Source organism: Gavia stellata, chromosome 29 (assembly GCF_030936135.1).
Source record: "Gavia stellata isolate bGavSte3 chromosome 29, bGavSte3.hap2, whole genome shotgun sequence".
Lineage (NCBI taxonomy): Eukaryota > Metazoa > Chordata > Aves > Gaviiformes > Gaviidae > Gavia > Gavia stellata.
In genome coordinates this window covers 1,191,167-1,466,716 of record NC_082622.1, presented here as the reverse complement: position 1 = coordinate 1,466,716, position 275,550 = coordinate 1,191,167, and the positions used below count along the sequence as shown (strand labels likewise).

The 275,550-nt window shown below is 53.5% G+C and overlaps 14 protein-coding genes across 20 annotated transcripts in view; 6 read left to right on the top strand and 8 right to left on the bottom strand.

Moving 5' to 3' along the window:
• The window catches only part of AGO3 (argonaute RISC catalytic component 3), a 30,007-nt gene extending 1,391 nt beyond the window's left edge, over positions 1-28,616 (top strand). The window contains exons 2-19 of the mRNA XM_059830941.1: positions 7,724-7,895; positions 11,914-12,034; positions 12,581-12,789; positions 13,982-14,118; positions 16,877-17,011; positions 19,261-19,348; positions 19,495-19,642; positions 19,969-20,088; positions 21,374-21,496; positions 21,655-21,788; positions 22,260-22,444; positions 22,719-22,878; positions 23,539-23,629; positions 24,476-24,670; positions 25,029-25,163; positions 25,809-25,910; positions 27,576-27,775; positions 28,401-28,616. Of these exons, the coding sequence (XP_059686924.1) occupies positions 7,724-7,895; positions 11,914-12,034; positions 12,581-12,789; positions 13,982-14,118; positions 16,877-17,011; positions 19,261-19,348; positions 19,495-19,642; positions 19,969-20,088; positions 21,374-21,496; positions 21,655-21,788; positions 22,260-22,444; positions 22,719-22,878; positions 23,539-23,629; positions 24,476-24,670; positions 25,029-25,163; positions 25,809-25,910; positions 27,576-27,775; positions 28,401-28,509 (2,564 nt within the window). The 3' untranslated portion in view covers positions 28,510-28,616. The remainder of the gene's footprint in view (positions 1-7,723; positions 7,896-11,913; positions 12,035-12,580; positions 12,790-13,981; positions 14,119-16,876; positions 17,012-19,260; positions 19,349-19,494; positions 19,643-19,968; positions 20,089-21,373; positions 21,497-21,654; positions 21,789-22,259; positions 22,445-22,718; positions 22,879-23,538; positions 23,630-24,475; positions 24,671-25,028; positions 25,164-25,808; positions 25,911-27,575; positions 27,776-28,400) is intronic.
• Positions 28,617-41,813: 13,197 nt separating this feature from the next.
• On the top strand, positions 41,814-46,832 carry TEKT2 (tektin 2). The gene is made up of 9 exons (XM_009818163.2): positions 41,814-41,969; positions 42,357-42,482; positions 43,098-43,303; positions 43,788-43,931; positions 44,497-44,611; positions 44,999-45,106; positions 45,546-45,689; positions 45,953-46,032; positions 46,619-46,832. The coding sequence occupies exons 1-9, from the start codon at positions 41,814-41,816 to the stop codon at positions 46,830-46,832; spliced, it is 1,293 nt and encodes a 430-aa protein (XP_009816465.2).
• A 911-nt stretch (positions 46,833-47,743) lies between these two features.
• Positions 47,744-53,039, top strand: ADPRS (ADP-ribosylserine hydrolase). The gene is made up of 6 exons (XM_059830857.1): positions 47,744-47,987; positions 48,821-48,917; positions 49,755-49,962; positions 50,073-50,257; positions 50,348-50,448; positions 51,003-53,039. Exons 1-6 carry the CDS (start codon positions 47,744-47,746, stop codon positions 51,293-51,295), a joined length of 1,128 nt encoding a protein of 375 aa, XP_059686840.1. The 3' UTR covers positions 51,296-53,039.
• Positions 53,040-57,303: 4,264 nt separating this feature from the next.
• COL8A2 (collagen type VIII alpha 2 chain) lies at positions 57,304-65,032 on the bottom strand. The gene is made up of 2 exons (XM_059830917.1): positions 64,867-65,032; positions 57,304-59,225 (listed from the first exon to the last, which is right to left on the bottom strand). The coding sequence occupies exons 1-2, from the start codon at positions 65,030-65,032 to the stop codon at positions 57,304-57,306; spliced, it is 2,088 nt and encodes a 695-aa protein (XP_059686900.1).
• A 41,109-nt stretch (positions 65,033-106,141) lies between these two features.
• Positions 106,142-112,586, bottom strand: TRAPPC3 (trafficking protein particle complex subunit 3). Of its 4 annotated transcripts, none has more exons than XM_059830750.1 (6): positions 112,528-112,586; positions 110,572-110,619; positions 109,332-109,429; positions 109,009-109,108; positions 108,566-108,748; positions 106,142-107,881 (listed from the first exon to the last, which is right to left on the bottom strand). In XM_059830750.1, the coding sequence occupies exons 1-6, from the start codon at positions 112,567-112,569 to the stop codon at positions 107,762-107,764; spliced, it is 591 nt and encodes a 196-aa protein (XP_059686733.1). In that variant the 5' UTR covers positions 112,570-112,586; the 3' UTR covers positions 106,142-107,761. The 4 variants fall into 4 exon arrangements, with proteins under 4 accessions (XP_059686733.1, XP_059686735.1, XP_059686734.1 ...); XM_059830752.1 differs by lacking the exon at positions 110,572-110,619 and adding an exon at positions 109,235-109,244 and having other exon boundaries at positions 109,009-109,116; XM_059830751.1 differs by lacking the exon at positions 110,572-110,619.
• Positions 112,587-115,211: 2,625 nt separating this feature from the next.
• LOC132319595 (uncharacterized) lies at positions 115,212-119,568 on the top strand. Its single transcript, XM_059830643.1, is given in 15 exon segments — positions 115,212-115,433; positions 115,435-115,728; positions 115,796-115,956; positions 116,075-116,234; positions 116,385-116,555; positions 116,636-116,727; positions 116,819-116,976; positions 117,057-117,160; positions 117,255-117,479; positions 117,635-117,720; positions 117,888-118,024; positions 118,214-118,303; positions 118,513-118,721; positions 118,854-119,060; positions 119,180-119,568. Coding segments are annotated over 15 exon segments (2,604 nt in total). The 3' UTR covers positions 119,468-119,568.
• Positions 119,569-123,374: 3,806 nt separating this feature from the next.
• Positions 123,375-139,221, top strand: MAP7D1 (MAP7 domain containing 1). The gene is made up of 19 exons (XM_059830762.1): positions 123,375-123,423; positions 130,200-130,436; positions 130,518-130,883; positions 131,013-131,081; positions 131,751-131,914; positions 132,240-132,354; positions 134,044-134,154; positions 135,672-135,794; positions 135,935-136,077; positions 136,193-136,326; positions 136,424-136,683; positions 136,761-136,935; positions 137,001-137,160; positions 137,485-137,589; positions 137,715-137,768; positions 137,881-137,938; positions 138,078-138,195; positions 138,269-138,474; positions 138,559-139,221. The coding sequence occupies exons 1-19, from the start codon at positions 123,375-123,377 to the stop codon at positions 138,567-138,569; spliced, it is 2,658 nt and encodes an 885-aa protein (XP_059686745.1). The 3' UTR covers positions 138,570-139,221.
• A 6,185-nt stretch (positions 139,222-145,406) lies between these two features.
• Positions 145,407-173,803, top strand: THRAP3 (thyroid hormone receptor associated protein 3). Its single transcript, XM_009818468.2, has 12 exons — positions 145,407-145,459; positions 151,238-151,323; positions 158,063-158,224; positions 161,900-162,805; positions 164,223-164,963; positions 165,894-166,066; positions 166,507-166,618; positions 166,857-166,941; positions 169,325-169,509; positions 170,120-170,312; positions 170,969-171,118; positions 172,269-173,803. Exons 3-12 carry the CDS (start codon positions 158,088-158,090, stop codon positions 172,488-172,490), a joined length of 2,904 nt encoding a protein of 967 aa, XP_009816770.2. The 5' UTR covers positions 145,407-145,459; positions 151,238-151,323; positions 158,063-158,087; the 3' UTR covers positions 172,491-173,803.
• A 7,767-nt stretch (positions 173,804-181,570) lies between these two features.
• Positions 181,571-184,802, bottom strand: EVA1B (eva-1 homolog B). Of its 3 annotated transcripts, XM_059830885.1 has the most exons (4): positions 184,751-184,802; positions 184,060-184,070; positions 182,540-182,693; positions 181,571-182,430 (listed from the first exon to the last, which is right to left on the bottom strand). In XM_059830885.1, exons 1-4 carry the CDS (start codon positions 184,800-184,802, stop codon positions 182,015-182,017), a joined length of 633 nt encoding a protein of 210 aa, XP_059686868.1. In that variant the 3' UTR covers positions 181,571-182,014. The 3 variants fall into 3 exon arrangements, with proteins under 3 accessions (XP_059686868.1, XP_059686867.1, XP_059686869.1); XM_059830884.1 differs by lacking the exon at positions 184,060-184,070 and having other exon boundaries at positions 184,755-184,802; XM_059830886.1 differs by lacking the exon at positions 184,060-184,070 and having other exon boundaries at positions 182,540-182,656; positions 184,699-184,782.
• A 1,256-nt stretch (positions 184,803-186,058) lies between these two features.
• On the bottom strand, positions 186,059-210,762 carry STK40 (serine/threonine kinase 40). Its single transcript, XM_059830764.1, has 11 exons — positions 210,756-210,762; positions 200,732-200,851; positions 199,661-199,746; positions 199,037-199,180; positions 197,799-198,026; positions 196,900-196,952; positions 193,753-193,868; positions 190,437-190,581; positions 189,953-190,072; positions 188,884-188,968; positions 186,059-188,080 (listed from the first exon to the last, which is right to left on the bottom strand). The coding sequence occupies exons 1-11, from the start codon at positions 210,757-210,759 to the stop codon at positions 187,862-187,864; spliced, it is 1,320 nt and encodes a 439-aa protein (XP_059686747.1). The 5' UTR covers positions 210,760-210,762; the 3' UTR covers positions 186,059-187,861.
• A 1,645-nt stretch (positions 210,763-212,407) lies between these two features.
• On the bottom strand, positions 212,408-213,278 carry LSM10 (LSM10, U7 small nuclear RNA associated). Its single transcript, XM_059830933.1, has 2 exons — positions 213,270-213,278; positions 212,408-212,979 (listed from the first exon to the last, which is right to left on the bottom strand). Exon 2 carries the CDS (start codon positions 212,970-212,972, stop codon positions 212,601-212,603), a length of 372 nt encoding a protein of 123 aa, XP_059686916.1. The 5' UTR covers positions 212,973-212,979; positions 213,270-213,278; the 3' UTR covers positions 212,408-212,600.
• A 275-nt stretch (positions 213,279-213,553) lies between these two features.
• OSCP1 (organic solute carrier partner 1) lies at positions 213,554-227,312 on the bottom strand. Of its 2 annotated transcripts, none has more exons than XM_059830782.1 (11): positions 227,299-227,312; positions 224,799-224,920; positions 219,098-219,252; positions 218,232-218,399; positions 217,526-217,606; positions 216,871-216,974; positions 216,377-216,505; positions 215,752-215,821; positions 214,931-215,070; positions 214,133-214,196; positions 213,554-213,676 (listed from the first exon to the last, which is right to left on the bottom strand). In XM_059830782.1, the coding sequence occupies exons 2-11, from the start codon at positions 224,908-224,910 to the stop codon at positions 213,560-213,562; spliced, it is 1,140 nt and encodes a 379-aa protein (XP_059686765.1). In that variant the 5' UTR covers positions 224,911-224,920; positions 227,299-227,312; the 3' UTR covers positions 213,554-213,559. The 2 variants fall into 2 exon arrangements, with proteins under 2 accessions (XP_059686765.1, XP_059686764.1); XM_059830781.1 differs by lacking the exon at positions 227,299-227,312 and adding an exon at positions 222,950-222,979 and having other exon boundaries at positions 224,799-224,910.
• Positions 225,921-233,301, bottom strand: MRPS15 (mitochondrial ribosomal protein S15). The gene is made up of 8 exons (XM_059830783.1): positions 233,266-233,301; positions 231,898-231,960; positions 230,993-231,068; positions 230,113-230,161; positions 229,228-229,312; positions 228,252-228,310; positions 226,821-227,012; positions 225,921-226,090 (listed from the first exon to the last, which is right to left on the bottom strand). Exons 3-8 carry the CDS (start codon positions 231,031-231,033, stop codon positions 225,971-225,973), a joined length of 546 nt encoding a protein of 181 aa, XP_059686766.1. The 5' UTR covers positions 231,034-231,068; positions 231,898-231,960; positions 233,266-233,301; the 3' UTR covers positions 225,921-225,970.
• Positions 233,302-233,754: 453 nt separating this feature from the next.
• On the bottom strand, positions 233,755-240,100 carry CSF3R (colony stimulating factor 3 receptor). Its single transcript, XM_059830642.1, has 15 exons — positions 240,031-240,100; positions 239,401-239,700; positions 238,914-239,037; positions 238,604-238,773; positions 237,666-237,820; positions 237,269-237,422; positions 237,074-237,156; positions 236,772-236,985; positions 236,289-236,477; positions 235,905-236,006; positions 235,427-235,573; positions 235,070-235,210; positions 234,833-234,923; positions 234,513-234,594; positions 233,755-234,264 (listed from the first exon to the last, which is right to left on the bottom strand). Exons 1-15 carry the CDS (start codon positions 240,098-240,100, stop codon positions 233,755-233,757), a joined length of 2,532 nt encoding a protein of 843 aa, XP_059686625.1.
• Between the last annotated feature and the right edge of the window lie 35,450 nt (positions 240,101-275,550).

The window sequence follows — 275,550 nt, the reverse complement described above, 5'->3', positions numbered from 1 at the left end:
GTCTGCTGTGTAATGAGGGAAGTGTTAAGTGCGCGATGTTCACGTTCCGTGTTTCAGGGAACCTTCCGGCCCTCAGACGCCGGTATTGGTACAGGAGGACACAAATAATCCTTGGGGTTATTAAATACAGGTTAAAGTTCTGTCATAAAAGCGAGAAGAACATGGAGACGTGCTTCCTTTTCTGTGTGTGAAGGGAAAATACAGGATAGAATGAGCAGAGTGGGGAAACAAAGATAGGGTTGTGAGTATCCCTGGAGTAGAGGATGGAAGTGTGTGCCAGGACATTTTAGGTGAAGCGGTGCTGTAGGTGTCTTCCTATTTGCGTGATAGGCTTAGCCTGTGAAATCTAGCAAGTATGCCTCTTCCAGTCCAAATAATTTGAACATAGTTTAAGGTAGAAGAAGGGTGTGAAGCCAGCTATGCAGGGTGCAGTTAATGGTGAAATCAAGTAAACTAAGGAATAGAAATAAAGTGCTCACTGGAAAAAGGTGAAGCAAAGTAAAAGCAGCTCTCGGTAAAAGATGAAATTCAGTGTCATGCATCACCCTTCCACCAGGAGAGCGTTAAGTAAACTTCCAGAAGACAGGTATATTAAAACAGTGCTACCGAGGACCTGAGGATGCTCTGTGGTATAACTGAGTCAAATCAGGGTGCTGTGTGTGTCTTCATTTGCATTTCATACGTTGTTCCTTCAGAGTTCAGAGCTTTTTGCGTTAAGTGTGAAATTGGGTTTTCTTCACTCTAGTATGGTATGTTTTTAATGAAGCACTACAGACATCTTTAGTCTTCTGTTCGCTTCTCTATACAAACTTTGGGCAGATAAGATTCTGAGAATTTGCTCTTCTCTCTTCTGTGTTAAGAGTAGTGATTTGGGAGGACCATTAAAAGTTACATTTTTGTGGGTGGGGTAGGGGAGGGAAGGGGAATGAATCATAAGCGCCTTTGAGAGTTACTCTGTTCCAGAACACGTGTGATGTGAGTTACAGTGGGGCTTTTCCTCGGGAGTTGCAGTGGAAGCTGTTTGACTCACCATATGAACTTTATAAATTCTTTCATCCTCATAGCTTTAATTCCTTAGTGGTAAAGGTGTTGGGATATTTCTTGAGCTAATTTCCAGTAGAAATTTAAAGACATTACAGGAATATGGGGCTTACATGCCTTTCGACTCATCTGGTGCGCATTTAAACAATGCGCTAATCGAACCGCAGTCTCCCTCTGTCCCTAGCTCCAGCCGATTCCTGCAGCGGAGAGCTGAGAGTCAGCCTGCAGCTGATGTTTTGCACTCTTACCGATAGCCTGAAAATTCAGCTGATGGTCCTAAGACTTGTATTGAATTTGGAGTGAGAAGTAGCAGCAAGCAGGGTGACTTGCCAAGTGATCAGAGATACATTGATAACTGAAGTAGTTTTTCTCTCTCGTTAGACTAGGCTATATAACCGAACTGTCAGGCAAAGCATTTACCTCTTAATGAAAGAAAAGGCTATAGTTGGCTACAAGTCAGTTTTGTTCTTAATGTTGTTCAGTCATAGTTTCTTGTTTCTTTGTGCTCTAATGCATTTTTCTGAAAACGATGACATTTGTCATGAATTTATTGCTTTTAATTTTGTTCACGTGCAAAACCTGTTAGGACGTAAAGTAAATTTTAGTATTATGTTTGAAGAACTTCTGTTTAGTAACTGTTGAAACTGTATTTTATTCTGCGAAGGGCTTTCTGGTAGCGTGGTTCTAAATTGAGTAATATGACCATGGGTCTTGGATCTTACTGTTCTGCTCTTACATATTTTTTCGGACAGTAAATTGGAAATAGGGGAACTGCTTGTGTCTTAAATTTGAAACCTAAATAGTAGATGGACAGCATGTTTCGCTCCATACCAGCAATTCAAAGTTACTGAGTAAGGGGGAGGAATTATGTAGTATTCAAAACAGTAAATATGAAACCAGGAAAATAAAAATGAGTGCGTTAAGAATTGCATATTTTCTTATAAAGTGGGTTTTTTAGCATAAATGCAAGCGCATGTTGATAAAGGTTTCTTTTGGTGGCAAAACGTGCTATATCTACACACAACAATAAAGATTGTGTCAGTTTACCTCCCTGATTTTGGTCTGTGGAAATACCTTTAAGGGAAAAGTATTGCTGTGTTTGTGTGGGTCGTCGTGTTCTCTTCTCCTAGACTAGTTAGGTATTAACTTTAAAATGTGCATATAAGCCGCTTTTTTGAGCTTAAAGTTCTTTATGATTAGATTTTTTAATTGTTCAGAAGCGTTTATTATCTTGTAAATGCTTCCAAAACACCTCACTATTTTCTGTAACTTCATTAGGGTAGAACAGCTTAGCGCACTAGTATTTACTTGTGCAGTTGGCTGTCCCTGAGCATGGCATCAAAATGTTGGCTTTTGATGAGTTTTAACACGACTTATTATCTGAAACCTTTTTTTTTTTAAAAAAAAGGCCTAAATTGAGAGTAGGAATGTTCAGCAAACGTGGATTGCGTTACTCATAAATAATGTAATGCCACCCAGCGAGGCTGCAGCTACAGAAATAGGGCAATTCATGATTTCTGGCATAAGAAGCTCGATTATTGAAACCAACGTTTAAATGTAATCTTCCCTATCTATTTTTTTAATCTAGAATTAACTTAATTTTCGGTAGTGGTAGGATTTTCTTTGAGCTCCACAGGCTGGGCCTCTGAGTCCAAGCAGGAGCCAGGGGCCCTCTGAAAGGGAATCTTTTTTCCCCTCCATCCTCTCCCCCCTCCATGGAGAGCTTTCTCCCGTGTGCAGACTCCAGCCTGCGGATAGGGGCTGTTAGACAACTCTGCCTTGTGTTACTGAGCCAGAGTTTAAATCATATTTTACCTGTTACGTCCTCCCGTGTGTTTAAGGCTGTTCAGTCACCCATTCAGTTAAGAGATTTAGAACTGTTTTATAAACAAAAATAAAACTATTAAGTAATCATCTGTTAATGTTTTTTGGTTTTATAATGCTGAAGTCCACAGTAGGAAAGAGGATAATTTTGTGCTGGAAGCTTGGTACTGATGTCTCTTTCTGTATGGAAAGGATCATGTAAGGAAATCTGTATTTTCTATTAGCATCTTGCTAGAAATCACTATTTCCCTTCATGCTGTAAAACTGTCTTGCATGCCAAAAGCTTCAGTTTTCTGTAAAATGGTTTGTTGAAAGCATTTGCAGGTTTCTGTGCTTGTGCTCTTTCTGTTCAGGCTTTATTCCGATTAGGGCTTCCTTTGGTTGCTAGGTAGATTCAAGCCTGTGTTTTGGATGCACGCCAGATGTGTTCTATACTGCTGGCTGTATTGCCATAGAAATTACGGTCAGTTTTTGTTCTGTTTAATCTTTAGTATAACATCTATAATTCCATAGAAGAAATGATTCTTGTTCCGAGCTCGTTTAAGCCATTAGAGGGACTTTCATATTGGTCTGGAATATGATCTGACTTTAATGGGAATTTTCAAATTGTGGATCTGAATACTGACAACTGTAAATTTCCTGTTTTCAAGTTCTCTTGGAGTAAATGGTTCTGTTGGCGGAGGTGCCACATAATCGGGCTTGAAATTAATTTCATTGTCCACGTATTTTTAATGTTAGTCCAAACTTCAGCTCTTTGAAAAAGTAGTATTTGTATGAGTTTTTTCTTCAGAATGTAGTTCATAAACAATACACTTACTCCATTTTAGCAATTTTTTTTTACGTTTTGAAATACGAATTTCCTCATTAAGCTTTCTGAAAGTGACAATTCCTTTTTCATCTCTTTTGGGGTTTTGTTGAACTACTGGATTAAATATCAGCAAAGCTCTTCAAAGTATTGGCCGTCTCTCATCAGCGAGCTACATGGTTATGGGACGTAGGTTATTTGACGCAACCCAGCCTGCCGGGGCAGGCACCGATAACCACCTTACGTTCCTGTGCACGTTGGGCTGTAACAGTAACGTCCCGTATACACCCACAGGAAATACCGGTGTAAATCCCCTGTGAAAGACAACGGGGATTCGAGATACCCACTTCTAAACGTGGCAGCAGTGTAGGGAGCAAACTGTGGTCTTTGTGTGCTGCTACGCGCAGCGCACCGTTGGGCACTGCTGGTAAACGGAGTAGGTGGAACTCTCCTGGTTTAGTCTTTGTCTGTTTTGCAGGTGTATCGTCAGGGCTTCTGCTCCTACTTGTTTATTGAGCGTTCGCTTGTGAGAAAGTCTTCCACCATTGCTGAAGGATGTTCGTGACTAATGACTTCAGCAAATGCTATGAATGGTACTTTATAAAATGATATACCTTTAGGTCCTGAAGAGATTTTTTTTTTTTTCCTGGCTTGTGTTACTGCTGATTTAAATGCTTAGTTAAATATTTTCTCTGCAGGTTTTTCCTGTATGTTTTCTAATGAGTAACCCATACATTCAGAATGTTCAAGTTACTCAGTGGTGGATCTTGTATCTTCTTGAAACGTACTCCCTTGCTGTATAAAAGCCTTCCAAGAATCTATCTGAAGCGTCAGTTTTAGTTCCTATCTGTGTATTCATTGTTCTGTGTTATAAATCAGTTGACTGTCAATGTTGGGGAATTTCCTTAACTGGTTTTATGAATTGAGTACTATTCTGGCATGCTAAACAGACTTGACATGTTTTTTCTTGGATTTTTAAGAGCATACTGGGCATATGTATGTATCTGATGCTCTAATGGTGGAGTAGTAATAGTTTCTTAAACACAAACAAGTTTCTCCTCTAAAACTTGCGGGCAACTGAACAGTGCAGAGCTTCTCCTCTTCTGGAGGCACCGGGAGAGCGAACGTTCCTCCACCCGCTGCGGAGCCAGGCCGTGCGGCAGTAATGCTTTTGCAAAGATTTTTGAAACTTTAACGGCTTTGTTTGTGCAATGGTTAAAGAACACGAAGGAATCCGTTTGCCCATCGTAGCCATTCTGTGCTATTTAGAATAATAGTACTTCTAGTATTTTTGGTTTGTGTGTTTATTTCCATGAGCTTGACACAGGACTGAGGCATGAGGTTGAGTGAGTCATTGATACGATACGGGAGCAGTAGCCGTCCTCAGAGAGCCCCGCTTGTTATTTATGTTTTATTGGGGTTTGAGTCACAGGTTTGAAGCCAGTGACACAGACTTTCACAACATGCAATCTGGCAATTTAGTGTGTTTTGAAAGCAGGATATTCTGAGTGGGTGCTAGTGTTTTTGGACAGGGATAGCAGAATTGAATTACAACATACGCATGTTTTCAAGTTAACTTGTCCAAGGGAGCATGTGTATCGCACAAAATGATAGCAAAATCAGCCAAATTTTAAAAAATTATTCCTGAATGTGTGTAGACCTGTGATTCTTATTTATTTCTTGGTCACATAATTCCTCTTTGCCAAAATCTGGGTTCTAACTTCTTCCAGGGTGAGCGGTTTCCTGCGGAGCCGTGTGTGGTACAGCTGAACGAGTGAGGCTAAAGGAAGCCTTTGTCTAACAACTGGTATTTTCTTGTTTTGTTCACCGCTGTTTTCCAGCAGAGGTTGGAGGCCTGCTTGCATACTTGGCTTTGGGTAGAGCATTTCTTTTGTCACCCAGGGTTTTGCAGTGCACTCTGCCTCCTATTAGTGACTGAATGTCATTTCCCTGTTTCAGGTTTTTGCTCCTGTGCAGTTGATCACTAGCGGTCTCTTAATCTAAGCAAAGGGGGGTAAATAACAGGAAAACATTCTGGTAAAGGGGTTTATTTCTTTATTTCTTCTCCGGCGGTTGAGTGCTCAGTTGAAAAGTTCAACTTAGTGCAACTTCCAGAGGAGATGGTGACAAAGATTTCAGCCACGCCGTATTTCCCTGTTCCATGGGCTTCAGCTTCTTCACCTAAGCTTTGTGAAGATTGTCTTCACGCTGACTGTTTCTTCTGTACTTACAGATTTTGGCAACTGTTTTTACATTTTACGTGATTTTAACGAATGGGGTGGGGGGAGACAGGGCAGACCAGGCTATAGCAACCTTTTTAACGTTCTCTTTATTTCAGCAGTTTAGTTAGCGTTTCCTACAGATATGAACTAAATATGAGGTATGGCATGTATTTCTTTGTAATATTAAAATAAGCTATTGAGTCATTTATGTCACTCAACTGTTTAGTGTAACTTCTTGCATATGCTTATATTCTGAAAATATATCTGGAGTAAATTGTAGAGCTGCTTTTACTCATGTGACAGTATTAAAATGAAGAAAAAGTTGAAGAGAACAGATGCTTGGAACAAGTTTTGCATAAGAATAGTCTGTGAGGGTGTTTTAAATGATGCTTCTTGGTTTATGTTTTTGTTTTATCTTAGGGCTCAAAGCCAAGCCCACTCAGAATTTTTTGGTAGGTTTCTGGGTAGAGCCAGGCAAATGTTACAGTGGAACTTAGCTTTGATGTTCACCTATTCTCAGTACAGTGTTTCCTTCAAGATAATGTGATTTTTTTTTTTCCAGGAATGGTGGAGATTAATCAAAAGGCAAATAAGACATTTTTACCAGCACTTGACATTTTAACTTTTCTATGAAAATGAGTGGGCTGGAATTGCTATCTGCATCACTGAGTAGGAGTAGAGGGGAGAACTTTTAACTAACTTAATCGAATGCTCTGTAAATCACGACATTCGCACAATGAGTGATTTTTCAAAACTTGGGCTACAAAGCGTGTTGGTTTTGTTGTTTCTTGACTGGAAAGAGGTATTTTTAAGTGGAAATACCAGTAGAAATTCTTGCAAGTGGACTATGTTTACTACTGTGTTTGGTTTTGTAAGGCATGAGTAGCCCAGATCTTGAGCTGAGGATTCTCATCTCAGTCATGCAAAGTAAATTAAATAGATAACCAGATGAGAATGTAACATATATATTACTAGACAGGCATTTTTAGCTGACTTTCGAAATACCCACCTCTTACTGCAGATTTTGATGGTTTCTCTGAGCAGCTATAGGTATTCTTCTCTAATGTATAAGTAATCAAGGGTTTTACAATCCTGTGTCTTAACCTGAGTCTTTCCTCCTCTGGCCACTTGGCTTTATCGGTGCAGTTAGACAGGAGGTAATGGCTTTACTCTTCATCCATTTTCAGCCAGCAAAGTTCAAGAATAATCTGTCTTCCAAGACTAAGTTAATAATGGCAATGAAATGAAGAGTTTATCGCAAACAGCATACATCCGTCCAAAACTGCTCCCGTATTTAGGTATTTTGCAGCAGCTTTGTTATTACTAGGGTGTTCAGAAAAGACTTGTAAAACTTTTTGTGTTTTAATGGCAGGCAGGCTTTCCACAATAGTAGGAGAGTTGCAAGGAAAAGCACACTTTTTTGTTTGGTTCGGAAATCTCCTGATTTTATTCATGCTAATCACAGAATCTGAAACTTACCAGTAAGAACACAGTCTGGATGTGGGTGGAGGCTCATGGAGGAAAAAAGGGCAAGTGTTTGTTTGGAACTTCATAGCGTGCTGTTTGTGTGCTGTTTGATACAGCTGATTTTCCCTTCTTCCAGTGTGCTGGCTCTGGTGCCTGCCTGGTCATCCTGTGAGCTGGTTCAGTCCCTAAGACTGAAAAAGGGGAGAACATTAGGAAGTCGTAATGGGAGACAAGTATGTGTACCTGCAAATGCAAGGAGCTTTATGTATTTTTAAACTGCTGAAATGTAAGCAAGCAGTACCTTTGCAACACAGCTTGTCTGTTGTGCTTATCTTCTAATCTGTGGCATTTTTTTCTTTCGCAGGACCCGTCGGGGCACAGCCCCTACTCATGGTGCCCAGACGTCCTGGCTATGGCACCATGGGCAAACCCATTAAACTGCTGGCCAACTGCTTCCAAGTTGAAATCCCAAAGATTGATGTCTACCTCTATGAGGTGGATATCAAACCCGATAAGTGTCCTCGGAGGGTGAACAGGTAAGAAAGTGAAATTTGTCTTGTAAATTATACCGATACTGAAATTTTGAAGCAACAGAGGGACCTACTGTAGTAAATATAGAGTAGTGGTATGAAAGCACTGCAAACAAACTAGTTTTCCTCTTGTTAATAGATACTTTCAGGCAATCAGCTTTGTACATTTGAAATGGTCAGACTTGGTTTGAGCTTCACCTGTGTTCTTTCTGTGTTGTTATAGGATTTTGTGTAGGACATTGTGTCTCATCTTATTTTCATGTCTGCTATGTATTAGTGTCAGTTAAATCCCTTCCTAGGCTACTTTATTTGTAGATTGATGGTTAAATGGAAAGAATCTGAATCCCTGTTCATTTGGTGATCCAACAAACTGCATATTGAGTGCTGGATTATTCAGCCTTAACAGATTGCTAGTACAGTGTTTTATATATGTTCTTTGTGTATTTTGTCCTAAACATTATGAATTTGGGGAGCCAGAGAAGCCTCCTCAGAAAGAGTAGTTAATTGAAAACCTGACATTAGAGCTATAATCATTCTTGCTTTTTAAAGATTACAACATTTTGTATTTCCTGTATTTCTTCTCTGCATTGAATAATTTTTTTAGGAAGAGTTACTTCTTAGTCTCTTGTGAAAACTATTTCATCAGTTAAAGGTCAGGGTAGCTGAAAACCAATTTTTTCCTCTTTCATCTGCAACTCTGGCTTTTTGCATTTTAACAATAACATGTTGCTAGGGCCTGATTCTGGCTGGTGATTTTTTTTCCGCTGCTAGATTGCATACTGCAGTTATGAAGGCTATATCAATACCTATGTTAAGCATTAGCTAAGAGGAAACTAATAAATTGCTAAAATTGGGATATAATAGTCCTGTGTGAATTAATATTTGATATAACCTTACTGTTATGCTCATAGGGATACAAGGAGAATATAAACTGCTCTAAACTGACTTACTGCTTTGTACATCTGATTCTTTTCTAGTGTGATCTTGTCATGAAAATAAATGTCACTTCACTGTTGAAACTGTTGACTAAAACCACTTTTTTGTCTGTTGTATGGAAATGCTGGATTGAAATAGGCTGAGGGAGACAAAGCTCTAAGAGCTCTGGTTGCTCCAGCAATTGCAGTCTGTCATTCTCTGTGTAGTTAGTTGTTTCCATAACAGTGGGGAAAAACTACAGATGTTTGAAAATAGAGTACTTGAAATAAGTTGTTGTAAATAGCAACTAAATTTTATTTAAAATTTAAAAGAAAAAAAATCCCTTTCATGGTCCTGTGTGTACGGTAATTTCAAGCCTGCTTCCAAAACCAAAATTGATGTTTGTCACAGCTTCTGTTAGCTGGTTATGCCTTAGATAAATGCTGCGTCTTCTGAAGTTTTCAGTTCATGTGGAGAGGCAAAAGCATTTGGTTTGAGTTTGTAAAGTAACTTTGTGTGAAATGATCAATATTTTTGCTTACCTAAATAGTAATGATTTCCTGAAGAGCATGCTTGCGGCTGAGACAACTTTTCATACCTTTTGCAAGTCTCAGATTGAGTATCTAACCGTTGCTTTTGACTTTTGTTAGGTTGTGTGAGGGTTGGTTGTTTCCCAGAAGTGCTGTTTATAGACTGGAGTTAATTTCACGTGCTTTTTGAAGTTTTTCATTCATAAACTTAGTTGTATTATAGGTGTCGTTCAGATAAATGTGTAGCTTTGTCCAGAAGCTCACGAACTTTCTATTCTACCAGTAAAGACACTGTCTTGCTTTTGTTTATCCGTGTTACCAACTGACAGAAGCAGTCATCTGGTTTTTGTCACATAAACTGAGAAGACTAATTGAACATAGGCAGCAAACGTAACGAGTTGCTTTAATGGCCGAGTATTTTCAAATGAAAGACTAAACTTGTTTTCAAATTTGACAGCAAATACAGTATGTAAATTATGAATCCTAATATAAACTGTTGTTTAAAATCTGAAAGGTGAGGGTAAACCTTGCATGCATATTGTTATTTTTTTCAAAGTAGGGAACTGTGAAATCAGTTATTTAATATTACTACTTTACCAGCTTCACATGTGTGAAAATGTGGCAGATATTAGGTAAAAACTGCATGAGCTTGTATAAATGAGCGCAATAAAAGGATATAGTATCTGCTGAATAAATAACTTTGGATAGTGTGCTGTGGACTGCGCGGAAAAGAATGGCTTTCGTTAGACTAAATTTAAGTCAGTATACTGAAATACCTGCTTTGAAGAATTTTCCTTAGAAATATATTTTTCCCTTTCCCTTGCATGCTGTGACAGGTATTTCTGCAAAGTCAGTGGATTTATATAGACTCAGCTATTCTGAAATAGTTTCTGACTAACATCCTGTCTACGTGCTTGTATTTGGAATAAATAGGGGATTTAGTTCTTGACTAGTTGCTAGTTTTCTTTAAATTCACCTGCACCTTGTTAGCCTTTAGCTGTAGGGAGGCTTTAAAATCTAGTGTGTCTTCTGTTTCCTTTTCACTTTCCTTTACAGCGATGTTCTTTACCGCTGTTTCCGCTGTGTTGTAAACTGGAAAGCAGAAGGTAAATAATGCTTTGCTTTGAAGCGCGCTGTACGTGCGAGATGAACAGCAGAGCTACAGCTAAGAACTCTAGTACAGGAGTTTTGTTTTACAGAGCCTCTTGCTTTCTCCCTCCTGCTCTTACTCTTCATCACTAACTTTTATCCCTCTGCTTCTGTCACAGGTTATGTGACAACAAGCTGGGACTTACGAAATAGTTTCTTTTGCACACTTAGCCCTTTGCATAATGTTACAAGGGAGCAGCGTACCTGTGCAGAATGGGGTTTTCAGATAAGATGGACTTGTGCAGGAGCACAATTGAGTACTAAGTAGATATTTTGAAGTTGCTTAAGTATATTGACTTGCTTTTAGCCAGTGAAAGAATTTGGACTCTGAGAGTTTAGTAACATAAAGGACTGTGAAATGGAGAATTTCTCTTCCCTTTCCCCAAGTCCCAGCTGAAAGGTGAAAGTACTGCTACTAATTTTGTTTGAAGAGGAAGTCAATATTTATCGTCTTCGTGAAGTACTTTAGGTTAATATTGCCTGGTCAGGAAATGATATACTAGTAAGCTTCTGCTTTGCAGGAATGCTAGTTTGCATATGCTTAAGAAGAAAGTGTTTAATTTCTGTCGAATAAGGGAATTATAATGTATCAAGTAAGATACAGTTGTGCCACTGAAACACAAAGAATCCCCAAAGAATTCAAGTCCTGAAGACATGTTTCAGTTAGAGGTATTGCAAAAGTTTCTCTGGATCTGATATATCTACTATTTTTATCAAGAAGTCTTTTTTTATATAAAGATGAAAATTTTATGGTGCTTTTTTCAAGTGTAATTTCAGTGCTTGTATCAGGTTACTATTTTCTTTATTGCCATTGACTTATAATAATGAAAGTTAGGAGAATCTGTAATTGCGTGCAAATTTGATCAGGCTTTTACTTGATATTGTTGTAAAAACTCGAATGATTAAGGACTTCAAGCTAAGACTTTTTTGTTAGGCTACCTCATTTTTATATACAATGTAGGCAGAACTCAAAACTCTTGATAATTGAAGAGTAGATGACTGTTACTAGGTGGATGGTACAATTAACTGTACTGCTTCTGTGAACTGGAATAGCTTTCAGTTGTGAGTTTGTACTAGTTTTTCATAATACTAGCTTGCGGGTTTCTTCCAAGGTAAGCGTGTCCTTGCTTTGTGTAATAAAGGTTATACAAAGGCCTCAGTCATTTCTGGGACTTTCTGAAATTATTTCAGTAACAATATTTTCCAGTATTTGAGCATTTGCATTGATTCTGATTTTATTCTTTAGTGTTTATCTGTTATTTTAGTTGAAATATGTGAAGCACCTTTTTGGAATATCAGTGGGTGTTCTATAATTCAATTGAGTAATACATTTGTTGAAACTACTTCAGCAAAACACAGGGTGTGTGGGAGCCAGTTCCAGTCTGATACTTCTTTGAAAACATCTTCAATGTAAATATCAACTTTTCTAGGGAGGTGGTGGACTCAATGGTGCAGCATTTTAAAGTGACAATATTTGGGGACCGTAGACCGGTTTATGATGGGAAAAGAAGCCTCTATACAGCCAATCCGCTTCCTGTGGCCACTACTGGGGTAAGATAACTGGACAAAAAAGTATTTGTAACAGCTTCTTAGGAAAGAAAAAGAAACAAGCCCAACTTCTAATATTGCTGAGTTCAGAAAAATTGAAAGTATCTTACAGTATCTGTATTGAAATGGAGTCCTTCTAATGTATTTTCTGCAAATTCCAATGTATGTAAATGTGCGTGTAATAGTTGCGTTCAGAACCTCCCCTAGAATTTAGTAGCCTTTTTCTACTGCAAAATCTAGTAAATGCTCAGTTTTGCAGACTGTAATACATTATCTTATGATGAAGTACTATTAAAAAAAATCAAACCACAGTTTCTCTGGAATGAAGAGTTTTCTGATTCAAGATGACAAAAAGTTTCACGATCCCCTTCTGCTTGGTGAGGACCCGCTTCTCTTTATTTTGTGCATTTGATCATGTACTTTATCAAATGTGCTGTGTCCTAAATATCTGAGTTTTTGAGTCTCTGGCCCAGTTATGGGAAGGAGTGAAAACTCAAGGCTACCAGATTTGAGATTATACAGCTGCTTTTTTTTTCCTCCCCCACCCAGGTGGACTTGGATGTGACACTACCAGGAGAAGGTGGAAAAGATCGTCCCTTCAAAGTGTCAATAAAGTTTGTTTCTCGGGTGAGCTGGCACTTGCTGCATGAAGTTTTGACAGGAAGAACCTTGCCTGAGCCTCTGGAACTAGACAAACCTATCAGCACTAACCCTGTTCATGCTGTCGATGTGGTGCTACGACACCTACCCTCCATGAAGTAGGTTCACTCTCTTCCTGCAGCTTGTCTTTACCTGAAGTGTCCCCATTGGGAGACCTTCATCCTTGTTTCTTCACAGGTGAAAAGAAAAAAATGATCGTTCCCCTTATGCAGCACAGCTGGTTAGCTGAACTGGGGAGATTGAAGCTAATTATGGAGAAGTGTGTATTTCTGTAGACATTTAAGCTCCAGAGCAGGTGATATATTTGCTTGAAAAGATCAGGAAACAGGAGATACTTACAATAGGCCTTAATTGAAATACTGAGAGATTACAGTATGCTGTAGCACTGCTTTCGTGTTTTCTGCTCAAGTTGAGCCAAGCATTGTGCACTTGGTGGCAGGGACTGTCTAAAAGCATGAATCTTTTTAATTCATTGATATCCCCGTCAATGATGCATGCTTCTCATGTTTTAAATACACAGCTGAGACTAGATACCTGTCTTAACAAAGTCTGTTAGCACCCTGAAACATTAGAGAAGTCCAAATTGATTTTGCTTTATTTGGTCAATGAAAGTTACTTTTAAAATTTGGTTGCTGGCTTTAGACAGTCGGATGGCTTCACACTGGTGTTTTTCACGGGGTGTAACTGACTTAAAAAAAATGACTTGTGGTTTTACGGAAGCCAGCGTTCCTCAGCTAAGGATCCTAAGGAAACATGAAAGATGTTAACCTCTGTACTAATGTCTATCCATTACAAATGTGAGGAGGCCTGGAGGTTTGTGAGCAGCTGTTTTCTACCTGAGAGAGAAACATTAGTTTCTCTAGTTCTTTGTTTCCATCATAGTTATTCCTTCTCTCAGTGTACATCGTATTCAAATGTTTCCTAGTTAAAACATGCAAAGTTATATTTGAGGGTCAGTCCAGTATATACAATGCTGTTGGACAGAATCTGCTGTGATGAGATTATACTTTCTTGAAGTGAAAGATCAGAAGGGGTAAGTTAACTTAGTTCTTGATTTGTTGTAAAAATTGAAAGTGGTTGTGCATTGCTAAAACTAGTAAATCTTGTGTCTAAATTTAAAAACACTGCAATGGGAACGGCAGCATTCAGAGTGTATTGTTTAAACTTGGTTCTAAGCACAGATTCCCAGTGCATAAAATTAAAAAAAAAGTGCTGTGTGTTATAATCTTTATTATAGAGTTTTTTATTAGGAATGCAATAGCATAGACGTATGGTTGTCTTTTTCACCAGGTATACCCCTGTGGGCCGCTCCTTTTTCTCAGCTCCGGAAGGCTATGATCACCCCTTGGGTGGGGGTAGGGAGGTCTGGTTTGGATTCCATCAGTCTGTTCGGCCTGCCATGTGGAAGATGATGCTCAATATTGATGGTAAGTTGGGATTCAGGGTTAAGAATAAAGATAATAACAAACATGCCTCTAAGAATAAAAATGACCTTGCCATTCAGTCATTTTACTGTCACGTGCTTGAGTTTGTGGTACCACGTTTCTGTGTGGTGATAACTTTCAGTGCCATCAGTGCAGAGGGATTTAGTAACCAGAAGCTATCTTGTACACTGATTTTTAATTTGTATTGCAAATAGTAAAGAATTAAAGTAGGTTGGGGTATTTTGCTAGAATTTATGTCAGCATAAGAAAACTTTCAAACTTTAATTGCTTTATAGACAAGGGGTTTTCACCTGAAAAATACTTGTCTCATTGCTCAGTTTGAAGATTAGTAGTTGTCACTTTTAACGTCCTTATGAAACACAACATTAACTGTGAAGTCAGCAGGAGTTGTAATGGTGATAGTGGAGTGAGATTGTGATAATGAAGTGTATGTATGCATACATTGGCTTCCTGTTCAGCCAGTTCAGACCCGACTTACATGGCAAAGGCTACCTAGAAATCGAAGTCTCTCTTTCTGGATTTGTCATCACGTCAGTGTTTTGGCAGAAATTCACCTGCCGTATTAGGAAAAAAAAATTCCTATATAGGAAGGAAAAGCCTAGCATAGCTTGTTTTCCTGCTTAATTTTCTGTATTGGTACATCCACAGTAATACAGGCAAACTGCTTAGGATGTGTCTCCATGCAGCTGTCAACAGTAGGTGTTGTTCAATACTTCCAAGAAAACTCTGAAATATGTCACAAACACTTCTGTGAATAGGAGTAATTGAGATGGGCTTTCTCATGCAAAATCAGATCTGCTTTGCACCGCTTTATTAAGTCCCAGATGAATGCATCTGAGATCAACTGGTGCATGTGTCAGACTCCTTGGTGCTGTAAGCACTCTATTTGGTTGTTAAACCCCTATTGAAAAATGTCAGTGTTTGAGATGCAGGTGCTGCCTGAAGTTTTCTCTAATTCACATTCTGTTCTCACTGTCTGTTTGAAATGCTCTATAAACCCAAGGTAAATAGTCTCTCTTTTTTGCACTAGGCTAAGCACTCAAAGTCAGGTTGTGCTTAGTGTCTGTCTTGGAGCATAATCATAGAATCATTGAGGTTGGAAAAGACCTTTAAGATCATAAAGTCTAACTGTAAACCTAACCCTGCTAAGTCCACCACTAAACCATGTCCATGAGAGCCTCATCCATGAACAATGATAAATAAATGAATAATAAATGAATAAGATGTTGCAGATGATACTGAGCTTTCACAATTAAAATTTGCAAGTCCGTGTGTTCTGGTTTACCTAAGTTGTGGATGGTACTAATGTGACTTCAGATGTGTGTGTTCTTGTAAAATTACCTTCCAAACAGCAGCCACGGTGTAGCTATTGTTTGAAAAATGAATGTAAAAATCTTACCAGTCTGAGAAATAACCAATACTACTATCTACATGGTAGGTACTGAGATAACTATAATTCAGGTAGGACAAGAGTATTAATTTACACCCATTTATGATGTATTGCGCTATTACTTTCTGTGAAGCAAGCTTTTTTTATCAGGATTAGAAAGCGTACTAGTTACTCCTGTGGTAGAAATATTTCAGTCTTTTCTGTGAATGAGAAACTTAAGAACTTTGTAAGCTACGGTTTACGGAGCAATCGCTTTATGTTGTGGTTTGAGGCTGTGTGAAGATTATGCTCAAATCCCATTGCTTGATTTTTGTTTTAGTTGTTTAACTTGTGCGAGGTTCTCTGCAAAATCTGTTTCTCTCTGTGTCGCTTGTGTTGCTGTGAGAGACAAACCGCACGCTGCCAGTCGCTGGGGGTGTAAGCTATTTGTGTTCATTCAGTAATCGACATCCGGAGGTGTTGGCCGGAGTGCGTCATGTGAAGTTGGCAGCCTGCTAAAGTGACGCATGTCTGAAGAATGTGGCGTTGTATTAGCACAGGGATGTGGTGGGTTTGGTACATGAGATCTGGAAAACTAATAAAATGCTTGTCAAGTATTACTTTTCTGCTGTTGCCATTTAAAGTTTTAAATCTGTGGAGTAGTTTGCTTGTGTTTGAGCTGTATCTAGTGCCACCTCACCTTTCTTACTGAAAGGTATTGTTTCAATTGCTTATAACTCTGTCAAGCAGATTGTTCGTGGTCTTCCTTCCATGGAATGAGTCAGCTGTCCTCTTTAAAAACAGTATATTGTCACTTAATGTGATCGTGTCATTAGTATGCAGGGAGGGTGAGATTTTGGTAGATCAAGGGTTGCATGCACTGGTAGTTTGTGTATAGTTAAAATAGCGCTCATGTTTCTACCAAATATTGTTTCAGTAATTGAGCAGATCATACCATTGACAAAATTATATTGTATATTGAATAATCTTAGCTTTTTCATGTTCATAAGTCTTCAGTAGAGATATTAATACTGTCTCTGCTTGCAGCTCCATACAGAGTCGAAAGAGAATGTCTCTTGGGGATGTTACAGCTCTCTAGAAATAAATGTTATCTGGGGAAAAACCCTTTCAAAACCCTGAAATGGAAAGTAGTTGCAGGATGACTGTGCTGGAGACCGATGTGTCACTGTGGGCCCTACACTGGCTTTTGTATACTTAGCTGTTGCAAGGCTTGCTAATCTGTTTTTAAAAATGTGTGCTGCACAACATTTGCTTGAGGGTTACGTGGAGTTTTAAAAAGCATTCATTTATATACTGCTTCGCAACATTCTGACTTGAGGTTTTTTACACTTAATATTTTGCTGTTTTTAGTTTCTGCCACTGCCTTCTACAAAGCACAACCTGTAATACAGTTTATGTGTGAAGTTCTTGACATTCATAATATTGATGAACAACCAAGACCTCTGACTGATTCTCATCGGGTAAAATTCACCAAAGAGATAAAGGGTGAGTAGAAATGTATCTGTTCTGTGCCAGGTAATGCAAGCACGTTAATTCTAAAGGACTTGTTTTAACTGGAAACCTCCTGGCTAGAGGTAGAAAGGCCCTGGAACTGCCCAGAGAAGTGCAGTATGCCTGGTTTGTAGTTCTAGTCCTGAATGGAAACAATGCAGCTCTACAGAAATGAAAGATGAAAAATGAGGTATGTTCCCAGTGGCTTAAAGAGGGAAAGAGAAAGTGTTGTTTATTGCCTGGATAGAGGTAAGTGGCTGTTGCCTTGCTGGGTGGCTAACCTTTTATAAGCAAGGGTCACTGAGGCCATAGTGGTATTGTGCTGTAGGTCTCCCGCTGTTTAAATGCTGAGGCAAAGTGAAAATTGATTTCAAAGCTAACATCGTTGATTCTTTGAAAGTATGGTGTTGCAGTGACTTCTAATAACTGATTGCCTTATGGAAAAATAAGTGCCACTTGCTAACTTGGAGCTGAAGGCCAAATTCCATTCCAAAGGAATTGCATAAGCTGCTGGTTTGAGTAGTTTTACTCCATATATGCTAATTTGCTTTGCATTTTCCCATGTCCTTTCATTCCAGTGTAATTTGCAGAGAGAGAAGCCTTGAAAGAGCTCAGCTCTTCAAAGCTCTGCTCTTAAACGCTTGTGTTACTTGATGCAAGATTAGGCTCTGTTGAAATACTGGGCAGCAAAAAAGTAAATTTGAACTATAGTCATAAACTGATGTGTTCATAGAATAGTCGTTAGTGGGAAAAAAAGCAATTATTTTGTAGTAGTCCTAACATGCCTCCTTTTTACATCTACCTATCTGTCTTCATTCTGGAAGACAGGTAACTGGAGAATGAGAACCTGTCTCTGCTTGATCCTGGGTGCCTCAGACGCTTTGTTACCATAGTCAGAAAATATTGAAAGATTACCTTTGCTGGCAATATTTGGTTTTACAGCTGTAGTATCTGGGAACTCCAGCCAAGATGTGATCACGTATAGTGAAACATACCCTGCATTAAAGAATTGGCAGTCTGTGAGCAGCTCTGTGGGAGGGTAGTGCCTTCTGTAGTGTCACAGCAGATTAATGACAAAGCAGTGAATGGGTTCTAGATATCGCTGTATTCACAACCCCTTTTCTGCTTGGCCAAAGTGCTTCATGGTTTCTTTTTTGTATTTTCTCTTAATGCTGTATCAGTGCAGTGGTAGTTTATTTTTGATTATGCCATCCTCTAAGTAATGCTGAAGTTAATGTTGCAATTAGTGTTGTCAGGAATCAATGAAGTGCAGTTGATACTTCTTCAGGATGTCTGTGTCCCTAGTAAACTAAACACAGTATCTGCTGTCTGGTACTTAGGGACCTGATTTGATGTGGGGTGTTCCATCTGTGGTCCACAGTCCACATGAGCCTCAACAGGACAAGTTATCCAACTGCTTTCTCAAAAGCCTTTGCTAGTAGACTGTAGGTTGAATTTTTTGGGTAACAGGGCTCTGTTTTCAACTGCCTTCTCTTTCGTGGGGCTGGGGAAGGACATAACAGCGTGTCGATGCTGTGCAGCACTCGTGTGATAAGCTCAGTGCTTCCAGCAGATGTTGAGTCTACTCTCTATGTACAGTACAGACAGTGCACGCACAGTGAATAGAAATAGCCACTGAAAGCCTCTTGAAGCTGCCATTGTTGCTGTCATTATTGTGGATAGAGCATCAGGTCTGGTGAGCCTCTGGTGTGTAGGCTGGGTGCTTTTAGGCAAGATTTTCAGCTGCTCAAAATATGAAGTTAAACTTAGTCGGTGAAATAAAAGAAAATTACAGGCTGAATGTGGACACAAAGCTGCAGGGAAAATGAACGATAAGGTAGAAATCTTGTTTTGCCCTTTTAATTTCAATTATGTTGGAATTGCTAGTTTTAAGAGGAATACAGCATTGAGAATGAGAACAAAAGAATATGGTGAAGACAGCCGTCTGAGTCTGAGATTAGTCACATGCCTGATAAATGAAACTGCTGCAAGAAATTCAGATGACATTGAACATTCAATATTATACATTATGATTTGGTTTTGAACATAATGCCTGATTAGTCAGAAATCAAATTATAACGAAAGCAAAATGTTTAGAGAATAATAATTTCTTATGTTGTGCTGTTCAACGTTGACCATCAAAGCTGTTGGATTAGAACATGTTCTATTATATGAAACCTTGTGTCTCCTGTGCAAATTTTTGTGTAGTTAATGACATCAGGTTTTTTGGTACTTTTGTGCAGGTCTAAAGGTAGAAGTGACTCACTGTGGAACGATGAGAAGGAAATACCGTGTTTGCAACGTAACAAGGAGGCCTGCAAGTCATCAAACGTAAGATGCTTTTTGTCAGAGCATAAAATGTGTGATAGCCTTAACATGGAATGTGTAACAGGACCTAGTATTTTATTAGTTTTGGGGATGTTGATACTTGCCAACTAAGATTTCTGTACATTTTATTAAAAGGTATGTCTCTTCAGCTTTCCTTTACAGTTAGAAAATGGCCAGACTGTGGAGAGAACAGTAGCACAGTATTTCAGAGAGAAATACAACCTCCAGCTGAAATACCCTCATCTTCCTTGCCTACAAGTTGGACAAGAACAGAAACACACCTACCTGCCTTTAGAAGTAATGAACTTGTTCTGACAAATCAGCTTGTTATTGGTAGACTGTATCATTTTGCAAAATGTTAGGAAGTAGTGCACTTTGCAGTACGAGCATGTTTACATATCTACATGTTTGTTGTTCTTTTATTTCACTAAAGACTATCTACATCTTAAAAAGTGCTTTGAAGTTTAGAACTATGAGAAAGAATATGCAGTTCCTTAAGCACGTTGGGGATGTGTTTTATAGTGATAGCATAGCATTATGTGATAGCATTATGTACGTATGGTATGTTGGGATCTGTTTCAGTGCTCCTGTTGTGTACTGATGCTTCTGATTTTCCTTTAAAGGTATGTAACATTGTAGCTGGCCAGCGCTGTATCAAGAAGCTAACGGACAATCAGACATCAACTATGATAAAGGCCACAGCGAGATCTGCTCCAGATAGGCAAGAGGAAATAAGCAGATTGGTTAGTTCTTCAGTTTCAGTTCGGTGCGACACTACTCACTAAATGACACTGGACTAGATGCAAAAACTTCTTACGTGACCAACCTAGTCTTTTCATTCCTTCCTTCTAGCCCCTTAACAGATTTTAACTACTTTTTTTAATAGGATTTACTTCAAATAGCTTGCAATAATAGCATGAGTCCAGCACTCAGCAGTATGGGCTCTTGTGTTCTAATCTTTACAATTACTTCCAAGGAGGTATTGGAACTACTCAGGACTAATAGTTCAGTGTTTTGCTCTATTGGGCCCTCAGGGTTTTTGAACAAATCTGTGAAATGGACTTGGGTTTTAGAACCCAAACTCTGAAAGTTAGATTTTTGTTCTAGGTACTTTTCTTCTCCTTGATTCCTGTTGATATTTGAACACCATACTTTTTTTTATTATTATAGGATGCTTAAATTTGTAGCAGTGCTAGATACTTTTAAAATCATGAGCTAGGCTCCGAAGACTTGGGTCTCTGAGTCTTTCCCTTTTTCTGTTTTTCTGTTAGGAGTTTGAAGATGGTAGCATCACTCTAACACTACTTAATTTTAATGGGCAGTGGGAAACAAACGGGAGCAACTTGATTTGCCCAGAATAATACAAGGAAGCTCTAACAGGGTAGAAGAATGTTTCTAGGTCTCCTGAGCCTGAGTCTTGTACTTGAGATGTTTGACTGCTTTCCATAGAACACAGTAAATGTTTTCACCTGATAACTCCAATATCTTTTCTTGTTGCTGAATCCAGACACTCTAAACATCAGTGTTTTCTCTGACTTGAAATACTATAAAACTTGAATATTTTTAGTTGAATACTTGTATAAGCAGATAGCTGTTATTTGAAATGGTCTGGGTTTTGAGCTGACAAGTTAGCCAAAATCTTTAAATTAAAATAAAGCTGGTCTGGAAAACATGGAAGACATGAATGTGCAGTAATAAAAGGAATTAATTTGTTTAATCTTGGGTGTGCTTGTCTCTAAAGGAGCATGCTTTTTGATCTACCCTGTGAGTAAATAAAATGCTCTTAAACAAGCAAACTACAAATGGACACTTGAGTTAAGGGAACAAAAAAATCTCATCCAGTATATCTCATGGTAGTACTTGGTTTCACTGGGGATAAGTTGATAGTGTTGAGCAGTTAAATCTGAGCCTTTTTCAATGTCAAGGGGAATTGTTGTAGAACACTTCTGCAGCATTCCTGTTAGTCTTTTGTTTGTTATGTGAATTATAATTAGATACTTCTGTAATATGGAAAAATTCTTCTTCTAGGTGAGAAGTGCAAATTATGATGCAGATCCATTTGTTCAAGAATTCCAATTCAAAGTCCGGGATGAGATGGCCCATGTGACGGGGCGCGTGCTCCCAGCTCCAATGTTGCAGTATGGAGGACGGGTGAGGTGGTTTATTTTTCGTTTCTCTTTTGAAGAGTTGTGCAATACAGGGATCAGAGTTTGAATGGTAAACGGTTTTTTGTTATCTTGAAACTGTAAATAGCATAGGCTTTTTCTTTTTCTTTTGCTTGAATATCTGTGTTGGTTTTGTTTCCACAGAATCGAACAGTGGCAACCCCAAGCCATGGAGTCTGGGACATGCGAGGGAAGCAGTTTCACACTGGTGTTGAGATCAAAATGTGGGCTATAGCTTGCTTTGCCACTCAGAGACAATGCAGAGAAGAAATACTGAAGTAAGGCATGTCATGGTTCAGGCTTTGGACTATTCTCTTAATGAAGCCATCTTGGTGAAAACATGAACTTAGGACTTCCAATGAGTGTTTTAACTCATTTTAATCATCTAAGATGTTAGGGAGAGAATCCAAGTTGTTTTGCTTCTTTGCTGGAAGCTACAGCCAAAACACTGTACCTGGGTACGCCGTGGGGTTTTGGTCCTGTGACATTGCTGTTTTGTGTATGGTTCCTTCCAGCATCTTGAATGAAGTACTGAAGGTGTCTTAACTTGTTTGTTGGTTATGTTTTTTTCCACTCTGGCCTATGGTGTCTCAAAGCTGTATGGCCTCCACAAAGCGAACGTTTTCGAAATGCTGCTTTAAAAGCTATTTGGAATTGTCTTTGAGTAATACCGTTGTTCTCTCCCCTTCTGCTTTGGTTGCTGTGTGCTATTGCTAGTGCAAAAATTGAAAAAAACTTCTCATCTTCAGGGGTTTTACAGATCAGCTGCGCAAGATCTCCAAAGACGCAGGGATGCCGATCCAAGGCCAGCCCTGTTTCTGTAAATACGCCCAGGGTGCAGACAGTGTGGAGCCCATGTTTCGACACCTCAAGAACACCTATTCGGGGCTTCAGCTCATCATTGTCATCCTGCCAGGGAAAACACCGGTGTATGGTAAGGGAACACCTCTGTATATACCTGTTTGGTCAAGTATCGTTCTGAGAAGTTTGCTGCCCAGCATATGTTAGAAAATTCTTCAGGACCATTCTTTAGACATTAGAAGCCAATGTTTTGTGTCTAAAGATGAAATTAATTGGAAGCAGGTCTGAGCATGCAGATAAGTTGAAAGTTATTTTGCAGAGTATGTACATGTAAATTATTGTGACTTATTGCTATATTTTGATCTTAGCTTTATTTCAAATGTTGTATCCTAATATTTGCTTCTCAGCGGAGGTGAAGCGTGTGGGAGATACACTGTTGGGAATGGCCACACAGTGTGTTCAAGTCAAGAACGTCATTAAAACATCTCCACAGACCCTATCAAATCTGTGCCTGAAGATTAATGTTAAACTAGGAGGAATCAACAACATTCTTGTACCTCATCAACGGTGAGACTCTTTGTGGAGACTGACTTGGGTTTTGTTTTAACAGATGTGGTTAAGTTTGATCCTTAGCACCCAAAATCTAACCATGGCCAAGTTTAAGTTGAAGTATTTGTCTGGTAATAGTATGTGATATTTGAGGTAGAATTAAATCTCTTAGCTTGGGCTCTGAGTGGTTATTGGTCACAGTTTAAATGTGAAACAATGGTGCGTGGAAGAATATTTTGAAGGCACTGGGAGACCATCCTGCTGCTTAAATCCTGTAAGACAGAATAATCTGTGTGGTACTGCACTCAGCCATGTGTTGCATGGCTGATGCAGTGCCAAAGTGGTGCTTAGCTGATGTCCAAGCGTTAGTGTAATCTACCTCTAGAATGATAGTTTCTGTAAGAAGCTGTCTGTACTGTTCAGGTGTAGCTCTGTGGCTTTTCTCCACTAGAATCGTGCCACAGTGAAATGGCAGTGTATTTTGGAATGACTGCTATGGTGGTTTTGAAGTTCACATCTTGTGCACAAAGGTTTCATTGTTTAAGTTTGGCCGGAGTACCTGATAGAAGGCTTCTCTGTGCAGCTTAGCTGAAACAGAAACAAACCCCCATATTGAGCAATAACCTTGCGCCAACTGTTCATCTACGAGTGTGACTTAGCACTTTTTTCTTTTTGAAGACCTTCTGTGTTCCAGCAGCCAGTGATCTTTTTGGGAGCCGATGTCACTCATCCTCCTGCTGGAGATGGAAAGAAGCCTTCCATAGCTGCTGTAAGTTTTATTAAATCAGCATTGTTTTTTTCATCTTAGGTAAATGTTAAAATAGTAAATGCAACTCAGGGACTATGTCTATGTCAAATATCTTTCAGGGCTTATGACAGTTCTTTGCACACATTTCCAATGTTATTAAAAATCATGTCTTTAAAAGAAAAACAGTCTTGATACTTCAGACTGTTTTCTTAGCTTTTTAATTTTTAAATCAAGGTAAAATAGCAGTCAAATTAAATAATATACTTCTGCAAAAATATTCTAAAGGAAATAATGCAGCTTTGATGTTAGTTAATAACATCTTTGTATTTTTAAAGGAGAACAATGTAATTAAAGGCCTGGTTTGGCAGGAATGTTTTTGATACTTCTTACCTTTTGTGTTGGTACAGTCCAGGAGATCAAGGTGGTAGTTGGATGCTTGGTCAGTCCCTTCCTATTTTGTCCCCTTGGTATTTTACTTGGCATTGATTGCAGTTACGGAAACTGCATCCTTGTTTAAAGTAACTAAGGCAAACTGAAGTGTTTCTCTGTGTAAAAGGTGAGAAAACTTCAAAGAAAAAAGTCTGTGTCTGGATTATAAGAATATGCATTAGTGTGCTGTCACCAGAGCGGGAGACTCCAATTCTGCAGATGCATTTCGGGTGCTTGAAGGGCAAGTTTTATACCTCTTTTGAAAAGGTGTTAAGCCTGTACCTGCTACAAGTTCCAGTTAAAAATGTTACTGTGGTGGTTGTTTTAACATAAGCATCTTTTACTTGAAAGTCGCTGCTCTTGGCTTTTTTGCTATTTTAATTTTTTTTGGTATAGATTTGATCTTGAAGCCTTTACTCATGTAATCTTCCCCTGAAGGTTGTAGGTAGTATGGATGCTCATCCAAGCCGGTACTGTGCCACGGTGCGAGTTCAGCGACCCCGGCAGGAAATCATCCAAGATCTAGCCTCCATGGTGAGAGAGCTTCTCATCCAGTTCTACAAGTCAACACGGTTCAAGCCCACACGTATCATCTTCTATAGGGACGGAGTCTCTGAAGGACAGTTTCGACAGGTTGGTTCATTTGCGGGTTCCCTGAAGGCCTGTGTTACTAAATAATAACTCCAGTTTTCATATTTGAATAGCTGTACTGTTTGAATTGCTTACATTTACACCAAGTTACCACAGAATAATTGAGACTTTTAAGGAGAGCGTTTCTTAAGCATGTTGGGTAAGAAAAGTTGCAACTTCTTTCCTGTCTGGGAAGGAGAGGTCTTAGAACTTGGGAAGCAATATATATTTCTAACTACTTCCTAAGATTACTAATTGTGTGGCAAAGTTGCACTTAGTGTTAACTACAAGCCATTTATTAGGTGTTGTGTGTAGAATACAATGGAAGGAAAACCTGAACTATTCTGTCTTGTGCTTGTAGGTTTTGTATTATGAACTGCTAGCCATTAGAGAAGCCTGCATCAGTTTGGAGAAAGATTACCAGCCTGGAATAACATATATTGTGGTGCAGAAGCGACATCATACACGATTGTTCTGTGCTGACAGAACAGAAAGGGTAATCGTTGCCGTCCCTCATAGTAGCCTTATGTGAAAAGCTTGACGTCAAGCACTTACACTGTTGGAGAAAATATTAGCATGGGCTTCTCTGTCAATCTGATTGTCTTTGTGTTCAGGGAAGATGTTGAATTGATAAGCACAAAATGCGGCCCCAAATTGAAAAATCATTGAACTTAAGTGTGTTTAAAACAAAAACAAACCCCATCAGGCTTTGTCATGTTGCACATTGATACTAGTCCTTGTCAGTGAACCATAATTAATGCTCATGTAACTACCTAGGACCAAGTCTACAGCAACCTTAATAGAGGAAAATACAAAATGATGGAATCCTTAACATTTCTGTTCTTCTGAGTCGATCCAAACTGAAGCTGACAATTCTAATTACAGATGTGTATGCAGTTTATCTGGCTTTCTGAGATTGAAAGTTCTGAAGTGCTGTGGATGTAATACTCTGAGATAGTAGGGAGCCATACAGTGTCCTTGTCCAACATCCTAGGCTGCTGTATTGACACGTTCCAAACAGTACTGAGGCGGTTAATTCGTGGAAACCTTGCACGTGTTGAACAGAAACTTGTATTTTTAGTTACAGTTGAGATGTATAAACAGTTGTTACCTGCACTTTTTAACAAAACCTTTTCTCTAGGTTGGACGAAGTGGCAATATTCCAGCTGGAACAACTGTAGATACAGACATTACACATCCATATGAGTTTGATTTTTACCTCTGTAGCCATGCTGGAATACAGGTATGGTTGTTTCTTTGTAGGTAAATGTGAATTGAGAACATGTTGTTTTCTCTCTTTTGTGACATTTGTGTTTACAAACAGTTATTTAGTAGGGAAATGTCATTTAGCTCAGTTTTATCTGAGATACCTCATGATTGTGTTACTGATAGTGTTATTTGCTTAAGAGGTGGTCCTGCTACATGTTTAAAACTTGTATTGGTGGTAAGTCCTGCTGTTTAAAGATGTTGCTTTATTTTGTACCTTTGTTATTTCTGAAAATAAGACTTGCTACTTTTATGATTTATAGCCACAATGAAATGAAATGAATACTGAATCAAGTTTTCAAATGTAAACAGTTTGAAAGACTGAAGGCAGTGTTTGATTATTTGCTGACTAAATGCAAACTAGTGAATTACAGGCTGTGGAAATTAAATCCAAGGATGTGGTGGTATTGCCAGCAATACAGTGGAGAGTCAACATAATGATAAAAATTGTATCAGGATATTGCTTAAAAATGGAAAAAAATTAACTCTCTAAATTTTATCATGTGAGTCTGACCATATTGTTGTAAGTTTTGTTTAGGCTGGGTGAGCATATTTTCTTTCCCAGTTTTGAATCATTGCAGTGGTTTTTATTCAGGAGTTCAAAACTTCTGCTGCTTTTCCCCACTTAGATATCTATCTTTATGCTAGGTCTAGGCAAGCTAGTTTTTGGCCCCTTGGACAAAAAAATAAATAGTATGACTATAAGTTGAAGCAGAAACGCCAGATGTCCTTGCAGTTCATTGTTGTTAATATAGCAAGCCACAAAGAAGTCTCAACTAAATTGATACTTTATGTTGTTTTTTTTTAAAGAGAGACTTCTAACCTGGCTAAAATGCAACTATTGACCTAATTCAGTTACATTGTAAGATTTAACTCTAGTGCATCACACCCTTTGTGGGGGGAAGCAGGAGGGAATAGGAATGTTCACTCCAAAAGAGGGTCTTTCAAAATAAGTGCAAGTCAGTCATTTAATACAGAACTTCTAAGAGTTCCTAAGAACTGTATTCAGTACTTGTTTGTGGTCTATAAGGAAACATTAAAGTACTGATGGTGAAAGGCAGCCTGTATCTGGGGGGAACTTTGACACGAGTCACATGTAAAAATCTGTTTCAGCATAATGCCAAAGAGAAATTGCTACTCTTGAACCTGTAAAAAAGGCGACATTGTGTGGAAGTAAGGAAACGTATGTTTTTGTGTAGAACTCTAGAGGTAACTTCTGAAATACTGGAGCTGTTCTAGTGTTCATACTTTAAGTTAGGGTGCTAGGGAATTGCAAAGAGTTAAAAGCAGCAGTTATTTCTCTGGAAAGTGTGTCTTGGTGAGAAACAGTTTTAATTGAAGGTAGTTAAGAGGTGGTGTAATCATAGTTTAGTCATGTTGCAAGCAGGTTTTGATCGTTGAGGGTTATCTAGAAGGCATGTGGGTTTTTTCCAAGCAAGAATAATAAGAGTAATGTAATCCTGTAAATGTTAGACTACTTATTCATCTTTAAATATATTTAGGGCTGACATAAGACTGAATTTTCTTTGGCTGCTGTTACGTAGCAGTTCAGACTAGGTAGTCTGGCCCTTTCTGAACTTAAAAATCTGACCTGACTGTATGGAAAAGCCGGATAAGTGAATTGATGTTCCCTTCTTCTTAGGGTACCAGCCGTCCCTCACACTATCATGTTTTGTGGGATGATAACTGTTTTACTGCAGATGAACTTCAGCTGCTGACTTACCAGCTCTGCCACACATATGTGCGCTGTACACGATCGGTTTCTATACCTGCACCAGCGTATTATGCTCACCTGGTAGCATTCAGAGCACGATACCATCTTGTGGACAAAGAACATGACAGGTAAATGAAAACGTGTGCTTAAGATTTTGTCCCCATTGGTCTTTGCTCCATTGTCAGGCATAAAGCCATCTGACTGTAGATAATTACTGCTCGTTTTGCAGTTAATTTTGTTACCTCTGGGACTAGTCTTAAGATAATCATTCCTGACAGCTGCTGCTCAGTATCAGACAAGAGTGGGTTGGCGGATTCTACTCAGTAACACTCAGATTAAAAGAATTAAGTTTAGTTTCGTATTCTGTTACTACTTTGACGTGGTCTGAGGGAATCAAGCCACACATTTAGATTTTTGCTTTAGAATTAGAGTAGTCATGAATGAAGCAAATGTTAAGTGCCTTCGACTTATCTAACTCTGCTTTGTTTGTCAGAAGCATTTTATAACCTTCAAGCCATCGGTGTATTTGTAACAGGCTTATTTTTAGATGAACAAACTGAGTAGCTAAGGTAAAGGGATTTGTTAAAAGCCTTGACGTTGCTGGGTGAATAGACAAGTAGATTTTTCTCAGTGTCCAGTTCTATTACTATTGCCATGTTGCCCTCCTAAACATTGAAGAGATGTGAAGGTGTCGTCTTGATCTGAATTAATGTGATTTACAGCCCTGCTTGTCTTTTTCTCGTTTTCTTGCAGTGCTGAAGGAAGCCATGTTTCAGGACAAAGCAATGGGAGAGATCCACAGGCCCTCGCGAAGGCTGTACAAATTCACCAAGACACCTTACGCACGATGTACTTCGCTTAAGTCAATAAAATGGGAGCATACTCACTGAAAGGAAGAACTGAAAAATTAAGCCACATACAATGTATGTTTCCAGTGGGGTTGGTTTATGGGGTGTGCCTCCGATCATGCTGAAGTTGACACTGTGCAGGGGCGAGAGGCTAACCCTTAAATTGACACAAGGAAGATTGTTTACTTCATCGAGGAACACAGCACTATTATGCAATATGAAACCAGCCAACTGCTTTTTTGGCACGGTCTCCTGTAGGAAGCACCGCCATCTTTTTTTTTATTTTTATTTTTTATTTCTCGTAGTTTAACCCACTTATGCCTTTACCTCAAGTTGCTCGGCAGCACAACTATCTCTGCAAAAAAAAAAAAAGAAATAATAAAATTAAAAAATCGATGGTGTAATTTTAAAAAAAAAGGCAAACCACCTCTATAGCAACAATCACAATGATTGTCTGGGGGAGGGAAGTGTGCAAAAAAAAATAACCCCAATTAAGTTTTTTACCCCACTGCATTGAGGAATCTTTCTCTCAATATTGCCATCAAGCGTTCGAATGTGAACATATCCAGGTACATTTGAATGTATAGCACTAGCTAGAAAAAATTGAGGGGGGGAAGATGTTTTGCACACAAATCCAATAATTTGAACATAATTTAGCCAACTGCTGCCTTTGTGTCTTTCTTCACAGCTTTGGAGTTCTCAGCTCCAATAATTCCCTTTTCAAAAGCAAAGAAGCTAGTAGTATTATGTGCAGGCAGTAGTGATCCAAACTCTTCTTGCTCCCTGGTGAATTTACTAAAGCTGCTGTTTTACCTAGTCCAAAAGTTTCAATTATTTTCTATCTGGCAAGCCAAATACGTTGAAGCTTCACGTGAGATCAGATGTCCCAAGTTTTATGGGATTACATATAGTAAACACCAGAACTGAAACTTTAGAGCTAAGGTCTTTTTGGAAAAAAGAAAAATGCTAGTTTACTTGCTGCCTCTCACACCTTAATGTGATTTCATATGTATGTGTTTTGAAGTTTAGCTTCCTTTTTGTTTCTTTTATATTTATTAGAGTAATAATAATGCTTTAATTTAATTATTACAGAACATATGGTCAACATCAACTTTTATTTTTTAGAAATGTAACCATGTTTATTTTTAAAAAACTGACAACTTGTTTTGCTATCTTTTAGTGCAATAAGCGTTCTAAAGGAAAACTGTGTCCATTGAGCTGTACTAAAGCAGTGTTTGTACCACTAACTGTGGAAGAATGGACACCTCCATGATTTTAAAAGGACAAAGTAAAAGCCTTAATTTTGAAAGGAAAGTTTTATAGTCAGAAGGAATCTTGAATTTTCCTTTTTTAAATCAAAAAATAGCAAAAACGCTTCTAGAATTCTGCAAGCTTTACTTGTCACTGCAATATTTTGATTTAACAAAGGAATTGGCCATATTTTTGGCTTTGAAATGTGGAGGATATTTGAATTAAATGGAAAGGGTTTTTTATTAAGATCTAAGTTTTTACATGCTTAGTTAAATCTATTTGACATCAGTAAAATGTCTGGAATTAAAAGTTTTTAGGCTTTTTTCCTCTTTGATAATGACTTTCCTTTTAAAATTAAGTTATTGGTAACTTCATTTCACTTTGCAAATAAAGAGGGCTGGGATAGTTCTAACATGTTAAATCACTGAAATGTGAAACAAATTAATGGGACTCTTTCATTCCACTTTAACGGTAAAACAATATTTAAGATGTCAGAGACGAGCATTTATTCAGTGAGGGGACTGGGGAGTTTTGCACTTTGTAAACTCGTGAACTGCATTTTTGACTGTTTTTATTTGCACTGGTTCATAGTATATATACTGCAGATCGTTTGTATGGGCATTGCTGTTATCCCAGCCCTTCTGAACTCCACCTGCTCTCCACATGAAAACCAGTGGGTTTGTATAAGTAGCTTATCTCTTGTCATTCTCATGAAATCCGCTGTTTGCCAATATACTGTATTTTGAGCCTAAAATCTGAGCCCGTTTTGCTTCAACAGGCATGAATCTCCCCCGTTTTTTCTGCCAGAAAACAAAGTACTGTATTTTGTGCGTTTGTATATTGTACTGAAATGTATGTAGTGCTGTTCACAACACTGTCTCAAAGAGCTTTACTAAACAGTTAGTGTATATACATATTTTATCTCCCAATATCAAGGAAGATAACGTAAAAAGACTAACTTTGCAAAGCTAAAATTGCACTGGAACTAGTCGGGATGGTGGGCAGTTGGCTAGTGGCTTGGGGTCCCTGGAGAGGAGGCGGGAGGGTGATCAGGGGAGGCTCGGCAGACCCCGGTGTGTCTGAGAGTCTCTGGGGTCCTGGGAGCCGCACGCCTTCGCCAGCTGCGCCCGCAGGCCCAGGACCGGCCCAGCCATGCTCTTTGACTTCTTAATGCACTTACCTTTCAGCGCCTTCACATAAACCTGCTGCAGGGAGGTTGGTGTAGCTAAACAATTTGAGCGAGTTGGTTTCAGAGTTAAGTCTCTCAAATGTTTTTCTTGGTCTGTGACCTGTCAGTTTTCTCTCAGAAGCACTCTAGCTAGTAGTTCTGTTTATAAAAGGTTCAGGTTAGGCTTTTTACAGAAAATGGTTTTAAAATAGAGAATTTTTTTTTAAAAAATATTTTACAAAGACTTCTTGTGGATTTCTGGCGTTTAGATGAAAATTCCTTTTTAAAAAGTCTTTTAACGCTCCTTTCAAAGACACTGTACACGGCTCATCCTGCCCACGCTCAGTGACTATGATTTGATAAGCTTTTTTGCTTGCTACTTTCACCAAAAAATAAGTTAAACTTCATTGGGGAAGTGACTTAAATTACTTGTCGAGCTAGCATTTTACCTGGTTTTCATGTGAAGAGTATTTGGAAGTTTTAATCTCTATTCTTGGTTTTGCAAATATCTACGTAAAGTGCCGATACTTATTTGTATTACAATATCAAGTTACTGGCGTTGGGAAGGCCACACATTTATGATGCTGTAGCTGCTATATTTATTTAAACGGAGATGGACAATTACTGCACTAAGGAATGAGGAGATAAGCAAGGAATCAAGGTTAGTTAGATATCTTGTTTTTTTCAAAAGAGAATTAAGGGTGTGAAATAATCAAGTGTAACAAAGGGTGCTGTCATTTTAACTGAGATTAAATAGCCAGATATTCTTCCTTTGTTTAAAAACATATATATTTTGATGTTTGCAGTTTGGGGGTGGGGGGTCGGGATAAATGGTACCTCATCTGTGGTGGCAGTTTCCAGTATATTTTCAGAGTATATGGATTTCTTTTATTTTTGTACCTGCTCTCCTTTAAAAAGAAAAAAAAAAATCTCAAATTCTATGTGCTGTTTGGGGAAATCGTGAGTGGCATACCAGATCCCCCCTCTCTTGCTGGGAGCTGTCTGTATATAGTCCAAAGAGAGACGTGGGCAAAGGCTGACAGTTCTGCTTACTTTGCAGACATACTGGCCTCGTTCGTACGCCTATCTAGAAAAACGGTTCCTGTCTCCTACGACACTGTACCAGTTGACTGCGCCGAGACCTCACTTGTACTTAACAAGTGCCGCTAACTGCTTCCGTGGTGGGAGCACGCAGAAGGGCCCCAGCGCTGGGCTGGGGAAGGAGCAGCCTTCGGGTATCGGCCGCACGAGCCTGCAGCTGCGGCGCTGGTGCTGTGCCAGCAGCGGGAACCGCTCCCCGGGGCTGGCGGCAGCGCTTCTCGTAACCTAGCAGAAAGCCTTGCCGAAACCCGCGATCTAGCGACTGGTAGATCCAGATTTGGAGAGAAGTAGAGTGTTTTGTAGTTGAGGCGTTGAACTTGCAACATCTGCTAACAGAATGACTGACTCCACTGTAAGTAGCTTTTCTTTCTTTGTAGGGCACTTCAGCTGTGGCCATTTTACTCAGGATCACTGTATTACTGTTCAGTGTGTAATCTGGTTAAACATGTCCAAAAGTTATTTTTATAGGGTTCATTTTGGCATCCTTTTGGAAGTTTGTTTGGCCACAGAAATGGTTTTCAGGAGTAAAATGGGTTTCTGGAAGTTGTCAGTCAAATTATTTCAAGATGCTGTTGGTCCTAAACTATTTTCACTTCCTCATGTACTAATTTTTGTCCTATGAAATGCTCGACATAAGATACTAGATAGTCATCTTCTGTACAAATTCCAGCTACGAATACTGGTTTTCTACTAGTCTTGAAGTCCGCTCTGGTGAAATTCCAAGCTCAGCCTACACTTAAAGCTTGAGGCCTTTTTTTTTTTACAATTTCTTCATATCTTGTCCTCTTTTGATATCTTCCCCGTTTTGTGAACTGAGGGTTTAGAACCTTACTCAAAGCACTTTTATAACGAAGGAATCAAAAGCTCAGATTATGTACATTGAAACGATAAATTCAGTTTTCAGAGATCGTTATTTCTAAATGGCCATCTTGGTCTCTGGTCACGCCAGGCAGATACTCTGTCCCTTTCAGTGCTGTGGAGTTTCATGGCTGCTACTGGCAGGGTGGTTGGATCCAGTGAAAAAATCCATAGGGATGTCAAAGGGAAAGATCCCTGTCATTCTTTCCTACCCAAAGATGGTACTTTAGATTGATATGGGGTATTAGGGTATCATTTTTGTTTCGGCACGTGTTTAAATAAAACTTCAGTTAGCCAACTCGCTCATCGTGTTTTGTAAACCTGAAAAGATAGTGGTTAGAGCTTGAGCTAATTGATGCTTTCTGCTAGTAGAAGATTTTGTACTTTCAGTAGTTGAGGCATGAACGAGATGGGTACAGGATCCTACATTTTACCTCCCTAGCAGAGTCTCAAGAATCCTGATCTCTGTAACACTAAAAGAAAACCAAATTGCTGTCCCTGAGTAGGCAAAGGTGCATATGGAGGGGAAGTAATTGCAAGGGAGGGGCTTGCGAGGCAAAATGCCGAAGCATCAGTTTTACAGAAACAAGGGTGTTGATGGAGAGACTCCATCCACTTTCCATCCCACGTGCCCTGGCGTTTTCAAATCCTGTCCGAGGTACCCCCTCACCTAACACGGGTAGTTAACATAGGGTCCTTTTAAAACAAAGCAGTTCTGCTGTTTAAAACTTGGAGTGGTTTTTATTTTTTTTTAAGCAAGACAGTCCTCAGAAAGTGCCTTTTTAGAAGATGGTGCTGTAGATTTTTATTTTCCAGTTGTACGTGGCTGAAAATTTAAGATAAATTATTGAAAATGCCAAGTGTTTGATGGTATCTTTCAGGTACTTTCAAGCATCAGCTTCTCTGAGTCAGGACCAAGAATAACCAGGAAGGTGTTTTCATTTGGAGGGAGAGGCATTGAGGAGCGATCACCAAATTCAGCTGGTAGGCTAGAATTGGTTTTGATTTAGTCAATGCAATTTACCTCTTCACATTGAGGGGGTATGGGGGGGTGGGCGTAGGAGAAGGAACAGCACGGAACTCTTGGGGCAATGTGTTTAGTGCTGAAAGGGAATCCGTAGCTATTGAAGGTTGTTGTCTCTTAGATGTAGCGAGCTCCCAAAGATGAAGTAGATAAACTGAAAGCTGTCTGAAGACTTAGGAGATGGTCAGTCCTGCTGTGAGCAGACCTCACATGGCTTGTGTGTTTAAAGGAGTGATGTGCATGTACCAGTGGGGCTTCGGATTCCTAGCTGGGAGTTTTGATGCTCTGGATGGGAACAGCTCGATGGGGTGGGGGATGCTGCCGCGCTGCAACAGTTGGAGAGGGTGTGGGTCCATAGTGAGTTTGGTGAGCATTCCTCCGGTCAGGAAAAGCTGTAGACTAGACTATTAAACACTGCACCTCAGTAACCTTGTAATGCTGCATAAAGTAATAATAATAGCAAAGTTCTGCTTTGATTACACTGTAATGTGCTTGCACATGCCTGCAAAAAATACCCACTTAACTTTCATTTTTGTAATGGTCTTAATAGCAGTTATTGGACTTTTCTTTGATGAACCTTGTCCTTTATTGTGGTGTTTCTGTATATTTATTGGTAATCTGCGTGCAGCTCAAAGGTTTGTGTGTCTCGTCTGTATGTTGCTTTTAACACGTATTTTTAGGTGGGAGAAGTTTCTGAATGTTTTGTTTTTCTTCTCTGAAGTCAGCTTAACTAGTCATGGTTGAGAGGAGACTGAATAAAACAGCTTGATAGACAACTACTTTAATTGGTACCTTGTTTCTATAAGTTTAAAACTAAAATGAGTTTGTGTTCATTTTATTACTGTTCATACAGTATTGGGCATTTAAGATGTAGAATAACTTGATGTCAGTCAGGATATTTTTGAATATCAGGAGCTTAAGCGCAAAACTCCCACTTTAATTGCAAGTGGTGTCATTGCAGGAACATGTTCATGTCCAGCCTTTTTCTAGGAGTAAGCAGAGCTTTTTGACATCTATTAATTTGGACGCGATCAATGAAATATTTAGGGTACGCGGTCCCAGAGTGGGGCAGTGACCCCTGCTTGGAGTTGCCCACACCCCTTTGTTGAAAGGGACACTGTCAGATTAATGCGCAATATAGCACTCCCACTTACGCTACCCACAGAGACTATGAATCAAGTATCTTTTTGCTGTGTAGATTTCTTCTGATTCAAGTTAGAGAAATGACTTGGTATTTCTTGTAGTTTGTTACCAACATTTTGTCTTACTACAGTGCCCAATGCCACTTTGTTGGTATTTAAGCTTGCAATGATGTTAAATTATTTTATATTCCAAATTTCTTATTGTTACTAGGCTAGGATTTAGAAAGCATTTTTTCAGTCTAAATTCTGAGCCAAAACTGTGTCTTCTATCCCTTTTAGTAGTAGGTGTTTTTATCTTTTAGACTAAAAAGGGCCAAAAATCTTGCACCATCAGCTTGTTTGCAGCAATACTCTCCATCTCTTCCCTTGCCTATCAGCCAGTTTATTTTCCATCTACATTTAGCTAATACGAGATTTAGAAGAAAGTTGCTGCCTCTTCTTTCTGTCAAAAGAGATGAAATGGACTTGCATCTGATGATGCTGGTTTCTGTTGGGCACAGATCTCTTCCTAGAAGTCTTGCCTTGGTGATGATGAGCTGTAGCACACATGGGTTTAATTACAGTGGAAATGTTCCGTACGTTTCTGTTGCATTCATTGGAGGGTGCATGATGTTTTAAAGTATCCAATTTAAATACAAGCTAATAAACCGCTGAAGGTGTAGACACTATTAAAATACTTCAAATTAAAAAAAAAACACAACAAAAAACCAAACAACAAACCAAACCAAAACCACCCAACAACCTAGTGCACATGGATAGTTTTAATTCATCCTCCCTCCTGGCAAAGTTTGATACTGAGGATTTGCTGTAATTGATGCTACTCATAATAAATCATGCTAGGATTAATCCTAAAACTGAACTGACTCAGCTATATGTTTATGAAGAGGAGAAGTGGTAGTGGTGACTGTGCTGTTAAACCAATAGTAGAAAGCTCTAAAAAATGCAAGGAGGAAACCTGTCTTCATATTGAGAAAGCTGAATATACTGAAAAAATCTCATGCTGCTAGAGCCTTGTGAACTTGTGTCTTTGCATCCACAGTTTACCCAAAAAGACCCCACGTGACTACTTCAAAAACTAATACATGAGGGGAAAAGCCTTTTCCCGTATTTTTTTAAGAGTGCCTGTTCACCTCCTAAAAGGACTGTGCTGAGAAGCAGGTGGCAGTGCCTGTAACAGCTGCATCATTAAATCAAACTGTGTTTTGTATCTAAACCTTGAAGCTACCTTACTTGGTTCAAAACAGATACAAGTTCCAGTAGATCGGTGCTATTTGAAACAGCGGAGCCAAGGGGGTTTGTGAGCAGTATCTGACCCCTCCATAAAACATAGATGCTCTGATAGATTTCTGGTTGCAGTTTTCACGCAGTTCACGCTGAAGTGTGCCTGGCTACCAAGAAAAACAGCAGCAGGCAGTTGTAGAGTTAATTTTACTGTAGCACTACAGTTGCTCTGCTCTTCCTCAGCTCTTACCTACCTCCCTGTTCCCTTACGCAGGGTCACTCTCCCTCCACTGCCTATATAGAATTAGCCATGTTGAGGACGCTGTAGCTGTGTGGAAGGTGAACCAGCCCTGGATGTGAGGGGTGGTGGTAGCGCGACGGTGGTGAGAGCAACTGCCTGTGGAAATAAAGGACTGGGTAGGAGTTGGGTGATGTCAGGTGAGCTGTGGTCAGCTCGAGCCCTTCAGGGAAATTGATGGGAACGTCAAACGTTAGCTTAGGTGTCCTGAACTGTTTGTGTTGGACTTGAACTCATTGAGAGCAAGCATGTGCCTTTTCCTGATCAAGAACAGAAGCTGGAAAAACTCCCATTTGTATTGGTAGTATGGTTAGTATTTTTCTTAAACTGTTTTTAAAGCTTGAAGTCCTTGGTCAGAATGGAGTTGGTTTTGTGTTGAGTTACTTAATAAAGTGAGCCCTGAATTATTTGTGAATTAGAACTACCCAGAGAGGAAAAGCTTTTAAAGTAAGTGGTTTCTGGAGAGTAATGTCATCAAATAAACATACTTCCTGGTAGACTTGCAATTTTTTAAAATAAAATTTAACCTTGATATGTTTATCTAATGAGAATCATTAATTCTGCCTTTATTTGAATGTTGCCTGTCCAGTAATGTCTTCACTCTTTACCCTGCTCCTGCAGCTTTCCATACACTCCATTGCTTCTTCCCCCCTGTCCCCATTTGGTGGCTGTAAGGACATGAAGAATGTTGTCCAGTGAATGTCGGGGAGCAGTGCAGAGGTCTGATTAAGTGGGAACGTGGAGGTGGGGATTAAACATCACAGATAATGCAAGAACCAGTTTGCCAGCAGCTGAGGGTAGTGATGTCTGCATACCAAATCTTGTGGTCTCTTGGGTATGGAAGGAGTTAGCAAAGTGGTCCGAGGGCAGAAAAGATCCCCTCCTCTCTGATATCGAGGTACTAACAGAGGGAAGGCTGTTGTAGACTGTGTGCTGCGCAAAAGTAGGCGCCTGTGTCCTTAGATTCTAGTTTGGGCTTAAAACTGCTAAGAAAGTGGATTTTTCAGACCGAAATGGAAGAGCTTCTCAAAGAGGTTACATTTTATGCAGTTTTGAGATCCTGATGAGTTATCCAGCCAGGAGCTCTGGTATCAACGCTGACTCTGAAATGAGTTCCCTCTCTGACCTTGGGTAAATTCTGCTTCACTTTTCACCCTTTCTAGAAAATGTTTATGATGATTCACATTGCCTTACGAGAGCTAACTATTAGGTGTTCTGAGGATGAACCGTGTTGTGGAAGTGCTAAATTCTTGATACAAACCTGTGCACCTTCTTGCAAGTTTGCATCTTCAGTTAATACAGTTCTGTTTGGAGTCTGTTTCTGACGTGAGCCTGTGCTCTTTGCTTACATCTCATTGTAGCTTTGCCCAAGGAGGTCCATTGGGATTGGTCCCCTGATGTTTACCTGTTGCTTTCTTTTGAGATAATCCATTTGTTGCTAAACAGGCTGTCAGAGGGCAAGTTTATTTAAATGAAAGGTGTTTTTTTATTTTATTGCTGAGAATTATATAGGTCTTTCAAACACATTTGGCAATTGAAAAATTAATACCTTCTGTAATACTATCTAGCAACACAGAAAAATATGACTATATGTTGAGCTCAGGGCTATGCCAGCCCATAAATCATAGGTCCACAACCCATTTGAGTACAGGTGTGCAAAAATTAGCTATTAAAATAGTTACTAATAAACTTTCATTATGCTTACACTTGCAAATCTCTTAAATATATTCAAAACCAGTTTCTCTGATAGAAAAATCCATGCCTTGCCGGTTAGTGTTCACTCAGACACATTAGCAAAAGTAATACCCACTGGAGCAATGCTAAATTTAAAGAACCTTTTGAAGTTTTTGAACCTGATGGTGTGCCAGCAAAGTAGAAACTTGAGTAGTGCTCTTTAACTGGTGAGGAAAATTGAACGCCAAAAAAACTTGGTCAGAGGAAGACTGCTAGAGATAAAGTTCGTCTTCTGACTTCTGGCAACTTTGCAGTGAAGAATGGCTTCTTTTGGGTACTCGGTTTTGTACATCACTTTCCTCCTGTGGCTCTAGTTTTTTGTTTTCTTTGGACTTGATTTCTAGTCTTCATCGACATGTTCTCATTTCTGCAGTTTTCAGTGTTGAATCTAGCCTTGAGACAACTTAATGTTGTTTTCCTGTAGAAAAACCTGCTTCTAGAAAGTTGCGTTTTGTGTCTGTTTTGCAGGCAGTCTTGAAAAGCGAGCCTCAGCACAGCAATAGAGTTGGCAGAACAAGTTTTTGGTCCAAAATGTTGATTTTACAGGCTTGTTGCTCAGCCCCTGCTGCCATGACCAGCGACGCTGGTGCACAAATCTGCGTTTCACGGGTTAGGTGATGCGCTTTGGGCTCGCAGGGTACAGATCCTCCTGTCCGGTATATTCTTGTTTCTCCCCTCGGTGTAAGCAGTTAAGCTTCCCCAGGTAGGCTATCGGTGGATAAATAGTGTTGTCACTTGTCATGGGGAAAAACTAGGCTGTTTATGTGGCCTGGAGGTGTCTGATCATAGATAAGACCATTGTCTATCTGCAGGTATTACTTTAAAGCTTTCACGGTAATTGGTAGCATTCGGTTATGAGCCAATATGGGTATTAAAGTATCTTCAGGAGAAGGTGGCTCAGGTGGCATAGCGCGTGCCATAAACATTGCAAGGGATCAAGCTGTATTTGTTTGGGACGCTGCTGGAAGCAATGTTGTGCATATAGATTTTTGCATATTTAATACCATATGTTTAAACTGAAAAAAAAAATTGTGCTGTTTGGGATTCCTTTTCAGAATAAAATTCTAATAAACCAGTCCGGTGGATTGAGATTCCCTTCTATGTGTCTGTCTTTCTCATATGCTGGTAACTGCTCCCCTCTTGGTTTGGTGTTACCGTTGCTTAAGCAGGAACCGGAATATGTTCCCACCGTGAAGGTACTGGGGGTTTTCAAAGCAAAAGGGAATCGTTTCAAGAATAAAGTAGGGCTGTGACTTGAGACATTGCACAAATAGACTGTAGGTGGATGGCAAACAAACTGGTAAAAGCCTTTATTTTTACTTAACCATCTTGACCATGTGTGCCTATTTGTATTGCGGATGTGGGCTGCAACCATGTGGGGTGGGAGGGAAACGCGTGTCGGTGTGTTTTGAGATGTACTTGCTAAGCAGAAGCGGTGTCCTCTGCCCGTTCTCCCTTTCCAGACGAATTGTTCTTGCCAAAATTTTCTACCTGTTGCAAGAGTTGCTTTCTTTCCAGCACAGTAAAACGTCAACTTCTTTCACTGTTCCTTCCCTCTCGTAGGCATCTGTAACCTCTGTACGACTGTGTATAGCACACACAGCAGTCATCAGATCTCTGCTGGCTTTAGATACCATCAAGTTGGGTGTATTGTAAACGAACCGTATTCATTTGAAAAATAAAATTTTTTTGAAATGCATATGTGAGACTTTTAAATTATTTTTTTTTAGACTTGCAGCATTTTAATTTCTTCCCAAAGCCACGTCCACGGGAGTGGATGGGTTTGGAGGTGTTGATCTGCGGTGTCAGGGGCTGGGCGGTGTGTGGAGCGTGCACGGCTGCCAAACCTTTGCCAGAAAACGATTTTACTTTCAGCCTTTTCTGTTTGATTGGAAGTAATGCCATTTAATTTTTTTAATTTTCTTTAAACCCGGGGAAGAGCTGTTTGAAGTGCTCGGATCGGCGGCGTTAACCCTCCTGCCCTGGGAAGGCGGTGGTCTGCGGTTACGCGTGACTCCGCGTCGGGGTTGGGAGGGGGTCGTGTTGTGGTACCGGCGTTGTGACGGTCGGTGCGGGACCCCCCCCGCTCCCTGCCGGGAGGACGCCCTGTCCGCCGGGGTCGATATTGGTCATTTCGTTGGGGTTTTTAATGGTAATAATAATGATAATAACTGGTTGTGGTGATGCTTTGCTCCCGCCTGCAGCGTCACTGTCACTAACAACGGCACTAGACCGAGCAGAGCCGCGCTCCAGCCCCGCCGCCGCCACCGCACCCGGGGCCGCGGACCCCCGCGGGGGAGGGAGGGGGAGCCCCCCCCGCCGCTGCCGCGCGCCGCCGCCTAGCAACGGGCCCGCGCGTGCCTGGCAACCGGCCCGGCGGCGGGGTCGGCTCTGTGGCGGTGAGAGAAGCGGGGCCGGGCCCGGGGCCTGGCGGGGAGGGAGCGGGGCCGGGCCCGGGGCCTGGCGGGGAGGGAGCGGGCCCGGGGCCTGGCGGGGAGCGGGGCCGGGCCCGGGGCCTGGCGGGGAGGGAGCGGGCCCGGGGCCTGGCGGGGAGCGGGGCCGGGCCCGGGGCCTGGCGGGGAGGGAGCGGGGCCGGGCCCGGGGCCTGGCGGGGAGCGGGGCCGGGAGCAGGGCCGGGGCCGTGATGGGCCCCGGGGGAGCAGCAGGGCATTGCAGGGAGGAGCTGGGGCACCCTGCTCGGGGCTCCTAGCTGGGGGCTGAGCCCCTTCCAGCCGGGGGGTGTCGAGCCTTCCCCTCTGCCCTGCGGCCCGTTGTGCCTTCTCTCGGGCGCTCGGCAGCCCTGATGGCTGCCTGCAGGCCTTCCTCCGCTTTAGGAGCTCCCCAGCGGCCTTCGGTGCCGATGGCTGGGCTCAGGGGGCTCTGTCCCGACTCCCTGCGCCCGAGCGGGCTGGGGGACAGGCACGGGGTGTACCAGAGCCGGGAAACTGCCTGCCCCAGGACTCCACCTGACTGGGGGGGTGCTGGAACCTGCAGTCTCCACAGGAGCTGCTCCGATCCTGTAGAGTGGTCTCTGTAGTTCCTGCCCGTTTCGCAGGGATGTGCTGGGAAGCAAGGAAGGTGGCTGCAAACCACACTGTTCCTGCAAAGCCTTTGAGTGCCCTGGGACTGCAACCCTGGGCTGAGCCTGTGCAGCCGTAACAAAAGCAGAATCAGTAATGTGATCAGCCATTTTGTCCAAGCTCAGTAAATACCATGTGGGATACGGTGCCGTGAGCAGTGAGCAGCTCCTTGTCTCTCTGCAAATAGCACCGTTCTCCAGGGAGAGACAGGTGGACAGGGCTTTCCTCCTGGCCCGGGGCAGAGTGGCTCCGATCGCCCATCCTAGTGCTTCCCTGTTGTGTGGACATGTGTGTCTGCATTAGGCGAGATGCCAGGTTAGAGCTTGCTGCTGCTTTTCTCTTGAAGAGCTTTCCAGTTTGTGGGTGCATCTCCATTTCTGATGTATTACCATGAATAAACACAAAAATCTTCTGCTCCCTTCTAGTCACCTGTTTAGCGAGATGGCCACGCTGAGTGTAAAGCCAGGACAGCGGTTCACCTTGCCGGACTGGCACACCAACTCCCATCTCATCTCAGCTGATGCTGAACGCCAGCGTTTTGCTTCCCACCAAGTCCGGCAGGAAGCCCGAGCCCTCCGCAATGAAACCAACAACCAGGTGGGCGTCTGGCAGCTTGGCTGCTCCCGGGTTTGTCAGAATAGCGGTCTGAGGAGTATGGGAGAGTGTCTAGATCTGGGTGTATGGACGAGGGAATAGAGGAAAGCTTTACCTCTACAGAACCTGCTAAATATTTACATTCACTTCCTGTAAAGCATGTGGAATGATGCATGTGTACTGTCATGAAATCCCTGGGTGTGATTCTCGTGTCCTTTGCCACTTGTATTGTTTTCTGTGCTCTCTGTTTGTGTAGATGTCCATTAGACCAAGCGGCAACATGTTGTACTCCTGTGAAGGGTCAGTCAATCCTGAAAACAGGGAAAGGCTTCAGCAAGATTCATAATTGCCATTTGAAAAAGAGTAATGGCTTTTCTCCTCTAATTCCAGACAAAATGGGATGAGCACGACAACCAAACCCGCCTGGCTGAACGTATCAGCAGCGTGAACAGATGGAAGGAGACCCTGGACAAATGCCTTGCAGACATAGATGCGGAAATCGATGCCTTAGCCAAAGTATGTTGGAAAGACAGATGGCTGGAAAGCAACTTACGCTCTTGGCATGGGATGTTAAATAATTGAGGCTTGTCTTCTGCAACGGGCAAGCCCATATGGAGTTCAGGAGGGGTTTATCACAGGTATACTGAGATCTGTACCTGATGAAATGACCCTGGAAAGCCAGGCACTGTGTTCTTGGCTGAGCCCAGCCACTTTACGGAGCTGTGCATTGCATGCTCATGTTTGGGTTTTGGGTTGTGTGGTTTGGGGTTTTTTTTAAAGCTTTGAACGATAATGAGAAATATGTTAACACCATAATTCAAAAATGTTTAATTTTAAATAGAGAATAGCAGTGGGACATCTCTCCGATTCTTTTAGTTCTAAACCTGCAGGCTGCTGCTCCTGGAGTCGTTAGCCCCCAGCGAGGTGTGATTCCCAATCTAAATAGCAGATGTAGAGGACTAGTGTGCTTGGCTCTTGCAGTTTTAATTCCAGACTTGCTAAAAGGTTTCAGAACTGCAGAGACAGGCAGTGCGAGGCCCTCTTCACAAGGGTATCGGTGGGTTCCCCTTCCTTTCTTCCTCCCATCCCTGAAGGACACCCCACACACACCCAGCTGGCTGCTTCTTCCAGGTGAAGGAAGCAGCAGAACGTGCCCTCCAGGCAAAGAACTTGCCTTTGGATGTTTCCATTGAGTGCCTGACGCTCCGCGAGAGCCGCCGCGCCATCGATGTGGTGAGGGACCCTGTGGAGGAGGAGCTGCACAAGGAGGTGAAGGTGATAGACAAAGCCAAGAGAGAACTGCAGCAGAGAGTGAGCGAAGCCTTCGAACGGCTCTGGTGAGGCAAATGCCACTGTTTTTGACTGAACTCCGCCCTCCTTGCTTGGCCCCAGCAGTTTGATGTGCCCCTAATGCCATGCTGAGGTGGGCAGGCAGGCCAGGAGTCGTTACCCTGGGGCAGTGAGCCACTCAGAGGAGCATTTGACGATTGTTGTCAAGGTCTATGGAGTTTGGGGGTTTGTAGGGGAGAGCATGTCAAGGGAGATTTCATAAGCATCCTCGGAAAATTTTGGCCCTGACAGATATCTTGTGCCACATGCCTTGGTTCATGAACCAGTGACCTGGAAGCATCAAAGCTCCCAGGATCTAATCCCTCGTGGCCCTAATCCCAGGAGGATCAAGTTGGGCCCAGTTCACTGGGAGGGCAGGAGCTCATCACTCATTTTAAAAAGGTGACTGAGATGGTGATGAAAGCTTTGGGAATTGTGAGCTGCCTCTCCCCTCCGCATGCTCCCCGCTGACTCCAGCCCTGCTTTCTGCAGCCTCTTACAGGAAGCTCGCCAGCAGCTGAGCTGTGACCACAGGCGCAAGATGGAAGCATTGGAAATAGATCGCGTGTGTTTATCCCTCGATGTGAACTCTCCCAACATCTCCTTCAAGGTCAACCCAACACGGGTCCCAGACAGGTAAGGAAAGAGCCTGCCCTTGTGTGGCCAAATCCGTGCTGGTGCTTGAAAGAGCCCTGAAGTGCTTTTTCCTTCCATACTACATCCTGGCTTGATGGGTGCAGTTTTGGAGAGAGCTCAGAACAGGAGCTGGCTGCGGGGCTTTGTTGTGGCTCTTGAATTGTGAAGCCAGAGACTTTGGGGAGTTATCTAAATTGTCACCGCAAAAACAGAGAAGCTAGCTGCCCTGCCTCCCTGGTGCTTGGCTGTAGGTGACTCTCAGTAAGTAGTGCGGTATCAGCCTTTGGCACAGCTTATGGGGGAGCTGCTGCACGTTTTCACTTGCTTGGCATTTCATAGCATGGTTTGGATGAGTCCCCGGTTTGAGCAGATGTTGGGCTCAGTGCGGGAGCCATGGGGTGGCAATCTCCAGCTGGTGCAGTGAGGAGATCAGACAGGATGTGACCTCCACAATTCCTGAATCATTTTGCACTGCACAAAGCCTTCTTGGCCTGCAGCAGGTCGTTCCTTTTGAATTGTCTTGCAAACACTCTACTTATTTTCATAACTGCTGATTTATTCACAGATCAACTGCACTTGATGAGTGGGAACAGAATAGCCAATGTAACAAGGAGCGTGCTGAGGCACAAATGAAAGCCTCGACGAAGCTCCAAGAAGCAACAGTGCTTGCCATTGCACAGGTAAATTGGTCCCTTGGCTGTGAATCGGTAGTGCAGAAGTCCTGGATCCAGTGTGGGAGAATAGGCTGGCATGTGCTGTCACCAGGGGAAGGGAGTCTTTGAAAAGGCAGCGTTGGCCCATGCACGTCTCTGAGTGCAGCTGCCCTCCTGGTTTAAAAGGAGAGCGTGGTTATGCTGCGGAGCTCGCAGCAGTGTCAGCAACCTGGAAGACAGGTGCCTGTCCATCGTTCCCTGTCTTTTGGCTACAGTGGGGTGCACAACCTGCACACGTGTGGCAGCTGCCAGAACCCAGCTGGTTTGCTCCTAGGTTTGTCCCAACCTCACAGGCAACTGCTGGGAGGGAGACACCTTCTAGATGTGTGTGACCGGAGCCTGTTCTCTCTTCAGACAAACAACGAGCTGGAGGCTCAGCGTGTAGCTACAGAGTTTGTCTTGCGCAAGAGGATTAGAGACCTGGAAAGAGCCTACGATGAGCTGAAATGGCAGGAGCAGAATGTAAATGTGGCTTCTTTCGTTATCGACCACAACCTTGGGTGGGAATTGAATCCAAAAGGCTGTTTGTTATGTAGAAAGCCACTTGGCCTGAGCACGGTTTCCACATGAGAGCTGTTAAGGGGCACACATATGATCCCTACAACATCCCACCTCCCTCTGCCATCGCAGTTGCTGCTTTGGCATTTCCCAGCAGCAGTGCCAGGTTTTGGCCTTTTTATTTCACCCCTGGTCTCAACCGCTGTGGCCATAAAACACCAGCAGCACCATGCCTGGTCTGTGTGAAAAGCCTGATCTATGAGCAGAGGGGTTCAGTACTCGGAAGCCCACCAGCCCTTGTTTAAAATCCATTCCCAGCACGCTAAAAAGCCCAGGATGCATGGGGGCTGTTTTCCAGGCTGTATCCCTGGCTGTCCCTCATGATACATGTCTTTATCCTTAGACCTTGGAGGAAATTGCTGAGATGGAGGAGGACATCCGACGCTTGGAGGAAGATCTTCGAAGGAAAACGCAAGATCTGAAAGTGGCACACACCCGCCTGGAGATGCGCACATATCGGCCCAATATGGAGCTCTGTCGGGATCAGGTACCAGCCTTGCCTGGCACGCCCCCCGCCGGGAGGGACTGGGGGGAACTGGCCGGAATGGGGGCTTGCACGGGTCTCAAAAATGTGGGTGCACTTTGGAGGAAACTGCAGAAGGGTTGAGCAATGGATCCTACAGTCATGTCACAAAGCAAGGAAATAAATGTCACAGCTGGGCTAGGAGCGGAACGAGAGAACTGTGGCCTTTGCAGAACAAGACTTCAGCCCTGTTAACTGCTGTGCCCTTCTCCCTCCCCACCTGGCAGGTCCAGTCCGGGCTAACAGATGAGGCCCACCAGCTGGAAGGCACGATCCGCGCCCTCAAACAGAAGCTCGCAGAGTCACAGTAAGTCTCCTGCTCCCTGGGGCAGAGCAGTGGCCCAGCATTGCCCGCGTGAGGGACGTGGCTTTGTGCAGCCCTGGGCCTGGCATGCTCCCAGAAGCTGCGTTTTGGAGCTTGTACCTGCTCAGATCAGGAGTGGGAATAGTCTTTGGGCTTGGTGGGGAGCTGGGCTGGGCAGCAGTGTGCAGGCAAGGCACAAGAGGTCTGCGTGGTGGGAGCATGAATGGGGTTCCCACGGCCCTGCTTGACTCTGACTTCAACCAGACAGATGCAGTTCTAGAAGGGGAAAAAAATAAAGGGTGAAAAATAAAGGAAGAAACAGAAGTGCTGCTCTGGGCTGGCGTGGGCTCCCAGGGTGCACATCTCCGCGCTGTGCTCCAGGGAGCAGCATGTGGGCTTGCCGTTCACAGACCCAAACAATGCTGCTGCTGTGCACCAAGAAATAGCTGATGCATTCGTCTTTGTACAAAGGCAAAGGCTGCACAGATATTTCTGCTGCCAGAAAGTGGGAAGTTGGGTGTTTCCTGTCCAACTTGGGAAGTGAATGCAGTGCTTGAACCCAACTCCTCTCGCTTCTGCTCGTTCCCAGGGATGCCTTGGACGCTCTTTACAGACAACTTCACCGCATTCAGACAGATACTGGCTACAAAGCCCATTCCCTGATGCTGGACAACAAGTGCATGGACAGCCGGAGAAAGCTCATGGTCCCCACCGAGAAATTTGTGCCAGAGGTTGACATTTTCAACCGGACCACGAACCGTGCGCTCTCCCTGCCGAAGAACAGGCAGCTGGAGTTGGCTTAGTGCGCCGGGGAGTGTTGTACAACGAGCTGCACCGAGGAGAAAGCTACCAGTGACTCAGATCCGTAGCAAGGAAAGCGGACATCTGTGTCGTGTTAGGATACTGTAATTCTCCTCCCTCCTCCTAGTTTGTTATATAACTGCCTGTCCCTTTCCATGATGTTTACGGCCTCTTGTGCTCCAAGGAGCATTATAAACAATAAAGACCCTGTCCCCAAGAGCAGTTGTCATCCGACAGCGTTGGAAGCATTTTGTGCTGATTGAATCCATCTGGGCTCTTTAGCGTTGTAAGTCCTTTAAAGTGCTCTGAAAAGGGACTGTGTAGTGGTGGCAGCGTGCCAGATCTGCGCTGTGGGGGTGCGGACTCAAATCTGCTCGCTTTAACGATTGAAGTGAAGTTTGGGTTGGGATTTCCCCGTGCCTGCTAGCCCCGCGGAGCTAACACAGCTACAAAAGCAAGAGCTGGAGTCCCTTCTGGCTCTTGCGGCCGGCAGACTTGTTAAAATTGAATTGCGGCGCTTGCCTTCTGCCGTGAGTTTATTGTTTCTATTCCAGGCACGCTCCCAACGTGCCGAGTACTGCGCGTTCTCCCTGGGAGACGGCGTCCTTGCAAGCCGGATTATTGCACGTGCGACAGCGCCAGAACTTGGCCTGCTGCTCTGCCCCGAGGTGGGAGATGATGCTCGGTAACCGCCCCAGTGGAAAGCAGCCTGGATTTGACTCCTGGCTCTCCGACACCGAGAAACCGAGCAAAAAACCGATCAAGCAGGGAAATACGGCGACAGGCTCCCAGCACGTTTTTCCTGCCCGCGCCGCCGCCGCCGCTCTCCTCCGGGCCGCCAGGGGGCGGTGTCCGCCGCCGCGGACACCGCCCCCTGGCGGCCCGGAGGAGAGCGGCGGCGGCGCGGGAGAAGATGGCGGCGGCGGCGGCGGGTTCGGGCTCAGGCTCAGGCACGGGGCGGGCGGCGGCGCGGCCTCGGCCGGGACCCGCCCGGTTCCGGGGCTGTTTGGCCGGGGCGTTGTTGGGTGACTGCCTGGGCGCCGTCTTCGAAGGCAGGAGCGTCGTGAAGCTTCCCGACCTGCTGCGCTTCCTCCGAGGCCTGGAACCGGCGTCCGGGCCGCCCGAGGCGGGGGAGCCGGCTGGCAGCGCCCGCAGAGGTGGGCGGAAACCCCGGGAGCGGGACGGCGGTGTCGGGCCCGGCGCACATCCCCTTCCCCGTACCCACCGGCTGCTCCCAGCACCCGACAGATTCGGGCCTGGCCCCCGACACCCCCAGGAGCGGGCTTTGGGGTGCGTCCCCGTCCTCGCACCCCCAGGCCCACCGCCCCTCCGCAGCGCGGGTGCCCCCGTCCTGCCCCTCACCTCAGCGGGGGGCTCGTCCCCTGGGACACCCGTGGCTGTCCCCAGCCCTGCCTCGGCCTGTGCCCCCTGCGCTGTGGGGTTTGGGGCCCCCCCGGGTGTGAGGAGGACCTTGCGGAAGCAGTGCCCAGCTTCTGGCTCCCTCAGGGCGGTTCCTGGTTCCCCATGCACATGGCTGGTGTGGAAGGATGTGCAGTTTGCTGTGCTCAGCCCGTGCTGCTCGTGCTCAAGTGAAGCCCGGGTGTGTAGCGTGCTGCCGTCTCGTCCAGAAATGCAGCTGTGCTTTCTCTTCTCTGCTTGTCAGCATGCGCTGTGAACCCCTTGAGAAGGAGGCTTGTCTCTCTCTTGTCCGTGTGCACCTCTGGATAGCAAGCATTTTCTCTTGGCTCTTATTAATCTTGAAATGCATTCTGTCTCGTTCTTGCTGTGGACGCATCTCTCTTTGTGTCTTTTTACTCTGATGACCGTGGCTAGCGATGAGCTCAAAGTGCTGGGGAACTTCTGGTAATGTTTTAACTGCAGCTCTAAGGATAATTAGGCCTTGGAGAGCAGGGAAGTGCTGACAGTGGAGAAGGACAGGAGGAGAGTTTGTCCCTGGATGGTCACGTTATGTTTTGACCTTCTGTTTTAGAAACGCTTTCGTACACGGACGACACGGCCATGAGCAGGTCGGTGGTGCAGTCCCTGCTAGCCAAGCGAGAGTTTGATGAAGTTGATATGGCCAAGAGGTAAGGACTGCAACCAGCTTCGGAGGCCAGGGTGTTGACATTTACTAGTGAAGGCAAAACTTTCTAAGATGAAGCAATCACTGTCATTTTCTGTGAAAGGAGACAGGAGCTAAGGCAAAGTCGTTAATTTGTGGAGGAAAAAAAATTGGAAAAGCGATGGCTAACCATGTAATTTATTGAGTGCTCTGTGCTGTGCTGGAACATGCAGCAGCGTTAGCTTTCGTATGGATTTGGAGTCTGCTTTGAAGCGAAGCAGGACGGGACACGCTGTATTGCAGCCGTGTATGTGTAGTCACCATTGTGGAAGATAATGCTTAGAAATTTCAGAAGCATTTCCTTTCATGTTTATTTGTTGCTATTTATGTTTGTACTTCCCTTAACTTAGTGAACATTAGTGAGGTCAGCTTCAGTTTGTTTATGATCCATTTGCCTTTTGAATCCACAGCCCTGGTAGCATTTGGTTCCACTTAAGGGAGAACATTTATTTGTTTAGAAAACTCTTCCATTGAACTTGAACAAAAGACTCTCTTTGTGGTTGTGACCCATGGAAATGTTTCCACTTTGCTTCTATTTCAAGGCAAAGTGGAGAGGGAAACAAGTGGGTTGTGGAAGGTGGTGTTTATATGTCCTTTCTTCCTTTCACACCAATTTTTGGGAATTGGATTCTTTCCCTGTAGAACTGAATCACTTGAACCCTGACTGTCACTGAATTATCCACTGTGTTAACTCACTTGATAAAGTGGCTTTAGCCAACCTCTTTACAAGCTTCAGTAACAGAGGAAACATCCCATGTGGTTGTTCTCACCTGCATAACTGCTGCTGTCTTGCCCACGCCAGGTTTGCTGAGGAGTACAAGAAGGAACCCAACAGGGGCTATGGGATGGCGGTTGTCAATGTCTTCAAGAAGCTCCTGAGCCCCAAGTGCAACGATGTGTTTGAACCAGCCAGAGCCCAGTTTAACGGGAAAGGCTCCTATGGCAATGGCGGTGCCATGAGGGTGGCAGGCATCTCGCTGGTTTATTCTGATGTCCAGGACGTTAAGAAGGTACCGTTCTGGGCTCCTTTGGGCACCTCGGCTCTGGGAGTCCCTGCTGTCAGGCGAGTCTCACCGTGATCTCTCGGGTAGGTTTGCTGACGATGTGTTTTCATTCGCAGTTTGCGAAGCTGAGTGCTGAGTTAACCCATGCCAACTCCCTGGGCTACAACGGGGCCATCCTGCAGGCCCTGGCCGTGCATCTCGCCCTGCAGGGAGAGCTCAGCAAGGAGACCTTCCTGGAGCAGCTCATTAGCCACATGGAAGATGTAGAAGCAGACGATAAGTCTCTTACTGATGCCCGAGCGTAAGTAACTGTGAGAAGCACTAACTCCGCTGTGTACAGTTTATTCTGGCCCTTCGCATTCTCTCCTCTTCATTGTACTCTTGTTTCCAGGCTGGGATTTGAGGATTTACCATTTTCAAGGCGTCTAAAGAAAATAAAGGAATTTTTGGAGCTCAGCAGTGTTCCCAAAGCAGATGTGTTGTTTGAATTAGGTAAGTACCTTTCTTACTACAAGCATTAGGAAAGAGCTGGAAGCAGGACTAACTCAGCAAGCCAGGTTCATGCGTCCTCCCCCAGATCATCACATTGACCTCTGCTGCCTGGCAGGCACAGAATGTGCTGGAAAGGCTGCCTGTGCTCACCAGTCAGTAATGCTGAGTCTTGACCCGGTGACTCCCTGTCTGTATTGGTGGGGGAAAAAAATGTCTTGCTAAGAAAAGCTTATCGTGCATAACGTTTCTTAATATTCTAAGATCTCTTGTCTTAACGGCTATCAGATCTTTTGGTTGGATGGGAACGGGTAGATGTGTATTGCCAAACTGTACTGGTGTAGCTGGGAGTTGGTTTCCAGGACGCGAGTAGTACTGGGGAACTGTGGGGAGATTTCCGAGATGCAAACTTTTGCAACTTGTCATGATAAAATCAGTGGTACCGGTATTGAAAGTAACTGGTAATGGGGAGTTGCAGTTAGAAGGGAAAAGGTACTTCTGTGGGAGGGAAGAAACGAGCATTCTGCAGCACTGAAGATGATTGGTTTTGTTAACAGGCAACGGCATTGCTGCTTTGCGGTCTGTGCCTACTGCGATTTACTCCTTCTTGCGCTGTATGGAAGCTGACCCAGATATTCCTGATCACTACAACAACCTGCAGAGGACCATCATCTACTGCATCTCTCTGGGTGGAGACACAGACACCATTGCTACCATGGCAGGAGCCATTGCAGGCGCTTATTATGGGGAGGAACAGATACCCCCAAGCTGGGAGCAGAGCTGTGAAGCTTTTCAAGAGACACAGAAGCTGGCAAATAGCTTGCATGAACTCTACTGCCAGCGGCTCTGAGCTCCGAGGGGAGGGTGTTTTCTGAAGGCGAAGCGGGTGGTCACCTCTGCTTTTCTGGTCAGAAATCTGGTGGTGGATCCGCACCATCTGCAGACGCCAGTGAGCCTCCACCTGAGAAAGACGCCTGCTGCCGTGAGTTGAGGGCTGGAAGCACGAGCTGGTTTGGAGGAGAGGGGACGTACCCTTCAGTTATGGTTCAGCTGGGAAGTGGCTGCATGTGGCGCCTTGGACAGTGGGTGCATCTCCTCGGAAATGTACAGGAGCGTCCAGTTTTTCGTAAGACTTCTGCTTCTTGCTTTGTCCCACCCTTATGCCATTATGTTGTTTCTTAAAACACCAGTTCACACTCAGCTGACCAGCTCAAGGGATGTAGATGGGAGTCATCAGAGAGGCATGTCCCTGGAGAGCCTGGAGCATGTCCTGCGTGGTGGCACGGGTTACCACCTGTGTTGTGGAGTGAGGGTGCTGGAGGGTCGGCCTCCCGGGAGGTTCACTTCCTTAAAGGCAGAATGAAAACTGCCGGAAACTGGAGAAGGGATTTCTTTGCGTTGCCAGTGGCATTGTGAGAAATGCCTTTGGTGCATGCAGACAGAATCCCCGTTGGCTCATTGTTACTGCTGGAAGAGGGCGTAACTAATTTCTGCTCCTGTGGTGTTCTTTGCTCTGCGATCCACCCGGCACTGTCCTGATCTACCGCATTTGGTGTTCTGTCACGTAGCTGGCTTTCCCGTTGCTGCAGCTACTCTAGCCGTTTCCTTTGTTACTAATCCTTGCATCCTGCATTTTTAATCCTGTCCTATGTATGTCCAGAGCACCAAGTGAGATTGCTGTTTAAATCTGTGAGTGGAGATAGTTGTGAAACCTAGTGTTACACAAGGGTTGAATTCCTGGTTCTGCTGCAGTCAGTGACAAAAATGACTTCAGCGGGAAGCAGGAGTTATTTTTCACAGTTTTAAAATGCTGTACTTGGTAAGAATCATTTGAAAATAAAGGGAAAGGTAGGTTAATTGGGGGAGAATTTATCAGAATTTAAAAGAATTTGTGCACTTGAAGCTGGTACTGGTGGCCAAGAATATTCTAGCAAAGCTGTGTTGTTCCAGAGTTTCACATTTAAAACCTTTGCCCAATGGAGCTGGTCAGAAAGGGAGAAACAGCTTGGGTATGGCATGTCTAAAAAGGGTTAAAAGCTTTCTAATAATTGAAAACAGAAAGAAAGAGGCAAGCAGCCATCATACGGAAATGTTTATAAATTTGAATGTGACAATGTAATTCTCTATAATCTCTGGTATTTCTTGTGACACCGGGAGGTGACCATTCTGCTCAGAGCTCGCTCCCTGTTGCTGTCGGCACGTGGTTGTTGTGTCAGGCTGCATGCACACATGGAAAATCTGGCTGCGATGGGTCGTTCCAGCTTTTCCTGTGCTCTCCTTCCTTCAAGTGCCAGTCTTCTGTGTGATGCTTTAATGGGGTTTCCTTGTATAAATGAATACCTTGTCCTGAGAACATGTGGAATTTTGGCCTATTGTATATTTATGTATTGTGCTGCAGATCTGAGATGTAAAATGTCAGGTTTTTCACATTACTCTGCCAGAGGTGTGAACGTATTCATGGAGTTATTTAAAAGAAGATATTTTCCTTTTAAAGTGGCTTTATAATTTTAAATGTTTGGAACTCATGAAGAGCAGAAGAGCTACTGTTTAAAATATAGAGCTCATTTTAGGCCAGAATTTAAATGTATACTAAGTCATTTAGCTCTGACTTCCTTCAAGAGAAATAAAATCACTTTGTTATCTTTGTTAATTAGCCACTGCTCCTGTCTTTTCATTCAAGTCTTGAAGTTGTGCTTCCATATTAAATGGCGAGGAGTTGTGTTAAAACCTCTGGGCTACTTCTCCCCACCCCATACTTCACTTTAAGACTCAACCTGGAACTACTTTGTTATGGCTTCTTAAAATCTTTCTGTAGAAAGCAGAATGGAAGTTGTTCGGTGCTGGTTAGAGACATCTTGCGTGTCACCGAGAGTCCTGCTTTATTTGGGGTGAGTTTTAGCACTGGAAATCTGCTGTAAAAACTACTTTCAGGTGGCCGCTCCTGCCTGTGAGCAGTATGGGTAGCTGAAGTTTGTAAAAGCCCGGGAGTAGTGGTTCTTGTTAACAGCAGGGTGAGTTGGAAGCATCGGTCAGGCGCCTTGCAGGGAGGTTTGCTGGAGAGGCCCTTTTCCTTTGCTGGCTGTGTTTGCAGCGAGGAGCAGTGCGTGGAAGGAGTTCAGCCACTGGAGTCCAGCGTGCACTGATCATGCAGAGACCAGGGAGCGTGCTGGGTGCCCCCGCGACGTGCAGCAGGAGAATCACTTGTTCTTCACAGTCAGCTTTGGAAGAAGTCTGCCTGTGTGGCAACCAGGCTGCTCTGGAAGTGTTTCACCTGTAACAAGTAACGTCTCCTCTTCCAGGTGAGAGATCAGGTGGGAAAACATATTTTCCTCTCTTTCTTCTTTTTACTTTTAGCCTCTGAAAGCGATTTGCTTACAGGCGATTCACCATTTTTTCTGTGTGCTGCTGCACTGCTTTTGCTGCTGGGGGTGCGGAGGTTGGCTGTAGACAAGGTTGTGTAACGTAGCAAAAAAAAAGCATCATGGAAAAAACACAGAAGGGACAGGCAATCCCCAACACTTTGACTTAAAATCCTCAGATTAGTAATTGCCAGTCTGGAAGGGTCTGGATTTCATCCTTTCTTAAAAATGAACTTCTGGAGACCGGAATCTTTTCCTTAATCACAAGAAACATGCAATACCTTCTTACATAAGAATATTAATTAGCAAGCAAATCTGCTGGGAACAAGTGAGCTGGATTTGAGAAGGAAATACAGTGCAAGAGATCTGTATGAGTGGTTTTACTCGCAAGGCTGAGCAAACCCATTAATAACGGGACAAAGGCACAGCTGAGCCCACCTTTTATACAGTAAGTTTTATTGATGTTTTGTCAATACAATCAAATACTGTAGTTTTAGTTCTGAAGAGAAGGCCAGTTTCTGATCACAAAAAGAGTGCATTTTAAACCAACTTTTACTATGACAGTGCATGTAATAAGTATTTACAAAACTAAAAACCTCTATATACTAGGTTAGAAATGAAGATACTAGAGGCAAATTTAAAAAAAATAGTAAGAATTTGTATATAAAAATGCACATTGTAATGCAGTTTTCATAATTAAAAATAGACATACTTCATCCAACCCAACCTTTTTTATTATTGTGATTGAAACCAAAATCCCACGCGCTCTCACACACGACAGAAAATAATCCTTTCTGCTGGCGAATATCACGTACTCAGTACTCAGAAAAAAATTTCTTCCTGACAGTGTCCGGTTTACTGAACAGCCTCCCTCATCCTGTGCATCGTTTTTCCTAGCCTAACTCTATGTGCGTGTAATACCTCTGCCTTTCAATTGCTGTGTAAATGTAACAGGTTATATAGCTGTGGAAGGTTGATTACGGTTTATGCTCTGCACGTGAAGGGAAAGTGAAATTGCGAAACAGTATCTACAGCACTGAAGGAGTTAATGTCTCGGTGTGGTTATAGCGAGTATTTTTGTCACCGCTTTTTGCCAGCTAGAACAAGAAGTTTTGAATAAAACAGAACAAAAAGAGATGGCATGTAGGTTAGAACACAGTATAAATAAGTCACTTTGCTGAGTAACAGGATGAAGCTTCCGCCCTGGGGTGCGAGAAGCTCCTGGCCCTGCCGCAGGTAGCGTGCATGCCTCGCCGCCGCTCACCGGGGCCTTGCGAGGCACCCGCTCGAGTTCGCTGCTGTTGGCAGGAGAGACGCTTCGAAAAATGAGATGCAGGCCCCATCCTAGCACCCTCCTCCCAAGCCTGGGCTTGAAGAAAACATCAGAGCTTCCAATTTTAGTTTTAGGGGCTCTCTTTGTATGGCTGCTGTTCCTGCTGGGAAATAACCCCTGACAATGAAAGCCCAAATGGCCCGACGCCCCCCTGCCTTCAGGAGTTAAAAAGGTCCAGTGGGACTGGAAACACCGGAGCAGCCTTTCAGCTCGAGAAGGTTTCATCTTTATATGAAACTTGCAGCTTTATGTGGAGAAGATCCCGGAGGGAGAGACACCAGCCCCAGCCCCAGCGGGGCAGTAGCTGAAGCGCTGGCCTTCCAACTGTGAATTTCCTTTTTGTGTTTCCCAATTTCAGGGATAGGTGCGTTTTTAAAAGGAAGCCCTGGATGGCAAGAGGCAGAAACACAGGACAGGCTTAAGGAGAAAAGCAAACAAAACAGAAATAGAAAAAGAAAAGTTTAAATATCTTGTACAGTCCATCTGGAGAACAATCTCAAGTCCCGTTCTTGCTACATTTCTTTGGCCATTGAACAGGTTTTAGGAAAATTTAAGGGTAATAGTTGCTCAGCTGGTGACCAAATTGTTGCTGTTTTCTCAGGGATGTGCCTTTGCAGAGGGACATGCAGCGTAACGCGTGTGGATTAACTTCAGCAGCGTGCTCCTCGCCTGGGATGAGAAGAATCGATTTACTGTAAGTGCGAGTGGCAATGACTATTCTACCATGAGAAAACCTGCAAAGCAACGGGGTTCAGGTGCTCCCTTTAGCAAAGGACAGAGCAGCCAAGGGGTCAGTATCCGTGCATACCTTTCCCAGAACCTGGTAGCTCATATTCAGGTCGGTAACATTTCAAGCATTAGTGAGACAAAGTGGTAACAACAGACAAATGTGATTATTTTCTTTTAACCTAAGTCACAGATTGGCACCTAGAATGGTGCGCTTTTACAGGTAGATATTGCACTAGACTTGTAAATAACATTGTTAAGTAGATAATAGCACCGTTGTAAAATGACTGAAAGGAAAGTTAGAACGAACGCTGTTTTTTCTTAATTAAAAGGTTCCCCAGAGAAAGGGGGGATACCAATGCAAAAGTTTACACATCCCGAAATAGTGAGACAGTAAAAGCAAGTTGTCCGTAAGTGGCACTTTCACGAAAGCATAACTAAACCTTCTGTCAAACCAGGCTAGAAGCACCGTAAGCCGGGCTTGCAGTGCCATCCTTGTGGTGTCACGGAGTAAGATGCTCATGAGACCAAGCAAGTCTCTGGGCTGCAAAGAAACAGGCAGGACAGAACTGGCCCTTGGACTTGCCAGTAGATGAATTAACCCGAGAGAGAGGATCGTTCTTCATCACAGGGGTCCCTCAACGGCTTTGGAATAGGTCGTCTGTCATCCTCCCAGATACCAATGCCTGGATGTTTTTATTCCTAAAGGTGCTGGGGGGGAGGGTTAAAAATAATATTTACTTCTTATAAGAAGGTGCTTATGCAAAGTGTTCCACTTTTTATGATTATAAATCCAACCACACTGAAGCCGGAGTGAATCAGGGAGACTGCCTCAAAGCACAGTCTGAAAAAATACGCATCAGTGAGACTGAAACTTGGGTGTCTGATGGTTTGGGAAGGAAATTTCTCAATCCATCATGGATCTCTGCTGCTGTACAGGTTTGCATTAAGTGCCTAGGACCCCTGTGCTGGTTAGCAAATACACCATCCGTTACAACAGCTGTATTTATTTAACTCGTACTCAAAATGGGAAACAAGGGCACTTGATCACAGACCAGAAGGGTCTGGTCTTCCAGATGACCCGCTCTGGATCACAGAGCAGTTTACTGCAGAGCCAGATCCTTGCCATCCAAGCGCGTTCCTGTGTCTGATGTACAGTCGGTAGGGTAAAATTTATTCCAAATACGCTTTGCTGAGGAAGTCACTCCCTTCCCTCCCTTCTCCCTCCCCCAAAAAAGAAAGATAGATAGATGTCTCCTTTCCGACTATCCTCTTGACTCATGGATCAAACAGCGTGAAGCAAGGTCCCACGACAACGGCTTGCGCGTTCTTCCCAGTGATTTTTCTTTTCTGTATTAATTTTAAAAAACTTTTTTATCAAAAAAAAAAAAAGACAGTTTATGGCTAAAGTGGGTGAAAAGGAAATGTGCCCAACAGCCGTTATGTGGGGCAAAGCAGGAACCCGGAGAAGGAGGAGTGGATGTATTCCGTGGAGTACAACCCGTTGGCCTGGTCCGAGGGCATTTGTACCCAGACTTGGTCGTTCTCCTTGAGTTCAAGCACGGCACTGCCCGAGGCCTGGTCCAGGTAGCCCTTTTTGTACTCGTCGTAGGTGTAGGTGGCGGGCACGTTGTTCTTATAAAGCGCCACCCAAACGTTAGTCCCTTTGACGTGCACGTGGTAGGCAAAGTAGTAGATGCCGGATACGGGGCAGGTGAATATCCCGGTGACTGGGTTGTAGCCATTGTGCCCATTATACAAAGTCCGGTCAAACTTGACCGGCATGCCCGATGCCGGGAAGGGGGAGGTGAGGATGGCGGTGAAGGCTGGCGCGATCCGGGCGGAGAGCTCTCCTCGGCCGTACTGTGGCTTCCCCGGCTTGCCGTTCCCCAGCACGGCCCCCTCCACGCCTCCATCGGGCAGGTGCAGCCCCGCGATGCCCGTCTCGTCGAACACCCCGGGCGCTCCTGGCGGCCCAGGCGGCCCCGGCGGGCCCGGTGGCCCGTTCAGCCCCGGCGTTCCTGGCATTCCCGGGGGGCCGATGGGTCCAGCCATGCCAGGCTCGCCGGTCTTCCCCTCACCGGGAATGCCGGGGAGCCCGGGCTCCCCTTTCAGCCCCGGTAACCCCTGAGGCCCCATGGGACCTGCTGGTCCTTGCAAGCCTGGGATGCCAGAGGGGCCCCTCAGCCCCGGCTGCCCCGGGATCCCACCGTCCCCTTTCGGCCCGGGGCTGCCCGTTAATCCTGGCACCCCTGGGAGGCCGATGAACCCCGGTTCTCCTTTGGGACCCGTTGGGCCAGGGGGTCCCTGTGACCCAGGCAGGCCCCTTTCTCCCGGCACCCCCGGCTTCCCCGCGAAGCCGTTCAGGCCCTGGTCCCCACGCATCCCCGGCATTCCCGGGGGCCCGCTTGGCCCCACATCACCTTTGGAGCCAGGCAGCCCGTGCTTGCCCGGCAGGCCCATGGACCCTGGCGGGCCTGGTGGCCCGATGATGCCGGCAGGGCCTGGCTCGCCTGGCTCCCCATCGACGCCAGGCTCCCCCTTATCGCCAATGGCTCCCGGCACCCCGGGCTGCCCGCGGTCTCCTTTTAGGCCGGGCAAACCCGGCTTCCCGTAGCCTGTTGGGCCCGGCAAACCAGGGAGGCCGCGGATCCCGGGCTCTCCCTTCGGTCCCATGGGGCCCTGTATCCCTGGCACCCCCGCGGCACCCGGGACACCGATCCCATCGATGCCGGGGGGGCCGCGGGGCCCCATGGGGCCAGGCTCCCCGTTGACGCCAGGCCCGCCCGGAGGGCCCATGTCGCCCTTCTCCCCCGGCGCGCCCGGCAGGCCATCGAGGCCGGGTTTTCCAACGCCGATGGGCCCAGGGGGCCCCGCGGGACCAGGAGGGCCCCCGTTCCCCCGGGGCCCCGGTAACCCTGGCTTCCCCACACCGTTTTCACCCTTCATCCCTCGCTCTCCACGGGGACCTGGCTCTCCTTTCGGGCCAGGCTCGCCCCGAAACCCGGGCAGGCCAGGGCCACCCTGGGGGCCCGGCTTCCCGTTGACTGAGATGCCGGCCGGCCCCGGCAGCCCTGGGGGGCCAGGCAGTCCTCTTGGCCCTTGCTCTCCTCGCATGCCGGGTTCGCCCTTGGCTCCGGGCATCCCTTTCATACCCGCCTTTCCAGGGAGTCCTGGGATGCCCGGTTTCCCAATGCCCGAGAAGCCGGGGGGCCCAGCGGGGCCGGGCTGGCCGTGCATTCCTGGCTTCCCTGTGCCCGGCTTTCCTGGGTAGCCAGGGGGCCCGGGGGGTCCGCGCGGGCCTGGCTTCCCTGGCAGTCCTGGCTCCCCTTTGAGGTCCATCGGCAGCAGCGGCGGCATGTCTGTGGAGAGAGGAGACATGGAGCTTTACTGGGGCCGGCGGTGGACGGAGGAGCGTGCCTGGTGCATGATGCTCTGAGGGTGCTAAAGCCAGGGGCTTCAGTGCTGCCCGGCTCTGTACTTGCACAAGTGCCCTTCTCTACAAGTGGTTTTATTTAAGCATGGCCACAGTGGCTTCATGGGCCGCCACAGTGGCTTCGTGGGCCACCACATCAGCAGGGCTGTCTTGAGGCAAGACCTTGGCCAGAGCCCAGGGTACTAACTCAAGCCTTACTTCATCCATCCCTCCACAGCGGGTGTCAACAAGACCAGCAACTGCCGTCGGCTCTGGCAGCATTGTTTTGCGATGACCTACTGTGGGGGTTTTTTTAGGAGCTGGATTCAAACCTCCCGCTGCCTCATTTCCCAGTGGCCTTGAAAGCACCGTGGGATTCAGCTGCGCCTGCCTGGGCTCAGCCGGGAGGATGGTGACAGAGCGAGCCAAGACCGAGGATAATCCCTCCACCCCATCCCTCGAGTCCAGGGCCTCGGGAGCCCTTTAATCCTTTTGGATTAAAAAGAAAAGTCTTGGAGATGTACTTGAGAGACCAAAGAGGTGATTCGTGCATGGGTTAAGACATGCCCGCAGTGCTCACTGGCTCAGCTCCCGTGTCCAGCAAGGCAGAGAAAAACTCACCAAAAAGAAAAAAAGTGCTGAGGATGGAGGAAAAGCCAATAGCTGCAAGGGAAATGCAACCTCAGTTACATCCAAATGAGTCAGCCCAGCTGGGAATAGGCCGTAACCACTTGACATTTAAAGAATTTATAGAGGTCTTTTGCAAACGGATATAAGAAAGAAACTAATGGGCTGAGAGACTACAAAGCTGAGGAGAGCCAGATTACATGCCCACCGCAGCTCGGTACTTAAAGCGCAGACGTGAGCATAAATAACTCCTTGAGGCTGGCCCAGGCAGGGTGTCGCTTCCCACGTGACACCGGGAAGGGGTGAGAAAGAATAAATCTGACAAACTCTTTTTTGGGAAGCTCGAAATGAAGGAAATGCTTGGCAGTTGCACGTATGTGGGACTATGATGAGAAATGCGAAGGGCAGAGGAGAGGGCCTTGACACCTTGGGCAAATTTTAACCAAAGCTGAACATTCCAGTCAGGAACAGATCTGTATGGGCAAGATCCGGGATGGGAATGGATCCCGTCTGGGATGGGAGCAGAACCGGCCCATGGCACGAGGCTGTGTGCCCCGGCATGGCGCTGCGGAGGCGGCAGGGGGGTCCCCGAGGTCTGCCAGCCTGGCCGCGTTCAGCGAGCTGAGCCCGGCCTTGGGAGCACAGACACCCGTGGCACCAGGATCTGCCAACACAGAGGTTTTTCTCAGGCAACGGGAAAAGATTAGGGGAGATTTGAGACACGTGAAAAGAATAACTGCGGCAGCAGCAGGGACCGTTCTGGTGCATCGGGGCGGCTTTACCTTGCCTAAGCACAGCAATTAGCTCTGGCCATTTCCAAGCCTGGTGCCTGCTTGTTTTTCTTTTGGTAATGGAAACATTTTCAGAGCTTATCTACATATCAAAGCCTGGCCCGCAGCCTAGGCTGTAATAGAGGTCACTTGGCTGTGGAAATTACGGAAATACTTGTCTGTCATGACATTGCCACTGGATTTCTGCAAACCTCCTGCTCCTCACCCCAGAAAATGGTGTGGGAAAGAAGGGAAGGGGGATGTGAAGTATTGCACTAAAGCAGATTTCTGGGGTTTGAATTCTGGAAAATTTTTTCTCCAGAAAATTATTTCAATGTGTTTCCTTCCTCCCCCCCCCTTTTTTTTTCTTCTTGCAATGGTTTGAAAAGAATTCATTTTCTAGGTCATTTTGCATGGAATCAGAACAAGGATCTACAGCTGAGCCCACGAAGGAAGGAAAAAGCACACGCACGCTCTCGCACAAGGCAGCGAAGAGAAACGCGAGGCGAGAGCTGCCAACTTGCAGGCGGCCAAAAAAGCAGACGGGAAAACCAAACCGGGGACGTTAGCGGAGAGAAACTGGGACATTGCAGCCCCAGCAGTATCCAATTTCAAAAGACCATGTCTTACCACAGACGCATGTCTCCGAGCTCTGCATTTCACAGCAGCAGCATGGGGTTATGTGTTCCCCTCGAACCATGAACAAAGCTGCCATGAACGCTATTGCAAAGAGCCAGCTGGGGCAGCAGGAAGGCGAAGGAGCAGGCAGGGCCCCTGCGAGCTCTTGCCTGGGCACCACAGAGCTTTTCACCTCCTGAGGGGCATGGACATGTCCGGGTGGATCCTGCAGCCCCTCTGGAGCTGCGTTCGCCCCGGGAAGGAGCCCTGCACGCCTGGAGGAGGGACCCGGCAGCGCGGACTGGCCGGCAGAGGAATAATCCAGCAAGATGGGAAGCGGTTCTCAGCCACGAGCAGTCAGCAGCAAGTCTGGCCAGCGCGGTCGGATGACACTGCAGGAAGGAGAGGTTGGCTGCTCTATGGCAGAGCCCGGCCGAGCTCGTTCCAGCACTGCTGCCAAGCCCTGTCTCCTGAGAGCGAGTTTCACAGGCTCATACAGACATTGCCTGGGACCAGCGTTACTGTGTCTCTCATCCCATCTTCCATTGCAGCGGGGAGGCTCAGCGCAGGACCCAGCCACAGCCCTCACAGATGGAGCTGCCGTGCAAGGGGACGGCAGTGAGATGAGAGCAGTCCGCAGAAAGAAACACGGAAGCGGCAAACAAAGTTTCCCCATTAGCAGGAGCTAAGGGACCTGGAGGCCTCTTGGCCACGTGCAGAAGCAGCAGCCCCACAGGGATTGCAGGACTGAGTCTCTTTAAAAGCAGCAGGACCTGTGGGCCACCCGCTCTGGGGACACAGGGCACAGGCGCTGCCCAGCACCTGCCTGCTCCCAGTGCCTGGGCAGCGCAGCCGTGAAGGCAGAGCTGGTGCCTTGGCCCTCCACTGAGCCTGCCCAAGCCTGGGGAGGTGAAAAGTGCTCCTTTACCTCTGCAGCTGAGGCCGCTGCCCCGGGGTGAACCCTCTGCACTGTCGCTGGAGGGGAGCTCCAGCGCTCGCCCGGCACAGACCCCCGCCCCGGGCATCGCCTGTGCCTTATCGGTGCCCCAAGTTGGGGTGCCACTGGCGTGGCTCCCCGCGTGCACGGGGAAACGCTGGGCTCCCTCAGCCCCAGGCCAGCACCCAGCGGCGGTTTTACCTGGCTGCAAGCTGCACAGACGTGGTTTTAATCAAGCCAAAAGAAACCCCAACTATGCAAATACCTGCTTAAATGCTTTTAGCATTTAGCTGCATTCCCTGCCCAGAGCTGCCTCAGTGCTCCTGGGGAGCCTGTTTTTGGGTCAGAAAAGGTGTCTGGCACCCTGAGGAAACCAGCCCTGTCTCTCACTAGATGGCACCCGGAGGCTGGCGGGAGCCCCCCAGCCCCAGGGCCTGCCCTGGCCCCCCAGGCGGGGGTCTCAGCCCCGGGGCCAGGCTGGGGCAGCATGGGGGGCCCCGCACAGCTCCCCACCAGCTCGGGGGTAACCTGCGGGGGCATGGCACGGCCCTGCGCTGTCGCGGCGAGTCAGCTGAGCTCCCCGAGCAGGGCAGAAGGCCAGCAGGGATTTTCCTTGCCAAATTAGAGGTTAAGCAGAGATGGGAGCTCGGTGGGATCCAGGAGGCACCGGCTTCCCCAGCCGCCTCCGTGCAGCCCCGCGGCCGGGGGCTCAGGCTGCAGCTGCCCCCCTGCCTGCCTCTCCCTGCCTGCCTCTCCCTGCACGTCCTCTCTTTCCCAAGGGTTTTAGGAGAGTGATGTCCAGGGGACTCCGTGCTCTGCCCTGCCTCAGTGTCCCCTCTAACCCGTGCCCGGTCTAACCTGGCAAAGCTCACACCCAAACCACACCTTGCAAAGAGCCTGGCACACTCACTCCTCTCTCTGCCCCGGTTAGCAGGCAGCGCTGCTCAGAGGCAGCGCAAGCTGCTCCGATGCATAGGAAGAAGGGGGAAAAAGAAGGAAAAACAGCAGGGAGATATTTGAATCCAGTCCCACCAGCAGCTGAAACGTTCCTGCGCTACGCTGGAAGGTTTTGTCTCTGGCTGGGATTCAGGGAGCAGCTTTACAACAGCTGGGAAGGGGGCAGGGAGGCGGGGGGGCCCGTAGCATGCTTCGGCTCCAGGTTTTGCTGTGTGTTTTCTGACATATGTGCTGAGCTGAACTCCTGATAAGCCATTCAGCCCAGCAGTAAATCAGCCACCAGCAGCCGAGCCTTCTCCAGTTTCTCCTCCCAGAGCCAAGACTTCGGCTCCCTGGAGGGTCCGGGTCTGTGCGAACCCACGGGGAGGGCTCCGGCGGCTTTTCCTGAGGGCCAAGCACTGACCCGGTGGGTCCGGGCACCTGAGCCCCAGCACTGCCCCATCCCACAGTGCTGCCAGCAGCTGCTGGCTCTGGGAAGAGTGTCAGGGACCGCTGTGTTTGGTATCAAGGAAAGGGCTCAAACCCTCCCCTGCATCCCCCTCTTGAGTTGAAGATACTGTGCTGCTGCGACCCTGGATGCAGCAAGGGTCGCGTGCACCTCGGGGAGGTGCTGGGGGCTCGCTTCGCAGAGGGACACCCCGATGAGCCAAAAATTGCCAGAGAAACTCAGTCACACTCAACACTTGCTGTTTGTGAGGACCCCAAGTTCCTAAGCAGTTCCCCAGGGTGTCTGCAGTTAACACACACTAATAACCCCCCGGTGTGGGGCACTGATGGACCCTCCTGTGCCTTCTAACCCCCAGCACCCGCGGCCAGGGCTGGGCATAAAGGAGCCCTGGGCAGGCACGGGGGGACTGCAGCAAGGGCAGGGGACGGGGAGCGGGCAGGGGACGGGGAGCGGGCAGGGCAGCCCGGGGCAGGCGGTTACGAAAGGCTGGGGCTGGGCTGGAAGCGGTGCAGGAGGCCTGGCTGCACAAAGCAATGACCTCAGCATTTCTGCCGCTCCGTGCGGCACATGTCGCTCGGTGGGGAGTGATTTAACACGTGTGGAGTTTCTGGTCGCTGCTCTCTGAGGGAGGAAATGTCTCTCTCCTGCTCTCCCCTCGCTAGGTTGGGTCTCGGCTCCGGCCTTGGCCCTCTTCCCTTTCCCAGCTGGTGCAAAACGCAGACAGGGAAAACGGAATAGGTGGAGGAGTGGAAAAAGCCTCGCAGGGATGGCTCAGGTTTAACAGCAGTGAGAGGGAGAGATGGCGAGCGTCGGGGCTCCTGCACCTGGGCTGAGCCTGAAAGCTACCGGCAAACGTGCAGGAGGATGGGAGCAAAAGGCTCACGGGTCCCCTTTGTGCACCGGCTCCCAGACTGAGGGACCCAAGGGTGCCCACCCAGCCTGAGCAAAGGGCTTTACGTCTCCACTGAGCTGCTCTCTGTGCCCGTCCTTATCCTTCTGCACTGGGTTATGGAGACCTGAACGGCCCCTCTGTGCTTGGCCAAAGATGCTTTGGCCAGCAGCACCCTTGGCCACGCCAGGCTGCTCCCCGGGCGCACCAACCCCAAGGGTAAGGGGATGACGAGTGCCTGATGGCTGCGGGATGCTCTAGACCTTTCCTGCCATGCCGGCAGGTCTCCCAGGCAGCCGCGGTGCCGTGTCCTCCCAGCCCCCGGCAGAGTGCGTCCCTTACCCAGGTACTGCCCTTTGCCTTCGCGGAAGGGGGGTCCCAGGGGTCCCTTCACCATGGGCTGCATGTACTTCACTTGGGCATAGCCTGCCGCGCCTCCTCCTGCCGCTGAGCGAAGGCCGACCACCATCACCACCACCACCAGCAGCGCCACGGCGTCCGGCAGCATCCTGCTCCCAACTGCTCCTGCGGACAAAGCGACAGTGAGAGTGGGCACCCATGACCCCCCATCTGCACCCTCTGTCCCGTGAGGATCAGCCAGGAACCCGGGAAGGATCCCGGTGGGAGCAGGACTCCCTCAGATTTGCCTTTTTCTGGACCACAGATGCCCTGAACATGTTACCATTCCTGACGCGTGCCGGTTGGGAGATGCACGATAAATACATGGCTTACGAGCAGTAACTAACCATGGGCACCCAGCAGAGCCTTTCAGAAGCTGCCGCAGTACCCGTTTTTCTGGGGTTATGCCCATGTCAGACTTCCCTTATATTTTTTTAATATATATAAGAAGAGGGGGAAAAAAGGCAGGATGAAAACTGCAGCCCACTGAGCTGAGTGTTGCTGTTGCATCCCTCAAGCGAGCAGGGTCTCCTCTAACAAAAGCTGTGTGCGCTCTGGCTGTGGCTCCCACGGTTGGCTCCGGCTGCCACCGCCGAGCCCTGCCTGCCCCGGCAGTGGCTGGGTGGGTGCTGCGTCTCCCAAATGGGTGCTGCGTGTCGCAGTGGGTGCTGGACGAAAATCACGATGCTGGAGCCTGAGATTTCGCTGCATTTGTGGCTCAACTGTGGCGCTTTGTGAGCAGAGACGGGAGCTTGCTCGGAGGGCGAAGGACGGGAGCCCTCGGCCAGGAAAGCCCAGGGGAGGGCTACGGCACGTGGAAGCAGCAGCCTCTGCCTTAAGTGCCTGTTTATTTAAAATAAATATCCTCTATAAATACAACTTTCCTCTAGCAACTTTTTCTGTGCCAGCTCCACGTGCAGAGCTGCAAACAGATTGATTTGCAAAGAACATTTATTTTCGGAAGCTTAAATAACACGTGATGCCAAAGAGGTTTTCCTCCTTCTCACAATAATTGACCCGTGGTGGTTATTAATGAGAATTAAGCTCTCTGCCTCTCCCGCCGGGGAGCAGGGGCAGGGCTGCTGCGCGCCGGGATTTGATCGGAATTTCCTGAATCACTTTTGCTGAAGCAGCAGTGGAAAAAAAAGCTGCAGCCTGGAGAAAAAACAACCCCAAAAAGCCCCCAAATTAAAACAAAATTAAAGCAAATTAAGTAAAAGGGGGGGGGGGGGGGGCTGGCATGGGATTGCTGCTGATGCTACAAGCACTTGGCAGGTTGCTGGAGGTCTCCAGTGACGAGACAGCCTTGACCGCTGCTCTCCTGCCCGGTAAATGCCCAGGGAGCCGGGCTCCCTGTGCTCCCCACGCCCCAGGGCTGGAGGGGACGGGGACGGCTCTGCTGCCGGCGGCACGACGGAGCCCAGACCCTGTGAGGACGCAGGTGGCCACAGCAGATGCTGGGAGAGGAGCTCTGCTCTGCCCATCCCACCGGAGCTGGCGGTACCGGTGCTGTGCCGTACCCAGTGCGGCACCCAGAGTGGAGGCCACGGCTGGGCTCCTGCCGTGCTGTGGCTCGGGCAGGCACAGCCAGGGACACGCGTGACAGCCACCATCAGCCTCCTCGCCAGCACGGAGAGGGCCTTGCCGACGTTATTGTTTTTCTGTCTTCGGGGTCGAGAAGAGGAACGCTTATTTTTATGAAGCATTATTTTACAAGGATTTGTTTAAGGGAAAAAGAATCCCATTTTAAGGGATTGCAGCTGTAAAAATACAGTTTCTGCTAAATAAAAGAGGAGAACAAACCCCTGAATCAGCTATTTATTTGTTTTCCTTACCTGGTATGACCCCTGTGCCTCCATCTCTAACTTTCTCCCTTCCCAGCTCTCTTTTCTCCCACCTGGGCTTTATTCACCCCTGCTCCTCCCCTTGCCTGGGGTGTTTTCATGGGATGCCGCTCGTGCTGCCGCAGGAGCAGCACCCTGGGGTGGCTCAGCCCCTCGCTGCTGGGTGCTGCAGAGCATTTGCAGATGTCCCCTTGTCCCTCTGCAAGACCTCAGCCCCTGGAGAGACACGGGACTGGGGGGAAACCAGAGCCGGAGGGAAGGGAGAGGGAGGACAAGGTGATCCGTCTGCCCTGGCTCCGGACGCGGTTTCGCTGCGCGCCGGGTGCGAGATCAAGTCCCCCTGCTCCACGCCGAGGTGGCCATCTGTAACCCGGCGTCTCCAGATACAGGCTTAGCTCTTGCACGTTCTCCCTTGGTCTGGATGGGTCGTTCACCTGCCCCTGCTCTCCCGAGGGGCTGCGGGGAAGACTGGGGGGTCTGGCCTGAGACCCCCAGGCACATGTCTCTGTCCCTCAAGGAAAAGGGGTCCCTGGTGCTTTGCTGTCCCCCGCGGCGGTGCCGGCACCAGGGCAAGAGGCCTCATGTTACCCGGGATCTCCAGGCGGTGATTTAATAAGAATAAAATGGAAACATCTGGAGTCTCAGATGATGGATAAAGTGTGCACAATGTGTCTGTGAAGAGGCTCTTTCATGCCTGAAATCTCCTGCATTATGAAATGATAATTAATCACAATGAGCAGCCGTGCAAAGTTCTCATCTCCTAGGCAGGTTGCAAACGTTGGCTGGTTCATGGCGTGGACGGGGCCGCTGCGCCCGTGACGGTCTATGGCCCGCTGTCGCCTGCCCGTCCTCCTGTGGGGCGGGGAGCCGGGAGCCGCTGTGGCGCGGCCAGCTGAAATCCCATGAAATCCCATGAAGAGACACTTTTTTCCCGCCTGGAGCAGGGGAGATGCTTTGGGGGCTCCCAAGCACAGCCCCTCCTGGCCCCGGCGCTGCGGGACAGAGCTCACCCCACTCTGCTGCCTGGGCACTGCGGCCGGCTCCCAGGCACAGCGGTGCGATGCCAGACTGGGCACCGCCACCGGCTGGGCTGCCGTCCTTGGGGTGCAGCTCCAGCCCCCCCAGCCCAGTACGGAGTTCAACCACAACCGCTCCTTGCAGAAAAGCCAAGCCCAGCGGGAGCAGCTGGGCCAGGAGAGTTCATACAGGGGGAGCGCTCGAGGGTCCGGGATGCGGTGCCATTCCCCCGAGGTGCTGGAGCCGGGACGGGGCTCTGCAGCACCACGCTGCGCGGCTCCGGGGGGAGCGGGGGCCCGACACGGCTGCAGCCGGTGCAGCGGCACGGCACGGAGACCCCTGGCACGGCTTCAGAGCGCGCCGCCGCCGCGTGAACTGTGCGAGTGTCTGCTCCCCTGGCAGTCAGTGAGCAGACGTGTTAAAAACCCCTGGCACGCAATGAAAGCTTCAGGAAAAGGAAAAAAAATCTCACACTTAAAGCATGAGAAAGGAGACAAGAAATGTCACCTTGTTCTCGCAGGAGCGCAGGGGCTCAGGCAGCTGGAGCCCATGCCGCCCCCATCCCTCCAGAAACAGTCTGTGGCTTGTGCTGGTCGGCCTGGCGAGCTCCCGGCACGCTCCCGGCACGCAGCTCCTGGCCATTCCCAGCGGAAAGGAGCTGCTGCCACCCCGCACCGTCCCCCTCTCCCCACAGCATCCACGTCAACGCTCCCCGGGCACGGCCCTGCCCGCAGGCTGGGCGACTTTCCTGCGAGCAACGCAGCCGCACGCTTCCCCCGCGCACACAACCGGGGGCTTGTTCGCTGAGCTGCAGCTGATTTATGGCCCCAGTTATTTAAATATTAATTATGGGCCTGGCAGGCAGGCACCGCGCCTGCTCCCTTCAAGGCTAATTATTTTTTAAGTCAATATATGTGAGCCACGGGGAACCTGCGATTGCGGTTGAGGGTCAGTAAAACGGAGAACTTGTTTAAACCCAGCAGTAAAAGCGCAATCAGTGCGGGGCGCGGTGGGGTGCGGCGTGCCGCTTGCTGGCCCTCGCCCTGGCTCCGTCACCGCATCAGACCCAGGGCCATGCCAGCCCCCACGCAGGTTTGCTTGGGCACGGGGATGAGCCAGGATGGGGCCTTCGATGCACTTCAACCGCACACCCAGGCTCACCGCCGTGGCCCCGTCCCCATCCCTGTCCCTGTCCCCATCCCCATGCTGCACACTGGGACCACGGGGCACGGGCACCACCTCTGCAAACCGCAGCAGAAGCTCGCCCCAGGCTGCTGACGAGCAGCGGTGAGCGCCTCGCGCGCTCGCCCGGCGCGGGTGGACACTGCAAAGAGAAAGCGCCGAGAAAGCAGCCGGCGCGTGTGGGTGGGCTGGAGCAGCGCGGGTTTGGACGCCGCCGTGTCCCATCGAGCCGCTCCATCCTCCGGTCATTTACAATAAAAAATAAAGCAGGGAGGTTTTCCAAGCCCAACATGGGGCTGGACTGACTCCAGCGGGAGGTCGATGATTTGGTTTGCGCTACACATGCTTTAAAAATAATAATAAAACGAGTCAAAAATGAGAAGTGAGCTATTGAAATGGAGAGTGAGCACGTTGTTTCCGTAGGCCAGGCTGCAAAAGCCAAAGGCATCAGGCAGCAGCTCGGCTGAGCAGCGCCGGAGCGCGCGGGGAGAGTCTTGGCATGAGTTGGTCCTTAAATGCATGACACCTGATCCCATCCAAAAGCTGCTGTACGCTCCACTCGGACCCGGAGCCTCGCCCGCCCGTCAGCAGAGGGAACAAGAAAACATTTTCCTTGACGAAAGAAAAACACCCCACCCCATCTGCAGGCAGTCTCCCGCCACCCCTGCAGCGCCCGCGCCTAGCCCCTGCGCAGGGCGGGCTGGGCATGGCACGGCACGGCACGGCACGGCACGGCACAGCATGGCACGGCACAGCAGAGCGTGGCATGGCACGGCATGGCAGGGCATGGCAGAGCGCGGCAGGCACGGCGTGGCACATCGCCCTGCGGTGCAGCCCCACAGTGTCTTCAGCCCGGTGTGCTGCGGGTGGCGGCTGCATCCATCTGTATTGCTCCGGTCCAGGCAGAGGTTGCAGCCAAATTAATTCCAAGGCTGGGGGCTCCGTGCTAATTAACTCCTGCTGCCTTAGCAACTCCTGCAGAGGCGGGCAGGCGGTGGAGGGCTGAAGGAAAGGCCATGGACCGAGCCGCTCTTGGTAGCCACGGGCCAGCCAGCACGTGTGCAGCTTGGGACGGCTGTGCCAGGGCGCAGGAGAGGAGCTGGTGCTGGGGGACTGCGGTGGGGGCAGCTGCTGCGGCGGGAGGAGCCTGGGGATGGGTGTACAACACGAGGCGCTGGGACGCCAGGCTCCGCTCGCTCTGCCGGTCGTAAAACAGCCGGTTTGCAGGCAGCTGCTAAAGAACTTGCTGCAAGACCGACCTGGGTATTTCTCCCTGTCTTGACTCGCCTCCCGACATGCCTGAGCCATCTGCAGAGAGCGGGGAGCGTGCGGGAACCACACCCTGCCCCACCGCACGGGCTGCGTGATGCCCTGCATCGGTGTCAGGCCGGCACTTGGCCATGGTGGGGGCCTCTGCGGTGCATGCTGCCCGCGGCGCATGCTGCCCGCGCTGCACGCTGCCCGGTCTGCACGGTGCCCGGAGCCAAGGAGTCCGACGTCCGCTGGTGGTGCTGATAACAGGGTCGGCGCTGCCACTTGATCCCACAGCCGCCGGGTCAGGGATCAGCTAAGGCGGATTAATGACCCTCCGCGTGTGTGTGCCGGGAGCGCAGCAAGGCGTGAGCCTGGCGCAGGTCACAGCTCAGGGCTTAATCCCTCACCTCCAGCTGTCAAAACTCCTCCGCTGAGCACGGGAGAGCCCCGGGCTGATCACTGCCGACACGCCCGGCCATGGCCGGAGCCGAGGGTGCGCGCGGGGGCGAAGCCATCCCCAGGGAATGGTGGGCACCGTGGTGCTTGGGGACCTAGGCAGAGACCTCTGGGGCTGCACTGGCTTGGGCCCGCGTCTGGGTGGAAAACCCTGGCCCGAAGCTGCAGAAATGCCCGGTTTCTGCCCAGGGCGCGAGGCTCAGCCCCGATAACCACGTCCCCGGGGCGCCATGGTCCCCTCGCTGAAACACGGCTGGGATGTCCCCCCGGGCGCACATGGAGGTGAGCCAGACCCGAGGGACGCGTTCCCCGCCTTGGCCCGGCCCTGACGGAGGGTTTCTGCACCCTGAGCTCCCCGGTCCTGTCCTACTCCCCCCGACAGCCTCAGCTCCACCGAAATACCAGACTGCGCACAGCATTAATAGCAGGGTTGCCTGCCAGGTGCATAGTTTGACCAGTCGGATCACACATGCCAAACCACAGGTATTTTATGAGACGTTTCCTGTTATGAAGACATTTTTGTGGGGATTCATTTTTTTCCTCCCCTCTTCTTCCCCTCTCCTCCTCCTCCTCTTCCTCCTCCCGGCGGGACAGTGGCCTGCCTGAGGGGCAGCGGTGACACCGTCCCTGATAGCCAAAAGATGGAGTAGAGCAAGAGCCGAGGGCCGGAGCTGGGGTGTACGGAGAGGACGGTGGTGCTGGAGGGTCCTGTCCCCCTCGCCACCCCGGCAGGCACCGGGCAGGGTCTGGAGCCCCTCTCCCGGTGTCAGTGCAGGCGCAGCGGCAGGGGCCAGGCTGCATGGGGTCTGAATTGCCATGTGAGCCCCGGCCCATGCCACGACCTGAGCACAGCCTCTCACACCCGAATCCTGGTGCATCTGCCCAGACACCCTGGGGAGCGACGCAGGCTGTGAGCCCCAGCGAGCTGCAGGAGCTTCAGGGCATCGCTCCCCAAGGGACGCGTGCCGGCTCCGTCAGCCAAAGCAGCCCTGCTCCAGGGACACGTATGCTCTGGTGGGAAGCGCATGGTGTTTACCCGGGGTCCATGGGTCAGACGCCGCTTTGCCGTCGCAGCTCCTGTGTAGAAACAGCATTTTCTAATGCAACGAGTGTTTTGCAAACTGCTACGCCTGGAGGGACCCGCAGAGAGCGATTCCCATCTTGGGGAATTTGTGGGCAAGTGGCCATCAACCGCAGACATTTAAACTTCCAGCCTCGTGCTGGGGTCATTGGCTTAATTAGAATGAGCTGTGGTCCAGGCCAGAGCTTTCTGGAGCAGAGGTGCTCAGAGGGGCCAGGGCAGCTCGCTCGGGGCTGCTGCCCGCACCGTGGGCCGGGACATGTGGGGCAGGGATGCCCCGGCCACATCCCATGTCCCCATCCACGCTGTCCCCACTGAAAGCCGGGGCGATGGTGCGGCACAGAGCAGCCTGGTGCTGCTGGAGCCCACTGCGCCCGCGCGAGCATCACAGGGGGACACGGTTTCTGCGAGTGAACCCAGCGACACTACGGCTGCTCCAGCCCCTGTCCACGCACCCCGTGGGAAGGGACCCCCACGAAGGGGGATGCGGGCGATCGAGGAGCAGTGGGAGCCCATAACAGCACTAGGGAAGCCGCTGCCGTGGGGAGCCGCTGGCGAGGCTAGGAGCCCTGCAGTGCCTTCAAAGCTCTCTTGGGAGGACCTTGCCCTAAACCGGGCATCTCTTCCCTTCTTTCCAAGGCCTCCACGGCAAGTGCAGCAGCATTTTCAGCCACTTCCTCGGCACCTAACGATCCATCACTGGGGTGAAGTTTGGGGCAGGGGATGAAGGGGCTGGCAATGCCCAAGCTGCCGAGAGTGAACAGGGGGAGAGGCCAGGTCTGAACCCACGGACGTTCATTCCGCAGTGGATCAGGTTTTAAGCAGCGAGCCGCTGCTCTGCAGGACCAGTCCGTGGGACCATGTCCAGGAGGTTCTCCTGCCTCAGACCCCAATGCCACTGTCCCAACCTCTCTGTTCATCAGCCCCAACGCCCGGCTCTCCTCTCGCCACCTGCAAGAACCCCCCCCGCAGCTCCAGTTGCACCAAGGAGCCTCAACGGCAGCGCCTGCCCTCCCACAGGACAGACACGCTCTGTCCATCGCAGCCTCACGCCGCGGTGTAAACAGGCTCCCGAGCAGCAGGAGCATGTGGGATTCTGCAGCTCCTGAGTTGGCTCCCGGTGCCCCCGGGAGAGCTGGTGCCGCTGGTCGGCAGCTTGCTCCCCGGCTCAGCGTTACCACCGTGGCGTCCCCCGCGCCGTTGTTTTCCCGGGCTGAGCACTGCCACTCCTCACCAGCGCCGCCCTCCACTGTTCTCCCAGCTGCCCAGATACGACGGCAAATTTGTGAGCTGCTGCGAAAACTTCTTGTATGTGAAACGCCAAGGAACATAACCCCGGCCTCCGCCCCCACCAGCGAGCCTGGCTGCCCGGGATGGGAAATGGCCTGGCAGTGTTTATCCTAACAGTCATTTTATTTTACTGTCAGGGGTTGAAATCCTGTCTCCCTGGTTTTCCTGCGTCCTTTGATCTCTGTTTCCTCTCCTCTTCCAACTTTTTAGCAACACTCCCAGGTGAGCCTGCGTGCGCCTGGCTGGTGCCCGCGCTCCTGCCTGCAGCCTGCCCGGCCGGGCAGCCCACGCTCCGGCAGCCACCCGCGCTCCCGCACACCCTTGCCGTGCACGTCCCACGCAAAACCCGTCTGCGATAATGCGCCTGTGAAACCAGCTTCGCCCTCCGAGCAGCATTTCCTTGGGGTTTCAGCATTTGGGGGGCAACTCCAGAGCCCGGTGGGGGCAGCCCCGGCTGCACCAGCCTCCCACCCCATCCACTGCAAACCCTCCCGGCACGACCGCTCCTCGGCTGCCACCGCTCCCCGTCCCAGCGGGTGGGTCACAGCCCTTGGGGACCGGGTTGGCCACGTGCCGCTGCACAACGGCATGGCCACAGGTGATGGGGACCTGCCCTGCTCTGCCTGCCCCGCGGTCAACCCGGGCAGGTGTGGTGCCGCCGGCGGGGTCCGGGCACAGGGTCCCCCCACCGCCATGCCCCCGAGCCGGCTGCTGCGCCGCTTCTGGGGTTAGCAGGGGGAAAATATTGTTTGTGCTTCTCTAATATCTGCCTTCTGTTTTGCATTTGCCGTTTCTTCAAAGATAGGGAGCCGCCTCTGCCAAGATTCCTGAGGAGATATCCTCAGCAATGCCGACCACGCTCCCCACCGCACTCAAAGAAAACAAATGTCAGGCCAAGGATTGATATGAAATAGTTTAAAAATGAGAAAAAGCTGCCTTAGAGCTAGGTTTACATTAAAAGAAATTTCAGGAGCGGGAGCCTCGGCTGCGTCCCTCCCCGGCGGGCGGGCGGGCGGCGCGGGGGCACGGGGCGACAGGGCTACCTGCTGGGGTGGTGCCGCGGCCCTGCCCGCACCGAAAGCTGCCCTCGCCTCGGTGGCACGCAGCCCAGCACTGGCTGTTCCCTGCCCGCACCGCGGGGGCTCGCTGGGGCGAGATGTTGCTCACTGGGCACAGCGGGGCGGCACGCGGGTCCTGGTCCCCAGTGCTTCCCACCGGCATCCTACCGAGCAACGCGGGCACAGTGACCCTCCTCCCCCCATTTGCTCAGCAAATCCCCCCCGGGGTGGTCGTTCACCCCCGTGCCATCCCCCACCTCTGCCCAGGTCCCATCCCGGGGTCTCCCCGGCACAGCGCCCAGGGCAGAGCATCCCGCCGGGCACCGGTACCTGCTGGGCACGGGTGCGGCGTCAGGGCGGGCAGCGGCGGAGCCGGGCGAACTGTGGGGTGGCGGGGAGGAGGAGCGGGGGCTGCACCCCTGCGGCTGGCGGGGCCCCTCGCCTGCCCTGCCCTGGCCGTGCCCCAGGAGGGGAGTGACAAGCCCAGCCTTGGCTCAGGGCTCTCAGGGAGTTGAAGCATGTGACTTTGCTGCGCTCCCAATTAACCCGGTGAAGAAAATGAGTGGCGGCTTCTCTCCGGATGGCGGGGGCTCCCGGCAGGACCCTCATCACCCGCTGCCACAGCCTGAACCCTCCCCATTCTGCTGCCCCGAGCACGCCATCCCTGTCCCCATCCCCATCCCATCCCCATCCCCGTCCCCATCCCCATCCCCATCCCCTGCTGCCCCCAGGGCCATGCACCATAAAGGAGCTTTTACGGCACGGCAGCAGCCACAGAGCTGCTTACACATATTCACACCCCGGCGAGGGGATAGAGCGCACGCTTTTCAGGCAGTATTTTAGTTTATGTTATTTAATTTAATTTAATTTATGTGAGCTGATGCGAGATCCCAGCAAGCCTGAGGTGTTCAGTGGAAACTCTGACAAGACGCTACCATAAACCGCGCTCCTGCCGCCTGGCCGGCGCTGGCCCCGCGCTGCCGGCTTGGATTTCAGATTTTCCTCCGCACTTTGTAATGACCATTTCGGCGGGGCCGGCGCCGCGGTGGGTGCAGAGCCTCTGCAGGGCTGCGTTCCCGGGGCTCTGCAGCACCACGGGGCTCCGTGTACCGATCCCAGCGCCACCCCAGCTGCGGGCAGCCCCCGCGCCACCCCCCAGCACATGCCTTTCCGTCAGGATGGATGCGGGTTGTGTAAAATCAGGCTGATTTTTTCCCAGAATTTTGTTTGGAAAAAATATGTCTGATGCTGTCACAAGATGTTTCAACATTGCTGAATCAGCTACTTTGATTTTTCAATTTGAAATTTTTTTTATTTTTTTTTCAGTTTCCACATTTCCTTTGTCTTGGAGCCGAAAGCCTCACAGGGAATTCCAGCGGCCCCACTTTCCTGGGGATTACGCCAAAACCCCTGTTCTCCCCCGAGCCCCGTGGCCGAGGCAGCAGCGGGTCCCGTGGGGCAGCGCTGCTTCCCTCCTCCCCCGGGGTTCCCGGGTCTCGGCCAGCCGGGTGCCGTGTCCTGGGGGACACGGGGGGGCCTCTCGCTGCTCCCACGTGCACCATCTGTGTTTGTCATAAACAAGGAGCTTTCAACCTCAAGCAATGCCAATGTGCCACTTCCCGAAGCCACGATCTTATTAACAGGCTCCTAATTTCCAGCGTAATCGAGTATCTCATTTAAGCTGCTTTAAGGGGTTCCAGATCCCCCCCATGTCCCCCGCCTGCTCCTGACTGGAGCCCTGCGCCCACAAACCATGTTCATCTCCCGCTGCTTCTGCTTCTCCTGACCATCCGGCAGAGCTGCCCTGCCCGGGGGCACACGGTGCCCTGCGGAGCAGCCGGAGGTGGCCGGACGCGGACTGCACCAGGGCAGCTGCCCAGAGGAAAATGGGATGGATTTCCTGTGCCCGGGAGCATCCCAGGAGAAAAACCGCTTCTGGACCCAGGTCAGGGGAAGGAGTGGCAGGAGCAGCCGGGAAGCGCCGGGAGCGAGCCGGGAGCGAGCCGGCTGGAAAGGCACCGAGGAGCCGGTGACCTTCGCAGGCTCCAGGGCTTGGGAGCACCAGGGCCAGCCCTGCCTCCCCGCAGGGCGCAGAGCGCTTGCCTTGGGCGTCTCTGCTACCATTCACCCTTTGCCAACCAAAACTGGGGACCTGGAGTTCAAGCACCAGTGGAAATCAGTGCAGAATATACAGAATATTTTCTTAGGGAAACTTATTTATTTCTGTTAGAGGCGCCAGCCCTCCGGCAGACACGCAGCCGGCGGCGCTCCGGGCTGTCCCCCCATCCCCATGTTCCTGCAGTCTCCCGGGGGCACATTTTGCTGGAGGAAGGGACGGAGCTGCAGCGGTGACGGCGCAGGGCCATGCCCCACGGCCCCGTCCCAGGAGCACCGACGTGCAAAGCTGGGGACCAACTCGGGGGGGACGGGGAGGGCTGCGCCAGCCACCGCGGCTGGCCCAGCCGGGTGCTGAGCTGAGGCCATGGGACGCACTTATTACAAAACCTTTTGTTCAGGCTTCAAGCTGGAAAAACATCCAGCTCCTCTTTTCCAGGCAGAGTTTTCCTCCGGGCTGTGTCATGTGGGAACCTCCCTCTGTCCCCGCTCGGGACCTGCTGCCCAAAGAGGGGCTCATCCTGCCCAAGGCCATGCGGGCTGGAGACGGCACGATGCTGAGCCTGGCGAGGACCCCCCGCCTTTGCACGGGGGCACCCACTTGTTCGGGGACAGGCACCAGGAGGCTGCCATGGTGCTCAGGAGGGGACTGACACCCAAGGAACCCCAACGCTGATCCCAACTGTCCCCCCGTGCCGGGGAGCAGACCTGACCCGGGGAGCAGATCCAGACCCGGGGAGCAGACCTGACCCAGGGCAGACATGGGCACGCTGCTGCCTTCTAGGAAATGGCAGGCGCGTGGCAGCCCGGGCTTGGGCGAGTGCCGGGCGTCTGCTGTGGGCGCAGCACTGCCGCGCTCGCCTGGCATTTATGAGCCTTCACATGTCGCAGTGAAACATGGGGAAAAAATTAAATCGACCTATTCATCCCATTATTCTAGAGGACAATTATAAAAAAAAAAAACCAAAAAAAAGGAGAAAAGAAACCCAAGAAACCCTTCAGCCTTCAACCCAGGAGCTATTGTGTGGGAACGGAGCAGGGAAAGGCTCTCGAAGGAGCTGGCCGGGCTGGGGGAGGCGCAGGGATGGCAGCGGGCAGTGCCCCCTGATCCCTGCCCGGGGAGGGGTGACAGCCCGCCGGCCGCACTCACCCTGGGGAGGTCAGGGTGCACCCCAAATCTCCACACTGAGAGGCTGGCGGGACCCACCCTGGGGTTGGGCGGCACCAGCCTCATTGCTGCAACGGAAATAACTGGAATAAGCAGAGCTGGTCTGCAATCGCAGGGAAGTCCCGGAGAGACGTGGGGCTCCAGAGGATCCCACCCCATCCCCAGCCGCCTGGCCAGTGCTCAGCCAGCCCCGGCACACCTACGGCACAGCCAAGCAGCCAGGAGCCTTCCTGCACAAGCCCACGGACATTTTCCACCTCATTGACAGCAAGAGCATTAAAATGCTGTTTTCCGAAGACACGGCACATTGAAATGCCAGGCCGTGGGTGGAATTTGGCGGGGGCTTGTTGGAAGGATGGCTCTGGCCACGGCTGGGCGCCGGTCCTTGGCACGCTGCAGCTGGTTCCCAAGGGAGGCACCGGGGTCTCCAAGGCCACTGCCGCCTCCATCCCTCCCAGCACACTGCAGGCAGGGCAGGCAGCGTCGAGCAGAGGCGGCCGGCGCGAGGAGCCCTGGACGGGGTCCTGCCCCTGTGCTTGGCTCCCAGCGCCGTCTCCCGCCCGCTGCCGGGCTTCTTTTGTCGGGATGTTGCGGCTGCCCCCTCCCACGGCCCCCGCTGAGCTCTGCCAGGGCCGGACCGCGGCCCCAGCGAGCCGGGCTTCCTCCGCTGGCAGAAAGCAAACGATGCGCAAGGCCAGTGTCCCACGGCCTCCCACCGTCCCTGCCCACACTGGGCCAGCGCTGCGGTGAAAATATGGCATGCGGCCAGGCAGTGCCGGGCACGGGAGGTGAAGCCGTAAAGCCGGCACTCTCCTCCCAGCTCTTCTCCATCCACCGGAGCTGGCCGAGGGCCGTTTCACCACAGCCGATCTCCCCTCGGTGCAGTGCCCCGCAGGCACCGTGCCCCAGGGCTGCTCTGCTCCCCTCGCAGGAGCACAGCATCAGGTCCCCGACAGCGCTGACCCTCCTTTTCTGTGGCAACACGTGCCTGCGCTGCCAGGGGGGTTTCCGCAGGCACCTAGCCTCTGCGGCAAACCCAGCCCTGGGCACGGCCAGTGCCCGCTGCTGCTCCTGGGGCATCCCTCCTGGCTAGGGGACAGCCAGCTCCAGGGGACACATCCCATTGGGAGGCTGGCAGGAGCCGGGATACATCCTGGCTGGCCGGGGCAGACTGTCCCGGCGCTGCCGGAACAGTGGGTGCCCACCCAGCTGGGGAGAGAGACCCAGGGGCTGCTGTGCAAGGGCGGCCGGGATGGGAGTTGGGGAGCAGGGGGAGCCCTGCTCCCACACCCAGCCCTGGGGCTGCCCCGGCGAACATCCTGGCCACGCGTGCCTTGGCGGGGCGGCAGGGCTATTTCGGGAGCTTTCAGCACCACCCAGAGAGGTGTCCGATGCTTTTATTTATAAACCCACTGGCTCCTGCCCAGCTCCAGCCGGCTCGCATGCAGGAAAAAGCCCAACGGAGCCAAGATAAACAGAGCCAGCAGCATCCCCGCACGGTAGGAGGTAACACCGAGCGAGCCAAGGATGCTCCGGCTGAACCACCCAGCCCTGGGCTGCCCGGCAGGATGGACATGCCTTGGCACTGCGGCCCCTGGGCCGGGCTTCAACAGCACAAGGCTGCAGCTACGTCTGCACAGCCGCCCTGGACAGACCCAGACATGCCAGGGCTGCCGCGGCGCAGGTGGGGGGCTGCTGGCAGGACCCCGTGCGCTGCCCCCAGCACAAGTCCTGCTGCTCCGTGCCAGGGACCTGCGTGTGTGGCACAGACGTGCCCGTGCCGCGCTCGGGATCTGCAGAGCCACCATGGGTAACTGCAGAACTGCAGCTGCCGTGGGACCCCTGATGCTGCGGCTGCCCCCCGCTTCCCACCCTGCTCGCCAGGCACTCCGCTGGGGCAGTCGGCCCCGCTCACGGTCAGCACTCTCCCCGGGGATTCTTGGGGGGGAAGTACCTTAAATACTGGCTGGGGCTGGGGCCAGAGCCCTCGTGCCCAAGGGCGGAGATGGATGCAAACTGCAGCTCCCGCTGAGCTGCCGAGCTCCGGTGGCCGGAGGTGAGGGTCCAGCCCTGTCCAAGGGGGCAAAAGGGCTGCCCCATGGATGGGGCTCCCCCCCAGCACTGGCTCCGGCCCCCAGCAGTGCAGCAACAATCAGGTTATTGTCAGTGTGCTGCCGGGGACACGAGTGTGCTGAGAATTCAACAAACCCAGCGCTTTCCGCCCATCCCACTGACTTTTCCAGCTGGGTCTAATCCCTTAAGATGCCCCGTCAGCACAGCCACGGCCCCACAGCCTGCAAGGAGGGATGGCAGCTCCCGGCCCCCCAGTCCCCCCCTCTCCCCCGGGCACCGTCCGGGGGCAAAGGCGCTGCAGTAACATGGCCCCAGTGGCTCCCATCGGGCTCAAGGTGGGCGCAGACAAAGGCACCACGAGCGCCAGCTCCAGCCGCTTCGGGAACTCGGCTAATAGGGTCCATTTGCCGGGTAGTTCTTGGAATAACAAATTGTATCATCCAAAAAAGCAAAACCACAAAAGGGGATCGGTTTGCAGCCCAGCTCACAAAAGCCCCTTGTCTGGAGGCCCCCCACGCCCCCCAATCTCCCGGAGAAAACTCAATTTAACCAAAATAAACAGTGCGCCCAGCCCTGCGCTCTCACGCTCTCCCCAGCAAACCGTGGAGCAACGCAGGCTCAACCCGATACCACAGCTGGCGAACTCGATCGCCCGGCTCGCCGCGCACCCTGGGCATCCCCGTCAGCCCCATCTGTTCGGCTGTGCCGCGCGGTGCCAGAGAGCTGCTGACCTCTCCTTCTCAGGTGCTTCATCTATCCAGCAAAATTGGACGCTCAAAGCTGGATGGTGCCCGGAGGCTCTGGGCACACCGCAGACCCTCGCCCCATCTCCTGTTGCCTCCAGGTCAGCAGCAAACACACAGAGGGAAAGGGCAGTCCCGGCTCCGGCAGGGCTTGCGCAGGATCAGGGAAGAGCGAGCCACGGACTTCCTCGCAGCGGGATGAAAGATGAGGCTTGACACCTGCTAAACCCTCTAATCCTCCGCTTGCTCATCACTATCAGCTCTCCAGCAGGCTCGGAGCCCACTAGCCAGGCGGGAGGCAGAGATTTACAGCAAGCGAGCCTCTCTGGAAGTGCCGGGGAGTGCGGTGGGGAGCGATCCCAGCCCGGCGGCGGAACCAGCCAGATGGACCCATCGGCTGCCTCCAGTTTCTAACCCCTGTGGGCCATGTCCCACATCAGCGCTCGTGGCCGAACCCCTGAGGTCGCCGGGGAAGTGCGCCCAAGGTCACGAGCGCCCTTTTGCACCCTAAGAGGACACGTTACTTGAGGTGCCCTGTCCTGGGAAGCTGCAGAAGGGGGAAATGGCTGAAGGGAGGAGAGTTACACCCCTTCCCAGTGGGGCTGCCATCCAGAATAATGAGATGTTGGGTTGTTCCTTCGACAGGGATTGGACCCCAGGGAGCAAACCCTGTCCCACGCCAAGGGCCCCCAGCAGCCAGCCCCACAGGGGTCTTGCTTATGGAAAGGTGTCCCCTGCCATGCCCCCAGCAGCCCAGCAATGAGGCGGACAGAGGTTTGCTTCTCCCACAGCCCTGATCTTCACACTTCACGTGCAGGGCAGGAGCGCCGGCTGCCAGCCCCCATCCAGAGCACGGCTCTAGCCCCTGGCACCCCGCTCTGGCCAGATACCCCAGACCCAAACCTCACTTGAATTCTTTGCAACCTGTCACGTGAGCAAGTCTGCTTGGGTTTCAGGCCAGCTTTCATCCCCGGACCAGCCACCACCAGCCAGGGGACTCAGACGATTTGTGATGCCCTGTCCCACCCATGCAGGATGTCACAACCCCGCAGCACACGGGCGCGGGGCTGGGAAACGGCCACGCTGGCATTTGCCTGACCTTTGGGGATAAACACGCCTGAACTCCCACATCCCCTGGGAGCACAGGATGCGAGGGGGCTGCATCCAAGACGGTTGCTCCAGCATCTCCCTTCTTCCCAGCGGGATGCCTGGAGTAAGCCGAGGCCAGCAGAGCTCCGGTCCACGGGCGACCCCACCGTCACGGCTCATCTGCCGTGGGTAATTTGCTGCCTGCCCGGCAGCACTCTCGCTGCATTCCTGCCCTAAGTACCGCGGATTTGCTGTGCTTTATGAAAAATGAAAAGAATGTTTTAAATGAAATTAATTCTTACAAACCCAAGATTTCATAAAAGCACTGCCTGGGCACGGTTTGGCACGGGCCCGCTCCTGTTCACTCTACTGGCCTTCCCCTGGGGGGGGGGAAATACCAGGCTTGGTATAAAATAATTACAAACTCACTGTAGCTCTGCTTATAACTGCTCGGAGGAGCTCTGGGGTCTCGTCCTAGCTCATAGTTTACATTTGGCAACAACATCACACGTGGTCTTTAAGAAACAGGTATGTGAGAATGTGTAATGGAAAAAAGCATCAGCGGACGTGCCGAGCAGCATCAAACGCGCCCCGGACGGAGGAACGGTGCCGGACACCTGAGCATCTCACAATGGGGCCGTGCCATGTCAGCCGGTGCTTCTCAGCCGGCACGGCACAGCATGGTGCAGCATTTAGCACAGACAAGGTCTGGTTGTGGCACAGACGTTTCTGTGCCGGCGGTGGGAAGGAGCGAGCGGAAGTTCAGGAAGCGGGCACAGAGCTGCTGGTGCTCGGCACGGCCCCACCAGCTTCCTTTGGAGGCAGATGGGGGAACTGACACAACGCTGCTCAGCTCTCCCTTTCATCTTTACTTTAAAAAGCCACTACATTAAAGCCACAAAGCCACCCAAGCGCCGAAGCACCTCTCTGCTGTCCCGCCAGCCCCCGTGCCAGGGATGCTCGGCAGGACGCGGCACTCGCTCGTGGCCGGAGCAGCTCACAGATGCCCTGTCCTTGTTATTTATGTAACGTAAAGCGCTATTTTCGTCTGTTCATGCATTGTCCATGAGGCAGCAGCCAAGACTCCCAACGTGACCCTCAGAGGTCCGTGGGCACACAGCGGTCACTGGGCTCCAGGACGCTCATGCCGCCACGGCCAGGGGGACGCCCCAGCCCCAGCCCCAGCGGCACCCGAGGTGCCCGGGCACGGCCCCGCGTCGCCCGTGCTGGCCTGGTTTGCGGTCTGCTCTCCATGCCCGGGCTGCAGCGGGTGGGTTTATCAGCCTGACCCCTTCGGGGCACAAGGGATCTGAAATTAAAGGCAAAGAAAAGACAAAAGTATCGCTGCTGTAATCCAAACCCAGGACCTTCGGGGATCTGCCTGTGGGTTGCGAGCGCCAGACTGGCAATATCAGGAAATATGAAGAAATAGCAATAAAAGTAGGCTTGTTTCTCTCCACTGGCTGGCTGGCTTACAGGACACTGGAGCAGCTGAGAAATACCTTTCTGCAGTCATTGACAATGCATGTTTGAGGCTGAAAATATGCTTCTCTGGCAAAAGCCCACATATTTAACCCCGGTGGGCACCAGCAGCTCACCCCGCGGGTCCGGGAGCAGGGCACCAGGGAGATCAGCGGGATTTCACAACCTCCCTGGGCACGCAGCCGCGGTGGGGGACGTTGCTCTCAGCTGCTGACACCGAGCCGCTGAACAGTGAGCAGGATGCAAGGGCGATAAGTGGCAAGTGTTGAAATTAAAGCCACGCTGAAAGCAAAGGAACTGTTGCAAGCTCCCCTGCGTGCCAAGCCTCCCGTCGCCTTATCGGTGCTTCCCTGAAAAAGATGGCTGTGTTGTCCTGACATTAAATATTCTCTTTGCAGTGATCCCTATCTCCCCCATCTCACTTGCAGCACCCGAATGCTCCAGCACTGATGTGCACCCTGGATTCACACTCTCACCCCTCGGAGCCGAGCCTGGAGCAAAGCCAAAATCTCCAAAGAAAAAATGCAGCCAGAGCTTCCAAGTTTCGTGGTAAAACCACATGATGTTGATGGGAAGCCATAAATCAGTCCCAGGCTCTCTCAGCCTCCGGTAACTTCTTAAAACAAACCTGGGCTGAATTTTAGGACTTGTAATGAAATCTGAAAGCAGGTGAATTGGCCGCAGGCTTTAAGCATCACTGCAAGCCGATGCTTGCACAGAGCAGCTTGGCTGCTCCGGAGGACCCCGATCCTTGGCTGAACGGGCTCAGCTCTCCTTTAAAGATGGGCCACAACCAAAGCAACTTCCACCTTCTGCAGGTGTCACGTCCATCTTTGCTGGAGAGTGGAAGAGCCCCGAGCACTGCTCCACCGAGACCTGCCCGGCCCTGGGGGCACCGACAATGCCTCCGACAGCAGGAGCAGGAAAGGAAACACCACGGGGGATTTTGCAGCGAAAGGGGTAAATCCTTGTGTGGCTGCAGGGATCGGGGCAGCTACACGAGGTGGTCTGGGCCACAGGGTCTTGGGTTTCGGTACAGAACAAAAAGAAGGCTCTTACTTGGCTAATGTGCCTCCAAAGAAAGGCTGTATCCTTGTTTGCTCCCACTGCTGCATTGTCTGCGGATAAAGACAGGGGATAGATCTCATCTGATACCAGCAAAATCATCTCATCCATCTGGACAGGGCTCTTTACAAGACCCTGCTTTAGAATTTAGATCCCTGGGAACTTGGAAGGCAGCAGTGAAACAAAACCCTCCGCAAGAACAATAAAGAGGCTCTCGGCGACAGCCAGAGAGATCTGCAGGGCAGGCACAGGCAGCGCTGCGAGATCCCAGGGGTCCGGCATTGCTGGGCCGCTCGGGTTTGCAGCAGGTTTGCAGAACTCTGCTGCTTTTGGGGAATTCCTGGGGCCGCACCCTGCCTGGGGAAGGCAGAGCTTCTGCTGGGAGAACTGCACTTCAACGCAAGACATAGGGACTCGGTTTTTTGGTGCAAAATATCCAAGCCGGGAAAGCCCTCTCCGCCACCTCCCTGCATCCACAGCAGGTGGACATCGAGATCATTGTCCTCCTCCCTGGCTGCTTCTTGCCAAGCCCTGTCCTGGACAGAGGCGCCTGGAAGAGCCTCTGAGGACAAACATCTCCAGATGGGCCAGAGGGACGGGCTCGGCCCCAGGGAAGGTCACGGAGACGGGACCTGGCTGCTCTGCAGATTTTGGCTGCAGTTTCTGCCTGTGATCTGCAGCTTTGCTCCGTGAACTCGGCTGACAGCGGGGCTGGGGGCCATCGGCGCACTCTGCGTTAATGGGCTGAGGGTACAGCAGAAACCCTCAAGTAGCCGCCTTCAGCTCCTTTTTTCTCCCACCTCAGTTTTAATGGCACCCATCTCCCGCCTCCGGCACCCCTGCCAAGCTTGGGAGCTTTGTGGGGAGGCAGCATCCAGCAGGAGCCATGGAGTCCCTGTTGGGGTGCTCCTGTGAGGACATGGGGGTACGGGGCAGAAGGTGGCCCTGGCGAAGGGTCTGGCTCCTGCAGCTCCTTGGGAGCAGCTGAGCGATGCCCGCAGGTGAGCCGGGATGCGCAGAGCAGAGCAGAGCATCCCGCCGGCCGCGCCAGCCCCTGCGCCCCCCCCGATCCTGCGCAGATGTTTCCCCGGTGCACGGCCATCCATCCAGCCAGGAGGGCCCTTCTCGGCCGGACTGGATCTCATCGCTTTGAAGTTCCCAGCCGACGCGCTGGGTTAGGCAGCCAGACCAGACAGCCCTGGGGAAGAGGCCAGCCGGCCAGGGATGTGACTCAGGAACGGCTCCGGCAACAAGGGGAAAAGGAAAAGCGGTTTATTATGTCTGTGCCGGCGTCCAAGTCGCCACGCAGGGGAAGCAGGGGAAGCTGAGCCCTGACCGAAGGGGAGAGCCCAGGGGAGCCAGCGGCATGGGGTGTCACCCCGGCTTCACCTGCCACCCCCGAGGGCTCTGCTCCCGCGGGACTGCTGCAGGACACAGCCAGCAGCACCCAGCCCCTCTCCCCAAAATGTACATCACAGGGAACCCCTGCGTGCGAAGGAGGGAGTGGGCATGAGTCAATGCCCCCCTCCACCTTTGTTAAGGGAGCTAATTTGCCTCTCTAATTAGCCGGCGACTGAGCGCATGGGGGAGTGGGGAGGCTCGGAGCCCAGCGCATGCCCAACAGAGCCAACAGCCTGCACCCCCTCCCACAGGGAAGGGGCTGGGAGGGAGAAACTGGGGGAAGACAAATGCAATTTGGTGTCTTTTTATCCCTCCCCCTCCTGAACCATTAGATTTTATTGTCTCAGACATTTTCTTTAGCGCAGGGGAATGGAAACTCTGCTCCCTCCCGGGCTGTGGACAAGCTGAAATAGGAGAGAATGACAGAGGGAGTGTGTGAGGATGGGAAGGGACCAGCCCCGCACGCCCTCTCCACCGGGGTTAATGCCTTTTGCAGGTGCCGTTACCCAAATACCCTCGATCCGCCGTTCCCCTGGCTCTCAAGGAGCACGGCTGCTGCACGGGCAGAGGGGACACGCATGGGGCCCAGGGCCGCAGCAGAGGCGGTTTTGTCACTCACATCTCAGATCCCAAGAGGAGAGAGAACATTAAAACCAGGCGTCTTTATCTCAACCTTCACAGGAAAGGCTGTGCTGCCCGTCAGCAGCCGAGTGCTCGGATGCACCACGCAGCGCCTGCGTCCCATGATGGATCAGCTCTGAAAACAACACCCTGCTAATCTTCCTCCCCAGCAGCCATAAAACTGTCTTCCCAGTTCCTTCGGAGAGGATTTACAGCGACTGAAAGCATCCCGGCGCGGCTGGCGGAGGCGAGAGCCCCCCGCGGGTGCTGGCCCCACACCTGGGGCACATCCTGGCAGCGCGGCGATGCCCCCGCGCCTCTCGGCTCCCAGCCGCTCCACCTTGTTTGTCCCCCAAACTAACGCTCCCCAGGAGGGACTTGGCAGCCCCCCCAGAGGAGGTCAGTGCCCCCAGGACCGTGCCTGACCCCCGGAGCCTCTCACCGGGGTCCCACTCTGGCTGCCCTGGGCAGCACCCCCCAAAAGGCCCAGGAGGAGAAGGCGTTTCTTGGCACTGAAACAGGCAAAGCAGCTGCGGAGCAGCCGATGGAGGGGCACCCGCTTGCGCCGGGCATGTGAAGTCCTCCTGCAGCGCCTGCGAGGCAGGGATGCTCGCACGGCCCGTCCCTTCGCTGGGCTGGCACGCGGCCCCCATGATGGGGGGCAGATGGGGCAGGGCTCTACCCCGACAGGGACAGCCTGCAGTTTTGGTCACAGCCTTGGTGACCGCCCCACGAGTGGTGAAACGCGAGGGGCAGCATCTCACCCAGCCACGGGCTCCCCAAGATGCAGCTGGTTTCCAGCCCCGTGGGCTTTCTGGGCTCATGACCCACAGGGGTCCGAAACCCTGTGGGGCTGAGCGCTGGGGGCCACCCCGCGACCCCCCGGCACAGCCGACGCTGGGCCCCTCCCGGGGGCTGAGAAAGCACTGAGAAATGCTTACAGTGCTGGGCAGTGGGAGCGAGAGGGCTGCCCCCATGCTCCCCCCGCACCGTATCCGAGTGGGAAACCGAAAACCCGACACAAGGCGAGCTGTGCTGAGCCCCTGCCAAGAGCCACGGACAGAAATATCCTTGATTTCACCAAGGTGTGAATAACTTTTGACACTTCTAGGGCTTATTGCCTTAAAAAAAAATCCCCCAGCAGTCCCCATTCACACTCCGCAGGACTGTGTTTCATATGAATGGAATATATGAATCACTGTAAAGAATTTAAATGCTTCCCCGTACAAAGAAAAGCTCCCTCTCCGCCTCTGCTATTGCAGCCGGGCTCCGCGCAGCCTAAAACAAAGGCATGGCAGGAGACGGGGACAAATCCCAATCACCAAACCGCTGCTTCTGCAGGGCAGCTCGGCGGCCAGGGGCAGACCGGGCTTTCGGTTTGAGCCAGGCAGCTGGTGCAGAGCCGGACACCCTCCACCACCCACTTCAACCCGTAACCGACTCCTGTGGCTATAGCACTTGTGTTTTCCGAAATGCCGATGAGCTCCTGACAGCTCCCGGCTTCACGTCTCCGTGTGCCTTTCACGTTTCAGCTCAGCACCCACCCCTAAACCCCAGTTTTCAGACTGGAACAAACAAATGAAGAAAATCGCTTTACTCCCATTCCTCTGCCCAAACACAGCGGGGCAACGCACTGCCCCGCTGTCGGGCGGGGATCGGGTCAGCCTGGCTGATGGAAACCGGGTGATTCCTCCTGCGAGAATCTCTCCCAGTTTTTAGCAGTTTGGCTTTTGCTGCTTCTTTTCCCCCCGGGCAACAGGGCGAGGAGGAAAAATGTCACTGGAAGCCTGGCGCAGCCCGGCTGGGTTTCCAGCTGTGATGTTTCCCCTGGCATCGCTGCCACAGCTCTGCGCACACAGTCGCGTCTGCAGCCCCGGCAGCGCGAGGGAAGCCAAGACGGGGCTCCAGGCACCCGGTTTATGTTCGATCTTTCAAAGAGCAGAGGCGGAAAACCCGAGCGCGGCCGGGGCCTGCCCCAGGACCCTCGTCTCCCACCGCCCACCACGGTGCTGCCCCTGCCTGGGGGGGCTCACAGCCGCCGGCCCCGCCGCCAGCTCAGTGTCCTAAATTCGTAGGATCCGGCTCTGAAAGGAGCAGCTTTGTTTCCCAGTGTCCCTCGCAGACGGATCAAAACTGCATTTTTACAGAAGCAATAAAAATCCCAGGAATTCACCGGCCTTATGATTTATTAAACATGTTCCTTATAGCAAAGCTGCCCATAGATGAGAAAATATCTCCGGTAGGTTATTGCCTCGCCTGGGGCTACCGTACAGGGGGGATCTCTTTTCCATCTTATTGGGAACGTTCAAAGTTGGGGAACCTGGTAGATCAGGAGCTAATTAACAGCAACGGTCTTAAAAAACCAAATAAAATAAGCACCTTGTATTTCCCAAGGTGTTTGCGGAAGGAGCCGCGGCAACCTGCCCAGATCCTACCGGCACCCGGGAACCGCTGGGTGCAGATGTTTGCAGCTGCGGGAGGGGAGAACCTCCCGGCGGGGCCAGGGCATCGAGCCGTGCCGACGTGCCAGCGGCGGCGATCCCAAAGGTCACAGCACTTTCCCCAAAACACTTTTGTTCTCGCAAACGTATTCCAAGGGCAGAAAGACAGGTCTGAACGTTAGGATACGGCTCGGTCTGCCTGGTTCCTGGACACGGCAAAGCCTCTGGGTACGATGCAGCGGGAACGGCGCGCGATTGAAGTGGGGCAGGGAGAAAGGGGATGGCTAAGGGGAGAAAGAAATAGAGCAAAGCATGCGGGCTCGGACGGCGCCGGGGAAGAGGCGCTTGGAAGCGCCCTTGCAGAACTGCTCTCTGCAGGGGGAAAAGTCACCAGGATCGCGGGGGCTCGCGAACCCCAAGCGGTTTTCCCCCGCCCGAGCCCGGCGCGACCCGCGGGGCCGCCCAGGTGAGCGCGGGGAGCGGGAGCGGCGGAGCCCTTACCTCGGCGGAGCGCGGCTCGGGCGGGCACGGGCTGGCGCCGGCGGGGAGCGGGCGAGGCGGGCCGGGCCGGGCCGGGCACCCCCGCCGCGGGGCGGAGCGGGCGGGCCGGTGCGGGGCGGAGCGGCGCGGCGCGGCGCGGAGCGCAGGCGGGAGGCGCGGAGCGGAGCGGAGCGGAGCGGGCAGCGCGGGGCCGGGCCGGGCCGGCTGCTGCGGTGTCTTCCTTCTCCCTCGTTTTTCGCCTGCTTCGCTCCCCCCGCCCCCGGAGGTCGCAGCCCGGCGGCGCTTCTGCCGTCCTCCCTCGCAGGAGGGAGGCTCCGCGCAAAATAAAGCGGTGCAAGTGCGGCCCCCCGGCCCCCGCGCCGGCGGGGTGGGAGCAGCGGGCGCTCGGCCCCCTCCTCGCCAGCCCAGGGGGTGGGCAGGGGCCCCGGGCACGGCACGCACCCCCGGACCCGCTCTGCCCTCGCCTGGGGCAGGGGTGCCCCGCGCCCCGCGGGTGCCGGTGCCAGCAAACCAGTGGCGGGGGTGGGAGAAGAGCCCCCTCCGTCGGCAAAGCACCTGGCGCTGGGTGCTGCCCGCCTCCCGCGCGCCCGGGGACGGGGCAGACTGGGGTTCAACCCTCTTTCCCCCTCCCGGCCCATCCGGCAGCACGGGGCTGGAGCAGCTTGCTCCCACGCTCCCCCAAACCCACCGCCCGTTCCCTTCGCGGGCACAGGGCCAGCGCGAGCAGGAGGTGCTCCCCCTCTTTGCCATGGCGGGGGGACTTCACCACCCCAAAAATCCTCCTGCCCCGAGTGGAAAAGTCGGGAAGTGTGGTGCCAGCGCAGCCGGGTCCTGCTGCCTCTTGGTTGGGCACAGTTTGAAATCACGCACCGGGACAGAGGTGCCCCGATCCCGGGGGAGCGGGGTGCCCGCAGCCCCCACCTCCAGCCTTTCCCAGCCACCATGTGCTGCCCATTCCCGAGGCAGAGGAGCTGTGGCGTCCCGCTGGCAGCCGCGTGCCAGGCACAGCCGGGACACCACCAGCATTGCCGCAGCTGCTGGGGTGCCTGGGCCCGGGGGGTGCAGGGCCCCGGTGTGCCCCGGGAGGCAGATTAGGGTTGCTCAGGCAACAGGCATGGAGAAAGCCCGTCTGGATCGAGGCCGCTGGGGCGCACAAGGGTGTTTGTTTTCCGTATTAAGCGCCTGAGCAAGGCGGGGGCATCAGACGGCTAATCCCCCCTCAATGCCTTCCCTCGGCGAGCGGCCACCGTGGGGCCAGACCCTGCTCCCCGGAATGCTGATGTGCTCTGCCCCGCGTGGGCGACGGGGCTGGGGCTGGGGCGGGGGTCCCCTCGTGCCCCGAGCAGGCAGGGCTGGGGGTCCACCTGCAGCTGGTCCCTACCGCAGGCCATGGTGAGCAGCTTAGAGCAGCCCCAAGGCTGCTCCTGGCCAGGGCTGAGCCTGGCTGAACCACGGCACACCGTCACCTGCTGCTCAGGGACCGCGGCCCCAGCGGCACGGCTGCTGGCAGAAACTGCTCTGCCGCCATCTCAGCCCCCCAGCCTCAGCTGCCATGCCTTGGCAGTGGCGGCTCTCCTGCCCTCGCCCTCATCCCATCTGCAGCTCCGGTGCCCGGGAGCCTGGGCACAAGGTAGAGTGCAGAGGGGCCTCCGCCGGCACGGCGGCTCCCGCAGAAACGGACCAGCCTTGTTTAACCGGAGCTCTCACTGGCAAAGCATTTCCTCTGCACGCAGACTCATTAGCCAGCACAGACATTCCTCTGTCCCACAGAGCGAACCATCGGCTGTAGCCTCGCTCTGTGCCGGCCTCTCCTGCCTGTCATCGCCCCCACGCCGGCTCGCTCCTCCACGGCCCCCACGCCTGCCCCTTTGCCAGGACAGAGCCTGGGGTGCAGCTGTGCCACCCTGGCCGTGCCGCCCTGGCTACCCTGCTGCACCTGGCCACGCACCGGCTCCTTCCCTCTGCCCGGAGCACCAGGGGCACTCGCTGTGAGCTCAGCGGTGTCCCCACAGCACGGTGCCATCCCGAATGGTGTATGTAGGGCACCGGGGACGAGCATGCCTGTGAGGGCACATGCAGGCATGGCTGCTGGTGGCACTGCACCCCGGACGTGGCTCATCCCCAGACACGGCTCATCCTGGAACACGGCTCAGCCCGGAACACGGCTCAGCCCAGGCGCAGCAGCGTGGGGCTGGGTGCCGGCTGTGCCGAGCCGTTGCTGAAGGCTCTTCTTCCCGGCGGGAGAGGGAAGCCGGGCTTAGTGCGGGATTTAGCGGCTCTGCTGCCTCTAACCTCTGGCAGCTCTGCGCCTGCCTGCTGTGCCAGGGCTCCGTGGTGGCCCCAGCCTCCCAGGGGGGCAAAGAGATGCCTCCGCAAAGACTGGCATCGAGCTCACCGTGCCAGCAGCTGTGAGTGAGCCGGCGAGGGCCCCGGCGCTGCAGCAGCACCGAGACCTGGGTGCACGGGCATTGCTGCAGCCAGGGGCTTGCAGGGTCCTGGGTTTGCTCCCCCCCAAAAGCCCCGTCCCAGCCATCCTGCCGCTCCGCACAGGAGGAACGAAAGAGAGGGAGGAGAAATAATTCAATCTCGGGCTGAAAAATGCCTTAACTTAATTTCAGTGGGTCACGGACATAATCAAATCGGCCCGTGCATTGGAATATCGTTTCCATGTTTCCACAAGACGGATAATTGTGCTCCGAAAACCAGCCCTTGGTGCTGAGCAGGAAAATCCGCCGTGGGGGTGGGAGGGGACCAGGGGCCGGGCTGGCAGCCGGGGGCCTGCAGCGCTTCTGCCCAGCAGAGCCCCGTCGTGCCGGCGGCCGCGCACCGTGGTGTCCCCACGGCAGAGGAGGCTGAGCCCCGCCAGCCGCACGTGCCGGGGTGCACTGCCGTGCTCGCTCAGCTTGCTGGCAGGGCTGTGCTGGGCTGTGCCGAGGGCAGGGCCGGGGGCCCGGGGTGCATCGCCCCGGCTTTGCAGGCAGTGACAAGCAGGTGAGAGGTGCCCTGGGTGGGAGGAGGCTGGGATGCGAGCGACGGTGCCGGCTCAGCGCGGGGCGAGCCGCGGCTCCGTGTGGAGCACGGTGCCAGATCCCAGCCTTCGGGAACATTCAGTGATGGATTAAATGCAATCTGACTACCACTGTGGGAGGTTGGAGAGAATTACTTCATACAAATGCACTTCGGAAAGTATTTAGAGTCAAATTTTCAAAAGCCCCTGAACGATTTAAGAGCCAAAATCCCATTTTCCAAAGTCACTTAAATGAGCAAGAAAAGATCAGTAAAGAAAACACGCCGGCCAGCCGGGGCCTGGCGGGGAGTGGCTGTGGCGGCCGCGGGCGCAGCACCCTGGAGTGGCCGCTCCGCCGGCGTGTTGCGAGGTGCCGGTTCAAGCAGCGGCAGCCATCGGCCACCACAGCCGATTACTGGGAGACACGAGGATGCATCGGTCCCCGAAAGCATCCCCTGCATTTTTGCCCCGGGAGTTCAGCCCAGGCTGGGGACAGGTCCCAGCGGGTCAGCTCGCAGGGGACAGCCCTGCCAGGCCTGGGGACAGCGCCGGGCTCTGCACCGGCAGCAGCTGTGGGGACGAGTGGCCACCGCCGGCTCTGAGCGCGGACCCCGCCGGGGCAGGAAGGGTCCCCGGCTGTAAGGGGAGAAGGCAGGGCTGCAGCTGGGAACCGCATGGCTCCTTCCCTTACCCCATAACCGCTGCAGCCTCCTAAAAGCATCTCTAGTTCCCTGTTCAGCATCCTAATGAACCGCAAGGGCAGCTGGGACCCTCTGAGGCAGCAACCACGGAGACTCGACCCCCCCAAAGAGTAAATCCCAAAGCAATTAGCTTTGCAAGCTTCGGCCGGGCTGGTGGAGGTTCCACATTCCTCGGTGGCTATAAAGCTCTTTACTGGGATTGTTTTCCTGCGTAAGCTCTGCCCGGGGTACACATGGCCATGGCTCCAGCTCCCAGCGCCTTTGGTGCATGTCATAAAAAACACACTCTCAGCACGTTGCCTTTGCTAGAGCTAAAAAGAAGCGGGTTTATACACTTCCCCCGATAGAAAGCATAAAGGATCTGAGACAGAATTCTTGCTCCAGGATCCTTTACAATTCCTGGAGGACATTTTTGGAAAGGGAAGGGTTGTATTTACTTTGGCAGCTGACTCCGCTCCTATATACATATGCATGGAAAAACTGCACTCACCTAACATTTCCACAGCTCCCTTTTCTGCAGAGAGCCAGCCCAGGTGGGAGCTGGCGGCCCCGAGACCTCTGTTTGGACACGGCACATTGAATTGAAAGCCACAGAGGAGCTGAAGGTTAAACCTCTCCCCTCGGCGGCCCCGGAGGCTTCTGGCCCTTCCCGGGCAAGTGCTTGCCCAGAGCCAGCGGGCAGAGGTGGCTGAGCCCTGAGCAGAGCTGTGGGGGAAATGCTGCTGCGGTTCGGGGGGGAGGAGGAGGGGGAAGAGGAGGAGGAGGGCTGCTGGGCACTGCTGACAAGTGGGAGCAGGAGTCGGAACAAGAGCAGGAGCAGGAGCAAGTGATGTCTCCAGCCCCGTGCTGCCACGAGGGTCGCAGGGACAGGAGCGAGGTGGCCCCAGCACCAGCAGCAGGGCGTCCCTGAGGGCTCAGCCGTGCCCTGACCCACGCAGGCAGCCGGCGCAGGGCAGCCCCTTGCTTGCCGAGATGTCGGGATAGGAGCGAGGGGTGAAGTGACCCACGTCGCCGTTAAACACAGCAAATGCAAACCAGACGCACAAATGCTGCCGCAGGGTGTTGCTTGAAATAGCTCAGCACGGGCCCAGGGATGCGGCATTCACACGAACAGCAGCAGCATCTGCTCCTGCACTGGCTGCTCTTGTCCCTCGCCCACCACGACGGCAGCTGATGGCGACAGGGAAGCCTGCCCGTGGTCCCTGCAGATGCACACGGCCCTGCCAGCGGTGTTGGGGCGGGGAACTGGGAAGATTCCCGGTGAATAACCCTCCGGGCTATATTTTTCCTGAAGACATTAATTCTCAGCTTCCTTCTGGGGTAGGTGTTGCAGCACTGCCCTCCTCGCCCACGGCTGCGGTCCCCCGAGGGCAGCCGGGAGCTGCAGTGAGAGCAGCCCTACTAATGGATGCCGTCGCACATCGGGCTCTGTGTCCTGTCGGGGCAGGTGGGGAAGCAGCGAAACGCAGCTCCCCGGGGAACGGCAGTGTTTGCAAGTGTGGAATCAGCTGGAAAACGCACTCCTCCCCGGGTTTCCCCAGCTTCACCTGACCCAAACCAGCTCACCGAGACAGCAGCTCAGTGGGAGCGCGGGAGAGGACACGGCAGCTCCAGAGCTCGCCGCAGCTCAAGGCAACAGGGGTGGCACAACCAGAGCCAGGCACCGTCCCCGCGATGCCCCATGCCCGATATGCCCCACGTGCCCCCCGCCACCCTCCTCTCCAGGCACCCCTCCCCGCCCTGCACCTCCAGCCTTTCCGTGGCTGCTGTGATTAATTCACTGACAGTGGGGTAGGAATAAATCAACTCGTTGGCACATTGTAAATTCATCACGTGCTGGGGGCGCACATTCCAGCCCACCATAAACACCCCTGGCTACGAGCTAGTAAATCTGCCTCCAGAGCCGGCGGGTGAAGAGTCCCTGGGTCCCAGGGGCTGCTCCATCCCAGGGTTGGGGTGACCCCCCAGCACCCAGCCGTCCCTGGAGGGGGGTGGCTCAGCAGAGGAGCGGTCAAGGGCAGACTCACCCGGCTGCTGTCACCCTCCTGGTTTGCATCCCTCCTCCCCACGCCATTCCTGCACCAGTGACCAGGGTGGGTGCTGCTGTCTGCATGCTGCGCCCATGGGTGCTGGGGACCCATCCCATGGGATGAGGGCAGGGTCCTGCAGCCCATCCAGGAGCTGCTCCGGGGGTCCAGCAACCCACCTGGTGCGCGCAGCAGCATGAGAGGAGGTTTGCTGCTCCCTGTGCTCTGCTGTGCTGCTGAAACGTTTATGCAGTAAACTAGTTGTAAAAGAGAAAAAAAAATAATGTTTTATTATCCACCAAACAGCTGCTGCTTCGTTTTATGGGGGTCATTCTCCGAGGAGGTCCGGCCAGCGGAGCAGAGGCACAAAGCCGAGGTCCTGGCAGGCTCCAGGCTCCCGGCACCCCCCGGCTCGGCTGCCCCCGGTACCCCCCACCCCACAGCCCCAGGCTGGCACTCGGGGTGGGTGGTGGCAGCAGGGCACTGCCCGGGGAAGTGCACTTGTTGCTTTATGATTTTTATCAGCCGCACTATTGTTGGGGCTGTCAGCAGGTCGCCTTGTGGAGGCGGCGCGGGGGCCCTGCTCAATGGGTGCCGGCGCAGGCCTGCGTCCTGCGGCACCCGGAGAGCCAGCTGCGAGGCCAGACGGTGCGTGAGCAGCTCCGGAGGGCAGGGCAGGGGAGCGGGGGCCCGGGCTGGTTCCCATCGCCTTCCCTGGGAGAGGAAGCCGGGGCACGGCACAGCCTCCCCGTTCCCAGAGGAAGCCGAGCGCTCGGGACGTGGCATCGCTGTTGTCCGGAGCATGGCGCAGGGTTGCAGGGTGTGGATGCCACCCTGGTGTGCCGGAGGCTGGGGCTGCTGTAGCCCTCAGCACTGCATGGAGCCTGCCCCCCCGGAGAGTCAGCTGTGGGGCTGGGGGTCCCTGGGCATCGCTAGGGCATGGGGTCCCCATGGGGGGGGTGAGCGTTGACGGGGACAGGCAACGGTGGGGACCTGTCAGCCCTCACCCCTGCTGCTCCCCTTCCTCCTTCTCCATCACTTGTGCCCCCTTCGCCCGTGCCGGTGGGAACCATGTGGGCACGGCTTGGGCGGCCCCGGGCCACGGCTTGTGCCAGCGCTGGGGAGGGGGCGCGGGAGGCTGTGCTGCCTGCCCCAGCGCCGCACCGCGGCCGGTCCAAGAGCTCCCAGCAACTCCAGCCCTCTATGAAATAATTTGTTATTTTAGTTGTAAAACAGTAAGTGGCCCCTTTCCAGGCGGCGCCAGGGAAAAGCCAAATGAGCCCCACTCCCGTTAATGACTGAACCATTCAGTCAGCACGGGCAGGGACTGGCAGAGGAGCGGGTGCCCGCCTCCCCCTTGCCCCCTCCACCACCCCAGCCATGAGGGCCAAGGTAATGATTAATTACTGGGTCTGCCACCTCTCTAAGCAGCTTTTGTGCAGGGCGAGTGTGCCGGCGCCATGCGTACGTGTGGAGGGCACTGCCAGCATATCCAGGTGCTGGGGCTGGCACCTTTGCCATGCCCGGTGTGCCAAGGGGTCCCATGTGGCTCAGCAAATGCCGGCATGGCACTGCTCTAACCAAGCCGGCTGCTCTGGCTGCCCAGAGTGTGTCGGGCTTGCCCGGTGTGAAAGCAGACGGACCCACAGCCCAGTGCCATGCTGCTGCAGTGCCACGGTGCCCCAGTGCCACGGTGCAGGACTGGCTGATGCTGGGAGGAAAGACTGGGAATGCATACCACCACTGGGTCAGACTGGGAATGCAGTCCCAGGGGTGAGCACTGGGCACCCCACTGGAGAGGGAGAGGAGGAGGTTTAACCCTTTACATGCTCAGGGATAAAATCTCCCTCTCCTATGCCCAGTGCATGAAGACTGGTATCAGTGCGGGGCGGGCAGCGGGGCCACGTGCCGGGTGAGGCGGGAAGGCTCCTGCGGTGCAGCGCTGCCCGGCCCGGGCAGGGTGCAGGCAGGGCTAGCCCCAGCCAGGCAGCAGGATGGGCACACCTGAGGCTGACAGCCCCCCAGGTGGGGGGCTGCCTGCACACGCCCTATATAAGGGGCCAAAAGCCCAGCCCAGAGCTGGGTTTGGGCTGCTCCCTCTGGGTAAGGAGGGGGCATTGCTGCTGGTGGGGTCTGTCCCTGGGCTGGTGGGGTCTGTCCCTGGGCTGGTGGGGTCTGTCCCTGGGCTGGTGGGGTCTTCTTTGCCTCTTTCTATGCTGGGCTTTTGTGAAGCTGCCTTCTAGCCCAGCTCAGAGCTGGTGGCCTGGGCAGGAGCAGCCCCCAGGCTTTGCTGGGTGGCTCTGCTGATGGCTGGGGAGCCAACCTGCTGGAAAACCCTCAGGGGCTCACCTCCCTGCAGGGATAAGAGGTCACAGCTTGTGTGTCACTGGGAGTGATAGATGTGGCTGCCTGCCCTGCTGCAGCCCCAGCTTGGCTGTGCTCGTCTGGTGGTGGGTGGAGAGGTGCTGGGGTGAGCACTGGGGTGGGGAGCAATGTGCTGGCTGGGAAGGCACGGCTGCCCCGGAGCAGCTGGGGTGGAGCTGGGACAGGCGCTGTCCTGGGAAGCATCCAGGTGGAGATGCCAGCTTAGGCACCAGGCTGCTGAGAAGGACTAACTGGGGTCCTGGGTGTGGGGGTCCAACTGACCCCTCTAAAGCCCAGCCCAAGGTGGGAGCTGAGGACTTTCCTTGCAGGAGCTGTGCCCAGGCAGGGGTAAAGGCCAGCACTGCTGGCCCCGGACACCCCAGTCCTGGCTATGTAGCACCCACCACCCAGTTCACAAACATGGGTGCCTTGCAGAGACCATCCTGAGAGCCAGCCTTGAGCGGGGCAGCTCTGCAGCTGCTGTAGCTTGACATTTATCCCAGCCCAAAATCAACACAGAGACTTTTCTGCAGACACTTGGGGCCAGGTGGGGGAACTGTGGGGTGAATAAGGGTCTTTTCCTTGATCTGCTATTACAACAATAAAGCTGGGAGCCTGCCAGCTTGCTTGGGCATGGCTGCCCCAAGCAGCACACCCATGCCAGCTGGGGCTCAGCTACATGGGGCCGCCTATGCCTGGCATGGGATGCGCCTGCCTGAGCCTTGCTCAATTAATGTGAGTTGGTAATGACTTTCTGCTGATACGGATGTGATGTCCTTTGGAAACCAGCACCCTGACACATGTCCTTTCCTCTTCCCAGTGCAAATACAGTGATGCGGCTGCTGCAGCCCTCGGCCCCAGGGCTGGACATACCCCGTGGACACAGGTGGGTGCTGATGGTGGCTGCTGGGCGTGTTTGCTTTGTCCTCCCTTTGCTGGAAGGGGCTGGGGGGGACTGGAGCAGCTGGAAACTTCGGGCCAGGGTGAGTCAGAACCACCTGGGACACAGGGAGGGGTGAACAAGTGGCTCATGGGGCCGGGGCCAGGCGCAGCCCAGGCAGGGTCCAGCCGTGCCGTGGGGTGCCTAAAGCCCAGATGTCCGAACCTCAGCACTCTCCAGTGCAGCTGGAGGTGGCACATGGCCGGTAAATCAGCATTGCTTTGCCTCTGCGCTGGGATAACCTCCTCTGGGGAGGGCAGGGATGCATGGGTGCTGGAACATGTTTCCACAGGCTGAGTTTCAGAGGGGGTTAGCAGCCGCGGGAGGGGAGGTGCGGCTGGCTGGAGCAGGGGCACTGCTGGGGGCAGGCATGGGTGATGACTGCTTCTTGGCGTCTTCTCTGGCCTCAGGGATGGGGAGACCTGAAATGCCCCCTCCTGTTGCTGCAGGCGGGAGCCCCAGGGGTGCAGCAGGGTCTCAGCAGGGCCCTGCTTGGGGATCTTGACATCCCCCCAGCAGAAACGGGGCCAGCTCCATGTGCTGGGTACAATCAAAGGGCCCAGCAGAGCGTGTCCCCGGGATCCCGTGCTGTGCCGAGCTTTCCTGGGCTGTGCAGGCAACACCCCTCCCTGCTGTCAGGTTTTAGACTCAAGTCCTCAAAAATGCAAAAAATTCAATGGGAATCAGGTTGGCCTGAAGATTTTTGATCTTTTCGCAATTGCTGCAGTATTGCTGTAAGTACATCCAGATGGCTGCAGACCACACAGAGGCAGCGCACCCCGCTGCCAGCACGGCCACCTTCGGGCCACCCCGTCCCACCTTGCCTGTCATGCTTGGGGGCCTTTGGGATGTGCCAAGGGGAAGCGCTCAAGGATGTGGCAGGTTGAGCTATGTGTCATTAGGGTTAACCCTAATGGGTGGCTGCAGGGTGACCTGTCCTCCCTGGGCTGTTGGCTTGTCACGTGGCTCCAAGGGATGCTGCAGCAGAGCCAACACCCTGGCTGGTACCTGGGGCAAGGATGCAACCTCCAGCCAAGCCTTGCTAAACGTAACAAGGAGCTGAGCATTATGTAGCTGAAACTATGGATCAGCTGCTGAGAAGTGATGCTAAACCATGTCTCAAAACTGCTGGCTCCATCCCCTTGGCTCTCGGCGTGATCCCTGCTGCGGTCTGCAATGGGCTCCTCGGTGCGGCAAGTTGCTACCTGGCTCCGTGAGCTAGTTCGCTATTTATTTGGCCTGAGCATTGCTATTGCTGAAACTTCAAACAGGAGGGGAAAATGGTCGGTGTAATTCATTACAGGTTAGCTGCGGTGTCTGCAGAACGCTGGGGCAGGGCAGACCTGGGCGTGCTTTGGCGCTTTTACTGCGGCTCGGAACTGAGGGATGGAGGGAGGCGATGGCTGCCCCCCAGCAGCGTGTGCCCAGGAGGCTGGCGGATGCCCTGACCTTGGGGGGCTCCTGAGGGGTGCCTCGTCCCTGCATGTGGTGCTTTGCTTCCCACCCGGGGCAGTGCGGCACGGCACAGGCACGCTCGGTGCATGTGTCCTGGCCCCATTGTGGGCGCTGCTGCCCATCCTCCCCTCCCTGCTCCCCGAGAACTGATGGGCAAGTGATGCTAAATTAGCTGGGAGGCTCATTTTGACCCACCACTCACTTGTGCTCAGAGCGATGGTGGGAGCAGGGCTGGTGGGAAGGTGCAGGTGCCTGGATCCAGCTGGGGGGTGCAGGAGGGGGCAAGGGCAGGGCTGGGGGTCCCTCCTGCCCGCGTGGGCTCCTCTGGAGCACCCAGGTGCTGCCAGTGCTGATTCCTGGTCTTGTTCCTTGCAGGAGGAGTGGGAACATGTTTACCCAAAGCTTGCTCCTCAGGGAAAAAACCCATGGTGGCTTTTGTTGAAAAGCAAGAGCATTTCTAGGGAGATCAGAATTTCCTTTTCTGAAAGCCAGTTCCCATTAAGGGAAACATGTTTTGACCAAACACTGACGCCCAGTTCTCCTCTCTGTGGTCTAGTTGAGAGCAGAAGATAAAGTGCCGGTGGCGCAAGGCGGGTGCCGTGCTCGGCTCTGGTCCTCCCCAGCGCAGCCGTGCTGACCTGGGTCCCCCAGCGCAGGGGGGTGAGGGGCTGCCCCCACGCGCCAGCCCGCATCACCCCAAAGCCAGCCTGGCTGCTGGCGCAGGGCTCACGTGGTACCTGGTGGGGATGCTCCTGGCACCCAGCATGTTCCTCCTGTTCCTCTCCCATCGCCCGGAGGAAGGTCCCGGTCCTGTCTCTGCTCCCCTCCTTGCCTCCGGTCTCGGCCGAGCACCCGTGGGCCGGTGGCCGTGCTCTCCCTCCCCTCTGCTGCCCACCAAACCGAGGAAGTTGCAACCGCAGAGCTCTTGAAAGCATTTTTTTGGTGGAGACCACCGGTACTGAGAGATTAAAATTGCTGTTGTTTCTTCCATTACTCAGCTTTCCTGAATTATGGGGTGTAATACTCAGGGAGTGGGAATAATTAGGGGAGAACAATGGCAGGCTTGAAGGCTTAAATATGCCTGTGTGGTACTCCCAGCCAGTCCAGCCTGCTGTCACATTTCTCTAGGCCTCCATTTTCCACAGCCCGTGCCAAGCCGTTTCCACTACGGGTACCCGCTCCTCGGCTTCCTCATTCCTCGGGCTCTGCTCCCTGGCCTGGCTGCCCCAGTTAACGCTCTGCTCCCCAGCTCCCAGCCAGCCGGCACCCATGGCACGGCTCCCCGCGCCCTGCCCGGCGGGGATGCCGGAGCCCGGGGGGATGCAGGAGCCCAGGGCAGCCCCCATTGCCTCTGCTCCCTCCAGGCTCCTCTGCACCGGGCAGGCAGAGGTCCTGCCAGGTCATTTCAGTGCTCCGTGCTCGAGGAAGCCGCTGGGTTTCTCCCCTCTGCAGGGGACACCCCTCCAGCTCCTCGGTGGCATCTTGCTCAAGCGCCTTCCCAGCAATGGCTTGCTGCTGCGGGACCTGGGGGAGCAATAACGGGGAGCTTTGGCAAGAGGCCGCGGTGCCAGCACTGGCCCCGGGGCAGATGCTGGCTCCAGCCGGGGCACGGGGATGGCTGTGGGGAGCTCTCTGCCCAGTGGTGGGACAGGGACATGGAGCCACAGCCTGCGACAAAGCCGGCCCCGTGCCTGGCAACTTCTCTCCAAGTGCTTGGATGTCAGCACTAGCGCTAATTAAAACAAAATCAATTTTTTTTGCTGGAAAAAGAGACATTGTTCTGGCGAGCACTTTCCCTGAGTGAGCTCCCATGTCTCGGCTGCCCGCGCGTGACGGGCAGGGAGAAGCCAACGGGATCCCGGGGCTGAGATGAAAGTCTGGGGCTTTGCTTTGTTCAGGGAGGGGATTGGTTTTAAATTTTCAAATCATTATGCTCCTCTCTATTAACTTAACCGCTTGGAAGCCTTGACTGCAGCCTGTTCCCTGCCATCCAGGCAACCCGTCCGGTCCTGCTTGCCACGGTGGGGATGGAATGGGGATGGGCTGTGTCCTGGGGGACTTGTGCCATCTGTGCCACCGCAGTGCCGGTGGTGGTAGGGCTGGTGCGGGAGCTGGCACCAAGTGCTTTAAAAACAGCCCCCAAAACCCAGCGGTGCCGGGCTCCACAGGGCTCAGGGAAGGTCACCGGCAGGCAGCGGGACTTGAGTAGGGGTGCAAGTCTGAGCCTGTGCCTACGTGATGTGCTGACCCCATGCCAGCAGCTGAGCAACCTCTGGCATCCCACAGCTTGGAGCCAGGGCTGCCTGGGCGCCGGGGGCTTCTGCAGCTCTGCAAGGGGAGATGGCGGCTGTGCCAGGCAGTACCCCTGCCCGAGGGCTGGGGAGGCAGGAGGGAAGCGGCTCCCCAGGGCTGCCCCTCGCAGCCCATCCTTAGGAGCAGCCGGGGGACGCCCCAAGTGCATCCCCCAAGAGCTGTGCTGCTGCCCAGATGTGCAGGGCCGGGAGGTGGCTCCCGCAGCCGGCTGGCACCCCGGCACATGCTGGCACCCCGGCTCAGCTCCGCTGCCGGGGCCGGCTGGGTGAACAGGCTAATGACAACCAGGAAAGGAGGAACCAGCAACCGAGCGGCTCTCCCAAGGCACTGCTGCAGGACAGAACGCTGCGGGTTTGAACTGCGGGAGGAAAGATTTAAACCAGAAAGCAGCAGCTTTTGGGGCAGCTGAGCCAGGGCTGGGCTGCCTGCAGCGAGGGGGAAAGCCCGTCATTGGGTTTGTAAACCCAGGTCAGCCCAAACGCAGCGGGGATGGGCTGAGAGCAGCTCCTGCCCTGGGACAGGTTAGACGCCCTTTGAAAACCCGCTTGCTGCGGCTTGGGTAAACACAGACCATTTCAGCAGCTCCCTTCCTCGAAACCCACAATTAAAACTATTTTAAAGGAAAACAAACATTTCTTATCAAAATGCCTGTCTGTTCCTGGCCCGCAGCTGCAGGTCTTATCGTGGGCCAAGGCTGCTCAACACCAGCGGCTTCCCGGGCTGCCTCTGGGCAAATCTACCCGAGCTGGACTCTTGGAGTTTTGGCTGCATTTGGTAATTGGCCCTTGGAAATTTTGCCCCTTTTGCAGAAAGTGGGAAGGGCTGGACTGGTCCTCCCCTGCTCTCCCCAGGGTCTTTGTTTCTGGGAAGGCAGCGAGCTTATGGCTTCAGTGTTTATTGTGCAAAACGGTTGCACAGGCTGTACCCCATCCTGCGGGCACTCCTGCGCCTTTTTTGGATGGAGCCCAGTCCCGCAGGGCACCGTGCCCCCGTGCCACATCCTGTGCCACCGGGCAGCGGAGGACAGCTTCCAGAGGGGAACGGTGCTGCTGCCAGCAGGACAACAGCAGCTGTGGTTTTAATTATTGGGGTTTAGTTGTGTGGAGTGGAACGAGAAACTGAGAGCAGTGAAAGGGGAGAAAGGCGGAAAGGATGGTCTTTGGCCGTCTGCCTGATGGGAGGCGTGGTGGGGGTGGCTGGACTATCCCGCGGCTGGGAGAGCACCGGGGTCCTTGCCGGGACGCGGCGTGGAGGCAGGAACAGTGGCTTGGCTGATGTCAATATGTTTCCCCGCAACTGTCACGCCGTTGCCCAGGGCCGTCCCTTCCCATTACAGCTTGGCAGGAGCTGCCACTGCCTAAACTGCCGTGTATGGAAACAAAGCACCCTGCGGTGACTTGGGAGCACAGACCCAGTCTGGGGGAAGGGGGACACTGAGACAAATGGGGTCCCTGCCCCGGATGCCCCTCATCCCTGTGTGTGCTGCCAGTGCCAGTCTGTGCTTGGGTGCGGGGATGTTTCTCGCTGTGTTTCCGTTTGCCCAGCACTTTACAGACGCCTTCGCTGCAGTCTTGACTTTCGAAGGGCTGGACCAGCTCTGCGGCCGGGCAGAGCGTGGGAGGAGGGTGCCTGTCCTGCTTAGGAAACACAAAACAATAAAAGAGGAACAATGGAGCCTCCTTCCCTTCACCCGAAATACCAAATGCCACCAAACTGTGGCAGAGCTCCAAGCAGTGCTGCTGGGGCGGCTCTCGTGTCCCCTGGCCCGAGGGCAGCTGAAGGGGGGGAGCTGCAGACACCTCCTCTTCTTCCTCAGCCCTGGCAAGGGATGCTGCAGGAGGGCGGGTGCCAAGGAGCATCGCCAAAGGGCTGCCCTGACCCGACGCTGCTGCTGTTGGGCATCCCCCGGTTTGGGAACTGAGTTTGGGTCAGGGCAGTGGTTTTGCGGCATGGCTGTGCCTTGGGGAAGGGTTTTGCAGGCTGCCTGGGTCAGCTGAACGTGCTTTGCAGCTGGCACAGGGGCACGGGAAGGTTTATGAAAGCATCCACGTACCCAGGTTTGTCAGACTTACCAGGCAGAGAACACGTTCATGTGGTGCCAAGTGTGGGGAGATGCTCAGCCGGGTTGGCCGGAGCTGGGAGTCCTGGGGCCGGGGTGGGTCCATGGCCCAGCTGGAACCCGCACCCCGAGCGTCCTCTTGCCTGGCCCTGGTGCTGCCGGCAGCCAACAGTTTTTCAATGCACAGCTGCAGCGGGTGCTTGGGGGTGCAGGGCTGGAGCACCCTGTGGGGCTGGGGCTGAGCGTCCCGGGCGTGCGGGGCTCGAGGGGGCCATTTGTTGAGCTGTGAGTGGATGGTGCCAGCCTGTCCCTGCCAGCACGGCCCGCACCTCGGCTGCACCGGGCCGCCGGCACCGTGCCAGCCCTGTCGAGGAGCTGCGGTCCCTGGCACACAAGCCCTTGCGGGTGAAATATCCTTCACACGGCCCCAGCGAGCACCCGGCACCCCGGCCAAGCACATCTGGCTGAAAGCTGTGGGAGCTGCCCCGGCAACGAGGACACCAGTCCGGAAGCGCTTCCCTCCCGGAGAGATTCCCCCATCCCATCCAGGCTCCTCTCCCGCAGCATCCCTGCAGCATCAGCGGGTGCCGGGCCGTGGAGTCTGCAAAGGGATGGTGCCCAGGGCTGCCACCTGCCCCTGGTTTCGGTGGCAGGAGCGGGGCCGGGAGCTCGCTTTCCCACCAGTGAGGGGAGAAGGGACCACTTGGCTCCAGGCCGGCGTGAGGGTGGGACGAGGGTGTTGTCAGCATGAGGCGGTGTGGAGTGTGGCTGGGCTCGCTGCCAGCTCCACTGCCCCGTACTGCGCGGTCAGAGCCGAGTGCCCGGCGTGGGCAGGCGGGGGCCAGGCACGGCGGGGGGGCTCGCCCCGCGCACCGCCGTCCACCGAGGTCCTGCAGCATTGCTCTCCGGCAGCGCTCCCACCCCCTGTCCCCCCCTTGACTTGTTGCTATTGTCATCTCTAATATCACGCAGAGATATGAAGGGCTGAAAGTTGCCTCTTTTCCTGCCAGGTTAAATCGTTCACCAGGAATGTCTATTATTCCCACAAGTCAACTTTCCCCTTCGCGGTATGTGTCCAGGGGTCAGGCCTGGCACTACATGAAAGTGAAGGGTATTCAATAACCTAGAGCCGTGGAAAGGCTTTAGTCCAACTCCAACCATGTTCGGGGTTTTATTGATGCAGCATGCCTTTCCCCATTTGTTTCCTATAAACAGCACATGGTAATATTTAGTAGGTTTCAAACAGAGCTTTTTGCATATTCTCCCTTGTCTACAATGAGCTACTTGGTAGTAGACAGTTTTAATTTACTTAATGCAATTTTTGCTTTTTGTTCTTCCAGAGGGTCTGGGCTGGTTTTGACCCAGTCGCCCCAGCAAATTACTGCACAGCTCCGTAATTCCCGGGGGTGCAGCAATGGGAGCTCGGGACCCGCTCCCCGCGGGGGCAAGCACGTTCCCTTGCTCGCCGAAGGAGGGAAAAGGACCCGGCGGGAGCTCGACATTGCAAAAGAACCCCCTTTTAGCTGCGACGTCAGCAAGGACACGGGGCCTCCTGCCCCCCCTGGGGACACAGCCCCTGGGGACAGCCGCTGCCCAGAGGCTGTCTCAGGAGCCGGGGTACATCGGGGCTGTTTGGGGCCGTTCTGGCTGCCAAAGCCTGGCTTTTGCCGCCGGCCAGGCAGGCAACATGTGACACTTGCCAGCTCCAGCCAAAGAGAAAAGCCACTTTATTGCAAAAGGTGCCACTTCCCTGTCCTCGGGGCTGGCGGCGGCTGGGGTGCAGCCCTGGGTGCTCAGCTCCCCGGGGCCAGGCGAGGCTGCAGGGTGCCGCCCCGGAGCAGGGGCAATGCGCACCGGCACTCTGCGGGGCAGGTCCCTCATGCCACACGCTCCTGGGGAGCGTTTACACCATTTGTACAAGCAAGGAGGGTGCGAATTCCTGCTCCTGGAGAGCCAACAGTTCCCGTTCCTCGACTGCGCGCTGCACCGCGTGGCTGATGGCAGCCGTCGCGTAGCCCCCACGCTGAGCTGGCGTGGGGGAGGCACCAATGCCTCCCGAGGTGATTTTTTGCCACTATGAATGACTACAAATAGTGTGTCTTAGCTCTTTCTGCGGCAGGCTGCTTTGGGCTGGTGGTAGCGAGTCCCTGCTCTGTACACGCACAGGTATTCATCGGGCAGAAAAAGGCCAGTCCTCAAACAAGCAAACATTGACTGTCTGGTTTCCCAGCGCTGCCCATCAGCCCCCAAGTGCCACCCCCAGCCACAATCCCTCCGTGCGCTGAATATTGGGCAGGTTTCCTTCAGGGAGCAGCTTTCACATGCACCGGTAGCCAGACATTCTTGGTGCGGTGCAGCCGTCACCCTGCCAGCCCCAGGCAGGGCGGTGAGCCCACGCCACTCAGACACTGCCCCACACCAGCACTCGCGTCACCAAAAATAAAAGAGGAAACCAAGGAGTTGACACCAGGGTTCTTTTAATGCAGTTGCTTTTAAAATGCAGCCTTAAAATGACTTGTAATGGTCAACGATGAGAAACAACGGCTCTTTTTCATCTCTGCAACATGACCGTGCAGCTCCTCTGCCTCCAAAACCCACCAGCCACCGCTGTTCCTCGGTGTCATTCTCCAACTGCTTTTACAGCAACCACTGCCCCTTCACAGGAGACACACCACACGGGGCATCCAAACCCTCCCACCACAGGGACTCATTTGGGCAAAACTAGCCAGCCAGCACCCAGGCGACTCAACGTTCATCCGGCAAACCTAAATGCCCAGCAGCAGCTTTCTCTCTCTCTCACCTTACACTCAGGCATAAACCTACAACGGTATTTGAGCCGCCAGCTCCTGTGGAAGTGAGCAAGAGCTATTGACTTCAAGCTCCTAATTATCTCTGTGGATCTGTGCCTTCATGCTATGTAAAGTGATTTGAGAACTGAACGTCTGACTGCGTTTTCTGGCTGAACGGGATGGCAGAGGAAGTTAATTTTCCAGTATCTTGCTTTTTGAGATATAACACTACTTTGTGTATTTATTTTACAGAACAGCAGGTGCTACAGACTGCCGAAGCTTGCCAATTCAAGTAACAGGGGAAATTCTGTTGTAGCCTAAACATCTGTGAGGATATACCCCAGCACCACCTCCACGCTGTGCAGTGTTTATACACCGTAACGGGAGAACAGACTCTACTTGCTGAAATGCATTTAATACCTCCCAGTCCTCAGTCTGAGTTTTGGTTTTCATTCCATGGACTTGCCCCGCGGCCCCTGGACTGTACACAGTGTTAGAGCACCGACGACATTTTAGCCACTCTTTCCTTTTCTCCATTTAAAATATTCACTGCTGCTCCACTGCAATTTAATGGTTCTCCCCGTCCAAGGGGGGAGGCACGAGACTGCTGGGGAAGAGAAAACTGCAGAAAGGCCCAGGCCACACGGACCTCCTGAACCTGCCGGTGCTGGTGATGCCACCACTCCCCGAGAAAACAGAGCCTCCCCGACCGGATGCCAACGCTCAAACGGCTCTCCCAAACCACCCCTTTGTACCTAGCTCGCATTTTACTGGTAACTTCAGAATCAAATGCAGGAAGCCAGTTTGGTCTACGGAAATACTACACACTTATCTCCGAATGAATTTTAAACACCTCTTTTTAAGGACAGCATTTAACATTAAATCAGTGGGCTCTCATAGCTTGGTCTCCAATTCTGTAATAAAACACGGATTCAGATTTGAACAGGCTGGAACTCTTCTAGTTCGAGCAGTGGTTCTCGCGCAGCCAAACATCACAACTGGAAACTGAGCGTAGAAAGAGTCCCCAGGGGAATACGAAAAAGATATCACCTTGTGAAAAAGCTTCAGAATGAACCTGTGAAATGAACAGCAACCAGACAATCGTCTTCTACAGAAGATGGAAGTAACAGTAGAAGAATATAACAATGTCTTAAACAGTCAGTGAGTCAGTCTGAATGTACAGGGGCACTAGATCCCTACAGATCTGCGATGAAAGCGCTATATCCCTACAGATCTGTGACGAAAGCTAATGGCCAAAACCAGCGGGTCCCCTCCAGTCCCAAAGGGAGACTGGGTTGCGATTCACTCTTCACCAGCTGGAAGATTGTCTTCAATCCGCCTGATGAACTTCATTCTTATTTCTGTGACGCTGTCACCCTTCAGTGTGTCCTGGACAAATTTTACATCTACGGCCATCTGAACCTAGGTGATGGAAGAGGAAAAGAAGAGCTGTTATCTCTCGCCCTTATCAGCTTCTTTAGGAACCACCTGATCGTGAAGGACCAGTTTAAGGACTCTAAGGGCATGACCTGCAATCCAGAGCTCCAGGGAAGCACTCGTTATTTTTCAAGATCACATCCTCCTCGTACATTGTGGCCTACGTGGTGGACAGCGGGCACCTTACCTCGGCAAACGTACCTCCTACAGAGTAACAGGGACTCCCTGCAGAGATCAGAGCCCAATTAACCCTGTCACTCAGGGCTACACGTCCTGCTGCTCCATGTATGTTCCTCAAAAATTTTAGCTGAGCAAGATACTCAAGCCTAAATACAGACTCCTAAATTTGAGACACAGCTGTTCTCTTGTTCCTGCAAATTCCCAGCTAGGGCTCACAGCAGTTACAAAGTGAGGATTTTGAAGCTTCATAAAAATTTAAGGAGACACGAGCGTTTGTACTTGAGTCGTAAGATGAAGAGGTTTGGTTGGCACCTCTGGGACTCACAGCTGCCAAACGCAACAGCAGCCGAGCACTCCTGTAGCTCTGCACTTCTCCTGGGAATGAGTTTCAAGTCCAAAAGGAATAAACAGAGACTAGACGTTGAAGTATCTCCTAATACCTTGGTTATTCATGTTATCTGTCTCACTGGAAGAGAGATGTTGGCTCACCATTTCCAGGGCACCTCGCAGCACTCCACACAACAGGTTGGAATAGATGAGAGATGAGTGGTTGTCAGGGAGCTCAACAAAGTCCACCAAGGGGTTATTTTCCAAGATCAGGGAGAACTCATCGCCTCCAGGACTCCAGTTGGTGATGCTCGGAGTGATGCCCAGGTACATTTTAAATGCTATCTGTTATGTCAAACAGAGTATGAACAAGAACATGTCCCATGAAGCAACAGCACAGCTTCTATCTTTGTAAAATTACTCAAGGGTTTTGAAAACACCACTCCTTTCTCCCAATTCCCACCAGTCAGCAGTAGTCAGGGATCTAATTCTCTTTTTCCTTCCCAAAATCTCAAACTCTCAGAACAATCCTGTGAGTAGCAAATACTCTATCCTCACATGCAAAACCAGGACAAAACCTGACAAAGCTGTGCTTTTACGATTACCTTTGCAATAACATCTGCAGTTTCACGGAAATCATGGCATCTTCCGACATTGGACCGGGCCAGAAAGTCTTCTATTAGCCGAACGCCTATGTTGTAACCCCTGTGAACGTACCAAAGAGCAACAGCTACAGAGTGGGAAGAGCATAGCTTTAGAAAGACAGCCAATGTTTACAAGAGAAGATAACGGAAGAAAAAAAATTGTATCTGAGAAATGTCAGTATTACATAAAATTCAGTCTGCCAGGCTTTCTTAGAGCAGCACACAGAGGTGCCATACCGTGAACCCGAGCTCCTACAAGGCTCCAATGCAGCAGATCCACTTACATTTTGTCAAGCTGCTTGTTGACGTCCTCGTCATTCTCATAGTCCTTGCACAGCTGGGTGACCAGAGCACCGTACGTCAGCGTGAAGAGCTCCGAGTTCTAGACAGAGGCAAAAGGGATTTAGCACAAGCCAAAGAGAAAACTGACTGAGCATTGCTGCATCTGTGTCCAGCGCTGCTTCCGCTGTCCCGGAGAGGGGGAACAGAAACCTGCTGTCTCAAAGGAATTTGCCACTTAATAAGGAGAGATCCCAGTTCATATTTTGGCAAGGCAACTTCAGTCTCCTTGGAAAGAGAAATCCTCTTTGACTAGGAACGACTGAGCACTTTCTTTCTCTCCCTCTCTCCACACACACAGCACTTCCCATTAATGTGTCCCGAATCTGACCTGAAGAGACAAGCCGGGATGCTGCTCGCACTCTGTAGCCCTTTCTTAGCAACTCTCGTCAGCTGCCAATTAGCATCTTTCTGCTTTAATGAGCACATCCCCAGATGACTGGAATGACACCTCCAGGTCATTTCGTGTGCTTCTGACCACCTCCTGGATGGCTAAACGTGCGGTTGCCAGGGACCTGAATTTATTTTCATCACTGAACTAGAGGTGCAAACTGGCTTAAACTGCTGTCTGTTATCTGTGTTTCATAAATGCGCTGCAGATAGCCAATACTCGTTAGGCTCCATTTCTGGTCCTTTCAACAGGACAAAAAATGCTCGTCCATTCACAGATTTATTACATTCTGCTACCACGAAAAAACAAGACTCATCTGGTGCCTAGAAAGTTATCTAGGCCCATAATTTGCTTCATACATTAAAATCAGCTCCTCAGACCCAGAAGAGGAACAGCAAGGATGATTTCAGGTCAGCTCAGCAGATCTGTGTTGTGCACATCCACGTTCTGTGCCTGGCTAGGATCAAAGGTACTTGGGCTTTCTTTGCACAGTTGCCAGACTTGCAGAAAACACCCAGGGAAGAAGTCTCCTCTCCCAGCCACCACCATCACTGATCCTCAACCTGAAGCAACTATGTGAAAGTGCATTTTCTTGGGAGCCATTAAGCCAGACCAGTGATTACACGGTCATTAAAGGCTGCAAAACGAAAAGCTACAACAGGCTTTAGCTTTTCACAGAACCTGAAGGAAGTGTTTTCAGGAACAAATAAACCATCATAATTTATTTCTGCTTTCAGTTTTAGCATTCAGAAACATTAGAGAGTCTAATCTCAGATTAAAAGCCTATCACCTACCATGAGATGCACAGATGCAGAAGGTGAAATGAATGGCAAATACCAATACTACAGAATGAAAGCAGCAGGCAGGCAGAAAGGAAGGGAAAAGAGACAACATCAGAGTTAAGTGACAACACTGATCGCACTACATTCTGAACAAGTTTACACAAAGCCAAGACAAACACAAGGAGGAATCACTCCCAAACAGCAACACTCAACAAATAGAAATTGGGTTTCTCAGAAGATGCAGGGAATTCCACCTTGTCGTTGTAAATCACGAGGTCAACAGCCATTAGGTGACCAAAAGGCTTTAAGCACGTGAAAAGAACCAGTCAGGCTCCTTGGTACTTTTGCCCAATTTTAGATCTAGAGAATTGATACATTCTTTGGTTTTTTTACTTACAATTCTGTTTTCATCTTGGAAAGATAAAGGTTACAGAAGTTCACATCAGTCAAGAGCGAATGACAAGGGGAAAGTCTCCTGTAGCTCAACTGGCAGAGTCAGACATTTGGCAGAGAATTTAACAAACATGCAAAAAAGGTTATGCTATTTTTAAGGATTTCAGTAATTTTAGTAAAGACAGGGCTTGGCAGCTGGAGAGAGTAGGGGGTGAATGGATGGAGGGAATCCAGCTGTTAACAGTCCAAGATGTTGTCATTTACTGTGTAAAGCCATGAAGCCGTCACCTACTGTTATCACCCCCAAAGTCTGCAAACCCAGTGCTCGTCATCGTTATCGCCTGCAATGCTGCTATTCAGGTACTTTAAACTGTTATAAAAAGGCAAACTTCTAAATTCATATTTGTAAAAGAACTCTTCATTTTCAATCCATGTAATGGAATTTAAAGTGCCCAATACTTTTTCCGTTATTTAATTTTTTTGTATTGCAGACTAGTGTATAGTCTTGACACTATATAACCATTCTGTGGCTACAAATATGTCAGAATCCTAATGAAGTAACACCAATTCCTTAATAAAAATCGTTGTATTTAAGGAGTTGAATTCCTAGAAGAGAATCCCTCGTGGTGCAGAGCAGGCAGGAGCGGGCAGCTGCCTGGCCTCCGCTGAGCCTGAACCAGCCCGTAAACTTGGCCGAAGAGGGAGAAAAAACAGATTTTATTTTTATTACTGGCTTTCAAATACTGACATTGCATTAAAACCGAATTAAATCGGTCTGTTTTGACGCAGAATTAGACCTCAGCACTGTAGTTTCATTCTCCATCTCTCATTTCTCAGTTCAGCTGGACTGATAACACGGAATCGGGTTAGAGAGGAGAAAAGAGAGATGCGGGAAAAGCGTTTGCGCTCTGACTGTAAAGTGTCCATAACCAGAAGAGTCCTGCTCCTGCCCGATCTCTGATCCCGACACACGGCAGTCGGCTGTCCGGCTCCGCAGCACCGGGCACTCCCTGCCCTGCGGTGCAGGTGACGGGAGCTCCGGTTGGGAACGGCTGCGGGCACCGGACGCTTCAGGCCGAGCCCGTTCAAGGGCTGTGGCGGGCTCCTAAGCTCCCGCCGCGCGGGTCGCGCAGCGCCCCCCGCTCCGCACCGCACCGCTGACGAGAGCCTCGGGCCTCCGGGGCGGGCGGGAAAGGCGCAGGACGGCGGCAGCCGCTGCCCGCCCTGCAGCCGCCCGCCCGCCCGCAGGTGGCGGCCCGGAGAGGGGCGGGCGGTGCTGGCGAAGGGGCAGGTCCCGCCGAGCCCACCCCGCGAACCGAGGCGGGCAGCGCGGCCCAGCGGCCGGCCGGCGGCGGGCGGGCAGAGCCGGGCCCTGCCGCGGGCCTCGACCTGACAGCCGGGCCAGGCCGGGCCTCCGCCTCCTCCGGCACCCCCCGCCCCGGGCCCGCGCCCTGCGATCGCCGCCGCCGGGGCGCCCCGGGGCCGATGCGCCCCGGGCCCGCCAGGCCTGCCCCCGCGGGCGGGCGGCGCAGGGGCCCGCCGGGGCCCGCCCGGCCCCTCAGGCGCCGCCGTTACCATTTTCTTGCTCTCGGTGCCGCGGCCGGCCTGGCGCGACATCCTGCCCGGCCCGCTGCGTCCCCGGCCCGGCCCGGCCCCGCCGCCTCCCGCACCGCACCGCGCCGCGCCGCGGGGCACGACGGGACTCGCAGTCCGCGCCGCGCTGCCGGCCCGGCCACGGCCGCACCGCCGAACTACGCGCCCCAGAGCGCAACGCGGCCGCCCTGCGCGCATGCGCACCATCATGGCGGGCGGAGGCGGGGCTACCTTCCCGGCGTGCCCTGCCTCACGTGACGGAGAGACGCCTACAAATCCCGGCGTGCGGGGAGGGTCACCTGACCGCCGCTCCCGGCAGGCGCTGGGGTGGGCGGGGCGACGGGAGGGTGCACGCCGCCAGGGGGCGCCTCCGCCCGCCGGGCCGGTCGCTCCGCCGCCCCCGGGGCCGCCGTGAGCGTTTCCCCCGGCCCTCGCCTCCCTGCGTGTCTGCCGGGAGCGGGTGGGCCCTGCCCGGCCGGGGCGGTGACTGGGAGCTGCTCCCTGCGACCGGTCCCAGGTGAAGGCGGGACGGCGGCCCGCCGCTGCCCGGCCTCCAGCAGGACCCGCGGGTGCCCGGCCCCGCTGCAGAGGCCCCCCGGCCCCGCTGATGGCAGCGAGGGGTTTTGCTGGATGAGTGACTCCTCACGGAAGGGGCCGTTGCCGAAGCAAGGGCCTGTCCGGGGGAAAGGTTCCCTTCCCTGGTGTGCCGGGGCCGGCGGGTCCTGCCGTGGCTTCGGTCCCGCGCTGCCCCGTGCCCGCCCAGCCGCCGGCCCCGGTGTCTTGGCAGAAACTGGTTCCTGGGGCAAGGGCAGCCGGTGTCCCCCGGGGCGGATGGAGCGAGGCCTGGGCTGGCGGGGCGCGGCCGGCTCGGAGCCCCGGGTGGGAGCGGGAGCTGCTCGACGCAGCGTTTCCCCACCTCGCGCTGCCAGGCACTCACGCGGCCCTGCAGAAATGTGGCAGGGGATGGGGTGTCGCAGAAATCAGCCCGGCTTGGAGCTCCATGCAACTGCAGTAAATATTTACCAGAACACCCGAGCTCCCCCTGACCCTCCCCAGCCAGCATGGCCGCCCGAGCACCGGCCTCTGCTCCCAGAGGGACACTGCTGCTTGGCGGTTCTTTATTTATTCGGGTATGTCTTTATCCTAGACACGCTGCTGGGCAAGTGCTGATCGCTGACCGGTGCTCAAGGGTGGCTCAAGCCAGGGCGGTGTGATGGAGGCTGCGTGCTGGGCAGGAGGACATGCTCTGGGTGCAGAGGGAGGCGTTAGCGGGACCCCCCCGCCGGCTGCTCAGGAATCCAGCAGCTGGGTGATCGCTCGCCAGGCAGCAGAGCGGGGAGTGCGGGGGCCAGCCGGGCTCCCGCTGGCTGCGGCTGACCTGCTGGCGTTGCCTTACATGGCTACATCCCCATCCCAGCGCAGCCTGTGCTCACTCGGCTGCTGGCGGGCTGCAAGCCTCTGGGTTTGATACCAGCTCTTGGCGCAGCTGATCCGGGCTGGGGAACTGCCTGCATGGCCTCCATCTCTGGCAGCAGCAGGACACGGTGCCCGTGAGAGGCTGAGATGACTCTGCTCCCTCATCTCCCATCCCTAAAGCGCACGGGAGCAGCCTGCGAGCGCCAGCTCCCCTCCTGCTCCCAGTCCCATCCCAGCACTGGCGGGCAAATGGCCATTTCGTGCTCTTCTTTCACGCCATGTGCGTCTCCCAGGTGAAGAGCTGCATCCAGGGGAGCGCAAAGGCAAGGGCAGCGGAGACCCCACGGCCGCGATGCCGGAGGTGGGCACAAGCCCCCTGAGCCAGGTGGCCAGCAAGCTCACCCACACGTAGATGTAGGTCTCCATGGGCCCGAGCTGCCCGCGGCCAAGCCAAACCCTGGCCGTCACCGTGCCGCTTGTCTTGTGGGAGCGGCCGTGTGAGAAAGCTGCAGAGCAAACATCGCCGTGTGCCTGGGGGCTGCCCGAGCCGCACGTGCTGCTCCGGGTCACACTGGCTGGGGAGTCACCTGGCTGGGCCCTGGGACATGTGCCAGGTCCAGGCGCAGCCCTGCCAGCATGCTCACACCGGAGCCACCGCCCAGCCCCGCGCCGTCCCCGGGCTGCACGTGTGGGACTGGGGCAGCACGTCCGGGAGGACCAGCAGCCTCGGCCCCCGGAGTCTGGCCACGGCTGCTGCGGCTGCTCCTGTGCGTGGGTGCCCACCGGAGGTACCGTGTCCCCGGTCACCGCGTGGGTCCCTGGCAGTGTCCCGCAGTGCTGACCTGGCCGGGCACCGGGGGCCACGCAGGGGACCTGTGCTGGCATCACGCTCCGTGGCTCTCGTTAAAGCCCAGTGGGCTAACGAAGGCCCTTCCCCTCGTAGCCCCGGGTCCCAGGTCCAGGGCAGGAGCAGCCGTGGGGCAACTTCTGCCCCCCGGCCCCGAGCAGGGCCCTGCCAGCCCCGCTGCAGCCGGGGTGATCCCGGGAGCCGATGTGGCGGCTCCGGGCAGCTCTGCCGCTTCCCGCTCGCAGCCGTGCCCGCCCCGGGAGGTGCTCGGGGGGGGGTGAACCGAAACGCCGCGACCTGCCCCCACGGCGGAGCCAGGGGACGGGAGCCGGGGCCTGGCTGCACGCCGCGTGGTGCTCCGGTGCCGGCGGCCGGGACTCGCCGCCGTCCAAATAGGGCCGCGATGCACGGGCCCCCGCGCCGGGTCTGGGTGCTCGTTCCGGGGGAGGCGGCTGGGGCTCCTCCGGCGCCGCCGCTTCCCGCTGCCTTCCCGGGCCGGGGCGAGCGCGGCCGGCGCCTGGCAGCGCCCCGGGACCCGCCGCCCCGGGACCCGCCGCCCCGCTCCGCCCCGTCCGGCGGGCGCAGGGCCGGGCTGCAGCGCGCCCCGCCCCGCCGCGCCCATCGCCCGTGGCCTCGGGGCGCCGGGGCGGGACGGGCTGATCCCGGCCACCGAGCCGCGCCGCGCCGCGCCATGCCGCGCCGAGCCGCCCCCCCCGCCCGGCCGGCGGAGCGCGGCGGCCCCGGGAGCGGCCGTGGCGGGGCTGGCGGGGCTCCGGGCCGCCGCCGTGCTGCTGTGCGCGGCGCTGGGCGCCGGGCCGGGGCGGGCGGAGCCCTTCCCCTTCCAGGACCCGGCGCTGCCCTGGCACCGCCGCCTCGACGACCTGCTGGGCCGGCTGAGCCCCGCCGAGCTGGTGCTGCAGGTGAGGGCGCGGCGGCGGGCGGCGGGGCGGCCCCGGGACCCCCCCGCTGAGCGCCGCTGGCCCGCAGGTGGCGAGGGGGGGCGCGATGGGGAACGGCCCCGCGCCCCCGGTCCCGCGGCTGGGCATCGCGCCCTACAACTGGAACACGGAGTGCCTGCGGGGCGACGCGGAGGCGCCCGGCTGGGCCACGGCTTTCCCCCAGGCGCTGGGGCTCGCCGCCGCCTTCAGGTACCGGCACCGGGGGTGGGGCGCCCGGGGCGGCTGCGGGGACGGGGCCCCGCGGGACGGAGCGCCCCGGGATGCGGGACGTGGCCCCCGCGGGACCGGCCCCCCCTCGTCCCCACAGCCCCGAGCTCGTCTACCGGGTGGCCAACGCCACCGCCACCGAGGTGAGAGCCAAGCACAACGACTTCGCCGCCGCCGGCCGCTACGGTGACCACACCGGGCTCAGCTGCTTCAGCCCCGTCCTGAACATCATGAGGCACCCGCTGTGGGGCAGGAACCAGGTGCCAGCGCGGGGCGGGGGGTGACCCCGGGCCGGGGTCAGGCCACGCAGGACCGTGGCCGACCGGCTGGAGGGTGGCAGCAGCTCCCCGGGGTGCTGGCTGCGGGGGCGCGGGGCTGGGGGTCCCGGCGGTGACCTGCGCCTTGGCCAGGAGACCTACGGGGAGGACCCGTTCCTGAGCGGGGAGCTGGCCCGCAGCTTCGTGCAGGGGCTGCAGGGCCAGCACCCCCGCTACATCAAGGCCAGCGCCGGCTGCAAGCACTTCAGCGTGCACGGCGGCCCCGAGAACATCCCTGTCTCCAGGCTCAGCTTCGACGCCAAGGTGAGCGCGCAGGGCCACGGGGCCGTGGGACGGCGGGCAGTCCCCCAGGTGCTGACCCCCCTCTGCCGCGGAACTTGCAGGTGCTGGAGCGGGACTTGCGCACCACCTTCCTGCCCCAGTTCCAGGCGTGCGTGCACGCTGGCTCCTACAGCTTCATGTGCAGCTACAACAGGTACCGAGTGCGGCGGGGGCTGCGCGGGCTGGGCTGCCCACAGGGCGGCCGGTGCCCGGCTGGCCAGGCTGCCCCATCCTCTCTCCAACAGGATCAACGGCGTTCCCGCCTGCGCCAACAAGAAGCTGCTGACGGACATTCTGCGGGGCGAGTGGGGGTTCGAGGGCTACGTGGTGAGCGACGAGGGGGCCCTGGAGCTCATCATGCTGGGGCACCACTACACGCGCACCTTCCTGGAGACGGCAGTCGGTGAGCTTGCGGGATGGGTGCAGGGTCCCCGGCCACCATGCAGCTGTGACGGGTGGTTTCTCTTCTCTCCGGCATGGCAGCCTCGATGAATGCCGGCTGCAACCTGGAGCTCTCCTACGGCATGAAGAACAACGTCTTCATGCACATCCCCCAGGCTCTGGCCATGGGCAACATCACGCTGCAGGTGAGCGGCGGGGAGTGGGGCTGGGGGCACGGGCAGGGAGCCAGGGCTGCCCCCACCAAGCACAACCGAGGTTTTGGTGTCGGGGTCTTCGCAGATGCTCCGTGACCGGGTCCGGCCCCTCTTCTACACGCGGATGCGGCTAGGGGAGTTTGACCCCCCGGCCATGAACCCCTACAGCGCCCTGGACCTGAGTGCCGTGCAGAGCCCTGAGCACCGCAACCTCTCACTGGAAGCTGCTGTCAAGAGCTTCGTGCTGCTGAAGAATGTGCGGGGGATGCTGCCCCTCCGGGCCCGGGACCTGCCCGGCAAGCGCCTCGCGGTGAGCACAGTGAACCGAGGTGGGCAGGGGGACACGGTGACCCAGGGGCTGCTGGCTCCGTACCCTGGGCAGGCAGGTGTCCCCTTCTTTGGAGAGCCACGGGCTACCTGGCACAGGGCTGCTGATGCACACCCTCACCCCTCTGCCATCCACAGGTGGTGGGTCCCTTCGCCGACAACCCCCGGGTGCTGTTTGGGGACTACGCGCCAGTGCCGGAGCCGCGGTACATCTACACTCCCCGGTGAGACAGTGTGGTGCTGCTGTCCGTCCCCTGGTCCTCGGCACTGCCTGGGGCTGCTGCTGGAGCCGCTCGACCCTTCGCTGGGCTGGGGCAAGGGGGGCCGTCCCCAAGGTGCCCCAACCCTGGGGCACAGCAGCCCCCGCGCCCTCTGCTCTTCCCTGGCACAGGAGAGGGCTGGAGACGCTGCCGGCCAACGTCAGCTTCGCGGCGGGCTGCCGCGAGCCGCGGTGCCAGCAGTACTCGCGAGCGGAGGTGGTGGGTGCGGCGGGGGCAGCCGACGTGGTGGTGGTCTGCCTGGGGACAGGTAGGTGGGAGCAGGGAGGGCGCTGGGTGGGCACGACCTGGGGAGGGGGAGCGCCCCAGAGCCAGGGTGGCTCCGGGAGAGGAAGGGGTCCCCATCGGCTCTCCGAGGCGGTTGGTGCCCCTCTGCCCTGTCCATCTGTGGTGCCCTGGGCAGGGTGTAAGGGGCTGTCCCTTGGCTGTCCCCATGCAGGGGCGGATGTGGAGACAGAGGCAAAGGACCGGAGGGACCTGTCCCTGCCAGGCCACCAGCTGGAGCTGCTGCAGGACGCCGTGCAGGCGGGTAGGGGCTCTGCGGGGCTCGGTCCTGGCTGGGGCAGTGCGACGGCACCTGGGGGCTGGTTGGGGACCCAGGGGTCAGAGCCAGCCCAGAGCGGGTGGTGATGGGCTGGGGCGCAGGGAGGGGACCAGGTGTTCCCCATCCGCGGGGCACCCCAGAGCCATCTGAGCAGCGCTAGTGCAGGGCTCTTGATGACAACTGTCTCCCTGCAGCCGCCGGGCGCCCTGTCATCCTGCTGCTGTTCAACGCCGGGCCTCTGGACGTGAGCTGGGCGCAGGCGCACGAGGGCGTGGGGGCCATCCTGGCATGCTTCTTCCCTGCCCAGGCCACCGGCCTCGCCATCGCCAGGGTCCTGTTGGGCGAGGTGGGGGCCAACCCGGCTGGCAGGCTGCCGGCCACATGGCCGGCGGGCATGCACCAGGTAAGGCCAGGGCAGCCAGTGAAACCCATAGCCCTTCCCTGCCTCAGTGGCCAGGGAACCGTGGGACGTGGGGCTGATGCTTGACCGTGCTCGCCCGGTCCTGCCGTGTTCCACCGGCCCCGCGTCCTGCAGGTGCCACCAATGGAGAACTACACCATGGAGGGGCGGACATACCGGTACTACGGGCAGGAGGCACCGCTCTACCCCTTCGGGTACGGGCTATCCTACACCACCTTCCAGTACCGGGACCTGGTGCTGAGTCCCCCAGCGCTGCCCGTCTGTGCCAACCTCTCCGTGTCTGTGGTGCTGGAGAACACGGGGCAGCGGGACGGCGAGGAGGTGAGCACGGCCGCTCTGCACTGATGTGGCCATAGGGGGTACGGATGCAGCCGGGGTCCCCCCTGCCACGGGGGCAGCGGGGGGGTCCTGCTGGTGCTGACTCCCATCCCTCTGGGCAGGTGGTGCAGCTGTACCTGCGGTGGGAGCAGTCATCCGTGCCGGTGCCCCGCTGGCAGCTGGTGGCTTTCCGCCGCGTGGCTGTGCCGGCCGGCCAGGAGACCAAGCTGTCCTTCCAGGTGGTGGCCGAGCAGCGTGCCGTCTGGGCGCAGGACTGGCGCCTCGAGCCTGGCACCTTCACCCTTTTTGCCGGTGGGCAGCAGCCGGGCCAGCAGACTCGGGCTCCCTCGGAGGTGCTGAGCACGCGGTTCACCGTCACCGGCGCAACCCGGCCCCTGCGTGGGTGCTAGAGGTGGGGGTGGCCACGGGGCCGGGCAGCCTGGGGCGCTGGTGGAGGGAAGGGGCACATGGCATCCCATGTGCTGCGGGGAGCGCGGTTGTCTGCTTTGCAATAAAGTGCCGGGTGCTGCTCCACGGTGTCTGTGTGGGGCGTCCCCTCCTGTCCCCCTGGCACAGGGCTGGGTGCATCCCTGCAGCAGGATGGCAGTGCCACTACCCTGCCTGGGTCTTTCACCCTCCTCCTCGTTCCCCTCCCGACCCAGGGTGCCGCTGCAGCCCCACACCCTGCCCGTGCCCCACGCCGGTCAAGGGGCAGTGGCTGCCCAGACCCACGTGTGCACCCGCCAGCGCATGCCTGCGCCTCCCGCTCTATTTATAGCTGCCAAGGCCGCTCCAGCGCATTCCCTGTTCCAAGGGGGTGGGGGACCGGCAGCACTGCCTTCATCCCCAGCCTGGGGGGCTTGGGAGGGCAGGGGCTGGCCCCGCTGCTGCCCAGGCAGGATCCGTCCCCAGGAGGGTGGCAGCCATGCGGCCAGCTGGCAGGGCCAGCATGGTGAGGAGCGGGCAGGAGGCTGGCAGCGTGAGGGGGGTGCAGAGATGCAGCAGTGGGAGCAGCCCAGCCCTGCACTGGCCAGAGGGCTGGATCCAGCCCTACAGCAGCTCGGGTGCTTGGGGCAGGGATGGGACGGGGGTCCAGCAGTGATGCTGGCAAGGGAGCGCAGGTAGCCAGAGCCGGGCAGGAGCTCCTCAGGAGAGCGTTGGAGAGCCGGGATCTCCTTCATCCCCAGGGCCGGAGGCCAAGGTGGGGTTGGCGGGGAGCGTGTGGGGCTGCCCAGGCCTGACACCATGACATCAGGGCACTAATTACAGATGTGGCCTGGGATAATTACAGAGCGGGCGAGGGCAGGGCGGGGCTCAGCCCATCGCTGGCCCATTTGTCACCTGCACCCACAGGGGATTGTCCTGCAGCAGTGGGGCTTTGCGCCTGGCCGTGATGCAAGATGCTCGGGGGGGCTGGGGGCTGCCCCAGCACACTGCCAGCGACGGCAACAGGCTGGTACCACACCCGTCCGCTCCGGGGCAGGATGGAGGGACAAACCCTCGCCCTCGGGTTCCTGCTGGGTCACTGCCCCATAGCTAGTAGGGGTCAGCTGGAGCATTTTGAGGGCAGGGGTTTAGATCAGCCCTCGTGGCCACGGTACCACTGCCCTGCATGCGCCCCAAAACCGTCCCCGCAGAGCGGCAGGGTGGGAGCAGCCTGGGGCGGAGGCAAAGTCCTGGGGCCAAAGGAGAGAGATGTGGGGCAGAGGGCTGGGGAGCAGTGCGAGAGCAGGTGGGATGGGGTGTCCCACACGGTACTTTGCCTGGAGATGCTGGCGGGTTTTGTTCGCCGTCCTCATCCCCGTTTGCACCCAGCCTCCTGCAGCATCAGCTTGCACTGGCAGGGCAGCAGCCGAGCCGCAGCTGTAATTGTCCTTTGATTTTGGGGTGCTCGGCACCCCGGTGGCTCCCCACAGGCAGCGTCAGAGCAAGGCACTGGGCACGCTGTGGGGGCTAGAGGCATGGCCAGGCCCCAGCCCACTGGGTGCAGCCCCCTGCCCAGGCTGACCCGAGGGAGCCGTGGCAGCGTTGCACCCCACGCCAAGGGGCACGGGGAGCTCTGGGGCATGCAGCTGCTGGGGCCGGGCGGCATGCTCGTCATGAGCTCATCGGATTTTCCATCAGCACGGGGAGGGCGGCTGTTTCCAGCACTGTGGGAACGGGGGGGCTGGACCCAGGAACCCCAACGCAGCGGGGCTCTGCCTGCAGCGGAGTGATTGATCAATGCTTTGTTTGTTGTATAAGCCCATCGACTCGGGCTGGCATGGCAGCCAGGAGCCCTCTGCATTGCTGCCTGCACTGGGGGCACCAGCAGAGCACAGCCGCAGGCCCTGTACACCCATGGCTGCCCCTTCCTCACCGTGCCCCCTGCTCCAGGCTGGCCCCGTGGTGGGGAGAAGGACCCCGGGCATGTCTGGACCCGGTGCCAGGCTGTCCTGGAGCTCCGGGACGCTCGTCTGCTTTGGGTGATGCTGTGCTGGGCTCCCTGCCCACCCCGCTGGGACCCACAGGGCTCCGGCCCCGCCAGGCAAAGGGGCTTTGGAAGCCACCCACCAGCACCCTTGGAGCAGGTCATGGGGTGGCCCTGGCCCTGCTCTGCCGGGTCCCTTGTGTGCCATGGAAATAAGATGCCATGGGGCTGCCGCAGCCCCCTCGGAGGCTTGGCCACACAGGCGTGTGAGCAGGACTGTTCCCATTCCCTGTCCCGGGGTGTCCCCTGTGTTTGTGGGTTCACTGGGACACGCTCCTGTGCCACATGCACTCCTGTCCCCCGCCATCCCCCCGGGGCTGCACAGCTCCCAGAGCGGTGGCTTGGCTGCGCAGCATTCCCCAGCGGGGAGTCAGCCGGCGGGTGAGGCTGCTGGGAGTTTCGGGGAAGCCTCTGCTCCGGCTGAGCCAGGCGAGCTGCTGGCGGGTGTCGTGGCCAGGGGCCGTGGGAAGGCGATGGCTCGGCTGCAGCGTGGGGCTCTGGGGTGTTTGGGGCAGTTTGGGGCATATGGCTACCCCTGCGGCGGCACAGAGCAGGGCCGCCCTGTCTGCCAAGGAGCCCTCCTGCCCGCTCCCCGTCCCCTGAGTCAGAGGAACGCGCTTCCGGAGGAGAGGGCTGGGATTTCGGGAAACCTGTTTGCCTGGTAGGCGAGGGAGGATGGGTGGCAGGGGATCTCCTGGCCCTGCAGTGACATCATCCCAAAACCAGGCATCTCTGATGGGCGCTGCCCACACAAAACTGAATCTGTTCGTCAACACATCCCCATGAACCCAGAGATGGGCGCTTTGTGGGGTGCCCGGACCAGGCCGGCCATGCGGTGAACGGGGACATGTCCCTGGCTCCTGCTGCCCCTGCAAAGCCCTAAGCGGTGTTTGCCCCCCGGCTGCTGCTGCTGCCCACATGTCCCCTGCCCTTGGACGTGCTGCTGCAGCAGGCAGGCACCCGTGCCCAGGGTGCATTTGCTCCGGGATGCTGCGTGGGGCAGGGACCTGGGCAACGCTCCTGGCCCACCCCTGCTTCTCGCAAGGCCAAGAGGAGTTTCACCCCCGAGCGGGGCTGAGCCAAGGCCACTGCTCCTCTGGGGAGCGGGGAGGCCTCTCGTTATCTGCCTGTTATCGTGGCAGGGTGGGACGTGTGCCCTCGCCCCCGGGAGCGGGGGGCGGCTGCTGGCGGTGACTAAGGCTCACGTGTGACGGGTGGGTGCTGGGGGAAGCAGCTGCGAGGCCTCGCGAGCAGCCGAGGTGGGGCTCCGGGACGGGAAATCGATGTCTCTTTGGGGTGCCTGGAAATCGGACGGCGGATCCGAGGGCTGCTGGCTGTAGCTGAGGCTGCAGGGGGGTCAGGGGGTGTCTGCTGCCGGGCCAGCTCTTTGCAGGTGACTGGAGCATCGCAAAATGTGGGGAGTGGGAAGGGTGGGTGCAAGCCCCAAAATCTGGGAGAGGAGGGGCCGGAGATGGGCGAGCGCCCAGGCAAGGCTGGGGGATGCTGGGCACGGCAGGGCCAGGCAGCAGGGCAGGCCTGAGGCCGGGGTGACGGGCGCGGGGTCCCAGCCCTGGCCGCGGGAGGGGGCCGAGACCCGGGGGGTGGGAGCCCTGCGGAGAGGCGCGGGGCCGCGCCGGGGCTGCGGGGCCGCGTTTGGGGCAGGGGAGCGGCGAGCCCGGGCCGAGCATCCCCCGCCCGCCCGCTCCCCCCCCGCCCCGGGGCCGGGCGGGATGCGCGGCCGGGGCCGGGGCGGGGAGCGCCGTGCGTCCTCCCCCGCCGGGCCGGGGGGAGCGGGGCGGCGCGGCTCGGCACGGCTCGGCCAGCCCTCTGCGCCTCCCCGCCACGCCATGGAGAGGAGCCGCGCCGGGCGGGAGCCCCAGCCCCAGCCGGCCCAGGGTAAGGCTCCGCGGCGGGACCGGCTCCGGCAGCGGCGGGCGCCCGGGCCCCTTCCCGGACCGCGGGGCCGCGCCGCAGTCGGGGGGCAGGATGCGGCCATGGGGGAGGCGGGAGCGGGCCGCGCCCGCGGGGGTGCCGGCGGGGCCGCGGCGGCGGCGGGGAGCGGGGCGCTGCGCCGGGCCCGGGGGATGCGGCGGGGCCGCCCGCGGAGCCGCTCGGGCGGCAGAGCGGGGCGCGGGCCCGGGGCGGCGGTGGCGGAGCCGGGGGGACGCGCGGCCGGGGCCGGGCCGGGGAGGGGAGGGGGGGGTCTTCCCGGGAGGGACAAAAGCCCGGGCACGGCCCCTCCATCTTGGGGTGGGACAGAGCCGCGCGGCCCCCGGCCCCGCCGCCGCCGGGGGTGCAGGGGGAGCCGCCCTTGGGGAGCCCTCCCGGGGGCGGCCCCGCCACGGCGGGGGGGGGGGGGGGGGGTCCGGGGCGGCGGCGCCTGCCCTGCCGCGGCTCTTCCCCGGCAGCCGGGGGGCGATGCCGGCCTGGCCCCGAGCCCCCCCCCCCGCCCCAAGCGCCGCTGCTGGGGGTCCCGGCGGGCCGGGTCCCGCCGCCCTGCCCCGGCGGGCTGCTCCGCGGCGCGGCGGGGGGAGCCCGCCTGCCAGCGCCGCCCCACTGCTGCGGTGGGGCGCGGGTGGCCCTGGGGTCCGCGCCCCGGGTGTGCCGGGGTCGCCGCCGCGGCCCGTCCCTGCGGCCGCCCAGGGCAGGGGTGCAGCCCCGGCCCCCCCCCGCCCGCCCCCCCCGGCTGCGCTGGCCGCCGCCGCGGGGACGCGGGGCACGTCGCGGCGGGTCTGGCCCGGGAGCTGCCCCAGGATGAACCCGGCGGACCGGGGAGGGCGGCGGCCGGCGGGGCCGAGTCCCGGGGTGGGGGTTGGCTTTGGCTCTTCCCCGCAGGGCTCCGGCCGAGCGCTCTGTGGCCCCGCCGGCCTGCTCGCCCTCGGCGCGGGGCTGTGACTAAGCAGGGCTCCGCGGCGGAGCCGCTTCCCACCGGCGGAGGAAGAGGAGAGGCGGCTCCCCTCCCCCCCGTCCCCGGTGCCCGCCGCCGCACCGTGATTCATCGGCCGCGGCCGCCCGGGCCCTCGCAGGCAGGGAGGGACTGCTGCCCGCTGCCGCCGTGCCGGTCGCCCTTTATCGGCGGCTCTCGCAGGCACCGGCCGCGGATCCCCAGCCGCGCTGCCCAAACGGCGCGTCCTGCGCTGCAGACATATTGTCTGTGTCCCGCTCGCCGCCTCCGCAGCCTTCCCTCCCGCCCCGGCCTTCCCTTCCCTTCCCTTCCCTTCCCTTCCCTTCCCTTCCCTTCCCTTCCCTTCCCTTCCCTTCCCTTCCCTTCCCTTCCCGCTCGCTGCCATCGCTGCTCGGGCAGGGGGATGGCTGCTCCCGGCCACGCCGGCCTCGGCCGCAGCCGGCCCCCGCATCCCCCTGAGCGGTTCGCTGCCCCAGTGCGGGGAGGCACTTGCTGCTCCGCTGCGAGTGGAGGAGGATGGCGGCAGCACTGGGGAGCACCAGTGGCTCTGCAGCACATCCCGCTCCGGGGAGCGTCCCCGATCCCTCTCGTTTTGGGTGACCCGCGTGGCCAGGCAGCCCAGGCTGCTCCCTGTCTCGCTGCCCAGCACGAGTGGGAGCCCCCGGCCCCCGCAGTGTGCCATGTCCTGGCTGCCAGCGGGGCCTGGGTTGCACTCCAGGGACTGGGACCCGCCATGGTGTGGGGCAGCTGGTGGCACTGGGGGGGCAGGAGCTTGCAGAGGGCAGACGGGGCACGGTGCGGAGCCGCCCGGGTGGGATGCTGCCCCACAGCCCCACAGGGGCGAGAGCCAGGGCAGGGAGCAGGCAGGGGTTTGTTCTTACCCGCATGCCCCCTGATTTCTCCGGCCCTTCTCCCTCCGCGCAGTGGAGGGAGGGTGCAGGGCGAGCTGGTTGCCAGCCAGCGCCTGTGTTTGGGAGCAGGCAGCTCGGGAGCTCTCCCAGCATGGGGACGCCAGCAGAGCCACTGCTGCGAAACCGTCAGAGCAACGTGATGCGATGTGCGGAGCGGTGATGTGACAGTCCCGTGGTGCCATGTCCAAAATAGTTAGCGCAGCTCTCGCTTGTTGGAGGGCTCTGAGCAGGGACAGGCGGCAGCACAGGCAGCCTGCTGGGACCAGAGCCGGATTCTGCACGGCCCCAGCCCCGGTAGGTGCCCGCATCCGCGTTGTGAGCTTCAGGACCCCTTTCTTGGAGGTGCTGGGCACCTGCTTCCCGAGAGGCCAGATCCTGGCAGGCGCAGAGCCCCGTGCGCTGCCTTCGAGACAGGTTTCTGTTTTCCCAGAGTGATGCTAGCAGACAGGTTTTCAGGAGCATGGCTGGGCCGGCTGCCCTCGGTGTTGGTGGCTCTGTGCGGGTCGCCCCAAGGACGAGGGCACCTCCTGTCGCCGCTGCGGCGCTGCCCAGATGGATGGCAGGCAGGTGCTGCCTGCCCCTGCCCTCGGTCTGTTGGGGGCTGTGCCGTGACTGCAGCCAAACGGAAAGTTTGCCGTGGGGGTGCCGGGGCACAGCGGCAGCTCAGGCTCTTTCCTCCGTGTGTATTTTAAACCCTGGAAACCCCCCAGCTCTGGCCCCGCTCTGGCCACGAGATCCCATCTCCCAAGTTCCCCTTGTTGCTCTCCGGCTTGGCACGTCACCGCTGGCTGGGTGCTGAGCTGCAGGAGCTCGGCGGCGTCTGCCTGGGGCTGGCGCGGTTCCCCCATGGCTGCCCCACACCCTCCCGTCCTGGTGCCTTGGGGGTGTACGGGTGTACAGATCCCGGGAAGGGGGGCTGGTCCTCTGTGCTGGGGGGGCTGGGCAGCGGGTGCAGCCCCCTCCCAAACCAGCTCTCCCAGGAGCGGGTGCACAGGCAGCGTGGCCTGAGCCAGGTGGGCAATGCCCTGTCATGCCCCTTCCTCCTGCCTGGCACCCACCGTGGGCATCCAGCTGCACCATCCCGGCTGCCCTGCTGCCTGCGTCCCTCCTGCCCTGCTGCTGCCTGGGCCTGGAGGCCCGTCCCCGAAGTGGGGCTGCGGGCAGCACGTGGGGTGCCGTGGGACGATGCCTGACCTGCCCCGGCGCTGCTGGCTGCGTTTCGCTGGCTCTGAGCCGGCGGGGAGAGGAGCCAGCCTCGGGCTACAGCAACCATGCTGCCTGGGGCCAGGGTGCGCGTGGCTGTGGGCAGCAGCACCACGGGGCCCCCCCATGGGGGACGGGGTGTCATTGCCATCAGCGGCTGCCAGGGTGGCACTGGCCACCTCCACAGTGCGGGGCTGCTGGCGCTTGTTCTGTGCATCGCCTGCATCTCCCTGCCCATGCATGTGAGCTGGGGCTGAGGGTGTGCGTCAGCGCTGCGCCCGTGGCCAGGACGTGCCGGGGACGTGCCGGGGATGTGCCGGGGATGCTTGCTCACTGTCCCTGTCACCCAGGTGCGAGGGGTGCTGCAGTGCAGGGGAATCCTGAGAGGTGGGTGGGACTGGGATGGTAAGGCAGAGTGGGACCAGGGGCAGCACCAGGGCTCCGAGCACCCCCAGGGCTTTGAGCACCCCTGTGCACCCCACGGTACTCCCGTGGCCTCAGGCAGCCGCTCTCCCTGCGGGACAGCAGCACCCGACAGCAGCACCCGCAGAGCAATCCCAGCCCTGGGGCCACGGTTGCCTCCCCCCTCAGCACCCGGACCTGCTGGCAATGAGGAGAGGCCCCGCGGACCCATCCTTCCCCCCCCCCGCCCCCCCCCCCGGCACAGCCCTGGGGCTGCCATCGAGGCGAGGGGAGGCAGCTGGAAACCAGCTACACCGGGAAGGGCCTGAGGGCACAGCGGGCGCGCGGGTATCCCCAGGGGCTGCGGGGAGCAGTCCTGCAGAGCCAGCGGTGGCTCTCAGGGCTGGGGTTCCCCTCGGGACCCCGTCCCTGGGCATCACAGGGACTTGCGCAATGGCCGGGGTGGCCGGGGCCCGCCCGCGGGGTGCTGCGACACCAGCCCCTTCACAGGTGGCTTTGAGCAGCCACCGACGGGCCCCTGCTGTGCCCGCCAGCCCTGCCCTCCTCTTCTCCCGGGGTGGGGGCCAGCCCCATCTGATGCCCCCAGCCCTGGGCGGGTACTGCATGCGGAGCAGCCCATGGTGAGCCCCAGCCGTGCTGCAGAGCGGGTATGTGAGGATACAGCGGACGGGGGGAGCTGAGGTTAAAGCATGGTGGGTGCCCCCCCCGCCCTCGTGGGAAGCGCCCCGCGGGGATGCGCAGTGGACAGTTAACAAGGGCTGCTCGCCTTCCAACCAGAGCGCCCCGCGGGGCCTCGATGTGCTCTCGCTTCATGGCACCAGGGAATTTGCCTCTGCCTGGCTGAGCATCCCCAGCCATGTGCCGGCCATGCAGCAGCGCTGCATCGGGCAGTGCCGGGCCAGAGGTGCCAGTGGTGCTTGGTGGCGTGGGTGCTGGTGCCACATGGATCCACGCGAGGAGCCGAGATGGGCCGCGTGACCGTGGCGTTGAGGGGCAGCACCTCAACCCATGGCCGTGGCCCACGGCTGGGCGCTGTGCCATCCTGGTGCTAGCAGCAGTGCTGGTGCCATGTGGGCTCGCCTGGGCTGGGGGCTGCAGGGGAGCCATGCCTGTGTGTCTGGGGGGCCGGGGAGCTAATCCCCTGCGGAATGCCCCAGCCGGGAGAGAGGGGACGCCCGCGCCGCCTGGGCGCAGGCCAGCATTGGGTTTCAGGGCAGCTGCCGTGCTGGAGCAGCGACAGGGACAGATGGCGGCAGGGCTGGCCCCGTCCATGCGCAGCGGTTTTGGCCATGCCCGGCAGCCCTGTCCTGGCCACGGGCACTGCTGTCCCTCTGGCCAGCGGGGCAGAACAGATCCCCTGCCTGGCGGCGCAGGGTGGCAGGAGGCACCCGCCATCCCCCTGCACTGCTCCTGCACGTCCGGGGCTCTGGGAGGTATTCCCATCTGCTCGGGGGTGTCAGCCTGCCCTTGAAGCTTTTGCTCGGCTGGCAGCCCCGCGGGCAGCGCCTGGCTGTGCCGCTGCAGCACTCCTGGGGAGTCACCCCTCCCGGCCGGGTTGCATGTGGTGCCACCGTGGGTATTGTCCTCAGAGCTGGTGCCTGGGGCTGCCGAGACCCCTGCCTGTGGGTGCTGATCTGGGGAAGCCCTGGGGGGACCTTCCCAGCCGCCTCGCGGGGCACAGCAACGGGGACGTGGGATGTGCAGGATCGGTGCCAGGGGATGGGCCGGCTTCCTGTGGCAGAAAATACCCGGAAGGCTGCGCAGGTCTGCGGGGGGGCCGGGGCTGACTGTGTCCCCCAAGGAGCCTGGGGTGGGTGAACCCTGCTGGCAGCAGCCCCGGCCTGCTGGGGGGCCGTAGCAGGACCCCCAGCCCCTCCCTGGGCAGGCGGGTGCTGCTGTGGGTGCTGGGAGACCGTGGGACCTGGGGTGCACCCATGCCCGCAGTGCAGGGGGGGCTGGTGGCTCAGCAGGCTCCGGCGTGGGATGGAGGAGCGGCGCCAGCCCATGTTTGCGGAGCCCACACTTTGCCCCTTGCTGAAGATTGTGGAGAGCTCTGCAAACACGGCCGAGCCCGGTGCATGACATCACCCCGCGGCAAGAGCCGCTTGCCGGGGCTGGTGGGTGCCTGTCGCTGGTGTCCTCGCCATCCCACACCGCCGGAGCTGGGCCACGTGCTGTGGTGGTGCCCGTGGTGCTCGAGCTGGGTGCCCGTGGCCCCGGGGCGCGGCGAGCATCGTTCCTGGGCAGGAGCGAGGGTGCTGCCTGCTGCGTGGGGGCCAGGGCTGTGATCCCAGCACATGCCCCAAAGGTGCCTTTGCAAAGGGCTGGTTAACCGGGGCGTGGGGGGGATCACCACTGCTGGTCACCGCGGGCAGTCCCGGCACATCCACCCTGTGCAGCGGGCACATGCTGTGGCTTCGCAGGGCGACTGGCACCGCCTCTCTGTCCCCAGCACCAGACCATGCTGCAGGCACCCCCGGCTGCCCTGGGGCTGGCCAGGACGGGGGCAATTCCCTGGGCTGCTCCTCTCGGGGTGCGCAGAGCAGGCACTGTGCCCCCCGCCTGCCCCACGGCGGGCAGCGAGTGGCCGGGCCCCACGCGGGGAGGGGGCTGTTTGCTGGCGGCGGCGGCGGCCTCGTGTGCATTCCTGGGCCATGAGTTCATGGCTGTGCGCAGCCTGGCCGTGGCACGGCGTGGCGCTGGGGGACATGGGTCGGAGCAGTGACGTCAGGCCACGGGGCCCGCACCCATCCTGCCTCCGGCCCTGCCGCCAGCACCGGCGGAAGCGGCCCAGCATCCTCTGGGGAGAGCAGCAGGGAAGCGTGTGGGTTCCCGTGCCTGCATGGGGTCTCCATCCCTGCGTCCCCCCCGCGGTGGGGCCGGAGTGGCAGCTGCCGGGGGAAGAAGGGTGGCTTTGTGGCGGCGGTGCCTGGCGGAGCCCTGGCCCGTCCCTCTATGTATTGTGCACCCAGAGCCTGGCACCCAGCGTGGGGCGGCATGGGTGCCCCCCGAGACAGGGGTAGCAGCAGGGCTTGGGTGGGGGTCCTGCTGCCTTCCCTGGGGAGACCTGGGGACTGTCCCCAGCCCCAGCGGCCAGGGACAGCCTTGCTCCCAAGGGCTATATTTGGGGGGGACGGGGCTGCACCCCTAGGGGCTGTGTTTGGGGGGGACGGGGCTGCCTCAGGCTTCCCCGCTGAGTGACCGTCCATTCTGCTCTGCCTGTGTCACAGGGAAGCCACCATCCCTGATGGGAGACAGCGTGCCCCCCGCCACCTCACCGCCCCCCTCGCCTGGGGATGCCCTGCAGGGAGAGCGCACCCCCCCGCAGCAGGACCGACCCGTCCCTCCAGCTGTCGTCCCCTCTGGACAGCCCGTCTCGCCCGTCCCTCCAGCCGTCACCCCCTCCAAAAAGACCATCCCGCCTGTCCCTGCAGCTGTGACCCCCTCAAGGCAGCCTGTCTGCCCCGGCCCCCCAGCTGTGATGCACCCCCCCGAGAGCAGCACCCCGCAGCGTGACAGACCCATCTCTCCAGCCGCGATGCCATCAGGACAGCCCGTCTCCCCCATCCCTACAGCCGTGGCCCCCTCGGCAGAGAGCATCCCCCCATGGTGTGACAGGTCCCCTCCTGGGCACCCCCGGTCCCCTGCGATGGAGCACCCCAAAGAAGAGGCATCGCCCCACGCTGCCGGGCAGCCGGTCCCTGTCCCTGCTGCCGCTGCCCCTTGCCCAGCAGAGACACTGTCCCACGGGAGTGATCCCCCGGCCATGGCTGCCGGTGGAGGGGCCCCCTCCGATGCCAAGAGCCCCCCAAGCAGTGCGGCCGGGCTCTCGAAGGACGTGCCCCCCCAGAGTGACCGCACCACCCCGGCTGCAGCCTCACCGGCTCCTGCCGCCAGTCCCAGGCCCAAGCAAGGTGGGTGCCCGAGGGGGCCGGGGGTGCTTCGGGGATGGTGGCACCTTGTGGGTGCTGCTTGATGCCTCTGTGCCGGCACTGGGGCTGGGGGGAGCCGGGCGCTGCTCTGATGGTATCTCCCCACTGCAGATGCCCAGAAAGCCCAGGCGAGGCACAAGCAGGCAAAGGAGCGGCGCGAGGAGCGGGCCAAGTACCTGGGTACGGGGCTGGGGGAGCCGGGTGGGACGCGGCGCCGGGAGGGAAAGTGGATGGGGGGGCGGGCAGGAGCTAAGGAGCTTTGCCGGGTCATGGGCAATCCCATTAGCTGCGATGAGCTGAGACCAGGCAGGAGCTGCTCTGCCGGCGGCTCTGCCCCACCCCGGCACGCCATTGCCCCCCGGCACGCCACTGCCCCTGCTGCTGTGCTGCCCCAGCTGCTCCCCGTGGTCCGGGTGCCCCCCGGGTGCATGGGTGCCCCTGGTCTGTGCGGGTGCCCCCGGCCCAGCGCCCAGCTCTGTCCTGTGTGCAGGCAGCAGCAGGCAGCTGCAGGCAGTCCCGCAGCGGCTCGGGGTGGTGCGCAAGCAGGGCCCCTGCACCACGCATGGGGCCTCCTTGTCCCCGCGCTCTTTCCACCCTCATTCCCCCATTGTTCGCCGGCGCAGCGCGGCGGGCTCCTGGCCTCCCTTTTGTCCTCGCCCAAACCCCTCCCTCGCCGGCCGGCCGCGATGCCGCCTGCCCCGCGCGCCCAGGGAGCCCAGCCGTGTGCCCCAGCCGGAGCCAGCTCTCGGCCTCATGCCGCCAGCACGGGCACGCGTGCCGATCGCGGGGCTCGCCGGGGCCAGGGCTGTGCCTCAGGTGTGACCCCGCTGCCCCGGCTCCCTCCTGCAGCCGCCAAGCGAGTGCTGTGGCTGGAGAAAGAGGAGAAGGCCAGGCTGCTGCGGGAGAAGCAGCTGGAGGAGCGCCGCAAACGCCTGGAGGAGCAGCGGCTGAAGGCGGAGAAGCGCCGCGCCGTCCTGGAGGAGCGGCAGAGGCAGAAGCTGGAGAAGAACAAGGTGGGGATGGGGGATCACGGGCACAGCGGCGGGGGGGCTGGGGTGGCATGCCAGGGGTGTGCTCCTTGGGGGGACCTCGTGGCTTCAGCAGCCCTTCGGGAGCTGTCCACCATTCCTGTCCTTCGCGATGCCCGTCGTTCACGGTCCAGAGCCTCTGTGGTGCCCAGCTCCTTGGGCACACATGCCCTGGCCAGGCTGGGAATCACTGCCCCGTCTCCCTCCAAGCATCCCCATCACTGCGATAGCCTCATGCCAGGAGGCTCCGGCCGGTCCCAGACCCATTCCCCCAGCTGCTGGCCTCACCCTCTCCCTCTCCCTCGGGCAGGAGCGCTACGAGGCGGCGATCCAGCGGTCGGCCAAGAAGACGTGGGCAGAGATCCGGCAGCAGCGGTGGTCCTGGGCTGGGGCCCTGCACCACGGCTCCCCCGCACACAAGGACGGTGAGTGCCGGGCTGGGCGAGAGCACCCAGGGCCCCGTGGCTCTGCCGGCGGTGGGGGCAGTTGGGCATGGCTCTACGGTGCTCTGTGCAAGGAGGGTGAGACCCCACAAACCCAGCTCAGCCCTGCTCTGCTGTGGGGTCATGCTGCCGTCACCCCGGGCTGTGCCAGGGCCCGGTGGGGTCCCTTGGCTTTTCCCTGCTCTCGTGGGGCTGGGCGTAAGCTGGAGGCTGTGCGTCACGGTCACCGTTCTGTGTAGGGACGTGCTTGGGGACAGCCCTGGCTACCTGTGGGGATGCTGTGGCCGTGCTGCCCGGACCTCCAGCAGCCGGAGGAGTCAGGCATGGGTTGTGGAGCTGTGCGAGGCCATTGCCATCTCTTGTTGGGATCTGTGCTGCGGTGTGTCCCCTTGTACCCCGGCTGGGTGGGGGCAGTGCTTGGCCCCTCCAGCTCCAACGTGAGGGTGACCGTGGCTGTGTGCGTTCCTGGGTGTGCATGGCTGTGCCGTGCCTCACTGTGCCTCGCCGTGCCCCTGGGGAGGCTGCTGGAGGCTCAGCCATGCCCGTTACCCCACAGCCAGAGCACTGAGCCCAGCTGGCCCCTCTCCCTGGGGGCTCCTCGGGGACACCCCGTGGGGTTTGGCACCGGGGTTGGGCATGTGGAGGTCTCCCCTGTCCCCTGACCGCTGAGGGGACAGGGCTGCGCCGGCAGGCGCTGGCACTGCCTGGCGTGTCCAATGGCAGGCCGATGGCATAGAGGGGAGCGTTGTCCCCCCAGGGTCTGTCTGCCCTGCTTGTGCCATGGGGCGGCTGTGGCAGCCCCGGTTGTGCCTGGCCAGGCTGTGTGTTCAGGTGTTGTGTGCCGGGCTGTGTGTACTGGCACCATGTGCCTGGCACCATGTGTCTACAGGTGTTGCGTGCCCAGCTGTGCCTGGTCGGGCTGTGTGTACAGGTGCCATGTTCTGGTTACGCCTGTCTGGGCTGTGCGTACGGGTGCTGTGCGTCCGGCTGTGGCTCGTGGCACACTCAGGGACAGACCCCTGTGTCCGTGGTGCAGTGCCTGGCAGGATCTGGCAAGGGGACACCTTCCCCTGCCACCTCCCGTGGGGACATGCTGCCGGAGCTGCTGCCAGCGCTCTCACTCGCCAATCTCCTGACTGCTGCCTGCACCGGCAGCAGGTTCCCCCGGCCATTTTCTCCGGAGGAGTCCGGCCGGAGCAGAGGGATCCCAGTGCCTTGTGGAGGTGCTGCCAGCCACCAGCACCTTCCTGGCACTGCCATAGGGACCCGGCACTGGTGTGAGCGTTGTCCCGTGTCTGTCTGGACCTACTGTCCTCAACCTGCTCTCCCAGGCTGGCTGCTTGCCCGGTGCTGCCAAGGTCCCTGGCCACCCGGCTCCCAGTTCCCCGGACTGCTTTTGGGAAGACTGGCGTGGTGGGGCTCGGGAGCTGCCCTGGCTCCCTGAGGATGAGATCCCTGCATGATCCCAGCATGACCCCCTGGGGCTCGGGCACCGTGCCAGATGCCAGCACCGCGTCGTGTCCCCGGACACCAGCATCTCCTGGCCCCACTGCCTGTGCTGCGTCCTCTTGCTCCTGCCCCAGTGCCCCGGCACGGCCGTGCATGCTGCATGTGGGGGGCCCGGCCCCGGCCCCGGGACCTTAATGCCCTTGTGTCTTTTCCCTCCTCCAGGTGCGAGCCGGTGCTCGGTGTCCGCTGTAAACCTCCCCAAACACGTCGACTCTATAATCAACAAGCGGCTCTCCAAATCCTCCGCCACCCTCTGGAACTCTCCCAGTAGAAGTAAGAGCCCTTTGCATTTGCCCCAGCGCAGGGGGCACAGGCCAGCCCCTGCCCAGCGCTGGGGACCCCCGAGGCCAGGGTCCCCCGTCCCCAGGCCCTGCCTTGCAGCACGGTGCCTGCGGAGAGAGGAGAAGCCGTTTGCTGTTTGCGGGAGGAGGCTGGAGTCAGCCGGCGGCTCCCTGAGGCTGCATGTAGGCTGGGAGGAGGAGGAGGAGGATGAGCAGCTGGGTGGTGGCAGCCCCATGGGGCGCCAGGACGGGGACCGGGAGCCCTGGCTCCCTGCCCCGGGGCAGCTCTGGTGGGTGCAGATGCAGCCACAGAGCGGGGCTGCCTGTCACTGGACCCTCCTTAGGGCTGGGCACGGTGCCGTTGCCCACCGCCGTGATGCCTGTCCCCACAAGCACCCAGGGTTGGGTGCCACGGAGCGCCGTGGGCATGGTGCTGCGTCGGGTGCTGCAAGGTCGTCCTGGCCCTGGGTGAGCTGCCCGAGGCTGCTCGCCACACTGGAGGGATGCATCCAGTGTCGGGGCTGCTGTTGTGTTTCGAGGTTGCCTGGAGATGGGCGCGCGCCTTCCCGGCCGGGTATAAATAGCAGGAGCAGCTGATGCGGGCGGCTGCAGGCGGTGGTGACGCAGGCAGCTCCCAGTGGCCCTGTGCTGGGGGCTCAGCCTGGGAAGAGGCACCCAGGGGCTGTCAGCACCGCCCAGGTGGGAGCAGCATCTCCCTGGGCCGGTGCCAGACCCGGCGCCCTGTCCCCCCAGCTGCTCCCATGGCTCTGTTTTCTCCCCTCCTGGAAGCGGGTGCTGCTCCTGGCCTGATCAGGAGCCCTGATGGAGAGGGGCAGAGGGGCCCTGTCTCTGTGGGTGCTTTCTGTGCGCCCATGGGGTGTTCGGTGCCGTTGACGTGTGCTGGAGGGCAGCCAGCGGCAGCCCAGTGCCCAGCTGAGCCAGCAGCATGGCCAGGGACTGCCGCTCCTTGGGTGCCATGAGCCTGGCCTGGCTCCTGCGGCATGCCTGGCAACTTTGGCACAGCTCCCTTGGGGTGAGGGCACTGCAGTGTCCCTGTGGCAGCTGCAAGCTGCAGCATGTTGGAGGCTCGGTCACATCGGTACGGGGACATGGGGAGGGTGCACACCAGTGCTGGACATGAGGAGGGGGCCAGGGTGGAAGGGGCTGCTGTCAGCAGGACTGCACCTTGGCACTGGGAGTGCCGCTCACTGTGGGTGCACCGCAGCTGGGGTGTCTGTGGGGCACGGGGACAGTGTTGTCATCGTGCCGCAGTGCCATTCTGTGGGTGCTCGACTGCCCACTCATGCCTGCACCTGCACTACCCTTTGTCCTGCCTCGGCCGGCCATGCAGGGCAGCAGGGAGCCCTCCCCAGCGTGGCTTGAGCTTTGGGCACTCCTGGGGCCACACACATGCCCCGGCCGCATGGCAAGGCAGGTGGCCGCTGGGCTAGGGCCAGGGCTGATGTCTGAGGGCTCGGGGGCACACTAAGGTCCCCTCTCTCTCCCTAGACCGGAGCTTGCAGCTGAGCCCGTGGGAGAGCAGCATCGTGGACCGGCTGATGACGCCCACCTTGTCCTTCCTCGCACGCAGCCGGAGCGCCGTGACGCTGGCTGGGAACGGCAAGGAGCAGGGTGAGCACCGGGGGGGGCACGAGGCCACACGGGTCCTGGCACAGGCAGGGGACTGGGACGAGGGAGCCTGAAGCCGGCTGAGAGCTGGTGCCGGTGCCATGCTGGCTGTGTCCTGACGGAGTGGTCACTCCTACCCCCAGTGCCCGTGTGCCCCCGCTCGGCCTCCGCCAGCCCCCTCAGCCCCTGCCACAACCACCGCCTGCAGCACCGCTGCTGGGAGAGGAGGAAGGGGACCACCGGCAGCCCCGACGTGACACCGCGCCACAGGGCCGAGTCCTCGCCTGTGAGTGCCACCTCCTGTGGGGATCCCTTGGTGCCAGGGCAGCCATGGGGCACAGCTCGGCTCCCAGCTGAGTCGAGCACCCGGCGCTGACGCTGTCTCTCCCCGTCTGAAGCAGAAGAAGAAGGAGAAGAAGGAGAAGGAGCGGGAGAATGCCAAGGAACGCAGCGCTCTGTCCCGTGAGCGCAGCCTCAAGAAGCGGCAGTCGCTGCCAGCGGCACAGCCCCGGCTCCTGCCTGCAGCAGACAGCAGGTAGGGACCCCCTGCCACAGGGGCTGCCCGGCCCCCCGCCTTGCCACCGCGGGGGCTGCCCCAGCCCCGCTAACACTGTCTCTTGCTCCCTTTGCAGCCCTGGCTCCAAGAACCGTCCCGCATCCCCTGCCACCCCCAAAGTCCGTCCAGCGTCCCCCAGCCCGGCCCTCGGCTCTCCCCACAAGCCACCCCTGCCCCGCAGCGCTCACTCCTCTCCCAAGGTGCGGGCCAGGGCTCGGGAGGAGCGGGGGGAGCAGGAGGGCCAGGTGAAGGCACGCGAGAGGAAGGAGGAGGAGCGGGGCCCGGCCCCCCCGGCCCTCCCCGAGCCCCCCAAGGTGTCCGCAGAGACAACAGCAGGTGGGTACGGGGTGGGCTGGGGGGGCAGCAGGGCTGGGGGGAGCGGGAGCAGCTCTGATGCTGCATCCACTCCACAGCCCCCCCGGCCCCTGCAGCCCCCGGTCCCGTGCCAGCCACCCCCCCAGGCAGACCCCCAGCCGGCACCACGGACCGGGAGGAGGCTGCCCGGCTGCTGGCGGAGAAGCGGCGCCAGGCCCGCGAGCAGCGGGAGCGTGAGGAGCGGGAGCGCCGGGAGCAGGAGGAGCGGGAGAGGTGGGTGCTGCCCCCCCGGCCCCCGGCCCCGGCCCCCCACCTTGCTGAGGGCCCCCTCCCCATAGGCGGCTGCAGGAGGAGCGGGCGCAGCAGGCAGCGGAGGAGCAAACCCGCAGGGAGGCCCTGGCACGACAGCGGGAGGAGGAACGGAGGCTGCAGGAGGAGCGCGAGGCCCAAGAGAGAGCACGGGCCGAGCGGGAGGAGACAGAGCGGCTGCAGAGACAGGTCTGGGGTGGCGGGGGTGCGGGGGCAAGGGGCTGCAGGGGAGGTGGGGTGGAGGGGATGGAGGAGGAGGAAGGAAGAGGTGGGATGGGGAATGAAGGCAGGGATGGAGGGGGAAGGCAGGGATGCTCTCCTGTGATTCCCACCCCAGTGGGATGCAGGGGCGAGGACCAGCCAAGCCCCTTGATGCCCAGGGTGGCGGGAGGGGACATGGGGCAGGGCTGTGCTGAGCCGCCCGGGCAGCCTGCTCCCGTTGTTCCTGCGCCACCCCATCCGTCCCTGCCCCGTCTCATTTGTCCCTGCCGCCCCTGCCCCACTGTGCCGCAGAGGGAAGAGGCTGAGGCGAGGGCACGCGAAGAGGCCGAGCGGCAGCGCCTGGAGCGGGAGAAGCACTTCCAGCGTGAGGAGCAGGAGCGGCTAGAGAGGAAGAAGGTGAGGCCTGGGGGCACCCCTGAGCATGGTGCACAGCAGGGGCTTCCCTTGCAAGGGGTCCTGCCCGGCACCCAGGGCAGGTCCTGCTGGTGAGGGCTGTGCACGAGTCCCTCTCTGCCCCGCAGCGCCTGGAGGAGATCATGAAGAGGACGCGCAAGTCGGACGCAGCGGATGCCAAGGTGGGTGCCTGTCCCCTGTCCCGAGGTGCCTGGGGACATGGGGGACTCTGCAGAGCCCTCCCGCCCTTGCCCAGAGCCATAACTGCCCCTCACAGCTCTCCTCTTCCTGCAGAAGAAAGAGGACAAGAAGGTGATGAACGGGAAAGTGGCTGAGCAGGAGGATGTCCCAGGTACGTGGCCCCTTCCCACAGCCTGCTGTACCTCTGGGGTGCCCAGGATCCACAGAGCCATGACCCCGTCCCGCTCCCCACCCCAGCCATTGTCCTGCCTGGGGCCATGGCTGACGGGGAGCTCTGCCGACGTCCCCAGGCCATGAGAAGCGTACAGGGCCGATGCCAAAGGAGGAGGAACTCCCCGAGACGGAGACTCCGAGCACAGGGACTCCGGGGGGGCCAAAGGGCCTAGCGGGCGAGGGGCTGCAGCCAAGGTGAGCATGGGAGTGGCCGGGGGGTCCAGGGGGCGGCCGGGCCCTGGCTGACCCCAGCCCTCCTGCCCCACAGCTCCCCGGCCAAGGAGGTGGCATCCCCGGCATCCCTGGTGAACGGCGTGCAGCCTGGCAAGCACGAGAACGGCTTCTCGGGCACGGAGGGGTCGCAGGAGCTGCTGGAGCTCTCCCACCACGGCAGCAGCCCCAGCAGCATCATCCCCTTTGGTGACAAGGAGCCCTTCCTCAAGCAGGCCGTGGTCAAGCCCCCCCAGGTGACAGGTGAGAGACAGGGGGTGTGCAGGGGGGCCAGGGTGGTGCCACAGCCACCCCGGTCTTACCGCCACGCCCTCCCCCCACCCGTAGAGGTGCTGTGAGGGCCAGGCCCTGGCAGACATCCCCGTGGGGCCACCGCACACGTCCTGACTCCAGACGCTCACGCAGAACTGTAGCTGTTGTCAGAAGAAAAACCTCGCTGCTCCCCTCTGCCTGCCGTGCGCGCCCGGCCCCGCCGCGGGGGGCCCGGGTGATGTGGGACCCCAGCGAGGCGGCCGCCGGTCCCCCGCCCGCTGTGGGGACGCCTGGTTTCTCTCTTTGTTCTTGTTTTTATTTCGTGTTTTTTTTTTAAATATGCACCTTATCAGACTGACACCCCCACCCTAGCAGCCTGCCAGAGCCGCCCCAGACGTGTGGTGTAATAATGTAGTTATTTAACTTGCTGGGTACAATGTATGTGAATACTGTAAATAGAGCTCGGCCAGACATCGGGGACGCTCGCCTGGCCTGGCCCTGCGTGGGGCGGAAGGATTCAGGGCTGCCCGGTGCTTGCAGGCAGGAGGGCCACAGCCCGGCCGGGGGGAGGTCACTCCCCGTCCCCACGTCCCCACGCATGTCTGCGTGTGCACTGGGTGTCCCCATGCCGCCGGAGCGCACGCCCGGGGCCTGGCCGGCGCCACGCTGCTCCCTGTGCCGTTGTGACAGTGTTATGCATCCGGACAACCTTTGCGAACAATAAAAGCGGACAACTGCCATCGCCTCGCCTCGCTGTGTCCCCAGGGACCGGGAACCGCACTGCTTGTGGGCAGGTGGCCATGCCTCGATGCTCAGCTGGGCCGGGCTGGCAGCTCTCCTGGCCTCCCTGCAGCAGGGGGGGCAGATTTACCCCCGTGTCAGGGCTCACCCCTGGAGCCCCCCAGCACCGCCTGCTCTGTCACCGCCCTGCTCCCCTCCCGGGAATGTGGCAGCCTCACCCTGGCTGCCCTCACCACACGTCAGCAGGCCCCTGCCCAAGAGCGGCACCCTCTCGGGCCTGGCCTCTGAGCTGGGGGAAGGCGGGCTGGCAGCTGGGCCCTCGGGAGCTGCAACCAGCCCAGTACAGGTGGGAAAAAACAGATAGCCGCCGCCACGCGCGGGGAGCCCGGGGCCTTCGGCTCCTGAGGGCCGCGGCCTGGGCCGCCAGGGCGCGGGCGGGACGGGACACCGCCCATACAAGGCCCCAGGCTGGGAGGGACCGCCCGCAGGGCTCCTTCAGCGACCCGCTACTCTGCGCCCTCGTTCCCCTCCAGGGCGGCGGAAGCACCGGGGAGCCGGGCGGTGCGGGAGGAGGCTTGGCCCACACCGGGGAGGGCGGGCGGGCGGCCTGCGCCATCGCCGCCGCCCAGTGAAGGCCTCAGCCGCCCCCGCCGCCATTTCCCGGCCGGGTCACCATAGCCCCGCCCCTCCGCGCCGGAAGCCTCGCCTTCTCTGTGGCGCCAGGGGCGGGCTGGGGAGGAGGCGGAAATGACGTGAGGCCCCGCGCCGAGCCCGCTGGGAGCTGTAGTCCGTCTGGCGCTGCCAGCCAATGAGCGCAGCGGGGGGCCGGACCGCGGCTCCCGGCAGCCCCCGCGGGCGGGCAGCGGGCGGGCGCCAAGCGGAAGTGCGTGAGGAGGAGGTGGAGGCGCCTGGCTGCTGAGGAGGCCGCGGGCGGAGCGGGGTCTGGTGAGTGCGAGTAGGCCCGGCGCGGCGGGGTCGGGCCCTGCCCTCTGCTACCGGGCTCTTCTCGTCCCCTTCCCTCCTCCCGCCTCACACCGAGGGCCCTCCGCGGCTGCGCCGCCCACGCTGGCCGGGCCTTGGGCCCGCGCCCTTCCCCCCGGCCCTCAGCGCGGCGTTGCCCCCCCGGCGGCCGCCACGTGCCGGGCGCGGTCCCGCGGCCCCCCCCGGGCGGGGCTCGCATGTGGCCCGGGGCGCTGCCGGGACTGCCCTGGGCCCGGCCCGAGCGGGGCCTCGTGGCTGGGCCGGGCCAGGCCTCGCGCCTCCAGCTCGCATCCCGGTTGGGGTCGGGCCGGGCCTGTCCCCGGAGGCTGCCCTGGTCCCGCTCCGGCCCGGCCTGTCCCCGGAGAGTCGTTCCCTCGTCCCGGCCTAGCCCGTTCCTGGAGATTCCCGTCCTCCGCCCAGGTCTCTGGGCCCCGTCCCCGGAGATTCCTCTCCCGCTTCGGGCCTTCGGCCTGTCCCTGGAGGTTTCTTCCCTTCGTCGGGGTCATGGGCTGTGTCCGGGGTCCCCGCATGCTCGCTGCGGCACGGGAGGCGCTGCCTGTATTCCCGAGGGAGGCGGTCGGGGCCGCAGGGCCCGTGGGGCTGGGGGGAGCGGCAGCTTGCAGGGGTAGCAGCTTGTGCGGGCCACAGCTGTGACCCCGTGAGCTGGGGTTCAACCCCCGATGGTGTGTAGCTTTCACAGGGCTCACGAACCGGCGCTCAGCACCATGTGCTTCTCGCTGCAGCAGGATGGATTTGTTTACTCGCATTCCCCACTCTGCATCATCTAGTTCAAAAGTGAAGTTTGGTAGAACCTCAGGTGATGAGGCAGAATGGGCTTTGCAGTGGCACAGAGGCACCTGTGAGCCCTGAATCTTCATTTTCACCAGGCTGATGAGGGCTCGTTTCCCTAACTCTTGTTGTTTTGGGGAGATTAATGTATTAGAGGCTTCTTTAAATATATCTCAAAGTCTCCCCAAGGTAATTGTCACTGCAATTGTCTCCTGAATGGCTTTCTGAGTTGCATGTATGTGCCAGAAGGTGATGTGATGAGTTTGAAATAAGCAGTACTCCATGTAGCAGCCTTGGGAGGCGCAGGTTCACTTCTGTTTGGTCGTGTGTGTGAGGACTCCATAGACGTGGAGTGGGTGGTGGTGTGTGTGCAGCAGCATTTCCTTGGGACTTGTTGGAGGTGGGGTACTTGTTTTTTAAGTGTACAGTGATGTGTCTGATGCTGTGGCATAAGAACAGATTTGTTCATTGAAACAAACAGTATGTAAAACCATTTGGAAAACGTTAAGGATGGAAGGAGAGGAGCCTTTATCTGCTGCTTCTGTGGCAGTGTCAGCACAGAGCGCGTGTGTAAGAGGCTGCAGGCTCACATCAGCAAATGGACATTTTCAGGATGCGCTTTCCTAAGAGCATAGACAATTAAATCATCCAATTACTCTCTGCAAAGGACTCTTGCAGTATTCCTTCCCGCTAGTAGCAAAGACAGGTAGTTATGTCAGTGTTTATGGTAAGGGCAATGTGACATTTTAGGTGTGTTTTTAATGTGCCTTTTGTGTGGACACTGCCCTCAGGTGCTGTGGCTGAAGAGGAGATCTGTTTTTTGGGTAACTATTGCATAACCTGATTTCCATTCCTTTAAAAAGATATGTTTTGAAGCTTAGCCTCTCAGATTGCCTTTAAGGGAGTATATTGTAGAGCCAGAAAAAAAATGAGTATTTAGACACAACAGTGCCTTCTCCTAGTAGTTCATCTGTATACTTGCTCTGGCACTTTGCAGGTGCCCAGCACAGAGTGAGGAAATGGCTGACTTTGTGAATTGCATTGTAGTTGCACAATCTAACAGCAGGTAAGAGGATAAAATAAGGCAGGTATTGTAGAGAGCTGTCTAAAATGCACGTTCTTGTGACACAGGATCCTCTGTAGAGTCTAGGGCCTTGTGATTATGTCTAAATTTTCTTTGGATCCGGCTATATATTTTTGTTTCGCATCCTCCCTACTGTGAATTAGTTGTTCCTGCTTTAGCAGGAACAGCGAGGGGCACGTATGAGAAGTCAATTTTAAGAGTTATCTCTGAAGTCCTTAAGAAGCTGACATTGCCAGTAAAAAATGCTGCTCCTGAGGCAGTACTCCAGCAGATAGGCCTTAGTGTCCCGAGATGTCTTTTCAAAATTGATGTTAATTACATGTGAGTGTGTGTGATCTGTAAACAATACGATCTCAGCACAGGGGGTTTACAGAGTTCTGGAGTCTGAACGGATGGCTGCAGTATTGCACCGTTCCCATTCAGCTGGGGCTCCTGCCCGTGGGAAGGAGGAAGCCATCGCTAGCAAGCGTGCGGGAGGCCTTTCCGCCTGCCAGCTCAGATACCTGCATTTTTACATCCTTTTTTATGCAGGGATCGAAGGGTGAAACCTTTTACCTGCCAGTTTACTGTAAAGAAACAACCTGGCCATGGTGAGGAGGCATCTATAGCACAGTCCACCTGGTATCTTTTTGAGGTGCTTGCTGTAAATGCATGAGAGTAGAGGCAGATCTCGCTGCCCTGCAACACATCCATACGGACCATGTGTTGGCAGTGGCAGGTGCGTGCTGCGATGAATCCATGCGCACGTTCTGCATGTAGTTCTTTGTCTGCAGAAGTCGTGCCTGTGTTTCTGCTGAGTTATGCTCTGGTGTCTTCCTGCTTTTTTCCTTCCTTGCTCATTCCGTGTCTCTCTGCGAGCTCTGTATCTCTGGAAAACATAGTTATGCTCTCAGTGCTTCAGTAAGTGCTGTCCGGAAAGAGGTTTCCCTGTATGCTGGGATTTCAGAGCAGCCATGTGCCCCTGACCTTAACTTCTTAACTTCTAATTCTGTTTTGACAAAAGTAAAGTTTTGTCATGTGTATTGTAAGTTATATGGGTGTTCTGCTATTAGGGTTATGATAATATAATCTAGCTGTCTGCTGGTTTCTCCAGCTTATTTAAGCCAGGAAGTTTTCTAAATTACTTAAGAAAATAGTCATTTGAGTGAAGCCAGGCCTGAGCCCTGTGGGTTCACAGGTGAGGTGTTTGAGATTGGCATGCTGCAGAAAAGCTGGTGAACACCTTCTAACATGGTTGGTGCTATTAGAAAACAAAAACATTACATGTATAAAACACCAGGATAGAAAATAGGTGACAATCTGTGCAAGTTGGCAGATGTAATTTTTTTTTTTAACCTACTCCCACTTTTCTCTACTGTATAAGAAATCTTGCTTTGAGAGGCCTAGGAAGTACTGAGCTGGACTGGTTAAGCCTGAGGATGCTTTTCATTGGAAAACTGGGGTGTTTCCTTTGTAGCTGTATCACTAGCTCCCTAAAAGAATAGTGTAGTTTTGCCAGAAGCTTGATTTTTATTTTTTTTTTCAGCTGACTTGGCTTTGTCTTTGCAAAATGACAGTTTGCCATGTCAGAACTTGTTAATTGTTTAAGCAGCTACATAGCCCTTGAACTTTTTTCCATATCTGGAAAAGTTTACAATATACTGAGCTGTGTTTAATGGCCATATGTGCCAGTACAATAACGTGTTTTTTGGGTTGTATGGTTCCCTCTGAAGGATGATGGTACAGAGAGTTCCTCTGTGTGGCAGGATTCCTGCTGTGTATTTAGCCATATGGTTTAGGCTACGGGCGCTGAAAGAGAGGAATAGTGGTGTTAATTGCAAAAGCTGTTCTGGCTCCCTGGGGAGCTTGTGCAAGGTGATCCTGCAAGGCTGTATAAACAGCTAATGGTAGGCGCTGGGGTTGTGCTGGCTTACCTTGTGCGTAGCATATCTCTTACTTGTGCTTCCAACTGACCCCTGTTCCTGTACTGGTAGACTGTTGTTCAGCAAACACTCACTGCTGGGTGAGCCTGGGACCGTGGCTTAAAACTGCTTTGTGGGTTTCTGTAACGGGTCCCAAGATGAGGAGAAGGTGTTAGATTTAGCACAAGAGCTCATCTTGTCTCCTCTGTTCCTTCTGGAGTCACACCGAAGTGGTGCCTGGGAACAAGTAGGTGCCATTTTGTTTCTGGATGACAGGCTGGGTTTGTAGGTCTGGAATCTCTCTTACCATAAAGGAAAATATCCTTCCCGTTTTCAAGTGAAATAAAGCATTAGCAGAGGCTAAATGATGGAGGTAGTCACTGCTGTTAGGTTTGAGAAAGTTAAGAGTTCCTGCTTAATTTAGCTTTATCTTGTCAGAGCTATGAATAGTAAAATCATGGGATTACATTTCATGCCAGCTGAGAATTGTGTTTGCGCTGTTTCACTCCATGGTAACCGGAAGCTGTTGTGCCCATTAAAAAAAAAAAGGCACGGAGAGATGACACCCAGCCTCGCTGCGGGAACGCTGGAGCGCTGGGTCCTTGGGGGGGTCGTTTCATACCCAAGGAAGAGTTTTCTGTCTGTGCCCTTTTTTCCTATTGCATATAAAAATATGTTGTACCTTTCTCCCCTGTTGTATGTGTATGAGAATGAGGTCTCTTTGCAAGCCCTGCTCATAGCTACTACTCCTTTGATACAAGAGCGAATGGACTGCTCGTAATTTCATCTCCAAATTTGTCATCTGGCCATTTTTAGCCTGTCGTGCTTTACAGTGTAAGGTAGCTGTACAAAACCCAAAAAAGCCCCCGCTGTAATGCGAGGGGTGTTGTAGCTTGCACAGCTAGCCAGTGTACGTCCTCCCCACTGCTGCCTGCATTTCACTTTTATCTGTGGTTGAGTGAAAGGAAGAAAGGAAAGCTTGGCAAGTAACCCTTAGGTTTCTATGTGCTGAGAGTACAAAAGGGGATGGCTTGGGGGGCGTGGGGGGTGTAAAGTTGAAATTGTTCTCAAGGGAATTAGGCTCAGTATTAATGATGTTAACTTGTGCCTTAACAGAGGGCTGTACACATGATATCTTGTGGGGGTTGTGTACCTGATTATTTCAGGCCCTGTGTATCTGTGTAAATTATTACAGTTAATTGCTCCTATAGGGCTGTGGATGAGATGGGTTTCCTGAGTTAAGGATCTGTGTATGCACTATCTGATTAGATTAAGTAATTTTGGCAGCCTTTTTTTACTGGGAAGTGGTGCTGGGATGAATGGCTAAATCAGAATTCTTTTCCTATGCTTGTAAAATGTGAGGATTTGCCAGTATCTTGATTGGTTTAAATTTGATTTTCCCTTTCTTACTTAGGTGAGAGCTCAATTGCTTCTAATAAAGCAGTATTCAGAAACATAATTGATGGGAGACTTACACAAGGTATGTAAACACAGCACTGAAAACTATCTGTTCGAATAAGCTTGTTCCATACGTACAAGATTTCTGTGGACAAGCATTTACGTCTGTTTTGTAGCCTAGCAGAGTGTAGGGATAGCCTGTTCTGATGGCTCGTGCTTACAATAACTCCATGATTTTTTTTTTTTTAAGAACTTTTAATGTTATACCAAGTCATGGAAATCCTTCTCTTTGTTTTTCCCTGAGGTAACAAGATGGAAGTTAAGGTAGAGATAAATCAAGTGCTGGCTTGAGAATAAATATGTGAATGGTTTTGCTTTTTGCAGCTTATAAATGAAAGTTGCTGGAGCTTGTATTTTCATAGGTTAAATGTGTGAAGAGTAGTAATCCTTTAGGACAGATTCAGTTTTGGCTGTAACTGTACTGTGTATTTCAGAAGATATTCTCAAGAGCCCCAGAATCAATTGTTTTTTACATTACTTGCTGTTTCTTTGGAAGCATAACTTCCACATTTTTCTAAGTGCATTGTGGTCACTCTAACGAGGGAAATACTGGTGTGCAGAGTCTGCTGGTTTCCAGACTGCGGTGACCTGAGAGGGTTGAAAACTTCACTGGAGGTCACAGTTTATTCTTCCATTGCTGTGGGGGGAGTAGCACAGTAACTTCAGTTATGCACAGGTTTGAATTCTTTCGGTTAACTGATTTGTGAATAGTTTTCTTATGTAAATTGGACCATTTCTTGCTTCCCTTGGGAGTTCTGAAACTGCAGGCACAAGGATTCACAGACCCCCAACGGTTTTGACAAGGGTTCAGTTTGCATCCAAAAACTGCTCAAAATAGTAGGGCTGCACTGTGAGGAAGCCATTAGTTTTGAGAAAGATCTGTTTTTTTTGCTTGTCTGTCCCCAGGTTGTGTAGGTTTGGAAGCAAAAAGCTGATGAAATAGGTTTTCCCTTTTTTTATTATGGATGTTTTTCTTCTGTATTTAACAGAAAATCCAGCTGCTTGACTTTTGTAACAAAAACATCCAGATTTCTAATCAGCTTTTTCTTGGATTTGTTTTCTTTGAGCTCCCTGTCACTGAACTGTCTGAATAACAATGTAAGACTTTTTAAGCTCAAAGATATACAAAACAGTTTTTAGCCAAGTAACTAGTGTCAGAATTAAAGTCACCAATTTGTGTTTATAGCTGGTCAAATTATTTGGAAACGGATTGTTCAGCACTGCAGTCTGCAGAATCAGTCCTTTTTGGAAGAACCTGTAAATAGTTTTCCAACCATTCTATAGAACCTGCTTCTAATTATCTGAAACCAGGGCTGGAGCTCAATATTAAACTTCTTTAGGGATTAGTTTAATTGTGTGAAAACCTAAACATGCTTGAAGGGAAATTTTGATTTTGAAAGTATATAGACTAGAGAGAAATTGGAACTGCTGTTGACAAACTAGTGCTTCTCTTGCCATGGCAGAATAAGCTGAACTTTTTTTTCCCCCAAAGCGTGTTTGGCATGTATTAAAGTAGAACACACTGTTTTGGTTTGGGGTTTTTTGTTGCTTTTGTTTTTAGCAGTCTTGTCCAGGAAAATTCTTGTTGAGGAGGTTTGGTAGGTGTAGTTGTAGGCTTTAGTTTAACTTGTGTCATTAATCTCCTGAAAACATACACTGGATACTTGATCTAGAAAGAGGAATTGTTCTGCTTTTTGTTACTGTAATGAAATTTGAACTGGATGATTAGAAATAGCATTTAAAGTTGCAGTCCACCAGGCTGGCAGTGGGAGCTATGCAGGTGGCTCTTTTTTCTTCCCCTTAAGTGTTCTGTTGGTATCAAGAGCATACTTAATTTTTGGTGCAAGACCAAACCTTAGCTTGAAAAGGAAGAATCAAGTAGAAAGTGAGATTATTAGACTTTGATTTGTGAAAGCAACGCCAGCATGTGCTTTCTGTACCCTGTACGTTACTGCTGGCATTTCCAGTGTGCTCTGACATGTGGATAGCTGCAACTTTTTCCACTTCAAGTAGGTTCACAGGAAAATCTCCTGCAGCTGCAGTACAAAGCTTTCTGGGAAATAGATTTTACATAGCGGTCATGCATAGCAAGGTTAATCTGTCACGCTTCTGGACTGCTCTTTTAGAACAGGAGCTTTAGTTCAGTTCAGTATATTGATGGTTGTCAAACTTAACTGATTTAGGAATATTATTTTCAACTTTTAATTTAATGTAGGAATTTGTGATAGTCAAACTGCTATGGTCATTATTTTGATTTGCTCTTCGATAAAACACACATCTGGGAGCTGCAAGGGAAGAGCAGGTGTCATGTGTCTTCGTGCTTCGTTGGGTTGAAGGGAGATGGGGTTCAGGGTGTTGGCTGGCTGTGTCCCTCTGTATGAGCTGCCAGTGTGCTGGGATCCCTGCAGCAGCCTCAACAGGTGCCAAGAGCAAAGTGCTGCTTGGGCTGCAGATCTTTCCAGGGAGTGAATGTGCGGTATGAAAAATACCCTTTTGGGGCACTTGCTGCAGGAAAAGAAAAAAAGAATAGCTCTTCTTTTCTTTGCCAGGTGCATGTCTAGTAAACAGAGATTGCTCTGATTTGACACTGGTGTCAGGCTGCTTTTACTAAGTGTGTTGAGCCTGAGTACAAGAGGAAGTACTAAGGATCAAGTCTGTTACTGTTCTACGTGTGTTTTGACATTAGCCCCATAGCTCATGTTTGGCTTATTTAACCACTTTGTTTGTACTGGTGTTATTCAGTGTTCAAGCAGCAATTTGGTGTTGGACATAGTGCAGCTCTTATTCTGTAGGTAGATAGTTAAATAGAAACAAGATCATACTGAAATAAATTTTAAAACATGCTGACAGTTTTTAGTTACTGTTGTATTTGATACTTTTTATTTCCTATTTTATTTTGTCATTGTATCTTAACTAATACCTGGCAGTTCTTAATAGCAGTATTCTTACCCAAGTCTTCTGACATATCTACAGATGCCACTTACCTCCTCTGCTTCTCTGGGAGGCAGGTGAATTAAAATGCACGGAAGTGGTGATTTTTATAGGGTTCTTAATTACAAGATCATGTATAGGACTGGATTTCTAATTGCTTGATCAGATTTTCTGCCTCTGTTAGGCCCTGATTTAGGTGATTACTATTGTTTAAGTTTATAAATAGCTAATTTCTTATTTTCAATGCTTTCAAAAAGAACACAGCGCTGACATTTCTGTTCATGTCAGCATTTTCCAGCATCTTTGATATCTTTGTAGACTATGAATTGGGATAGAGGGTCAATCAGCAATGAATAATTTTTATGTTCTGGGGTTTTAAATTATAAAGAGGCAGTTTCTTGGCTAGGACAAAGGCTGTCACAGTTTAAATTGATGTAAGCCTTTCAGGTGTCTTATCTGAATGTTAAAAAACTTATTTTGTGGGAAATGAAACTGGTTTTTTACTATGTAGTTCTGTGAGGTTTTTTTATAAGTGTATTTTTGTAGTGATTGCTGTTGCCTTATATACAGAGTACACTTTGTAAGATGTTTTGTAGGATTTTTTTTTCTTTTTCTTTTTTTTTTTGAATTAACTAATCTTGTTTGGGTTTTGGAGCTCAGGATTATAAGTTGTAGAGCTGGCTGAAGGAGAATTAATTATTTTTTTGTTCCCTGATAATGAAGGCTGTTGTCAGCAAATAAACTAGCAGTTCAACTGTTTCTCCCAAGCTGAATGTTTGTGCTAGCAAACACTAAATGGATGACAAGATGCCCAGGCAGGAATGATTTCTCTAATGAGGTGCTATGTTGTTTGCTTTGGGTCTTACAGCAAAATAAACTGTAAGTTTCATTAAATGCTGGCCAGAAAGGAACAAGTAAATTTTTGTTTTCCTACCACAATTATGTAGAGCTTTTTACAAATGCTTTTACAAAATATTTAATATTTGCAAGTTAATGTTTTGTAAACACTGTGTAATAAATTGAAACTACTGTAATGCATTTTGCAGTGCTGTGCACACTTCTAAGGTATGTACATAAGCCATCTCACTTGTTTCCAAATGTTCTTGGTGTTTATGCTCAGTGTATTACAGATGAATATGAAGATAAATTAACTGCTTCTTTTGGTAGGGACATATCTGCTGTGTTTTTCTCTGTAAGCTGGCAAATTGTGGTGCTATGTGGTATAGCAATCCTTGATGACATGATTGAGATGGAATGATTTCAGCTGTAACATTTTGTTAGATGGCTTTTCTGTACAGGGCTGTGGTGGTTCTGTTCTGCTTTAACATCTGTGAAAGGTCTGAAATAATGATGAGTACTGCTTGAAAGACTTCAGGAAAAAAAAAGAGTGGAAGATGGAAAGAGACAGTCATAAAGTGATACAGGCCAGTTGGAAATAGGAAACAAACTCCTGGAAAAAGGCATTGTGAAAACTAGAACTGTTCTTCATTTGACCCATGTCTTGGCATATAGAAATGTTCTTTACAGTGTTCTGGAATAACAAACTCCTGGACTATGATTTCTGCTTCAGCAGAGAGCGTTCAGCACGTTTCCTACTTTCCTTTCCATATCTGGAAGAAAGGTTAGCTGTTCTTGTTTGTTGTGTGTTGTCTTGGTTCATTTTTTTGTCGTATTGCTCTGAATATGAGAACAGTATTCTTCTACAAAAGAGAATTCAGCCACCTTTTTATCTGGATGACACCTGTGTGCAGTGGATTGTACCAAGAGCTTGTGGTAATGTTGGTGTTTGGGGAATAGGTGAAAAAACAAACAAAACCCATATGTTTTATCAAAACACAAGAAAAAATTGTTATGGCAAATTTTTTTTTCTGGTAGCCACTGTGAAAGGCTGAACGTCAAAGGTCTTTGTAAGGTAAAAGGCAAGATTTCTCTCTTTTACGGACATTTAGACGGACGGATGTGACAACAGTAAAAATTGTAAAAAAAATGTGTGTGGTGTTCTTACTTAGCTTTTTTCAAAGGTTGGTAAGCATGATTTAGAAAACACTAAACCTTGCAATACCACCTTCCCTCTTGGGTGAGAATAGGACTTAATCACCATTTCAGAGAAAGTGTAATCTTCAAGTAGCCTTGAAACCTTTTTTCAATGAAGTAAACAGAAGAAATGAATAGCTTTAAACAAGTGTATTTTATGGTTGAACACAGAGTAAATTACATTCTTGCTGTTAGATCAGAGGTTTAATAACATGAAGTAACTTACGAGGTTGTGTTTACTGTTGTTTTCTTTTTTAAAATTACGCCCCTCTAGCAGTGCATGGAAGGACACTGAAAATGTAATTGTAGACCTGTCAAAACAGCTCACAGTGGATTGGTGGCACCTTTTGAAGATGGCGATATACTGATGGATGAATTTGTCAGGAAAACAATTGTTTCTCTTGGCTTGTGGATTCTCTTTAACAATATGGGAAAATACTTAGTCCTGAATCCAGTAAGACCATACAAATGAGCTGAGAGAAATTACTTCAATACAGCTGTACAGATGTAATGGCAGCAATTAGTATGTATATAACAGGAGATGGGATGGGGGGCAGGGGAGGTGGAGGAATAAGTAGATTTAAAATTTTGAAAGCTTGAATAACCGTTTTAAAAACTACGTTCTTCATAAAAATACATGAAAGAATACATGGTGAAGTGGGCGATGAACTTTTGCAATGTACGTGCTCTGTTGAAATACTTAAGATATGATGAATGTTTTGGGTACAGCACTGGATGATGGCTTAAGGAAGCTAGACTTCTGTTGATCGTTGGTGGCAGTAAGTACAAGAATGTACATACAAAGATGCTTCAATGCATTTTCTTCTCATTTCAGGTTTGCTTCCTGATTTCATAATTGACAAAGCTGAGACGGTGAAACCCAACTGTTGAAGGGTGCAAGGTGTGAACCTGCTCAAGCAGGTAGGACACAATAGAAAATAAAATCTTCAAAAGCGGTAAAACTGCCTGTCTTGGGATTTGGAATATACCTTCTTGTATCTCCTCTGTCATGGGCATACTGCAAGTTAAACTGTATCAGCTGAATTCTTTTTTTCATTGTTAATGTTGCTGTGCAAAAAGGACTATACAGGTTGTGAAGAAAAAAGTCAGCCTCGTGTCTTGGAATGTTTTGATTTGTCTTTCCAAATAGCTGGTAAATGTAAGGGTAAAATAGAACAATTTTGTGAAATAATCTTGGATGTCCTGGAATAAGTAGTACCTGCTTTTTTTTTACTGCTACATTGACTGATTTTTGGATTTACACCCTGGTGACTTTAGGGAGAAAAGGGCTGCTTACCCCTATATATCTTAATTGGCCAGGCCAGATTATTAAATGTCGTACTGATCTAAAGTGTTAAACCCCCATATTCCATTCCCCCACCCCAAACATTTGTTCTTTTGCTGAAGCATTGCAGTGATTTTAGTCAGTGGCCATAAAAGTTCTCCTTAACTATTTTGGATAATTGAATTCGGAAGCTGTGGTAGCTAGTGGAAGTGTACAGCAGTAAGAGACTCTTGATAGTGACTTTTTCTCATTGCTGCGGAGTAGAGTTGAGCTGTTCTTTTGCATTCTGTCAGGAGACTTAAAACAGGTAAAACATTAACTTTCCTGACACTGTTTCATGTCAAAAGTTTGTCTTCTGGGCAAAGTCCATTGTGGTGGCTTAGTAGGAGCATTTGCTCTTCTGTTGTTTTCACCTCTTTGCGTGGTATGATGGATTGCCGTGAGGATTTAGAAATGGAGAAGGCAAACTTTGCTTCTTGAAATAGCCTCCAACTTTTAGGAAACACTTATTTTGAGTGAGAGGCTTCCAGGCTGTTGGTTCTCCATCTCAAGCTCCCCCCTTATTTGTCAGTAGGACTCATATGAGTGGGGTCACAGAATCAGTCTGGATTAAAAATATTCTTGTAAAACAGAACATGTGTAACCTTTGTCGTGACATGGATTAAGTTTAGAATGTAGATGAATAATTCATTGTATTGGCTACATGGGTCTTGTTGCTAAGCTAGTAATTTGTCAAACTGCACGTCAACAGAAATATCCTCAGAGACATCTATGTTAATTTTTGTTCTAGTTCTTTAAGAAGTAGAAGTGGATCTCTGCAGAAAACCATCCACAAAGGTTACTGTTAAACATCAGAGGCTTGACTTTGGTCTTTGTCTTCACTTGGTAGATGACTTGAGTTGCCTACAATTCACAGTATGGGTCCTATTTGGATAAGAACCTTAGAAACCAGGCTTTTATTGCTTTTTCTTTGTAGATGTTAAAGATTCACAACAGTTTTATAAAGACAAAAGTCTTGTAGTTCTTGACCAGAACTCATTCTCTACTGCATTAGCTTTCTTTTGTGTCTTCCCTTTCTGAATGGCTCCATTTCTGGTGTGGCCAAAAAAAAGTTATCTTAAAGCAGCTCAAGAACTTCAAGAATGAAGTAGCTTGTATAAATATTACCAAAACTACATGCAGAACTGATAGACTTGTGTTGCCTGCTTTCCTTCACAAGAAATAGGTTTGAAGAGTTCCAGATGTATGCCTTTGGGGTCAGGGTGGGAAATCTTTGATGCCAAGAAGGGGATATAAGTAACGTGGCAATGTTCTCCTGTGAGAAATCAAATTCACTGAAGTTACTGATTGCTGTCAAAGGCTTTCACAGCTCAAGTAAACCCTCTGCCTTTACTTCCATAAACTATGGAAGAAGGATTCAAAGCAGTTTACTCCAATAAGAGATGTTTGCCAGTTTGAGTCTTTCTGTTCAATGAAGCTTTGGCTGTTCCTTATTTTCAAACAAGGCTGAACTTAACAGCTTTGAGTTGGTGGTACTCACAGCACATGGGAATCTGCAGGTTTTCATGTTCTCTGCAGAAATGTCCACGTTTCTTACAATAGGAATCTAAAAGAACCTATAATGCTTAGTAATTTGCATTGGCAATGTACTTTCAGCAGACTAAACAGCTAGTGGTTAGATTGACTATTTTCTTCAGTGACTGACTTTAGTGATTTCAGATCTGGCTTGCAGTGAACGTAACTAATTTTAAATCTGTGTGGTATGAGTGCATTTAGCAAACTAATTTGGAATACAAATTGTTTCTTCAGACCTGGTGTGTGTTGAATTATGAAGTATGTTATACAGTGTAGTTTTACAGCAGATAAACAAGCTGTCAAGTGTCTGTTTTCCAATAGGGTAATGCCTTACCAGAACTTTTAAACTCAGCAGACTCAGGATCAGTGCTGATATTTTTGGATGTAAGACTATACTACTTGGGAAGATCTGCTGGACAGCTTATAACTGGGTCTTCAGAAAAGACAAACCAAAAAACAATTTTGAAAATTCCTGGCAGTGTTTCCAGGAGTGCATGCCCTCCAGATGTGTGCAGTCACGCTTGTCTCTGCTGGGCGATGGGACCTGGATCAGGCAGCAGGGATCAACAGTGTCCCTTTCAAGGTAGAGGTGGAGCTGGTGTCATGGGAAGGCAGTTCTGTAGCTGTAAGCAGGAAGGAAATGTGACCTCTGGCAGAGCAGACTGCTAACGACAAGTCTCCATAGCACTGTGTAAATGCTTCTACTGCAGTCCCCGCTCAGGACCAGACACATTTTGCTTTGCAGTGTTTCAAAAAGCAGCATCCCACTGTGAGGCTGTATGCATGTGTGTGCTTTGGGGACACAACATCATGTTCAGTGGAAAAATCTAAATGTTAAGGTAAGTGAGCAGCCACCGCTGCTTTCACAGTTTGCCTTTGCTTAAATTACAGGCAACTCTTCCTTTAAAATCAGAGTAATTCTTGGGATGTTTTATAAGAATAGATTCTTTCAGAACAGTTTTTTTGCTTACCAGCTGAACACATTTTATCTGTCAGTCATTAATTCTTAGAACAACTAAATGTATATCATAATAAGTTTACAACTGCAGTGTTAACACAGGGGAGCTGAAATGACTCCAATATTTAGTTTGTTTAACCTTTTGAGTGCTGATAGAGCATAGCAACTCAGTTCCTATTCTAGTAGGAGTTACCTCACATGTTAGGAATGAATCAACTTTAAAAATATTGACAAAGATAAAAAAAACTTTTAAGACAAGAGAGCTTTTGGCACACATCACACATACCAGACTCATGTTTGGTTAGTAAGTGCTGTGGATCAAAGTAAAATACAAAGACTCTTAAACAGCTCAAAGCAAGTGATGTTTTGAAAATATATTTTGAGGCCTTCTCAGGACTTACTGGCACATACTGCCACTTTTACTCTGCTCAGTCAGTCAGTGTAACCATGTGCTTTTCTTGGAAAATTATTTCAGAAGAGACACAACAGAGAAGAGCTGTGGTGAAAGCTGTTTTAATGATGTTAGTCTATTAAAATATTTCAAGCAGTATGGAGTTCAGTGTAAATAAAGGTGACTTAGAGATGGTAATGTGTTGAAGTGTAGTTTGTTCTTGAACTACAGGGTTGTCATTTAATAGAGAGCTATCCTGGAATTACACAGCTTATGGAGTATATTTGTAATCTCCTTACAGAATATAGCTTTTTTTCTGTGTTTATTGTATCAAAGCCCCTCAGGATTCAGTTGGGAGCAGCTCTCTGATTCTGAGAGACAATTTAGATCATCTTCCTATATCTTCTAGTTTTTCCTATTACCATTTGTTTTTTCTGCTTCTCTTCCATGTTTTGGTTTACTGTGCTAAACTTTTGATTGTTTTGGCCAACAGACTAGGAAATGTTGCTGTTTCAACAGATGTGTTTAGTAAAATAAAAGGAAATATTTATAAATGGTCCTTTCACGCATTCTTTCCCTGAAAAATGACCATACATAAGAATGAACTTTGCTTCTTCAGTGGTAGTGCTTTTTGATTTTCATCGCTGGTGCGATTTATTTTTTCCTAATAAACCAGGAAACATTAAAACATTTTTTTCCTGCATACTTTCTAGTGTGGAATATATTAAAATACTTCAGTTGAATTGATACAGCATCTTTAGTACAGTGAAAGGGAAGAACGGGGACATGTAACATGATTTTTAAAATAAAAGCCAACTTCCCATTTTTGGAAAGTACCAGCTCTCCTGATGAAGAACGACCCACTTTCGCAGCAGTTGCTCCTGTGACGGGCGTTGTGCTGTTCCTGAAAGTGCCCTGGCAGTAGTTGGAGTATTTGGTAACCATGTATGTAATTTGGCTTTGGCGAGCGACTTAAAGTGAAGACATTGCAAATCAGTCCACTGGAATTTGCTTAAAATGGATACAGCAGCAGAAATACTTGATGGGTTGTGTTTATATACCTAAATGTCTCTATTTTTAATCAGTAGGTGAAAAAAGGATAAACTTTTACTCACATAGTTCCTTTTTTCTTTCTGGATCTAATTCATTAGTCACTTTTGTAGAGAAGTTTATTGATAGCTTTTATGCAGTACTCAGTTAATGCAAATTTTGTTTTTACAATCCTTTTCCGAATTCCCAGACCAATCTTAGCTTTTTCCCTCTTCTAGAATGTGGGTGATGAATATTGCAGAGTGTTTGTTTCACAGATGCTCAGGTTTTTGCAGTTTGCTGTCAAAATGCCTCTTGGTTCATTTCATGATTTGAGAAGCTTTTAGCCATTGAAAAAATAATTAAAATAACTTACAGTATATAATCTCTGGACCATCACAACAATTATTGATGCTCAGTTTTCTCAGGGACTCCATAATCTCATGTACTTGCACAGTGTTTTTTATTCTCTCCTAGGGCAGCAGAGGCCAAGGACTTCTGCTTACTTAAATAGAGCAGATTGTTAAGGGGTCTCAAAGCCACAGGCAGTTGTGGCCTGCTGTATGTGTTAAAAACATCGATTAGATTTTTACTATATGTTCCTTTGTGGCTTTCCTGTATTTTGAGCTTCCGTAAGTACCGTGAGAGATACGCAATATTGTACTAACTTTGAGGGGACAAAATGTAATTGCTTGTAGAAATTCCTAAAGAATTCTGTTAAATGCTAAGTAAATTGCTTCTGACGTTGTGAATGAAATTTATGTATTGTTTAAAGAGAGCAGGTTTTCTTCTCAGCTTCGTCAGCTACCTCTGGAATTGCAGACTTCAAATCTTGATACCAACTGCTAGTGTGGAATACTTGACAATCCAAACAACTCAGACTAGCACTTAGTCCCTTTTCCAGCCCACTACTGAAACCTCCCGTTTCTAGGAATGGAAATAAAGGAGGCTGGGAATTCAATCTGAGGAGCAAGAGAGTAGAGTCCCCTTCCTTCTTGCCAAGTCAGGTCCCAAAGCATTTTCCATTTAAGCTGAAGAACTATACTGGAACCAACAGGGATTCAAAAGCTGGAGCATATTTTGCAGCATGATCAAATTTTAAATTGTGAGGAATTTTGTTTATGGCTGGATACAGTGATTAAATAGGTCAACTGTTACTACAGTTGAGAAGCACTGTAACGTCTGGACAGAAAAGGCACTAGAGCTCTCCTGACCCGTCTCTGGTATGCTGGGTTTGCTGCCACCGCCCTTGGTGGAAGGGAGGTCACAAAAGGAGGTTGTTGGTAGCATGAAGGGGGAAAATTTGTGAAGGTCCCTGTCAGAAGCTGCAAAACTCTGTGTTATGCATTTGACTCTTTTGGCTACTGACAGGAAGATCTGACCAGCTGAAAGAAATACAGCATCTTGGATTTTATCAAAATTTGTGCCAACCTTCAAATGTAAACAATATGACACTCATCCCTCTTTACTAGTCCTGAGTATTTTTTCTTTCCCTGGAGGTAAGAGATGATGAAAATCTTGCTCTTTGATACAAAGTTGATGCTTACAAGAGAACAGATCAAGCAGGTTGTAACTGAAACAATTGTGTGGTCAGACTGTATTCCCTGGAACATCTTTTAAGGGACTCTTTACCTGGATACATTCCTGAAAATAGCCCAGGTAATTCATAATTAGAGCTATTTTGAGTCATTTAATGCTACAGCGTAATCTCTTCTGTCTTTAGCATTTGAATGATTCTGTGAATACTTGGAAGGACATCTGAATTATTTTGGCTGCAACAGAACTCCTCGCTGGATGATACACGCTTGTAACTGATCGTAGCAACCACGTAAACTGCACAAGTGGACAGGACACGTATGTCCAGGATTTAACCTGAGCATTCACAGCGAGGCAGATCTGTGCAAATAGGGTTTTAGTCATGTATCTTGGATTATATTTTTTGTTCATGATTCCTTCTGAGAACTTAGAGAAGATGGGGGAGGGAGTGTTTTGGTTTTTTGATGGTAAGCCTTTTTATTTCTTCATTGGTCTTTAAACGAGTGACAGCTGGCTTTATTGATGGTGATGTGACTGAAATGAAATGGTTTGTCTCTAAAGGTGTTTGTGCTTAAGCTAGCAGCATGGCCTCTGCCTGTTCCTGGGTTTTGCATTAACTTGCTGCTTTCAACTGTAGCACTCAAATTTGTAATTACTCTGGGTTGAAAACCTTTTATTCTTTTTGCAGATTTCCTCCTTAGACTGAAATAAACCTTCCACTCTGAGCCCAACACCATTCATCTGTTATTAGACAGCCACTTCAAACCAGTCTTATCAAGCTTCATGTCACTCTGTAGTTTGTCAGGCTGCCAGATGTTGCTTGTTCTCTCAAATCTGCTACATGACTTCATTTTTTCAAATACTCCTATTTCCCTGTTTCCTTCAGGTACAACTGACAGGCGTTTGCAAAGATGTCTAAAACTAACAAATCAAAATCTGGATCCCGTTCTTCGCGTTCAAGGTCTGGATCGAGATCACGCTCACGTTCCTTCTCCAAATCTCGCTCCCGTTCTCGTTCTGTCTCGCGGTCAAGAAAACGCAGACTTAGGTAAGTGTGTGCAGCTCTGAAGCTGAAGGGTGTAGCTGTTTTTCCTCTCTGTCCTGTTCAGATGGTTTGTCACTTAGTTCTTTTCCAGAGAAAGACTTTGATTAGATTCTAGGTTAGATAGTGTCCTCTGTCTTAGGCTGTTTCCTGCCAACCTGAGCTGTTTTGAAGTGTTTTCAATGAGCTAGAAAATAAATTGTGGCTGTTTGTCAGCATGGTCAAGGTACTTCTTTTGAGCCCTTAATCTGGTCTCTGTAACGTGTTTTTGGTGAACAATAACTTTAGTTTTTTGTGCAGGTCTTTTTCCCCTGATACGAATACTGACAGATACTCTAACGTACTGTTAGATCAGAAGGTGTTTTTTTAGTATAGCTCATTTTGTCAGGGCTACAGTCCACAGTGAAGTTGTTACAGGCTTTTTAGACTGGGTCCTTAGAGAAGACCCCTGTACTTTGTTTTTCCTCCAAGGTATTAATAGAAGCCTGTGTCAAAATGCATGTGTTTGTTTTTTTCCCCCATGTTCTTCTGCAGTTCTTAATTGTTGCTGTATGTAATGGATAGCCTATTGTGCTTTTCCTAATGCTAAGTACGCGCAATCTCCGAGATCGTTTCCTATGTTAAAAGTACTCATGATTAATGATGATGTTTGAAATTGGCAAAGCACAACGAAGTGCAAAAAATCATACTTTTTATCCTGACTTGAGATTATTTTGAGATTTTGCTTTTGATCAGATGTTTGCTTTACTGCTGTGAGAGAGTTTAAGTGCGTGTTCCATAGCCAGAGTGGGAAAGAAGAGTTGGGAATGTCTGTAGCAAACCATGCTCCTTTGTTTTTTTAAACATCTTTGGGGTTTTTTTTTAAGCTTTTAATGTAATTGATCCCAGACTTGAGGGGCCTTTGCAGATGTTGCATGCTTTCCCCCTCTTTCTAAAAATTAATTCAAACGAGTTTTAATGTTAGTTTAAGATACTGGTATGAAAGGTAGGGGCAATTTTTGTTGTTGTTTCCCTGCCCCTCCCCTCAACATACAGGAGTCAGTTAACAGAAATTATAATTATGGGTGGATAAAGTAGATAAAGTCAATTTCACTGCAGTTAATTTTGAGAAATCATTAATGTGAATAATAGTTGTTCTTACCTCCTTGAATTGCTTCTGATTAGGCCAGTTAAAGGCTCATGACTTTCCTGGATATCAGGTTATCTGGTTTTTCCTTTTCTTTTGGCTAAGCATTTTGTATCTGGCAAAAGCATTCCAGTTGGACTGGGTATAATGATGTTCAGCTGCTTTTTCATGAATCTTAAATTAATAACACATATTCTGAAAATTATTAGACTGTAAACACATGCAACAGTTAACAATTAAAGAGATTTTTAAAATGCAGAGACTCTAATAAATGTACAGTTGGAGAGAGAAGGACCATGACAGAACTAAATTAGAGGCGGAGACTTGAGTCAAACAGAGTTCTTTGCGGAAGGAAGCTGGAATACTGGAAGATATGTGGTCATTTGGGAATATCTGCCTAGCTATGAAGGAACTTTGACAGTTGAAAACAAAGCCACCCTGTGCAAACATGATTGTTTCCTCTGTGCTGCTGCTGAATCTACTTGTGCTTTGTAAATGACTCCTTTTTAAAAAAAAAAGAATCAAAATGGAGGGGGTCAGTACAGACAAGTCATCTTGTATGGCGTTAGGATATTCTCTGAGGTAGGTCTCATGTGGTATCTTGGCATACAAGTCCATTATTGTGTACTTCAGCATGCACCACAAAAATTGTTTTACTTTTCATTTGGTAGGTTTACTGTTTGTTTTATGTTTGCCATGTTGGAGTCTGCCTAATGTTCTTGCTTTCTTTATGATTTTATTTTTCAGTTTTACCTACTGTAAAATGGTAGGTGCATTAGAAGTGGAACAGTGGGTATTAGCTGGCTAGCTACAGGAGCTGGCAGAGCTGGGAGAATTACTACTTGCGGTGTTTCTTTTGCATGAAGTTTACTGTATTTTTCTAAAAAGATTTTTGTAAATAATCACTGCAACTTTTGGAGTTAAATTTTTCTGCTTCACGCCTCTCTTAAAATGATAGAACAGATTTTGGAAGTGGTGTACAACAGGTCCGTTGCTGGTAATTCATCACAAATGCAGCAGTTGTCTGAAAATGGGAGCATATGTGTTTAGTGCTTTTGACTGTCTGCCTCTGTGCTTATCCTTCTCGTTGTTCTTCGAATGAGGAAGTGTCTCAGATAAGTTGCGTAGGTTTTTTGGTTGTTTGAAGTAAAGGGTGAAGCATATGTTAAAGTTATCATTGAACTGTTTGCTAACAATAACTACGAGTAAACTGTTCCCTGTTAAGCTGTAATGTATTTGATAGGTGGAAAAAATAAAAGCAGAACTAAAGTTCGTCTCTGCATGGGTATACGCTGATCTTGCAGGAATTCTAACGACAGTGTTGTATTCCCTTACGTTATGGGGGTTTGGGGTGTGAGCAGAGAGGGAGCAGCAGTGAGTTGTGTATTGCAAGTCTGTAAAATAAATACATGTCTATTGGGGTATGACCAGTGAGTGTTTTAGAGCTGACTGGCTCTCTCTTAATGTAAGAAGGGACTGTGGGAATGGTTTAAATGAATATTATTGAATAACATTTCCATTTCGAAAAATATCTTTCCTATTTAAACTTACTAGTTTGGACACTTTCTCTGTTTTACTAATACAAAGTTGCTAAAATCTTAGACTTTCAGCAGAAGTTTGTGTTTTTCCAACAGCTGTGAAGTACTTACTGGAAAGCTGGCAGTTAATCCTCAGCTACAGTGGGGCTTTTAAACAGTTACCCAACTGCAGCTCCAGAAATTTAGTAGAAGAGACTATTGGAACAATTAGCCCTTAATGTTTTGCCACTTATATCTGTATTGTTACAGGCTTTGTACTTGTCTTGGATTCAGTTCTGTTCTTTATGAATGTTCTTGCATGTCGTGAAGGCGACTGGAGGGACACTGAACAGTGCCATCTCGCGGTGTCAGGCTGGAGAGCGAGCGCATCCCTCTGCTGTGTCCCGCTTGTTTGGAGCTCCAGCTTCTGAACCGTGGCAAGGGGTGCACCTTTTGAGACTTAAAACTATAGAGCAGTGTGATATTTGCTCCAGTAATGCTCTTCTCATGTTGAGAAGCAATTTATTTAATTCACCTGACAAAGAAGTGGGGTTTCATCTTGATTATCAGAATTTCAAAAGCACATGAGATAATTGAGGGACACAACAGGAGGATTTTGGATCTGTTCCGATAATGGTAGCATGACAGGCATACAGAAGTACTTCTTTGTGGAGGAGATCTAAGATGAGGTATAACCTTGTCCTTGAATTGTAAAGGGCTGGAAGTTTGAAATGTCATTTTTTTCTGAAGCTGGATAGCAGCCATGTTCATCCTAGAAAAATGAAGAGCAACATATACTCATCATGGTCTCTGCAATGATCCTGAAATCAAGTATTTGCTTGGCAGTATCACAGATACAAGTTCTTTCCACTGCAGTTTATTGAGGGCAAAGTGTAATACCCAATTGGATGAGGGTAGACCGAAGTAATGACTTTTAAAAGCTTAGAAATTAATTTTTCAGATTCTTTTTTATAAGGCTTTGAATAAAAAGTTGACAGAAGAATAAACTTTAAAATATTTGTGTAACTTTTTTATCAGTTCTAGGTCTCGTTCAAGATCATATTCTCCATCTCATAACAGAGAAAGAAACCATCCGAGAGTCTATCAGAACCGGGATTTCAGAGGTCATAATAGAGGATACAGGAGACCGTATTATTTTCGTGGCCGAAATCGAGGGTTTTATCCATGGGGCCAGTATAACCGAGGAGGATATGGGAATTACAGGTCAAACTGGCAAAATTATCGCCAAGCTTATAGCCCTCGTAGAGGGAGGTCACGCTCTCGTTCACCCAAGAGAAGGTCTCCTTCACCGAGGTCTAGAAGTCATTCTAGAAATTCTGATAAGTCATCTTCTGATCGGTCAAGGAGGTCTTCCTCTTCTCGGTCTTCCTCAAATCATAGCCGAGTTGAGTCTTCCAAGCGTAAATCTGGAAAGGAGAAAAAGTCATCTTCCAAGGATGCCCGGGCATCTCAGGCTGCAGGAGATAATCAAGGTGATGAGTCTAAGGAGCAGCCATTTTCAGGAGCAGTGGCTCAAGACGTCAAGGCATCTGAGGGATCAAAACCATGGCAAGATATGACCACCTATGGTACAAGTTCAGCATCAAGAGCTTCTGTGTCTGAACTTAGCCCAAGGGAACGCAGTCCTGCATTAAAAAGCCCTCTCCAGTCAGTTGTGGTGAGGCGTCGTTCTCCTCGGCCAAGTCCATTGCAAAAGTCAAGCCCTCCGCTGTCCAACCCATCACAGATGAGCTCTGGTTTACAAAGCAGCAGCACGTCCTTTCAGGCGGGCCCTCATCAGAGTCCATTTGACCACGGCTCGGCAGGTTTGAGCCCAACAAGGAAGAGCCCTGTGTGCAAAAGTCCAACACCAATCAGTTCGATTTACAGTACATCTCAGAAGGAGGAAACCACAGCTCCTGGAGGAGGAGCCTTCTCAAAAAGGCAAGTGATGTGTTTTGTTGTGCTGCAGTGTTTTGACAGGCCAGCTTGCATGTGTAGGTGCTCTCCACGAGCACTGTAAGGGTTCTCAGTGTGTGTGCAGGCTCCAGCTGGAAAGACGCCCTGGTGTGTGCAGGGTGCCATGCTAGCAGCTGCCAGCTGTTTGGGCCTGGTATTGTCTAAATTACAGAACAAAATACAGACCTGGCCTTGTGTTGTAGGAAGTTGGAGTTAGTTTTCTGACTTGGATAGTTCTAAAGAATACGTAGGTTGCCTGCAAAAATGTTCAGAGCTCGTGAACACTTGAAGTGAAGATGTGCCCAATGAGATTTTCTAGCAACCTAACAGTGCACACTGGAAGCTTGCATTTCTAAGTTATTTACTTTTTGGTTAAAGACATTTTTTTAACTCTTACTGCATGCCTTGCTGCAAGCAGCCTAAGGCAGGTGTAGTTGCGGTGCTTGTGCCTGCATATGTGGGTAGTATGAGAAACTAAGGCACCAAGATCATCATTAAAATTAAGACATCCTTCCATACAGAAGGCATCAGCTTACCATGTTTGTGTTTGCTTGGTTAGTCCACTGCAGATCTGTGCCTGAGGGTGACACTTTGTTTTAAAAGATAAGGTAGCGTTCACAAGCACTTTTAGATCTCTTCTTTAATTATTTTTAAAGTTATTTTGGACTGATTCTGTATCAAGCATGTCTGAAATTTAAAAAGGGGGAAAAAAAAAAGCTGTAACTTGGGTTTTTCAAAGCACTGAACTAATGTCCTTGGGCTTTACTGCTGTTTCCTCAAAGCTAGGGTTTTGCTTAATGAATGCTTTAAAACATAGTTCTGATGCTTTAAACTAGCTTATGATAAATTGTTTTTCTCACTAGAAGTGTTTTGTCTTCTCCCAGCAAAATAAATATTCTCCTCTGTTAACCTTTTTGCTTTTATTTGTATTTACAGTCTGTCATGAAATATTTAGCTTACCTATGAAACTTGCATCCAAAATTTGAAGTAGCTTTTGAGGCTTTTATTTCCAGTGTGTTGTTTAAAGCAGAACAGCCCAGTTTGAAAGTTTTGATGTGTTGTTCTCCTGAACCAGGTTTGTAAGTAAATAAATCAATTGGGTAAGATGTTACTATTTTCCTTAAAATGAATCTGTGGGTAAGCTGTTTTTTATTTGTTCTTAAGCCTCATTTCATCAGTTCTGCATATCCATTTTCTTCTACATTTGCTGAATTTATTGAGAACTGAAGGTCTAAATCCAGGCTGAGTAATCTGCTTTACATTTTAACTATTTTAGGGCCTAGAGACAGCTTTCTGTACAGGCGTAGCTTGGTGTTCTCTAAAATTTGACTGTTTTCAACTGAAGTATTAACCTCTTTGATTTTTAATAAGAGAACTACTGTAATGTCTGTTTTATGAACAGGTATCTGGAAGAGCAGAAGACTGAGAATGGGAAAGACAAAGAACAGAAAGTAACAAATGTTGAAAAAGAAAAAACTAAAGAAAAAGGGAATTTCTCTGAGTTGGGATCAACAGATGGAAAGGCAAAACCTGACTCCTATGCATCCAAAGCTGACTCTGAGAAGGGATACCGTGGCAGCCAGTCACCCAAGCGCTACAAGTTCCGGGATGACTTTGATAAGCTAAAGGTCCCAGAGTTCCACAAGGAAAGTCATTATGGCAAAGAGGAAACAGATGAGCAGGAAAAGAAAGACAAGGCAAAGGGCCGAAAAGATTCGGAATTTGATGATGAGCCCAAATTTATGTCGAAAGTCGTAGCAACTTCAAGTAAAAGTCAAGAAGAGGATAGGCCAGGAAAATGGGAAGGTGTGGTGTTCTTGCCACCTGGAAAAGAGAAGCAAAGGAAACCTGATGAAATGGAGGAGGAAAGCTATTCTGAAAGATCAAAAAAAGAAGAGAGACCAGCATCCAAGAGAGCTGAACCAGGTCACAGGGGGTTTGTTCCTGAAAAGAATTTTAGAGTGACCACTTACAAATCAAGCCAGGAAAAAAGTTCTTCCCCCCCACCAAGGAAGGCTTCGGAGGTAAAGGAGAAACCAGGCACCAAAGGAGAGGGGCTAGCTCCTGGCAAATCCTCCTTTTCCATTACTCGTGAGGCCCAGGTCAATATTCGAATGGATTCCTTTGATGAAGATCTTGCACGGTAAGTATTTGCTATTTTTTGAGAAGTCTAAATAGTGATTTTTGCCTTCTTTTCTTCCTGTGAGCCTCATATGCTTGCCAAGTGTGAGGAAGGCTAAATAATATTGCATCACAATTTGCATTTTTTGGAGATAGAGATTAAAAGTTTTCTGGCGTTGTACTACTTGTGTGACCCTTTTTTTTGTGGTGGGAGGTTAGAGGGGTTACCAGTTTGCAGATGATGAAAGTATAGCATGAGGGTTAAACAACTTCTCCTAATCTTTTGTACGACTAGGTGTAAGATTAGTTTAGAATGTAAATGCTTCTGCATCAGGTTCCACGCTACACCAGGCTCTGGAAAGAGTTAGGTACTCAGTGGCTTCTTGCTGCTAGAAGCTTAGTGGTATGGTAAAGTTACAGTGCTGCTTAAATGATGTTCGATTCTCTCCAGTGTGTTTAACTACTCTTATTCTCAACATAGCATTACTGAAACTCTAGGAAGCTTTGAGAGCCAATTCAGCATTGCTTCAAGAAATCTTAAGACAGTAAAAAGTTATTCCAGAAAATACATTTGTACAACAGTAGCCAGTAAGTGTTAATACGCTCTGTGGCATGTTAGAGGATAATCTAGAATTTAGGAACAGTAGCAGAAGAATCACAGCCAGCTAGTGGTATAAGAATGGGCTTCTGTTTCACAGGGTGTCAGGGTTTAATACCTGCACAGCCCTCTGATCACAGAATAACAGGTGACCTGAATTATTACAGTAACCTAGACCAGAGTATTTTAGAGATGTTTAAATAAGCATCCTGCTCATGCTATTGAATATTCTTAGGTACCTTCATAATACTACATAAGAAATGCAGCCAGCTTCCAACTTCTGAAACATTAATAATCTTAAACTACTTCCCTTTACCCTGTTCTTCTATTTCATGTGGTCTGTTCTTTTTCTAGTCCAAGCGGCATATTGGCTCAGGAACGCAAGCTGTGTCGTGACCTTGTGCACAGCAACAAAAAAGAGCAAGAATTTCGTTCGATTTTCCATCATATTCAATCTGCTCAGTCTCAGCGAAGTCCTTCTGAACTGTTTGCTCAACATATAGTGACTATAGTCCATCATGTAAGAGGTAGGTCAGAAGTCCATGTATCCTCAGATGAGGGTTCACTCCTCTCTTGCCCAAATAAGTGGGTTTCATGCACTCTAGTTAATGCTGAAAGAGTTGTTTTCCATAGATGAGAATAACAGCCCAATCATGAGTCATCTTTATTTACATAAATGACTTTTCTTCTGGAAAGGCAGAAGAGGCATTCTTGCTTTTACCTGAGCAATAGTCAGAGAGACTGTAACTTAGAATTTGTGTATTCTGGTGAATTTGTGACTCACTTGAATAAATTGTTAATGTCAAGGTTGAAACTGAAATTTGTCAGCAGTATTAGTTAGAGCTCATCACCAGTGTGCTTCACGTGTCCTGCATCTGAATTTGACCAAGCTGTAGGACTGATGTGCTTTGTCTTTTTACAAAAATGGTACTAATATTTTGGCATTGTTTACTCAACCCCCCAACAGAGCATCACTTTGGGTCTTCAGGAATGACACTGAATGAACGCTTTACCAAATATCTAAAGAAAGGAATGGAACAAGATGCAGCTAAAAACAAAAAGAGCCCTGAAATCCACAGGTTGGTGCCATTAGACACTGTCTGACTTTTTAGGGGTGTTTCAGATTTCCTTCTCTTAAACTCTGCAATAATTCCAGAATAATTCAAGTATATAAATAGCTTCAGCAAAAGAAGGAAAAATATGGGGAGTTTTAAGTACCTTTTGGAAATATTGGTCTGCTTTAAATGACATTTGATCTAAAAATTTGAGATTCTTCTTAGGAGCAAGATTATATCTGTGTACTTTCTTTACTTTTAGGAGGATAGATATATCTCCCAGTACATTTAGAAAACATGGATTCTCTCAAGAGGAATCGAAAAGTTCCAGAGATCCTGGCTTCAAGGTGAACTGTTACTCTGATTAGTTTAATTCAACAAAATGAGTGCATTGGGCATGAACTTAACAGTGATGTTTTTGTTTAAATTACTCTCTACTTAAGTTTGTGTTTTTCTTTTAAGGATGGGCATAATTCTAAAAATGAACTACAAAGGGTTAATTTTTATTAAAAATGTATCAACAACCTTTGTGAAGTGGTTAGACTATGGTAAATGACCCCAAAGTCAATTGAGGTGAGCTTGAGAAAAAAGAGAGGATTTTTGGAACAAGTGCCCATGATGAGAGAAGAGACTTTTTGTGATATTTTTCTGCTTGTAAGTATTATTAAATCAATTGTATACATGCAATATTTCCAACCATGTTTTCAAAAAGACATGCATGTCAAAAAAGAGGAAAGTAAAACTAAATACTTATCTAAACCAAATACACTATTAAGCAGATTATAAATTTTGTTCTAACAACTTACTGTACCATTTCTGTTGATTGCTGTTACTTTAACATTCAGCACTTGTTTTAGTAGAGCCAGACCATTTGGAATTTAGTATATTAGCTTTTCTGAGTAGATGAATGTTAAGCCATTGCACTCATTGTAAACAATCATAAAAATGGCTTAATGGTAAAATGTTTGGGATTTTAACCTTTGTTTATTCACCTTCATACATATTTACGTTGAACGTTGAAGAGATTTTAAACAGTCCTGCTGAAACCTTACTTGTTTCATATTTGTTTTCGATTTTTTCCAAACACACTTGTGGCTTGACATGGACGATGGTGAGATGGATTTGATGGGCCTGAACTCTGAGCATCAGCTTGGCAGAGTGTATTATAAACGTGGTTTCCAAACAGCTCGCCAGCCTTCCGTGAAACAGACGTGCCCTCACAAACCCAAATAGGTGTTTGCTGTACCACATAAGGGAGCTGCTGCTGATTTTGTCACTTATCTGTCATCCATCGTGTTGGGAGCAGTTTTATTCTCAGAGTAGAAATTAAAGCTCTTTGCCTGGGGAAAGTAGAAGAGCAAAATACCAAAACAAAACGCCTGCTCTCACTCCTGCGTTATTTGACATATTTATTTAAACAAAAAAGTGTTTAGAAACTCATGTAAGTAAAAAATTTAATAGCTAGAGAATTACTAATACTTTTGTATTTAATTCAAGACTATTAATATGATGTATGTTGCATATCGAGTCATACAGTTCCCAAGATTAGTATTGTGTAAATAAAGTAGCAATCGCTAAGCACAGCCATGGAGGCTGTGTGTTGTTGCTAGCAACATCGTATACAGGCTTCCTGCAGACGTAGTGCTACTCAGTTAAATGTTTGTCAGAACCACAGCTACTGTCAATTTGCTGCTCCCGTATGTGCAGTCAGCAGAATCTCATTCAGGTACCACTGGTCTTAAAGTATATGCAGGTAACACAACTTCTCATTTTCCGAAGAAACTATCTTAATCCATTATTTAAGCAGAAATTTAAATAGGACTCAAAGCAAGCATTATCAGATTTTTTTTTAAATTAACACCGTAAAAAAAAAAAAAATGCTAGCTGTTGAGTGTTTTTTCATACGGCTGGTGGGGTTTTGCTTTGTGAAACACCAGGGGTAGCTTGCATTAGTAGACTTGCTAGGATTATGTGGAGAAACACATACTTCCGTCTGTGGTGACTTCTTGGCATCTTTCACATGGTGCCTTCCAGTCGAGGGGGAAGGAGTGCTATAGGTGACGTCTGCCACAGAGTAAATCTTCCTGACAGACGTATTAAAAGCTACATGTCAGTGGGATGTTGGCATTCTCCCAGATGCACTAGGTTGCTGCATTTCAGTGGCCTCCATCTCTTACCACTTTGATCAGTAATCACTACCTTAGGTATTTCCAAGCAGCAAACAGCTTTTGCTTCTGCTTAAGTACTGTTTCCAGACCTGGTGATTAAAATTCCTTTGCCCTGCTAGATGATGTCTGTCAGCAGGATAGCGAGCATGCTGCTGTTCAATGACAAACGTCCACAGGCTGTTAGACATTTTTGACATGCTGTAGTTCTGATACATAATCAGTTGGATTGGACTTCCAAGTTGTTCTCATCTCTCACTGGCTGTGGTGTACAATAAGCGTCAGCTTCTGTTTCTCCCTCCCCTATTACCAGGCTATGCTGCTTAAAAGAGGAGAATAAAAGTTAAAAAGCAGGGATCTTAAAAAGCAGTAGGAAAATTGAAGTCTGATAAATGAACATATTTTAATAGTGTATTATTTTACATCTTAAAATGGATTATTAATTAGTGTTCAGATAAACTCCTGTTCTCCAGAAGTGTGTGCAGTCAATAGCAAAGTAATGGTGCTGAACTAGTGCGTTACAAGCCTTTGTATTAAACTCGTCCCCTCTTCCCTGCATTTGTAGGCTGAAGGGAAATATAAGGACGACCCTGTTGATCTGCGCCTTGATATTGAACGCCGTAAAAAACATAAGGAAAGAGATCTTAAACGCGATAAATCCAGAGAATCGGTGGACTCAAGAGATTCAAGTCACTCGAGGGAAAGATCAGCTGAGAAAACGGAGAAAAGTCACAAAGGCTCAAAGAAAAAGTATGTAGGAAACCTAATAGCCATTTCCTTCTGCCTTTCATATTTCTGCTATTAAGGCTGGAGACGACATCATGTACATACGGTTGTACACCTTTTTGACATAAACTCCACCAGTGGCATGAATTATTCCTCTGCGTGTCTTCTTGATATCATTATATCTATCTGAAACACTAAATAATTGTTAAAGGTAAATGAGAAGGCTCCATGTGTCAGAATGGGTGAGTCACTTTTCCTTCTTGTTCCCATTGTGTTATGGAGAAGAGCCATGTTTAAATGACTTTGCTTTAATGTTAATCTAATCCTTTTCTATTAGTTTAATTTTCCATTTGACTAAAACTCTGTAGGTGCATGCTTATCTCATAGTAGATGGTGTAAACACCTCAGAAAGAAGCAAAAAGTTCTTTCTGGAGAAGACTTGGGACCTGTGTTAGATCTGCGTATTGTAGCTGATCCTGAGCTCTTACTATGGCTTTTCCTACTACGAAAAGGAAAAGGAGAGCATTGCATTGGTAGGGGAGTAATAAAGAAATGGTTCTGTAGCGAACGAGTCACGACTGAGTTACAATGCTGTTGATGTCCCCTTCACCTCCATTTTCTATCACTGAAACAGGAAGCACCGAAGGGTACGTGAGAGATCCAGATCCAGTTCGTCATCTTCACGGTCCTCTCATTCAGTCAAAGCGGAGGAATATCCTGAGGACACTGAGGAGAGGGAGGAAAGCACCACAGGCTTTGACAAGTCCCGACTTGGGACTAAAGAATTCACTGGTCCCAATGAGAGAGGAAGAGCTAGAGGGACCTTTGTAAGTGTTCTCCACCCTCCCTGCCCCAAATATCAATTCCCAAAGTGGTCAGAAAGTGGCCATTGTGTATTGCTCTTTCACAGTTAAAGCATACCATAAAGGAGAAACCCCAAAGACATTGTCTGGTTGTGGGTGATGAGGCAGAATATGATTGCTTCAGGTCTGGAGCACAAACCAAGGTGCTGAGAATATAGTCTGGGCTGTTGAACTCAAGATGTATGGAGCAGAATCAAGCCTGGAAGCTTTTCTGCATTAGTAATTGCTGAGCAACCCTGATGGGCAGCATGATGTGCGTCAGTTTGGGTTAGGCTACCAAAGTGACTCATCTGGTCATAACCAAGCTTATTGTTTGCAATTCTTATGCCTTAGCTACATAGATGTCTTATGTGTATATTCTGTTTGTCAGATGTTTTCTCTTGGGTGCTCTGGAAATGCCTCTACACGATCTTAAACAGCTGTATAGAAAAGGTGATGCACTGTGTGATCAGATGAGCTAGAAAACCCTAAAATGTACTCTTATTTTCATGATAGGTTAAAGGTGTTCTTGGATGGTTAGAGAAGTGTTGTATCTCTTGGTGGACCTGGGCGCTGTCTCGGCGTGGGAGGGCAGTGCCACAACAACAATTTTATTTTTCTTCTGTGTTTTGCTGTTGCAGCAGTTCAGAGCAAGAGGGAGAGGATGGGGCAGAGGCAACTTTTCAGGCAACAATAACAGCAACAGCGGTGGCAACAACGACTTCCAGAAGCGAAACAGAGATGAGGAGTGGGATCCAGAGTACACACCTAAGAGCAAGAAGTACTACTTGGTATGTGTCTGAAGTACTAAAACATGTATATACACTCCAGGTATATCTGGTCTTAAATGCTTTAGAGGTGAAAGTGCCAGCTGTCATTAAACTAATCCACCAGGTTAAGGCTTCATGTGACACTTCTTCACAAGAAGCTGCTGGCTCATGGCTAAAGAGGACTTGTTTCTGTTCATTGTAGAGTCGTTTGCCATTAAGTTAAATCCTAAAGGCCAGCTAAAGAGCATATGTTTCACAGTATTGTAGAAAACACAGCTTAAATCTGTTAGTCTGTGGTGCAGATGACCTACATTTCTTAGTTCTTCTGTCCCCATAAAGTGTCCAGCTTCCTGGATGGGTTAGTACTGTTCCATTTTCTTTCTGGTGATAACAGTCTGCCATACTAACAGGCATTAATCTGGGAGAATCCTGTCTGTGTTACTGGAAAAAGGGGCAGTTTTAAACAGATGCTAACTCATTTTTTTCTCTTCCTGATTTGGGGTACTTGAGATCCCTAATCTTCTCATTAAATAATGCAGTATTTCAGTCTAGTACTTCAAACAAGAAAGCCTTGATTTATTACTGCATTTTTCTCTGATCTTGTTGAAGGCAGAATTGTAATTTTTGGGGTATCCAGTCTCTACACTGCACTTCAAGTACAGAAAGGGATCAGCTTGAGCCCAGTGACATGGCCCATGTCAGCTTGTACCAACTGCATCTGCCTTAGCTCACACAAAGCTTTCCTGAAAGCGGCACTCTTGAGTACCCAGCAATAAGGAATGAAGCTGCCAAAGTGGTTTGACTGGCAAGAAAATAAAGGAGATGTGTAGAATATCTAAATCATGGAATTGCAGAATCAGCAATGGTATTCCAGGCCTAGGCACCTGTCCCCTGCCCACCCCTAAATATTCTACAGACACCTTCCTGTCAGCGTGGACAGGTTGCCATGCACAAAGAGCCTGTGTAGCAATTGTGCATTCCTGCCTTTATCTGCTGTTTTTCTTCCCCAAAACAAGCCAGTATTTCTCTTTAGATGGAGTTATTCACTGTGGCGTAAACATGGCAGTCTGATTCATGCTGCAGGGTTGTGTATCACAAGCCAGAGTTTTCCTGCTCTCATGTTGAGTAGTCAGTCTGTTTCAACTGATGTCATTAACTTCCTCCTGTGCAGCACGATGACCGGGAGGGCGAAGGTGCGGACAAGTGGGTGAACAGGGGCCGTGGTCGAGGCGCTTTCCCCCGAGGAAGAGGTCGCTTCATGTTCCGAAAGTCAAGCACCAGCCCCAAGTGGGCTCATGACAAATTCAGTGGCGAAGAAGGAGAAATCGAAGATGATGAAAGCGGAACAGAAAACAGAGAGGAAAAGGACACCTTACAGACAACGACAGAATAGTCGCAGTGTCTGCGTGTTTCAGAGAGCCCTGGCAGGAGGGAAGGGGTTTGGCACAGTGCTGGTGCTGGAGGTGGTCAGGGCGATCCTAAAGTGCTGAGCAGAGCCCCGGAGAGGAGCTCTGAACCAATCCTGAAGTTAACTGCATTTCCAGAGTTCAGCCTCCCTAAGTGTGGACTAGAACTGATAAATCATTTATGCTTGGATCCACTCGTGGAGTATATCTTCCCAAAGACTTACCTTCTGGACTGAATAAGGTCAGGTACTGGGTGAGATCCTAGATTTTCTCTTGTCTGTGACCTTATCGAATGGTCGGTTATTTTTTTGGTAACAGGCTTTGAAGACAATGTGGATTTTGGTTTGTGCCCATCTTAACCCAGTAGTCTTGACATTTTTGTTTCTCTTTTATAATTTGAAATAGTAAAGGTCGGGATTAACTTGCCAGTTCAAATTTTTCTCCCCTATTGTGTATTCAATTTTTAAAATTCATACTCTACTTATTTTAGGCCTTTACGTATGTAGTAACATCAATTAAATGATAATTTTGGAAACTATTTTTGGTTCTTATAAATAAGAAAACAATGAAGCATGTGAATAAACATCTAAATGTTAACTTGTTGGGACCAAACTGCTATGATTTTTTTTTTAAACTTTTTTTTTATGTAACAGTTGAGTTTAGGGCCTTTTAAAAACGATTGTTTTCCTTTTATGTTGAAAGTTAACAAAATTAGCATGGTTTAAAAAAAAAAAAAAATAATTACACCCTACTTTTCACCACTGTTTGTGTACACTGTTAGGCCTGGTGTGTGCTGGAGTCCCAAACTGCTTGTAGGCATTTTGTGTATCCTCTTTGCAGCTGGTTGTGAACTTGAGTGCTCTTTCCAAGGTAACATAGTTTTCTAAGAAACTTCAGAATTCTTCTAGGTTAAAAATATAAAAGGAGATGAGAATTTTTCAATATTTTTTATTAATCTTTTTATAAAAACAAAAGGCAAATCCCTCCTGTGCTGGTTAAGGACGGCCGTTATGATGTATTTCTTTTTATCTTCTACTTAAAACTATTCTGAAGAAGTTTGCAAATAGTTTTCTGGCTGAGTCAGCGAGCCTTCTAGCAGGAGAGGCATGTCCATGCACCGACGCTGAGTGTGCACGTGCTGTAAAGACACCGCTCTCCCTCCTCTCCATCTCTGCCTTCCCTTCCCCAGGATTGCTGTGCTGTTTCCCCCCACACACTAACTAGAGTTTGGTTTGTTTTGACTTGAACAGTTCCTGTTTAGCAAAGCCCTGAAGTTTGTTTATGCAAATAAAATACAATAAAATAAGTAGTAGGTGTAACTCTGCTTTGTTTTGTGTTCTGAGTCGGGGGCTCCTGTTGCCAGACACTTGCCCTCTGAATTAACTGGTGAGGCCAGAAGAAGCACAGGCCCATGGCCAGCCCCAGTGCGAGCTGCAGAAGACTTGCTGGGAAGGGAAGCTCTGGAACACGGTGCTCCTGGAAGAGGTTGGGCCAGCCAGCAGTCACTAGGAGGAAGCTCAGCCTGCTCCCTGTGGGGCTGCCCCTGCTGCTACAGACCAGCAATTGCAAGCAGTGGTGCTCCTGGTGCAACGCAATTCCCGTTTTATACAGCTCTCCAGGTGGGGAACATGGCGCTTGGGAGCAAGTAGAAAAACTGCCCTCGCAACAGAGGGGCGTGCAGGAGCCGGTCGGTTTTCTTGAGTTACCTTCCTGCAGATGCAAGAACCAGGCGGCCTCGGGGCGTGTGTTTTGCCATTACCCTGATGTGCTCTCTAAGTTGGCTGCTCGAAGCACTAACTGCTCTTTTTTAAGTGGTTAATAGACCCTTTAGCCCCGTTGTGTTAGCAGTGATTGCATGGGGGAAAAAGGGGGTGACACGGCCACAGTCCCCATTCCCCGGCCCTGCTGCCACTAGGGTTGGTGTCACCCTAGAATAGGAGGAACAGCTCCATCCATGCTCTAAACTGACCTCGTCCCAGAAGACCCCAGCTCCAGGCAGCCCGGCTTTATGCCAGCACTAAACCCCAAGGCTGGGCAAGTGCAGCCCAGTAAGCTGGCCATTGCCTTGGCTGGTGCCAGGCAGTAAATGCTTTTCCATCGCTGCCACCTCAAAGGAAGATCGCTCCTTGCACTGACAGCGGCGGGGGGATGCTGGGTGTGCAGCCTTCGTGCTGAATTTAGGCGGCTGCCTGCACTGCAGAGCAGCATTCGTTGCTGGTGTTGGTTAATGGTGTTGGCTAACAGCAGTTGAGACAGTGATGTGGGTTAACGGTTCATGTTTCCTTTCACACTTGAATTTGAGCCCTTGAGCCAACTTGGGACAAAGGGCGCCCAGTGTTCCCTGCTCCTCAGCCTGAACCGCCAAACCCAGGGGAGAGCACGCTTCCCGCTCCGCAACGGAAACCTCCGCCAGTGCTGATCCTCGGGCCGCCTCCCCGCTCTGTGGTTCAGTATTGCCACGTCAAACATGTTTGATCTAGAGGAACATTCATGCTGTCAGCCTGGACCAAGCGCTGGCCAGGACCAGCCGGGAAGCCCTGGGACCACTAATGACCCTTCTGGCTGCTGCATGCCGTGGAGGCACTTCAGCGGCAGGGACACAGCAGCCCTCTGCGCTTGCGGTTTGTGGGTTTTGGCCCCTCTGTGGTTGAGGTTTCACTTCCCCCTCCACACCTAAGGTGACAGATGCACAGTGAGACCCGGGCGGCTTTGAGCTGCTGTCCACGGCCGGGTGCAACTCCTGCCTTAGTGCTTTGCTCCCCGGATTCACAGCCTGCGCTGGCCCTGCAGCCCTGCCCGCGTCGGTCACATTCGGCTGCTGCCTGTGTGTGCAGCTCAGGTAGGGACGCGCCATGGGAGCGGGGCCGAGACCTCAGCGCTGGTGTTGGGCACGGCCGTGCCACGCTGTGGGCTGCTTCTGGGTGCTGTTGTTAGGGCAGGGGGGGCCTGGGGCTGCTCCTAGCCCCGTGGGAGCTCAGGGTCTCTCCCCTCCCCTTGCCTCGCAGGGCAGCACCTCCCTGGCTGTCGGAGCGAGGCGGGAGTGGTCGCAGAGCCGTGAACCCCCTCTGTGCTCTGCAGTGGCAGCTGGAGTTGGCTGCCTCTGCTAAATCCACCGTGTAACGGCGATAGCTCAAGCCACACACCAGTGTTTCTGAGCTGCTGTGAGCACACGCGCCTTCCCCAGCTGGCAGCTGCTGAGTTCGCCGGGTGGCAGCGGTGGGAGAGTTCGGTGGGAGAGTTCGGACAAATTCCCTCCGGCTCCCGGTAGTGACGCTGGGGGAGGCGGTGAATCGCCTGTAGCGAAGGTGTGAGCGTTGGGAGGGTTTGAGTCAGCGTTGGGGCAGGAGAGAGGCCACAGCGGTGTCTGTGCATCGGATGGGATCGCTCCAGGGGAGCCCAAGCCCATGCAAGGCGAGCGGGGGCCCTTCTTTTCCCCATAATGCTGCAGCTGCAGCCTCAGGTCTCCTCAGATGCCAGTGCCAGCCAGCGGCAGCACCAGCAGCCCTGACTGCCTGGCTCCACACGTTACCGCTGCCGCCCTCCTGCACGAGCGGCCCTGTGCCGGCAGGCCCGTGGGGGCTGGTCCCACCATGTCCGAGCTCACCATGTCCGAGCTCACCCTGCCGCGGCCCCGGACAGCCCAGCCCAGGCGATTCCTGCGTGGCTGCTTGCGGGGATTTGGCTGTACCAAAGCCTTCTGGCAGCCTTTGGCACAGCGGGGAGGTGCCAGAGGAGGAGGAGGGCAGCGCTGTGGGTTTGTCCCCGGTTCCTGGTCCCTTCCTCTCCTCAGCTCTTTCTTTCCATGCAGCAGTTTTGTGACTGCCTCTGCTCTGGCCGCCATGCAGCAGCCCCAGCCTCCTGCCGCCCCGGCCCTTGTCACCAAGCCGCCCTGCTGCCGTGGGTCTCCAAGCCCTCCGCCTGCATCAGGCGGTGCCAGGGCTGGGTGCAGGCGCAGGGCAGACTGCGGGAGCTGGCCTGGCCCCGGCAGTGCGGGGCTCCCCACACCGCTCATGCCACAAGCAGGGCCATTGCCTGTGTCCCTGCGGTGAAGCTCCGGGGCAGCGATGCTGCAGTGGGGCCATGCTGCGCTGCGGGGCCAGCGGCTGCAGGTGCAGCTCCCCGGGGGCACCCAGAGCCGTAGCCCGGTACAGCTGGGCCCTGGGGCTGTGCTCCCCACCGGCATTCGGGGCCCAGCCGCAGCAGGGAACCCCCTCCCCGCTCTCGCAGGCACCTGCCCCGAGGGTGAGGCCGAGACGCCGCACTGAAGCAGATGCCCAAGCCCTTCCCAGTGTCGGAGGAGAAGGTGGGTGGGGGGCTCCATGCTGGGGGCAGCCTGGGGCTTGGGGGGACACAGGGCTCTGCAAGCCAGTGGGTGCTGCCGGGGCTGGTCCCCAGCTCGGAGTCGGGACCCTCGTGCCCCAGCAGGTCTCCTCTCCCGCAGGCAGAGCTGCGGCCAGCGGCGCAGCACCCGGCACCCGTCTCGCAGCCAGAGCTGGGTCAGTCACCCATTCCCCATTCTGTGGGCTGGGGCCATGCCCTGGGGGGGGCTCCCCTGGGCTCAGGGTGCTGGGGAGACCTGGGGAGCAGCCAGACCCCACGAGCCCCGTCCTGCCCTTCCCGCACAGACCGTGAACCGCAGCTCTGCCGGGCCCTGTTTGACTATGTCCCAGAGCTGCCGGATGAGCTGCCGCTGCAGCGGGGAGATGTCATCCGGGTCCTCAGCAAGGTGAGGGGGTGCGGGAATGGGGGCAACCCCGAGGCTCGTCCCTGGCACTGACGCCTGCCCTGCCCGCAGCGGACAGAGGTCGAGGGCTGGTGGGACGGGCAGTGCCGGCACCGGAGAGGGCTCTTCCCCAACAACTTCGTGGAGCTCCTGCCGGCACCAATGCCCACGGTGAGTGGGGACTGCACCAGAGCCACCCTGCCCGTGCTGCCCCGGGGTCGTGCAGCCAGACCCTGCACCCTGGTGGGCTCTGCAGGCCCAGAGTCCGGTGTCTGTGGGGCTGCACCATGCCAGCGGTCCCTGCCTGTGGTCCCAGCGCTGCGTGCGCTCCCGTGCCCCGTCCTCACCCAACCCCGCTTTCTCGCAGCTGAGGCCGGTGATGCCGTCTCGGGATGCAGAGTCTGGTGAGTCTGGCCACGGTGGCCATCCGGCCACAGGGGCCTCGATGTCCCACCAGGACGGCTGGGCGGCCCCACGGCCGGGTGCGAGGTGGGTTGGGGCAGTCGGGGGGTTGGCCACGCCGAGGGTCAGGAAGAGCCCCGTAGGGCGCAGGGATGCGGCATGGACCAGCACCGAGGTGCTCTCTGCTTCGACTTCCTTCCCAGCGCAGAGCCGATTTCCTCCAGCGTCACGTGCACGGTGTGGGGCCGTGGCAGCTGAGAGAGCCTGGCACGGCACCGCGCCGCACGGCCTCGTGGGCAGCCCCGCGCCAGCAGGTAGGATGGAGCAGCTGCCGCTCCAGGGGTCCCATGCCCAGGGACCATCCCGGTGGCAGCACCTGCACGGGGCCACACCGCTCCCGGGCTGTGCCGGTGCCCCAGGAGCCAGGGGAGCTGCCAAGGAGGAGCAGGTGCTGGCGGGATGCCGGGCAGCTCCTGGCACCATCAACCCCGTGCCACTGGGAGCGATGGAGTCCTGGGACCCACAGAGCAGCTCCCCATGCCCTTGGGGCCAGGCCCCCTCGTCCCCGTCCTCTTGGCCCTCGTGGCTGCAGCTGTCTCTTTGGGTGGATAAAACCTGCAGGCATTTTTGGCACCTGTGAGGCTGCTGTGGTGAGGGCCATGCAGGTGGCAGCAGGGACTAGACGGCATCAGGGCTGCTGGCCCGCCATGGGGACAGGGTGGCCCGCCACAGGGACAGCATGGCCCACCACAGGGGCAGGGTGCCCCGCCATGAGGACAGGGTGGTCCATGGGCACATGCCTGTGGCCTGGTGCCCTGTATCCCACTCTGCTGGGGGGGCCCATCCCGATGTGACCCCGGGGCTCGGTGGCAGAGGGATGCTGCTGCACCGTAGGTGGCAGCAAGACGGCATCCTGCCCTTGCCACAGCACCAGCGCTCTGGGGGAGGTTTGCAGCCGCCTGCTCTGCCGCGCACAGAGGAAGCGCTAACCGCAGTGGGGCTGGGTGCTGGGCCGGGTGCGAGGATGGGTGCAGGGATGGGTGCGGGGCTGGCAGGAGGGGTGGTTGCCCCCAAACCAGCAGACAGGGCCCTGGGCACATGGTGCTGGGGGCGGTGGGGCAGAGCGACCATGGGTTTGGCTGGGTCCCGCTGAGCATCACTGCTGGCCATGGCAGATGTGGGAGACAGTGCCGGTGGGAGCCATGGGCCCAGGAGCACCGTGGGACATCATCTCCCACCGGTCCTGCCTGTGGGCGCCTCCTCCCAGGACCCCCCTGTCCCCATCCCTGTCCCCACACACAACCCTGAGCCTGAGGCCCCTGGCAGGAGCAGGCTGTGGGGATGGGGGGGTCCTTCCCCCAGCGCCTGACGAGCCCCTTTGCTCCCCGGCAGCCTGTAAGACAGCGAAGGACGAGGAGGGGGAGCACCCTGGTGAGTCCTGGGCTGGGGCCGGGGGAGGAGGGAGGGATGGGGATGGGGATGTGCCCAGGACAGGACTCCTGTGCCTGGGGCAGGTCCCTGGTGCTGGGGCATGGCTGCGGCCGGGGCTCCCCAGCGGGAAGTGCTTCCTGCCCCGCTCTCGCCCAGCCGTGCCGCGTGGTGCTCATTGTGCCGGTCCCAGCCCCAGCCCCGGTCCTGCCTCCTGTCCCCAGAGCTCCCAGCACCAGCGAGCATGGAGCCGGCCAAGCTCCCCCCCAGCAAGAGGATGGCTCCTGCTCCCCCCGTCCCTGCCAAGGCCAAACCAGCCTCCGCACTGGCGAGCAAGTAAGACACACGTGGCCATGCCGGGGTGTCTGGGGCTGCCACGATGCCCCCAGAGCTGGGATCGTGCTGGTGTCCATGCTTGGTCCCTGGAGTGGGGCTGGCGTCTCCCCTGGGAGGGCCGCGCATGGCCCGGCTGTGCCGCTTTACCGCCTCTGCCGTCCCCAGGCCCAGCGCCCCCCAGCCCTGCACCTCGGCCGACGCAGAGCGGGGCAGAGCCGGCGACCCAGGTAGGCGCTGGGTGCCGGCACCGGGCACTGCAGCCAGCGCGGGGCCATGCCCTGTGCCAACGCCAGGCCCTGGCACTCTCCCTTTGGCAGATGCCGACGGCTTCAATGCGGTGTCAGTCACCACGACCAGACTGAGCCACCCCACGGCTGCACGCCCCCGGGTGCCGGGCCAGCGGCCGCCCAGCTTCGCGCTGGGGAGTGTGGGGGGTCCCTGCGGGGGGGAGCAGCCCCAGGAGCTGCCCCACACTGGGCTCTGCGCCCCTCTCCCTGGCACGGGGCAGGCACCTGGCTCGCCATGGACCACGGAGGTGCCGGCGGCACCGCGGCCGGAGGAGAGGCTGGCCCTGGAGGACCTGAAGGCCGAAGTCCGGACTCTGCACATCCTCGTGGACCTGATGCGAGTCCAGCACCTGTGAGTGGGGACGTGGGGTGTCAGGGCACTGGCCATGGTGGGGGGGGTCCCCAGCGGCTCCTGGTCGCTCACTGTCAGGTCTGGCCCCGGCTGAGCCGTCCCTGGTGCGTTGCAGGCGGGACCTGGAGGACATGCGGCTGGAGGTGTGCCAGGAGCGGGCCAAGCGCCAGGCGCTGCAGGTGAGTCCTGGGCAAGGGGCTGCCCCCGTGCTGGGGTCCCCGCTGCCCCCACAACGCTCACAGCCTCTCCCTGCAGGCAGAGATCGAGCGGGTGAGGAAGGTGCTGCCCTGCTAGCACGGCTGGGGGCGGTGGCTGCAGTGCCCACCCCTCTGCAACCCTGGGGGCACGGGGCAGGAGGTTGGCACAGGGTGCTGCGGACACTGTGCCGGTGCTGTGCCATGTGCCCGCCCCATCCCCGCTGCCCCCAATCCAGGTCTGCATCAATCGGGCACGAACGCCTGCCCCGCATCCGAGCAGGGCTCCCTGTGGTGGGGCATGGCCCCGAGGCCGTGCAACAGCCCCCGGGGGTAGAGATGTTGTTTAAAATAAACTATTTTGGGCACAGAGCGCTGCTGGGCTGTGTGGCTGCTGCAGAGGGCAGAGCCCTGGGGCTCTGCTGGGGGCTGCCATGTCCCTGTGGGTTTGGGCAGGGCTGGGCTGGCGCTGCCGGGCACAGGGGGTCCACCATGGCACAGGGGGTCCTGTCATGGCACAGGGGGTCCCACCATGGCACAGGGGGGTCCCACCAGGGCTGGCTCACTGCAGAGCCCAGGGCAGGAGCCTGCGGTGCTCAGCGCCAGGTGCTGGGAGCGGACATGCTGGCAGCCATGGGCAGGGTTGCAAACTCTGCCAGCCAGTCCTGGGGTGGGGGGAGCCGAGTGTCCCCCACCACCTCCTGCACCTCATCCCAGGCTGGGGTGCAGAGCTGGGGCCTGCAGCGGGGCTGGGGCAGCACCTCCTCCTCCTCCTCTTCATCCTCCTCCTTGTTCTCCAGCCCCCGCATCATTTCCCAGCCCCAGCACATCCTGGCCTCCAGCCACTGGCTTGAGGCTGGGAGAACATCTGGAAAACATCTGGATCCTGCCGGTGCTGGCGGTGCAGGGGACCAGCCTGGGAAGGAGCTATTTTTATAAAGCTGCCGGGGAGGGGGCTGGGGAGGGGGCAGCGGGGCCCCTGCACCCCGCGGGGCTGGGCCGGTGCGGGAGCGTGGGCAGGATGTGGACCAGCCCCGCAGGGAGCAGCCCGTGTCCCCGGGGAGCACCCACTGCCCCGAGAGCCCAGCGGGGAAACATCCGCCCCGGCCCCGCTGGGAGGGCGCTGGGTCAGGGCCAGGCGGTGCCGGAAAGGACCCGGCTAATTTTAGTGGGGCCGGGGGGAGGGAATTGGCCAGGGGTGGTGGCGGTGGCCAGACCCCCCCCCCCTCTCCCCAGCACCGCTTGCGCCAGCTAATGCAGCAGTGGCCACCCTGGCATGCAGGGCCCCCCTCCCTTGGCACGCAGGGCCCCGCCACGCTGGGCACCAGGTAGTGTATAACAGCACCATGTTTCTGGGGCAGGACCCCACAGCTTACACGGATGTACGGCCCGACCGCAACCCAAGGGGATGGGCCTCCCTCTGGCACCGAGCCGATGGGCCAGCGCCCGCAGCCGAGCCCGGCAAGGTCTGCCTTGTCCTCGTCCTTGTCCTCGTCCTCGTCCCCGCAGAGTCCCGGGGATGCTCAGCTGGTGCTGGCAGTCGTACCAATGCTCAAAGTGCATCATGTCCCTCAGCAGTGGGGCCAAGTCTGGCCCTGGGGTTGCCTGTGACACCAGAGTCCGGCTGGCAGCCGTGCAGAGATGCTCCAGGGCACCTCCTCCAATGCAGGAGCAGCGAGCAGCCACCCCCGTCCCCCCATCTCCTGGCCCCAGACCACGTCCTAGGCAGTTCCCGAGGTGGGACGGTATCAGCTGAGCTACCGGGGGCAGCCGGGCAGAGTGTCAGCACTCAGTAGTAGTGGACACGGCCCAGGGTGCCAGTGCCGGTGCCCAGGATGTCGGGCTGCCCGTTGCGCCAGATCTCACGGATGATGCGCTCGCGCTCCTCCAGCCGCTGCGCCCGCTCCAGCTCCTCTGCTGAGGCAAAGACGTTGATGGCCAGCGCTCCGTCCCCGGGGCCATGGCTCTCCAGCGGGATCTCGGTCACTGGCAGCAGTGACTCAGATGCCGCACGGTCAACAGTGTCCTCCTCTTCCTCATCTTCGTCCTCATCTTCCTCCTCCTCGTCCTCACTGAGGTCCCTTGGGTGGGGCGGGGGGCGCGCGCGGGGCCGGCAGGAGAGGCGCAGCACCAACAGGCACAGGGTCAGCACCAGCCCGAAGCAGACACCCAGCACAAAGTAGAGCCCAAAGCTCTCGGGGTTGGCTGTGGGGAGAGCAGAGGGGATGAGGGACTGGCCTGTGCCTGCTGTGGGGCCCATGGTGGCCCCAGGGTCCCCTTGGGATGTGTCCCTGCCGGTTCTGGGCAGGCTCACCTCGGATGTGTGCATACGCAGCCATGCTGTTGCTCAGCAGCTCCATGTCCCTCCTGCGGCTCTCCATCCTGCGCCCGGTCACACTCAGTGTCTCTGGGGACGGCACGTGCTCGGCATCTGTGGGACATGGGGCTGAGCAAGGTGCTGCTGGGGGCTGGAGCCCCGCCCCCACCCCCCACCCCCACCCCCCACCCCCGGAGCCCCCTATCCCTTCTGGGGCCGGTCCTGCATGCGACCGTGCCCCCGAGCTGGAGCAGCGACTTGTACGCTGTCTGGGCTGCTCCAGCCAGGGCTGAGCCCCAGCAGGTGCCAAACCGGAGCCGTCCTGCTCCTGCCGCCCCTCCGTCCTTCCTGTGGGACCAGGACGGATACGGCTCCTTCAGGACACCGCGTCAAGCGGATCTGCGGCACCAGGCCAGGCTTTCCATCCCGCACCCCAGCCATGGGCACTGGACACGGACACGAAGCCGGGCTACGAGGCTGGGCTTGGTGCCGAGCGGGGCCAGGATCCCGGCACATCCCTGCAAGCCTGCCCATGCTGGCAGGGCCGCAGGGCACGTGTGAGCTGGTGCTGCCTGTGCACATGTGCACGCACACGTGCGCTCCCCACACAGCCCCTCTGAGGCCACGTCCGTCCCTCCCCGTGCTGCTCCCAGCCCAGCTCCAGCCTCGGCTGTTTGCTGTGGGGCCCCGTGCCCCGGGGGGCAAGGACCGGGCCATGGTGCAAAGGCCGCCGGGTCAGCAGGCAGCAGGGAACACCACTGGTCTGGGGCTGACCCGGAGCCCCCCCAGCTCCCGCCATGTCCCTGGGGCCGGGGCAGGCGCTGGCCCCACTGCAAGAGGAAAAGCTGCCCACGCCCTCCCAGCGAGGCTGGCCACAGCTCCCACGGGAACCTGCCTTGGGAGCTGGGAGGGGACGTGGGCGTCCCCGTGACATCTCCCCCTTGACACCCCGTGGGGGACAGTGCCTGAGCCCCTGCTGGGGTGCAGGGGCAAGCACCCACCTCCTCCTGCCCAGGGACTCGTGTGGCCCCAGGCAGCTGAGCACCAGCCCTGGCAGCCCGTCCCCGTGGCCCCTCGCTGCCCCGTGATGCTGGTGTGGGGCTGGTGCCCCTCAGCTGTGGGGTGCCGAGATCCCCAAGGCGCGGGGCTGGGCAGCGGGCAGGGCAGGAGGCGATGCAGCGCCCAGCCCTGGCAGGGGATGAGCTTATTTCCCAGAAACAGCTCCACAGAGGGAGGAATGAGGAAAGAAATGCAGAAAATGTGACACATCAGCAGAACCGTCCCCGGACAGTCCAGCGCTGCGGGGCCGCTGCACATCCCGGGGCTGGGCAGCCCCTCGCAGCGGGACACCCCAAAACACAGCCAGCAGCATCCCCAGGGCGGGCCCGGTGCCTTCCCCACGGAGCAGCCCCACTGCCAGCCCCTGCAAGGGCGCCGGCTGGGAGTTGCACAGTCCCGCTGTGGGGCTGGAGGGGCAGAGCCCCGCCATGGGGCTACAGGGACCCCCAGAGCCCTGCTGGCGGCAGGGCTGCCAGTGAGGGCACCGCAGGGCTGGCCCCAGGGCCACAGGGGTGCTCAGCACCCAAAGCTGGGCACCCGCAGCTGTGGGCTGTGGCAGGGTGGAGGTCCGGGGCTGTAGCCGGCACAGGGAGTGAGTGAGGCTGGGGACAGCGGGGACAGGCAGAGGGAGCTGGGCCCTGCTGGGTGCTGCGTGCTGGGCAGGAGAGTGCTGAGTCCCCACCGCCGGAGCCGGGGCTGCCCTGGACCCCGGGGGCACCAGCGTGGGATCTCCCCGGGATATGGCTGCGCCTGCGGGCACAGCCCTGCATCCCCAAGCGCCCGTCCCCAAGTCCCCAAGTGCCAAGCCCTGCATCCTCAGCCGCTGCGTCCCCGAGCCCTGAGCTCTGCATCCCCAAGCACCCAGCCCTGCGCCCTCGAACCCCACGGCCCCAGGCACTGGTCCCTGTGTGCCCAAGCCCCGCGTGCCTGGGGCCTCAAGCAGGGGACAGGGCAGATCCCCGACACCCCGTTGTGGCCATCAGGGCTGGGTGGACACGGGGTGCTGGGGTCCTTTGGGGTGCCCTGTCCGCCCCGTGGTCCGCTGCGGCCCTGAGCCCCCGTGCTGGTGGCCGGGGGCTGGTGGGGCTGGTACTCACCGGGGTGGTGGTGGCCCCGGAGCGGGGCGGGAAAGCGAGCGGCGGCAGGAGCCCGCTGCACTTCGGCTGGAGAGAGGGAAGAGAGAGAAAGGTCTGTTTAGCATTAACGCTGCAGCAACAGGAAATAGTTTGGAGGCGGCTGGCGGTCAGCGCTCCCCGCCGGAGCCAATGGCAGCCCCGTCCCGACGCTGAGCGGGGCGCAGGGCTGGGGTTCGTCCTGCTCCCCCGGGACGCTGCGCTTGGCCCTGCTGCCGAGCCGCCCCAGAGCAGGGAGTGGGGCCATGGGCGGGCAGCTCCAGGCCCCATCCCAGCCGTGCCCAGCGCCCATCTGGCAGGATCAGGCTTGGCCGTCCCCTGGCCCAGGCTGGGCGGGCGGTGCCGGACGCCGGCCGAGCACCTCGGGCTCGCGGGGCTGTGCCTCGGCCTGGCGAAGCCCCCATGTGCAGTGCCGCAGCCACCCAGGGATGGGTGCTCAGGGTCTCCTGAGGCAGCCCCCAGCCCCCGGGGAGGTGTGGGGACACGCAGGGTCCTGCCCTGGTCCTGGCAGCCCACAGCGGGGCCGTGTGGGGACGGAGCAGCCCAGGCCATGGGGCAGCATCCTGGCCCCGTCACAGCCCACCCTGTGCGGGCTGCTCGGAGCAGCAGCAGTGCTGGGAAAAGTCGAGGGCATGGGCAGGGGGCTCTGCCCCACCCGGGCCAGCCCAGGGCACATCGGGCTGGTGGGGCTGGACCCCCCGGATGCAGCACTCTGTGCCTCACATTTCTCCCCAGGGGCCAGTGCCGGGCCAAAGCAGGGGCCTGGGCTCAGCCCCGGGCAGGGCTGCGGGTCCCTGTGGGGCCACTCCACTGCAGACCTGTCCCCCTGCACATCTGCCCAAGCACAGCCGCCCCACAGCCACCCCAGCCCCACACTGCCCCCATCCTGGTCCCGGCCCCCCATCCCCGCACTCTCCCGGTCCCGCTCCAGGGGATTGCTCTGCCCCAGGCTCTTGGTATGAAGTTTTATTGCCGACATGCAGGAGTAGTTTCGATGTAGTACAAAAATAATGTCTTTATACAATTTTTTTCCTCTTTTTTTTTTTCTTCTTACAACAGGCTCCTTCCCGCAGCACGGCCCCTCCACACGCACCCCCCAGCCACTCGTGCCCTCCCCACACCACCCCCTCTTCCAGTTTGCTTTAATACAAGTGTGATTTACTGGCGACGACCGGTGCGCAGGAATACTGGGTATGATACAGCCTTGCAGAGTCCCCAGAGTATTGCTTTAACTTTGGGAAAAAAAAAAAAAAATAAAGAGGTGGAGCAAGACAGGAGAAAACCAGATGGAGAGAGCAGGGCCCCAGCTGGGGGTCCAGGGCCCAGGGGTGCTCGGGGTCCCTGCTCTGCTGCTGGTGGCAAGGGGGGTGATGGGGCAGACCTACCATCTTTAAAATAAATAAGGCTAAGACTTCAGGCTACTGGCTCAGCTGGCTGGGGTTGGTGCAACTGTTCTAGTCTGTATTAGTGTTCACAATTCCCTGCCTGCCCGCTGCCACGCAGCTTTGGCGAGGTCGCAGGCAGGACGTAATGCCCGACACTGCCAAGGAGTTTCAGGTCAGTCCCTGTGTCCCCACAAAGACACGTGGAGGTTGGCCCAGGCTAGACGCAGTCCGCTGCCCCAGCCCGGGCAAGAGAAGGCAACGACACGCTACAAATAGATCTGCTACTTGCTCCTGGCCCACACTCACCGGGGTGGTAGAGCTGGCCCCAAAAAGTAGGGCCAGCCCCCACACCCAAGGCCAGAGCAGCTTTTCCCATCTCTGCTCACACATTTCCTTACGCCCAGCTGGAGGCTGGCAGGAAAGAGCAATGGGGGAGCTGCCGCAGGGCTGGGAGCAGCCGGGAGCAGGGGAAGGAGGCAGCCGGAGAGCCGCTGCCTTGAGCAGGAGCCCTGGCTGGGGCACTGTGAGCCCTGGGGCCTCTGTGCGAGAACAGTTCATCTGGCAAGACAGGCATCCAGTTCACAAAATGAGGCTCAGAAACAATCGTTCCTGTTCTCAGCACAGGCAAATGCTCTTCCAGTGGCATTAGGTGACAAACCGGGACACCCTTCTCCCACCTCAGGGCCACGCAGGGACAGGGGAGGCGGCCCCAGGTTTGCGTGGCGAGGCTGGGATGGCAAGATAAGCTAGGGAACAAATACAGTAGAGACTTCAGCCAGCCCCTTCCTAATTCTAGGCAGATTATTTTGGGAAGCTTTTTCACATTGTAACTCATATATTATATCTGTACCACAACTGAAGTGTGAAAATGCTAAATCAGAATTAATGCAATTTTAACTGCACCTTAGATAAGCTACTGAAAAATAAGATTAAATCATAAATCCTTATGAAACTAAAAGAATCAGTGAAAGGTGGGAAAGAGGTCAGAAGCCACGCCGGGCCGAGTCCTGCAAAACCTCTGAACTGCAGACAAGATCCGATCTTTGCAGTGATCGCCTGCAAGGACGACTCCCGCCTGAGGCGGTGGCCAGGCTCCCCGGGCAGCCCGCAGTCACACCGGGTAACCGGGCGGCTGTTTGTGCCGCTCACGAAGGCCTCGGCATGCTGCAGCCCACACACTGCCACTGAGGGTTAGACAATGCAGCCAAACCAGGTGGCACGTTAAGGACAGAAAAAGATTTGATGCAGATGAAGGGAAGTGGGAGGTTTCAAGAAATTCTTCCTTTCAAGAAACCCTGATAAATCTAAGCTTATTCAAACCATGTGGAGCGAATGCAATCAGCCAACTCTCCATACTGCACAGCCACGACTCTTGTGCCAGCAAACCAGCTTCACCCTTGGTAGTCTTCTCCTTTCCCACAGGCTTTGCTCGATCCAGAGAACAGCATGGTTAAAAAGACAAGAGAGGTAGATTACAGTCATGATTAAAAGCAGATTAGTCATCGAGGCTTCAATTTAAAAAACAGATTCCAGAAGATGCCAAGAGGTTGCTGCTTCCAAAACTAGCTTTTTCAAAAGTCTTCTCCCTCCAGAGCGAGTGTGAGTGTGTGTCCCTGAACAGAGCTCAGAAGAATTGCTACATTATTCTCCATCACGGGACACCGGTATTGCTGTTGAGCTGTGGTAGGCGACGTGAAAGGCAGACTGCAGGATGGCGCTTGTGCTCTCAGACGTGTGGGAAGCTATTTCCGAAGGTACCTCTGGGCCAGGATGGCTGCGTCCAAAGGGTTCATGGGCTGGGCGTCGTGGCCCAGGCGTCGCACAGGGGGGATGTTCCCAAACTGCCGCTTCTGTAGGAAGCTCTTGGCCTCATGCAGGGTGTTCTTCTCCTCAGCCAAGAGCAGCTGCTGCCTCATGTAGTTCTCGAACTCATACTGCGAGCACTCCTCTGTCACCTTCACCTGCCAGAAAACCACCCCGTCAGAGCCACAGCAACAAGCAACGGTTCCGTAACTCCTCTCCGACGGTCCTGAGCTACCACAGGATAACTGGAGTCTTAACGCAAGAACTGGACCTGCTGCCAGCCATACAGGCAGGACTCCCCACAAGTCACCAGTGCCACCAGGAATACAGGTCTGGAAACCTCAGTGGCTCTGTCCTGACGCAGCTCACCCCAACCCTGCCAGACAGTCAGAGGCTGCAGCTGTCTGACCCCAGTTCTCACACCCCCCCCAGCCCAGCGGAGGGATTTCTAATGGCAACACTGACTGCGGCATCGCAGGCAAAAGTTTCTACAAGGCTGTCCCTGAGGCAGTGAGGTCACTGGTCACCACTTCCAACATAAAATATGCTGGCAAGAAAACAGGATGTTTGCTCCCATCGCAGAACTCACCGGGGAGCCTGAGCCAACACCGCTACCTCCTCCCGGCTCTCCCAGCACATGTCAGCTCTCAGCTGCGTGCAAGGGAGTGAGCGCTGCTCAGAGAATAGTGGGCTGCCCCTCAGCCAGATCCGGGGCCAGCGAGCTCACTTCCAGGCAGCACGGCCAGCTGGATGTGACTCCTGGTCCCAGCAGCATGAGCCTTTCCTTCCGCTACACAAGATGGTGACAGACACAGCAGCCTCGTAGAGCGGCTGCCACAGCTGGGTCCCCACCGCCCTCCCCTCACCAGCGCAGGGGGCACAAGGGGCTGTCATCTCTTTCCATTACAGACTTGGCACAGGGGCACGGAAAAGCACTTGCGTGGAGAGTAGGAAAACCTACCTCTTGGGGGTTTTCAGGGTTAGCCACTTGGTCATCGATGTCTGGCACCACTTGCAAAGGGCCACTCAGCGAGGACATAGACTGCCTGGGGGGAGAACACAGCGTCAGGGACCCGGAGCATGGCCCTGGCTTGCCCACCTTCACCCAACACCCTGGCCAGGGCAATCCCAACCTGGCTGGCCACAGCTGGACACCCGAGTGTGGCACCGCACTGTCTGGATGCCACACCAGCTACTGCTACTAAAGGATGCTATTCCAAATTCAATTTCCCTGGTAGGATGTCATGCTAAAACTCCCAGAGCTGCCTCTTTTTTTTTTTTTTAAAACAGGATGTGGAACTCTAACTCTTGCATAGGTAGGAGAGAAAACAGCCACAGCTCCAAAAATCACAGACTTCACTGCTGACTCAACAGGCAGCACAAGAACTTTGCCCAGGCATGCTGTGCAGCACAGACAGAAGGTTACGGGGCTGACAAGAGAGGGCTGCACCAAGCAAACACCATCAGGATCCATTGCTGCTGGAATGTGCTACTGGAATCTCATCCCAGCTGCTTCATGCCAGTCCTGGAGTCAGATTTACCCTCAAAACGCATCCCCATGCTGCATGTGTAGTGTTCCCACCTGCAACGGCATCTCCTGCTCCTCCACTCTAGAGATCTCATGCCTGCTTTTACTTAATGGACAAAGCAGTGCTAATTACAAGCTTGCAGGAAGCGTCTGCATCTGTTTGCACACGCAAGATATTCCTGACCATTAGGTTTTATTTAGAAATGAAATCTGGGGAGCACAAGGGGGGTACAGCAGCAAAGGCCCTCCTGTACCCCAGTACTGGTTTTGTATACTTTACAGACTCCAACCTTGGTCACAATGACAAGCATTTGTACAGGCCACTCGGGGTGTATCCATCAGCAGACACCGATGGTTGAGACACAGGATTTAAAGACTTTTTTGCAGTTCTCACAGATCATCCTCTGGTGTCCTGTTTGGCAGCAGTCTGCTGGCTGCAGCTGGAATAACACAGCCTGTGGCCAGAGACGCCATGTTCCTGTCTCTCTCCTCTCGCACATACCATGATGCTATGATGGAGCTGAGAGAATCCAGCACTTCAGAAGCTGTCAGACGCTGCTGCGGATCCAAGACCAGCAGTTTTCGGATCAAGCACACAGTGTTTTCTGAGACCCGTCCATCCCTGGGAGAGAGAATGTATGGTGAGCCCGAGAGCCCGAGTGCCCGATGTGGGCAGAGGCAGCAGCAGGACAGACATGCTGGGAGCACAGGTCAGGAGCCACCATTGCTCTGAGACACCCCAGAATTAACCAGAAGGTTGATTCCCTGTCCCTGCAGCATGGGGCCTTTCTCACCTTTGCACAAGATGTCCCAGCTCTGCTACTGCTTCCTTGGTGTCTACTGCATACAGCCTTTGTTCTCAGTACTGCTGCGACCCTCAGGGGCTTTGATTGAAGCCCCTCCAGCTCCGGCTGTCCCAGTAAGGCCCAGAGCACCGCCCGCACAGGCACTAAGAGAAGGGCCTCCCCGGGACAGGCTGTACTCACTCAGGGATGGTGTACTCGGCAGCCTTGATTTTGCGGAAAAGCTCCTGAGGTATGCTGTCGTAGAAGGGGAACTGGCCATAGAGCATGGTGAAGAGCACCACGCCCAACGCCCACATGTCACTGGGTTTTCCACGGTACGGCCGTCCTGCAGGGAGCACGGAGACAAAAGCAACAGGCTTTGTGACACTGCACACCTCTGGGGCCCACCACCAGCAGTGAAGGCACTGAAGCAACCTCTGCATGTGATCCTTTTTTCTAAGCATTAATCAAAACCGCTCAAGACTTCCTACTGCAAGACACTAAGAACCTCTTTCAAAGGTGCATCCTTTGCAAATAAGCACATTGTTCATCTTCACACACAGTGTCTTCCCTTTCCCTACAGAGCAGGCCTGTCCCTGCTGAATGGCCTTGATGTGATCCGAGAGCACCACGTGATCAGAACCACTGCGTACTGTGCTGGACTTCACACCTCACTGCCCTTGGCCATGCCTGCAGACTGTCACTGCCGGGAGCCCCTGAGCCTCGCAGGCTCCACAGACGCACCTTGCTGTGAGTCCGGGTCAAAGGAGACAAGAAGTTAAGAGCCTGTGAGCACAAGGCACAGGGAGGCAGGAAAGGAACCCTGAACAGCATAAGTGCTCCTCAGGTGAGCAGTGGCCCAAGACTAACACCAACCTCACCACCCCAGCTGCACCAGAGATTTGCACAGAAGGGCAGACTAAGCTCAGATTGAGCCCATCAAGATGGGACTCTGCCTCCGGGACAGATGCAGCACACAGCCACTGGAGCCTGCTGGGAAGCCACTTGATGGAAATGCTGCTTTGAAGCCCCTTCAATCACACAATAAATTAGCAAACAGCAGCATGCATGAGGGTCAAAAAATTAAACTCCAGTGCTGTACCAAAGCATAGGACTGAGGGAATGACTTCCTCTGACTCACGCAGTGAGTCACTGCTGCAGCATTTGTTATTTGTACTAATTATTCTTTGCTTTATATGCTCAAAAAAGGCACCTCTCCCTCCTCCTCCAGCTTTTCCTGTGGTGACATTTCAGCAGCCATAAAATGCAAGCCATCTCTTAGCAGAAGACAGCTTCTTCTGGAGACCTAAAACAATGATTAATTCTTCAGGCGTTTTAGCTTCCTCTTGCACAGGAGCATTAGCAATACAGAGGGATGCTCAGAGTCTGAAGGTGGTGGTGAAGCCTGGAATGTCCTCAAGTAACTTTTCCCTCAATGCTTGGAGGGGAACTGCAGACTGAGCCATTTTGGAACAGCATTTTCAAGAGCACAGGATCAGGCTGCACAGACACCCTGTGGGGAAGGGCTGTTCGCAGAGACCTCAGAGCCGGAGCACAGTGCGATTGCACCCAAAGGTCAGTCCAGGTGGTGCTACGCAAGATGCAGACCTGTAACTAAGGCTGCTCCTTGCAGGGTCTTGAACAGCCTCAGCTGTCAGAAGTCAGCAAGGACAGCCTGTTCAGCACCTTGTGGTGTGTGGACTACAGACAGGCCAGTCAACCCACCAGCAAGAGAGCCGTTAGAGGAAATGCAGGTGCTTGCAGCCGAGCTGTGCTGGCAGGGACGGTAACAGGGCTGAAGTCCAGGACAGAACAGTACCCTGGACGAGCAGGAAGGAGCAACTCCATGCAGCCTTTACCAGACACCAGCCACTTGAGTTGCAACTGCTCCAAGCTCCTGCAGAGCAGTTGGCTCATATCATGCATCTGGTTACAGGGGCCTCAGGATATCCTGCAGAACAGGAAAGGCCTGCAAAAAACACACGTTCCACCTCCCTGCCTGCCTCTGCTCCCTTCCTGGCTTAGTCCTGCCCAGGAGGGAAGCAGCCTCGAACCTGCCTGGCAGATCACATCGGAAGCGCTCAGCTACATTTACTGCTGCTGCTTGTAAACCTGACAACAAACTTACTGAGGGGAGTCCACTGGGTCTGGAAATTTCAAGGCTAGCTCCTTCTGAGGGCATTTCTGAAATACAATAGCTCGGGATACTGTAAACGAGTAACTCGAATCTTCAGAGGTGTTTTCAGTATTCTAGATGTTATCCTTGCATAAACAAATGCGATAGACTGGCAAAGATTTGGCTTTCACATTGGCTACATGCACACCAGCGAGTGGTGCTGCCCAACATACTGCCCACTTGTCCAGAAAACAGTTGGCGCTGATGACCTACTGTCCACAATTTTAGGCAGTTTCCCATCATCCTAATGCTAGCTCAGCCCTGCGGATGGATAACCCTTAGCAGGTGGGATGCGTTCAGGGTGATCTTGGACTGCAGCCTGCAGTTCAGCTCCATCCAAAGGGAATTTCATCTGTGTTCGTAAGTACTTCGTAACATAAGCTAACGCATTATAACTGGAGTCTACATAGAGAGATGCTTCAGATGCAGTCCCAGCTGTAAATGTACCCATCAACACTAGTCCAGCTCACCTGGATGAGAAGAAAAAAATCCCCCAAAACAATGCCTTAGTCACTACACTGACAAACAGGACAACCACTGCCTGCTCAGCTATGGCCAGCACGAAAGCTAGTACAGTAGCAGACCTTAGAGCTCATGGAAGAGAAGCCTCCTGAAACAACTAAAACAGGCAGAAACCACATCCTGTGCACTGGAAACAGGTAAAGGTGGGAGGACATTAGGGAAAGCTGTTCTTTGCCACACTTCTACTTCAGGCCTCTGCTGGAGACAAGGTACAGCCCGAACAGACTGCTGGTCTGGCCAGGTGTCATCATTCCTTTATTTTTAAGTAACTCCTCTCAGCTGGCCCAGAAGCTGCCCAGAGGGTCAACAGTACCTTCTGAAAGCAAGCAGCAGCTGCAGCAACTGCTCCTCTTAGTGTATGGCCTGGAATAAACTGACATTATGGTGGGATTTGGACCAAATGCCTCTTAGGCCTAAGGATTTACCTGCAGCTTAAGTGAAGCCTCAGGAACAAGATTCAGACATGGGAAACAGAACATCTCGTCTGCAGTTGGACTTACTTAGGAACAGGCTGGGAGCTTTTAATTAGCTTTGAAGTTCAGACTAGCCTTAAGGAAAAAAGTTACACTTGCTCCTTCTCTCCACACTTTCTCAGTTGGAAAAACAGATGACGACTCATAATTGGACTCTAATTAAGAGGCAATCACAGAATCACTACGGTTGGAAAAGACCTGTAAGATCATCAAGTCCAACCATCAAGAGGTAGGTTACGTATGGGAACAGAACTAGGTGGCTTTCGTTTATTGTCAAGAGCCACAAATAAATGAAACAAGTGTGGGGGCAGTGAACTCCCACTAAGGGCTGAAGGGGATTGCCTACCGCTAAGCACATCTGGGCTGATGTAGGCAGGACTCCCTCGCTGGTCTTTCAGCAGGTCATCTTCACTCACAAGGTGCTTTCCAAGACAGAAGTTTGTTATGGTTATTCGATGAGTCCTGGGGAGAATCACAAGGCATCAGTGAACAAAGACCTGCATGAGCCAAACAGAGGAAGTTAACATCAAAAGAGAAGTGTGTCTATGGGGCTTTTTGGGAAGCTTGAAGTGCTGGGAAAAGACAAGCAGAGCTGTAAGTTCAACTCCATCCTGACAGGGAGGGATTCCGCTCCTGTCAGCACGGCCTGCAAGACTCTTACAGGCGGAGTAAGAGTCCAGCTCTTTTCCAGCTATGCACAAAGTCTACATCCAACCTGAGTGGCATGTGTAAGTGCGGCTGTAAGCACAGGGCGCTCACGTAATTTGCCCACCTTGCAGTCTCGCAGCCGCTTTTTGGCCAGCCTCCTGGGGCAGACTGACAGCACCCTAGCCAGCAGCACAGCACCAGGGTCTGCACTTTCGTGCTTGCTGACCATTGTAGGATGTGAGTGTTAAGAAAGCAGAAGTTTATTTTAGCAGCCGATTCTCTCCTACACTTCCCAACTACCATTCCTAAAGGCGTCTTCTCCACACAACATTTTCTGGAAGCTGAGGGAAAATACCCTAAAGAAGGAGAGCCCTATGCCTGCCCACCGTGCACTGTTTGCTTACACGTCACCAGCAGATGAGCTATAGGACCTTTGATCAGATTCAGTTTAACCACTTTTGCATTACCCAACAGTCTCACAGCAAGAGTCTGGGGGCAGTTTTACCTGATCTGCAGGACTACTCTTCACGTGAAAGCACGCAGAACAGAGAAAGTCTAATCAACATCCAAAAAACTTCCTAGACTGAAGTACTTCAGGAAAGGTGAGAACTGCAGGCACATGCAACTTCTGTATTAAGACACCCCTACTTCCCTATGGTATTGCCAGCTCCAATTAATGAATTTTTCCAGGGAAAGTGAGCTCGTTACAAAATTACTAGCACATTTAATCTTCCATGTCACTCAGATAATTCGGATTTTAACACACAACTTAAAGGACTGAACAGAAAAAAAAAACACTGTCTAGAAGACTTCTATATTCTTGAAAAGTATTACACAACTAGCGCCTGAGAGTATGAATTAAGTCAGTCAAAATAACCAAGAAATATTTCCAGCAAATCTAACAGACAAGTGAAATAAAACCAAGTGTGGGTTGGCAACGGAGAGTTGATTATTAAGACAGGCAGACTTGTGTTTAATAAGTGTTAGCTTCAACTGTCAAGAGACTTCCCTGGCTGAATAACAATCTGCAGGATTTGTTAAGATTTAAAAGACTAAGTGTTCTAAAGGACACTAAAGTGTTCAGGGTTGCTTGGTTTTGTTTAGTCACTGAAATTTGATCTAATCTGTAATCATACAACTGCTGCCCTGGCTAATTGGAAACCTTGCGAGGTTTTAACATCTGCATCTCGCAGGGGACAAGGTCTGAGGGATCTTCGTTAGCCCAGGCTGCAGTGTGCCTGGTTAGGACTTTGCAGTGGTATGTAGCTACCTTCACTCCCCCACCAACAAAAAAGACCTGGCTCTTTTGTGAGCACGGCTGGAACAGAACAAACATTTCTGATCAGCCCAAATGACTGGTCCTCTCCATGGTGATCTATTCTTACGCCTCACCCACCCTTTCATATGACTCACTGCTGTAGAGGCTACAGTTTTTCCTCACCAAAGCTGATGGTCTTGCTAGTAAAAAGTGAAAACATAGCATATAATACAAAAAATTACTTTGGCAAGTGTGTTCACAAAGCTTCAAATAGCTCCCCTTTCCTGCTAGTGGGGGCCCCTTGTGCAGCTTTATCAGTGGGATGCTCCACTGCACACTTTGCCCAGAAAGAAGGGAAGCACTGGGCGGACCCTTTAAGACAGCAACCTTTGTCTGCCTCTTCCTAGCAAGAAGGAGAATCAAAGAAGCAAGCAGAAGACAAGAGATTTATCTTAAAGCAGCTCTACAGAAACAACTTAAAACAATTTACAGGTGGCCCTGAAAACCACTAGCTGCTCTGTGTGGGGACACACACACACACACTAGGAAGTTCAACCTCAGTAGGTAAAATCTGTTTGCTTTCAAACAGTATTAGGGAGGAGAAAAAAAGCAAGATGTGACCACAGTGAACCTGCATGCTTTGCACAGACTCGAAGCCTGCAGACCTAAAGCCTTCCAGTTTTTTTTATACATTCCACAGAAAACCAGACAGTGTGAAAAGACAAGGAATTCCACTCATTCTTAAAGTTAGTGCAAAATATTTAGCCAGTAATGTAACATTGAAGGACACAGCAGAGTATCTGAACTGCAACCAGCCTACCAACTAAATAACTACACAACCCAAGACAACTAAAAAAAACTCCAAGGAGCCACCAAGCCAAGCACACGCTACCACCAGCTGCCTCTCACTTGTGCTGAACCCTTATCCCACTGATGCTCTCTGCTCCGGGAGAGCTGGTCCTGCCTTTGCCTGCACAGCATCCAAGACATGTTGGACATCAGCACATTATAAACCGAGGCTTGCATCAAACCAGCTAATGGGAACAAGGAAGCTCTTTCAAGCACAAATACAGACTAGACAGAAGAACTTTTGTTTAGATAAGTAAATATTTTACTGCTAGCAAAAACACAGCAGTGCAACAGTCAAATTTAACACTGCTGTGATTATAGTACAGACTGCAGTGTTGGGAATTCCTTTAGCACAATGGAAAGTCAATTATGTGAACAGAAACACCACATTAATTTATTTTTTTAATACATAAAAAAAGCATTTCTCTTGCATGTTTCTGAATTACTATGAAATTTAGTTTTCAGAAGTTAGAATCCAAAAAGAAGTGCTGTTATGGGGTCACTAAGCTTGGTGGAAGAGTGAACTATCCAGGTTGGGCTTAATTCATTTTTGGAGATTAACTCATATAACTTTGAATTGCATTTGTATTTTTGCACAGCCTGCTTCCACTTCCCTCACCCTTCTCACACAAAAGCGCTCTCAACAAGTGCTGCCTTCATTTTTGTTTCTAATAGAAATCTGCTTCAGGGAAGAAACATAAGACAACTGCCAGAACAGCAGCTCTCCGTCAGACTTACCTTTTGTTTAGCACCATGTTTCCTAGTTTCAAGTCTCTGTGCACAATATTTTTCTGCAAAATATGTAACAGTATAACATGACCAAAAGCATATTTGTTATAGAAGTATAAATTAATACTTGGAAAAAAGCACTAGGTATCTTTTGAAATCATGTCATCTTCATTCTCAGAAATAACCTAGATCAAGGTTTCGAGTCAGGTTGCATCCTGGGTACTTTGTGCACTTCATTTTCGATTCCGGTCAGAAGGACAGAACAAGCAAGTTTGCTACTTTGAACACACAGGCAGACTTGACTGAAACGAAGAGGCCTGAAACTTAAGTGTCCAGGCTCAGTAAGACAAATATGATGAGCATTTCCTCAACAGATATACGCTTCATTGCTCTGCCAAGGAAGGATGGGTGTCCTTTGTCACAGGGTAAGAAGTCAAAACATTGGCAGAATCTATTTTTGTTACCATAATTTCTAGATCGTTGATCTCAAACTTGCAGCTTGAGGTTCTGATCTCAGAAATCAATTCTTATATTGTGATTTATTTTGCTTCAAAAGGAAATAGCTTGAAGTGTTTCCTGCATTTGATTAGCCTCTGCTCTCCTCTTCAATCACCCCTTTCTGAGGTTAGTAACACTGTAGTTCACCTGATCTGCATTCAGTCCAGCTGGCCCCTCTCCACAGTCAACAAATGCTACATTATCATTGAGAAACTTGAGGGGAGGGGAAGGGAATGCTCTTTTACGGCTTGGGGCATGAGGTCTTATGCAGAACACGGTTACAGGGAAACAGCTGAAACATCCATGCTCTGCAACCTTGCCGCTGCCTGCACAAGGAAGTTTTAAAACATCTATTATACTAACGTGGGAAAACAGTCTTCCAGCACTGAAAGGGATAACAAAGATCTTACCTTATGTAATGCTTCTACCACTCGTACCACATCATAAAATATCACTACCGTCTCCCGCTCACTGAGTCTCTTCTCTTTAATGACATAATGCTGCAGATTGATCAGATCTGCTGTTTTGTCACTGAAATCATGAGCACAGAGACAGTCTAAGACAAGACAAATGCGCTTCTTCATTTTTCTGACCATTCTGTTGGCTTCTAGATCTTCTATAATTTCACAAGCTCGGTCCTACGGGGAAGCAAACAAATGAGCAATAGTTCAGGAAGGTATCTGGGCATATGTACTTACATATAGAGCACTAGAGAATAAATAACTACATGGTGATCTCAAAATAAGCAAATGCAATCATAGTGCTTGATCTTTGCCCCGAGTTGGGATTTCAGAAAGAAGATACATGATCTCTACTTAAAGAACCCAGAGAAAGTCTATAATGTTTGACTATATGCATATGTCAGCACTGATACCGTTTACATACATACAGACACCTTCGGATAAAACCTGGAAAAACTCTACAGTGGTACGGACTCTGTGAATAGTAGGGATCCAACACATTAATAATGAGAAGAAAAAAAAGAGTCTTAAGACACCATTAGCAGTTCTTCCGTAACATTAAACAGGATATAGCCGAGTTGGACATTTGGCTTAAGACATAGTACAGATGGCCCCAAGTGAAAAGTCTGTTGACAAAATTTAACCAGCAAACAAGGCAATACCAACATCCAAACCAGTAATTCCTATCAGCCCATCATATCCATAAACATCTGAAGGTGTTAAGAGCAGTGCAATCATGTGAGACATTGATCAGCACATTGCCTAGTTTAACTTGCTGAAACAGTTTCTTGGCAATTTGTCCCCTCTTACAAGTCATCATAAAACAGTATGGAGACTGGAAAGCATAAATTCAATTCTAAAGGGTGCTCTCTGGGCACCAATTAATTTGCCAGTGAAGCAGCTATTTTCCTACTTGAAGGGGATGCTACTGAGTGCCTGTCCCTTTGAATCTTTGAATGTTCTCACATTTCCCAAATCCCAAACCCTGTTACATCCCACTTAACTCTCAAAAGCCCCTGCCACAAACTTGCTTGTTTGAAGCAGCCGCAGCGGTTAATCTCAGTGGTGTGCTGATAATTCTTTACACACAAGAATGGGGGGTCAGCACAAACTGTACATTAAACAAAAGCAGCTCAAGCCAAGAGCAGTACTGGCATTCCCCCAACCCGGATGGTGACCAGCAGTACCTGAAAGAGCCCGTGATGATGAACCACTCCTTCCTGGTTGTGGAGCAGGGAAAGGAGAGAATACTCAGTGTGCAGCAGCATCTTGCCCTGTCGTTCTTCCTGGGTTTCTATTCCTTTATCACCCCTTTCTTCTAAGGTGAGAATCTTCAGGAAAAGGGAAAAGACCTTTACAGCCAAATGCCCCCAAACCTCTCTCACATTTTAGGTATTCACGTGTGTTTAACAGCTGATGTAATTGCTCTGATGTTTGCATACTTGCCACAAACCTGTTTGAACTAATATCTGTGCAGAATGCATAGCATGAGCTTGATTAACACAGAAAAGCTGCTCAGGTGGCTTTTTGCAAATATCCCATGTGAGTTTTCCCCCTGGATCCACCCCCATTTCAGGCACAGCAGAGCAGATCAGAGGGCTCCAGGAGAGCAGCACAGCAGCCCCAGAGGCCTCGTCTCAGGGCTAATCTTGACACCAGATCTACGCCTGGCATAACTGCCCCACTGAGGGGAAGTTCCAGCAGCCATTTCTGACAGTGCACCGGTTCGGCCTATACCACGCACTACTGTGAGCACTTCTGTCGCGAGAGCTAAAGAGCCCTGAAGATCTGGAAGCCCTGCGTTTGCTTACCTTTAGCTGATAAAAGTCATCTGTCCCATCCTTTCTTGCCAAACACTGAACAATACTTGGCACAGGGGAGTTACCTAAACGTGGACCTAACAGCACAAAGCAAAAACAGACTTGTTTTCCTTTAAGCAGCAATGACTAATTCAGGGTTACATCAGTATGCAAGTGTCATGCAGTTTACATTAGTTTAAACTAAGTTCCTTTTTTTCAGGAGACTAAGTGCGTTTCCACAAATTACAATCTAAAGAGAAAAAGGGTATTGGACTCTGAAACCTTCTTGGACAATGTTTCATTTGTTCACTGGAGAAACATTTAACAAAAACCCACACAGGGCACAGTTGTTTTCAGAAATTCAAATTTCTGCATGCCTGAACCATACGGCTTTTACATTTACTAGCAACACCCATGGCAACTGCTACTACCACACCTCTGAACACAACTGCCACCTCTGCAGGGACTGCTCAGGTACGCAGATTAGTCCAAATTTGAAGTTAACATACAGTCTCCACTCTCCAGTTTAAATCAATCAGCTTCCAATTGATTATGCATTGGTTTCCACTGTGAAGTCCATCATGGCTTTGACAGTTTATATAACTAGTTCTGAACTAACAACTATTCTAGCAGCTCTCCAAAGCTAGCAGAGCGGTCTTGCCTTGGCACATACCACTTATAATGACGACTAGTGCTTTATTAAGTTGCCTGCATGCTGATCTGATAGCATATTCCAGGCAAGCTGCGTTGAACACCTCCCCAGAGCTCTAACCAAAAAGCCCCCTGAATGTATTTGCTCTTCAACGAAGTTTAAGAATGTAGTTAAAAAAAAGGGTAAAACCAAGGGCTCGTATTTATCTTAAAAGCCATGCCTGCCTTGCTATATTAGCATTACAAATCTCCTTAGCTTGACTAGCTGCAGAAGCTCCAAGGGCTGCTGCTCTACTACATCAAGTGAATTGCACTCTGAGGTAAGATGCTAAATTACACATCTGCTTTGCCTCATTTCACGGTGCCTTTTATTTTCAGTTTTGCAATCAGTAGCTACCTTGAAAACTGAAGAAGAAAACCCTTCCTGCTTACCTAGTATAAAAGGGCCTGCTCTCTTGGCATTATTTCCAGAAATCCCTGTACAAAGAGCTTTTGCCTTAGTGGATGTTTCCCCAGCTCCTCTGTCTGATGCTCGCCGCTTCATCCTTGGCTCTTGAAAGAGAAAGAAGACCACATTTGATGAGCAATTGAGTTAATTTCTTACATTACCCCTTAGTTCATACTGGAAGGCTTTCACCTACTGATGCATTCATGTCTCTGCCTACTTGTGTTTCTACAAAAAAAGCTATGGCTCATTACTGATAGACCAGTTGTGGGTTGGAGGCTTAACGCATTTTTGAAGGTATAAATCAGCCTCATTATTCAAAGCAACATTTCCTAGAACAGTTGTCTGAGAGACATAGTGGGAACAAGTCAAAATAATTAAAGCTTGTTTTACAGCAAAAACAAGTTTGCAGCTTAACATATTCCAAAAAACTCTGAAAGAAAATGCCTAAGCTATCCTTTTGTATAGGTGTCTACTTCTGATTCAGCCTATGGACTTTTGTGGGTTCCTTCATGGCAGACTTCCCACTAGGCATCGCAGCCAGCTCACCAAGTAACTCAGAAGGCTCAAGTCCGTTCCTCGAACAGCCAAGAATGCACGAAACTAACTGACCATAAAACCAAACAATATTTTTCACCTTTCCCAGCAAGGGCATAGAAGACTGAAACGTGTTAGTTATTGTGAGAATCAGTTCATTTAATAACGATTTTTTCAAAAATTTATTTTTAGTCTTAAAAGAAGTTCCCTCTCTCTCTCCGTGTACCTCTTTAGGCTTTAACTTCTTCATTATGTCTCCATCTACCTACCTCCAATGCAGCTGGATTGAGTTGAACACGTGCAATTTGAGACCAGCATCTACAACTCTATCGCTTCAGTCTCCACATGAAGGAAGTGATGCTTTGTTTAGAATTAACACACTATTACCTGCCTTTAATGGATATTCCAATGAAAGGAAACACTGTGGTGCCAATACATGTGCTCTCTTGCACTACCACTCCGTGAAAAGAACAATTTAATCTATTAAATGCAAGTCTCATGCTTTGCATCCAAGTATTTATTTAAGGTCCACACACCCCTACAATTCAGCACAAACAACTAAAAGTTTGACTAACTCCTACTTGTTCAGGTATTTCAGAAAATCTGATTTCCAACATGCATTTGCTGCTGCTCAGAAATCTAAAGAGAATTCGAGGTGGTATTGCAGAACCAATACCTAAAGGGCCAAATAAATTCAAGTCTCTGTGACTAAAACACTCTTCCCCAAAGAAAAGTCTTGTTTCAGTTTAGCCGGAAAAGAACCTATTATGTTTGCTGCCGGGCTAGCCTTCATGCGCTGCATGCTCACTGCAACCATAAATCAGTTCCATCAAACTCAAGTTTTGTTCCCAGTACACCTCCTCTTCACCTTTCTCTCTTGGAAAATAGTTTCAAAGACTTTCAAAAATATCTAGACATTAAATGCTCGTGGTCTAGTGTTTCAAAGATGATTATTTTTTTTTGAGGGGGGCAGGGAGAGGAGGAATAAGCACAGATCCGTTTTCTTACTCTGAGCAAGTCAAAACCAAGCCCCAGTAGTCTTCCCTAAGAGGTTACTACAGCAGACTGGGAAAATATTTTTGGGTTGTACTTATTTGCTTTAAAAAAGTCCCACTGTTTCACCACGTAAGAGACTGATAAATCACCATACTTTGAGTGAAGTTTACCCTCCGGCAGTCCCACCCTTTCTGTGGACACAAGCATGATCTCATTGCATTAATTCATCTCACAGTACCTGTCACCAAGATCAGAGATAGCAAGAGAGATAAGGTGAGAAGTCTACAGCAGACTCCACATCCCTGCACTACTGGCTTCCACCAGCCGTTCGGAGCTCTGACAGAGAAGTGTTACCAGGCCCAACTAGTTGAACAGAACAAAGTCCTGAGTGCCGTATGCTCCCTGTTCTGTTCATTCTGCATCCCTGACCTAATACTTGATTGTGCCTTTTAAAATTCTCCACTCCTTGCAACATCGTCATCCCTGTTGGAAACATATGAGTAACATTTCCACTGGAGAAACCCCACTGCACAGAAACTCTGAGATAATGACCGTTGTGCAATCCGAGCTGGATAGAAATCACTGGTGCAAACGGCGTTATCGTAAACAAAATAATCTGAGGACTCACGTAGTTCAGCATCAACTGTATCTTTACTCTTCTTCCAAACTAGGTTTTCCAACGTCTCAGGAGACAGGAGTCATCACCTTGGAGAAGGCTGGATGGTCGAAAGGTCGAGGACTCTGTAATGCGAAACGAAATACACTTGATGCTGTGGTTCTGGATTATTCTTGATTACGATAACGTGGTATGCACCAAAACTTCTGCAGCTTGAAACATCTGTGTTTATTTTGGCTTAGAAAAAGGCCTGAAGCTCCCGATACCATGTGAGAGAATAAAAGGGCTCTTGAAGTTCAGTCCCCAAAGAGTCACAGGCGCACGGCCCTACACAGCAAGACAAGTACAAGCGTCAACGGTCTCAAAAGGCATTTTGTGATGCAAGACAGACCTTCAGAGCAGAAACAATCATGTTCTCCATTTTAACCTCCACCACATTGTACTAGGTTGCCTGTTCTTAACAGTAGCTTAAATACACTCAAGTTAGCAACAGTGCCACAACAGAATCTTCACCACTGGAAGCAATTCTTAATCATGGTAAGAATTAATGCTTAAAGTTTGGACTTGAACAGAACAATTTCTGCAAAAGGCAAAGAAGAATACATTGAATTTTATTCTTATCAAATCCCCACTGCAAGTCAATTCTTCTTTACAATTTATATTTGGCCTCAAAAAAATAATCAGACTAATTCAACTTAAATTCAGTGCTGCTTAATAGTTCATCTGGTCCCATTAAAAAGGAGAAATTTAGGATTTAAATCAGACACTCCAGAATTGAATCTATACCACCACCTCTACCAAATGCTTGAAGTTTAACCCTCAGATATTGCACGTGTTACACATCTGTTAATCCAAGCAGGTTTACTTTACCAGTATCCAGTTAGATGCACAAGAAACGTTTGGGATATGGGAACCAAACTCCCAACACCACCCAAAACACAACACAGTACTATCAGCTGGTCCTGGAGGAGCTGCAAAGACTGCTGAAGATCCTTCTGAATTAAAGTTCCAAAGCTATTTATACTTGGATGAACAACGTTCAGAGCCCTGCTCTAGGCAGCAGGACGCCTTGGTCAGGCAGGCCTGTGCCGACGGCGCGCAGGCAGCCCGCTCACCCGTGCACCAGCTAGCCAGCACTTTCGGTATGAGTCGTCTTGGTGCTGAGCGAGCGGAGGTGCTGCAGCCCTGCCGCTGCTTAAAGGACATCCACCGACTTAAATATCACAGCCCCGTCACAGAAGACTTGTAAAAGCAAGCGAGAAAAACACCAATATAAATGGGTACTCAACTATCAAAGACAATGCTGTGCCACTCACGGCATTGTCTACCCAATCTCTCTGCTCGGTTCCTGCTGCTTGGCCTGCACCGTGAGGGTGGCAGAACCCACCAAAAATCCCAGGGGGCCCTCAGCAGCACCCAGCGGGTTTACAGACGAGCACTTCAGGTTCCTCCGAGACTGGAACAAAGGTCCCAGAGCAAAAGGAAGAATGCTGGGGGCAGCTGCTGTGAAAAAGCGGGAAGATTCTTCCCTTTTCTGCACATTGTGTAACCCCAATTAGAGCAAGGAAATTGGTCAAAAGGGCACGGACTTCCTTGTGTAAGCCTCCTGCAGAACGAGTGGCCATCCACTAGGCATAGAGCTAAGAACAGTATTTTGAGACAGGGTTTAAGGAAAAAAATCTTAAAAAACCCCAAGAATAGCAATGCAGGAGGCTTTCCCCCACGGAGCCAGCGGGTCTTCTCTACCTGCAAGTTCATTTAATCTTGGCTTGAGCTGGGCTGATAGAAAGCTCTGATTTCAAGGGGCTTCACTACTAGAAGTACTCACAACATGAAGCTGGTATTGCTTAGACACCAACGGCTGAACTACATGCTGGAAGAACAAGCATTAGCTAAGTTTTAGACAAAAGCCAGACAATACACTGGACGGCTTAAAATGACTGTGCAGCTGTAAGCGGAAACACGAGGCCACAGCAGCCCTTAGCACTCAGACCCAGAGGGGGACCCATTGCGAGACGGGGGTCCCGTCCCACAAGCAGCGTGTGCTGAAGCCACCTGCCATCCCGCCACGGGCCCCGGAGCATCCCCGGCCTCGCTGCAGGCACCACCGGCCCCCGGACACGCGCTGGCCGCAGGAGCCCTGCCAGCCCCGCTCAGCTCAGCTGGAGCGACACTGGCAGCATCACTGCTCCTCCACCTAACACGTTCCAACAGCAAAGGAGCTGCTTCTTCGTGTCCTGCTGCTAGTGCCGCGGGAGCAGCCGAGCCTTCCCAGGACAGGCTTGCTCAGAGCACATGAGGCGATTTACTGCATCGCACGAGGATTTTCTCTTCACACACAATGAGCAGAGGGCAAATAAGCAGTAAGTGGAGTCCCACGCACAAACTGGTTATGCTGCAGCAGAGCTGAGATTTAAAATAGCCTAAAGTTGAGAATTTAGAACATTTCCATAAGAGGTGGTGAGCCTCGTAAGGGCGAAGAGCATCTCCCCAGCCCCTGCAGCAATGCCTCTGTCTACAGGCAGCCCCACAGACAGCTGGGACTTTCCAATTCTTACGACTGAAAAAAAAATAATTTTAACATCAGCAGGATCAGTCTCAAGAGAGAGCATCCAACATTTCTGCAAAGAACCAGAACAAAACCACTTATCCCTTAAAACACTCCATCCTAAGGACAGGACCGTTAGATACTGATGCGGTGGGTTCACCACCCCCTTTCCCCGAAACCAAACTGTACAAACTGAATCAAACCACCCCCGCTCCCTGTCCCACCATCTGTAACAAAAATGCTCTCTCTCACACAGACAATGAAGTTACAAGTCTAGCACAAAAATTCATTACTTAAGAATTTTAATGTGATGCATGCAATATACCAAACATCTTACTGAAGAAGTGTCTAAAGCTTCTTACTGTGCTAGCTATGACTTTAATAGGATTGCTAATCAAATAATTTGGAGACCTAGATGTAACATCTTTTAATTATGTAGCTTAAGGAAATTGTCTAATTCCTGAATTACTGCATGATGTTCCAATGCCCAGCATAACAAAGAAAAACAAGAGAGGAGGAAACTGACCTTTTCATCTCAGATTAAAGAACAAGCAGGTCCTGCAGTCCAGCAGCCACAGCTAATAGCTGGAGCAGGAAAAAAAAAAAGTACCTTTGGGGCGTTAACAGGATTACTCAGCAGCACAGAAACTAGTTAAGACACTGGAGCAGCTGATACAACCTCCACAATGCTTTCTGTTGTTTTATCTTGCAACAAGGGGACAAAACGAGTTAGTTGGTATTTACACTTCCTAGTGTGATGACTCACAACCCCGAAGGTGTCCTACCCCACTGCTACAAGCAAGCTGGTCTCTGCAAGTAAGGCAATGGGATGAGCTGGCAGCTGGGAACCAGCAGCAGACAACGGAGCCCACCAGCGTCTGCTGGAAGTTCAGGGCCATCAAGGACAAGCTCCTTCACCAAGGAGCTCTCACCGTTAAAGGAAACCTGCCTCTGGGAGCCCAGGTACCGCAGGAGAGCCGCTCCCAGGCAGCCGAAAGAGCTGAGCTGCGGCTGCTCCCGCTCGCCCTGCCACCAGCACCTGAAACCTGCCCATCGCTCCTGACCTGGAAACGCTGCAGGTGGAAACAAGACAGGGCTGCACAGGAGTTGCAGGCAGGGCTGCCAGGGTGCCGACTCAGGTGTCTGCACAGGACAAATGAATCACCACTCCCCGCAGGCTTCGTCACCAGGCTCGAAACCTCCATGGCGAAGAGGCGGCACCGCAGTCGGGCCTGACAAGCACTCAGCTGCCCAGGGAAGCACAGTATTGCTCCGTACTTGTGAATTATCCATCTCCCAGCCGAGATGGGACAAGACCTGCTGCCCAATACAGCAGCATTTCTGCCCAACTTTCTCTTCCGGGAGCCAAACGCTGCAGCATTTGGGATGAAGCTGGAGACCCAGTCCAAAGGCTTTTGTCCCGCTCGTCCTGTCCACTCTCCTCTCAGCCAGCGCAGGCCTCAGCTTTTGCAAAAATGAAGCTAAAAAAATTGATTCAAATGAACCTTGTCAGGCTGCACCTTTTACCACCTAAATAACACAGTGGGAACTATTTATCAGTGATGATTAATCAAAGTTCACATTTAAGCCTGGCTCATGGCAAATTCCAGTCATGAGAAGCGATGTTGGACATGACCTAAAAACCTACATGAACACTAACATTAAATGAGTAAAACCTCGAGTATGGTCCAGCTTCCCTGCACAGGAACAAGCAGGCTGGTGTTGCTGCGAGAAGCGGTGATCCCGGAGCGTTGCCACACACCTTCCCTGGGCAAACCCGGCTAGGGACAGCTCAGACCCAAGTCATCAGCACTCCCAGGGACAGAGGCTTGATTCCCATTGGAGAAGCTTCCCTGAGGACCAGCAGAGTTTGGATCAGCCAGGCCTGCAGAGGAGTCACTGGCTGGGGGATTACAGGGAGTGTTTGTTAGGTACACCCCAAGCAAAGCAGGCGTGTGGGAAGGAGGAGCTGCTGCAGCCGGGCACGGGGCAGCTGGGGCGGGCTCCTCTCCCTCTGCACAGCACTGTGGTAGATTCACTATACAGGAACATTAACTTTACCAAAGGCTTTGGAAGTGTAACCATTCTGTAAGAGAAGTAATAATAATAAAAAAAGCCCATCAGATGACTCAGAGCCACCAGTGCAACCCATGTACCGCTGTGCGAGTCCTTCCGGGAAGGGAAGCCTTCTCCAGAAACAGAGAAGCCCTGACTCACAGATTTCTTGGAAACGCGCAGAGACTCATTCAAGCTTCTTCCCTAAGCGAGAAGTTCACTCAAAAGCAGACGCAGAGTTTCCCTAACCAAAGGAGAAGGAAGAATCCCGAGGCCCTGGGGCACCCCCATGCCGTCCGGAAGGCACCTGGTGAAGCATGACCTCACAGAGCAAGCTGTGCTTCGCAAGCTGGGAGACACAAACACCTCTGGCAGCCCCCGCTGAACCGACCCACTAGAAAACCTCCTTCCTCAGGCCAACCTGCTGATTAGTTTAATCCCAGGTACATGAGCAAGGCACAGCCAGCACTTGAGAGGACATAGTGCTAAAAGGAAGCCCAGTACACCTTGCCTACATCCCACATCTAGCTGTGGCCAATCTCCAACTTCTCAGGGACAAAAAAAGGCTTCCACAGTCCAAGTCATACACCAGGGAAAGCAAATTCCTTCCTGCCCCCCCCAGGCAGGCAGGGAAACTCTGAAACACAGGATTCCAGTAACGTAATTACAGTGCAAGCAGGCAACAAGCTGGGCTTTCTTTAAACCGTTCTGATGCATCAACACATGAGATAGCCAAGGACTCATCTCTGGGAGTTCCCTCTTTGGTTACATAAACACCAACTTCAGCTTAACCATTTCGTGCTGAAGCACGGGCTACATCCACCAGGAAAAATCCCTGCTCCAGCCCAACATCCTCACGGCAAGGGCACGGCACAGGAGAAGAGCCTGGAAATCCAACAGCACACGCTGACAGCACCTGACACTGCATCGCTCTCCCAGCACAGAGCCCGGTGCATGAGTTCCTGACCTCAGGCTGCTCCCATGAAGTCAGGCAGTCATTGCCTTTAAAATCACCATCAGGTGAGATGTGTGTTGTATTACGAGATTTTATTATTCGTTACTATGTACATTTAATATTCCATAAATCCACTGCAGCAGGACTTTCCTCATGCGCACAAAGATTACTGCATGACTCACACACGTGCTGACACTTTCTTTACAGTGAGGTGTGGTTGCTGTTTTTAACAATAATCTGCTCATCTAGCCCTAACTAGACAGAAAGAAACATATTTAAGTTCTCTACATATACTGCCATGCTAATGTTACTATCATTTGTAGCGTGAAAGCACACTGACAGACACCGTAAGTCCACAAATGTGTACCTGGCTAACAAAAAAAGACTGGTTCACATAGAAAATTACAATGGGCACAGAGCCTCCCCCGGTCTAGCAAGAGCTCCCAGCTGGAGAAATCCCAGGCACAGGTGAGGTGCACACTGTACAAGTCCGAAGCACCGCCGAGCCTCTGCAGACAGATAACACGTCCCTTATTTAGACTAAGCACAGTGGGCAGCTCAGACAAAATCAATAGGGTTGTCCTTAATCAAACAGCAGCTAAGTGCCTGCAAGGCTTCCCTCTGTGTGGTTTCAAAAGCAGATGATTCTGTAATATCCTGAGGATAAAAAGCAGCTGAACATGAGGGGGCTTTTAAGTAATGCATTTATGTGACCAAACCATCAGCGCGGATGCCACGGAGAAACAATAAAAGGATGTAGCACAAACACTCCAGCATCGCGGAAACACGTCCTGCATCCCGACCGCTACTGGCCCAGGGCCATTTGCCAGCAGGTAAGCCTTACTCTGCCCCATCCCTCAAGTTACACCCCACCTGGGCTGCAGACACCCTGTGAACCCATCCTCTGCCTGCGCCCAGCTCATGTCCCTTCTGCCCCAAAGGGAGCCCGTTGTCCCGCAGCAGGCGGGCGGCAGCTCAGCCCCACCACACCGGACAGCCTAAGATGCCTAGCACGCCTATACGTAGCAGTATATCTTAACCCTACACATTAAGACTCTAAACCAGCAAAAAACTGAATCATCAACACCAGCGCAGCACATTCCGTCCGCAGCCACGGCAGGAGGAAGGAGCAGTTGGCCATGAACAAGACAAGCCCCAAACCCCTCGTGTCAGGGAGAGGAGCTATGGGGCAAAGAGGCCGTGCCATGGGCTCCTTCCAACAGCAGCGTGTGAGACCTTTAACGCTTTCACGTATTGCGGCAGTGAAGCTCCCAAAGGCCACAGCCAAAGCCAACAGGTAGCAGAAACAGGTTCCGGATGCAGGAAACCCCAAAGCATACCTCCTTATCTTCTTCAGGTGAGCTCACACAGGGAGGACGGGAGAGGTTTCTGTAGCTAGCTCCGGCTGTAATACTTTATGGTCTTACTCATTCTCACTTGGAGGTACAACCTTCAACTACTCACTGCTGAGACACACGAGACTCCTCCTCAGAACAGAGGTCTGAAACTACTAAATTAAGAAATTCCTGCCCAGACTGAAAGTGAAATCAGCACCCAGCACAAGCTGTCTGCCCCCTCCGCAAGCCCCGAACTGGTCAGTGCGCTGCGAAAATAGCGAAGGGTCCACAAAGCCCAAACCCCCCCAGCGCTGTTACAGGGAAGAAGGTGACGCGGGAGTTTCACTGAGCCGTATTTCCAAGCCCAGCCGCGTACACACGCCCCGCTACACAAAATCCCACCCTTCGCTGGTGAGCGGCCTGCGGCCGGTGCACCGGCAGCACAGAGACCGGCCGGGCCGCCCCCCCGGGGAAGGCTCCCCAGAGCGGCCAGCAGCTGACCCGCCCCGGAGGCCCTCACGGCGGTCCGCGGCTACCGCACACGCGCGGGGACCGGCGCGGCGGCCGCCACCGGCGCGCCCGGACGCCAGGGCAGGGAGCCCGGGCCCCTCCCGAGCTACCGGCAGCGGGGGGGCTCCGCCGGCCCGGCCCAGTCGTGGCCCCAAGAGCCGGCCCGACGGCACCCGCCGCCCTGGGACAGGCCGCCGGCAGGGCGCTGCCCCGGAGGCCCCGCGGGGCGGCGGGGCACCCGCAGGCTGCCAGCCCCGGACCACGCGGCGAAGCCTCCACCGGGGCCCAGCGCAGAATTAGTACGAACGAAGCGGCTCCGCGCAGCGCCCGGCCCGGCCCCGCACGGACGGGGCTGTCGGCGGCGCCTCCCGGCTGCGGCGCCCGGGCCGCCCACCCCCTCACACGGCAGGACCGGGAGCGGCCCTGGGACCCGACTCGCCCGCCCGTCCCCGCTCACCCATGGCCCCGGGGCCGGCGCGGCCGCCGGCGGCTCCCGCAGCCCCACGCCCGGCCGCGGCCTGCGCTCCGCTCCGCGGCGGCGGCCACCTGACAACGGAAGTGACGCACGCGCCACCGCCCACCGCCACCGTCCCGCCTCCTGGCCGCCGCAGAGATGGCGGCGGGGCCGCGGGGAGGGGCGACGCTGATTGGCCGGCTAAGCCAGTGCGGGCTGTGATTGGGGGAGAGCCCGGGGGCTGGGAGGGGATATTTGCGGCAGACTTTCATTGGATGAGGCGCGGAGACGAGAAGGAGGCAAGAAGCGAAGGCTGATTGGCTGGGGCGGGACGACTCCCTCCACCGATTGGCTCCTGCTCCGGCCGGCGCTGCACGGCAAAGCGGGTTGGTGGGCAAGCGGGAGATTCGAACGCGCCGTGATTGGAGGAGAGGCGGGTGCTCTCCCGGGAAGCCCCGCCCGGGCAGGGCGGCACCACAGGCCGCTGTGCCCCTGAGCCACCCGCGGGGCCGCCAGAGCCGCTGCGACAGCAGGCCCTGCCCCGCCAGCCAGGCCCTGCTCCGCCAGCCAGGCCCTGCTCCGCCAGCCAGGCCCTGCTCCGCCAGCCAGGCCCTGCCCGGGGCACCGGGGCCCTGCCCCGCAGCACAGGCCTGCCCGGCAGGAGGCCGTGAGGGCCGGGCCTCGCAGCGGGGGCACGGGGCCTGCAGCACTCCGCTCCCTGGGCTCGTCTCCCCAGCGGGAACCCAGTCCATGGTATCTCTCCGAACTCCTCCTGCCCGAGCAGCCTCCCCAGTGCCCACGCAGACAGCACCATGAGCCGCTCCCGTGGCTGGAGGCGTCCCCAGCCCGCCCCTGGGTGTTGTAAGGACTCGCAGCCCCTCATCAGGTGCAGTTTCTTACATGCGAGGTCTTAAAAATCACCCCAGCCTCCACCTGAGCAGCTCTTCGGGGGACAGCAAAGCCACAGTGCTGCTCTCAGGGCTGCCCCAGAGCTGCTGGCCGCTCCAGCGAGGCACCCAGAACTACAGCTGTGCAAACTGCACGCATCGAGGGAGAGCCACCGAGCTTCGTCTCAGAGGAGGCCGGACTGGGTAACAAAGAGATCCCTGCAGAAACAGGATGAAGTCATCTGTTGGCCGTGCAGTGCTTTCAGCAGACAGGCAGGGGACTGAGGAAGCACTGCAGAGCTTTGGGGAGGGTGACAGAGGAGCAGGGAAGCAGACGAGATGGTGGCAGCAGCATTCCCCATGTCCTGGGTGAAACACCTTTGTGCTTTTCCAGGCAGATGGTGCTGCCCTTTCCCCTCTGAGCTCAGTCCGCTCCGCTCTGGATGGACATTTGTCTCACCCTCTTCCCGTTAAACACTTTCAGAACAGCGCCTGTCTAGCAGGAAGCTGAGAGGTCAGACCACAACCAGCCCCCTCCCCAGCTCAAGACCAGTGTCTCTGGCTCCTGCAGGCAGCGATGCCAGCAGCAGCAGGGTCCTGGCCTCCACAGGCAGGGGAAGGCAAAGCTGCAGGCAGCAGGATGGCTACGGGAGACTGCGGCTGAACAAGCCCAGGCTGTGGCTTTGGCCAAAAGGGCTTTGTTTGGCCATCAGAGGAAGGACACGAGTGGCTGCCAATGGAACAGGAAACAAGCTGAGAGATCACAGACCCTTTTAAACGGGGTTATTAATTAAAAAAGAATAACTCTGCTCCCCTGCAGGTACCAGCTAGGGGAGCAGCGGAGTCCCAAGTCCCTGGGCGGGATGTCCAGGGCCAGGTGCAGAGGTGGGTGTCAGTCTGGTCAAAGGGGCAGGTCCATCCCGGCCCTGCTGCAGGCAGGGCCGTGGGCAGCGCCGGGGGCTCACTTGTGCTTGGCACGAGGGAACTCCTTCCTGCCCTTGTCGCGGCCCCCAAAGTAGCGGACCCTGTGGATGGCCTGCAGCTGCCGCTCGATGGTGGCCCTGATGTCCACCTCGTCAGGGATGTGGACGTAGCGGACGTTCCTGCCGGTCACAAAGAGCTCATCCAGGCAGGACACTGTGCCCTGCCTGTCCGTGAAGGTCACCTCGGCCAGCCGCACGTTCATGAAGGCGTCCACATTGGTGACGCGCCCTGTGGCCGTGCTCTCGTCGCGGAGGTCGACGGTGGTGACGTGGCCGTGCAGGCCCTGCAGCAGGATGACCAGGCTGTTCTCGGCGATGGTGCGCTCCTTGACGGAGTGGCTGACCTCCATCGCGCGGCTGTGGCGGGGAAGAGGGAGACGCCGTGCTGCGCCCCGGCTGGGCGCCCACCTCTGCACCGCCGGGAAACCCACCCTCCTCGCCTCGCACGCTCGTGTGCGTACACACGCACCACCCCTTGCACGCTGCCCCTCGCCCAAGTCACTCACACCCTCCACGTGCCCCCCCCCCCCGCACACCGGGGTCCTCACCGCCGGCTCCCCTCGCACACCGCCCCTCTCCAAGCGGGCACTCGCGTTCTCCGTGGCCCCCCCCTCGCACGCACTCACAACCCGCCCTCCCACGCTCACCCACGCGCTGCCCCCGCCGCGCCGCCCCCTCCCCTCGCCCGGCCGTGCGCCGGTGCCGCCCCTCCCCTCGCACACTCACCGCCCGCCCGCGCTCGCCCGCCGGCAGGAAGGGGCGGCCGCGCCTGCGCACTGCGCCCCGCCGCCCGCCGGCCCCGCCCCGCCGCCCGCCGGCCCCGCCCCGCCGCCCGCCGGCCCCGCCCCGCCGCCCGCCGGCCCCGCCCCGCCGCCCGCCGGCCCCGCCCCGCCCTTAGCCGCTGGCAGCCGGGCTGTGCGCAGGCCTTTAATGTCGCTCAGAGCCCGTCCATCAGCGCCAGCAGGTCCTCGCCCTTCCCGGAGCTCGCCGGGCGCGGCTCCGCCACCTCCAGCTCCCCCAGGATGCGGGAGAGCTCCGCCCGCCGGCCCGGCTCCTGCGGGGAGAGACACCGCGCCTCAGCGTGCCGGCCTGCTAACGTGGGCCTTTACTGGGGGGGACTGGGACGGACTGGGACGTGCCCCGCCGCCTGCTAACGTGGGCCTTCACTGGGATGGACTGGGGGGGACTGGGACACGCCTGCCTGCCTGTGAGCCTCTTTAAAAAAGGGCTGCAGGCGTTAGGCTGTAACCGCAAGCAGGCAAATTATCCAGCAACAGTTCTCCATCCTATGCAGCTAAAACCTTGCTGTAATATTTGTCAGGTTTGAAGTTCTCTTACTAAATAGTCACCAAATCCACAGGCTTGGCAGAAAATACTGCTATTACTTATCTATGAGCTTAAATGAAATTGGAAAAAAAATGTATTTTTTAAGTTACAACAGTGGGTGAAACTCAGTTCTTAGCAAGGCAGGAATGATGAGAATCAAAGATCTGAAACACACTGTACATACCTGTGTGGCTTCGATGTTGATAACCTTGTAAGATAACTCCTCTGGTCTAGTCAATGCAGCGTGTCTTGATTAAAAACATGAAAAGAGTGCTTAATCTCATGAAGGCATAAAAGCAAATTATAAAAATCAGATTTCATGAGACTCCTGTAGGCATGAAGTTCAGACAATGTCCCTATTCCTACTAGGCAAATTAATGTCATGACCCCAGTTTGGAGACTTTTCCCTGTCTTGGATTTTTTTATGCTAAGTGTAGAACAGTGGGAATATCTCTGTAATTGAGATTAGAATTAGGTAAAAACATTCTGCAGAAATCACATAACAAAAAGTCTCATTACCCTTGTGCTCCCTCCCAGGAGGGGGGTACGTTGTTCAAGCCTGTCAGGCTCATCACCTCCAGCAGTTATAGTCTTATCTCTGAGATACGTAGATGTATTTGGGGGAGAGGAGCGCTAAAAGGGCTGAAGGGAAGTCTCTGTTCCACCGGACAGAAGGACAGAACTAAGCACAGATCATCACTTGCTGCTGACTGCCAGTGTCACTTGGAGGGAGCGCAAGGCCATGCATCACAGGAGGCACCAGTAAGGGAAATGGCTCTCCTTGCCGACAGCCGTACTAAAAAGGTCAAGCCAGGGACACTGCTCCTCTTTTGTTCCTGCAGGGACCATCTGGACCAGAATAAGAAAATGCTAGAAAACCTGCTATTCTGTCCCTGAAGCTGTTAAGGGCCAGCTTCAGTCTGCAGGGCTGCCCATGCGGTACCACATCACAAACCCCAGACCAAGAAGGACTTGAGCATACTCTTCCTCCTCGTCGGTTGTGAACAAATTCAGTCGGAATCCTGTCTCACCGCCACCAGGTTTCTTGATCTCCAGACCTCCCAGCAGCCTGGCCAAAAAGTTCAGTTCCTCTTTAGCAAGAGGGTTAGGGACTATAGTCTCCTGCAGAAAACAGCAATGGGTTCATTGGTCAGGTTACCACGGAGATGAGGACTCTGATAATTTTTGTGTTTTCTGATGTTACATAAATGTTCTTCAGAATGATATAAATACATTTCTGCATTGTTAATGGTACAGATTGTGCAGATAACTAGTAATTATCAGCTATATATTTAAAATGGTTGCTTGAATTTATAGACCCAGGACAAGATAATTTTCCAGCTAAATTGAACAGCTGAGAAATCCATAAAACCAGCTTTCTGTTTTCTGAGGAGATTAAAATAGGAAGCAAGTACACCATTGCATAAGCCTGCATGTAAGATTCTTCAGGAAAACATGCCCTTCCCCTAGCTCAAAAGGGACCGTGGAGGATTGGATGGGGCTTGGAAAGAACTAAACAGGTCCCCCCAAATCAGTGTAGACTAAAAGGATGGTTATTGTTTCCCGGAGAAAGGAGATGAACAAAGGGGAAGATAGTGCAACTGTATAGTCAATGATGTGGAGATGGCGGACGTGGGTGTTTCATTCAGTGTCCCCAGCTATTAAGAGCCAAGGAAAGCAGAATGTAAGATCTGGTGGCCATGGTGAAAATGCTCAAAGGAAACACTCCCACCACCTGTGACCGGCTGCAGGACTCACTGACACAGACTAGTTAACCAGTGACAGGTACAGAACAACACTGACCTTTGCACGGGATGCCAAGTTTTTGGATGATCCTGACATGTGCGTCTCTACTGGCCGACTAACACTGTACCTAGAGAGAAGAACACATGAGGAAGAGCAACCCGTTACTTGTATGTGATAGAGGAACTGGAGGGAGCAGCACAGGATCTAAATAAGATTTTATGATATTTTTCTGAAGACTGTAAATAACTGAAATGAGAAGTTACAGTTCACTTCAATGGAGTACATTTAATGCCTCAATACAAGTGACAAAGCTGTAAGAAAGAACACTGCTTTCTCTTATTCTGTGAATGGAAAAATTACATAAGACAAACATGGAGAGAAGAAAGGATTTCCTAAATGCAGTTAAAATTAAATTACATTTCACAGAATATGCAGTACCAGATGAGAACACTCTTTACTGAGCTCTACTGTAGACATAAATCAAACTTTTGCTCTTTTCCACAGCTCTTTATACACATCTATCCACATGCGTTCTGTTTCAGGACATCACTTTGTAAAGAAGTCAAGCTGATAATAACAAAACAGGCAAAAATAAATACACAAGGCTGAAGACATGCTTCCGAACAAATCCATAACCATCAAGATTTACTTCATGTTTCTACGTAGGACAAAAATGACTTACATATTTGTTCCAAGTTTGAGGACTCTGTCTCCATAAAGATCAAAAGATCCTTCTCTTTGTGGAGTAACATAATTTCCATCAGTAGTGAACTCCGTTCTTTTAACTTCATCTCCACTGCGATTAAACATCCTTAAAAACAAGTCATTATTGAAACATATTTAGTAGTTTTATTACTGATTTTCAGTACTTCCTCTGCTTACTGTACAAGCGAAACGGGAATAAAACCCTATTTTGTACGTTGGTAAATGGATAAATGACTAATAGCTAATTTACTGGAATACAGAATGCCAGAAACAGCTTAGTATTTCATTGCTGGGTGACTTAGTCCCAAATCCTGCCCTTTAAATAGAACTTACTGGCAGTTCAGCTATCCATGCAACATGAATGACAGTCTAAGCTCGATTCCTATTAGACCTCTGGGACTGACTGTTCCACCGTGAGCAGCCATACATGCAAGGCACTGCAAACAGTATAAGCAGCGGTTCAGAATTCACCTGATGAGTCCTGGAACTTCTGTACCCCAAGGAACAGGGCCTGATATTGGCAGCACAAAGCGACCGTTTGAGTTTTGCACTTTATCCTTCAGAAAGATAGAGACCTGCAAAAGAATATTCCACCTTCTAGAAAATCAATTACATATCTTCTGATCTGAATTCTTTGAAGCCTGACCTGGCAGCCTTCCTGCCTAGACTGGGATTGGTTTCCTAAAGATTTTGATGTATATATAGAGACTATGATACAGGCAAAAGCCAGTAATGTAGAACTGTGGTCCAGAGGATGGGCACACTGATGTAACATTAAAAAAAAGTGTACTGTTTATGCACTTGATTATGATCAATTTATTTAGAGAGTATCAAGCCCCATGACTTCAAGCTCAGGTTCTCAGTTTCATATCAAGTTGCTACTAAAAGGAAAAACGTAAATCCGTACTAGTAGATACTCCTTTTTTGATAACATTTTAGGATTGGGTATTATCATAGTAAATGTGATCAATTGGTAAAATTTTGAAGATTGAAATTGCAAGCACATCAAGATGACTAAAAAGCATAAGTAACAAACCCAAATTTACAGTGCAGTTATGACGATACCTTCGTATTCTAGCCACAAACTCCCTTCTGTTCTTACTGACTAGTTATATTGGGCTCTTACCCTTATGTGCATGTCCTGAAAAAAAATGAGGAGTGTTTGCCTGATAAGCTGAAATTCACCAGCAGGGAGACAGCTGTACGTCTGGAAAAGAAAAAACATCACGTAAGGCTCTGCAAGCATACCATGTCCAACTCCGGTAAAGGTGGAAACAAGTATATCAGAATACTGCTAGCCAAAAATGGTACGTGTGTGGCAGGGGAAGCAGAAATGATATAAGGGGGGCTGCTGGTCATTATCAGTAATTATTATCCTTGACTAAGAGTCTGATTTAATTTCTGCTCAAGTCAGTGGAGACACTGATCAGGCTGAATAAGCAATGCATTGATTTAAACTGGGCCAGTAGAAAAATAACACTTGACTCGTAGACATCTCCGTCTCCAAAAGCCCTTTGGAAACATTTAATGACTTCCCAGAACTTTTAACATTTTATGAAACCAGGTCCCTTCCACTGGGACGCTCATATTCTTTGTTCAAAGAATTACAGCAGTTACATGAGCAAAAGTTGCTAACCGGGAGGCCAATGTGTTTCCCTCGGGTTAAAAAGAGGGGAAGGTTAGTTGGATGGTTCTCCGAGGTTGTGAACATATCAACCTGCACACTTGATATGGCACTTACTGATGGAGTATTTACTCCCTAAAATTAGCTTGAAAGAGGAAAAAACCAAACAAACAACAGCATGTCCCATCATTTTTCTAAGGATTCTTACTTCAATCAGCTGTCGGAAAGTTTCGTCCACCTGGTTCAGAATGCCAGGAGAATCGCGTACAAAATCCTTGATCGCATCCAGGTGATTGAATGTGACCAGCAGAATGTCTTTGGGCCGAGGGCAGAGCAGCACTTGGTATTTGAAAGCCATAGTCATAAGGTCATACAGCTGCAAAGTAACACAGGGAAATTTTGGTTCTGTCACAACAGAGAGCGTGACACTGCTTAGGTAACTTCACATTGATGTAGAAAGGGATTTAGACACTTAGGCTGGCACCTGCCTGTGGTAAGAAGGACCATTTTAGCTTTGTTTCCTGAGAAAATAAGACCTCTGCAATCACATTGTCAGCCCTCCTGCTGGTATGTCCAACTGCCTTTAAAACTATTGCCAATTTCAACACCGCTGACACCCGGGTGGAGGTCTCACAGGTAATCTAGTTCCTACAATTTTTTTTCAAAACTGCCTGCTGAATATACTGTTTGCAGGCAAAAATTCTAACACCTGCAACTGCAAAACAGCGAGTGTCAATATAGAAATATATGTATTTATACACACCCACATATGTATATATTTTTAATATAAGTTAAAAAATCCGATAAAGAATGCTTACTGAACCTCTTAAATCAAACATTTACATATTAAAGCAGAAATACTTAGTTCTAAAGTATCTGATACTACCATGGACTTCCCCAAAGCTTCCTTGGCTGAGAACCATATTTACAAAGAAAGCAAGTGGAAAGAGGGCTGTTACAAAATACTTCAAAATTACAGTGACGTAAAGACATGTACTAATTATCGCAATCAGAAACTTGTGAATGGTGGCACGGAAGTGCAGCACAGGGCACTGGGCAGGTGGTCGTTCTTACCTTGTCCATGCTTGCCTGGTTCAGTCTCATGATTGAAGCATGAGCTAGCCGGTCATACACTGTTCGCAGAGCTTTCTTGGAATAAAGTTCCTGTGGTTTAAACAGCTCTTCCATGAATTTTTTATTGAACATGGTTGTGATGATGTCATTCATAACTGCAAAGACAAAGAGTCTCTGTTTTTTGCTTCAGAAACAGCACATTCATCTGATTCATTCCACACTGAGAACGTGGACACTGACAGCTGCGAGGATTGACATGAATGCTTACCTGTGAAAACCAGCTACATAGCCACAAAAGAAAAAAGGAGGAGGAACATCACTTCTTAATGTCAACATTTTTCTCAATCCCACATTGGTCTAAGCAAGCAACACGACTCCTGCTGACTGTCCCCAGGGGCAGAAATGCTACTTGAGCTGTAGACAACAAGTCCTGTCTTCCAGTGGGAATAAGACTGGGTTTGTTGCCTTGTTTTTACAGCTATGGGTAGCACTTTTCACTTTTTAAATAATTTTGCTTATAGGCTACTCTGGCATGTCTTATCTGTGAAAGCTACAGTTCTGCTTCCCAAGAAGACACTTTTGCATCGCTCTAGATTTTTGCAAACTATAGCTAGCTGACTGCCTGTTCTCTCTTTAGCCTTTGACTCTATTAGTCTATTTTTCCTTCTAAACAGAAGCTCCTGAATGATTCAAGGCCACTTGAAGTATTTGTGTTGAACGGATTAACACTTGCCAAGTATTTAAGGAAGCATTTATAACACTGGGATCTATGTCAGGCCATCCAGGGCTCTTATACAGCAACATCTGTGGATACTAGAGCAGTTCAAAAGCACAGAACTCTAAACTTCCTTACACATGCCTCATTTTTTTATGTGTAAATTTAGACATGGAATTGTTATGCAACTTACTCAAGAGTATGTAGAGATCAGGAGTGCTCAGTATAAGGGCTATGCTCTGGTTATCCAGCTTTTAATGCAAAGAAGACAGAAAACATTTTGCGGTGATTCAAGGAGATGCAGTATCTTAGCTTTTGTGCTGGATCTGATACTTTTATCATATACCTGATACATTCTACAGAGTTATCATAATTAGGCATTTATTTCTCTATCAAAACATGTTAAATAAAAATTTCAATTCCTAGATTACTATGCAAGCATGAATTCTCCTAAGCAGATGACTGTTACTGAGGCTTATAATGCCAGCTGATTCTTACGGATTAGAAAAATCTCAGAGAAAGTAATTAAAAAAAAAAAGGGAACAAACACATAGTGGTAGCGATCAGCTATTTGAAGTACTGCTATAATTATTCACTGCTGGGTTAGACACCGGCTCTTCACAGCTGTGGTACTGAAGCTACACAAACAGCCAAAAGAAAGTTAACTGTCCGAGTCACTTCATCTTTTCTTAGATGATTAACCCTCCGGGGAACATCGCTAGGCATGCTGCAGGCACTGAGAACCTGGACACGGATAGCTGTTTTTCTGAGGGCAAGTGCCTTCTGATGCGATTCTCTCTCCCTGCTTAAACATGATGTTTACAGGTTTTCTCCTACACAGGTGTGCATCACTGGTGACACACACATTTCAGCAACCATTGCACTGTACCCAACGGAGCTTGCTAGTTTTAAGCACCCAAACAATACAGACAGGTCTCAGCTCAGCTCCTGAGCAGCATGGTTTACAAATACACCTAATTACAAATGGGAAAAAAAATCCCTCCTCTTCCTCCCTTCTTTTCAAATAAACTGTCATAGAACAATCCCTACGTGCAGTCTGAGGCAAAAATCCTCACTTTTTTCAGTGGAGAAAATCAAATATATTTGTATTATTATGTCTTAGTATATATTTCATTTTGCAAGTAATCAATTATGACAGGAACTTTTGCCCTATACTGCTATCAAGAAAAATATTTTTAAGTTGCTTGTGTATGTTGTCTGCACAAAGGCTTTTCCTCCGTCTTTGGAGAGTCACTAATAACCAAAACTGCCAGGAGACAGACAACATCCCAGTACGCTGACTGTGGCTGGTAGATATTCACAACGGAATCGGAAGATCTGCGCTAACCGCACACCCAGCCTTACATAAATTATCTTCTGAAATTAAAACCTCCTGTATAGGCTATAAAAAGAACTGAGAAAGACATTAAAAAATCAATGGTAAAGGGCAAATCTCACACGGTACGTTTGATAATAAGACAGCAAAGAGATCTTAGAGCACAGGTAGTCCCTAGGGAGATATTTACACCATTCTAACAATGGAAAATAACAAAGAAAGGCACATTAGCTCAGGGAAAATGGCACGCCAAGCAACATTGTATAAAAGCAATTTAGCAGAGAGGGGTTTCATCAACTGGGATGGGGAGAGGGAAACCAAGTATAGACAATGCGATGAACAGAAGAGAAGCTGAGGATTTACAGTGGTTTTCACCTACACGTGCCATGTCACTGGTGACAGACACATTCCAATGTTTAGTGCACTGTCACGTAACATGGCTCGGATGCATGACATGAGACTGGAGTCTTTACGCCTGGATTATGCTTGTGCTTCTCGGAGGACGTTCAAGGCAGCAAAAGGAACGTTACAAGTTCAAAACAGTCACACATTCTACTTGCAATAGGTTTATTGTTCGTAACAAGGTCAAAGGCAGGCGAAGCCGCCTCGTCATGGCTTCATCAGCAATAGACTCGATTGGCTACTCTACGTAACTCTTCAGAGATCGCCCCAAGAGCAGTGTTTGAAGGCAAATTTTTTTCTCTCACAAGAGGAGCCAATTGGTCAACATGGGTCTGCATCTGTGCCACTACCATCTAAATATGATGAAGCGGGCTTTCATACAACTAGTCATCATTTTGGATGTGATAAAAGAGGAATATGGAATCTTTTAGACTTCTGAGATATTAAAAGCTGCAAAAATGTATTCTTGGAAACAGCACATAATGGTAGCAAAAAAAAAAAAAAAAAAAGCCAGGGCAAACTCCAGGATATCAATATTTACCTTCAGTAAATATTCAAAACCTACACATGATGCGTATTTTGAAAAACAAGAATCATAACCCTGATCTCTCTTAAAAGAGGGCTGCTGAGAAAGACACTGGAAGTTCTACTCGCGGTCACCTAGCAAAAAACCTGAGATAGTTTAAAAGATTTATTTCCTCATCCAGCTCCTTACCACACCCCTTTGCTGGAGGCTACCATTTCAAGGCAGAGTCCAGAAGGAAACGCGCACACACCTCAGCTGCTCCACTGCAAAACCTGATGGCTCAGCGCAAACCCACCTTCAGGGATAATTTCAGTGAAGATGAGCTTGGCTGAAGTGTGGGCACCTGCTCCTTTGTGATCACTCTGCTGCAAGGGTGGTGACCACGAGCGGAGATGGATAAGCAGCTAGGATGGAAATGCCTTAAATCTTTCCTGGAGTTCACCTGACAAAACCCTAAGTCATGAAATAGAAAAAACCTTAGAAAAATGCAGCATACATAATATTCCTGCATTTAAGCAGAAAACCAACCTTCGCAACGCTCACACAATTATACGCTTGCATTAATACGATGCTAGAAAAATACAAATATAATTCTGGCTAGAAAGACCGCTATGATAAAATTTTTTTATTTATTTATAGTTTTGGTTAAATTAGCAACTTATTTTTGAAGCCATATGATTTTGAGTTATTGTCTATTGTTTCTAAGATCTGTAGTTAAAGTGCATTTTAATGAACAGGTGAGTAGTAGTATTCATCTTTGACACTATGACTAGAAGGCTGCAGGAACAGCATTTGGTGTGTTCACATACGATGAGCCTCATGTGTGCATGTAGTGGTGTTTGTCTACTGCATGCAGCTAGAAGATTACAGTACCTCGTTTCCTGTCCACATCTGTCCATTCATCTACACGAAGCATATAAAACAAAAACATCAGTTCAAGAAGTAAGAACAATAGTTTCAAGGAGAATAAAAGAAATAAACTAAAAAAAAAAATAATCTAACTAACGGACTTTGGTATTTCTCATCAGCTTTCAGCGCTTAGCAAGAACGAACTCTTCTGTTACTTGACATCTTTCACTTCAGCGAGCACACAAAAGATGAAACCTCACCCTGCCCTTGGAAAAAATCTCGTTGCTTCAATGGAGATAAAATTTTACCCTTGACTGAATCTTAGCATGTTTTGCATTTAGCTTTGAAAGTTTTCAGCTGTTTTTTGCACTTACAAGTGAATAATAATTTGAGTGAACACTTTTAAGCATTAAGAAATACCTCAGTGTGAACAAAACCACATCTCAGTAAAATTAACGCCTGATTTTTTGGAAGATAAAATACGTGTGCAGATAAACTAATACAGCTCTAATTCTCCTGCTGAGATATTCCAACAAGTATGGGTCATTTAGTTTAAGCTCTAAACTTAGACCTATATAAACAGTAGAAAACTTCTGTCAGATCATTCTCTGAAGACACACATGAATAATTAAAAATCGCACCGCTGTAGTGAAACCTTTGTTGCTGTTCAGCACTTCCTCCTATTGGATAGGCAGGAGAAGGAAAAAACGTAACCACCTCTTCAATACTGAGTTAACATTGATTTGGTTTTTTATTACAAAATACTAAAGCTTCCTGAAGTGCATTCCCCATCCCATGACAGGAAGCTGCAAGAACTTTTAAAAACAAAGCTATTTTAATTGAGAAGCGTTAAACAAAGAGGCGCTCAGCTGTAAGCTGGAATTTTGGTGCACGCACATGCATGCACAGGGCTCTACTTTTACAGTAACTTCGACAAAATGCTAGACTGACAGATTTTTATAAAACCCAGACAAGGGTTTCAGGAGCCACGTTTAGGTTATTTGAAGTTTTTCTTAATTGCACATTCTGCTTCTGCATAGGCTTTACAAAATTATTCCTGGAAACTACTTCTGATTGCAAAGCAATCTGGCCTTCCTGAAACAGCTCAGGACCTGGATTGAGACACTCAGATCCTGAGTTATTTTGATTCCAAAAGTGGTTTTCTGAAGCAAGTACAGAAACCCTGAAATGTATTTAAATTTCTACCTTAGCTGTATGCATTTCACAAATTAGCTTCAATAATACCTTCAGGCAGTTATTACAATGGAAACTTTGTGAGAGCTGATTAACTCAACAGGCTTTACTTCAAATTTCAGACAAGAAAAACCACACACGACCCATTACCGCGATAGTGCAGTTAAACCGTGCAGAGGAAACTACTTGCCCAAGACTCCTTTCCACGACAGAGGCTGGGATGCTCTGTTACCTTCCAAGCACCCTTCCAGCAGCTGCACAGCAGCTATATTCGTATTTCGTCCTGTATTACATACAGGGAACCAGCACCACGGAGCGAGCGGGCGCTGCCGCTGTGTCACGGAGCGGCCCATCTCTGCCGGGGGAGGGCGGGAGGAGAGCCCTGCCCGGGGCATGTGCCCCGGCACCGGCAGCTGTGGCAGCGCCGCTCCTCCCGTCCCTCGGGGCCACCCCGACATGGCCAGCGACTTCCCGGCGCTGGACCGGGCTCTCCGCACCCTCTCCGGCGCTGCCCCGGCCACGGCCCCGCACTCAGCCCGGCGGGGTGCCCCGGCCGCGGGCCGCAGGGATAGGCCCCGCACGGCACGGACAGGCCGCGGGAGCCCCGACGACCGGAGCGACCCCCCGGCCCCCGGCGCAGGAACGACTCCGGGAGGGGCCCCGGCCGCCCGCCGCTCACCTTTGCGGGCCTTCTCCCCGGGGATGCTCTGGGCGCGGAGGCGCTGGTCCAGGATGTAGAGCATCTCCCCGCCCAGGTTGAGGAACAGCAGCGGCAGCGTCCGGGCCGACATGGCGACCGCCGACCCCGCCGCCGCCGCCGTTGCCGGGCAGCCAAGGGGCCAATCGGGAGGCGCCGTCTTGGCCGGCCGGGGCACGTGCCGCGCGTGCACCGGCCCAGCGCGCGTGCGCACGCCCGCGGGGCGCAGAGGCCTGCAGGCCCCTGGCAGGAGTGCGGGCGCCCGCGGGTCCTCAGCAGCACCCTGGGGGAAATGCCGACATACCGGTTTCATCAGTTCTGCTGCATGAGAGAAGGGGAAGCATTCGTTAGGAAATGATTAAAACAAGGTGATTTTGGTGCAGTCAGAAAGAGCTGGGTGCTCCCTGGAGCCTCACAGCGAGGAGGCGGCGGGGGAAGTTCTGTTGAAGGCCCAGGGACGTCGGCCAACAGGCACCGCTGTAATCACAGCGGTAATCCTCCTTTAGTTTAGTCACCGTCAATCACCTTTTCGGTGTAACACAACAGAATCGCCCCGTGCGAGAATGACAGAGGGATGATTGCCAGAGAACAATATAAATGCGTAAGTCCGCTGGGAAATTACAGACTTGATGATTAACACGATTTCTACAGCTGCAGAGCTCGGAATCAACCTGCGTTTTCCTGCGAGAAGGAACGGCGCTTTGAGCTACTGTCAGGGCTGCTTTGCTTCCAAATAAGCAGCGTTTCACCTCATTCTCTCTCCTCATTTGTCATCCCACGGCCCAAATCCCTGCCGAATGCTGCCGAGCAGCTGGGTCAATGCTATTTGACAGCGCAATCCCACGGACGCGCTGGGTAATGACAGGAGACGGACGTGCTCCGAGATGTTCTGGCTTAAAGACAGCTCTGCCTGCCCAGCCCCGAGGCAGTGGCGAAGGCCCCCCAGGTACTCCTCTCATACAGATCAAACTGCTCACAACACAGTCCGGCGCACCAGCCTTAAATTAAACTTCTAAAACGCTTAAACCACTCACTGCACTTTTCCAGGTGCTCACCATGGCGCAGACCACGCATGCACATAACCGAAGAGGCAACACGTCTTTAGGTAATTATTTATTGTTAAAGAGACTGGCTGTGTCAGCCTCAACGTGCCGCTACACAGGTGTCCCCTGGCATTGCGCCTCTTTCTCCTTTGCAGCTCTCACTCTTGCTTGCCACTCTCTTCTCTGCTTTAGCCTCTCTGGTGCTTTCAGCTTCCGCACCTCCTGAAAAACCTGTGGGAGGAGGATAAAGAGGTGAGAGAAAGGGAGAGACAAAGCTGCCTACCGCTGAGCAGAGCTGCTCCACCACTCCTTGCAGCACGGCTCCCAGTTCCTGCAGCAGAGGCCAGGAGGCACACCGTGCAGCAAGATCAACTCCTTCCCGTGCACTTCCGCTGGGACTCCAGCCAGCCCTGCTTTCAGGGTACCATTCAGAGGTAATCCGTTACAACTACCCAGTCTTTTGGTTGTAATTTCTTTGGACTGAAATTTAGTATTTACAGACTGAAGGCATGTCCAGCTTTTTGATTCTGCGCAGTTACACCAAGGTATATTGCACACAGCTGTTACACCAATGTATTTAGAGCAAATGAGAGTAGACAGCGGGTGTACCCACATTTCTGTTCCAAAGCTGCCATCAAATTTAATTGTCTTGCATGTTAGTTCCCATACCAGGCTCTGAAAAAAAAGCTGGTTTGAATTATACATTTCTGAGCAAACTGGTAGCACAACCTGAAGCTCTCGAGCACAGCACACTCATCACTGCCCACTGCATACCTGTCTTTTGTGGAGCTCTTCGCTGAGCTTATGCATTTCTCGACAGACATTATCATTGTCTCCTCAAATTCAAAGCATGGATTAAAAGGACTTGCCTATCAGTCCTTTTCTGTCTTAATTGTGCCCGTCTATAAATTGATTTTTTTCTACTCCAGCTATGTGGCTCCCTCTCCATATGGCTCCATACCTTCAGACAGAAAGCCTTCTTCGCAACCCAGCGCTTGGTGATCCTTCTGGAGTAGGGCGGGGGTAGGGTGTACTGGATATTCAGCTGCTTGCAGGTGTTTTCAAAGGTGTCATAGCGGACACGGCGAAGATACGCAAGTAATTTCTTCCGGCGGTCTATATCCATCAGCATGTGACGACGGTTACTTTTATCCTGGAAGGGACTTAACGGTCACTAGACTGCAGACAGATTATACCTCCATTCCAATAAATTACTTAGAATAGTCCAGATTATGGCTGAAAGGAAACAATCAGGTTAAGGACAGTATCTTGGAACAATTTTTCTTGGCAGATACTGCAAGCACATCAGGTCACTACAAGGAGATCTGAGAAGACTTAATTTACTTTTCACTGAAATTGCTTTTGTCATTTTGTGTCTGCACCTTCCTCCCCCAGCCCTGAAGACTGTTTCCAACTTGTGCGCAGTTTCAGGTGGTGGCAAAAGCTGCAACGGACTGGAGGCAAAGCCTGTAGGGAAGGTCTACTGGCTAAAAAACGCTGCTTCCCCTGAAATGTACTCTTCCAGAAATAACACAGAAGCATTTACCTTTGTTTTTCCAGAAATTAAACATTAAAATAAAATGGAACTTGGCTCTGTCTGACCGTTTGGGTTGTTCTTTGGAAGAGAACATGCATAGCTTGAGCCATGCCATTCAGGACAATCCCCCAAGGGAGAAATTTCCCTATCCTATACAAGCAATGTGTGTAAAAAGCAGGCTTCATCCAAGTAATTTCAAAAGGTCTCTTCTGCTGAAACAGCTGGTACAACTTCTGGTTTCTTATAAAAACTGAATTCTATTCTGTTTTACGCTTCAAGCTTTTATGATTAACAAATAATCATGCACTTTTTTTCAAATGCAGTTGATTAATCCATTTCCCACCTTTTGCACTGCATAAAGAGTCTTTAATATATCTTGTTCATAAGCTCGTAGTTGTGATGTTTTGAATTTGGGCTTGGAACCCAGGTAGCTTTAGGTAGGGAAGTGGTCATTATGACATTAACACAGTCCTGTCTGCTAAACATTTTCACAGGCAGAACAAAGACAGAACACAACTGCTGAAGTGACAACATTAATTACATTGAAAACTAATCAGTAAAGCCTTATCTGCAGCGAGGATAAATTTAGCTCAACTCCGTTCAAACGTATCTGCTCAGCCATTTGCACCAATCCAGTAAGAAAAAAGAACACACTCCACATTTCAGGCAGTGAGAATGTAGCTGTGACTGAGCCAGCAGTTTCCCAGACTGGCGCCAGGGAACAGTTATAACTATTTTACAAACCTTCTTAGGAAAGCCGTAATCCCCAGAATTAAAACCCTTTTGTTCTAAGCTGAGAAAACAACCTGAACAGCTGCTGTCTCAGACGCGTGGGCTCAGATTACTGATAGTTACCTTGGGATGCCTCTGAAGATGTTCCTCGTAAGTACGTATCTTGGCAGTCAACATAGCAACTATAAAGAACAGACATAAGAAGCCGTGTGAGAGCAGCAGCTTTCCAGGGTGAGACAGTATCATTTGCATTCCCTTCAAATTGCCAGTTGAGGACTGCTGTTCTTATGTGTACCACCGCACCACAGCAAATATTAGTGCACAGCCCTCTGAATAAATGCAAAACAAACCACAAAACATAACCTACATAAACCAGAGTCAGAACTATTACTATTATGAAGCTGCTTAATTAGAGGTTAAAATTTTAACAACAGATCATATGAATTTATCTCTAAAATGCCTCTTGCACTCACTTAATTACTGGTGACTTCACATTCATTTCACTTCACTTGGTTTAAGCTTTGGAGCAACAGACACAAATTAAGAGGTTCCTTCTACGGGCAGCAGCCAGCTCTTTGTGATTTCAGGCTTTGGAGAAAGGTGCTGGTGGCATCCTGAGAAACTGAAGGCCTTTATTAATGATAAAGGAGCGCGTCTTGGTCTATGGCAGTGTGGCCTTCATCCCTGCACTGTCCCTATCCTGTCCTTCAGCCAGAGCTCTCTGATGCAGAGGGAAATGTGGGTGCTGTGGCTAAATCTAGTAGTTCATTTTGGTAATGAATGCAGTGCAATGCTTCATGTCATATAAGCACTTCAAGCAGAATAATGCACATGCTGGCTTTGGAGTGTGGATACGGAGTAGGAATTTGGAAAGCACCCTAGCAGACATCTGCCAGTACATGCACGCACTGCCTCTGCAACATCCCAAACCCTGAACAGGTCCTCCTGGGCATACTGCAGGCTACCTGCCTCTCGGGTGCTCTTCTGAAGGAGACTCTCCTAACTGATGCAAGAAACTTGAAGTGCTGGGGTGGGAATAGCTGAATAAAAGCAGAGCTGTATCATCTGCCAACAATATCTTTCTATTTTTTTAACTTACCTTGCACCTCAAAGGAGCCATTGTCATTGGGAGACCTCCTGACCTTCTCCACCAGCTGCTGTGTCTTTATTTTCATCTTCTCCTTCTGTGGATAACAGAAAAGAGCTTGTCACTTTCTCAGGCACACTAAAGGTCTGAGACACCCCAGCTCTCTTCCCAAATGCCCAGATAGAGGCTTTGTAATTAATAGCTTTACTCAGTGTCCATCACAAAATGTGTAAAAAGTGCTTCAAAAAAGGACCTGCTGCTTGCAGGACAGTGCTCAGAGTACAGCGACGAGGCAGCACAAAAAGATCTCAGCAGAACACAGAATCACCATTGCTCAAACCAAGAGTCCAGGCACACCCTCCTTCCCCAGATCACAGAAGGGTGTTGAAGAGGCCCTGCTGCTCTCATGAATGGAAGAGTGAAGTGAAGCTGATCTCACATGGCAGTAGCCTTTACTTTTCGCATCTTTTTAAGCTTAAGTGGTAAGCAGCAAGAAAGGGTAAGATCGTTGTGCTACCTTACGATTTGATTACTTTGTTTTCTGGGCATACAAGTAAAAAAGTAAAAGTAATTTGAAGAACATCTGTTGTCCAGTGTACTCTTTTCTAGAACACAGGCCAACCATCAGCAGTAATATAACACAGCTCATCTCCCCTGTGATTGCCTATTATTTTCTTCTCTCATTTTAGTATGCAATTATTATCATAAAGAAGACTGCATGATAAATTTTAAGAGCATACAAGACTTAGCACTCTCATGTATTTAATAGCCCCAGATTTGCAGTCACTGAGCAACACTTAAAAGTAAAGTGAAGGGCATTTAACAATATAGAAAGTCTTACACACATGGGCTCACTAAATCTTCCAGTTTTTTTTATGCAAGTAGAATGAAACTAACCTGGCTTGCCATTTCCAGTGACAACAGCCTTTTCACTACATCGTCAACACTGCAAGGAGATGGCAGATTAGTTTATAAGCTAGAAACAAAGTATATTTAACAACAGATAGGAGGTTAGGTTTTCAGTGCATAGTCACTTTCCTCAACTTTAATTTACTCCACAAATTTACAGCAACTCTCCCTCCCTCCCAAACCTGTCAGCCATAAACTGTTTCTTGCATTCCTAAGAAAAATCATGGCTGAGATTACAGAAGCATCGAGTAGTTTTGCTGCCATGGGAAGCACAGTTATTTCAAACGATGATGAAGTCTTACCAATTCCAAAAACATTATGTGCAAACTGGGTGCTGAAGATTAACCCCCAAGTAAGTGCGCAAGGACAAAATAATTAATTTTAAGACCGGCTCCTTCAAAGACGTGTGAAAGTCTCAGTTACGCCACTGGGGGCTCTCCACGCACCACACATGAGCAGTTCTGGAATCAAAGCATAGAAGTGCTAAACTCCAGGTCCAAATTTCAGAAGCAGCCATTCATTTTGAGCTGTTTAACTACACGCTCTCTAGTGCCTGAGCTCAAGACAGGCATGGATTATTTCTAAGAAGATTATTTCAAGATTACTTCTTTTTTCTATGGACTACAAAGCCCACAGAAGATGTGGGCAACCAGCACTTAAACTTACATTAAGTAAACAAAAACCTCACGTAACCCTAGTCAACTTGACTTTCAAAATGACTTTGCAATTTTTGTGCTAAATTGCATACCAGTGACCGTAGAGCATTAATTAATTACTGAACAGGTGACAGCTTCCATGTATTGTGGTTGTGTGTGTGTAAGATACAAATCTCTGAAAAGAACAGTCATTCCCTTTCCCTGTATCATACCTATTTATTATTGGGACATTGGCATAATCTTTCTTCAGCATTGTGGGAGGAAGATCATCCAAATGGCTGGGGATGTCTACAGAGAGAAGATTAACATTTGAGGAAGAGCAGTACAAAGTCAGAGCTCTGAACACGCTTGCAAACTACATCAGAGGAAACAAATTGCAAAGAAAATAGACTGTATGCTCCAAATAAGAAGGAAGAATGTAAGAAATCAAGCAGAGATGGCAGGAATTCAATGAATAAAACTGGGTCCAGTCTCTTGTCTTCAGCAGTCTGTATTTACAACATGGTGTATAGTCCCCCGAGATCAGTGATCTCTTGCTAATGACCATTGCTAATTTCCCACACATTCATGAGCTGCTGAATTTTCTGAGTAACTTTTGAGCTTGCAAGGAATTATTTCTAGAAGCGCAGAACCACAAAAAGGTTTATAAAGGGACCTTATGAAGTTTCTAGTCCAATCTCCCCTTTAAAGTGCGACTGTCATTATTTCTTTGTCTAGCAAAGCCTTGAAAACCTCTGAGCATGGATATTGCACAGCCCCTCTGTGAAGCGCGTTCCCACGCTGCACTGCCTTCCCAGTGAATCCTTTTCCCTTTTGTGTCCAGCTGGAACATCTCTGAGCTGCTATTTGGGACCACTGCCCTTCATTGTATTGTTTGGCACTACCAAGAAGAGCCTGGCTCCCTCACCCTTGTAATTACCCATCAAGAAGCTGCAGGACTGCAGAATCCTGCAAGAGGGATTACATTTCCTCCCTTTTCTCATGACGAGCTCTGTGTCTTTAAAGTGAAAACCACAAATTTCTCCAAATACCCTCTCTTCCTGCGGCATTAGGGTACAACTCTGATAACGTCACCAGTAAAACATTTTGCCACGTGGTCCCATTAATACTGACATACCTTTCCTCTTTCTTCTCACAGGTCTGGCGTAACATCTGGCTGTCTGAATAAAGGGACTGCAAGCTTGATGGAAGAAAACAAATATTTATCAGATTTGTGTGTACTTTTTTAGCTATGTACACATTAAATACTGCTCAGTCTGTACTAGAAAACTGGTCAGAGTACTTAGACTCCAAGGTGATCAGTGGCCAGCCAGGCCTTTTGTCCCAAAGGAGGTGGAACAGTTCAGTCTGGTTCTCACACAGGTGCTAAAACAAATGGGCGAAGCTGTGCCGCTTCAGGGTGATCTGAACCCAAATGATGAGAAGAACAGAGCAGCAGCAAGAGATTACAGACACTAAGCAGAGAGTGCAAGGGCTCCCTGGCTGAACTGTGTTCATTTAGACGGTTTAAACTGATTAATTAACACAAGCAATTTCATGCGTGAGTTAGACGGGCTGCTCTGGACTACCCCAGTGGCAAAGCGCAGAGGCAGCGAGACCTAGAGACAAGCTTTGATGAGCACACCTTGGTATAGACGAGAATATTCATCAGCAGCCTGAATGGAGCTGTTCTTTGACCTTTCAAGAACAAATTCTTCCAACTGCTCTTTCAAGGCCCCTGCCACTGGAATTGATACCTCCTTCAGATTATTCACCAGTGCCTCAAACATGTTTTCAAGTACAGACTTTGCCAGCCCACATACCTGCTGGCAAATGGAACTGGCTGAGAAGCACGCGAGCTCAGCTCTGATCTGTAAGGCACCAGAGCTGCGTGCGGGCTGCCGGCACACGCCGTGAGCACAGGGCTCTGCACGCCCTGCCATGCTTACGGTGCGGTAACAGCACGTGCAGAAACCACGCCAGGGCTCCAGCCCGCACCTTGGCCCAGCTCCACAGCAGCTTCGCCCCAGAGTTCTCCGGCCTCGGAGCCGCCTGAGCTGCTCCGGCGGGTCCCCGCCGTGCGCAGGGCAGGGTCAGCGGGCAGCCCCCAGCCCTGCCGTGCCTGCCCAGCCCTCGGCCCGGCTCTCTGCCCGCGGCACGCTGGAGGCTGGCCGGCCCTCGCCCCTGCCCGCTGCCCCAGCACGGGCGGGGGGGGGCTCACCCCCGCCCTCCCCCGGTGCCTTGAGGGCCTCCGCGGGGTCCTACCCGCGCCCCGCCTCCCCAGCAGCACCCCACGTCCCCCCAGGGTCACCCACCCCTCTCAGTGCCGCCTCAGGCTCCTTCCCCCCCGCCCCAGGCCACCCCCGGCCCCGAGGCCGCCCCTTCTCCCCCGTCCTCGGCTCCGACCCCCGCCCGGCCTCCTCTTCCTTCGCCGGGCCCCGCTTCCCCCTCCACCCTCCCTCCCAGCGAACCCTCTAGTGCGGCCCGAGCTCCCCGCGCGCCTCACCGGCCTCGCCGCCGCCGCGGCGGGCGCTCCCCAGGACGGCGGCCCCGCCGCGGGCCGGCCCCGCCAGGCAGCGGCCCAGCACCGTCCGCAGCGCCAGCATCGTCCGCCGCTCACGGCCCAGCCGCCGCGGGCGCCGCCATCTTGCCCAGGCGCGGCGGCCGAGCGCCGACCCAGGGCGAAGGGGCCGAGCACCGAGCGCGTCGATGGGCGGGGCGCGGGTCGGTCGCCGCCTGCCGCCACCCCGAGCCCCGGCCGCGGCGGAGGGTCCGCGCCCCGCCGGCCGCTCCGGGCTCGTCCCGCCGCAGAGGCGTCCGGGGCCGTTGTCAGCGCGTCCCCGTTTATTGCGGGAGGGGAGAGGAGGGGCGGGAGGGGAAGCACACAGCACCGGCGGGGGGAGCTGGGCCCCAGGCCTAGGCCCGGCCCGGGCCGCCCGCAGGACCCGGCGGAGGCCCGGGCCCGGCTCCGTTGGCGCTGCCCGGGCCTCCGGCGCTAAAACGTCCGGCAGTCGTGGAGCTCCTCGGCCCCGCTGACGCGGAGGCCCTGCAGCAGGGGGAAGGTGGCGGGCGGCTCCTCGGGGCAGCCGCCGTCCCCCGGGCAGCCCTGAGGGGCGGCCCCGTGGAACCACAGGTTCTCGTAGGACTTGGGGCTGGGGCTGGGGTCGAGGAGCAGGGGCTGCGTCGAGCTGGAGCGCAGGTAGAGGCGCGGCGGGGCGTGCTGCTGGCCCTTGTACCCGTCGCCCACCACCCGCGCGTACTGGACGGCCTCCCCGCTCCCGCCGGGGCCCTGGCGCGGCTCCGCGGCCGCCCAGCCACGGCCCGGCGTCCCCGGTCCCTCCTGCCGCACGTAGGGCTGGGGCAGGCCCGGGAAGGTGCCGGTGGTCGCGGGGGCGGGCTCCTTGCCCCAGGCGGACGGCTGCTTCCCCGCCGCCCCTTCGAGGACGGTGACGGTAGAAATGGTCGCCAGGCCGGGCTCCCTCCCGCCGGGGGCCTGCAGAGGCTCCTGGAGGAACAGACTGCAGTCACGGCCTGTTCGCAGGGTGCGGCCCCTCCTCGGCCCCTCTCCGGGCACCGCGCGAGGGAAGCTCCCAGCACCCCTGTTCCCCATCCCAGCGTGGCCTCGCGCCCTGGGTGCCGTGCCCTCCGCACCCAACGGAGCACAGAGCATGGCCGGAGCCCCAGGGCTGCTCACACGAGCGGCGCCCGGGTGGGGAGCGAGGGACCAGGGGGGAGCAGCTGTCCAGGTCTCACCTGCTGCAGCTCTGCCGGCACCCACTTGCCCAGGCTGCTGTTGGCGGGGTCGGGGACGCTGGGCCAGAACTGCTGCTTCACCCTGGCAGCCACAGGATGCAGGGACTCAGCGAGGGGGCCCGAAACCGGTGGCCATGGGGTTGGCCTTGCTCCCGCCGAGCTCACAGCGGGACGCCGCCACTCCCCGCATCCACCCTGTCCCTCCAGCAGCCGAGCTGTAGCCAGGGCCACCGTGGCCACTGGGGACAGGGCACTGCGGCCACAGGGCAGCCCAGCGTGGTGCAGGGCCAGTCCAACCCATGGCGGCTCTTGGTACTCACCGCCCGTTCTTCTGGAAGCAGATGAGCAAAAGTATGAGCAGGACAAAGATCAGCCCCAGGGTCAGGAAGAGGAACTGGATTTCAGTGTCGTCTGGAAAGCGGGCAGGGGAGAGGGTCACAGGGGGAACCGCGGTGGGGCACCTCCGGCCGTGCTGTACCGCGAGGCCGGGGCAGGACTTGGGGTCTGGCGGGTCCCCTCCTGTCCCTACGCCACCCTGGGTGGCTGCACCGCCTCACCTAGCACCATGGTCACCAGGGTCAGGCTCGTGCCGTTGGTGCCGCCGGCAGCCGTGGATGCCATGATGTGCACTTTATACAGGGTCGATGGCTTCAGCTTCCGGATGACAAAGGAGCTGAGAGAGGGATTCACGGCGGCACCTGGGGAAACGCAGGGGCTGTTGGTGCAGCAGGGGCTGCTGTGTCAGTGCCCCTCACCTGCACGGCCCCTTGGGTCTCTGCTTGCGGGGGCTTCCGTACGGGACCCGCGCACACACCCCGACCCTCTCTGATGAGGGCAGAGTCTGCTGACGTCCCCACCCAACACATCGAGGCGGGATGGAGGGCAGGGCCAGCGGTGACACAGGCAGGACTCACTGGACACTTCTGCAGTGCTGTTGGCCCAGAAGATGGTGTAGCTGGTGATAAAGCCGTTCTGCATCTCAACCGGCACTGGGTCCCAGCACAGCTCGGCGTCAGACTTGCTGATGCCTCTCAGGTGGAGCTTTGGGGCATAGGAGGGTGCTGAAACAGAGCAGGACAAGCCACCAGGCGCTGTGCAGAACCACTGCCTCGGGGTGGGGGACCGATGGGGGGCATGCACTCAGTGGTGAGTCCCACTCCCGAGGTGTGGGTGTCAGGCCCTGCCCCACACTGTGCCCCTGTGGGGCTCGGTCCAGCTGAGAGCGCATTCAGAGATGAGCCAAGATCCAGTCCAGTGGGCTGAGCTCTTCTGCACAGCCCCTGAGTTAGGGGTACATGGGGGGAAGGCTGGCTCTCCTTTTTGAAAGGCAAAGGCTTGGTGGTGTGGGTGAGGCCCCTGGGCCCTGAGGGCAGCTACTGGGAGCACACGTACCCTTCTCCTTGGAGTAGGCTGCGGTGTGGATGGGCACCCCTAGGGCATCCTTGTAAAGGGGGTACACTGAGATGTTGTACCGCTGGAAAGGCTCGATGCCATCTGCAATGGAGAGCAGAGTGGGGGCCGGGCGTTTGGGGCTCTGGCTGCCAAGAGCCCCTGGCTGCCCTATGTCTGCTCCACGGTGCCAGCCCGCCTGCCCTGGGCCGTGCCCAGAGCAAGGAGGGAGGGTGTGGAGTGGGCTCAGAGCAGGGCTTGGTCCTGGGGAAGCCAGGCTGTGAGCCCTGGACGTGGGTGCAGGAGGGGTGCCAGCCCCCCAGTACATCACCTGCTCCCGCACAGCTGACCAGGAGGGCAGGGACCCCCCAGCAGCCCCCGGCTTACCCCGGATGAGGGCTGTGGTGGCAGTCCCGTCACGCTCCATCTGCCAGCAGGCGCTGCAGTGGCCGGGCTCCGAGGTCACCCGCTGCCACTCCAGGACGTAGGCGGCCGCTGGGGCCGGCGGTGCCTCCCAGTGCACCCAGAGGCTGCGCTCGCCCCCGGGCACAGCCCGGAGCCCGGCCAGGGGCTGACCTGCATGGGGACAACCAGCTGGGATGATGGGAGAGGGGAGCATCCCTGATGCATCGGCCCCCTGTGCCCCCCAGCCCCTGCCCAGGCACCTGCCCTGCTCCTTGCCCGGGCTGTGCACCCCACGGGCAGCCTGCTCGGGAGCCTCCCGGTTGCACGCCTAGGGAGGTGTCTCCCCCATGGCCGGGCAAGGGAGCGGCACCCAGTTTAAGAGCTCATGGAGCTGTCGGGAGGGGGCAGAGCCCCAGGGGGGGCGCGTGGAGGTTTCGGACTGCGGGATGTTTGCATTGCCCTCACCTTTCCTCTCCAGGAGGACAACCTCGGTCGCTGCCGACTCGCCGGCGGCGTTGTAAGCTGAGAGATAGACCCTCCTGGTCCCCGCCGGCACAGAGAAGTTGCACTGGGTGTGGGTGGTGTTGCAGACGGTCGGGGGGTCCCTGCCCCTCCTCCTGGGGCTCAGAGTGACGCGGTACCCCAGCACTTGCCCGTTCGCCTCCCGCCGTTGTGGGGCCTGGGCACAGGCAGGGTATGTGGGGATGCTCAGTCCCCAGGGTGGTGCCACGGCAGCCCCTGCACCCCCACCGTCCGCCCGTGCTCACCTTCCAGCGCAGCTGCACCTCCAGCTGCCCACCCACCCCGGCCGGCTGAGCGCTCCACCACACGTCCAGCTTCCCCGTGGGGGCTGCAACAGGAGAAGGGCGGGTGGACAGCTGAGAGGGGTGAGCGTGGCCATGCCACCGCGGCTGTGCCGCCTGGCCGGGCAGAGGAGACCCCCTGGGTGACACCGCACCCACCTTTCTCATGGGTGGTGTAGTTCCTGCCCGGGCTCCACTCGCTCCAGTAGCCCCGTGCCGAGCTCCGCCGGCACCGCATCTGGAATTGGTACTGCGTGCCAAAGAGGAAGCCACAGCGCTGCGTGGTGCTGGCCTGGCCGATGATGCCGGTGACCTGGTGGCAGCCGGAGCAAGGGCTGTGCTGGCTTCTGCCTCGAGCAGGGGGTGCAGCCAGCGCAGGGTCCAGCCCTGGTGTGGGTGCTGCGCAGGGCGTGCCGGGGGCACCTTGCCGTTCCCCTCCCACGCAGGCACCCTGCTGCTCCCAGTGCGGGAAACCTGGCAGAGCTCGGGGCAGAGGGGAGGGTCCCGGCTCCTGCTCGCTCACCCTCCCCAGTCCCATTGCCCCAGCACCACTCACCAGAGCCCAGGCGGGGTCCTCGGGCGCCCGGTAGCGCAGCTCGCACCACAGCTCCATGTGCGCGTTGCTGCGGGCCACCTCCCAGGCCAGGGTGACGCAGTCGGTCTGGAAGGGGATGGACTGGATGCTCTGCAGGGCCGGGGGGTCCAGCTTGGCTGGAGGAAGAGCCGGGGAGAGAGCTGGAGAGGTGCCGCGGCGGGCGGTGCATGGGGCCACGGCCTCGCACGGGGCTGTTCTTAATGCCGTGAGCCGCAGCTGGGGTGCTGGCCTGCCTGGGCCCCGGGGCGAGGATGGGGAGAAACCGCTCTGAAACATTTAGGAGAACGGCTCATGGCAGGGAATGGGAGCTGGTGCATGCCTCTGCCTGGGACATGGGGCGATGCTCAGCAGCACAGTGCTGGCACTGCTCTACAGCCTGGGCTCCAGGTGGGGTTAACGCCCGTGCAGGAAAAACGGATCCCGTGGGAGCTGGGGTCTGGTATATGGCCAGGAAAGCCACACGTTTGGGTCTGCCAGGGGGTGAGAGCCCAGCACGGCCATGGGAGGGCTCAGCTGCTTTGTGGGCAGCCCTTCCCTGGGTGCAGAGCAGGGACAGCGAGTCTCACTGTCTGAAAAGGTTCCTTTTATAAATAGTTTATAGGAGCTGGATGTATTATTAATAGACCTCCTGAATAAATGGGTAATCAATTGCTGGAGAGAGTTGTAGAGTGCAGCAGGTCAACTGACGGCTCATAACCCACTGGCACACGCTGCTGTCTGTAATGCAGCTTTCGCACCTATTCATCCCGGCAAGCCATTTATCACGGGAACGTGCCCATAAAATATGACCTAAAAGCCCGACGTGCTTTAGTGGCACTCTAATACCCCTCTCTCACCAATGATGAGCTTCCCCGGCCCCTGACCTCTGCACGATGCAGGCGGCTCCAGCCGTCACTCACCGACGTCCATGGGGTCAATGCAGAGATGCTCCGACTCAGCTGTGCCCAGCGCGTTGGAGGCAGACACCCAGATCTCCATTTGCCGGTAGAGCTGGAGCAGCTGGCGTGGCACTGTGCAGTGGCTGCGGCCGCCTTGCGGGGTGCAGCCCGTCACCGCCTGGGCTCTGCTCCTGCAGCAGTGAGAAGAGTGGGCTTGGGGGGACCCTCCAGCAGAGGATGAGGCTTGCCATGTGGTTTGGTGGGGGGGTGAGGGCGAGGAGAGGTGGCCGGGGGCCAGACACTGGGCACCGTGTCACCCCCTGAGGCTTACCTGGCACACATCAGCGCGACGCTGGTGGGGAGGTGGCTGTCGGCTCCCTGCTCCCACTGGCACGTCAGCCCGTAGTCGGTGAGGTTCAGGACGCAGCTGAGGTTGAAGGGCTTTGCAGGCGGGTCTGGGAGAGAGCGGCCGGGGAAGAGCCTGAGCAAAGTGCCCATCCTGGCTGGTGGGGAGGAGCCGCAGCCCTCTCCGTGCGCGGCTGCGCAGAGCCCTGCTGCCATGCCACCACTCCCCAGACCTCCTCCGCTCTGCAGCCTGCCCACCGGGCACCAGTGCGCCAGGACGTGGCTTGGCACAGCCCCAAAACAGCCTCCATCAGCCATCGGCCCTGGCTGCTGCTCCTACCCCAGCAGCTTTGCCCGGCTCGCCCAGGGCGGACACATGTCTTGGGGAGGAGACGTGCAAACCCCGGTGCCAGGTTGTACCTGTCAAGCGCAAATGTGCACACGTGGGTGACACATGGCAGCAGCAGACTTACAGCCCGCGCTGATCTCGGCCATGCCGACGCGCTGCTTGGTCCCATTCCACTCCACCCAGCACCACAGCTTGGCCTGCGTGTGGTTGAACTGGGGCAGGGTGAGGTTGGACACCTCCGTGCCGCCTGGGCCCCGGCGCTGGCTCCCAGCCATGGGCTCATTGTCCAGCATCCAGGTGATCCGGACCTTCCCTTGCTCCAAGCCGCGGCAGAGCTCACTCTGGATGGTGCAGGATGCTGTGACGGCCGAGCCCAGCGGCACAATGGGTGAGCCCACGGCCACCACAGCACAGCCCAGGGTCCCTGTGGGCAGGAAAAATGTGTCACATCCACGGCACAGCTGTGACGAAGCCATCTCAGCTCCTCGGCACCCAGGCAGGACAGAAGGACGAGCGCCTCTTCCCTTAGACGGGCCCCCCAGCTGCTGGAGAGGAAGAGCCAGGCGTTGGGCAAGCCTGCTGGCACGTGCCGGGCCCCATCCTGCCAGTGCCCGCCGAGCCGCTGGCACTCCTGCCCGCCTGCAGCAGCCCCTGCGCGCCGTGGCCCCGACCAGTCTGGCTGGTTGGGATGGGCGCTGGGTGCATGGGGGCAGCATGGGGCATGCAGCTGCGGGATGGGTCGGGCCCCACTCACCGCCCGGGTGGAGGAGCAGGAGCAGGGAGAGCCGCAGCAGGAAGGGTGTCCCAGCACCGAGCCTGGCCATGGTCTCCTCCGTGGCTTTGGCATCACCTGGAATGGAGAGAGCAGCTTGTCCTGGCGCATCGGGAAGGGGCTGGGGACAAGGCGGGCTGGAGTAGCCGTGTTGCCATCGTCACCAACGCTTCCTGGAGCAAAATGTCCTTTTGCCGTCAGAGACAGCCTCCCCCCGCAGCCCTTCTGCAGCGCTGACACCTCCGCCCCCGGGCTCGGCAGCCTGCGCTGCCGCAGGCGCTGGCGCGGAAAAGTGCAGCAGTGAGGTGCCCTGGCAGGGGCCCCTCCGGCAGAGCCTGCCACTGGCTCTTGGCCCCGCGCACCCCGATCCTGGGGTGCAATGCCCCATGCCTGGCTGCGGGCACGGGCTGATTTTATCTCGGGTACCTTCAGCCTCTGCGGAGCAGAGATTTGCAGTTTCAGGGAGGGTTAGCGCTGGGGCTTGGGGCGGCAGAGGGCTGAGAAGCTGAAAGAGGGAAACGAATGAATGATGGCAGTGCAGCGGGGCTGGCCAGAGCTTCGGGGCCTTGGGGTCCTGCCTTCGCCCCCTCCCCTGTGCTGCCCCCTCCAGCTGCACCCCCTGCCTGCCATGGGGAATGGCCCCGGGAGCAGCGGCTGCCTCTGCCCTGCCCAGCCGCGGGCTCACCCTCTGCCCTGGGTCGGTCCCAGCCGCATCCTCGGCGGTGCCAGGCACTTGCCCCTGGAGGGGCTGCCCACGCTGCACCCGCCTCTGGGTGCCCGTAGCTGCCATCTCCCCAGAGCCAACGTCCAGAGGCAGATGAGGGACTCGAGTGTGGGAAATGGGGGAGCAGCCACCCCCGAGCACCCAGCACATGCGGCTGTCCCAGGCAGGGGACAGGGCAGAGCAGTTCGCGCAGCCACAGGCAAGGTGCTCAAACGGACCCAAGCACCCTGTGCCCCATCCTACCTTGCCTCCATCCCTACCTCGCCGCCATCCCTACCTCACCTCCGTGCCTGGTGCGTCTGGCCGCTGCTCACCGACCGCTCTGAGCACCGGCCTCCGGCTCCCAGCGGCTCGCTGTGCTCAGCCCATTTGCTAACATGCTGCTTTCACCGTTAGTTCCTCAAAACCAGTGCCGTTAATTGCTGTGACTCTCTGAAGAAGGTGATTGCAAAACACTTCCCTGAAGGCTGCGACTGCCTCGCTCGCCTCAGGAAGGAAAGCCCAGTGGCACGCACACATCCAGCGGCGGGGAGCAGCACCCGGCCTCCCACCCGGCCCACTCCACCAGCTGGGACATGGCGCAGTCGGGACGTGGCACAGCCGGCTCCTTGCTGCGACTGCGCTGGGGCCACGGGACTGGGCTGGGGGACAAGGCAGGGGAGCATGGGCCGGGGGACGTGGGACTCGGAGCGGCGGGAGGCAAACCCAGCCGTAGCTGCCAGCGCAGTGTGGTGCCGCCTGGGCGCAGATCGCATCCCCCAGCCCAGCCCCGTGTTCTCGCTGAGCGTTCACCACAGGGGACTGCACTTATCCTTGCATCCTCCAGCCCTCTCCCGGGAAGTGCCTCCCAGCCTCCCCGACCTGGTCCCTGGGGACGGCACCGCTGCCCGTTGCAGCCAAGCGTGGGCTGTCTCCTAAAGCCCGGCCCCTGGGACAGCTGCCCTGGGAAGCCCTGTTTGACCCAAGTTGTCTGTGTTCCCACCACGCAGTCCAGCTCGCCCCAGAGTGAGGGGACCCGTGAGATGCCCCAAGGGCAACCTGAGACCAGACCTTCCCACTGGTACCTCCCCGTGCCGACCATTAACCCAGGTTTTCCAGCAGCCCCTTGCCCAGCAGCCCCGAGGGGCTCACGGCTGGGACATCAGGCAGTTCCGCCCCCCATGCCAGGCTGGCATTGCAGCCCGGCTGGGGAACCCCGCGTCCCGCAGGATGCGACTGGAGCATGGGGGTAAACAGGGGATTGCCCAACCCGTGACGCACTCGCAGCCTTCGCAACAGAGGCGTCTGTTGTGCAAACAGCTGTTTACTACGGGATTTGTAGCACGCGTTTCATCTCCAGCGGCGCGTTACCCAGCGCTCACGCAACCCCGCGATGCAAACAACTACTGGGGCAGCGCAGCCGCCCCCCGCCCTGACGTCCCCCAGGAGGCCGGGTGGCCCGGGGCTGTGGGAGAGCAGCCTGGGGGAGACGTGCTCCCGGCATCGCCTCCCGCGGAGCCGGGCTGCTGGCCGGAGGGAGATGGCTCAGGGCTGCGTCCAGCCGCCTCGCAGGCCTGACAGTCTGAGCAAAATTTTTTCCCCCCAAATCTCCCCTGCCCAGGGCCCCAGCCCCCTGCCCGGGCGGGCCGGGCTGCTCGCAGGGGCGGCGCGGGGGCACGGCTCCCTGGGCTGGGGCACGGGGCCGATTCCCACAGCCGCTGGCCTGGGGTGGGGGACCTGGCCTTGCAACATTTCCCTGGGGTGTAGCAACCCCCAGTATTTTGGGACGGAAGCGTGCGGCTTGCAGGCTGTTTACCAGCTGGAGCAGGAATATCTGCAGGTAGCCATGGCGACGTGGGCATCTCCGTGGGAACCGGAGGGCAGGCAGAGCTGCAAACACCCAGCTGGACACAAACAAGCGCTGCCCTCCCCGCACCCACCCACCGCTGCTGCCACTGGGCCCCCGCCATGGGGTACCCGCGGTGGGACCCCGTGTCCTGCTGTGCGGAGGGGACCGTGCATCCCACCCCAGCGCACGCTTGCACCCGGGCTCGCCTCGCCCACGCTCGAGATCAGGGATGGAGCAGACGTGCCCCCATGACAGTGCTCTCAGTTCCCCTTCGGCTCTGAGTCACGCTCACAAGCCCACAGATCCCGTCCCTGGGATGGGACAGGGGGACAAGAGGCACGGTGCCATCCCTGCAGGGCACCTTCAGCGAGAGCCACGGGTCCCGGCCAGCCTGGCAGAGGGGCCTCGGAGGGGCTGGGGCAGGAGGATGCACGGGGAGGCGGCTGCCAGGGTGCGAGAGCCGGCTGGGTGACGGAGGGTCCCGCAGGATGAGGCTGTGGCAGTGCAGAGGCAGGTGGTGACACAGGGCCGTGGTGTGGGACAGACTGGGGAGCACAGTTCGGAGGGAAGGTGGGTGCTCGCAGACTGGAGAAGGCACATTTTGGGGTGAGCAGCGGGGCAGCGGGCTCCCAGCCCGTGGTGCAAGAGCCCCCCCCTGCCCAGGGCCGCCTGGCGAGGGGGAAGGCGGAAAGGGGAAGAGGCCACGGGGCTTGTCCTGGGTCACAGTGTGTGGGATAGGGACCAATGGCACCAGGCGGCAGCCCACCGGCACGGCCAGACCCCTCGGGCAGCTCTAGTCACAATCCACAGGCAGCACTGGAGGCGACAGGCAGGGATGGATCCGGACTCTTTCCAGCACCGCAGCATGGAGCCTCCCGCACCCGGAGGCACCGCTGGCTCTGCCACCACCGTGCTGGGGCAGAGCGGATTCCGTCACAGGGGCGGTGTGAAGCAGCTCCATTCCCAACCGTGGCTGCCGAAGCTCCTGCCAGGCTCCAAGCGTGACACGGAGTGGGGGAGGCAGCAGGACCCCTGTGCACCCCGCTGCTGCCGAGCCATCCGCTGCTGCCATGGCATCCCAGGGGCCAGGGCAGCAGGGCTGGCGGAACCCCACCGACCAGCACCGCTCTCCCACTGCTCCCCACGTTAAGTGCCAAGGGGTTGTCAGCTGCCTCCATTCTCAGGCATGTTATCAGCGCCTCTGCTTTAATCCCTGCTGGGTGGATCATTGCTATTAAGCAGAAAAAAGTACGTTACTGGCTTGTATCAGCTCAGCTGTCAGCAAGAACCGACCTCCCTAAAGAGATTTTCCCTTTCTTCTTTTCATTACCTAAAAAAATAAAATATTGCCAGTCAAGTAAGATGCAAGTGCAAAATCTGCTGCAGTCTCTAATGGATAAGGAGAGCTGTGTAATTGCTGCCCAACATGATAAATTCAAACAAACCACCTTGTTCAGCCATCAGCAATGGGGAGGGAACAGAGGGCTCCCGGCCAAGCTGCCCTGCGGGCCGGCAGAGGTGGTAGGGAGGAGACCCTCGGCTCAGGATGGCAGCACAGGGGCACACGAGGACCCCAGGCTGCCAGCATGGAGCCGCCCTGGGAGGGGAGCCCGGCCGGGACCCTCCTGTGTCTGCAGGCTCTGGTGATCCCTTGCCTGAGCACCGGGGATGCCCACGGTGCTCGTCCCCGCCGCACAGTGCTCGTCCCCGCCGCGCGCGGCTGCTGCCACCCAGCTCCTCCCCAGCGAGGCGGCTGCAAATTGGAGAGAATTGATTACGGGGGTCTGAGAGGCTGACCTTGAACAAGGCTCCTGACACATTACTGTAATTAATGAGGCACAAGGATTAATTTTCTGCGTTGTGGGGATCTGGGGAGTCCCTGGTGGGCATGGGGAGGGGGAGGACGGGGCGAGAGGGGCAGAGAGCTGCCTGTGCTGCCTGCCATTATTCATCTCTAATCTGTGAGATGCCAAAAGGCTGCAGCTCCAGCACGGGAGAGTGGTCCTTCGGGTGGATGGGCGAGAGGGAGAGAGATCTTCCATGGGAGCACATAAAACTTGCATGTCCCTAAATTACTGGCTCTGTTGCCCAGGTGTCTGGGCAGAGGAACCTCCCTGTCTCCGACCGCTGAGCCCCATGCCAGCCCCCCAGCCCCCAACACTCCTGGAAATTCCCACTCCTTTTGGCCGAGACGCTCCAGAGCTCAGATGTTTGGAGTATTTTCTCCTTCTGCCAAAAAGAAATTCCCCTTCAATGCCACCCCGCATCAAACCAGTTAGGCAGGGGGATTTTGGTGCCCCCCCCGCACCCCCCCATGACTGCGGTGCCAAGCAGCACACTTGATCCCAGCTGCCAGGGCTGCACGGCTGACTTCTGACACTTCCCAGCAATCAGGCTGCAAGCACAGTGCTATTATTTTTCTGCTCTAATAAACACCCCTGGCAATAATAGAAAAAATCATCTTTTATCGGGAGAAAAATATATCTGGATATTATTTACTCGGAGTCAATAGCTGCAAACGGAGGCTGTTAGCCCAGGCAGGCGCTGCCAGCCGCTCGCTGTCGGAGTGGCCGGACCATTGCATGGAAACGGGGCAGAACCCTCCCAACAGATCCCCCGCTTGCTCCCACTATATAAATGCACCGTCTCGGCTGCGCTCTGCAGGAGGACCCTCAGCATCCCCCATCCCTTTTACCCTGGGACAAGCTGCAAGGGCTGGGCCCCTGGGAGGCCCAGGAGGGCTTTGGGTGCTGGAGCAATGGGGGTGGGAGCAGCCACGGGGCTGGAGCCGGGCACGGAGCCGGCCACCTCCCATCTGCCAAAGGCTCAGGTCTGCAAGAGCAAGAAATTCGTGGTCAATTGAGTTGCAGCTAATCACAAAGGGCAATTAAATGACTGCTTCTTGAGGGCTATAAACATCACGGATTTAAATCCAGTGACACACGGAAATGGGAATCCAACCAAGCAGCCTCCAAAAGTGCTTTATTCCCCATTATTTTCATTAGCTGGCTTGTAATTTGATTTGTCCCTCTCCTGCTGCTGGCTTTTTCCACGGCCAAGAGGAGTGACAAATGAAACACCCTCAAACTCATGAACCCCGACGGTGTCCACGCAGGTCAGGAGTGACGCAGCTCCTCCGGCTCCCGAAAAGCAGCCGTGTTTGTGCCCTGTGGGAGGGGACTGGGGGGTCGGGGTGCCCGGAGCAGCCCCGCCGGCGAACCCCTGGCACCGCGGCATCCCGTGCAGCCTTCTGGGAGGGCTGTGCAGGACTGAGCCCCACGCTGCCGGAGTCACCACGGCCAAGGGCTCCGGGCACGGGGGCAGAGCCCAAAGCTACAAACCAGGCAGGGGACACCCCATTGCTGGTGCAGGGCAGGCCTTATCCCAGGAGCAGCATGCCAGGGACGTCATCTCCGCTGCTGCTGTCACACGCCTGGACTGGCTTGGTTTCTGCAAATTCCAATTAATTTCGGTAGGCTTTTCTGACAAGATGGATTAAGGTCTTTCCCCTTCAATCCACTCTGCTGTGAGTCTGCAGCAGAGGGAGCTGGAAGCGATGCTGGGCCGGTCTCCCTGCAGACCTCTGTTTTCTCTCCCCTTGGTTTGCTTCCTTCTACCTGTTTTCCCAGGGAGACTCAGCTGAGGGTGTTGGCCCCGAGGAGTCAGCAAGCCGGGGGCTCTGCCATCAATCCCTGCTCCGGGCTGCTGGACGGAGCTGCCTCCCCAGGCTTGGGAAGGGCGGTTCTCTGGGGACCCCTCTGCGGTGCCGTGGGGGTCCCACGGCTCATCGTGCTGCCCCGAGTGCAGCAGCCGAGGCAGCTCCGGGGGTGCTACAGGCACCTGCAAATGGTTCTGCTGCAGACTGGAGCCTGCTCAGCCCTTGGCCGAGCCTGGGAAAAATCTCCAAGGCTCATGCCGTGCTTTCCAGCAGCCACCAGCGCTCGCCCAGGGGCACGCTGCCGCAGCCGGGACGGTGCTGCCACCGCGGCTCTTTGCCCGTCAGCGGGGAGCTCAGGGTGATGGCCGCAGGGCCGGCACCGCCATCAGCATCATCCACCTCCCGGTGCTCCTGTGCACCCTGCACCGGCGCTGACATCCGCCCCCCATTATCTGCAATTTCCTTGAAAGCTGTCAGGCTTTGCTGGGGCACCTTTGCAAATGAAGAGAGAAGAAAACAACCAGGTCTGCATTTATTCCCCCCTTCTTATTTAAAGGGGGAATAAATTAATTCCCCCCCTTCTTATTTAAAGGTATCAGTGAATGAGGCCAAGTTGTTAAGCGACAAAAGAAAAATGATTCTTGCCTTCCAGGGTTATTAAAATCATGTTCTACAATTTTAGCAGCCACAAGGAAGCCCAGATAATGACAGATGATGATAATACATCTCCAGCACAGCCTGGTCTATAATGATACTGCCCATATCTCTTGTATTACCACCAATTACTCAGCGTATAAGTATAATGAAAATGTACATCCATTCTGGGGAACTGCATTTGCTGCCTCCGAATCCAATTTCTCCCTCTCCCAGCCGGTGAAGGAGGCAGCTGCAGCTCGCTGCTGGCCGGAGCCACCGCCATGCCTGGCTCTGCTCTCGGGCTGGGGGAGCCAGCGCTGTCCCCGGCAGGGAACAGTGCCTGCGACGGGTGTGAGGTGCCCCTCGCCCTGGCCACGTGCCGCAGCGGGGACGGGAGCGCCCACAGCTGCACGACGGCCTGTCCAGTGGGGACACGCTCTGCACAGGTGGGAGATGCTTTGAAATGCAAATTGCAGGAGGAACCTGGGAAAGATACAAAGCAACGTCAATCCTCTCTCCTGCGTGAGAATCCTCTCTCCTGCGTGAGAAGGCAGTTAACATCTAACCCGGCTGGGGCTGGGGACAGGGCAGCCCCTGCCGAGCTCCCGATGGCTTTCTCTGCTGTCAAAAACCACTTTGAAAGTCCCCATCCAAGTGCGGCGACAGCATCATCCCACTCAGCACAGCACCATCCTGCTCAGCACAGCACCATCCCGCTCAGCCGGCGGCAGCCACAGAGGCAGAACCTCAGTGTCACCTTCGGAATGCCGGAGGCGGCAGGGTCACACACCCACCCGTGGCCGTGTGTTGGGGAAAACGCACCCTCAAGCTTTTACACCATCGTACCTGGACGGGCAGGCGTGCTGCTGCTCGGTGCCGGCGTGCTGTGCGCCGGGGGTGGCTGCATCCCACAGCAGCACTTAATCCTGTTAAAGCGGAGTGGAAATTGCTCAGGTAAAGGTGGCCATCTGATTACAGTCCAGATCCACTCCTGCTGTGGCACCTGGAAGCTCGGAGAAGGCTCTCTCTGTGCAAGATATTTATAGATATATATTTTATCTGGATTCTATTATCTTTCACTTTACTCAGGTCAAAAAGCAGGAGACAACATCTTTTAAGATGAAAACATAATCTTTTGGAAAATTGAAAATATAGATCATTGTTTGGGTAGAAGTACGTGCGTGCGCTCGCTGCCGGTGCCGCCAGCCCGGGTGCACCGCGGCTCCCGAGACGCTCAGCCCAGGCGTGGGGACGGCTGCACGTGGGCCCCTGGAGTGAAGGAGCATCTCGTGCTGACGGAAGGGAGTGGGCACCGGAAAAGCTCCCAAAAAGCTTTGTGTGTGTGTGCACCACGTGTGCACGGCCAGCACCGGGCAGCCTCGGCAGTGACCCGTGGGGAGCCCTGCCTGCCCTTCCTGACACCCACCTCGGTCAGCACTGACTACACCCACAAGAAGAAAAACCCCACTGCGATGGGGCCAGGTCTCCCCGTAAACATTTTACCTTGGAGCAGCACTCCAAAGCCAGTCAGCTCTTTAAAACAGCTCTCCAGGTGGCAGAACTTGCCTCATTATTTCTTAAATTAAATGCCTTTATTTTTTCATAACTTTGTGTAATTTATATGTGTATGTTTAATACATAATTAACGGCCCCTCCGTGCTCTAAGCTACTCTATTGCAGAATGCCCGTTGCCTCCTCCGAACAGATTGCATTTTGTAGCGCAATTTTAAATGAGTTATTAAAGAATGTAGGTGCATCTATTAATTATTTCATAAATATTAATGAGACCTTAATGGCTGAAATCATGGAATAAGATGTTCCCAGGGAGTTAATTTTTAAAAAGCTTGTTAACTACACTGGCCGCTGGGCTGGCGGGAGCCAAGACAACTGCACACTGCGGGGGGGGCTGATGGCAATTAGGAGCAAGGCCAGTGTTTGCCGGGGAGCACGTGCCGAGCCAGGCTGGTGCTCGCTGCCGTGCTCGGATCCCTCGGCAGAATCCCCGCCTGCACGGAAACCACGCAATGCCTGCCAGCCGCTCTGCGACGTGCACGGAGCCGTGTGCTGGGACCGTGCAATTACCGAATGAGCTTACTTCAAATGAAACCACTGTCTCTCGGCATTGCTGGGGGCAAATCCTGCTGCCGTCACCCGTGTTACGTCAAGGAGAGTGGGTGGTGGGGAATACAGGGTGGAATCAATACCTGTGCCTGAGCCCATGGGGAGCTTGTTGAGACTCCTCACTAGGAGCTGTACATGTACGTGTCTGGAAATCAGCATGCTGCATTGTGCATGTGCTACCGGCCAAAATCAATCACCATAACAGGGCACCAACCTGGAGGGAGGCTGGCACAGAGGGAGGGACGCGCAGGGAAAACCCTGAAATAAGATGTTACTGCCTGCCTTTTCGTCCTCTTGCAAGTCAGACGTAAACTGAGGATGGAGCTGGGATCACCTGGGACACGGGCGGTGCTTCAGGTGGGTTGCACATCCCACAAGCACGAAGCGAGATCCAGCCTTCCTCACCTAAGCAGGTCAGCACCTTTCAGACAGCCCAGCGCAAGGGCAGCCCCTTCACGGCTCCTTAAATCACCCTGGGCCCGTTCTCACTCGTTAACCAGCCCAGCTGCAGCCACGAGCAGAGTTATGGAATAATTATCTCGCATTAGCAGCACTCCCAGCAGCTGGTAATGCCGGCAGTATATCTACCGTCTCCCTGGGGCGTATTTAGTCTGTGCTTTCCTTTCATGGAGATATGCCGAGATGCTGCTATTAAGTCCAGGAGAAGTTACGGCCTTGAACTGTGCGCAGCTGAACAACGTGCAACGGGGGCAAAGTGCTGAGCCGGGGTTGGCCCTCAGAGAGCGACCGCGGGGCTGCACTTCGGGGGCGTGGAGAGGGGGACCCGGACCCGCGGATTCATGAGCCCCTTCAGAAATGCGAAGCCCAGCCGGTGCTGCCGGCGAGCAGCAGCAGGGAGAGGTGCCGCGCAGGGCGCATCCTGCACCCGCCGCCGCTTCGCCCTGGGCTGCAGAGCAAGCGTCCCACCGCGGGGGTGCAGGGGTGGGGGTCCCCGCACGGGGTGGGACCCCTTGGGCAGCGAGGGGTCACCCCAGGCCGGGCTGCCAAAGGGGCTGGCGTTCCGGGCATGTGGCGATGTCTTTGGAAACCCGGGAGGCTGATTCATGGGGGCAATGAAAGCTCTTTCCGGCCTTTCCTTAGGGCATTTTGGCATTTGATTCTTCATGAGTTACAGCACCTTCTTCCCTGGGAGAAATTTATAGCTATGAATTTTGCAAATCCCAGTAGAGCATAATTACTTCGTACGTAAAGCAGGAGACCCGAATCACAGCTCCCATCTGCAGGGGAGGCACGCGGAGGCTTCAGCTCCAGGCAGAGCGTTTCCAGCCAGGGAGCCCCAGTGAATTCCCCCCGGCTGGGGCTTTTGGAAGCGAGAAACAGAGTCAAACCTATGGGGTTTGGCATGTCTTTTTCTGCGGGAAGACCTTGTGGACAGAGCAGGAGCCCCTGCGGAACATCGCCCTGGGCAGCCCTTGGATGCAGGTCTGGCAGCATCCCTGCCCCGCTGCGAGCCCCAAGGCTGGAGCGAGGGATGCTCCTGCACCGTCTCGAGTGCGACCACTCCTGGATCTGCTCCTGTACCCCGTAGCTGAGGCAGCTTCATCTCTGACCGGCGTTTTATCACCGTGATCAGGCAAGAACAGCCTTGGCCTGGCAGCGCACCCCAGGAGCGGCTCCAGCATGAATATTGATGGGGCAGCTGGATGTGGGGGGAAGACACACGCTAATTTAATCAGGGTGACAGGAGCGGGGCTCCCCGGAGGTGCCACGCTGCCGTTTCCTGACATTAATGTTACTTTATGTCACAAGGCATTTTTTAACGTAGCTTGCCAGTAAAATAATCAGCCTTCTCTGGGGGTAAAGAGGAATTTGTTTCTCATCTATTATGATACAGATGTCGCTCCTCAGCTGTCATTAGCGCACAAGAGGAAAGCCGAGGCAACACGTCTGGTATTTTTAGAAGTATGACATGGATGAGAAACATATTCTTGCCTTTCAACGGCAATAAGCAACCTCTGTTGTGCAACATCCCACGGGGGACATGGAGGGGACGGGTGCTGTGGACCCCGCCCAGCCCCACGGGGCACGCTGGGCTCTTCCCTGGGCGAGCGGGGGCCAGGAGAGGAGTAGTATTTGGGGAGGTCTGGGGGGTCCTGGGGCCAGGGCTGAGGCAGGAGCATCGCTGCCCCAGAGGTGTTGCTCAGTGGGTCAGAGCCCTGCCTGCCCCCCCGCACGGCCGAGCCGAGGGATGGCGGGGAGCCCGAGCCTGGGCAACGGGCAGCTTTACTTACAATGTCCCTCCTCAACAAATGCAGTAATTAGAGTTAATGGATTAGTTTGTGTTAATAAGATTAAGATACCTTGACAGCCTGGTGGAAGCCGGTTCGGAGCAGCGGGAGCTGGGTCCTTGTCCAAGCCCAGGAGAAGGTGCTGGGGGCACAAGGGGGGCACAATGAAACGTTGAGTCCCTCACCCCGAGGACCGCCGTAGGCATCCTCACCTGGATTGATATGGGGGAGCGGGTCAGTGCTGGGGACGAAGGGGGATGAGGACAAGCAGCTCGGGAGGAGCGTGTGCTCGAGGCACCCAAAGGACAACGGATTAATAAAGGACGAGATGTCGCATTTTAGCCCCGTCCCCTGCATGCCGGGAGCGGGTCCTGGGATCGTCTTGCAGGAAGATGCTGCTGGCGCACACCATGGGTGCGGTGCCGGGGAAGGTGCAGGGACGAACAGCTCCTCGCTCAGCGCTGCTGGAAGACACCCCAGCAGATAAACACACAGCCTGAGCTGCCACCGCTGCTCCAGCAAGCAGGGGGTGACACTGCGGAAGCTCCCTGGGGACACCCGGCCACGCAGGGCTAGCCCCCACCGCCCCTCAGCCGGGGCAAGGATCTGGGTCTGGAGGTCCCTGTGCCCAGACCCCCCATTTCACACCCCCATTTCAGTCCCTGAGGAGCTGGGTAACCTGCGGGAGGGCACGACGGGAGCCCTGGCAGGGACATCTTGGACCAGAGTGGACCTGGCTCCTGGCAGCATCTGGGGGTACCGGGATCTGCCTGCCAGGCCCAGGGGCTGACATGTGCCGGGGCAGTGGGCTGAGGGGGTAGTTCAAAGCACCCCCAGATTTAGCAAGTTGTGGAGCTGCCTGCCTGTTCTGCTCCTGACCAGAGATCTGAGGCAGTTTATCAATTTATTTAGTAAGCTCTGCAGCTCACCTTCAAAGCCTCTTGACTCTGCGGTGAGCAGCCCTGCTCAATTCTGCTCATGCATCTTTAATCTCAAGTGAAAATTGAGGGTTTTTTTCTTTTCTGTTCACTGTTTGGTTTCAGAGACCAAGATAACAAAATCAAATCTCCTCTTCAAGCGGACACAGAGGGGCAGCTACAGCTCTTCTCCCCCAAAGGCAGCCGTATCGCCTGCCGGGCTCCGCGGCACCACCGCACCGTGCCCAGCTGGCACGAGGGGCGCGCAGAGCGATCCAAGCCGAGGGAGCAGGAGCTGGCCCCTACCCCGTGCAGGAGCAGTGATCTTCCCCATCACGGTCATTTAGGCATCAAGCGCTAAGAGGAGCCGGACAAGCACTTGAGAAGCATTAAATCCATCGACAGGTCAAAATGCAACTTCATCTTCTGCTCTAACGGGGTCGGAACCAGGAACCGAGGGACAGCAGGGAAAGCGCCAGCGCTTGGGTGGGAGCACAAGGATGCGCTGTTTTGTTTTGGTTTTATTTCATTATCATTTTTTCCAGGAGGAAAAAATTGCTATGGCAACTTCTGCAACAGCCGAGCTCCTGGGAGACGGGCTGCAAGTGAAACTTGCCACTCATCATCTCACAATGTTAATCTGCTGGATTTACATCGTAATTAATGTCAAGAGGCAATCTACAATTTGAGCAATCAGAGTTTCTGTGCATAAAGTCAGACTCCGCAGACAGCAATTCATAATTGTATCTAAGAAAGGCATTTAACCCCTTGTGGGTTTTCCCCGGGGAGCAGAAGGGCCCGTCGCCCGGCCCTCCACACCCTGACGCCGATGGGGTGCACGGCGAATCCTTGAACCTCCCCAAGCACCGGCACCCCCGGCCGAACTCGAGGCTTTCGGGGCAGCACTAACTGCAGCTCCCACCACCTGCACCGCTTCCCAACCTCCTGCTAATTCCTCTTTGTCCCTGAACTTCCTCAGCTGTTCCCTGAGCAGAAAACTCCTGCTCAGGTCTGGCCTTTGCTGCCTGAGAGACATGGTCCATTTTCCCCGATGTAATCATTAACTCAGCAAATTGCAGGATCCATTTCTAACGAGGCTGCCATTAGCCCCCGCTGCCAGCGCGGGATTCACCCTGCCTCCCCCAGAAGCACCAGAGTCACCCCCAGCTTTTGAGCTGAGAAGGAGCTGCTCCAGCCCCAGGGTGGCCCCTGCTCTGGCAGCCCCCCCACCCCACTCCAGCCATCCCTTCCCCGCTTCCAGGCTCGCTGGGAAAGGCACAGTCGGAGCCAGGCAGTTCAGGGGAGGTGGCTTTGGGAAGGGGCAGTGGGAGCAGCAGGAGACCTGGAATCTGGCCCTGGAGGAGAGAATGGGGGGGATCAAGGGGGGACGGGGCTGCTTTCCACCCCACAACCAGCCCGGTGTCGAGGGGCTGCTCCCGTCCTCAGGGTCCGGAGCCTGCCTCCCAGGAAACACTGCAAATCCCTGCATTAAGCCGTTCCTGCAATCTCCTCTGTAAAGAATAAAGCTCCGCTGAATCCTAGCATCCTTTCTTCCTCCATCCTTTCGGCTGGAGCCAAAAACTTCAGAGAAGGAAAAAAAAATCTAATTGATTTCTTCCGTATTAACAAGTCAATCACTAGGGTGGGTTTTTTTAATGACTCATAAGCAAGCTTGACATGTCTGTTAATTAAATAGCCATCCTAGCTCTAATCCGCTGAAAGTTAATCATTTGGGGAATTAAAAGGTGTCAGCCCTGAATACCTCATTATTTAAGTGCTTGCCTGCCCTTGCTAGCAGGAGGAGCTGGGGTGCTGCTGGGAGCGAGCTCCAGGCGAGCTCTTGGCAGGTCCGAGCCCCGAACACGCCGAGCCCCACTCGCCTGCCCCAGCAGCTGCCCCGGACCACTCGCACAGCGTTTCTCCCACCAAGCAAGCCCAGCTCCTCCCCAGCACCAACACACCATGGTAGCTGCTGCAGCCTTCCCCGGGTGACAGAGCCACCCTCCCGCCGAGGGCTGAAGCAGATGGAATGGGACAAATTCAGGGATTAAAAAAAAAAGACCAGGTTTTGTAAGAGCAAGCTTGGTGCCTCTGCTCAGGCTCTTTTGAGTATCAGCTAAGTTAATATTGATGAAGCCACTACAATTTAATTTATTGCCTCAGTGCCTACACCCCATGACAAGCCACGCGCACGGAGCCGATAGCTGAGCAATGAGACGTAGCGGCCATCGCAGCCCCCGTTCGTGTGCCCCCGCCGGGGAGCAGAGCTGCTGCTCCAGCGCTGCTGTGTGGCAGAGCACTAATCCTGCGTTACCATCCACATAACAATTAGTGCAGTGTTATCAGGGCACTAATGGGGTCAGGGCACGTGTGTGCTTATCAAGCGGCTGCTGTCATGTAGTGAGACCTGCCCATGTCCCGCGGTGCCACCGGACGGGACGGCAGCGAGTCGCCAAGCCACACAGGTGACAGGTCACACCAGCATCCAGGCTCAGCAGCACCCCCCGGCTCCCTCTGATCCGCTTTTTGGGGAGAGCGGGGACCTACCCTGGGGGAAGCCTTCTCCCCTCGGTCCGAGCGCTGCAGGGCACCCTTGGAGAGGGCTGGCGGCTCCCAGGGCCAGGCATGGGGCTGGCACAGCCACTCCATCACCGTCCACAGCCCGAGCCCCTGCAGCCGGGTCCTTCCCAGCTGCATTGAAGAAGCTGTGGGAAAAAAATGAGGAAGCAGATAAAGAAAAATCCCTCTGTCTCCCGGAAATTGTCTTGGGTCAAGACTTTTAGGTTTAAAAACCGTTCTGCAGAGTGTTAGCAGGCCACAAACTGTGCTGGTCATGCAGAAAGAGGCTCAGAGGAATTTAGAAGCCAATTAGAGGTTCCTGTGTATTAAATCTTTATTGTATATTCCTCAAAGACAGTTCTCCAGCCCCCAAAACATCCTGACCCAGCCCTATTGCTCCCTTGCCTTCCCAGCTGCTCGCCCAACAGCAGATACTGATTTCTTGCATTTCCTGCTTTTCTCACCATTTTATTAAGCTAAATAACAAGAGGGCAAATAGGATAATTCTGGTGGTGAATGAAGGATGCAGTTTTGTGTTGCTGTGTGCATTGTATTAATCATTTAGTGACATGCTGACTACTGGCCTGATGTGAGATAACAAAAGGTAATTAGTTACAAAAATTAGGAGGTGGGCAAATTGCCAATTGTTTACTGGCACCATTGCAACGGGGGCAGCCAGAATTTCCTTTTCTGAGGGATCAAAGCTTATTTTAAAACATCTGATTCAATTACAGACCAAAGTCCGAGCTCTGAGTGGCAGCAGGAGACAGACTGAATGTCCCTGGGGTCCCTGCCCCGGCTGCAGCGTTGGAGCACGGATGGGACCTGCCCCCTCCAGGGAACATGCCCTGACCCCGCTCCGCACTGGAGCTGCTGCCCGGTGCCCGGCCGGTCCAGGCTAGCTGGCCTGGACGGAGTATCCCCGGACACACCAGCGAGGGTCACGCACACACAATGTTCCCACTCCCCACAACAGCTCCTCCGGCCGAGTTTCCAGATGGACATTTCTGGCTGGGCTGCCCACCGCTCCTCCTTCAGACCACGAGCTCAGGGCCATCAGCTGCCGGGGACGACTCCTTCCAAACCCACTCCCACCTCCATAAAACACCGAGTCAGGCCCCAGCTCCCAAAGAGGCTCTGGGCAAAGCAAGGGTCTCCCGCAGCACCACGGGCACAGCCCTCCCTGCCCACGTCCCAGCCGAGAGCTGCAGACCCCGGGGCAGCCCTGCTGCCTCTGCCTCGGAGCAGCGTTACCACCTGCATCTCCGTGCCCAGCACACAACACTCACCAGCGCTGCAGCCTCCCCACGGCCAGGGCAGGAGGAAGAGGAGGCAGCAACGAGCAGCTCAGGGGAAACCTTGTGCTTATTAGTGGCAGAATTTATAGGTTTTTTCCTCCTACCCATTCGGGCATTTCACTGGCCACAGCTGCAGCACCATGCACATGTGAAAAACATTGATGAGCGAGTGGTTGCTAGAAGTGAGCATCCTGCTGCAGGGTGCTCCCCGCCCGGGCTCCCCAATAAGGTCCTGTTTCTTGTCACACTGACATGTACGTGGCAGGTTGCACTGGGAATCAGTTTGCAAACTGGTGGGCAAAGGGCAAGGGAAGCTGCAAACCACGCAGAGATTGGTTTTGCTCCTCTGAGGCACAGTCGTGGGAGCGCAGGGGCCGCCCGGGCTCCCTGGGCTGCAGCCGACAGAGCAAAACCCGTTTGATCACGGCAGCGCAGGGCGGCCACGATGCCCCACGGTGACGGTGTGCAACCGCAGCGGGAGCGCTGTGTTTTGGCTGAACCGGTAACCACACGTGCCCGGCCATGTGCATGCAGGCACAGGCGGCACGCGCGGCATCACCCCGCTGGCAGCGTGGTCAGGAAACCTGCCCTCCCCTTAACACACCCTGGAACAACAGCCGCAGGGAGCACTCAATATTTTTCCCTCGTAGATACAACTGATGTGGGCAGAAAATATCAGCTGCCACTTGGAGAGGGGTGCAGAGGCCAACTCCATTAAAGCTGCTGGAATTGGTACATTTGACACAGCACCGGCTATAACTTAAAGCCAGAGTACGAATAATAGAGCTCTGCACTCAGACCCACAAGCGAAATATATCTGATTGTTATATTGCCTTCTGCACAGAAACACAATCTGAAATCAATTCCCCGCGTGTCGGGCAGGCGCCCGGCCAGGCTGCAGCCTTTGCTCCCCTCCTCTGCTCGAACAGCCCGGCCGGGCAGCTCCTGCCGCTGGATGAACAGCCACCAGGTCCCCTCACCGGGGCGTTGGGCCTCTGGCTGACGGCTGTGTCCTAAGCCAATTTGCACGTCATTAAAAATAATAGCTGTGCTGGGCGTGCGAAGGCAGAGCTGAGGTCTGCGGTAAGACGCTGTCCTGCTGCGGAGCGCGGCGGAGGGGCCGGCAAGGGCTGCACAGCCCGGGGGAACAGAGATGTTGAAAGCAGCAGGACCATTTCTGGGTCCCCTGAGGGAGCCCCCGGGCAGGGGACGGTGCTGGAGACGTGTCCCAGGGATGTCCCGCTGGGGACCAGGGGCCGGGGAGCTTCGCCTGAGGGGTGATAGTTCAAAGCGGGAAGGGTTAGTCTGTGGCTTTGGATTTCTGAGAGCCTCCACGTGTTTGCAGACGTCCCACAGAAGCGCTGAGCGAAGGTGCCCTGCCCACGGATGCGCCCATGCTGTCCCCCCGTCCGTCGCCACCCCACAGGGCTTAGTGAGAGACTGGCAAATGTGGGGCTGCTAATTAACAGAGGCTCAGGCTTGGCACGTCCTGGGGCTGGAGCGCAGCAGGGACCGGAGGAGCATCCTCACGTGGGAGAGAAGGACGTACAAAGCCCCCGGGTGGGGAGAGGTGGGCAGGGAGATGCGGGAGGGCACCAGAATTCACGCCGGCAGCACGGGATTTTCCAGGCTTAGCCAGTGCGCCTGGCGAGCAGAGGAGCCCCAGCTAATCCTCTCATTACTGAGGTGCTTAAGGAGGGATTACAGGGTTGGGTATGTCGATGGGTTCTCGGCACTGTGGTGTGACGGCGTGGCAGCGGCCGGGGAGGCACGCTCTCACAGTGAGGGGGTTCCCCGTGCCGCCGGCGCAGGGTCCGGCTGCCGGCACCATGTGCCACCCTCGATCATTTTCACTGCCGTGCCGGTTTTTACAGCAGGAGACAGGACTTATCCATCTTGTAAAATGCCTTTGTCAGAGGGGCCGGGGAATGTATTAGGAGGTGTAAGGGGTGGAATCAGAGAGGACCAGGCGAAGGCGAAAAGCACACAACATTTATTAACTATAGCGAGAAGTTAAAGCTTGACGCTCATCCCCTCTGCTTAGGCTTGGGCTCGGGGAGTCCCGGGGGGAGCCGGGAGGAAAGCATGGGGAGCACGAATATTTCCATCACCTCCGAGCCGGCTCCTGCCTGTGGTACTCCTGAAGGAAAAGGAATAAGCACAGGTTGATCTGAAATGAATATTGCTTGAAAGATGGATGTCAAACCTCCCCCAAACACCATTTTTTTCAGGTTAGCAGCTGACTTGACAAAATTGTGACATGTCCCTAATTCGTTGTCCTTTGCCTTGGGGACTGGGAGCCTGTGAGGGGCACTTGGCTTGGGCTGCCCCTTCCCCAGCAGGCAGCAGGGCTAGATACACTCTTTAAACTGAAATTTACAGTTTATCCGTTCATTTAATTGTTTGTTTACGTTGTTTCATTTCTTTGTTTACATTGCCTAATTTGTTTGTTTACGTTAATCTATTTATTTTAGTTTCTCTGTTTATTTATTTAGCTTGCTTTGCTGAAACCCCAGGTTACTGCCTGCTGACCTCTAGCAGCAGGAGAAACCACAGCCCAGTATTGCAGGATCTGTTGGCAAAGCTGCTCTGTCCGGCTGGCAGCCCCAGGGGTGGCCGGTGGTCCTGTGTCCCACGGTGGCCGGTGGTCCCGTGTCCCCTCCCCGCCCCGAGCAGTCCTCTCTCCCTGGGGACCCTGCGGGGCCGTGCGCTTCACGGCAAAGCTTCGTCTCCCTCCTGCGCACGGCTTTGACAAACACAATTCTCAGTCAAAGTCACCCTGGTCTTAGTCTGTTTTTGGGAGGAGACACATCTGTGGATCTGGCTGACGAGACACGGCACGGCAGGCATGCGCCGGTGAAGGGGACGGTGCAGCCTGTCCCCCTGGAACGGCCGCAGCCTGATATTGGAAATGAAGGAGGCAACGTCAGGGTCTCCAGCGATGCCGCGGTGTCACGTGCCATGGCAGCATGTGACAGAGGGCTGGGACAGCCAGATGGTGACAGCCAAGCCTTGAGCATCGCCTCCATCGCTGCCTTGCACTGCCCAGCGCCCAGACCCACCTGAGGTGTGCGGGACCCCTCTGACCGCGTCCGCCGCAATGCACAGCTCCTGCAGCCTTGGGCGATCAGACCTTGTCTCCCGGCCAGGGGAGCTCGGCACGAGCCCTCCCTCCATCCTCCTGCCTGGGGATGCTCGTCATGAGCTCTCCCTCAGCCACTCGTGCCCCACCAGGTCCAGCTCCGAACCCGGCGGGCGGTGTTGCCCCTGGACTGCTCCACTCTCTGCAAAGCCAAAATGGGGAGCGGAGCGGCTCCGGCAGCAAAGCCCCTCGCAGCTCACCCTCCAGCTGCTGAGGGTCTGTACAAACCTCCCCGCGGTCTCACAGCCGCAGGGCTCAGTGCTGCAGCCAGGGAGCACGATTGCTACGTGCCATCGCTCGTTGCACTGTACAAGCTCTATTAGTGACGGAGCAAATGAGATCAGCCCAACGCACTTCATCCTTATTTAATCCAGCCACAGAGCCCACCCCTCAGCGGCCTGGCACAGCCCGGCCCCAGGGCCAGCACAGCCCCCCGCGGTGCCCGCGGGGTCTGCATGTGCTGGGCCTCCCGCAGCGGCCCGGAGGGAGGGAGCGAGGGCCAGGGTGACGTTAAACCGCACGAGGCATCTCACCTCCCCACGTGCCCCCATCCCCTGCACCCCTCCCCAGCCCCTTCCAGGGCAATTCTTCAGGAGTAATTGCAAAATCCTCCGGCACATCAAACGCAGGATGCAACGTTATTAACTTGCCAGCCAAGAGCTGGCAGAAAAGCAATCGTGGCCGTTTCCCCAAGACTGAGTCAGGGATAATTGAGTTGAATGGGAAGGAATTGCTGCTCTTTGTTGTCAGTTAGGAGATGATCTTCCAGTCCTTCCATACTGATCTCATTTTGAGTTATTCAAACAGACTTTTGAATTAAGAGATAAAGTTGTTTAAAAAGACTCCAAAGCTCTTAGAAAAACTGAAAATCTTTCTGTTTAACCATAACTCTTCTCCTGGTGTCAGTGCTTAAGCTCTGCAGTGTGTGTGTTATGAACGCCTCGAGCGGAGAGGTGCCCCAAGAGCCAGATTTGAGCTCAGCCCAGCACCCCCAACACGGCGGCTCCGGCTGCGGTCCCTGCCGGACCACGAGCCCGCTCCGCCAGTTCTCAGTGGGGTGCCGACGGCAGAAGGTGCCGCAGCAGCCAGCCCAGGTGGTGTCGCCTCCGGAGCCACGTGGGGCCGGCGAGGTGCCGACACGCTCTGCCCGTCCCGTCCCGTCCCGTCCCCGCCGCAGCAAAGGCAGCCCCATCCCAGGGAGGGGGAGGTCATTGAGGGATCAGTGGCGTTCACGTTATAGAAAGTACAGCGGGCTGGCAGGAAATCAATGCTGAAATACAGCCAGATTTACTCCCTCCTTTATATAGCTCTTTTACGACTGTTTTAAGGTGAAATTATTTAAGGTCAGGGAGGTCAAGTACACAGTGTAATACTTTCCCTCTGTTTGAGCTGTTGTGCCCCAATAAAGGAGCCTCCTCCCCGGCATTTATCTCGATCTGCGAACTAGCTCATCCCAAATGCAGGAGAATCTGGGGTTCTGCTTCTACCCAAGCTCTGAGACATGAAATAAAACATAAAAAACTGCAACACTTGCAGTAAACCCACGAGAGATGGCAGTGCTGGTGGTGGGATTTTGGCCCATGCTTCTTCACAGAAGCAAATACATCAGCTGGGTAGAAACAATAATATCAAAACACAGGCTTTGCTTCATAAATACGTCCAGGCTGGAGTGAAATACGCCACTGCAGGAGGAGGGAGAGCAGTCAGCAGAATATTTCGATTGATTAAGATGCCAATCACAGCAGGGCTGCATCATCTCACGAAGCACAAACAGCAACAGGTCCCAGCTCCTGCCAGTGCAAATGAAAACCCTTCAACAATAATGGCTGTGGAAGCCGAATCTCTCCGAGTGCTCCCTCCGTTCCCCTTCATTAGCTGCGAATGCCCCTCAAAACACCTGCAGCCAGGCGGGACCGTGGCCGTGAGACCGGCCGGGGGCTCGGGGGCCCCGAGCAGCACCGGTGCCCATCGGGTCCCGGGGCTACGGCAACGGGCTGGGGACACCCGTGCCAGAGAGCACAGGCCAGGGCAGAGTCAGGCCCTGGATGCTGATAACGGCAGGTAAATATATCTAGCTTGGAGAGAACAAGAAACACTGGAAAACGCCTAGAAACAACCAAATTGTTAGAAGAAAATTGACACCAAGCTAGCACAGGACACTAAACCGATTAAATGCAGAAAGTGAAGCTGTTCGGTTCATTCACATAAACCAGCCATCAGCAATGAATGTCTGGCTGGCTTCATTGACAGCAAATAGCTTATTGAAACAGCATATTTATTTTGAGTCTATTAATTTTTTTGTATAAAGGGATGCTGCCAAGATAACAGGTTCTTCCTCCCACTAAAATAATAAAATGCATATTCAGAAACTTTGGAATGAATTTCTGTGAATCCACACCCTAAGCTGCCAGCAAATTTGTCACAAAAGCAGCTTGTAATTGGAAAACACGGCTGTGCCACGAGCACACAGGCTGCCGGTGCTCCCTAGGGGAGTTTGTGGCAGGAACGGCCAGGGCAAAGCCCCGCACTGCCATTTCTCCGGAGCCCGCGTGGCAGGCGTGCGGGGCACTCGCTCATGGGAACGCTGGCTAAGAACAGCATTTATTGCCCCAGCCTGGCCCATTTGTATTTCCAGTTAAGGTGAACAGTTTGTTTAAAAACCCATTTGCCTTCCAGATATCCAGCACCATTTCTCCCACCCTGCAGCTAAGGGAGAAGTTGCTGGCATTTACAGCCGCTCCTCCCAGCCCAGTGCTCACCCACGAGGCCGTCACGGTCCCCGTCCCGATCCCCATCCCTGCCCATCACGGTCCCCGTCCCTGTCCCCGTCCCATGGAGCCGGGGCTCTGGGAGCAGCCGTGGGGTGATGCTGCGGTGCTGGGCTGCGGTGCAGAAGCCACGGCATCCGCCGGACACGGCGAACCCCCGCGGCTGCTCCTCCAGCGCTCACGAGGGCTTGCCGGTGGGAAGCCGCCTTGTTGGGGATTACACTCTGCCGGTGAATGAGCTTAATGCTATAAAAAAAGTCGAGCACAATTTCTCTTTCTAACCGAGTCCACCTCCATTTGGCCTGCATGCCTGCCTGGATATCACACACATATTGTCCTGATTAATTTTCAATTAATGGCCTCAAAGTCTTTCTGCCTGAGCAGTGGTAGAAAATTTTTTGTGCACATATCAGCACAAAAAATAGGACTGAATTAGCATCTGCTTAAGCCCTGGTACATAATTAGACTAGAAACCACCACCCAGGGGCTCGGGGTGGGGAGGAAAATGCTTCACACTGAAAAAACCCAGCAGCGGGAGGAGACGGACCCTCCGTGGGCACGGAGCCAGCGGGACCCCCGCCCCGCCAAGCCCCCATGGCCCCGTGCTGAGCCGCTGCCGGTGGCGAGACGCTGCCCCGCTCCCCCGGCTCCTCCGCCCGGAGGAGGAGGCTCTTTGTCCCCCACCCTGCCTCGTTTTGCAGCCCCGGACGGACTCTCAGCTGCTCTGGGACCTCCACAGCCTCCCGCAAAGTCAACGACAACGAAGCCAGGGCCTTGGTTGAATTAATTTTGCTTCAAACCCAACAAAAACTTGCAAGAAAATTAATTATTCACTAAGCTCTAAAGATAATAAAGATAAAAATTAAGCCTGGATTTCGAGACAGAAAATAGTTCCTCTCCTGTTCAAATATAAATTAGGAGTGCACATAAATGCTACACGACTCAAAATTCATTTTAATTTCTAAGCAGCCATACAATATTCATAGTCACATAAGTGATTTCATGTCTCACCCCCGAGATGACTGTGTTGGCACAGGAGGTAAATAGCTCCAGCGTAAGACACCTGGAACAGAGAAGACCTTCGCGGCCTCCTCTTCAGCGGAAGGCTTTTTCCGAAAGGATAAATCATTCCTTCAAAGCTTTTTGGTTCCGAGGTTTATTCCCCAAATCAGCCCATTCAAGACAAGGTTAAGAAGCCAAAGCTGCACCGGTTTAGCGCACGGTGCTCGGGCCGCCCTGGGGCTGCCGGAGGGTCCCTGCCCCTTCCCCGAGCCCCCCCGAGCTGGGGGCTCCAGCCCCGTGTTCCTGCAGGAGCTGGAGGAGCCGGGCAGTGCCGGCCAGGCCAGGGAGCCCCGGGGAGCGGCTGGGCGACCCCCCGAGGGGTGGCGGGAGGCAGGGGCATGTGGGGTCCCCGGGGACCAGAGCCCCCTGCCAAACACGTGCAGGGGTGGGGAGCCGGGACCCTCCCAGCACGCAGACCAGCAAACACAGCACTGGTGATGATAATAATGTTAATAAAGTTGATGGGCTGGTCTGGGGGAGAGCGCTCTCACTGCAGCACTTAATTAAAAAGTACGGAGGAAAATCCACGCGGGCGAGTCGACGCCGCCTGCAGCGATGGCACCTGCCTCCGGCCACGCTGCCGGCAGCAGAGCCACGCGGCCGCACGTCTGCTCCAGTCTGGTCTCCATAACAGCCCTGTCACCGCTGCTGGCACCCAGGCATCATGTCTTTGGAAGAGCAGGAAGAATTATCAGCATGCTAGAGTGTTATTTTACTTGACAGCTGTTGCCTCCCTCGGTATTTACAGTGCTCGACCTCAAGCCGTCCCTCTCCTTGACCAGGACTTTGTCCTGCCTGCGGAGACTCCAGCGCCTGCCCCCTGGTACCGGGGGCTTCGGTCACCACAGTGCCCGCACCCCGGGGACGGCGTCCCTGACGGGGGCAGCAGTCTCCAGCCAGGGACTATTCAACCTACCACCACACAGGCAAAATATTTGCTAGTTACGATGGCAGTTGCCCTGTGAAATGGGAGGAACCATCGATTTTTGTCACGCTGCCAGCCCAGGTGTTCTCCATCGCAGCCTGAGCAGGGTGGCAGAGGAGCTGGGCTGGGCACCCCGCGCCGCGCGGGGATGGGGGCGCTGGGCAGGCTGGGGGTGCTGGGCAGGCTGGGGGTGCTGGGCAGACTGGGGGTGCTGTGCAGGCTGGGGGCACTGGGCAGACTGGGGGCACTGGGCAGGCTGGGGGCACTGGGAGCGCTTCCCTCCTCGCTCTGCTCCCGGCTCTCGGGTGCACCCTGGGCCCCTCCCGCAGGTGCTGGCTGTGCCCCCCAAGGCTGCACTGGGGGGTCTCCAGTGGCGTTTTCAGACCCCCCTGGTCTGGCGGGAGCAGGGCGAGGCGGGCGCCTTGGGACGGTCCTTCCTCGGGGGTGCCACGGAGCGCTGAAGCAATTTGTCTCTGGAACAGCATGAAAACAAGAGGAAAAAAATGATCTGCATTTTTGCCACGTATTTTTGTAAGTGTTGTGCAGGGAGAAAATAAATGTGTGTAGAACAAATTAGTTTGTCGTGAAGAAGCTTGCCGCTAAAACGTTAAGATGCAGATAACGCAGGGAAAGCTTTTGAAACCAAATGCCCAGCTGCACTGACAAGGCGATTTTCGTAAATGCTGTTCAGAACAATTTAAACAATTAATTTTAGCATTTAATGGGCACTTGCACTATCTGCTGGAGCAGAAATGAGTACGTGTCTTTCGTTACCTGCCACACTTCCCCTATTCCTCATCTTCTCACCACCATTCCCTGGGGGCAAAACAAGGCATATGTTAATTGAAATTGCAGCACAGCTGCAAAAAAAGGAATGAAAAAAAAAAAAGGTGGATTTCAGGTTTTTGTCGACCCTGTTTTCCACAGAGGGAATGTGATACTCGACTGTTTACAAGCAGAAAACTGTGGGGGATACAAAGGCTATTCCAGAATGAAAACAAACAAACAGCAGCCGCGTGTTACGCAAACGGAGGTGGAAAGTGAACCCGGTTATTTTTGCCTGTTAATCAGTGTGAGTTGCTCCCTCCTGCGCGGAGAGAAGGGGAAAGCGGCTCACAGAGCTCCAGCCCCCGAGTGCAGGAAAACCTTCACTGTGCATTTCCCCATCTGCTGCCCCTTTGCAGGGGGTCAGGGTTGGGCCCCATCCCGCCGTGCCCTGCACCCCGCTGCCCTGGTACCCCGGTGCCGTGCCCCGGCACCGTGCCGCGGGCCCCGGCCACTGCTCGCCGAGCAACCGCTTGCTCACCGCTGCGTTTCTCAGCGCCGCGGCCTGCGGAGTGCCGTGAGTTTCGGCACTGCCAACAGCAGAGCTCAAAGTAGCTTTTAAGCCGCACGTTTTCCCTGCTGGCGAGGGGCACAGCGCAGCTCTCGCGCGTTACCAGCCACCCTCTCCTCCTGGCCGCCATCACAAGCCGCCGTTATGGCTCTGGCAGGCACCTGCAAAATCTGCCACCGGCTCCTTGCGGAGGAACACGCTGTCAGGGAGCCGAGAGCTGCCCACGGCGGCCGCAGCGCTGCTGTGTCCCATGCGGATGGTGGAGCATCCTCCCGTGCCCGGTGTGCCACGCCGCACCTGCAGCGCCAGGCGGGTGATGCCCAGAGGCCCCGGGATGCTCCAGCCCAGATTTGGGGCTGGATGACGTTCGTTTGGGGCTGCGTCACCACCCCCTGCTCACATCCATCCACTGCTCCCAGCAGCGGTGCACAATTAATTCTGTTGCTCATTCCCGCAGCACGTTAACTCCCACGCAGACGGATGTCCCGTCCAGCTGTGCTGGTCCCCGCTGTTCCTGCCTGGTCCCCACCGTCCCCGCGGGCCACCGGACTCGCTCTCCGTAGATGGCAGCAGCAGCCCGCAGTGCGCACGGTGTGCGGTGCCTCAGTGCTGTTCAGTGGAACTCCAAGCAAACACTGCCGATCACCCTGTGGATGTAAAACATGGGCTGAAAATGGCTCCTGGCACTGGGCAGGGGGGCTGAGAGGGTCTCGGGGAGAAAGAGGGTGACTGAGGGAGGGAAAAAGCCAAATGTTAGTGTTGTGTTCAACTGCAATTGCCTTAATTTGCTTCTGCTGGTAACGAGGGGCAGGCTCAGGAGTCCTTTTGCTCCTGCCATTTGCTCACTATCAAGATAGCATGCCTCCTTGATCTGAAAATGATTATTTTTCTTGACAAATCCTCCTGCTGCCGCTTTTTCTATTAATCTCCCTCTGTCTCTTCAGACAAAAGAGAATTACAGAGGCTGCCCAGAGGCCCACTTGCTCATCTGTCCTTGAACCTGGCTGGCAACCCATTGTTAGCAGAATTGAGCAAACAGCAGAGAAAGGAATTTCCACAAATATTCTCTCAAATTTGAAAGCAAATTTTCATCCGGCAGCACTCGCAGCTCCTTTGTGCTCCCATCCTGGGAACGCTGCAGCGTTTGCCCTGAGCAAGCAGAAATACGGGAAGCATAACTTACGCTGCTGACATCCTAGAGAGAAAGCATTATTTCTGACTAAAAATATTCAGTCTGAACAAAGATTAACTGGCAATTAATTTCAGAGTTGGAGGAAGGGGGGTAGAGGTGGCTGAGTCTGCCGCTCCGGCACCGGCCCCTGGTGCTCGGAGCCGCGCGGGGTCCTTGGCACTGGGCCGGCTGGCAGGACAGACCGTGGGCATCCTCGTCACCACGCCACCGGCTTCTGCACTCCGCAAGAGTCTTGAAAAAAGGAGCTGTTTGGCAATTCAGACAAGACAAGCGTCCAGAATTGGGGTACAGGTTTGAGACCCCTATTACTTTCTGCCGAACACTTAGGAGAGCCTAATCCAATTGGCCATATGGTCCTGGGCTCCCTCCAATCTAATTCACCCATCCCTTGGGCATCTTGAAGGGAAAAGGGGGGGGGAATTGAAAAAATGTAAATCACTTTTTAATAGACTCATAAAAATACACAAAGTGATGACCGAGAAAACTTATCAGATTTTATGGGCATGTGGGTTGCTCGACAGAATATGGAAATGCCACTCAAACGGCAAAGCTGACCTCATAGAAAACTTCACAACATAATCCAATTTATACCGTTCGCCAGACAGAGCAGCTGCAGTAATTCAAGCCGTCTGCATCACTGTCACCTCTGCTTCCCGCGCGTGCCACTCAGAGCGAGCGCGAGCTGCGTGCCTGGCTCGGCACGGCACAGCCCTTCCACACGGCCGGGCGGCTCCCCGCTGGCGAGCGATCCCCGGGGCGGAGGGGCTGGCTGCGCCCCACATCCCAGCACCCCTGGGGTCAGCCCAGCTGCGGTGCAAGGCAGGAGGGGTGACGGGGATGGCGTCAGGGCAGCGGCTTCCCCAGCCACAGCGGTGGCATCTTGGCTGCCGCCATCCGAAGTCCCTCACGTGAGAGCCAACAGGAGGGAAGGAAGGTGTTACAATAAAGATGGAGAAAGTTTATCTCAGGTCTACAGGGCTCCTGAGCAGTGCAGCGCGATGGAGGGGAACGACTATTTACTGTTCCCATTGACACGCACTAACACACCTGAAGCCGCGGTCTCGCCGCGAGGATGGGGGCTGCGGTCTGCTCCTGGCAGATGACATCCAGCCCGCTCCTTGGCAAGGCACAGCCCCAGTTTGGATGCTCTCCCCACTGACATACTGATGTTGCAGAGCTGAATGGAGCCACGAGTACGGCCTGGGTATCAAAACAGCCAACGCACAGAGGTGCAACTCCCTTCTCCTGGGACAGCCTGTGGGGGTAACGATTGCCCCAGCGAGTGGAGAGTGCAGGATTCAGCCAGCAATGAGCGTGCAGGAGTATTTAGCAAATGCTTTGAGACACCATTCCCTAGATTTCTGCCAGCTGTACAGCTGTCGAGCGTTCTCACTGATGGTAATTTAGCCCGTGACTGTTGTTGGGAACAAAGGAAATGTTTGAAGCTTTGACAGAGACGATTGTAGAGGAGAAAATAGGTGTTGTGCAGGTGAGTTGGTAAAGTTCACCCCTCTAATTGCTCTGTAATTGTTCTGCCTTGCAGCGGAGCTCTCTCTCGAGCCTGTTTTTGCTTGAACATGCTTGCGAAGAGCTGTTTTGTTGGAAGAATTTAATTTTTGCCATTATGTTGTCCAGTACAGTCCAGCTCTGGGTACTTACCACCAATTATCCGTCTGCTATAAAGCTAATGTTGACACAGAGGTCCTCAATGCATCGACTCTGGGAATCTGCCAGGAAGGCTGGTTTCAAGCAGAATAATTAGTGGGCATGGATATATGTGTAAGATGCCCTTGAACTGATGGACTGTCTTTATTCACTGGGATGTGATCAATTCTGAGGTTTTTCTTTTTGACAAGCCCTTGAATTTAATTCCATTCTGTACAGTAAGGATTTCTTGTCTGAAATTCACTTTACATCAAGGGAGCCCCGTCTGAGCTCCCCCATTAGCTATTCTTTCCCCTCATCCGAGAGTCTTAAAGCACTTTACATGGATTAACTAATTAGCTCTCTTCATAACCCAGGCTTTAAGTTAATTTCCCCATGTGCATTATAAGGACAACGTCAACGAACAAATCACGCTTCCCCCAGCATTTTTCACCTGTTGCTGCTGCAGGTAACACTGAAGCGGTTGAGATTAGAGAGAAAGGAGCCCAAAATCTCATGGGAGGGTGACGTGAAAACCAAGCAGACATAAACCCCGCCGGCGTACCCATGCTCGCTGCGGTGCCTTTCCTAACCCCTGCATTTCCCTTGCTCGGGGCTGCAGCAGCGCTCCTCACCGGCCGGAGAGCCGGCACGACTGCGAGCGGGGATGGGGAGCGCTGGGAAGGGAGAGAAGCTCCTTTAGCAATTCAGGGGCAAATACGTTGCGCAAAGCATCTGGCAAAAAAGCAGGAAAAAACCAAGAGCAGCATGAGAAATGAGGGAGAGGAGGGCAGGGAGGAAGATCCAGCGAAAGGGCTGCCCTGCTGCGAAGGAATCAATTTGGAAATAAAGGTGATGCAGGCTGCCATGGAGGGGCTTGCCAGGGTGAGGGTTATTTAAATTGCAGCTGGGGCTTGGGCAAGCTGCACCCAGAGCCTCAGCCTGGGTGGAGTTTTAGAGGCTTTTAAATCCACCCCTCCCCGTGCCCCTGAGGTCCTGCAGCAGCCTCGGGGCTCGCCCCGGGCACAGGGTAACGCAACTCTGCATCCCCGCGCTGCTCCATGGAGGTTCCTCCCAGCACTCGCTGGTAACGGTGTGCAGAGGTTTCCAGCTGGGCTGTAAATTTAAAACTTAGCTGGGACCCGAGCTGTGGAGCTGGAGGCTGAGTGGGAAGAAGCCTCCTTCTCCTACTATCTTACGGAGCTGGTGAGAGAGTGACAATTCTGCAAATTCAATTGTATGATAAAAACAAACCCCCTTACAGAAGGGATGTCCTCCTCTTTTGAATTCTGCAGTTTGAAGCGAGATTGCTACAGGCTTTTATAGATCTATTCAGGCCCAGTGAGTTCATCATGTTACTGCGTCTGCAGGACCCTTCCAGAGGATGTGAACGGAGTTCTCGGTCGCAGTCAGGCGCCGCTGCCTGATTCGGGCTGTCCGCTCTGGACGGGGGCGGTTAGGCAGGTCCGGTGTTCGGGACCCTGCCCCAGAGGGCACAACCCTCTGCCCCCACCCTGCCCTGCTCCCTCCACAGCTGGGCAGGTGTTGAAGCCTGCGGCCCCCTGCGCCTCCCCAGCACCCGGCAGGGAAGGCACGGTCCCGTCGCAGAGCTGAAGTGGAATCAGAAACCTGGTTCTTTCTGAATTACCTCGTTTAGAAATAACAGCCTCCCTTCCGTAGCAGCACCGCGATCTAGGGCTCAGGATTGCCGCAGGAACACAGTATTATTTATTACTCACATGTGCTGGAGCTAGACAGCAAGTACAACACCCAGCCTCCAGCGCACCACGTCTGTCTGGGGCACGGCTCTCCCTGCCAAAACGTGGTCTGGGCCGAGCTGGTTGGAGGTGTTTACTCGCAGGTCGGAGAGCTGGGTGCCTGACCTGCAGTGCATTCGGTGCCCAGCTCCCTCGGGCTTCTCCGACATCTCCCAGCCCTGAGTCCCCATCCATCGTTGGGGTGCTGCACTCTCTGCTCCGCTCCTGCCCTGCTCCCTCCGGGCTCTTTGCACGGTGCTGTTTCCCACGCTGCCCTGGCAGGACGGGCGAGAGGCCGGTGGCGTCGGATGCCAGCAGCCAGTCCCCTCTGCCGCGCAGCACCGCCGTTCTCCTCACCACATTCCCGCCCACCTTGCCGGTGGCAGCCGAGGTGTTTTGCTTGCCCACGGGACTGGCAGGGAGCAGCTCCCCACGGCACCGCGCAGCTGTTTGCCTGTGAGCAGTTTTTCTGGATGGGAATGCACTATACACAAGGTGCTCCATTTCATTGCCTCCCGCCGTGGACGGCTGATGGAGGGCGATGTGGGTCTCTGAGGGCAGCGAGAGGCGATGGCTCCTCCTCCGTTTGCTGAATGGGAGAGCTGGAGGCAGAGGAGATAGATGGGAAAATGTCCCCTTGGAGCAGGATAGAGGGTTGCCAGACTGGAACAAAACCTGTCTGTCCTTCAGCGACATGGGCACGGGCATGCAGGCTGGTGTGTGCAACACAAGTGGCGCTTGGGTTGAGGTTCATCAAAGGGACCTTGGCAGCTCAGCAGATCTGTCCTTTTCCCAAGAAGATGAGTGGGGCCGTGTCCTTCCCGCTCCCACCCACCCTGCTCAATTTTCTAGGTACTTCAGCAGCAGAAACCTGTTTCCAAGAGGAACGCTGTAAGGACACTGGCTGGTTTCTGATAGAGCCTGATCCAAACCAGCCAACACCAAAGGCATTTCCTATCAGCTTCACTGAACCTCACATCGGTGGGGAAGCAAGAAGCAAGATCATGACTCGTCCGTGTCCAGAACACATGGAGCTGTGGGCTGAAGCTGTCACAGCTTTCCACAGTCACTGAGTCGGGGGCACCGTACTGACATCAGCGGTGTGTGGTTTCAAGAAGAGGTTTGAAGATGAAAGTTGAAAGTAGAGTAAAGCCATGCCATGGGGAGTCACGTGCCAGGCCAGGAGCTGCCAACCTCCTTGTGAGGTTCTTCATGACCTGGGAGGTCCCCTAAAGTCGGCGTCTCCATTCGTGTGACCACACGGCTCTTGCAAAAGCCCATCTGGGAGCGTGCCGGCTGCCTGCAGAGACAGAGGCTCCAGAGCTGTGTGCAGGGATTTCTCTCTGGAGCTGCGGCGATCGGGCAGAGAGATCCTGGGCAAGGACAGTTCTGCTGCAGGGCTGGAAGCCGCAGAGAGCACCAGTCCCGGCTGCTTCCTCTCCCCCCATCCCTCTGGCGTCATGCACCTGGGAATTACTGTAATACAAAGGCTACACGCTAATAGCTGCCCACATGCAGAGATGAATATACCCATTTAATATCTGACTGTGCAGCTTCCGTGCTTTCTTTTGAAAATGTGCCTTAAATGTATGTAGGAATAAGGGCAAGGCAGCACGCTGCGATGGGTAATTTCCTTCTGCAGGCAGAAATGGGGGTGGCCACGTCCATGCGTGTGCACAGCGAGCGTGGCTATCCCAGCCTGCGTTTTCGGAGGGGAAGCCGCCGGAGGCAGCCATGCTCCAGCAGTCTCGTCGCAGGGCTGCACTTTTATGTCCAAATTACTTCTGCTGCTGTTCACCTGGAGCAACTCTGGCGCAAGCAGAGGAAAAAACTTCGGTGTGTGTGCTTGTCTTGCCTCTCACCTGCTGTTCCCAAGGGCTGTGATTTTACGTTTGTTTAGAGATAATTTCACTGGCCCCTGACTTCACAAGCCACTCCAGCTCCCTTGTACGGAAAGTTCGGTACACTCTGTACGTGGAAGGGTTGTTTACTACTGCTTATCTACTCCGGAGGCAATAGGAATAACCACTGCCATATATGAAATGCCGCAGTACAAAATAGAAGGAGGAAATTAATCTTTTATTTCTTTCCTTTTATAAACTCCTACTCATGTTCAGTTGCTACTCTTGTAAGTTATGAAAAGGTTTATTTTTTGGTAAGCATGTTTGCAGTTGAGCATCCAAAAAAAGAGCAGTGTGTAAAGGGAGGATACAATACCTCCTGGCAAGGAGTGGGCATGAAGGAGGGGAAGAGATTTATCTGAAGGAGGAAGGGAGTGAAATTAAAAGATGGGATTTACACTAAACCGCAGGGAAATGTGCTAACAGGGAGAGCCATTAGGCACAGAAGAATTTCTAAAGACAAGGGCTGTTATGCTGCAGTTGTAACATTTGGGAAAAATTGATAAATTGTAGACCATGGGAAGTTGGCAGAGGTTCTGGACCCCGAATCGCAGGAGGTTTCATTTGCCACCCAAGGGCTGGCTGTGCCAGGGCCACATCCCCATGGGATGGGTTGGGGACAGCCTGCGGCTCCGGAGGGACACGCACAGGTCCCCCAGCCCTGCTCCCATGGGCCATCCTCCTGGGCATTGTGTGATGGCAGTAAATATCAGGGTGCAGGTGTGGCTGCATCTATCAGTGCTGAGAAGCCCTGCTCTGGTTACGACGGGCAGCCCCCCGGGAGGGGAATTGTCCCCATCCAGAGCGTGCTTCTGCGCCTGTTCGCAGTGGCACGCAGGCTTGTTCCTCCCTGGGAGGCAAGCAGAGCCCCGTCTCGTTAATGCCGCTTTTCCTCTTGGCTGCAAACCTCCGTGGTTTTAGGGAGCCCGTGGAAGACGTGAGCAGTGACACAAATCCCCTGAGTCTCTGAAGGTCTCTCACGGGTCGCAGGGAAGTGAATTCTCCCCTCTGATGAAGCCTTTGGCGACGGTTGCTCCTCTGGGGACAGAGGCTAAATGCAGGACTGGTGGCCAAGAGCCCGGCTGGCACGTGAGCAGGTGGTTCGGTCACAGCCTTATCATTTATGCTTCCAAAAAGTGACCTTTCCCCACCTGGTCGGAAGGGACTGACTGACAGCACGGGGCTGATGGCAGCTGTAAATCTTGGTCCAAGAATGAGTTAGAGATGGAAATTTGTTGCTGCTCCTCCAGCAGGTGGTAAAACCCATTGTAAATCTCTGAAAAGCTTGTCAGGATGCTAATGGATTGAGCTCCCAATGCTTAAATTTCACAGCTTCCAGTTCTCCTGAAATGTCACTTGGAGGACTCTCTGCAGAAGGACACGGGGACAGAAACGAGCCCCCTCAGCCTTTGGTGAGCTCTGACAGTGGGGACGGCCCCGAGCTCTAGCACCGGAGGGAAGAAACGCGGTCTTGTAGCCGAGCCCCAGCCTGGGGCTCGCACAAGGTGCTCGGCTCCTGCTCTGCCACCAGCCAGCCCGTGGTCCCACGCGTGCCAGCTGATGCCTCGGTGCACAGGGCTCCATCTTCACGGTCTGGGGGATGTTACTGCCTGGATGGACGTGTACCCCGCTGGTTCTGCTCTGCTGTTACCTCTCCTCCTGTGCTGCCTTGGACACCCGGGACCAAGGCTTTCCCCCAGCTCTAGCCCCACGTCTGGGGGCAGCTGGGGGTGCAGGGGGTGGTCACCCCTTGCCATGCCTCTCCTGGCAATCACCCCCACCAGCTTCAGCAGCACAGGCTGAGAGCAAAGATTCACGCTGGCGAGGCTGCCTGCGGTGTCGGGTCTGAGCCTGGAGCCCGGGCAGCAGGAGACAAATGGGACGGGGAATGAGTGGCATTAATGTGCCCGCAACTGGCATTAATTTTACCTCTGCCTCCATCAGGTGAACAGCGCTGCGGCAGCACCCTCCCTTAGAGAAGAAATGATGATCCCTATTTATCTTGTCTGGCGTCTCAGCTCTGGAAGCATTTTTAATTCAGTTTCTCCATTTTTTCCCCTCTTTTTGTCTTCCTAGTTGTAAGTCCCATTAAAATCTGTCTTGTTGGCTGCTTTGTAAGAACCCAGCAATGGCAGACAGGGGAGAGATATTTCAGGCATTTCTCTTCTGAAGGTCTGTCCTGACTCAAAGCAAGTTAACCCGTTGCTATTTCTAAGCTACTTCCATTGTATTTTCTTTCATTTCTTTGAGTAAACAAAAGGAAAAGAAAGATTCCTGTTCTTGCTACAGTTCTGAGGTCAGAGATATTTGCAGAATTAAAGGACTGTTACTTTATTTAGTCTTCGTGTCCCTTCTGTAAAACAAGATAAGAGGGGTGTTGGGAATTCACGAGTGACTCGGGGATCCATCTTGCCCCTATCACGCTGTGCCCAGATTTCCCTGCGAGTCCTCCCTGCCACCGACGGAGAGGCAAGCGATGCTCGCCACGCGCCCAGGACAGCCGGGGCTCAGGGACAGACATACCGACGGCGGCAGGTCTCTACCTGGGTTGGCTGTGCTCGCTCTTCACATGAATGCGCTGGTAGGTTCACCCCGAGCTAATCCATCGCCCAGTTCAGCCAACCTTGTTTGACACAACATTTCATAATTCGCCTGTCACAAACAATTACTCATTACATACATTAACATCCCCAAACTGTGTGGGTTCTGAAATCCAGGCAAAGCATAGCACAGCACAATAAGAAACAAAATATTTAACAAAGTCTTCCGGAATTCCAATATCATGCCATTGATTTTGAGTCACTTGGACTTCAATAGCTTAAAAATTATTGGTTTCTGTCATTAAGGACTGGGGCAGCGGAGCTGTGAAAAGCTGCAAGGCAAATGAGTAAATATTAGGGCTGTTTTTTTCTCTTTCTATCTGGAACTGCCTTCCTTTCCAATAAGCTGTTACACCACAGGGGAGTCCAATCAATTAAAATAAAGTAAATTAAGAGTGGAAAAATATTAGGAAGAAAGACACAAACTGAAGAGATTTGCCAGTGCCACCGAGGAGCACAGCAGGAAGCTCCAGAGCCGCGCTGGTGCTTCTGTTTCCCCGGGTTTTGGTGCCGATGGCGCAGCCTCGCCAGGCAGCTGCTCGTCCCCAGCAGTTTGGGCCAGGACAGACCCGGCCTCCACGCCGGGCGTCACCGCCGCAGGAGGCGGCCGCTGCTGCTGCCAAACGGCAGCACGAAACCCGGCACAGGAGCACCCACTCCCTGCCGCAGCGGCCGTGGCGTGGGCCACTGCGCAACCGTCCCCGTTAAAGGTGTCCCTAAACCCCCGCAGCCTTCCCCAAGCGTGGAGCGGGCTGCAGCGCTCGTCCCCCTTCCCAGAGGAAGGACGCGGAGGGGCAGCGGGAGAGGAGGGCGCCCGCTGGGTTTGTGAGCGACCATCTGCGCAGCCGCTGGTTGGTACCTGGGCTGGGAGATCATTTTCAGACGGAGGGAAAACAAGCTGCCGGGGATGAATAGATGTTAGCCTGCCGATCGACTTCTGCACGAAAGGAATATCATAGCATGCAAATGTCATTTGTATTGTGATCATCAGCTGGAGCTGTGGGAGGTGCCTTACATCAGTTGAATTCTTCCAGGGGCTCCCACAGAGAAGAGGAGAACTTCTTAAGTGCACAGCGGCATTTAAGAGATTGCTGCCTGCTCCGAGCAGATGTTCCAAGGATTAGACAGCTCAGTTTGCAAGACAGCTTCAAATTAAAATAAAGAAAGCTACAATATTTATGGGCT

Excerpts from the sequence above, each read along its gene's own strand:
- MRPS15 (XM_059830783.1), bottom strand. The coding sequence starts at position 231,033 with ATGCTGAAGAAAGATTATGCCAATGTCCCAATAATAAATAG. Across the intron at positions 229,313-230,112 it reads CACTGGAAATGGCAAGCCAG|AAGGAGAAGATGAAAATAAA; the intron begins GTTAGTTTCATT and ends TGTTATCCACAG. Across the intron at positions 226,091-226,820 it reads AGAAGGCTTTCTGTCTGAAG|GTTTTTCAGGAGGTGCGGAA; the intron begins GTATGGAGCCAT and ends CTCCTCCCACAG.
- COL8A2 (XM_059830917.1), bottom strand. The coding sequence starts at position 65,032 with ATGCTGCCGGACGCCGTGGCGCTGCTGGTGGTGGTGGTGATGGTGGTC. Across the intron at positions 59,226-64,866 it reads AGGCAAAGGGCAGTACCTGG|ACATGCCGCCGCTGCTGCCG; the intron begins GTAAGGGACGCA and ends CTCTCTCCACAG.
- MAP7D1 (XM_059830762.1), top strand. The coding sequence starts at position 123,375 with ATGGAGAGGAGCCGCGCCGGGCGGGAGCCCCAGCCCCAGCCGGCCCAG. Across the intron at positions 131,082-131,750 it reads GGAGCGGGCCAAGTACCTGG|CCGCCAAGCGAGTGCTGTGG; the intron begins GTACGGGGCTGG and ends TCCCTCCTGCAG. Across the intron at positions 136,936-137,000 it reads GAGCAGGAGGAGCGGGAGAG|GCGGCTGCAGGAGGAGCGGG; the intron begins GTGGGTGCTGCC and ends CCCTCCCCATAG.
- THRAP3 (XM_009818468.2), top strand. The coding sequence starts at position 158,088 with ATGTCTAAAACTAACAAATCAAAATCTGGATCCCGTTCTTCGCGTTCA. Across the intron at positions 158,225-161,899 it reads TCAAGAAAACGCAGACTTAG|TTCTAGGTCTCGTTCAAGAT; the intron begins GTAAGTGTGTGC and ends CTTTTTTATCAG. Across the intron at positions 166,067-166,506 it reads TATAGTCCATCATGTAAGAG|AGCATCACTTTGGGTCTTCA; the intron begins GTAGGTCAGAAG and ends ACCCCCCAACAG.
- EVA1B (XM_059830885.1), bottom strand. The coding sequence starts at position 184,802 with ATGCTAAACAGACCTTTCTCTCTCTTCCCTCTCTCCAGCCGAAGTGCA. Across the intron at positions 182,431-182,539 it reads TGCGTATGCACACATCCGAG|CCAACCCCGAGAGCTTTGGG; the intron begins GTGAGCCTGCCC and ends CTCTCCCCACAG.
- CSF3R (XM_059830642.1), bottom strand. The coding sequence starts at position 240,100 with ATGGCCAGGCTCGGTGCTGGGACACCCTTCCTGCTGCGGCTCTCCCTG. Across the intron at positions 237,157-237,268 it reads CTACACCACCCATGAGAAAG|CCCCCACGGGGAAGCTGGAC; the intron begins GTGGGTGCGGTG and ends CTCCTGTTGCAG. Across the intron at positions 236,986-237,073 it reads AGGTGCAGCTGCGCTGGAAG|GCCCCACAACGGCGGGAGGC; the intron begins GTGAGCACGGGC and ends GCCTGTGCCCAG.
- OSCP1 (XM_059830781.1), bottom strand. The coding sequence starts at position 224,910 with ATGTCGGCCCGGACGCTGCCGCTGCTGTTCCTCAACCTGGGCGGGGAG. Across the intron at positions 218,400-219,097 it reads ACCAGGCAAGCATGGACAAG|CTGTATGACCTTATGACTAT; the intron begins GTAAGAACGACC and ends GTTACTTTGCAG. Across the intron at positions 216,975-217,525 it reads TTCAGGACATGCACATAAGG|GTCTCTATCTTTCTGAAGGA; the intron begins GTAAGAGCCCAA and ends ATTCTTTTGCAG.
- TRAPPC3 (XM_059830750.1), bottom strand. The coding sequence starts at position 112,569 with ATGTCGCGCCAGGCCGGCCGCGGCACCGAGAGCAAGAAAATG. Across the intron at positions 109,109-109,331 it reads AACAAGCAGCTTGACAAAAT|GGGTTACAACATAGGCGTTC; the intron begins GTAAGTGGATCT and ends GTACGTTCACAG. Across the intron at positions 107,882-108,565 it reads TGCGAGGTGCCCTGGAAATG|GTTCAGATGGCCGTAGATGT; the intron begins GTGAGCCAACAT and ends TCCATCACCTAG.
- LSM10 (XM_059830933.1), bottom strand. The coding sequence starts at position 212,972 with ATGGAGGTCAGCCACTCCGTCAAGGAGCGCACCATCGCCGAGAACAGC.
- TEKT2 (XM_009818163.2), top strand. The coding sequence starts at position 41,814 with ATGGCCACGCTGAGTGTAAAGCCAGGACAGCGGTTCACCTTGCCGGAC. Across the intron at positions 41,970-42,356 it reads GCAATGAAACCAACAACCAG|ACAAAATGGGATGAGCACGA; the intron begins GTGGGCGTCTGG and ends CTCTAATTCCAG. Across the intron at positions 42,483-43,097 it reads AAATCGATGCCTTAGCCAAA|GTGAAGGAAGCAGCAGAACG; the intron begins GTATGTTGGAAA and ends TGCTTCTTCCAG.
- ADPRS (XM_059830857.1), top strand. The coding sequence starts at position 47,744 with ATGGCGGCGGCGGCGGCGGGTTCGGGCTCAGGCTCAGGCACGGGGCGG. Across the intron at positions 48,918-49,754 it reads GAAGTTGATATGGCCAAGAG|GTTTGCTGAGGAGTACAAGA; the intron begins GTAAGGACTGCA and ends TGCCCACGCCAG. Across the intron at positions 50,449-51,002 it reads AGATGTGTTGTTTGAATTAG|GCAACGGCATTGCTGCTTTG; the intron begins GTAAGTACCTTT and ends TTTTGTTAACAG.
- STK40 (XM_059830764.1), bottom strand. Across the intron at positions 190,582-193,752 it reads CAGCCCAGATGTGCTTAGCG|GACGGCCGTACCGTGGAAAA; the intron begins GTAGGCAATCCC and ends TGCTCCCTGCAG. Across the intron at positions 190,073-190,436 it reads GCCGAGTACACCATCCCTGA|GGATGGACGGGTCTCAGAAA; the intron begins GTGAGTACAGCC and ends TCTCTCTCCCAG.